This window comes from Periplaneta americana, chromosome 6 (genome assembly GCF_040183065.1).
Source record: "Periplaneta americana isolate PAMFEO1 chromosome 6, P.americana_PAMFEO1_priV1, whole genome shotgun sequence".
NCBI lineage: Eukaryota > Metazoa > Arthropoda > Insecta > Blattodea > Blattidae > Periplaneta > Periplaneta americana.
In genome coordinates, this window is record NC_091122.1 from 96,977,888 (window position 1) to 97,216,525 (window position 238,638).

Below are 238,638 nucleotides of genomic sequence, written 5' to 3' on the forward strand. Positions count from 1 at the left end.
ACTTGCCCAACATAAGTTATAAATCGGCTGTACGCCGGGATCGAATCCGGATTCACAGGATTGTGAGTTTAGAGCTCCAGCCATTGGGCCGCCTTGGCGGCTAGCTTCAAATATTTAAAATACGATAAGAAACCTACTTTCCTCCTCTATCAAACATTAAAATTACCATTAATCTGTGTTGCGTTTGCCTTTTCATTTCTGAACAAGTAATTTTACCTATGTTAAGTGTTATCACAAATTCATAATGGAGCAAAGGGCTAACATTAAATGAAGATGAGACAAAATGGTATGCATAAACTGTGCGTTCGTTTACTCGTTTCAAGGAAGACCAAGAATATTTGGAAGATTATTCGCGACCAAGTCATTCACTTTGAGTCCAAAGCAGAGAATTAATTACAAAAGTGAGTGGAAGATAACATATTCAACTTTGTGTAACTGTGAGGATGCTGGCAGATGATGTCGATGTGCATAAGAACTCCATAAGCAAGAATTTGGTTCAGTAGATAAAAGGAAGGTCTGTGGATGATTTGTTGTTCCTCACCACTCCAATATCGCTGTAGTGAATACGCTAAAGACATCTGAACTTCCTGAAAGAAATATAACATGCTTGGAGTCAATTTTATTGTGACAAGCGACGAAACATGATTACATCAGCTACTGAAAAGGAGCGTCAAAATAAAGAATGGAAGTCAAAAATTTCCTCCGAAATTGAAAAAAATTGTATTTTTCGAAATTTAAAATCAAGAAAATGCTGTCTTCCTTCTACAACACTAAACTCTTATCCATAAAGAATTTGTATGGCCCACTGTGACTGTCACTGGAGATTATTAGCTGACAATTATAAAAGATATGCGAAAGTGCAATGTTTCTGTAAGCCTATGGAGTATGGACCGAGTATCGCGAACTATTACTAGACTGTACTTCGTTCTATAATGACTGACACGAGATATAAACATTGTCGGCAGAGGAGGAGAGAAGTATAACTGCTATTCAACCAATGACAGAGGTCACATTCCATACTTACGAGTATCTTGCAGTTGGGCGGGTGTAGAACGCCTCAGACCGTCCGACTTCAAGTCAAGCGTGAAATGAGACCTCTGTTATTCGTTGAATAGCAATTATACTTCCCTCCTCCTCTGTCGGAAACGTTTACATCTCCTGTCAGACATTATGGAACGAAGCATAGATTTCTGCTTTTTCCTCCAATACAGCGCATCAGCTCACAGGGCAGCAGCATGTAAAAGAGCTTGTAACTTGGAAAAGTATCTGCATTTGCTCGCCTCAACACATACTCAAAATTTGATGCCCTACGACTAGTTCATGTTCCTGGAATTAAATTTTCCATTGAAAGGAAAACGTTTCGATGACATCGAATCCACATGACGACACTACGAGCTGTTCCAGGAAAAAGAATCGCCACAAATCTTTCCAGGATTTAGTTGAATGTATCAGTTATATGGATGTAATTCGAATAATAAGTTATTTTGAGCGTAACTCTCATTGTTTCTTTAAAATTAATTCCGTCTCAATTATTTATTTGCACAATATCAACATTTTTCGATATATTATTTCTGCGGTATTTTTAAAGTGAAACTCAGTTATAGAACCTTAAATATAATAAAGATAAAGATAGCCTGTTGTGTCCCATGAAGGGCAAAGGCATCCTTAAAATAAGGGAAAGCTCTATTTGTCTAACGTGATGAGCTAGTTCAATATTAATATTGTAATATTTTTAATAATTCAATCATCTTCAGTTTTCAAGAGTTGTTTTTTATTATTTTTCAAATCTCTTCATCTTCATCAGTCGTAGTCGTTCATCCAAGCATGCCCAGTCGGAGTAGGTCTAGCCTTCAATAGAGGTGCAACAGTGACGTAGAACATCTTTTATGCGTGTGTCTGTACGATATTCTGAGATTCTACGTCATTGTTGCACCTCGATTGAAGGCTAGATCTGTCCCGGCTGGGCATGCCTGGTCCATCTTATGTGTAGGCTATAAAATATTGGGAATGTATAGTCTTAAACAGTGTTTTGTGTAATTATTATTTCGGAATATGTATGATAACTTTCTTGTGTTAAATTTTAACGTACCTTGTTAACATGTTTCGACCTATTTTCGGTCATCTTCAGAACTGGTCGTTGTTGGTCTTGGCGCCTCTTGTTTCCTGTGTGGATGCGTTTGTAGTGTAGCGTCAAAGAGTGTATGTGTTTTGAAATTGAGTTATGTGTTGAGAATATCGTTGGAGTGTGTTTTCGTGTGTCTGTATATTTCATATTGTTCTAGTGTGTTGAGTTTCTGGCTTTTTGGTTGGATGTGCAGTATTTCCATGTCTGTGTTGATGTATCAAGATGTATAATTATTATTGCAGATACATAGAATTTTGGTATTTTCAAGCGGAAATGAAAATTGCAAAACTAGAAAAACAGTCTCGTCCAACCGCTGTGGAATAACGGTTAGCATGTCTGCCGTGAAACGAGAAGGCCCGGTTTCAAATCCTGCTTGGGATGTTACAGATGAGGAGGCGAGATCTGGCATAGTATGAGCTGTGAGAGAATGGAAAGAATAACCTATCAGAAAGAAAGATTGTTTCATGATGGTTAATATTATACGAATCTACCGATACGGAAGTTAATTTCAGACTAAAACCTATCCTCCATATAGCCACGGCACATGATAAGACCACAGGACAGGCCTTGCCTCCTCTACTATACCTGGTTGAGGTTTTCTCCGGGGTTTTCACTCAAACCATTAAGCACAAATTCTGAGTAACTTTCGGAGCTGAACCCTGGACTTATTTCGCTGGTATTATCATCATTTCATTCAGACGCAAGAAACCATAGCAGTTGATAAAGCGTCGTAAAATAAACCAATCTTTAAAAAGATAGTCTCGAGAATGTGTTTATAATTCGTAAAATATACCGAAGAAGAAGAAGAAGAAGAAGAAGAAGAATATAGTGGTTTAGCTTGTCCCTGTAGCAAAAGCAGCATATCTTGTCCACATCTTACTACACCATCGGCAGAAGTCTCGTCATTTCATTATACAGGAGAGCATCAGAAATAAGAAACATGTGTTATTTAAATATGAAGAGATATTTCAAATTATAATTCTATTATAATGCTGACCCGGAATTCTAAGTAGTGTACTTCACGGTTTCTGTTCAGTTTAGTAGGCTATAATCTATAAAACGGCTCTCACTCACATGCAAAGGCAGTGACGGTTCGTGGTATAATTTACAGGTGGTTGCAGTTAACTTGAATCTATAAATTTTACATTCTAAAAACGGTCTTCAAACCATGCAACATAAGAGTTGCACATAAGAGACAGAAACAAATAAGTAACGGAATATAAGGAAGAAGATTCCTTTTTACCATGAAATTACGAAGAAAACATGTACATGAACAGTTGTTATTAAAGTCATACAAACAAGTAATATGCCAAATATTACCTCTGATTGAGATTCTGGCTGATATGTACTGTACATCTATTATCAGGTAGTACATCTCACTTCAAGATGAGTCAGAGAAAGAAAAATTGTTTGTATACATCTGAAGTATGATTAGTGTAATATGTAGCTAGTCAACGATGTATGCAATGAAGGGAAAAAGGAATTAGCCACCCTAACCCATAATCTATAATCTTATGGCTTCGTTGCCTCATAAGTGGCGCCTTGTTGGTATCGCGTTTGAGAATCAGACCTGTCTTGGGACAGTTGACTAAACAACAAACACACCAAATAATACTATACATTTAGACTACGTATTAAACATCATCCTTGAAAATACTCGCAGTTCTACTTGAAAAGAAAATCATTCCATTTTTTTTATATGATCCAACTTTTCTTTTCACTGAGAGCTTTGCTAATGCCGAAAGCCTCTCTTGTACAATGGTATTTCTCACAAATGTTTCAATGTAGAGAAGCAACGCTCAGCGGCAAAGATTACGGGACGTTAATTGGAGATCTACATACGTAATAGTCCAGATCAAACCTAAGATTCATCTATCAAACAAAAAGCGTAAATGCAAGGCATATACACAGCCTGAACAAACAAAACCTGACCTGTCACTAATACTCGACCTTGCGAACACTGTTTAAGAAATTATCACGCTAATAGTAAATAACATAGAACAGTGAAATTCAATATGTAGATCTCCAATTAACGTCTCCTCAAAGATCGCACGCAGAGTGCCACCACCATTCGCAATACACAGCTTAACGGCTCCTTTGTGAAAAAGCTACGCTAGATGCGCGTGCACGAGAAACTAGAGAGATATGGAGGCTGGAATCCATGGAAACGAATGTTGTGTCGCTGTTAAATGAATCACTGCTCAGAAAGAGTTGGTTGAAAAGCTTTTGGGAGATGTTAACGATTCAATTCCGATTCGATTTAAAAATATAATAAAGGTGGTGGTTGCGCAAACCTGCAACCAGGCCAGAAACCGCCACTGTTCAAAAGATTCTGTCGTTTTGTTACTGTCAGGATTGTAGTCCCAAACTTTACAGTGCCGGAGCTCTTTACGTTTTTTAACTTTTGGGGAAGGGGAAGGTTTGGATGCACAAAAAAAAAGACAAAAAAAGAAATGTCATAAAGTAAGACTGTAAAGAGAATGCAAGGCAATACCAATCAATATCTACTCCATTTAGCTTCTGAAACTCAAGTAAACCGAAATGATCACTGTAAGGGTGATCATTCTGCGCAATGTAATAAGATGATCTAAATTTCGCTTTTGTTGCTTCACGGTGGGCTGCCAACATTTTCAATTGATTGCTTTTCAGACATTTGAATAATTTTTTGTGCTATATTATAGCACTGGATTTCTTGTGTTCAATGATTTTTTTCGTAGTGACTTAAGCTGATCTGATCTGATCTGTTCGATCCGTAGTAATTTACTGAATATGAGCGCCATTCATTAGATATAGAAATAGTCTTTTTTTTTTAATGCACCTAATGTCGTTACTTCATGACACACTTTACAGCCTTGCTTACACTCAATCCACGGATAAGCTTCTTTTTTTCTTGACCACACATTTTTTTCATTCCATACATTCGGCCACTCACTTTGCAGGCCGACTGGCTTTCACTATTTTGAACCTTATGACGTTGAATATTCTTCGCAGCCATACTGGAACTGTCTGTATCTTTTATAACAGTATCTCTGGTTGAATTACTAGGTTCATCAAGTAGAAGCGATAGGTTTGAGATATCAACAATATCAGGAGAGGAAGCTTTTGTAAATCCACTAGTAACAACAATGACACGAGAAAAGAAAGAAGTTTTTTTTTTGTCCATGTTTATTTTGTTCCATATTTACTGAAGGGCAATAGATAAAAACAAAAGTTTCAAGCAGTAATTAGTCACGTTATAGGCAGTAAATTAACTGCTTAAAATTCACTTCGTAAAATAACTGGGAAACAAACACAACACATTTCGGTAAGTAACACCATAGACAATCTCCTGTATCGTACAAAGACGCGAAAACTAACGAAATACGATACGAAACGAAAGTGAATTAGGAATGTGATCATTTCGCGCAGGCGCACTAAAGTTTAGTTTGGTGGTTGTCCTGTCACCGATTCTTCCCCCATTTCTCACCACACACACACCGTCTACGTTCCTAATGGTCTAGCGACCCTCTACTTCCGAACTTGTTCCGATTTTCTAAAGGAAGCACAGAAAATATAATCACTAAATATTCTGACATTAACTAAGACATCGTTAGCTGGGAAAGTATTGTGATGTCAAAACAGATTTTAAAATTTCAAATCAGTGCTGGAGCTCCACTCCACCTTCGAACAGTGCCAGAGCATTGCTCTACTCCGCTCCACCTCCACTACATCCCTGGTTATTACTTTCACCGACATATTAGATGGCTGAGAGAGCTCAGGGAAAAAATGAGTATCTCGGAGGTAACACTTTTTCACTGGTCATTGTACGCTTTACGCGTTTCGCAATAATTCGATTCCTTTATAATGTTACGAATGATATGAGTAGCTAGTATCTAGTAGCCACCATGAAGGACGGCCTATGGAAAGTAAAAGGCGGAAATGGAGATCGAATTTGGTGTCGATGTCAGAACACAATCCACTCGCACCTATCTCGATGGAAGCTCTATAATAACGTGCGTTTCAGAGTTTTTGTGACATTGTACAAACATCAGTGGATGTTCATTTCATAACTCGAAGTCCATTCCCTGTTCATGGAACACGAAAGCGAAAGTTTTTTTTTTTTTTTTTTTTTTTTTGAGAGGGAGGAGTTAGTACGGAGGATTAACATTTCTCTTTTGAATCCGTGTTCTGAAAAATCAAATTAAAACACTAATATTACCATTGCAGGGTTTAGAGAGAGACTGGTGGTTGGACCAAGTTTCACAAACTGACTTCTAAGGTTTTTTTATTGCTGATATAGGCCTAATCTATATTACTGATGTAGTCTAATCTTAATATACTGCTACTGCTACTACTACTCCTCACTACTACTAAGCACCAGGAGAAGATAATTTAAATCTGAAACTCTTCAAATACGCAGGACAACATTTTAATGTCAGATTCCAGATTCCTCTCCTTCCTAAACAAAATATTGCATGGAGGCAAACCTCCTAGAAATTGACAAAAGGCAATTGTAATAACAATTCATAAAAATGGAAATATTAAAAACTGTGAAAACTATAGCGGAATAAGCCTTTTGAACTCTGGATATAAAACGTTTGCTAATGTATTAAAAAATAAATTACATGAATATTATTCAAACATTCTGGGAGAAGAACAGATTGGTTTTCGGAAGGGTAGAACATGTACTGATGGGTTCTTCATTCTTAAAATTCTAATCGAAAAACAGAGAGAATTTAACATTGCATTTAAAGATTAAATTAAGGCATTTGATAGAGTTAACAGAGAAAAATTATTTACAATTCTACATAATGGAGTACCGAAACAAATAATCAACAGCGTACCTGGTTATACGAGCGTTGAGCGACTTCCGCCGATTTTGGAATAGACACCGACGCACTCAGGTTAGGTTAGGTTAGGTTAGGTTAGTTTAGGCTTTTATTATCCCGTCAAGATGAAGGTGGAAGCGATTGAGTGTGATTTTTTGTTTTCTATGTTGGCAGTTCAAGTGCGTCGGTGTCTATTCCAAAATCGGCGGAAGTCGCTCAACGCTCGTTTCACCGCGTACCTAACTCATACAGAAACAACTTAATATCTGTTAAAGTAAGCGAAGATCTCTCAGCTTGGAAACCAAATAACCGAGGAGTCCGACAAGGATGTGGACCAGTGGCGGTGCTGGACTGCAGCCCTACCTAATAGTAAGCTATTCCTCAAAGATATGTCTATGCATTGATATGTATTCGTCTTCAGCAAAATGCCGGTAGATATTTTTGTCAAGCTATATGTAGCTCACTGCCGGCAGATACTTTTGTCAGGCTATACGTATCGGCTCGAGCTGTGCCCACATAACGCGCTTGTAGGCTGGCTGCAGTTTGCGAGGGGTGCACAGTGTGCAAAAACGCAAATCTAACTGGACAAAATTAATAACTTCTCTGCAGTCTAAGGCTGTGTGTACACAGGCGACAAATTGTTGAACGACATTTTTGTCATCGTCAACCTCTCTCGCTGCAATTGCACGGCAACAGTGAAAGACAAAATTGTCGCGTCGTTGGCGTGTGTGTTCACCGGACACAGTTTTGTTGCCAGCGTCATCAGGGATATAGTAGTAGTAGCTGCTATTTATTTTGGGTCTTATAGACTGGAGTTGAAAACGACATGAACGTCAATTTTGGGTAGACCTACATCCTATTTACAGTGAAATACTGTCACTTGGAAAGTTTTATACGAGTTTTCAACGTTATAGGAATCAGTGGCGTAGCATGAAATTTTGAGCAGGGGAAGCTAACTCAAGTTGTCTTTCATGCAATATGAGAAAACGTATTACAAAAATACAGTCTTAAAATAAATAGTAGTCAATTTCAAGTCAGCAGTCGAAGATTGGTTGGAACATCGTAAGTAACACCAATAAGGCATGACCTGAAATGAGACGTAATAAAATATGATTTCACGGTTTACACATATCTATTAACAAATAGACACGTCTACGTATAACATTAGTTCACTCCCTGTCATACTTAGAGAAATCACAGTATTAGTATCATTACGTAAGTATGCGTCTGTCTTTTGGTTGTGTCCTTCATTGACAGCAAGGGAGTCGGTCATTTGTTTTTTAAATCACACTTTTGTTCGTAAGTCAGTCTTGATAATACAATTGTCCTAAAAAAAATTCAAGTAAATTAGTGTCAGGAACTGTTATTTCGCTCATTATTTATTATATCAGCCACAATGCACACTAACACTTCAACTGAAAACAACTGACGAAAAGGTATAACTCGGAAACTACTTATTTTCAATGTTAAAGCTAGCTTCTTTGCGAGCCTTGCGACTAGGGTAGCTTAGTTATAAAGCATGGAAAATCTGCGGGATGGATTACACAGAAGAAACCGGTCTGCTTGGAAGCTGGTGTGTGCAGGCATCTTGTTTACTGCTGCATCACAAATCATCCTGAGCTGCCGCATCGCAATATTTAACGCGTAAATATAAATTCTATTAAAATTAATAAATAATTTTCTCCATAAACTGCAGGTTTATTATTAAATTATTATTAACTGGGGAAGCTAAGCTTTTTAGCTTACATTGACGCTACGCCACTGATAGGAATTGTCCTGATAAGTTTTGTGCTACTAAGTTATAGAATGGGACTTTCCAGTTTTCATGAACTTTTGGCTCTAGTTGGACCCTCAATTCCTCGGCAGGACAGCAATTGGAGAAGAAATGTGTCAGAGCTCGTCGTGTGGTAGAAGTCATCTTTGAAATCTTAGCATCGAAGTAGTGTATTTTGTACAAGCCACTGAACACCAGCTTACCTCATTATGAGTCGATTGTAAGCCCTACTTCTTGTTGTATAATTAATTACGTGCGCAGAAAAGGTGGAATAAATTTCAATGACCTTTAATACGAGGTTCTTTTCAACCCATCAACCCATGCAACGTGCGAGGAGCTTCCTTGACATTGGATGTCAGAAATCACTTTGCAGAATATTTCATTTCCCCTCAGGGTAGCGTTCCTTGGCAGTATTAAAAGTGTAACAGTTAATCTACCTGCGAAAAATAGTGTGGGACTGCAAAGAACTAAAGTGCTTTTTTTTTTTTTTTTTCGTAAGTGACATTTTACATGCATTGGTTTTATAATTATTAGCACAAGCTGAAAGGTTTGTAGGATATTTTTGTGAAATTTCAAAGTATGAAAAACTCTACAAAGAGAAAGTATTAAAACACCAGTAATATCTGTATAATACATTTCTTTATCCAACACCTCTTAATAAAATTATCCATTTCTATGCTGATATTTAACATAATTTATTATAAAGTTTTTTGTTATTGAAGTTCGTGTTATTAAAAGCATCGAATGAGGTTTTTAAACTTTCATCCACTCAATTTTACAGAAAATGTTTATGATATTTACTTTATATTAATATAAACTCCTGCTACTGCTGCTGCTACTACTACTACAACTACTACTACTACTTCTGTGCTACTTACAAATACTGCTACTGCTGCTACTACCACCACCACCAGTAGCACGTGACAACATGTCGTCAAAAATGGATTCAATTTTAAAACATCGTAATTACTTTCTACTTCCAGATTTTAATACCTTTAAAATTAAAATTGCCAGTACAATGCAAGATTTGTAAAAAAAAATTGCTTTTTAGACAATCAACAATCCATAATCTAAAAGGATAAATGAAAATCGTAGATGATTAAAATGGCTACTACAAATCAACAGCGGGCACAATGTGTTCTTTGGTATGCTAAATTTGAGAGTGTTAAAGGAGTTCAAAGGGAATTTCGACGTGAGTATGGTGTGAGTAATGTACATAAATACGATTCCATAATGTTGTGGTACCGAACATTTGTAGAAACAGGTTCTGTGTTAAAAAAATCATGCAGGAGGCTTGGTTCCCAAACTCCCCAGATCTAACCCCTCCTGAATTCTTCGTGTGGGGTTTTGTTAAAGACATTCACAGAAACCAAGGAACATTGATGATCTGACAGTAAAAATTATTCAAGCTTTTCAACAAATCACCCCTCTTATGATACAATGGACATGGGCTGAATTGCATCACCATTATGAGTTGTGCAGGGTGCGCAATGGGGGTCAAGTTGAGCTCTGAGGAATCTCCTATCTTTTAGTGTTGTATGCACAAATGAAGTTCAGTAGTAAATATGTTTTACGGTGTTTTTATTTTATCTATACCCAAACAGATCACTCTGTACATTTAATTCATCATCAGTCTATACATGATTAACAGAGACGACAAAACCTCATTCAGACCTGCCTATAACTATTTACCTTCGTGAGTGGGCTTACGCACGGTATCGTTGTCTGCCCTCAAACCTTCCCTCACAAGCAGGCAGGCAGTGCCATTGCACGTAACTCCAAACAGTCCTAGTAGTGACCCGAAAGGATTGTTTTGGTATGCCGACCTGCACCAGACTGTGCTGCTTTCAGATGCATAATAAATATGAACTAAGTCCCATTCAAACCTGACAGGAAGCATACATATATAGACAAAGTACTGAAAACTTTGTCTTCTTCTGAAACATACCATTAATAAATACAAAGAAAACTATTTCTTGTCAGCACAATATCCATTAAATGTCAACAGTTATTTCATCGTAGTAATACATGCGAGGGTATGCTGAAAAGTAATGCCTCCTATTTTTTTTTGTCGCTGTGAATATAGTTAAAAATACTAGTGATAGTACATTATATTCAGTAAACTTTCTGTTTTCAGTGACTTAAGTTTCGTATCTCTGCCAGTAGAGAGCTCTGAGTTATAACCTTCTGAAACAGAGTCCGTGGATATCCAGAGTACCCCAATCCTTTGCGCCGGCAAATGCTGACAAATCAGCCATTGCTATTCCAGCGCACGCTATGCAATATACACTTCATATACGGAACGAATGTAATGTAAGTGTGAAAAAAATGTCATGCTGTTGTGTTCCGAACTGTTTACAGAGGACTGAAAAAGGTGCATATTTGTTTTCTCTGTCACAAGGTGAAAGGAATAAGGAAAAACGAAAGAAGTGATTCATTCATTCAGTGTTCTGCCCAAGGCCAGGTCTTTCACTGCAAACCCAGCATTCTCCAGTCTTTCCTATTCTCTGCCTTCCTCTTATTCTCCACATATGATCCATATAGCCTAGATGAAACTCTTCTCATAGAAGAAATGACAATTACTGTCAGAGACTGTATTTTCTATTTTTTGCCTTCCTCTTACAATTAGTGTAGCCTAGATGAAACTCTTCTCAAAGAAGAAATGACAATTACTGTCAGAGATTGTATTAGAAACAAAACAGCTGAATTTAAATGTACTGGCTTCTGTCATTTGAACAAAGTAGCAAAAAAAAAAAAAAAAAAAAAAACCTACACCCAAATTTGCATAAAGTTCTAAGACCAAGGCCTGTTGCTACCATTCCCATAAGTTCAGCAGCTTCTGAAAGGAGTTTTCCAAGACAAGACTGAGGATTTCAATGACCCAAAAGAGATTTACTCATCTGGCACTGCTTCCAATGGAAAATAGACTACTTAAAAACGACACCACAAGTGACGCATGTTGTCATTAGATTTGTTCAGAAAACAAGGCAATTGCAACTGAGAGTGAGTATATAAGCATGTAATTTTCTTCGTTACCATATTGTTAATCTACTCTTTTTTTCAAATAATACTATTGTAAAAGGGAAAGATAACGACTTTACAGAAATGTAAAAGTATAACGAGAAATTATTCAAAATATATACAAAAGAAACTCAAACCCCCCCAAAATTGACAGGCTAAATCTGCTGATCATTACTATACACATCTTATAACTAGAGTCCTGCATTTGGTTACCTAAAACGTCCAAGGGACCAGCTACAGTGTAGGTATGTATGGAGTATAGATCAGTGGCACTCAACCCTACTACACAGTAGGCCTACAGGTCTGCTGTTCAGTGAACATGCGAAAACAAAATAAAGCTGGACACTTGGAGATCATTGTTCTAACAGAAGAATTTGGTAGCGAGCACTTCATTAGGAAATAAGAATAGTATTTCATCAGAAAGGAGGAGATTTTTTTCATTTGAAACACTTAAAAAGTTTACAGTCATTCATCGTAATGTGTAGAGTCTCGTAAAACATGCACTCATAATTTGTTTTATTTTAAGTTTGTGCTGACATTTATGTTTTTTCATTTGTTAATTTCAACTTTCGAATAAATCTCAAGTACCTTAAAGTGTTTTACTTATTGTAAAAATTAGGGACAGACAAATTTCGAGCAGCAATTAAAAGTTTTGATGTGGTGCCCGAATTGAGTTAAAAAAATTTGAAGACTTCGATTTCTTTTATGTCACTACAGCTAATACATAATGTTAACAAACGTGGTTGTATGACGAAATTCGAATGTGCTTCTTAGATTAACATTGTTACAAATTTTGTTGCGCATCTCAAGATTTGTCACTACATAGCTTCAGTGGAGAGCACAGAGTATCTCTGAGAGAGTGTGTTTGCTTTGCATGGATATTTAATATTGTTTAATATGTTTCACTAAATGTATCATTTTAGCTCGAATGGGTTTCTCATTGCATGTGTGGGCAAAATGTGGTTGCTCTCGAAAATAAAGGGGTTGACTCCTGAACATTTTTAGTTTTGTCTAACCATGGCAAAAAAATATATATATATATATATATATATATATATATATTTTTTTTTTTATTGCATATAAGCTGCCTTTAAATAAATAATTAGTTATTATTATCAAATTCAAGTGGTATTTTGGAGTGTCTGTCCAATGTTTACGACACAGGATCTTCGAAACGGGAAATCACGTGACAGTTACTTATTTAATGGGACCCTTTTACTTAAATTATTTTAAATAGTTGTAAAATATTATGTAGACTTCCAATTCCGTATAGCACATATTTTTCTGGAAAAAGTCTAACAGGCCAGCCACTAGCCTTTATAGGGGGAACAGCAGAAACTGGTGGGGGGAAACCGGAATGCAACATAAATACTCAAACGGACATTACATGGGTACCGTAAAGTGGGGTGACTTTGAACGCCGAGGTGACTTTGAACAGTAATTTAGCGCCTTTCTAAATTAAATGCTGTACCGGTACCCTATTGCGAAAGAAATGAACTAGTTTATTGACAATTTAAACAGTTTTATCGCAATTGGGTACAGCATTTAATTTAGAAAGGCGCTAAATTACTGTTCAAAGTCACTTCGGCATTCAAAGTCCCTCCGCTTTACGGTACTATTCCTGTTGTTCACTGACTTATAGACACAGGTACACAAATAAATGTATACACACAGTACCTTAGCGTGGGGGAGAGACTGCAGCATGAACTGTTGACTTGCAACATGTTCTTCGTACCAAGCTAGTATGATGGACGTACATCTAACTTGTATTCAAAGTAACCAAATGCAGGACTCAACTTATAACAAAACACATTTAAATAAATTTGTTGGCACGTGACACTAAGAATACAGAGTCAAAAAGCACTTCAACTATAATGTCGCTGATTGTGTGTTATAGCCACATGACTCATAATGATACACACAGTAAACTAGCTTATCAGCAATCACTTATAACATACCACGAATACAACGAAGTAGAAGGCTGGGACACTAAACTTCAAGCTATGCGCAATTCCAACACTGCAGACAATCAAGGAATACAATCACTAAAGACTCATCTAAATTTTATACCAAAAATAAACCAAGTATTCAAATCGGTGACAAGAATGGCTGGGGACCAGCTCCTTCACGCAAAACAATAAATGAGTGGATAAGCCATTGGCACAAATTTATTGAAAATTATAGTATGCATAAATTTATTCGTATTTCGAGGAATTTTTATCATAACACATGACCCACAGCTGATATCCTTGTAGTTTCCGGTCTTACAAATAAAAATGTACGAGCATCCCTGATCTATAATAAAGTGCTCAAATTTACAACACACATTCTTAGTCGCGTATAGTCAATCCAGAAAATGTTTCAAAATTGTCATCCTTAAAAAAAAACAGTAAGCATAGCAGAGAATATTGAAACACTAAGGGTTGCAGTGCAACATAACACTGGTTTTTCAGTAAGATGACATTTTTTAACGTTATAGCTTTTGGGAAGAAGTCTTAGAAGAATTTTACATTGTGACTTAAGAATACATCCATTCTTACAAACTCCAGGAAGCTCAAGAGTTGATCCAGCGTGACAAAAATAAATGCAGAGAATGCTGCCACACATTACTTGCTATAACATAGGGATATTCAGACTTTGTCAACAACCTTTTCATGAGTGATGAGACCAATTTCTACAGGTCAGGATTTGCTAACAAAAACAACCTGAGATACTGATCGGCTGAAAATTCAAGAGAGATCAATGAAAGACTGTTACATTGTGAAAAGATTGTTGAATGGCATAGAATAGTAGCTTTCGGTACCACTGAACTTACTTTATTTTTTTTTAACGCTTAATGAAGAAGAAGCTGTAACGATATTCACAATAATATTCTCAAATGGTGGTGAATTTCCTCCTTCCTAAATTACAATATCAACATAATCAATTGGAAAACCTACAATTCCATCAATACTCTGCTCATACAGATCATCACAGTTTGCAGACTTTGCAGAGGTATTCCCACAGATGCATCATCTCCCTATCTGGCAATATTTCATGGCCTTCATATTTACACAATAGTATGAATATGCCTGAGTTAAATCCCAAATCTCTCCGCAGTGCATATGAAGAGAAGGCATGTGTCACTGTTGATAGTGATTTGTCCATCTAACGGGGACATTAAGCCTGGCGGCCCCCTTGGTGCTATTCGACAGGAGTAGGCTACATGCCAGCACCGGGTTTCCCCTTCTCCCTTTCTCATCTTCATCATCATCACTCATTCCAGACACTACACTTACACGAACACTTACACATACACTCACCCTAGTACACGACTTAACTCTCCACAGATACACATCATGTAGCTACAATGTGCCCCACCGAAGTGGTGTACAGCTAGAAAATGGGTGTCCTGCCATCTATCCGCAATACGCGGAACCCGAATCACGTAAAGTGAAGTGGGTAGGCATTGGACACACACACGCACATGCACATGCGCAAGCACGCAGGCACCCCTCCCCCCAATATTACAGCTCCAGATTTTTTCTTCCGAGGTATTCGAAACAGATGATATTCTTCCATAGAGAACATGATATTCAAAAGCTAAAGAATAAGATTCGAGATGACAAAGTTTCCAGAAACGATTCCAACGATGCATTGCAAGTGGACGAGGTCACCTGAAGGATGTGGCTTTCAAAATGACTTTAATTGTGTAAATAAAAAAATCCAGAAGTACAAATAATTTTATTAGGTGTTTTAAACAACTCCATATACTTTCATCACACTTCAAAAATAGTTCGCTGAAAATACCCCACCTTGGAAAAAGAGTTGGACACAGGAAGAAGTATGTGAAAAATGAAGACTGTGGAGACGAGGATTAGAAAGATTACGTGAAAAATGAAGACTACAGATATGAGAAAGTAGGAAGTACATATAGAATATAGTGTAGATATGAGGGCAAGGAAGTATATGTGAAAAACAAAGAGTATGACATTAGGAAGTAGGAAGTGTATGTGGAAAGTGAGAAAAATTTATAAACTCAGACACATTGGGCTGTGACTTAACATTTATTATCAATAACTATGTACTACAGTCTGGCTCACTGTACACAGTTCACACATGTGACATCACAACATAAGAAACAGAACCTTCCATCAAGATTTGGAAGCCCAAAATGGCCAATTATTATCCGGAAACCATACCTTTAGGAGCAAAAAGTTAGGCAAATGCCCGAGTCTGATTTATTCAGAAGAGACGAGAAGAAGAACAGAGTAAGAGACAGTTTAGGGGGTTTGTCACGATGCGAAGTCACACTGTGTTACGTAACAATTGTGCTTTGGACAATTAAAAAAATGAAAAAAGTTTTTCTCCAAGAGCCACAAACTTTTCTTTTTTTACAAATAAGGCCACAACGTGACTCATTTAGGTGGTCCACACTTACCTGCATGCACTACTGATGTGGACACACAGTCACACGGACATGGACCTTACAAGAAACACTTGTCACTATGATACATTTCTCTACACTCTCCCTTTAGAACTTCGTGAAGAAGTAAAATGTTACAACACTTTGAGTAACGAACATTGTCTATATCACACGCTTTATAGCTTCAGTTTTGTCGACGAATAAAATTTGTCGACGTAAACAAGACAATAAATCTGTCATTTTCGCGTTACATACCAGTAGAAGTTTATATACTTGCATGGCTGAGTAACACACGACTCAAACTCGTATTAGTCACTTTCTCAAAAATTAACACAGATTCTGTATCACATACAATCACAATCTTCATATTTGCAATTAATACAGTAAATCCTTTATTTTCTTTTCTCCAACATTTTTTTATAGGTTGCTCTTAATGAAAGGAACACAACTGTAGACAATTCATAAGAGCTTGCAATTTTACTTTGAAACACATCAAGACATAATGATACTGAAGATATAAGTTAGAAATCATGCCAAAAAACAACCTGAATGTCAAGTGGTTGCTATACTTGCCATGGATTCAAACCTTATCGGAGCTTACAGAATGCTACAGACAATACAATTCAAAGGAATTGAAGTATGGGGTCATATGTTACAAATTTACAGCATGCGAGATGGGTCAAGAAATTGCTATCACATGTCAATAACAAAATTCACTTCTGGTTAGTGTTTAAAAAGATTTTATATGATCGTATATGGAGATATCAGATATCAACCTATCTCTTTATAAGGGTCAAAAGCCTACAGAGATAAAGAGAGAGAGAGAGAAATAAAATCAAACTGTAGCAGCAAAGCGTATTACACTATTACTTGATATGACTGCAGAAATGAAAGGCAATATTGTAATATAAGAAGCTAAAATGCATAACTTATTACAGAAAAAAACTATCAAGAATTTATATTCTAAAAAATAAACACGTCTTTGATTAAGTTTCATCATATGGAAAACTTTTATTAAACAGTATTACAACCTTGAATCTGTAATCGCAAGAAGGGAGATGCAATGATGGCCCCAAGTTTGAAATCTTGAATCTACTGATCTTGGACAGAAGACAAAGTAGAGAACTGGCACAGAGTTTCACGTTTACTCAATCCCAATCCTAGATCATGGCAACATTGTACAGTTAATGTTCTATATATCTTGATTACACAACTTTTAACACTATATCAGAGTTCTGAAGAAGGCCAATAACAGGCCGAAACATGTTAACCAGGTACAGTGAAATTTAACATGTAACATGTATTATATGTCTTATATAATACATATTCCGAAGTTAATGTTCATTCAGACATGGGTTGGAATTTTTTGTAACTTTTTTTTAAACTGACGTTTTAAACAACTTGTCAATTGTTTGCCCAGTGTATTTCGAAGTTTTCTTTGAAGTATCTGTAATCCTCTTTAAATTTATTGCAGTTCCAGTAAATAATTTTGTAAATATAGCCTACATAATGTATGTCGAAATTACTGATAGTTTTTAACTGGAAAAATAACATAAATTATGCAGCAAATTATCAACGGAAATTAAGAAAATACATATCTTTATTTTCTCCTCATACACAGAGACACACATATATACTGACACACACACAAAATCGCGTATCTCAATGGATTCTCTGCTTGAACCAAACCCACATTTCATTACAAAACACTGAGTAGTTTATTAAAGCCGTGTTTCACAGATAGAAAAAGTACAAATCTTTTCTCCAAGTGTCTGATATATAGCAACCACCATTTACAAAAGAAATTACTTTCAGGCAGTGCTGTGGTTGAAAAAAAATTACTGGAATTCGGCTATTTCAGAAGCCCCCAAATTGTTTCATCAGTCGTTTACTGTATTATTTATACTGAAACTATGGAACCTTAATATTATTTTTACTGGAACTGCGCTCCAGTGCATTCCAGTCCAACTACAGCACTGCTTTTAGGTCAGATCACACAACGCAATATTTCATATTCTCAGTTCTGTCAGCACTACAGAGGCCACGGTGCTAAACCACATGTAAAAACAAAAATGTATACGACACAAGTCTATATACAATATTCTCCATTCCAATGTCAACATTGCTGAAAGTCTCACACATAACAATTCACATTAGTTTCACGAAACTCATGACATTGCTGTTCTGGAACCCGAAACACCACAGAAACCTGTATAACACTTCACATGTTCAGAATATTTTATATTAGATGGACACACTTGCAAAGAATTATTCACAAATTGTAAATTCTAACGACGATTAAATCTCTAATGGCAGTCATGTCATAATCACATATATATATTATTCGGCCACAAAGTCCGTGTGTTAAAGAATCTGTACTGACCAATTCGAAGGAAAAAAAAAAAAAAAAAAACAAGTTGTGTAATTTTCACATCCCATTACAACTGAATGTTGCACCACATCAAATATCTAAATATGTATGGACGTTAGATATAAACTAACAAATGAAGGTGATGCCCCACGCCAAACTAGTTTTATTAGCCATTATTATACAATGTGACTACACAACTACATGAACTACATCATTATCTTCAGAACTAGAACCTCTACCCAACAAGGCAAGTTATTGTAAAGAATGAAATCTCGGCCATTATGAGGAGTAAATCACGTGAACAACAAGAAATCTGTATGTTACCATTACTATTGTAACCCTACCTTTCCATTATAAATTTCATCATTCTCTTCTGTAAAACTGGGTTACATTAATAGCTCAAGACCACTTCCTTCCAAATTTGTGTACTTAAATCCACACATCATCCAACAATCACACAATGCTAAATAACTACTGCAGTTAAAAGTAGCAACAGACAGTAAGTTGTTTAAATCTGCACAGCAACACAAATTTCCATCACAGTGGCTGGACTATAGAAGAGTCTGCACATTTACAAGTACATGCACTCAGTGTGTATTCAGACATTTTCCTGTGGAAAGTGGGGGGGGGGGATTAATCCACATCGGGGAAAACAAACTATAAGTTACAAAACAAAATTAATCTTTGAAAAATATATATATATATATATATATATATATATATATATAGTATATATCTTTTTGTTAAGTTTATACATGCTTTAACATCTGTAGTCATATCACATGTGTAGGATCTTTGGGTATATCAATGGCCTTTTTTTTTACTATTGTTGAGTTACTGTTACTATTGTCATGTGTTACAGATGACTTGTGTTCATGTAACTAATTTTAGATTTTAATTAATATTCATGATACTGGTGATCGAGGGGGTGATGAATCATCATATATAAATCTCCAATCCGCCATTTACCTTTGTGACTGAGGGAAACCATGAAAAACCCAAATCAGATTGGTTGGCCATGGGGTTTGAACCCAGGATCACCTCAATGTGAGTCTCAAATGTTACCATCTGAGACAACTCGCTCGGTAATAAAATCTTATTCTTCACAGAATAGACCTTCTGGTCAAAGAACAGTTCTTGTTACAGTATCAAGACATAATTTTTAAGACAATAATAATAATAATAATAATAATAATAATAATAATAATAATAATAATAATACTCGTAATCTTCATAATCATCGATAAAAGATGTTTCAATGATGTCCAATACAACTCGAATGTTTGTTAACCTCATTCTTTTTTTTTTGGGGGGGGGGGCGGAAGAGGGATCCAGAAGATCTATAGTATAAAGCAATTTTGGATAGTAAATCATCGTTCATTCTGTCAACATGCTGAAGCAAATTTGCACTGGTCTTTCTGTATACCAGTATGTTCTATTATACACTCAACATTTAATTTTCCTAATAGACTTATGTTCATGTTTGACGGTCTAAACATGTGAAACCTTAAAGAGGTCTCAAAAAGCGCATTTTAGCAGTTCACTTTTTTTTATATCTAAAATCCAAATCCCACTATCGTAATTTGAAGATGCTTCCCTGACGAAATATTACGAAATCTTAACTTTGTGCTAGTCAACACTTCTCAAATTTTCGTTTGAAAATTCAATTTATATTTTTGTACTTTGTCATCGGTATCCGAAATCTATTCCGAAAATATTTTTCTATGTAGTGAAAGTGGGCTCTTACTTGATTATTTGGTTTTCAATTTCAATTTTGACTCTCAATGATTTTTCCATAAGTGAATAATTTCGTTCTACATAGATGTAGATATTTTCATATTACAACATCTTTGAGTAAGTTACTGAAGAACAAGGTTTTCAACAACTTTTTTTTTTTTTAGTTTGTGCATCCAAGGTATTATTTTCAAACTAAAAATAAATTAATTTTGTTTATATACAGAGTGCTTCAGAAATACTTTGACAAACCTCGGGGGCATGTTCCTCACACCAAAACAAGAAAAAAAGCTCATATAAACATATGTCCGAAAATCTTTAGTTTTTTAGTTATTAATGAAAGAACACAATGAAACATCTGTTAGATGTTGTCACCTTGGTAGCAAATGTTGCAACTTTAATCAATTCAGAAACTCATAACAAATGTTCAAATGACAAATGACTGTAGTAAACAAGTCTCCTTGGCAACACACAGCCATTTAGGATACAATGGATACATCAGCAGATTTTTATCGATAACATCATTCGATTATCTAACAAAATGAATTATTATTGGTTACAAACTTAAGTTAAGTTGTTGAATTGTACCTCGAAACGCGTTGAACGTAAACTTTCATTGTTATGAGTTTCTGAATTGATTAAAGTTGCAACACTTGCTACCAAGCTGACAATATCTAACAGATGTTCATTACGTTCTTTCATTAATAACTAAAAAACTAAGGATTTTCGGACATATGTTTATATGAACTTTTTTTCTTGTTTTGGTGTGAGGAACATGCTCCCAAGGTTTGTCAAAGTATTTCTGAAACACCCTGTATAAATTCAGTTAAATTTACTACTGGTACTTTTACTACTATGTAGAAATTTAAACAATTTGTAGACATTTAGTTAAAATTTGAAGACATGCTTTACTACAATGCAATGAAGATATAAAAAGGTTTTAAAATAATGGAAATAAACTGAAGACTCATATCTTAATTTATCTTATCGTGATATCCAATTGAACATTCAAAATAGTAATTTGAGAAAATAAATTCTAAAATAAATGAATGAATGTAAGCTCCACCAAAGTTATCTCCGGTAAAAGATTATTTTTTTCTGGAGGTGGTAGTGGGTAGAAATTTTCTCCTTGAATACATCACTGAGTGCACAGTGTACTATCAAAACTAAATCAGGACTATGCATGTAATAATTATTATTTATCAGAAGGTAAAATTTTTAGGAATACCCAGCCTATATTTTTATTCAACATTTATTATATTAAACTATCACAAAAAAGTAGTTACAGCCGACTGTGTATCGACATGTATTTTATGCTATTTTCCTAGTAAAATCCACACATTTTACGCTCATTTTCTTTGACGAATCAACTCATATATACTGGACACGAATACAAGTAGATCTGTAATTTAGAAGAACGGATGCAAATGAATTGATCAGCTGCACACGGAAAAAGCACTTTTTTCAATATCAGAAATGTCCATTTCAGACAGGATGTTGATTTTTGGAGGGAGAAGTGGATGCGAAACAATCTTTCTGTCAATCTGCCTTGGATGGCAGGTGTTCGAATCTACATCATTTTCCTCGTTTTTCAGTTTTCAATCCTTGCTCAACATTCACGATAAGAGACTGAAGTTTCGTACAGTGAATATACTGTGAGAGAAAGTGAATGATCTTAGTTTCTGTGCGTTTATTTCACTTCTGTAGGAGGATAACTGGGCCAATTATGATCGAACATCCATCACTGGGAGCAAGGGGGGGGAGAGGGGTAAACGAGGATGATGAGTCTCAGATAATCATGTCTTGTACAAATGATTAAATTTCAATTTGCTTCTTTCCATTATAAAATTTCAAAATGGATGAAGTTCAGCTGTCTGACCTTATCTAACATATCCCAGATGAAGCTATTAGTGGCTAAATGAATAAAATTTCAGGATAATTCCCAATATTTCATACTGTATGGAAATGAACGTGAGTGGAATCATCACTAACCCATGTAGTAGGAAATTCCATTACATAAAAATTGGTAGAAAAATTAGCTTGAACACATGCGGATAAATTATAACTGAAATACTCCGAATTCACAACATGAATGCAAGTAATACAAAATACATTCATGACAATTTAAGAATTTTAAAGGATTTTGTTTCTTCAGAATTGAACTCTTGGCGACCAACTTATTTGGTAGACTCTGTACTAGTGTTCACAAAATAACAGTAATGGCTTGCAAACTTGTATAATGGCACGAACTGGATGGTATCTCTTCATTTATGTGACACTGAAATCGCATCAGTGTATGGTGTGCATCACCTATATTTACTACAACTAATTCTGCAATCTGTCTGATGTAACTAGGATTTTTAATATTACACAAAAAGATCACTGGAGATTATCGTGAACTCAGTCGCAGTCAATTACAAGTGTTAGAATATGTTGTTGTATTTACACACAGACTAAGCAAAAATGCTTGCACTCTGTTGAAGTCTGAAGTCTATACCGGTATCGAGCAGTACACTGATAGTTCTCATTCAGGTTGATTTTCAATGCCGAGCATTTGCAACGAAGGCCTGGACTTTTCTCGATTAGTCTCAGCTTCTTTGATGCCCATTTCCAATTTGTGTCCTTCATACATGTGTGCTGATGGATGTAATTGATGCATTCAGTCAATTTACACATGGCACTGCTTCAGCAGGATTACAGACTTAGATTTTCCTATTCTTTTCTACTACAAGAAATGCCTTCCCAGGCCTGCCTGTTAGACCATAAGGTGGCAATTACACCGAAAGACTAGGCATGTTGCAGGCTAACTACCTATCCATAACGAAATTCTTATAAGTTTTTTAAATGCCTAAGAAATGGTAAATTAGGATAACAAACAACTCTGAAAAATGACAAGGCAAATAAATACTAATACTGAAATTGAAAGACATATTTTTTAATTGGGTTATTTTACGACGCTGTATCAACATCTAGGTTATTTAGTGTCTGAATGAAATGAAGGTGATAATGTCGGTGAAATGAGTCCTGGGTCCAGCACCGAAAGTTACCCAGCATTTGCTCGTATTGGGTTGAGGGAAAACCCCGGAAAAAACCTCAACCAGGTAACTTGCCCCGAACGGGATTCGAACCCGGGCCACCTGGTTTCGCGGCCAGACGCGCTGACTGTTACTCCACAGGTGTGGACTGAAAGACGTAAAATAATATGGTTGAATAGGCCACATACTTCGTTACAGTGATGATGAATTCTGCAAGACAGCATATCAATGCAACCCACAAGGCCATAGACGAAATTGGAGATCTAGGAAGATGTTGAGGCACTCTGTCTTGAAGGAGATTGATGACTGCAGTTGGAGAAACTTACATCTCATTACAAAGGAATGGAATGGCTGGAGAAGATTGGCAGGCAATCATCATCATCATCATCCACCATTATTATCAAATATCTTATAGAGACCTGGATGTACAGAAAATCCCTAAGTATTCATCTATTTTTCATAATTTTATGAACTGTAATAAAAGTTTCACAAGATATGCTTATGTAAAGATACATATAATTAATTATGTTATTCCATAATTCTTGTATAATTGTTGAATCCTTTTATTTATAATTATACTGCTCAAAAAAATTAGCGGAGCAGGTTTTTTGTCTGATGTAAATTCTTGGTATAAGGCAATAGCTGTGCTGTAAGAGTATCACCATTTGCGTTAACATCTTTTCTATTCAGGAATCACGACATTTGGTTTTCATCTTTATCGCAGTCTAAGGAAACTTGATAGTAAATCCATCTATGCTGAAAACCAATATGACTTAGCTTGATCGTCTCCGTTTGACTGCGGCGTTTTAGAATATATAGGAAGCTATGGTCATTGTTGTGGTCTAATTCAGATGTTATTGCAAAGGAACTATAAAATGTTTGATATCAGGGAAGTTGAAGTCGCACGAGCTATCACCCTTATTCAGCAAGGATGGACTAAGAGTCACCTTGCCAATGATCTCCGTTAATCTGTGTCAGTTGTGTATAGAGCTGTCAAACGTTATAGGGAGTCAGGGCAGTATGAAAGGAGACGTGAGCAAGAACGTAAACGAAAGACAACTAGAAATCAAGACAAATGTTTAGTTCTTTCTGTTCTATGTCGGCATACATCCACTGCTCGTGACCTGCAAAACGACCTCAACTTAGTACATGGAATAGCAGTAAGTGACCAGATGGTCAGGAATAGATTGTGGTAAGTTAATTTGAGAGCTCTGAGACATCTACGTGCTCCCTCATTTGGAGGTTCATCACAAATGAGCAAGGTTAAGATTATCTCTGGAACATGTAAATTGGCAACTTCGGCATTGGAGGCAAGTACTGTTGACAGACGAATCAAGATTCTCCTTGACTTCCTGTGATGGACGATTACGTGTCTGGAGATGTCGTGGAGAGCGTCTCGATGAACCAACATTCTTGAAATTGACAGGTTTTGTAGGAGCTCAATTATGGTTTGGGCCGGCATCAGCTTAGACATGAAAACTGCTCTGACCGTCGTTCCTGGCCGGTTGAATGCAATTGTTTATGCTGAGAATATAGTGCGACAATATGTTCTGCCTGTAATGGAACGTATGGGTGCTGGATTTGTGTTGATGCATGACAACGTGAGAACCCACGTTGCCGCCTTCTCCATGAACTTTCTGAACGAGCATGAAATTCCTGTAATGGATTGGTCAGCGATTAGTCCAGATTTAAATCCTATTGAACACGTATGGAATATGCTTGAAAGACGCATCCATAGTCGCCATCGAAGCTCACAGAACCTCGATGAGCTTGCAATGGTATTTAATGAAGGGTCAACATTCGGCGGCTAGTGTGAAGCATGTCTCGTAGATGCCAAGCAGTAATTCATGCTCATATAGACCACAAGAGGTACTAAATCCATGTAGAGATCGTGAGGACTCATGATTGTTAGAATAAAGAAACAGATTTTTCATTTTGTTTGGTGCAGTATCGAGTAAGATGACCATTGCTGACCACAACTTGGTTGTAAATGGCCATGGAAAGTAATCTGTTATGAAATATAGTGTCTGAAGTTCATGCTGTACTAAGGAAAACATTCTACGTTTTCAATGTTCAATAAAAAATTTATCTCAAATCTTGTTCTGCTAATTTCTTGAGCAGTATATTTTCTTTTTAGACATATATCATGAATGATAAATATGCAGGAACATATTTATGTAATAATATGTCAGATCAAAAGCATGAAATGTCAAAAAATAAAAAAAATGTTGGAGAGGAAATTTCATACAACAGATTCTAGAGACCAGGCTAATCATCATTTGTTGAACAAATTTAAAAGACATTCATCTGTATATGACGAGAGAAAATCTGGATTTCCAAGAAAAAAATTAAATTCAAAATGAGAATCTAGCTGGCAATACTTTGTTCAATACTGAAGCATACTTTCATACATACAGATCTACTCGTAAATTGCCTGACTTAATCACCAAATGATTTTATTGAACGGGAAAGAGATTAGCCGAAAATTTATGTGTGACTTCGACTTCATACAACTAAATCAGAGGTTTATGGGTTCTTCTTCCTTGCAAAGGCGACAATTACAGGAACCATGTATCCTCTTATTCTCCAGTATTTCCTCGAACACCAGTATTCTAGACACAGTACACTTCAACTTACCATGTCATTATACCAAAACAGCTGAAAACTAGCTCATCAGTTCAAGAACTGAGGTTCGAACAGCAACATTTCGTCCCTTAGTCACTGCTGTAGGGCAGAGAATTTCGAGCGTCGACAGCACAGCTTTTCAATTTAATTCTCTTATAATACAAGAAGATATTCGGCATCGAAATTCAACATAGACGAGAAATGACCAAAATCAGTCTGTGATCGTCTGCTAAGGACAGGATTCCCTTACATACTGATATCATAAATTTACGATAAAGGTCTCTCCAATAGGAATCCATGCTCATTTTTTCTCTCTTTAAAATTCATTGCTTTCAGTTACTTTTCAACTTCAGAACTCGGAAAAAAACAGCCAGCATGGAAACTACCAAATCACCGTGGATGATATTTGAATGCTATTGAACTGATTTTGAGGAGGGAGGCTCTAAGACCCAGCACTGCGACCTGAAAGATCTATTGCACTAACCCTTAATCTAGGCACATTCCCAATCCACATCAGCTAACTACACTAAGGTTTACTGCATATCCAAGTTTCGAACAAGCAGCCCCACTTGTCCCTAGGCCAGCCACCTGCGTGCATTGCCAGCCAGCATAAGGAAAATGTCTGTGAATGACATTTGTCACCAAATGGTCCCGCTTTTGTGCAAATGCAGCATGCTGCACCGTAAACTGGAAGTAATGATGACAATAACATGTAAATAAATCAAGGCAAAATGAGTCCGAGATCTAACATCGAAAATTATCCAACAATTCCTCTTCAACTGGTTGAGAAAAATCTTGGAAAAAATCCCAATCGGGATTTGAACCCAGGCCAGCTCTTTTCACACTCAGACATACTGTTACGCCAAAGCAGTGGACCAAGGACAACATTTACAAATATGTGTACAGTTCATTTTATAAAGGAGTTTTATTGCAATTCGCCATATTTTGGAAACAATATTTTGTCTTTATTAATCATGAACAAAGGCACTTTCACACGCAGTACATCTACTACATGATGCTAACTGTTATACTTTCTCATCCGATGTAAGTTGCTCTCAGGTTTAAACCTGCAATACTTAGGTCTAAAGACAAGGACAGTCAGCACTAAACCACAGAGAAAGAATTTGCTCGTATTACTGCAATTATGATACCTAATCATTAAATATTCCTCTTACAAAATAATTTATTACATTTCTGTATTTTGCTCGATGGTTCCAAACATTTATTCATATTTCATATGAAATTAATTTGAGTACAATAGTTAGTTTTTGTCCATTTAAAATAAAAAAATAAGTTGAAATGCTGTGAATACAGCAAAATACTTCAACAGAATGCAATTTTCTATTAACCCTTTATTACTTAACGATATTTTACAGCTGTAGAGACATGTAACATCTATAAGATATGACTGACATATTCAAAGAAACTTCATCCACAAAATCTCACAGTATCTTCCTGAAACCGAATTCTTGATACTTTCGAAAAGAAGATGTAAATTTGTGATGACGGTTTTGTGACTCTCAACCATATATTGAAATAATATCTCTCCAACGGTCTGGGTCTGTAAGGTTCCACCTTCGTAATTACAATGCTCGTAACCTAGGAGGTAGGCAAGCCTTGGAATCTAAACATGTGGTTGAAACATCAAAACGTTTCATCACAAATCAATCAACGTGTTAGCATCAAAACCTGTATCACGACTCATCCCATTACATCAGACAAGCAGAATTTCTACCTTTAGGCTAAAAGTTCAAGATATTCAATACTACAAGTGTTTCTTGTGGTCACAAGTGTTGTGGTTGATGTCATCATGTCTGTCCCTGCTTCAAAGCCAGGTCAATCACTGATAGCACAACACACCCCCATCAAGTGATGATTTTGCTTCAAGACACAACAGCAGTGTCTGTTGCAATCAGAACTATACCAATCTGAGAAATCATGCAATGTGATTATTTGAGAAAGTGTCATCTTCACAGTATTAAACAACTCCACGAGCAGGCAAACGATTGATACTGAAACAGAGGCACGTTTTTACTTCCGAACTAACATCACCTTCACTCTCCCAAAAGCTGAACGCAGCTTTCGTGATCATTGCCCACTGTTATGTTGGTCTGTGATGTAAAATAATATTAAAATTAATGGTTTAGTTGCGCATAGTTACAATACTTACAGCACTGACATTCCACGCTGGAGTCCAGCATTCAAATCCTGGCATGTCTAAGGGCCGGTTTCACCAAACAGGGTTAATTATTCTATTGTCGGGATTAACTTAATCTCAGTAAATAGTTAATCTCATTCGTTAATCGAGATTATTTTGTGTGTTTCACAAATTTTATTCATGCAGAAACTAATCGCAGTTACAGTGATCCAGATATATTGATATTTTCCAGAAGTAGCACAAAAAGCAAAGGAAACTCGGGAACGATTTATGTAATAGAAAGCACCCGGTTTTTTATTACTTCTTTTGCTTCTAACCTAAAATCAGTTAACTTCGAAATGTCATCAGTAGAAAAGAGATCAAGAAGCCCATATTTAATTGTGAAGGAAAAAATGCATTGGCCGATCTCGTTACAGAGCATTTTGAAATCATAGAAAATAAAAGAACAGATGTTGTAACACAACAGAAGAAGCTTAAGGGAATACAATTGGACAAGAATTTAACTCCATATGCATCTATCATCATCGCACAGCCGAAAAACTTAAACTTGCGTGGGAAAATATGAAGAAAATCACAAGAAAGACATATGGAGATGAAAAAATACAGTGTGTAGCTGGCAAAGGTGGAGTTCCTTAAGAAAAGCGGAAACAAAATCCTTTGTGCGGACATGTAATGGATTTGATACGTCCTACTGTTGAGGGATTAAACAACCCATTTGATTCAGATGTTGCCTTCTGTTCAACAGAGAAGAATTTACAAAATGAGATGGACGTTTTAGAAACCCCAGAACAGGTCAACGATGGTGTCACGATGATCCAACTATTGGTAAATGAAGACTGGACACATTTTACACTTGACATGCTGATAAGTCCCATGAGTGAAGTACTCCATCAGTTCATCTCGAAGTTATTTCTGAAGATGTCACTACCATAAATAATTTTGCAGAAGGTAATGATGATCCACCACCAAGGATGAAGAGGGAACATCAAAGAATACAGTTTTGACGACACCACCAGCTACAAATCCATCTTGGACTAGAAGGAGGAGGCCTAATCTAAAGAGAGATAACAATGACCTGGCTCTTTTGCAGAGAACAAAAAGCGAATTACTTGAACTGCAGAAGAGACATGCCATTGAACAGCAAAATATGCTTAAAGAATGGATCTTCGTTTACGGTATATAATCTTCATCAGACGAAATTTCATAGGCAATATTATTTTTTTGACTAGCCATGATAATCGTCATTAATCTAGATTAATGCTGTAAGCCAGCGAGATTTGAACAGTTAATATTTCATCTCGATTTTGTCTCATTAATCTGGATTATATCAGAAAAACACAATGGTAAAATGCAATAACAGATAATCTCAGATTAAAAAGCATTAATCGAGTTTAAGAAAATAATCTCTGTTGGTGAAACCAGCCCTAAGTGGAATTTGTGGTGGACAACGGGGGTGTTGGGGAAAGTTTTCTCAGGGTAATCTCTTTTTCTCTATTACCATTCCACCAGTTTTTCCTTTCATAATTATCCTTAACACTGGCGCAGTAGCAAATTAAAATTACTGTACTAAACCATATGCCTGAATATTTGGGTACGACATCATTCAAATAAATAATAGTTTATTGTTATAGATATCAGTTGAAGCAATAGTTTCATTAAGGCAGTACTTGACAGCTCATGCCCTGTTTGTTGTTATCTTTCCCTACTTCTACGATCACGAATTTTGCATTTATTTGATGTTCATGGCGGAAGGCACCGAACATAAGACTAAAGATGACTTAAGGGAAGGTTGAAGACTGAAAGGACCAAAAATTATATTTTTCACTTTTAATTCAATTAAATTTGCCACTTTTTTTTCTGAATCAGAATATACATATACTTTGCTGAAGTTAACATTTACACCTTTAAATGGCATGTTTAGAAGAATCTTAGGCTACACAGCACCAATAATAACATTTATCTTTACCGCTGTTTTTCTCAAAACGACGTTTAGCAATCTTCAATGTTCTTTTTCTTAGAAAAAGTTCAATTTGATTCAAATTTTGCACAATTGCTTATTATCAGACATCGGATTTTAGGGCGAATGCCTATTTTGTTCCTTTAGGAGAAAGGAAAAAATAATAATTAATATTTAACTTACGTTTCATGAAAACTGAAAGCTATTCATAGATTTTGATAGTGTCCTAAAATGATTGTTAGAGCCTAATTTGTTAATATTCGGCTTAAAATCCCTAAATCAATGGAAAGTTTTGTTATTTTACTATTTACTCACATGCTCATACGTGTAAGCAATATTAAAGGTCAGTTATTCATAGATTAACACCATCAGGAAATGCAACAATGGATGGAACATAGTATTTTCGTCAAATAGAATTTCAACAACAATGCTGTATAACTGTTAGTTTGAATGTCTGTTAGTTGTTCCTCTTTCCCTCTCCTTATTTGTGTTGAGAAGTTATAAGTAACTTAGTAGGACGTTATCCTGTGCAGCTTAATGCCGAAAGATAAAAGTGCAACATCTATGCTGATCCAGCAATGACTAACACAGTTTCCACAATTCACTTTCGATGGAAAAACAATATTCTGCGAGATTTGTAGCAAATAGATATGTAAAAATAGTTGAAATATATTTTAATGAACAGATCTATTATAATATATACATTGACTGAGCTATGTTAAGGTGAAATTCTTTTACAGACAACTACACTTTAAGCTTTTAAATTTCGATAGTTGAAGTATTTACGGGTCATTGAGATTTCGGTTGCTTGAACCAAGTAATCGTAGTTTGTGATAGAAATATGGCAATACAACATTCAGGATTTTAATTCAGTTAACTTCTACACTTTTTAGATTTCGCATTAAAAGAAGTGCCATTTGAGGCAGCACGTGCAATAAGCAGGACATAAGGCGAAAGCTCAGCAGAAGAATCAAATGTTGGAAAAAGTATCAAGAGTGATATTGGGGGAAAATGTAAATGTTCCAATAGGTATGGATGTTTCTACTATAGCTAATTTAAAATTTCCTCTTCTCACATCTGTTTTAGTAGAAAGAAGTTTTTCTGCTTTCAAAATAATTCTCATTGACAAAAGGCAAAGATTAACTGTGGAGAATTTGGAAAAAAATTCTGATGATGTAGGCCTACTTTGCAAATAATTATGATAGTTTTTTTAGAAAGGTACATTGAAAACCAATGTTTTGAGTTGCCGAAAAAAAAAAAAAACGTAATTTAAAAGAACTCATTAATATAGCTAATCAGAATGAAATTCATGTGGTATATAGGTCTACAATACACACATATATACATTTCTGGAAAATTTGGGTCATTATTGGTTTAGTAGGTTTCAAGATTAAAAGATAATTAAATGGTAACCTGTCAGCATTCTTTAACCTCCTCTTCACACCTAAATCTGTTCCTGACCTTTAAAACACAATAAACGTAATTTAATGTTGGCAAGTACAAAGGGAAAGAGTCGTGAGCATGGAGTGAACTTATGTGTAAATGAAAATTACAAATAAAAATTGTATGCTTGAAGTGTTCATGTATGATTTAGGCCCATAACACATTACAACGCTATGAACTCTGTAATGTGTGGACACAGCTTAGCTTAGCCTAATGTCTTCATACTACAGCAAGAAATATGTTACTACACAGTGGAGCCATTTCTGCATAGGTAATTAAAACACGAATTTTATTACGTCATACAGAAGGCAATTTGATCAAAGACCTTGTATATATTGTAAATATACAATGTCTTTGGATTTGATATCCACTGATAGAAATAAAGTTACATAAATTTGAACATCTGACTTTCTATTAATCGTTCAATTTCATTCACGTAATATAAATTTTATAGGTTACAATTAGGTTAGGTTACCTGTGGGAGCAGTAAATACAGGTAGTGGGGTAACTATGATTTCAAAAAATTGCTAGCCAACCAATGCCAGCTATGTCTTATTTCGAGCGTTACTCCACATTATTTTTCATAGCTCAACAAACACATTACATATTTCTCTACACCAAAAATTCAATACAAAATATTTCTCTGGAAACCATTTGAAAAAAAAAAAAAAAAAACATATATATAAAGATCGGAAAATCATTAACGTTATGATGAAGTTTTTGAGCTTTTGAACTGTGTATTCAAAGTGAAATGGAGTATCTTCCCAATAATTCGGGACTATAGATTAAACAGCATTTCTGTTCCTGCTTAACACGTGATGTCACACTTTCATGCCCAGTCACTGAAAACTTGAGGTGTGACAGAGAGGTAGGCCATTTTACACATTAAGATAGATCTGAAGTAAGGTAATGTAATATGAATACAACAATGCTATATTATAATATCTAGAGTAAACCATATTTCACAGAAGCTAATCTTCACTCTGCCACAGACTCAAACCAAATGGCTTAATCCCACCCCAGTACGATCAGCAAGAACTGGTAAAAATCAGTTTTGCGCACTATAAAATGTTTGTTGCCAGACTAGAAAAAATTATTTAAATTATGGTTTATTTAACGATGCTCACAACTGCAGAGGTTATACCAGCATCGCCAGTGTGCCGGAATTGTCCCGCAGAAGTTCTTTTACATGTTAGTAAATCTACTGACATGAGCCTGTCGCATTTAAACACACCTTGAGCATAGAAGGCCAGTGCCATACCAACTAACTACCCAGGCCGACTTGCCAGGCTATACTTGATAGTTCCGTCCTTAAGAGCACGTAGCTTGTAACCTAGAAAATTTCCAACTCAGGTCCGTTATTTCTGATGGATTATCCACAACAGAACCAACTGAATAGATGGACATTCTGACAGAGCCCTGGAGGAGGAAGAAGTCAGTAAAATTCTTAAATGTTGAAGTGACTATTACAAGTGCCAGTATTTCCACTTGTTGCTACATCCAATAAATGTATCAAAACTCAACCATCATTAAAGCTTTAAATATCATAACATTCAAAAACACCAACCAAAAGTGTAGCAAGTTCGAACATATGAATAAGTCAAAAGACGATGCTTGTATGCTAGAATAAAACACCTACTCTCAAGCAGCTAGCCAGTTGTAAAGTAATCACATTCTCAAATTATCACCTTCTATCAACTACCTGCAATGTGAGATGTGCACTCAGTGATCTGTCATAGACTACATTAATATGTATCAAAATGCTACAAACCTTGACGAACAGCCACCCCTACATAGTAAGGAAGCGAGTTCTGTCAGAGGCGTTAATTACAAATGTACACTTGGGTTTATATTAAATGTTATATAAAACATAGGCCATCATTATCATCATTACATAGTCACCGTAACGGTGATACACTAGGACACTAAACACTATCACTAATAATGGCGGTAAAAATAAACTTTGGCATCAAACTGAACCTGCAGAAACACACTTCCCTTGCACCTCTCCAGTCTTGAGGGGTCTTGTTTCGAGTCCTACATTCAGTGTTCTATTCACAAAGTGCCAATAAAAAATAAAATAAAATACGTAAAAAATAAAAATCTTCACCTATCAATCAATGTAGCTCTTTATTACCCGTATATTAGTAAAGTACTAAGAAATCAGTTAGGCCTTTATGTAAAAGTATAAAGTTTGCAAAGAAGCTGTAACATATAATCAGCAAAGCAATAAAATCTTTAAATTCTTCCCATATCAGTTTATTGGGATTTAATCTTATTTAAAACTATGTCAACATTCACTTCAATAGCACAATTACATCTGTAGTCTTAACAAATATTCAATTTATTTTCCACTCAATGTGTATTCAACTCTACATTGCTTTGCCTTTGCTGATAATATCTAAATAGGCCAACATTACAACTGCAACAACAAGTCAGAAATAAGATCGTCCTCATCTTTCGTATGGCTATTCTCAGGATATGAGTATTCTCGTATATTCAATTCAGTATGTGAAAATCAACCCACAATAACAGAAAAATGCTGAACTTCTGATACAATTTATAATCTGTTCTATATAATTATCCACCAGAATTTGCTAAAATTGTACAAGATTATAAGGACCACTCCGAAAGTGAATGCTTCCTATTTTTATCTTGCAAGTATGATTGTGTTATGTGAATATTTTAACTTTTCTGACATACAATTTGAATTTACTTTCTCTCTGTTGAATTGCTTATCGAGGTTCATTTGAAGAAGTGGGGAATTAGAGTTCATTGTGTCCACTGAAATTTATAATAATTTGAAGAAATGTTGTGTGGAACAAACAGAATTGTGAAGTGCCTGTAGTGAGTTAGATAAGTGGTTTAAAAGACATGCAAAAATTTGATCGTTCTTGCACTACATGATGAGTGAAAGAAGAATAGTCCTAATCCCATGGGTGTCCTGGAACAAGACCATACAATAAATGCAGTTGGCTTCATTGAATTCTTATTTGCCATGACAATGCAAATCCCTAGACAGCAACCTGATAAGTCAGAGCAATGCAAAATTATAATGGATTGTTTGCTTCACAATGCAAACCACATATGCCTGATCTTGCTATATCAGTCTTACATATGTTTGGTCCAGTTAAATATGAATTTTTAGGTTAGTGCTTTTGTGATGATAATTGTGTCATTAAAATGTTACGAATCAGTTAAATCAAACCCATGGTGACTTTAATCGAACATGGTTACAAATACTTGTTGAGCAATGGAGAAAGGGTAGATATACAACATCAATGTGATTATAGAAATAAGTCAGTGGATACGAGCCTGAACTAGAGGGGCCAACCCTCTTGTATTTGCCCCTAACTTTTAAGTCTCCCAGTTCCCGTATTTTTCATCTCTTCGAGCATTTTTCTCCCTTACTTTTGTATAATACAAAAATGTTTATTCTAAACATTTGATTTTACTGTACATGATGATGATTTATACGATGAATTTTGTTGTTCAAGAGATGCAATAAAATGTGCAGTCTTCTGGTAATACTTGCCAGAAATGGGTTTTAGTGCTCACCCGTTTAAAATCAATGTCACTGTTATAAATGTGAAAGAAACTGGGGAGTTTCGTTCTAAGCATACCTACCAAGTAATAATGCTCACACAAAGAGGATGTTTTATCTCATGAACAATAACTGGACAGATGTTCGAAACAGGACCACGACACATACTAATCAAATCAGAGCTGCGAACTGCAATCAACTTCAACAATTACGGAGGCAAAATCTGTCTCAAAATACTCTTAATTTAAGTCTAACTGCCAAAGGGTAGAATGAAGTTTTTTAGTAACTTAAGTGAATAGTTAGTCAATTTTCTGTGTGAGATTTTGTCAGTTCCTTAGTTTCCCGTATTTTCTTAAAAAAAGTTAGGAACCGTAGCCTGAACTATGAAAAAGATAAATTTAATTTCCTTACTCCTAACAGTATTAGGGAAAAATATAGGAAGCATTACTTTTAGAGAGATCCTCGTACTTCATGTAGTTTTCTAGAAGAACACCAGTTCAGAAATCTCACTCCTATAGGTTACACACATGGGATAAAATACTAAGTTGATTTCATTGGGGGAAAAAAAATACGTTTCATGCTCTAGCTTACTAAATTCAGCTAACAGTATTATTACAATTAAACTAATATATAATATATATAATTAAAACTTTCTAACAGACTTTACATGACCTATGCAAAAAAGAGATTCAAGTCACTCAGACAAAATGTTTCTACCAGGGCTATCCTGAATATACACTTCACATCTTCACAGGGATGGCACAAGTACCCCAGTAGATGAGTGATGCAGAAGAAGTGTGTCACTTCGTACGTTATAAGAAATAGATTATTCGAGTATCTCGCCTAGTTACATTCTCAACATAGCCTACTACAATATTGTCACTTGCTACCAATCCTACATGTTAAAACACCCATGCTTAAAGATTTTGCCTTTGCTCCAAAAAATTTACTTAACACTACTTCTTAAAATATCGGCTCGTATCAAATACACAGTGAAGGAGGCCAGCTCCCTATATACAGGCACGCTATGTAACAGCATGGGCCCGTAAACCACAGATCGGGGACCCATGGTCTTATCATCAGATACAAAAAATTTCAAACACTTGTCTTAAATATCAACAAACTTTAAACAACTACGAAATATTTAAATTTTGAGTTGATGACTTCAAAACCATCAATAAAATTTTTTGGGCTTATGTTGAAACCCACATGACGCCTTCAAATAGGCAGTTGTGTAATACCAACATTTTAACATGTAACGTCCCTATAATTTCTCAACGTATAAATTCAACAGAGAACATACCTACCAACATGAACAGAACAAGGTACTAGTGATATGTCAACCCGCTGCCCGCAGGGGTCTGCCGCTCACATGATGGGGCAGTTGTTGCCCCGGTCAGCGGGTCAGGCGGGTCACATGATGTTGCAACTCTTGGCTCGTCCCTTCAACTCAGCCTTCAGGTCCAGCTTGCTCTTCTGCTGCGTGTATGCTCGCTGTCGCTGCAGGACTGAGTGGTTCTTGTTCAGCTTGCCCAGTGCTGCCAATGCAGCCACTTCAAACGCATCCTTCACAGCCTTGCTGGACGTCTTGGCAGACGTCTCCACATATGTTGTGGCTCCTACCTGACGGCTCACCATCACAGCCTGCATGTGCACAATTAGTTTCATTTTCGTTACTTAGTTATTACCATGCCTGCTTCTGTGTTCAAGCGTTGCAGTTTCAATCCTGCCTGAGGAAAACGTATTTCTAGGCAGTAAAAATCCTAAGTATAGATTTTATTTGACGAGAAAGCAAAGTCATTGGTTTCACAAAATAAATTTATATATCCTGGTTTGCCATTACACTGTTCTCAACTCTTGGTAACAGATGCGATTATGAACCTACTGTGTAGACTCTAATAGATAAGAGTGGAAGCACCGCGAAAGAAACTCTTACTGCTCCACAACCTTCTAAGTTTAAGTTATACAGAGTGTGTCTAAATTCCCATTACAGACTTTGAGGGCTTGTAGTGGGGACCAAACGGTTATGTTTTGCATACCGTTTTCCCGCTACAAACAACACCACCACAACACATGTTCAAATCTCCCGCATTTTCAGCGCCAATGACTAGGGTATTACGTACATACTTCAATGATCACCTGATGCCCCGTGTCCACTAAAGGTTTGTCGACATGCCATTCAGTTGATTTTGTGAGCTGCCCAGAGACGCCCCAATCAGTTGACGTTCGTGCCTGCTGTAGTGCTTGTGGTCATTTATTTATCATCCTTCACTTGGAATCGAGCTGTAATTCATTAGCAGTGTGTTGCTGTTGAACATGGTTAATTACACGTTTAAAGAATATGCCGATATGATGTTATTGTACAGCAAACCTTAGTGCAATGGGAGGGCTGCTCATCAGCTGTATGAGGAGCGCTTTCTACACCACCAGACACCTTTGCACACCCTCTTTGCCAAGGTTTAGCAGCGGGCCACAGAGACGGGTACATTCACCGCCAACAGGTCTGATGTGGTGCTCCATGGCAGTGTCACATCCCGAGTTGGAAGAGGCTGTACTCCATGCAGTGGAAGAGGACGCGATGTGGAGTATCCAAAACATAGCGCATAAACTCAATGTGGATCACAAAATTGTCTGGCATGTTATGCATGAGCAGCAGCTACACGCATACCACCCCCAGAAAGTGTAGGCAATGCGTCCAGAGGATTTTGTGCCACAAGTCCATTTCTGCAGGTGGTTCTTGCACTGTTGTGTTGATGAGCCCGACTTTCCACAGCTGATCTTTTCACTGATAAAGCCAAGTTCACCAAGGAAGGTATTTTCAATTCCTGCAATAGCCATGTTTGGGCTGATGAAAACCCGCTTGCTATGCACCCCCATGACTTTCAGAAACAATACGGTATCAACATGTGGGCAGAGTTTCTGAAAGGATGTGTTATTGAGCCATACATTCTTCCACCTAATCTCACGGGTCTCACGTACTTGATTTTCCTTGAACATGTACTGCATGGGCTCTTGGAAGATGTGTCACTGCATATGCGTCAAACATGTGGTTTCAGCACGATTGGCCACCACCTCATTTTGCTCTTGTGGTCCGAGGTCATCTGGAGCAACGATTTGGGCAACAGTGGATAGATCGTGGTGGCCCAATTGCTTGGCCTGCACGTTCGTCTGACTTGATTCCGCTAGACTACTTCCTGTGGGGCCACATGAAGAGATTGATTTACGAGACCCCTGTGGAATCAGAGAAAAATCTGCTGGCGTGGGTTATGGCTGCGGCGGATGTTGGACTACTAGGTATTGGTGATCGTGTGTACCAGAAATGATACGTAGGTACCGTGTGTGTGTGTATTGAAGTGGCTGGTCGTCACATCGAGCACTTCTTGTAAGTGGACCCAGAAAAAAACAACTTACAATAAGCAGCAGAAGTGGGAGAGTTCAACATGTGATGTGGTGTTTTGTTTGTAGCAGGGAAATGGTATGTTTCCGAACATGAGTTTCTATGCAAAACTTAACCATCTTGATCCCACACAAGCTCTTAAAGTCTATAATACGAATTTAGACACACACTATATATAATGATACCGAACCAGGTATATCTATGTTATGCACGGAATGAAAATGGCTATCTAATAAGTAAAGAACAGTAGAGAAGCACGTTATCAATATTACACTACACACTCTGGCAGTAAAAACAACAATCAATGAACGAAATAACCAACCAACCTATCTAAGTATTGAATTCTAACTTGTGAACTCGATTTAACAAGACATCAAAATATTATTAAGATGTGGAGTGAAATGTTAATTTCTAATATAGATATAGAAATGCGTCCAATATGAGAGGGATTTTGTTTAGAAGGTTATAAATCCTAACATTATCAGAATAATTTTAAAATTATTATATTGGTATGAACTGATGCTTATGTGAACAGTTATTGGTCCAAATATTATTTTAATGTTTTATATATTAAACTATGCAATTTTATTAATTATATTGACTTGTCCAGATTCTCCATAATAAAAATAAGATGACCCTAATATCACAGTTTAGTATATACAGTTGCGAAGCTCAATACTTACTAAATATGCAAACATAGTTGAAATATGCATCCATATATAGTTGCTAGCCACCAGGATCACTACTATCACCTCATCACAGACTCTTTCCCTAGCAGACGATAAAATGTATTGTACTTTTGATATCGTGTTCTTTTGAAAAATTAACACCTTCCTTCCACTATTGAAATACGAAATACATGAGGTTTATATATTATTTTCATAAAGTATATATTATATTTTATAAACTCACCTTCCTGGATCTTTTGGAAGGATAACTCTGACCTCTTTTTCTTAGAATTTATAGTGCAACAAACGTCTCCTTGTCCCATATTATTACTCAAATTATTGTATTTTAGCCATTTACAGTTATTACAACCGATAACGAACATTTCACAGTTTACACAACTTTTCACAACAATGCGAAATACGGCACAGTCAATGCCTTTTCGATCTAGACCAGACCGTAATATAATTATGTTCGGGTTTTCTATTTCAGTGTATGGAGCTAGTGAATTATTACCGGTATATTATAGCTTTATTGCGCATCATAGCTAAGTTTTATTTAGTGTAATATGTCCATAAGTTCCCTTTACTTCTTTTTGCATAATATGTTGCAGAAATAATTACAAAACTACGGTATGTTATTTTAATGTGAAGAGAATTTTACATGTTAACATAATCTTTTCGCATCAACATTTTAAGTTTAAAGTGGAAGCTATTTTGAGGTTTAATAAAAAAGAATTTATATTGTGATTTTAATATAGCACATCTACCTTCCTTGCTAAAGACAGAAAATTTATCATAAGTTACCACTCTTATGAAATTAGTGTAAGAGGAGTAGAATAGAATTAATGTGCGTACGATTGTTACTTCGTCTCTTAGGTAGTAGATAAATACAATAATTCAATACTCAATTGTAGCATTAAAATACAGACAAATTGAATGTGCGGAGTATCATACATGACATTATGTTTAATTATAATGTATAATTGCGAATTTAGGAATATAAGATATAATAAACATAACCTATAATATTTCCATATGAATGGCAGGGCATTGGAGACCACTAAAATTAGACAGAAAGGGGCAACTGGGACAGTAAACATAACCTATAATTTCAACATATATAAATATTCGTGCGGTGCAACTGAAAATGATTGAATCGTGCATAAATGAATGTACAATAATTTCGCAATATTTAATCGAAATAAAGGCAGGTAGGTCTATTACACATACAAGCAACGTAATTTTCACACCAAAGATAATATTACACCTTAACTCGCAAGGAATTATGTCTGAAGTGTCTCCTAATCATTGTTTTAAATTTTATTAATGCAATTACACTACATTTTAGAGAAATATATGTTACTTTTTATGCATTCCAATTAATTTATATGGTTGAAACGCCGCCCTTCGTGACTGGGTTAAGCTAGTCACATGGTCTGCCTTACGGCCTGTATTAGATCACGATGGCAGTGACACAGTCTATTGTTCCTAGTACACACAGCGCTCCAAGCGGCTAGCAACTATTGCGAGAAATGCAAAAAATCACCCCAAGCTTCGCGACTGTATATACTAGACTGTGCTAATATGGAGAATTCTCTGTTCTCAGCTGGTGCTTCAAAAGTTATGGTGATATGGTTGTGGGACCATATTTCTTTGGTAGAAATGTAAACCAACACACATATGGGGAATTGCTGGACAGCACTGTAATGGATTTCCTGTATGAATTGCCACTGAACAAACGAATAAGAATGTGGCTTCAACAAGATTAGGCCACGGAACATTATGCCCTAACAGTTGGCCAGAAACTAAATGAGATGTTTAGCGTGCAGTGGGTTGGAAGAGGTGGACCTCAGTCATGACTTCCACGGTCACCAGATCTCACACCCTTTGATTTCTTTCTATGGGGATTTGTGAAACAACACGTTTTTCAGACACAGCCTACATCTATAGATGACTTGAAACAAAACATCATCCATGTTATCCAGCACATCCCACCTGCAACACTTTTTTAAGTGTAACAGAAGAACGTCAGGATCGTGTTAGGCACTGTCCTCAAGTAAATAGAGCACATTTCGAACATTTGCATTAGTGAACATGCTGTATGCAATTGTATTTCCAATTAGAGTAATGTTTTCCATTTGTCAACTGACTCCTGTGTCACACGGTATTATATACATATTAATAATTCGAATATTAATCAGAGCAATTAAAAAACCATAAGCACAACACAGAGCATGAATATTTTACTTATCACATGAATCTGTTATGAAGGTTACGGACGTAGCTGTTACAATAATGGAAAGAGATATAGAGCACTAGCTTAACTGGGCAACATCGCACTGACTACCCGTGATCTTCAGACCCATATTCTTGTGTCCTGTACTACAATAATTGATTGTGGAATTCCGTCAAAGGAATTACCTCACTTTAGTACAAAATTTAAAGGAATCTTACAGGTGTTTCTAAACAAAATCCTCAGCAACTTAAAATAGCGTGAAAATAACTAGTTAACGAAACGTATAAAACAAACAGGTGATTTTCTCCAGTAATTTAATAAATTTCTGACATGTAACAATACTTCACTAAAGAGATATTTCACCTCCACGTATTAGCCGCTGTTTCATCACCATCGCGGTTTGAAGCCCCGACACCACGCTTCATGTGCACCACGGAGTTCGTCAGTGCCCGCCATGATGTTGAATTCTCGTATAGAGCGAGATGAAGCGTGAGAACGCGAGAGGGAGCTGTCTGCAGGGAAAGTAGCTTGCTGCAAGGTAGGTGTGGTGAGGGTAGAGGAGAAGGGTTGAATCCGTGTTCTGAAATAAAATTTATCCCGAAAGTTTGTCGTAAAATCTTAAGTTATAGTGAGTGTTCAACATTGTATGTAAGGGAATTAAATATTAACAAAATGGGCGAAAAAAGAACGAGCGTAATTTTTCATTATTCAGTTATTTTAAGTCGCTTTTAATGTCCGCTTATCTTTTAAGGAATAAAATTTAGAATTCAATAACTATAGGCCTATTAATAGTTACGCTGTTTAGGCCTATATTAAATTACTGAAATACCATAAACTCTGCGTTACTAATCTACCTGTTCTGATGTGACGGGGATGCGCCTCTGCTTGGCGAGGCTAGAGATGGTCTCAATGTCATTGCGCAGGTCACTCTGGCAGCCACACAGGATCACTGGTGTGGAGTCGCAGTGTGCTCGTATCTCGGGATGCCACTGCAACAGCGACTCACGTGAGACTCGCGCTATCACAACATTCCGAAAATCAAAGTAACACAACAGGAACGCACCTTGCTGACGGCATTATCCAGGGAGTCGGGGTCGCTCACTCGAAAACACAATAGGAACACCTTGGCGTCTTGGTATGCGAGAGGGCGCACCGTGTCATATGCTCCCGTGCCTGCAACACACAACAGATATCATCTGTAATACCTAAATTCTTCAGTGACAATGTGAATTAAAGGAAACGCAAGAAGCACCGAGTCTTGTTAGAATGCTCATGACTGCCTCTTTCCTTGAAGATGTATTTTATTTCAAAATATATGCGAGGTACTATAGGAACTGCTATTTCTCTATAGCACTGTCATGAGAACGCCTTTGACTTTTCTCTGAAATGTTGCCAACGACCAGTGCCATTGTGCAGTAAAAGCTGTCTGAAAGACCACCCCTATTGAGAGACCACTCTTCCTAAAGACCGATTTTTTAAAGAACCGAATTAAAAATCCATAAAACCAATGTAAATCACACCCCTTTTAAGAGACCATTTCTCTCCCCGACCACCGACCAGTGATTGAATAGCCATTTCCTTAATTTTACCCATTTTAAGAGACCATACTGTATTTTAAAAATTTACAATTTAGTATTTTATTATATTACTGTAGCCTAAATAAATTCCAAGAAATTTGTGCAGTACTAGAAGTTAAAATGATGTTTGGAAACGTTGTTAAGTGATACCGTATTCACGTTGAATGCCCATCTCTGTCCTTAATCCCATAAGGAATGTTGGGGATTGCTACGAAAAAGGTACAATGATCACTTGTAAATGGCCTCCGAGGTATAGCAAAGGGTTATTTGCACCGCTATTTAACAGGTTCTTGAAAGGTAAGATTTCTCATAACGTATGACGGTTTTGCTTTTCGTTTTGTACACTAAAAATGAAATCGTTACTTGTTAATTACAGTGCAATAATTTATTTTTTCTTCCTCGTATCTATTAGAAAAATTCGGTGATCAACCCACCGATGACGAGGATGAAATCAAGAGAGAATTTCAATTCGAAAAAAATGTGACTACAACAAGCGTTAAGTAATATTGAGTTAATTCAACAATCGGCACCACTGAAAGGCTGTATGAATCGAGAACATACAAATGAAATTCTTAACATGTTAAAGGATAGTTTTGAAAATGTGATTGTAAAAAGAAAACGTAAAAAAGTTAAGCAGTGTTCAATTTATGATTTTGTGAAGGGGAATCAAAGGAGAAAATTGGAAAAATAACGTAAAATAAGAAATAAAGTTGTGATTTCAAGCTTTTATTATTAGCAATGTTTTCCACGTTTTTATTTGATTAACATAGAAACGTTTTAACCCATTATTTGTGCCGTGGGACTGAAGCCGGATGGTCTATGGCGAGTCCTTGGCATCAACACCTTTGATTTGATTACCCCCTTTGATTTGATTACCTGGTTGGGTTTTTCCGAGGTTTCCCCCACCGAAAAGGCAAATGCCGGGTAATATTTTGGCGAATCCTCGGACCTCATTTCATCTCACTATATCTCGCCAAAATGTAAAAAAATTGTACAACATTGTAAAAATTGTAGAAAATTACTAAATTGTAAAACTATAAAAATTTGTAAAAATTGTAATTGTAATATTGTAAAATGTTGACATGTTCCACATCTTAAAGCTTCATTGCTCATGTAAGATCTATGGAATAAAATAAATGAATGAATGAATGAATGAATGAATGAAGTGTAAAATAACTCCCCCTATTGAGAGACCACCCCTCTGAAAGACCAGTTTTTCATGGAACCAGCAGTGGTCATTTAATACAGGTTTTACTGTATATCGCAAAATTTTGTTCTATCTACAGCACACCTACCTACTGTATGAGCAAGGAACGCTCGGAACAAACCGGAAGTACCTGCATAGACGAGATGGAAAAGACGCGAGAAGCACTGGTCTCCACGTTGTCACCATTATGAATGGTACCCCAGGACCACAGGGAGTAGCAGGAAGGTTTATGACTTGGCACATGAACTGTAGCTAATTATTAGAGATGAAATGTACCAGAAACAATGTTGACAGAAATATTCTATTCTAGTCTATGAATGGTACCAATAATCCTATATTTCAATATATTTTCATTAGACTTCAACTAGTAATGTCATTACCACAGGCGAAGATAGAACGATTTCCTTGGCGGGGGGAGGCACAATAAATATGATTATAAAATAAGCTATTCACAAACACGTACTCTTATCATAATCACACGAATAAACCCTCACACTGAAAAAACATACATTACATTACATTACATACATACATACATACATACATACATACATAAATACGTACATACATACATACACTTACGAGCAAATGCTGGGTAACTTTCGGCGCTGGACCCCGGACTCATTTCACCGTCATTATCACCTTCATTTCATTCAGACGCTAAATAACCTAGATGTTGATACAGCGTCGTAAAATAACCCAATAAAATAAAAATACATACATACTGTACATACAGAATGGCCAGACTGACGTCGATAGAAAAGAGGACACAAAGTTTCAAAAAGGAGGACATTGTTCGAAAAAAAAGACAAAAAACATGTATATATACAGGGTGTTTCAAAAATACGGGGCATCATTTCAGGTATGTATTTCCCACATGTAGACAATCAAAATAGTTCATTACAACATGTGTCCGGAAATGCTTCATTTCCGAGTTATGGCCTTCACAACATTGAAATTCATCGGAACGTTTTTCTTTCCGCAGGTCGTTGTCATTACAGAAGATGTTCAAAATGTCCACCCCCTGCTTGTATACAGACCTCACATCGATGTCTCATTGACCTGCGAACACGATCCCAAACTCCAGGAGTATTGCGTATGTCCTCAGAACATGCCACAATTCGATTCCGAAGGGATTCCAAATCAGGCACCGGAGACGAATAAACCAATGATTTTAAATGGCCCCACAAGTAGAAATCGAGAGGGTTCAGATCAGGTGAGCGTGGAGGCCAAGCAATTGGGCCACCTCTACCTATCCATCGATCAGGAAACCTTCGATCCAAGTACCGGCGAGCCGTACGACTGAAGTGTGCAGGAGCGCCATCATGCAAGAAGTGAATGTGTTGACGATTGATCAGTGGAATGTCTTCTAAAACATGAGGTATGGTGTTTTCCAGGAAGTTTGTGTACCGGTACGCCTGCCCCGTAAGTCTGTTTACAAGTACATGGGGTCCAACTAATCGATCACCAATGATACCGGCCCACATGTTGAGGGAGAACCGCACCTGGTGATGAGATGGAAGAGTTGCACGTGGGTTTTCATACCCCCATACATGCTGATTGTGGAAATTTGTTATGCCATCTCGTGTGAACTGTGCTTCATCTGTAAATAATACTAAGGCAGGAAAGTTCGGATTTACACCACACTGCTGCAAGAACCACTGACAGAACCTAACTCGTGCAGGGTAATCTGCTGGTGACAGGGCCTGTACACGTTGCAAATGATAAGGATACAATAGATACTCTTTCAACAGTCTCCAGACAGTCGTATGAGGAACAGGGCCTGTACACGTTGCAAATGATAAGGATACAATAGATACTCTTTCAACAGTCTCCAGACAGTCGTATGAGGAACATTGACTTGCAACGCTACCCTTCGTGTGCTGATAGAAGGAGTCATGTTCACAGCCTCCAGAATCTCCTCCTGTACTTCTGGAGTTGTAGCTCTTGGTCGTGCCCTTCCCAAACCAGGAGAGTTAAATTTTCCATACTCGCACAGTCGGTAATGGAGACGTACAAATGTCTTCCGATCTGGACATTGTCGCTGTGGGTACCTTTCCTGGTACAAACGACGAGCCAGCGCAGCATTGCCGGCCGCCTTACCGTACATGAAGTGTATCTCTGCCAGCTTTTGATTTGAATACATGTCGCACAGTCTAACGCCTACACAACATTGAATGTAACCTTCGCCTCGGAATGAACTGTCAGAGTGCCCTCTTAATGTCTCCTTTGACGGCAACGGCCTGCGGAAAGAAAAACGTTCCGGTTGTGAAGGCCATAACTCGGAAATAAAGCATTTCCGGACACATGTTGTAATAAACTATTTTGATTGTCTACATGTGGGAAATACATACCTGAAATTATGCCCCGTATTTTTTAAACACTCTGTATATATATATATATATATATATATATATATATATATATATATATATATATATATATATATATATGAAATTTCTAAAAACTTAAGTATGGTCATTTTTATGTTAAGGAAACTTAAACAATGCACCACAATGAAAACTGTACTAAATGCATATTATGCCTTTTTTTTACAATATTATAAATTTTGGGATTATGTTATGGGGAAACAATGGTGGTGCTAAAGATATTTTTATTCTACAAAAAAAGGGCTATTCGCATTATTCTTGGATGTTCTCCATGGGAGTCTTGTAAAACCTTATTTAGACAATCATATTAACTCTTCCTAGTTTATACATATTTGAATGTGTAAAATATGTACATTTGAATAATTTGATGTACCAAAGAACTGAAGATAAACAAAAACTAGAATTAACTTAGCAATTCCTGCTTGTAGACTAACTAAAACACTTGATAGTTTTGTTTTTTTAGATGTTACATTTTATAAAAAAAATTGCTAAAACATTTAAAAGAAGCTATTAATGTTAGTAATTCTGTTAGGACTTTTCTAATTGAAAATAGTTTTTATAGCATAGATGAGTTTCTTAATACTTAATGATTGTTTGTCTGATGTAATTCAATAATTACGAAGCCTATTATAATTGTATTGTTTAATGGCTAATAAAGATTATTATTATTATTACTTAGATTTAGGCTTAGGCCTATATTATACTATAAATTATGTCAATATCTATTTTCTTACAAAATATTTACAGTACAGATTTAGGCTTATATCACACTTAAAAGTATGTTAATATTACAAAATAATTATAAAATTTAATAATATTTTTTTTACAATTCGCTACATGTTATGAAAGTCAAGGGAACTATAATTATTAGAGGACAGAAAATATATATTTAGATTTAGGCTTAGATCTACAGTATATTATACTTAAAATAATGCCAATATCTATTTTATTACAGCATACTTATGATAAAACTTAATAATATCAGATGATTTTACAGTTAACTACAACTAAAACTAAGGGAACTATAATTACACTAGCCTGCGAATTTCAACTTTGTGTTTGTTGCCTAAACTAAGTAATGTGATTTTATATAATGTCGATGTGCTGAATCCGAATTTTCAATCCGTTTGCTTCTATCACGTCAGGTTTGTTTGCAAAATCACTTTAAATGTATTTTATAATTACGTGAATTTCATCACCAACTTTTTCATTTCACTTTTTTATTTCAAATTCAAAAACAGTATTTAAAAGACACAACTTGCTGAAATTATGTGTAGGGTTGTTCATACATGTCACTAGAGTGTTTTTGCTTTGTTTTGTCTTGTTTACTTCACTATTGGATGTATAAATTAGCACAATGTATCACACAAAAAATTACACCACTTGCTTCTTAGTTGAGAAAGTCCTCCTGTTCCTCTTTCTTTTATGTTTCTCTTCAGGTATTTCACGCTTTAACATCCAACAATAATCACCAAGCATACTGATGCTCCCGCGTCCCTGGTACCTTCTTTCGAACTCCTGCAGATCCTTGTGAAATCTTTCATCTTAGGCCTACTCTTAGCTGAGAAAACAGAAAATTTTGATACTCATGTTACAACCAAATTCCTTGTATGCTTCAAGCATGTTAGCCACAATGTTTCGGTAATTAGGATCCTTGTTGCCAAGAAATTTTAAAACAACTTCACAAAGAAAAAAAAATCCATGCTGATTTCTCCTTTTCGTCCATACTGTTTTTAAATGCTGCACCAGACATGTACTTAAAACAGCCTCCTTCCTTATTTAAAGCTTTTACAAGCTGTTTCATTAAGCCACGCTTGATGTGGAGAGATGACAGCACAACTTTAGAAGAACTCACAAGGCTTTGGCACACAACATTCTTACAACCGACTTCCAAATTTTGTCGAGGTGGCCAGTCTTTCATAGTCCAGTGATCAACTCGTGCCCTACTATCCCACAGGCAAAGAATGTATGGAAATTTAGTAAAACCAGATTGTTGACCCAGGAACATAGTAAGAACTTTGTAATCATCACAAACTTGCCACTAGTGTTCTTATAGTCTAGTCGCAACAATAGCAGTTGCAAATTTGTGTATGATTTTTTTAGGATCACTGAATAGGCAACGGGCACTGAACCAAAAATGTTTTCGTTATGAAGGAGGAAATCCAGTAAACTTCGCTTGGAAGCATCAATGAACAGTCTCCATTCACTTAGATCATAGTTTGGAAGTCCAAGTTTTAGCATAAATTCTTTCACATTACTGCAATATACAAGATTATCATCTTCGTAGAAAAAGTATTTAAAGCCTATTTCACGTTGTCAGTACCAATAGAATGATGTTTGTTTAAGATTTTCTGGTCGCACAGGAATTGGTACATTAGGCACAAGTAAAATGGCTGACCGAACAACTGAATACACGATTTGATTTTTATATTTAGAATCATACCCCTTCACATCACACGAACGGAAGTAGCAGTCTTTACTATGGTTCGACTGCTCTCTCCAAACCATAGGTACTCCAAAAGATAGCAACGGTCTTCTCCAATTGATCAAATGACGAAATTCTTCAGTGTATACTCTACATACTTTGTGTAGTGCCCAAGCTTTACTTTGGTCTCCAAGTTTGATTCCAAAATAGGCATGGTATGACTTTTTGACAAAATCTGTAATATTACACCTCTGCTTAGGCAATATGTATATCCTACATAAGTTATATAACAAAAGTGGTCCGGATTATTTAGACATCCTCGATGCAACATGGTAAATACTTTCCTACTGGACTAACATTCTACTCCACAATAAAGCTTCAAACTGATTTCGCTTCGTTTCCAGATGAAACGCAGACTAATGCAATGTGAGAGAAACTAGACGAGTTGAGTTCAGTCTCTCACCAAGGAGTGGCTGACATTTCTGTCTTTCACAAATAAAAATAATGACAAGGCTGCACGTTATTTCGCCCTAACTTCCTTATGTGCTTGCACCCCATATCTGCTAAGAAACATCCAGTGTCCTTGGTTTTCAATATAAACACCTTAAAAATATGTTGAATACATTTGGTTTTCATATCCTAACATACTAAACCTATATATGTTAAAGTATTACAGTTTAAATAATTACGCTATAAATTGTCGTAATATATTATAAGAAAATTAAAATAACAAAAAAATGGTACGTGATAGGAACTTTTTGGCCTTGAATTTGATTTCAGCATACTAAAAATACCCTAAAAACATTCAAACTTTGGAGGCAGGAATTTCATCGCAGACTAGTGTTATTATCAAAATACATAAAAAGACCGCACAAAACGTGAATTTAATATTACTTTGTAAGCAAAGAGAGTTATGATCGTTGGCAAAGAGTATATTCCGTTGATGCTGCTGTCACCTATAGGCAAATTACTTGAAAAGGACGTCAAATCAGATAATTTCAAAATATCAGGCATACAAATTACGAAAAGGAGGATATTTCTTGATTTTTTTTTTTAAATCCGCCCGGACCCCGGACAAAGGACTAAAAAGGAGGGCATGTCCGGACAAAAGAGGACGTCTGGTCACCATACATACATACATAGGCCTACATACATACATCCCACTTAATAGACTTCAACATGGAGGAAAGTCGAAAAAATCGTGAACTAGCAAGAACGTTAAATGGCCGGATAATTAAGCCAGCCACGCACAGTCACCCTCAGCAGTATAGACAGCGACTACTGCCACTTCCCACAAAAGCCACCGTCCAGTTGATGAACTGAAGGAGGAAAGAAGCACCGCCAAAGCCAAGTTCTCGATGCCAGCAGGAAAAGAAGCACTGCTCCATTTCCAGCCGAAGATAAATGAAATCCAGAATTTGAAAATTCGAAATGAGTACTGGTGGGAATCCATGGTCCATTTTCTTAGGGCTCATCCAAAATTTTTCACAACTCATAACGCCTTACGGAAACCACGAGAAAACTACAGGCAGGATGAGTGGTCTCAAATTGAAAAACTGGACTAATTGACTCATCAATAGTGACTTAACAACGAGCATTGGAAAACCTCAATAAATCAAGCAATGAGAGAAAAAGCAGGAAGTGTAAGCTAAAAGGCACACAAATCCGGGTCCTTACAAGAATTCTTGGGACTTACTTCATCTTAACATTTGTTTGTTTAGTCAACTGTCCGAAGACAGGTCTGAACTTCACAAGTGATACCAACATGGCACTACTTATGAGGCAACTAAGCCAGGAGAAAATGGAGTAGGGTGGCCAATTCCGTTTCTCCTCCATTGCAGATATCTACGATTAGCTACATATTGCACGTCAGATTTCAGATCTCTACAAACAATAAAATTGATCTTTGAGCTCCTAAAAACTCGAGATACATTAACTAGAGTAGGCTATGGAGCGAGACGAACTGCGTAAGAAACTACGAAGCACGAAGTTCATCTTACACTTCTTTTACCATGGTACCACGAGTGACATCTTGTCAAATCATTACAATTTTTCTTTCATTTACTTCGAACATGGACGTTTCACATAAGAAAGTAAAGGTATCCCTTTTACACACTATGAAAGCGCATGGAGGCATGGAAAAAGCTTCATGCTGTCGCAATCTCGGTACTAAAATGAGGTGATGTGGTCAGCACCACGCTTCGACCGTCTTTTACGCCGGGATAGACTCGGTACTCAATTTGACAGGAGGCTGAGTGGACCCTGGGACCATTTTGGAGTTTTTGCAACGAGAAAATTTCCGCCACCTTCAGTGTTGAACCTGGGACTATGCAATCCGTAGCCACTTGCACTACCAACTAACTTATCCACTATGCATACAATATTTCATTCAGAATCGCCTGCTAAAGAAAATGTGGCAACTCATTCATTCACAGTGTTCTGCCCTAAAGGCAGGTCTTTCACTGCAAATCCAGCATTATCCAATATTTCCTATTTTCCTTCTTTCTCTTAGTCTCCGCATATGATCCATGTAATTTAATGTTACCTCATACCTTCTTCTGATGTTACCGAACTCTTCTCCCGTTCATCATTCCTTCAACGCATCCTTCAGTAAGCAGTTTCTCCTTAGCCAGTGTGCCTGTGACTCAATTTCTATTTGTGTTCCTGATCAGTTTAAGCATTATTCTTTCTTTATCCACTCTTTCTAGCACAGCTTCGTTTCTTCAGGCTATCACACACAGAAAGCTATGCTAAGATACGCAAGCTAAGGAAAAAAAATAGCTCTAATGCAGTTACATAGAATGGAAAACACAGAGCGCTACACTATACTCTTTTCGCTGTAAGAAAAATCCTACTGTAAGCACAAGCACGTGGCTGTCATACCGGTGATTGGCTCACAGTCGAAACACTCACATGACGCAGGAAAATATAGTCCGTATTTGGAAACTTATCATCTTGTATTATTTGAAAATAATAATTGAATTCTAATTGTTAAATACAATGAAACATAACTTCACTCATATGTAAAACGATATGTAAAAGAAAAGCTACTTTTATATTTTGTTATGTACTATGAACGCGGATGAATACAAACAGTAATACCGAGGTACTCTGTTCTTGTAACAAGCCGGCGTCACTTAAGCTCGTAGTTCACGTAAGCACGTGGTACTGAAGTATGGCTTCTGCATCCTCGGTGTGTGTGGTTATTAATCATAAGAGTACAAACCCTCTCAAAAGCAGAGAAAAACAAATAGTCTTAAATGTATAGGCCTATAATAAGCGGAGGCGGTTTTTCGGGTGAAGCTCGTGAAGCGGCACTTCACCTGTTTACTAAGCGCAACTTCACTTATTTACAAGTATTTTAATATTTTATTTTATTTTACTTCATTTTTGTCTTTTACGTTCTGCATTGTGATCTGTTCTGCACTTAGATATTCTGTATTATGGAACACTAGTCCCATTGTCACTATGGTTGGCGCAGAGTGGAGAAGGGTGACAATTGCAGCTATATCCCTCTTTCAGAGGTAGAGCTTCTCAATTTGCGGATTTGCTTACGGGTAACCATGGCAACAAACCCTTGTAAGCTTTCTATAGAACCTGTCTGCGAGGGTACTTGAATCGCTGACAAAACATTTCTCTTGTAGCTGCAAACATCTTATAGCTTGGCTCTTTTGAAAGGAAAATAACGGCACGCGAATGCAATGACAATACAATTCCTTGTCTTTTACAGTGTTCACACTTCTTTGTACCTGTTAATTTCAGTTTGTGACACGTGTGAATAGAGTGACTGTGCTATGTCTTGTTGCTAAAACTATATATTTGAAGATTAAGTTAACTAAGCAGTTATTTAGTAGTAGTAGTAGTAGTAGGGTTTAAGAAGGACGCGTCAGCTACTATGGCTATTTGCGCCCTTATCTAAAATTCTTAATGTAACAAATACATAAATAATATAATAATCAGAGTGCTAAAAGAACTAAAAAACGTTGTCACGATAAAACGAGGCACACAAATGCAGTATACATAAGGTGATTTCTACAGAATCATAAAAGTGAGCAATTCTACCACACTAGGTGACATTCAAGACGAACAAATAAAATAATAAAACTAAGGCCACCAGAGATAACTTGTGAATTATATTTTAAAACCATAAAATTTTATAAAATATTCGGATGTATAAAGTCCGAAATGTCAGCAATGTGAAATCAAATATAAAACAACAAATGTAACCTCCGGATGTAAAGGGTCCGGAGGATAAGTAAAACGGATCAATAAAAAACTAAATCACCTTATCCAAACCTGTATTTGATAAAAATCTCAGAACTGCATTAGTACAATTAAAATCATTTCCAAGAGCGTCACGTAATGTCGGCCGAATTCCATATTGCCTCCGTGCATGGTCATATTTCCTGCAACGCAATAAAAAGTGTTCCACCGTAAGTGGAACATGGCACATATCGCACTCCGGCTGAGGTTCGCCACGTAGGAGATGGCCGTGTGTCAGATGACAATGGCCAATCCTCAACCGGGTGAGTAAAACCTCCTCGTGTCGCGACGCTCTTGTAGACGAATCCCAAACTCGAACAGTATTCTTTATATTTCGTAATTTGTTTCCCTCTTGTGCAGACCATTCTCCTTCCCATTGCCACCATATTTTATATTTCAAGTAGTTTCGAATGTCCTGCCACCTCTCACGCCAATATACCAGAGAGCCATTCAGTGCGCCAGCCCTGGCTGCAGCATCCGCGGCCTCATTTCCTGGAATCCCTACATGGCCAGGAATCCACACTACTCCAATCTCATAATCAGAGCAAAAGAGAGTATGGAACAGCTGCTGAGTTTTTAAGACAAGCGGATCATCACAATTAAAAGACTGCAAGGACTGGATGGCACTTAAAGAGTCGGAACAGATAAGGAATCTGCCCCGAGGTTGCCTAATTAAAAACAATAAAACTCTGTAAAAAGCATAGAGTTCAGCAGTAAAAACACTAGTATATTGGCTTAGTCTGTATTTAAATATCTCTCCATTTGTAACGAAGGAACAACCAACACAATCATTTATCCGGGATCCGTCAGTAAAAACTAATGAATAATTTGGATATCGGGATAAAAGTTCACTAAAACGTAGTCTATAAACAAAAGCTGGTGTAAAATTCTTAAAACAGTGGCTCAGACTTACATCAAACATGGGACGTCGCATAATCCACGGTGGAGTGGTGGTATACTCCACTGTGCGAACTGTGGTAGATGTATATCCAGCTCAGAGAGCAGTTCACGAAAGCGCACACCTGCTGGACGAAGTCTCCGTGGATTTTCACTGTATCGGCCGTAAAGAGACGAATGATGGAAAGAGTCGTAAGAAATGTGCTCAGGCTGCGAGCGGAGCTTAACAGCATATGAGCACAACAACACATTACGTCGCCGATACAGTGATGGTTCTCCTGCTTCACAATAAAGACTCGCTATCCGACTAGTTCGGAAGGCCCCTGTAGCGAGTCGTATCCCATGATGATGGATAGTATCTAAAAGACGTAATTTAGATTTATTTGCTGAGCCATAAATAAAACAGCCATAATCCAGCTTTAATCGTATAAGAGCTCGGTAAAGACGTAAAAGCACTGTACGGTCTGCACCCCAGCGAACCCCTGACAAAAGGCGTAAAATGTTTAAGGATTTCTGGCAACGCCTTCTCAAATCACGTATATGCGCCTCCCACGTTAATTTATAATCAAAGATAAGGCCCAAAAATTTCGCAGTGTCTGTATATTGCAACTCCACTCCATTAAGACGCAGTTCAGGATGTGGATGTAGTCCACGTTGGTTGTAAAAGTGGACACACTGCGTCTTCTGAGTGGAGAATTTAAAACCATTGCGAACAGCCCACTCTGATAGTACGTTGATGACCAGTTGCAACTGCCGACTGATGGATGGAAGATATCGAGAGCTGTAAAATAGACTGAAGTCATCAACGTACAAGAGGGAAGATACTCGGCCACCCACACAGTGGGCAATTCCATTGATCGCAATGCAGAAAAGAAGAACACTTAATACAGACCCCTGCGGAACGCCATTTTCTTGGAGATGTTCGTTAGAAAGTGTGGTGCCTACTCGAACTCGGAAATACCGCTCTGCCATGAACTTCGCAATAAATGTTGGTAGACTGCCACGAAGTCCCCAATCATGCAGAGTTTGTAGAATGCCATACCGCCATGTGGTATCGTAAGCCTTTTCTAGATCAAAGAAGACCGCCACAAGATGTTCCTTCTTGAGGAAAGCATCTCTAATGGCGGTCTCTAGCCGAACAAGATGGTCTGCGGCTGATCTGTGCTTACGAAAACCACATTGGATATTAGACAATCGGTTTTCCGATTCGAGTACCCACATCATCTTTTCCATAATCTTGCATAAGCAGTTGGTAAGACAAATTGGCCTATAACTGCCAGGTAAAGAAGGATCCTTTCCTGGTTTCTGAACTGGGATTACAATGGCGGAACGCCAAGCAGATGGAAATACACCTTCAGTCCAGATCTTGTTGTACATTGCCAGAAGAAAGGATTTTCCAGCTGGCGGAAGATGGCGAAGCATACGGTTATGGATGTTATCAGGGCCAGGGGAGGTGTCAGGGGATGCGTCCAGTGCCGCCTCCAGCTCCTCGGATGTGAACGGTGCATTGTATTGTTCAGTGTTATTAGATGTAAAGTTCAGAGTTAGTTTCTCCGCAGTATCCTTAATTTTTAAAAATTCCGGGTCATAATTGTTTGAGCTGCTTATCTGTGCAAATGAGTGAGCGAATATCTCTGCAATTTCTATGTGACTGGTGGTCGGTACGCCGTTGTTCAGAAGACGCGGAATTACAGAACTACGTTTCCCCATTATCCGACGGACTTTGTCCCACACGATGTTAGCTGGGACGTTCTTTTTCAATGAATTGACGTAATTTGTCCAGGACGTCTTCTTAGCATCGCACACAGTGCGACGAGCTATGGCTCGAAGACGTTTAAACTGGACAAAGTTTTCTTGGGCCGGATGGCGCTCAAATTGGCGTAAAGCACGTTTGCGGTCTCGGATTGCATCTCTACAGGCGTCCGTCCACCAAGGGACAGGGAAGCGTTTTGGCCTGGAGGACGACCGAGGGATAGATAATTCCGCAGACGTAATTACCACATTTGAAAAGTGTTCTACGACGGAGTCCACACTTTCATATCCAATATCATCGAATGATATGGACTCCGAAAATCCGACCCAGTCCGCCTTTTTAATAACCCAGTTTGAAGAGCGAGTTTCCGCAGGACGTAAAGCGGACATACGCATTCGAATGGGGTAGTGGTCACTACCATGAAGGTCATGAATAACTGACCATTCGAAATGCGTGGACAAAACTGGGCTACAAATGGAGATGTCTATCATGGAGAAAGCACCGTAAGCCGAGGATAGATGTGTTGCTTCCCCGGAATTTAGGGTAATCAGATTAAGGCGGGTACATACCTCTCTGCTATTTTATTTCCTCTGTCATCATCAGAATTAGAGCCCCAAGAGTGGTGAGATGCATTAAAATCTCCGACTAACAAATATGGAGCAGGTACCTGCGATAGAATGTGTTCCACGTCATTAACTGTGTAAGGTATATCAGGGGGCATATAGACACAAACTATAGAGAACTGGATGCTAGATAAAGATATTCTAGCTGCTATACATTGATGAGGAGTGTTAATATTGATGATGGAGGAAAAGATACTTTGACGGAGTAGGATGGCACAACCTCCATTGGCCCGAATACCGGCAAGATGATCGTACCGGTAAATATTGTATCCTGAAATATTCAGGGAATGTTCGGGTCGGAGGTGTGTCTCCTGAAGACATAAAATAGCAGGGTTCTCATGATAGATCAATTGTTGTAATTCTGTATATCTGCTGCGTACACCGTTCACATTCCACTGTACAATATCTGTCATTGCGAGGAGCTAAATCATGATGGTGGCTTCACAGGCGATCTTCTCTTTTTTTCTTTTGTATGGATTGATGCCTTTGTCTGCGACTGCTTAATCTTGGACTGTGGCGACTCACTTGCAGATCGTCGCACTACTGATCGTGATCTTGATCGAGGACGTGATCGAGAGCGTGATCTCGATCCGCCACCCGAACTAGGAGCGCGACGTTCCGGTGTTCTACCAGGCCTAGAATCTTTCTCTGCTGTCACGGCAGCGATCTTTCTAGGTACGTAAGGCCTGATATCCAACCCACACGAGTCGTCTGACTCAGCAGTCTGTTCGCAGAGTCAACTTATGTCTGGGTCGCGGTCTCAATTCGCTTCCTAGGCATACTTGCGAGAGGTGGCGTCTGCGTGGATGCATCAATTCTCTCTGTTGCCTTCAGCAATACTGAGGAATAAGATTTTTCTGTCGCCTTTCTTTGTTGGTCTAGAATACGCTTACGCGCCTCGAAAAAAGTAATATTTTCTCGGACTCGGAGCTCTTGGATATTCTTCTCTACCAAATACGTCGGGCAATTTTTGGAATTAGAAGCGTGGTCCCCAGAACAATTCACACAGTGCTCGGCGCCGGCACATGGGGATTCCCCATGGTGAGCACCGCCGCACTTTGCACATATGATGTTGTTTGTGCAACGTTTTTGCGTATGTCCGAACCGTTGGCACCTAAAGCACCGCATTGGATTCGGCACATACGCACGCACAGGGACACGCTCGTACCCAACAAAGATATATTCTGGCAAGAGAGACGTTTCAAAGGTCAGAAAGACTGTGCTCAGGGGTTCAGTCCGTCCGTCCCGCTTACGCAGTAAACGGTAAGCCTTGGACACGGACTGTTCCGCCAGCTCTAATTGGATCTCTTCGTCGGACATACCATCTAGAGAATCCGTATGCACAACTCCTCGCGTGGTGTTCAGCGAGGAGTGTCGCTCTACTCTGATTGGGTATGATCCCAGCAACTTCGCTCTCAACAGTGTTTCACTGTTTTGCAGATGCAGTCTCAACAAGGAGACTGCCATTCCGGAGTCGAGTTGCATTTCTGACCTTGCCTACGAGTCCTTCGAGCGCGCGTCTCGCGTAAAATGGACTAAATGTTTTTCATTGTTTTTTTCCGTCCCATCCAACGTGATACTAATAAACTTTGGAGGCGGCACTTTAATTATTACCTTCTCAGGGTCCAATTCCATTGCAGTGTTCGTCTTAATAACTTCAGTTATGCTGTCCTTTACTATTTTCATTTTCTTTTGTTGCTGTTTTTCTGGAGGGGAAGAGGAGCGCGAAGAGGCCATTTTGAACTGGCCCCCCCTACGGAACTGTCGGCGTCAGCCTGCCACCGGGGGGCGAAAGAAAAAGACACCTAAGAATTCTTCGCGGTCTGTGCCGGCCGTGGGGACCCCCCCCACAGCCCGATCCCAAGCAACCCACTTCACGCAAGTTACCCTTCAAACTGGTCATTACACACCTAATGGCAAGTCTTACACCAGAGGCGTGTCGCAGTTTTATGCCCCTACCACGGGAATAACCGCCCGTGGCTCCCCACTCTACACTGAATACAAGTGCCAGACTACTGCGGCTAACTCCGACCGACCCTCCCAAAGCCGGAGCAATCGGAGACCGCACGCAGCTTCAGGGGACTTGTGGTTGATTACACTGCGACACCCATACGTCAGCGGTAACACGTCGGAGCGATATATCCGCCCCGGCGAGCAGAGTCGGTCACCGGGACGTTTAAGTCGCTCCGGGCCCCCATTGGGGCTCTACGTGAGTGTACATGACTACTGGTCCGGGCTCCGCACCTAGACTTGCATATAGGGGCAGTATGAAGGGTCCACTATTGCTTCGTTGCTGGGCGCCCTGTCGGGCCACACAAGTTGGAAGTCGCGCTCGAAACCGTGGGACAGGACCACGGAGATAGGAAAGATCCCCGCTGGTGAGACGGGAGTTATAAACCTAAGAAACATAACCTAATAATAGATATAAGAATTAGAAGGGGAAGAAGAATAAAGCCTCATCAGGCATTGTTAACAAATCCCGTCATGGTGGCGGACGTGGCAAGAACAAAAACAGCGGGGATGGAGAGGTGAAAATGGCTGTGATGTGGTGGGCGTTCCGCATGCAATGGCGGCCGGCGGAGAGAAATAGTGATGAAAAAGAAGAGAGAACGAAGAGGAGTGGTTGGTGATAGGACGAAAAATGGCCGAAAAGAAGAGCAAGAGAGCCACCATTGCACCCCCTGGTTACCACTTGGAGGAACCCATCTCGACCGGGCAGTTATTTATTTTTAGTGATAGTTTTATAATTTTTTTTTATAAGTGGTGACTCAAATATTTTTATTAACAACGAGGAATGTATCCTATAAACGATATAGTGTGTAGCGTGTTACAGACACCATTTTCGCGATGGACTGAAGGTGATGCAAGAGATGTAGTGTTAGCGGGGAAACCACCGGCGTGGCTCAGTCGGTTAAGGCGCTTGCCTGCTGGTCTGAAGTTGCGCTCGGGCGCGGGTTCGATCCCCGCTTGGGCAGATTACCTGGTTGGATTTTTTTTCGAGGTTTTCCCCAACTGTAAGGTGAATGTCAGGTAATCTGTGGCGAATCCTCGGCCTCATCTCGTCAAATACCATCTCGCTATCACCTCATCGACGCTAAATAATCTCGTAGTTGATACAGCGTCGTTAAATAACCAACTAAAATAAAATACAAATTGTTAGCGGGGAAACCAACACTTGTTATTAATATATCGGCAAAAAAGTTGAAAAGGAAAGGTGCAAGATCTTACAACAAACATTTTAAAAGTGCGCGGTACAGTGAATATCAGTGGCTGTGCGGTAGTTCTTACTTGGAAAAATTGTTTTGTTGATCCTGTTTGATAGTTGGAATAAAAAAATCGGCATGGAACTCGGACAGATTTTGTGAAAACAGATGAAGTTTTTGTCAATTTTTTTTTTGAAAAGTCTAAAGAAAGGGGTGAATTTTCAGGGCAGAAATATGTTAAGCTGTCAGAAGGTGAACTTTTTCAGAAGTACAAACAATTATTTTTTAAATACGTGACGTCATTTTTATGCAAGTTAACACTAGATATCACGACACTGAACAGCTTCAGTTTTGCTCTTTTGCCAATACTTCAAAATTTCTTCAGTATTCAAATATTTTTTCCTTCTAATGCTCTTGCCACTCTACAAAAGACTTCCCCAAATTTGTTCAAAGTAAGTCGTTTGAAAACAGAACTAGAGCTTCTCTATGCAGATCATGAGTACCAGAACATTTTCCCTGATACAAGCAGTAAAACTTGTAAGATAAAACAAATCTTCGCAATTCAATGGCACAAGGGAGATTAACATCATTGGCGTGCATCTCCATTCACAAGGACTTGCTACAAGATCTGATTGAGAAGCAGCCATTTAATGACATCAGTGACAATTCTACTTCCGTAGAGAGAGACGTATCAACTTAATCTACAAAAAATAGGCAGGTTGTACATCATGTTCCTTAATAAAAGAGCTTCACCAACTTTTGAGGTTGCCAGCCGCCACTGATAATAAGTTATGTGAGTTTTAATTACAGTAATTATATAGTATATGTTTCCTAAGCAAACGAATGCATAGTAGTGAGGTTAGGCCTACTTGACGAGTAACGGGAAATGTTTAACATGAAACAGAATGTACAACAGTGGGCGAGAACACGTACTGAGAATCTATGGCGCCAAACAGCGGCCAATGAAGCCTCACTTCAGTCATGTGTTATTGTTTATATTAGGATTTTTCTTACAGCGAAAAGAATATAGTTCACGTTTGTGCATGTCTGTGCATATCTGTGGATGCGTATTCAGCAGGCGGTGGTCTGTACATGTCTCTGTATATCTGAACCTGTACAGCAGTAGCAACGGTACCATTGGTTCCACCATATTTATAATGCTCTAAGAGCTTTTATTTGACAAGGGAAAATTGACGAAAAAAATGTTTATTTTACAAAATTGAAGTTGAAATAAAAAAAATGTGGGTGATGGAGAAATTTCGAATACATATTTGAAAACACGATAAAAAAAAACTGCATTAAGTACAACTATTGGTATTCGTGAGACAAAAATTATGTTGACCAGTGAATTATAGGTAAGCGAGAAGGTTAACATCCAACTAACTGTGCTACGAGCAGATTACCAGGATACCACTTTGGAAATAAACATGTCTCCAAATCTAATTCAAAAATTTATATTGTCAATAAATATAAATAATAATAATAATAATAATAATAATAATAATAATAATAATAATAATACAGACTTTAAAACCGAATAATGAACATTTATAGAATGAGGAATCAAATCGACTCTCTTAGAATTCCATGTCATTGAAGTATAATTAAACACATATGTTAACTAAGCTATGCAGTTACATCACTGTTGACAGGAATGTCAAGAATGCTCGTATACTGAACTCGTGAGGGAGGGAGGGGGTAGAAGAGCAATGAGTTATTTTAGCAACAAGTGATAAGTCAAACTGAACTTAAAAAGAAATTCATTCTCGTAGCAACACTACAACTTAAAAACAATTATCTAGTGCAGGAGTACCTATTCTAAGCCGAACTCCATCTTCAATACTACAGAAAAATGCTTGTCACAAGTTAAATACCGGTACGAATCTACGACTTCGAAAACTTAGTACTGGTGGTGGTGGTGGTCGTATCTTACTTAACAATACTTTCGACTGCAGGAACTATTCAGCATCGAAATTCAATGAGACGAGGAATGATCGTTAGATTTTGTCTGAGAGAGAGAGAGAACCATCACGCTACTAAAAGCAGGAAAAGGACCAACATTGCTCACATGTTCCTTCTGAATGTCATTACATGAATTTTCAATGACTGAAAGAGGATGTGGGACGCGATCTCAGAATTTTAAAGAATATGCCAAGGTCACTATACGAATCAAGAGGCTGAATGGAATTCAATGCTAGTTTTCCTACCGCGGAATTGTTCACAGAGACCAAAATAGTAGCTAGAAGGCAGTGATAGCTGTATACAAGCTGTATCCACCAGACGATCTGGAGCAAAAATCACAGACACATGTGTGCGCTTACTGCTGATAACTAATCAGGTTCGATAAGTGCACTATTTCGTTCAAGGAAGCAACAACAGTTTAATTCAGTTAAATATATGCATAACATTTCCTTATACATAGTGCAGCGAATAATAATGAGGAAGAATTATGTTCGAAGTCACTTTTTCTTGCTCGATATAAATATTCCTATAGTTTCAATGTAACGAATAAAGGACTGGAAAGGCTTGTGGCAGTCCTGGATAGCTCATCAAGGTGTACTGGCTGAATCTGATGGCATCGAAACGTCTTCAGTTTCGGGAATAGAAAATAGTCGCAGGGTACCAAATCTGGAGAATATCCACGGATAAGCAACCGCAGAAATTTGTTTTGGATCCAAAACGCCTGCATAACTGCCGTTCCTATGAGCTGGCGCTTGTCGCAGAGCCTGGTTTCCTTCCAAGGGAAGGGTCAGACAATATTGCGGAGAGTCATAATAAGTTGGGACAAATTCTTGATAGATAAAACCGTTATTGTCGTAGAAGTAAACCAAAACACTGTCCTTATTTTCGATTTCTGAAAATACAATTTCTTCTATTTTGGTGCGTTTTTCGACTTCCATTCTGTACTTAGCTCTTTTTTAGGATCAAACTAATAGCACCACGTTTTTGTTGCCTATCAAAGATTTATATCAAGAATTTTGTGCTTCTTCGAGTTATTTTCTTGTTGAGCGTAATTAATAGTCATATCGCTGAACTCCTGTCAAACAAACCGTACACAGACTTAAATCTTGGATTAAATCGTGTGTACAATTCACTTATTCACACCGAAATCATATGCCATAAAATGTACACTGCCCTTAAAAAAACATATCTAAATGTGAAAAAAATTAATTTGCTTCAACAATATCATTTTAAAATTACGAGTATTCCACACTGATTTAGAGCTTTAAGAATGCTTACATAAATTTAATGTTACCATAATCCTATTAAAACAAACAATATAGGCGTGCATAAACGATAACAGCGGATTTATTGATCATACATTTCAAACAATACATTCAAAACTGTTAATTTTATTATCAATAGCAAGTATTGCCACCTCTTACCTTTATTACCGCTATAAGTCTTCTTGGCAGGCTCCTGATCAAAGCCCGGATGTCCTCCTGTGATATTTTCTCACATTCTCTCTATAGTGCCTCTCGTAGTTAGACTGGAGTTGTGAAATCTCGGGTTCGGATATGACGTCCAAGCATGTTCCACACATGTTTAATAGGGCTCAGGTCAGGACTCTTTACTGGCCATTTCAAAGTTGAAATGCCGGCCTCATGGAGATAATCCGTCACACAGCAAGTAGCATAGGGACGTGCAATGTCGTTCATAAATGCAAAATTTTTGTCCATGAAAAGTGCAAAGGGGATTACATGATGAGCGAGTATCTCTTCAATGTACCGTTGTGCCGTTGGTGAGCCGTTCTCTACGAATACGAACTCGTTACGGGCCTCTGAAGTTATACCGCCCCGTAAATCACAGAGACTCCTCCAAAAGATGTCCTCTCGGAAAAGGTACAAGGCGCTAAGCGCTCTTCGGACTTTCTCCACACTCTTTCCCTTCTGTCCGGCTACATTAGACAGAATTTAGACTCTGTCATTAAAAAGCACTTGGCTCACTGCACCTCAGTTCAGTATTCATATATCTGCGCAAAACTCAGACGAGCCATTCGGTGTTCAGCATATGTGGGCATGTGGCAGGTCTTCTTGAGGCTATGTCTGTCTCATGTAGACTCCTCCTCACTGTATTCTCACTTACAGCTGCATTGTGGTCTTTTGTTGTGCCTCAACAGCACTGAGATGTCGATTTCGCAGGACTTGCTGCTTCAAAAGACGGTCTTCCCTGGCCGAAGTGCATCATGGACGGCCTGATCCGGGTCTCTTCTAAAGAGTATTGAGTTCCTGAAAACGTTTTACAGTTCGAAGAATGTTACTGCGGGACGTAGCCTATCCAGAATCTCGCCAACGCGTTGCAACGTAGCGGTAGCTGCGGCCTTCATTTAAAAAGTGCAACTGTTATCGCCGAATCCTCAGGGCTTAGAGGCGTCCTTATGTGTACTCCTCTCTTAAAACTAGTGTTGTGCGATTTAATCGATTAATCGATCAATTTCTGTTGTAGGATTAATCGATCAACAATATTTAATCGAATAATCGAGTCGATTAAAATTAATCGGTTGTAGTTGATATTAATTATTATTTCGTTAATACAAACTCATACTAAAAATTCCGACAATATTTCTCTCTCGGAAATTGCTTACTTAAAAGCACAATAGTAGTTATTTTCTAACTGTAAACCAGGTAGCGTAGGAAAAATCTTTGCACAAAACACTTCAGAAATAGATGGAGATATGAGGACAGTGACCTAGTCTACCTCTATTGAAAGTTGAAACACAATGCGAAACCCTTATTAAGTTTTATGGTTTTCCAAGAAAACTTCCACCTTGTTGTCAGCTCATCTTCCTAGCATATGAAATATATACTTTTCTGGGATTCGTCCTCATCATCCCTTATAAAATAGCCATGTCTACACTGTGTGCAAGTGAGAGCGTAACTACCTTCTTCTCTTTGTAAAATGTGGTAATTCGATTACAATAGGGGCCAGTCTTCTGTTTCGACCGCTGTAGTTTTGCAGTTGCAGTTTCTGTACTGAGTTTGTATGTGAAGGTTGTGTGTTTTAGATTGATGAAGAAAAAAATCAGTTTTCTGTGGTTTGTGAAAAGTGTAAACTCCAGTATGTCATATGAGAATTTGAGAGGTAAACTCAGTGAAACGTTTAGATTTAAATTGAACGAACGTGGAGAAGTGCTTGACAGAAAAAAAGTTTTTTCGTGTTTAGTGATGCAGGAAACATTGTTTCTAAACGTAGAGCGGCACTTAATTTGGAGCACAGGAATGCATTCACATGTTTAAAATCATGGCTGAAGCAGTATTACGAGTAACTAGGTGAGTCTTCAGACTTTTTGTTATTTATGTTTGTCTCAAAAATTCCCGGCGAAATTGACACAATAAATGAAAAGCCTCATAATAAATATGTTAGTAAGTAATTAAAATAGTTGTTTTGTAATGTAACGATACAATATAATATACAGATATACAACATTTAATACTTATCACCGAACACAAGTTAAATTTAACAATAATTGTGTATTACAGTATATTAAACATTTTTGCAACACGATCAAAACTCGATTAATCGATTAAATTCAAATAGTTAATCGATTAAATATTTTGATCGATCAACAGCACTACTTAAAACTCTTCAAAATCTCCACAGAGAATGCCCACATTACCGCTAAACATCGATAACACAATAAGAGCCTCACAACAATATTTTTAAGTTGTAACACGCTTGGGCTCGGAAACAATGAGGTTATAAATAACGTCATTTTTGATAACGTTACGTTTATGTAAGCATTGTTAAAGCTCAGAATATGTGTGAAATTATCTACATATATAATTTCGTCGCAAAATTTTGAGAAAACTACAGCACCTATCACGATGGGAAATGTCTCATTCGATTCGTTATTAACTCAAGAAATTTGCAAAAATACTAAAAACTTGGAAAATTTGTTTATATATTTTATAATTTAACAACTATAAATAAGAAATGCGTATAAAGAAGGCTTATGTTTCGTTCGTAAGGCTTCAGTTTTCTTCGTCAATCATAATATAATGCGTATCAAGAAGGCTTTGGTTTCGTTCGTTCAACGCCATTTTATGTGACGCGGGATTTTAAATACGGTACCTATTATCGTCGTTATTGCGACTAAAAACATTGTTTGACTGTGTAGTGGTCTGCGTACTGGACATCTACGCAGAGGGCTAGGGCTCAAGTATTGGTGCGTGAAAATTTTTTTATTGTTAAATTTACTTTATCTAATCTTACTTAATAAGAAATTTTGTAATATCTTAATTTGATTTATTAATTACTGCTATCTTTAATAATATTAGATTTTTGAAGTCATAGCAAGTTAGCTGGTATAGATGACTTCATTAGAGGGTTAGTGTCAGTAATGGGGAGCTTTGTGTAGGCCTATAGAAAAGGCTGTGGTTCAAATAATGAAAGTATGCTTTGCACCTATTCATCACGATGTTGAACTGTTGTTCACAACCTAGACTGCAATGTGAAGTGAAAAGAGTTTGTTACTTTTATCTAAATAACAACTTTTATTTGAAGGGGGTTTTTTTTATCGGAGGGTAGTTTTGCTCAATTAAGTTTATATAAAGCAGAGGGATAAAGAAGGTCATGTGATTGACATCAGTTTTGTTGTGTTTTTTTAAGTGTAGTGCTTCATCCATTTCGAAATGTGAGAAACCGATAACATTTTGAGAACAGATCGAGAGCTTAGAGTCAGACAACGTTAACTCCAAAAAAACGCAACTTTACAGTAGGAAGGAAGAAAGGTGAATACCGTTATTTAATGATTGCTCATTTGTTTATGAAGATCAACTCTTTATATTTTTACAATATGTAGAAAATTTATTCTTATATACATTTCAGTGTGATTCAGAACAACAGCACTGATTTTCTTAACGAAAATTTATACTTTTCGGAGATAACGTTCTCCGACTCCAACTGAAGCAGAAGGTAATAGGAGCTAACTTTGCATCAGAAACTATTGTACTGATAGTAATAACTATTTATTTATATTTATATTTTTATTTATTTATTTAACCTGGTAGAGATCAGGCCATCAGGTCTTCTCTTCCCCTCTATCAGAGGAATAACAAAATTATGGAGTACTGAAATTTTCTCGGAAAAAAAAAATAAACATTGAACAATGTACTGTAGACCTATAATGAATAAAAGTTAACAACAATGTTGGACATCGGCGTGGCTCAGTCTGCTGGGCGCTTGTCTGCCGATCCGGAGTTGCGCTCGGGCTGATTAACTGGTTGGGATTTTCTGATATTTTTCCCAATCGTAAGGCAAATGTCAGGTAATCTTCCTGTTCCTAATTGAGACCAGTGCTCTACATCATGCGCAGTTGTTCAGCCAGAAGACTACTTGAAGTTGGACACCAGTGCTGTACATCATACGATGTTGTTAATTCAGAAGACTTGGAACACCAGAGCTCTGCATCATGTGCTGTTATTCGTCCAGCAGACTACTCCGAAGTGAATACCAGGACTCTGCATCATGCATTACTTGCAATTGGACACCAGTGCTGTACATCATACGATGTTAATTCAGAAGACTTGGAACACCAGAGCTCTACATCATGTGCTGTTATTCGTCCAGCAGACTACTCCGAATTGAATACGAGGACTCTGCATCATGCATTACTTGCAATTGGACACCAGGGCTGTACATCATGTGCTGTTGTTGTCCATCCCGTATAGTACTTGCAATTTGACACAAGGGCTCTACATCATGTGCTGTTGTCCATCCCGTAGACTACTTGCAATAAAATTGGATACAAGGCCTCCACAATATGTGCTGTTGTTCATCCCGTAGACTACTTGCAATTGGACACTAGACTGTACATCATGTACTGTTGTTCATCTCTTAGACTACTTTCAATTGGGCACCAGGATCTACATCATGAGCTGTTGTTCATCCCGTAGACAGCTTGCAATTGGACATCAAAGCTCTACAACATACGCTGTTGTTCATCCAGCAGTAATGTACCGGTGTGTATGACCCAGCAAAAAATACGGTTAGTACAATTTTAACAAGAATTAATAATAGTAGTGAATAATGGGAAGAGATGGTTAATAAAAACTATGATAATGTCGAATATCTTGTGAATTGCTAAAATTTCGAGAAACCGTCGCATAGTCAATAATCCGGTTGCCATATTGGAGATGCAAGCTCGACAATCATTGTTAGAACTTACTCTCCCTATCACATCTTCACACATTGTCTGTAATAGGAATAATATTCCTTTAGTAGTGTATCCAGACGTCATTCTTCCCACAGACATGTCCTTTGTTTTATTCGGGTGGCTTTTGATATCCACGCTACTGTCATTTCTGTTTAGTGGGCATTATGTTACATGTTTAATATAAAAATTTCTTGCTTTTTTATTTTTTGCTTACGCAAACACGATTTGTACATTGTTCGCACAAGAGTTGTGCGACAGTCAATGAGCATTTTCGTTTTCGGAGAAAACACATCTCACTGTCCACATGTAGGAAACCACTAACCCTGCAAACAATTCACGCCGAATTCTGTGATCCTCTGCTAGCTCCATCTCCCAACCAAAACCTCTTCGTATCAAAATACAGCCTCCGCTGCAAATAATGAAGAATGTCGTATGTAACATTCTTCAATCTTTGCTGCAGTTGACTTCAAAAATCGACCTTTTTTTTCGATAACCATAGACATAGTAAAAGTGAGTGTAGGCCTACAGTAGTTTTCTTAGTTTTTGCAACAGAGGAGTGTTACATTTCGTGGTTTTCACATATTTCGCACAATAGTCCAAATTTCGCGTTATTTTTTTAAATAATGTATTTTAGGTATCCGGAAGGGTAAATGTAACATAGAAAGTAATTCTGTAAAATTTCGCGCGCATCATCCCTAAACATAACCCATTTTAAACGTTTCCCAACCGAACCTAACTTAATATAACCTAATTTTACCAAACCACACCCAACCAATTTCAAAAGCAACAGAGGCTGTTTCATTTCTGTTGAACGAATATTGATTGCTCACGTCCCCGCATTCGCCAGTATAGCGCTAATGACTTTTATACGGGACAATAAGCACGAGATTTTATAAGCAATTCTTTCATTGACAATAATTTCTATATTTAGAACATCGTGTGAGCCATCCTTTTAACCATGTGGCCTCCCTGACAGCTTCCTGGAGCGGCAACTTTCGAGTTGCGATCTCCATGGCGACAGTTCTTCCCAGAACTTGTCGTCAATTGAAACGTCGATACGGGCCCGCTGCCTGTGGCGCTGCTTCATTGTTCATTGTTGCACAAAGTTTTGTAGCGTTATCTAATGTTCAGGGTTGTCCACCCGAGTTTACACTATCTTCATTATTAACAATGAAGAGAGAACTCTGGCACAGCCTACATTTAATAGGTAGAGAGTTTCAATTATTTGCAACTCGCTTCTGTAACACATTTCTCTGTTACACACATTCCTTCCCTTCACACTAGTTATTTAATATTATCGTGTACAATTACAGAGGTGCCAACCATTACGGATTGTCCGTAAATTACGGTTTTCCTCCCAGTATTACGGAATTAGAGTCAAAGAAAAAATTATTACGGAAAAACAATATCGTGAAAAAATAATTTATTTTAAAATTTATTCCGCAGATAGAAAACTACAGAAAATATGTCAACAATGCTTGCTTCTACTTCTGTGCACAACATTTGATAGCTATGCGGGTGTTTCATCACTTTCGTCTGCTACAATCGCCGGTGTTAAACCAGAAAGTAGATTAATCTGTAATGTTAGGTCGTCGTCGTGTGGGGTGGTTTGTGAAATTGTGAACAAGACGAGAGAATTCGGAACTTTTTCTTATCTGTTACATACTATATATGACTTATTTCCAGTGAATGGTTTTCTGAAATCAAGCGTGTAAGTTCTCAAACTACATCTACTAGTAAGAAGACAGCTGTAGGTCTATTACAAAAATATCGAGACTGTTACTCAAAAGAAATGACCCTGTTCAGTTGGTTCAAGTGTTAGTGGAAACCATGTGTTTTGCAGTGTGTGCACATGTGATTTTTCTGTCACTCGTGGTGGCTGATATGATAGTAGAAGACATATTGATTCAAAAAAGCATAAAGCAAGTGAAACTGGAAAACAAGCGTATTTCGTCATTCTTCTTTAATAATGATGAAAAAATGGTAACGAATGCCGAATCATTGTTCACATAATTACTTTCAGAGCACAATATCCCATCAAACAGAATCCAGGCCTACATTAAGCACATCAACATTGGAATCACTTCTAATTCAGAAATCAAGATATCACAAGAAGAAATTTGCAGAAAAGGAGCTGTTAGATGCAAAACATGTAACGAAGAATGTTTTATCGCAAAAGAACTGACAGGTAACGTACCCATAAAATAATATTCTCGTAACTACCAAAAGTTAGTTTTGAGTAAATGCAAGATAAACATTTCAAAGACGTATGAAAACTCAGGATCACAAAATATCAGTATGAGCCCTACAGACTTTGCACTTGAACTTAGAAATACGACAATTCTACTCCGTACTGTTTGATAGGGGATTAAATAAAGATTACAAAACTGCCTGTAATTCAAAATTCAATTTTTTGGGAGCTACGACAGTATTACTCCAGGGGTGCGATATACTCGTTCAGATCTAACTTTTCCGATAGGGAGGTGAATAAGATGGGGTTACAGATAACCCACTTCAAAGACTGGCACCTCTGCTATTACAATAATAATACAGGGCTCCTACAAAAAACCTTTCCGGTTTCGAACACATATAACTTACTTTATATGAATCTTAGGTGCATGAAGATAGCACTAATGGAAAGACAAACACAAAAGGTTTAGTTGTCGCAACATTGTTTTTCTAGTTGGTTACACTGCCTCATAATAATGCATATAAACAAATTTGTTCATTGTTGAGGCTAAATGGCTGCTATAGAGGACAGATAAGCTTTTTGTGTGCTTGATTTTCATGTGAACCTGTTGGTTATTAATGTGCAACGGCATTACAAAACAAAGTTTGGTGCAGATCCACCCAGTGGGCCTACAATCCGTAAATGGTACACTGATTTTAAGGTAAGATTCTTCACAAGCGGTTGCGATTTCATCCGTACCGACTACAGTTGCTGCAAGCCCTAGAACCAGAGGACAAAGTGCTACGAAGAAATTTCTTATAAGTATGCAGACTTTAATTGAAAACGACGATAAATTTATTCCTCCCGTGGTGTTTTCTGACGAAGCCATTTTTCATCTTTCTGGTAAGGTGAACAGACATAACCTCAGAATCTGGGGGTCGGAAAATCTGCGTACCTACGTGGAACTTGACTATAGGCTTGATGTGTGCTGTGTTACCAAGGGGGGACACACTGAACATCTTTAAGGTAAAGAACTAAACTTTTTGAGTTTCTCTTTCCATTGGTACTATTTTCATGCACCTCAGATTCACAGAACGTAACTTACATGTGTTCGAAACAGGAAAGGTCTTTTGTAGGAGCCCTGTAGTATTGCTAATATTACTTTACTGAACTAAATCTACAAGTATTTTGACAAATACGCACAAACTACACAATTCAAGAAATTATCGATCATGTTAACACTTAAACAATGTATCCTATAGGATACAACAGGTTAATAAGCTATATGCTATAATTTTAATAGAACAATAAAATTATTGAAAAAGAAATTGGTAGGAAAATTAAATTTCACAATTCTATAATATTGTACAACTTATAAAATATGGACATTGCGATAGTTGTTTTCGTTACAGTCCGACACGGTTTAATAAACTAGTGTGAGAAATGAAGTTTTGCTAATTTAAGGGTTAACCAGCGAATAGGGATTATAAAGAATGGACACTGAGCGAATTTTCCTGTGTTTTGTTTCTCTGTGCGCAGCGTTTAGTTCCACTTTCAAGCGCTAGAGGTTAGTGTAATCGAGCATACGCTAAGATAATAATTGAGAATAGAATTGAGACACAGGATCCAAACATCCCTACCTTATTGCATAATCCAGTAACGCTTTGCTTCAAATAAATTCAAGTTAACAGCTTTTCCTTATTTCTCAGTGACAAACTTGTTGTAATAATAATATTTTATATTTCAGATATAATAAATTATATTATAAAATAATATAATACGTTATAAAATTAAGTATCGAATTCGTTTAATATTTATATATAATATAATATAGGTATATGGTTTTACTTCTCGTAAGAGTTTTGTTTTTCCATTTTCAGCGCTTTCAAATCATTACATATTTTAATTGTTGTTGGAGTCAACGTCTCAACTCTCATTATAAAGGAACTCTAGAGTCTAGACATTACAGTTAATGACGGATTTATTATTTTATGGATTCAATTTATTTTATTTGAGTACATAATGTACCTAGATGTATTAATTACATGTGTTATATTTCCGCTGTGTCGACTGCTAGCTGGTGTGATGTCAGCGCCAACTCTAGGGAGAAAGCAGAATTTCACGCTTTAGCTGGCTTGAAGGTCATTGAAATCAGCCCGGCTACATCAAAGGTACCGACGCGAAGTGTCCATTCTTTATAATCCCTATTCGCTGGGTTAACAGGGAAAGAAGAAGAAATGCCTGCAGAACATCTACAAACCTGTGATGTTCTACCTGATGGATCCACCACAGAGAAATATTGGAGAGCAAGACCGCTAATGGCTTCGTTGCCAAAGCCCAGCATTGGATAACAACAACAACAACAACAACAACAACAACAAGGTTAACAGGGGACTGGCAACCGGCTTTGCTCAGGCGGTAGCGTGTTTCCCTGCAGATTCGGAGTTACACTTGGGCGTGGGTTCGATTCCCAATTGAGCAGATTACCTGGTTTGGTTTTTCCCGAACTATAAGGTGAATATCAGGTTATTCCGTGGCGAATCCTTGGCCTCATGTTGCCAAATACCACCTCACCATCACCAATTCAATCGACGCTAAGTAACTTAGTAGTTGATACAGCGTCGTTAAATAACAGACTAAAAAGACACGAAACTGTAAATTGCTGGCAGGTACACAAAAATACGACACCACTGTTAAAATAATGATTGGATAAATAGCCGAAACAATGAACCTAATAAAAAAAAGGTCCGTAACTTACTGCCAACAAATAGGTCCTATCTGAATTCATGCTGAAAAATGAAAATGCCAAACTATTTGGACAAAACAATCCAAATAGATAAAACATCCCACAAATAGACGAGACACTAAGGAGGACAAAACAATTAAGCATGCCTACTTGATTGATATCAGAATTCCCAACGATACAAAAGCAGCACACATGGAAGACAAGAAGAGAAACAAATGCCGGTAGGCCTATAGAACACTAGCAATGCAATTGAAGGAGAAGCGGAAACAAGCTACACTTGTACACTATGTGCCGTCATAATGTTAGTTACGTGAATTACGCTAGACCAGTGGTTCTCAAAGTGGGGGTCGTGTAAAGAGCAGAGGGAGGCCGCGAGATGATTTACAAAATAAAACACAAACGCCTTATTAATATACATTTATTTTGTATTTAGAAACATAAACAACGTTGAGTATAAAAAATCTTTCTCCAGTTATAAAGTAAAAAATAATAACCAATGCGATAAGTGTGCCTGTTTTTCTGAGCGCAGCCTCTCAAATCTGGACTAAGTATTCGATAGGCTACACACACAGTGATATCATTTTCAAATTCTAGATTTCTCGCTCTTGTTTTGGTGGAAATCATAGAAGAGAAACTTAATTTGCATGAATACGAGTTGCAAATGTTATAAAAAATTTAAGAGCTTCTTTTGAAACTCGTGTTCTTTTGATGCAAAACTGGTCAATTCTCTGCGAAAAAAAAGATCTAGTTTCAACATTCCATCAGTAGGTACACATTTCAACGAGTTTTTACTTCATATTTTTCGGGGGAATTTTAGCTATTTGAAGGCAACGGATTCAGTATCCACCTGTGACTGTCATAATTTGTTTTCAGTTTTTTTTTCTCGGAAAATACTAAAAAAAAAAAACTGTTGATTAAAATCGTACTTAGGGTGGTATCCATTGGTTTTGAGTAAAATTATTATAATTGAGGGGTTTGGTGAAGAACCAGGTAGCTCAGCTTTTTCCACATGTCAGATTGTACACTCACTTATGTAGAAAAAAAATCATCTTTAATTTGGTAAAATAGCTATGTAGCTCCACAGTATATACAGATTTATAGCTGGTAAAAATCTACCTCTTCCTGCCAGTGTATTATCTTTGGGGAAAGATCAAAGTAGCTCCAGACATCTCACTATGTAGTACCACCATGTAACATGCCATTTTACAACACACTAGTGTTAAAATATGAAACCAGCAGCAGAAGTAACTTTTGAAACAAAAGGGTAATGAATTAATATGTAATTGAGTCTTCAGAACCGTCTACAAATAAGAATATGGACCAATTTTTTTGCTAAAATAAGTAAATAGCTTTGGTGCAATAATCAGAATAATCATGTGATTAAAATAATGATATTTGACGCAGATATTACACTATTTTTTTTTTATTTTCGAAGTGATGTACTTCTAAATGTCTTACTACATGCAATATGGAAGTTTTGAATTAATAGGAAATAGCATGAATTTTTAAAACAATTTGTTTTAATTATCTCGGAATGTTCTAAAATGGAGCTACCTGGTTCTTTCACCAAACCCCTCAATTGTCAAAATTATTGTAGTTGTTTCCGATTTCACAGGGATTTGTATTTCTGTAATGGAGTCAAGAATCGGTATAGTAGTTGGGGGGGAGGGGCCGGGGGGGGGGAAGAGAAAACTGAAGTCTCGCCCTAACAAGTGGATCGCGCCTTCAAAATTTTGGGAACCACTGCGCTAGATTTATCTCAAAACGCCTAGAACACTGAAAACCCCCGTCATAAGGGCATATAACATTTGTTATACTCAACACCTGTAACACAATGACGGGATCACTATTCTTAATTTGGGCAGGAGCTTGAGTAGAACATACTCAAAGTGGGCAACCCTCTTTCCTTGCGCCGCGCATCACTGAAATTGTCACGGAAGTAGATTATTATTACCAGTTAAGACATTGTTTACAATGTTAAATACGTGTACTGATTCGAATAAGACACATTTTCCTTTTGCGCGTCATTTAACGTGAAACGAAACAATTTAACAAAGATTCAACTAATTAAAACATGCACAACGATACGAAAGCAGAGGAGTAATGCTAAACAACAGTTTTGATCTAAATTATAACAATTACAGAAATTAGTAAATCGGGTTAGAAATGTTCTGAAGGGTCCTTTAGCTATACTCCAAAAATTTGTGAAGTGGGGAACATGAGTTAAAGTTTGGTGTACATTAGCTCACGCCCCCCCCCTCCCTCCCCTTCTGTGTTGGCATCGCCCTGTGGAACATGTTAGAAAGTCTTTACACGCGTGTTGAGAAGGTTTAGTACACTTGGCAAACTCCGTGTAGAAATGTTTTATCCATTATAGTGCCTATGTGGAGGATAAAAAAATACTACCATCTACGTTGAAAGATTGGGCCCTTTTATTGACAGTTCGTATTTTACGCATGTAAAGACCTGGTTTCGCCGCACCTGTGACTCAGCGCTAGGCGCTCGTCTTCTATACAGATAAACTGGGTTCGATCCCCGGCGTGGACATGATGGAATTTGTGGTGGATAAAGCAGACGTTTAATATCATTTTATCCCACGATACTCCCGTTTCCTCTTTAATTCCATTAACCTCTGACTCACTCAATGACGCAATACGCAATCTTAAGAAGGACCTTGAATCTATATCTGCATGGACCAGAAAGTTCGGTTTTACTCTCAATGCAAGAAAATCACTAGCAATCCTAGTGGGGCATCAACGTCTATCATCTTTTACTCATATTATAGAATACCTAACAAAATGTTCCATAAAAATTCGTGGCATGAAGTTAATTTTCTCTTTAAACTATTCGAATTGACATGGAATGACTCGCATGCAGCTTGACTCCTAATTTTAATTAGTTAACTACACGTCCATCTTAATGTTTATATTAGGTATAAAATAACAGAAAAAATCTAATCATACAAAAATGAAAAAAAAAAAAAAATATATATATATATATATATATATATTGACTTAAACTAAATTGAAGTTTTCCTTAGTTTGAGTATGTTCACTATCCTCTCTGCGCACGCAAAACTTTCAATAGTGAAGATGTTTCGCGACTTCTTCTCTTATACCTCCCTCCTTCCATTTTCCCCGCTGCTGTGTTTTGCGGGCTGTATTTCATATGACGTCATCTTTGCCGACCTCTGCACAAACCTATCCTAGCAGTGAACCAACAGAAATGACAAATTTAAATACGGAGAATATTTATCTTTATTTATACACATACAGCAAACATAAGTTATTTTTGATTTCATGTAAGTTTACCTCACACTTGCATATTTAAATCCTTAGTTAATGAAAACTACGAAATAACATTTTTAAAAAAGACTGGTAGAATATTTATGTACAGTAGCCAAATCCTTATAGTACGAGAAACATTTGAAAGAAAATAAATCACTTTTCATAGAAATAACGCACTAAAAGGTTCATTCTTCTAAAAGAGACTCTTAACTAAATATTTCTGTGGAATTGTTTTGAACTTACATTTCACTCAATAAATAATAGGGTAAAGGTTGGTAAGACTGTGATACGAGTAATATTATGATAGTTCTTTTTGAGAATCTATTACAATTTTACTAAGCGAGAGAAGGACCGGTTTTGTGCAGCAACTTGTCCACAAACATTCCCTCAATACGTTGACGCAAAAAAAAAAAACCGATCTTCCCTTCGTTCAGTAAAATTGCAATAAATTCTCAAAAAGAACTATCACAATATTACTCATATCACGATATTACCAAACTTTATTCTATTTGTCATATTTCCAAACGAAAATTCAACTAATATAACATTTTGATTTGCCTATTAAAGGTAAATAAAATATTGTTAAATCTAAATGACATTACTATTGTAAAGGAATATTTCACTATATCGGTAACAAATAACCTTGGAATATTAGATACCAGTACAAGAATCACACTGTCGTTTCCTAAGAAATCAACAGACGTGAACAGCAACCGAGAGCCATGCAATGCAGGTAGATCTGCGAGTTTGTTGGCTAAGCAAAGCTCAAGCCGTTCTCATCTTTACATGTAAAAAAGCTTCGCGTTCGCTTGTATGCCTTCTCAGAAGAAGTAATTATTTATGTACGTATTTATTTATTTATTTATGGCTATAATGAACAAATTGATAACCTTACTCCTGTCTGTCCGTCCGTCCGTCCGTCCGTCCATCCGCCCATCCATCTGATTAATTTATTTGGCTGCAGTGCTTTACAGTGTTGAATAACAGCATTGACCTCCAGTCACTCACTCATCAATATATTATACTATACTATATAATACAATACAATACAATACAATACAATACATACATACATACATACACAGGTAGACCTTCTTACATTATACAGAATGGTTCAAAACCTCTGCGACAAACTCTGAGGGGTGATAGATCTAACAATAAGGAACCCTTTTTGTTAAACAACATGTCTTTTGACGCGTCGTTTCGAAGTTACCGTTGAAAATGTTCTTGCGAGGGCGTACGTCAATGTATGCGAATGTGTGCACCCCTGTTTGTTTGTTGAGATGTTTGTAAGAGACGATAAGGTTGTTGTTACTTGTTTACGTTTAATGTTCAATACCTTTTCCTTTCAGTTCAGTCTAATCATCAACTGAGAATGGATGTCTACACTTTTCCCGAGTTAGCCGACATGGTAATATGTTATGGGGAGGCTCGCGGAAACGAAAGAAGAGCTCTCCACATGTACCAACAACAGTTTCAAAACAAAAATCACCCTCACCACACAATGTTTGCTCGACTTTATCAGCGCCTTCGAGACGATGGGTCTCTTCGTCTCCAGTGCATTGGTGGAAGACCGCGTAGACATCTATTCTCAATTCATGATTACACTGAACTGAAAGGAAAAGGTATTGAACATTAAACGTAAACAAACAACAACTCTTATCTTCTCCTACAAACATCTCAACAAACAAACAAGGATGCACACATTCGCATACATTGACGAACGTCCGCGCAAAAAACATCCATTCTCAATTGATGATTACACTGAACTGAAAAGATATTTAACATTAACGTAAACAAAAAACAACAACCCTTCTCTTCTCTTACAAACATATCAACAAACAAACAGGGGTGCACACATTCGCATACATTGACGTACGCCCGCGCAAAAACATTTTCAACGGTAACTTCGAAGCGACGCGTCAAAAATCATACGTTGTTTAACAAAAAGGGTTCCTTATTGTTAGATCTATCACCCCTCAGAGTTTGTCGCAGATGTTTTGAATCACCCTGTATGCACACATATATATTTTAAAATTCATTTTTTATTTATTTCCCTTATTCGTTTTTCTCTTATTTTCCAAAGGTACGTTCCTAAGGTTTTTATTATCTGTTCATTTGTAATTCCTGATAAGGTATTGTGTACCTCCGGCCGCGAGAATGAATGTTGATATAGACGAGCGCAATTAGAACGCTATGACCACACTGGTAGAAAAGGTGGGTGGGATAGAAAGGGTACGAAGGCAGTCGCTCTGAGGACCTACAGTTCTGCAGGTCTGCTCTGTACTATAGCAGTTATGATTCAATGACAGAGCAGTTTTGAATTGAGCTGGGTGGAGTAACAGTTTTAATATAAAATTTTTTTTTTTAATTATATAGACATTTAAAAATTGTTAAGAATAAAAGCTTTACATTTGGTAATAATTAATCTCATGTTAAGGGTTATATAAAAATAAAATTAGAGATTTTATAATGTACGAGTATAATGTTTAAGAACAGCTATCTATGCAATAACAGCGTTAACAAGATAAAGCTTTTATTGCACCCAGCTCCTTAATTGTTTCGGTATTTTTCTTTTTTTATTTTGTTCTTAGTTCACCAATTAGGCCCACTATTATTTCCTTAAGATTCCAAATTATTAGAGATCCGTACTCTTTTTATAATGAACCCAACGTGACACGAATTTCTTGCAAAACACTGTTTTAAGGATATTTCCTAAGTTCCGGGAGCAGCGTAATTTCGTAAATAAATTCTGTACAACCTATTTTTTTTTTCTGAAGACTGCTTAACTTAGTATATGAAACAAAATTTTTAGACATTGGTTTCAATATTAACGCAGTAACTTTCTATTAATGCAGTTAAATTCTAACTATTGGAGAGCAAACTGTAGTCAACATCTTAACATAAATTAGGAAACATAGTAGATTCCAAATAAGTATTATTTTAAAGAAAAAATCATGAAATTATTATGAAATTAGATGAGCCTAATTTAAGGTAGGTGTAAATTTCCGTTAAAAAGATCAAATTTTCATTAACATGCAAATTGTTAGTAGGACAACTAGTCCAAGATCCGTTTTACATGTGCACGGCATTACATCTGTGCAATGCAATTAAGGTCAAGGCGAACAGTTTCAGATGCACGAGTGGTCACTGTGATGAGAAGTGGCTCAAAGCCAACAGACGAGCACGACCCTTGTGAAACAATGCGAAACATGAATTGGAAGTTACGTAAGGAGCAATTTACATTCCAATGGGCTGTGATTAGAGGACGTGTCGCTACCGCAGCCAGCGTCAACGCAAGCAGCTTTTTTTTTTTCCTTGTCAGAGAAGGACGTACTCTATTACGTATAATAGGTGTATGTAATAAAAACTGCTCTCCCGCACCAATACAAGAATTACTGTAATTTCGATTAACATAAGTCGTTCTTTTCTCAATAAATCGACGCCATCAACAAATTCAACAACCGAATATTGAGTCAGACACGAGTATACACGAAACCTGTCGAATAATAAAACGTCACTTCCGAAAGTAATCAACGAGTCAGGCAAGGCTGCCCACTGCATGGCTGCATCGGACAGAATATAGGCCTACTACGTATGATTCCAAAGTTACTCCATACAGAGGCAAAAGAAGGGGAGCTTTGGTGGGTTGTGTCCGCCGGAAGTTAACGTTATGTCTCTGGTGTCTAATTACAATTAGTCTGAGACCTATAAATATGTTTATAAATCATCACAGACGGCCGCATTCAGAAAGCGAATAATTTGTAATGAACAATTATATATTATTATCCAGGCCAACTAACGGAAGGGATAATGTACTTAAAAATTAAGCAAAATAACTACGGGAGTACATCATTATCAGTAGAGCCTATACCGTACTAAAATCGTTCAATTAATACCCTAGCAACATGCTTTGTATTGAATAGCTATACAGCAATTATCTTTTTTCCACGCATCAATACTTGTAATGTCATGCGAGGTTGTCACATTTCCGTCGTAAAGATTTCCCTACTTACAATTGAAGAGTCCACTGCAAGAATGATGGATGTCACTTTTTTGTCGAAAATGAACCAAGGATGTCAATGCATAGCTTAAGACATATAGAATGTACATAGAGAGTTATCTGGCATTAACACTGATAGTCATTGTCCAGTAAAGATCGGACAATCACAGTTAAGCTTTGAGCGCTAAGCATTTCAAACTTTCAATTGCTTCTCCTGCAAAATGTATTCCAAATGACATCCATCATTCTTGCACTGGACTCTTCAATTATTTTATACACTGACATTAATACATTGATTTCTACCACCACATCCACAATGAAAAAATTTTAAGCTGTAAAACGACTTCAATTAAAATTGAAAATAAAATTACTAACTTTTTGTCGTCATCAATCAACTCGAGATACGAGGGATATAACAATGTTGTTATATAGGCCTACATATACTCCACGTGGAGTTGATATCAGCGCGTCAATTATAATTAATAATAAATTATTAAAAGTGCAAAAGCATCATTGGTAAATAGACATATCTTGCTGATCCTTGCGATTGGAGCGGCATCTGAGAAGGCTTAATCAATAAACAAACTCTTATTTTATAGTCTATCTTCAAAGGAAAGCGTCGTCTTTGACACCAGTTGGGTATTAATTAAACGAGGGTACTACACGAAATGTCGGTTACCCGAACGGGGAAGAAAATAAACTTGATGGAAATTTTAGCCAGCCTCGCCAGATTATGATCATTCTTTGATAAGTTAAGGAACACATTAAATATACTCATAAGCAGGCTTAGGATCCGGGACACTTTAGCAACCAATGTACGCACAACTTGACTATAGAGTTCCTTGAACATAATAGACAGACATACTGTGAATGTAAACAACGACGCCAATGTGATTCGTTATATTCTACTGTTAATAGTACAATCTAGTGACAGTGGAAAATGAAGTAGGATATATACTTCAAAAGTTTTCATGTCCCTCGGCGACATTGAAAGCGTTAGCGTTACAATGAACAACTATGTACAGTTACCCTTAAAAAGAATGAGACGATTCTTGGTTGTCGGAAGTTAAAGTTCTACAGAGCGGTTCACTCGATATCGACGTATAACGATAAGTACCATGACAAATAGAACAAGAATTGTTATAAGGACCACAACAAGGACAAGGATCAGAATAAGGATCACGAAGAAGACAGCCATTTAAGGCCACGATTTCACAACATAGCTCGGGTAACAAAATATCATTGCTTCTCTGTACCGAGTGGCAAATGCCGGTTATCGGATCTACATTCTGGACTGCTGCTGTCACTGTCTTGTCTCGGTAGTTCATATAGTAGCGTGTCGGTTCTACAGTATAACCGAAATGTTTCGTGTTCGATCCCAGGTAAAACTCTTTTTTTTTTATTGAGGCGTAATTAAGTTGTTCAGAGTTTCTCGACTGTATAATTTGTCGAAAAATATGGAGAAATGAAGGATGACGATAATACTTTAGTGTAGATAATGACTATTTAGTGTGATATAGAATTATTGAAATAAGGGGCATCTTGTACAGGAAGAGTTAATAAATCAACCCTAAATTAAATATTTAAATAACAGGATATAACAGGAAGTCCAATTATTGTTGCAAAACTAATCAAATTAAATCTAATTACGTTAAGTAAACAAATCCCAAGTTATGACACCACATTGCTACAGCTAAATTCTATGTTATTAACATAAGCATTGAATAGGTCCGTGCTTATGCGTTGGACGACAAAACCAAACATCGAAAGTTCGAATGTTGCCGCGGAATGTAACTTCTTGCTTTTTATAATGTAAATCAGACTTCTAACTACAATCATTCATATTTCTTACATTATTTACTAATATTTATAGCCAACATTGAATTTGTAAAGAAAAGACTTTAGAAATCTCATATGGAATTTGTGATCTGTAGTGACATAAACATAGATTATCTCTCGGAACTTTTCCGTAAAAGTAAATTAAATTCACTCCTTGAAACTGGAAACCTTAGTCGTAGAGCCATTTTCCCACCCGCAAACAAGCTGAAGTAGCACAGCCATTGATAAAATTTTTATACACAGAATTAGACTGAATTCCTATTCGACAGAACCTATAATCAATGGCTTGTCTGAACATGATAAATAAATCCTAAGTGTTTCCAATGTCACTGAACAATTTCAAAATATTAATTTAAAAACTAAAAAAGGGTCGTAAATGCTGTATCTAGTGATTATTTACATTTATGTCTACAAAATGAATCTTGGAAAAACGTATATGATACTGGTACTACTGATATTAAGAGTAAATGTATTGTATTTTTCACTTTAATTTCAGAATCACTTTAGTGGATGTTCTCCACTCAATGTTGTGAAAAAATTAAAAAGTAAAAACATGTAGATAACGCAGGGACTTAAAAATCTCATGTATTAAAAAGAAGAATCTCTATGTAATGAGTTGCAATGTAATGATCCTCATGTTCTTAAATACTACAAGAAGTACGGTGTAATTTATCAAAAATTATGAAAGAGGGAAATAGAATACATTCGAATAGAAAAGTACAACATTCAGATAATGCAATTAAAGCTATTCGGAATATTATTGAAGTTAAACTTGTAGATATTCTAAGAAAGAAAATATTTTTTCATTAAAACCAGTGATTATAAACTAGAGGATCCCAAATCTATTGCAAATTCTTTTAATGTCTTATAGTATATAGTACAGAAATATTATTGACAACTTAAACATTCAAGATTTTGCAAAAGATATTGCAATTGGTTATTTAAAAGATGCATTTAATAATTAGTATTAATATATGTAATTAGTCAATAACTGCAACAGTGCTTTTTCATTCAATCATAACATGAATAAAATTGAATGAACATTAAATTAAACACTATTGCAAACACGTAGATAAAATAGTTAAAATCAACTGAAGGGGTGAGAATGAAATCATCCAAAGCCACACTTTTAACAAAAATTGTTTTGTGCGAGTGCATTTCTTACACATATGGGAAAGCTACTAATAAAATATTGTAATAACTACTCAACAAATGACATAGCCTAAGGACTCTAAACCTTTGTAAAAGTTTGTCTGTGTGGCTTAGGAATATTTTTTAATTTCATTTTAATTGTTAGTTTTTAATATATATGCATTTACATTGTATGTGTGTGTATGTATAAATGCATTCATTAGATTAACGTTTACAATATTATAACTTGTAATTTTGTATTGTCTGTGATCATTAACACTTAAAACTTGTAAAACTCTATTTCAAAGTTATTTAAACAAAAAAAAAATCGTTGTGTAGACTAGGAATCGAACTCGCACTTTTCTACACGAGACGCAGAAGTCTTAGAGTCTGAGCTATGGAAACGACACGAAAGCTTTCATTTCTGTGCGGAGTGTCGATCTAGTCATGAAGATCCATTGTCGATTTAACTACACGATTTATGTATATATTTATCTTTTATTTACGTACTATTATCATATTTTTGCAGTTTTTGAAGTGAATTTCGGAACGATGCTAGTAAGAAACCAAATAGCCTGAATTTAAGTAACTCAATATTCGTTATCTTGTGTATCAGTGCTCTGGTCTCTGATCATGCGCAGTGTCTTACATCTGAGACTTAGGAATATTCAATCGTCTCATCCTTTTCTAGGGAAACTGTACATACTTGCAACTAATTTGAAAAAACTGTTCGCTATGAATTAAAAACGCACTGTGATGGCCTGAGTTCGTCTCGTATGGAGAGACGGAAGACTAGTGTACCTCTCATTACGAACCGGATTGTACACTGACGCACAGGTAAACAAAACTCAACGCACCACCTCATCTGTAAACAAAACTCAACGCACCACCTCACTCTATACTCCGTTGCACTGTAACTTCACTTCATTCTTAAGTTTTACAAAGGCTTTAAAGAAATGACAATTAGCCACAACAATAAGTATTACAGGATGTTAAACGGAGTAAACGCTGGTTCGAGTCTTCATGGAATAAGAAATTTTCTCATGAAGTTTCGGCCAATGTATGGGACCGGTACTCACCCAACATCGTGATGAATAAGGGGGAGTTACAGTGAATGGCGATATCCAGTTCCGCGAGCAAGCCACACACGTCTGGGGGATCATCTTGCTAATCACATGTTACTCCCGTATTGATTGGATGATAATTCTCCTCTGCTGAGGCATGTGGATATGAGGCTAGCATTCGGCTGGCAGGTCTTTGCCCCTTATCGGCTGTGGCGCATAGAATTATTATTATTATTATTATTATTATTATTATTATTATTATTATTATTATTATTATTATTATTATCATTATTATTATTATTATAGGATGTTAAATTATAATAAAAAGAAGTATCATGCGGTACACTGAAGGAATATAAAATATAGTCATATACAGAGTGATTCACAAGGATTTACCGTCACTTATGGGGCTTATTTCCGAAGACATTCTGAGCAAAAAATGTCATATAAACATGTGTCCTAATCTCAATGTTTTCAGAATTATACTAATTTGAAGTTGTTAGTAAAATACTATTATTCTTTAGTTTTAAGGGTAAACAAATATTACAGGAAAAGAATGAACTGTTCGGAAGTATCATTTTTTTAATTAGCTATTATTTCGAAGCTAAAAATGTGTTGTGAATTCTATAGTTGCTTCGTACAGATTTTTTTTTTTTTTTTTCAATTTTTAACTACAAAATTAAATTTTTCTTGCGCATTTATCACACAATTGTTACAAATCACGCCACTCTTGTAAATTCTTCAAGATTGTACATTAGGATACATAATTAAACTGTAAAGAATCGAGTTCCTGAAGTCGTACGATTTGTAACAATTTTTGTGATAAGTGCGTAAGAATGATGTAATTTTTAGTTGAAAATTGAAAAACAAAATCTCTACAAAGCAATTAACCAATTTTAAGCTTGAGAACAACAGCCAATTAAAGAAATGATACTTCTGAATAGTTCATTCTCTATTTGTAATAATTTTTTACCCTTAAAACTAAAGAGAAAAGGTGGGGGAGAATCCATGTGTTTCTATTGTCGGCTCTGTCATCTGCTCTCCGGTTCAAAATGGTGACACCACGATTCGTCCCCAGTGACAATACGGGACAGAAATGCATACTCTTCCTCGTGATATCGTTGCAAGTGACCAGTGAAGCAGCCATTCTGTTTGTTTTTTGTTCCTACATCAACTGATATGGAACCCATTGCGTGCAGATTTTTCGGTAATGGAGATGCTTCGTAACAATGACGTGTACAGAACCGTGATTTATTCCCACCAAATGTCGAAGTTCTTCCACAGTGATCCGTCGATTTCCCCGTATATGACCATCATCTCAGCAGTAACAGCAGGAGTGATGGCACGATGAGCCTGTCCTGACCGAGCATCGTCTTGCAATGACACGCATCCCTCTCGGAATCTCTTGTACCATTCCAGTACGCTGACATGACATGCTGTGTTCGCCATAAACAGCAAACATGCAATTATGGATTTTTCATCCTCCTACTCATTCAGCAGTCAAAAATCGAACTACACCTCGCTGTTCGTCTTTATCTGCCTCCATTAATAATGTTGGACGAACACACGTATCCCTAACCTCACTTCCAGCACAAACGAACGACTAGTGTTTAAATAACACTACATACTTTAATCATGCTACATTGATACACAATTAAGACGAGTTCAAAAATGTAACACAATGTCACCTTCCCAATCAATAACAACAAAATGCAAAATGAATGCCATCACAATGTGCCGTTTGTTGTGGTGTCCCATTAATCTTGTGCATTAACTTACACAAAACGACAACGACTGACGTCCGTATACATCGTGTGTTGTGTGTTTGCTCTCTTAACATGTAAACAAACCACAACAATTGTTGACGCCACAATCCACGTACAGTGGCCTGCACGTTCTCCGGACCTGTCGCCACTCGACTTCTTCCTGTGGTGAACTATAAAGGACAGTGTGTATCAGAACATTCTGACAACACCAGACGACATGCAGCAACGCATTCAACAGGCTTGTGTGTCCATTCAGCCAGCAACATGCCGGGCAGTCATACGGTCTTTCGGGGAACGCCTTCGAATGTGTATTAATGTGAATGGTCACCATTTGGAACATCTTCTGTGACTCTCAAAGCATAACATTATCACATTGGAAGTACGTTTTTGTTTCGTTTTGTTGTTATTGATTAGAAAGGTGATATTGTGTTACATTTTGAACTCGTATTAATGTGTGTGATCAATGTAACATGAATAAAGTATGTAGTGCTATTTGAAAAATTGATGACATCACGTGTATTTTGTACCATAATGTAGTTACATGCATCAAATCTCCACACTCATGTTAGCCCCTCGTTCTAACAAAACGCTCAAAAACAAAAATTCCAATACCTAACTAAACAAAAAAGTTATAATAGGTGCACAAGATAAATGATATATATATATATATATATATATATATATATATATATATATATATATATATATATATATATGAATTTGTAACATAACAGGATTTAAATCTCTATTAACTTGAGTTGAAAACTTCAATGTGTTTCGACATAAATGTTCGCTATGTTTTCGATGTAAATCTTGGACCTTTGGATATAAAGTCTTAAATCATTTTATACAAGTATACAATATATTTATGCAATTCTCATACATCGATGCACAGTACATAAGCAAAATTTTTCATCACCAAGAATATTCCCTTTTTTTGGGGGGGGGGGGGGGAAGCAACTGTACATTTAAAATTTGTTTAGGTTTCAATCTTACCACACATAAATGCAAGCTTTCAATGTTAATCCAAATTTACAGCTTATTTTAAGTGAACCTTCTATATAGTTTATACAGGGACATCATTTTATTTTTACTAACATTTCTAATATTAACCTGGCTATACCTTTGGATTAATGGTTGAGAATCGGAAACACCGTTTGCTACCCCTTTCCACGACTGGAGTTCGATGATACTGGCGTAAAATACAAACAAATCACTTTACTAGGTATAGGAGGGAAGAAAAGTAGTTCATACATTTACGTAAACTAGGAAATATCGCGATTTTCAGTTTGATAATTTCCATTAGGTTTTTCTTTAATCAAAATACAGTACAATATTAACAATAAATGTTTTTATTCACGAACTGAGCTATCCATTCGGATGTATTCATTATGCAGTGTATATTATACTATCTACAGCACATTAGCGTACAATATAGAGAATGAAGTTAAACTGAAAAATAATCATAATATGGATATTTAAACACATGTGTGAAAATGGTGGCCGTTCAATTCGATACAGGCTTCAGTTCTTTTTTGCATATTATCGCACTATAGACTATTGTACCTAATTCCAATTATCGCACTATAGAATATTGTACCTAATTCCAATTATCAGTTTCGTCCTTCGTACTAGCAGGACGAATAGAAGAAATAGTGTACGCACTCTGTGAGTTTATACAGATCCGCCGCAACGCGGCGCTGTTACTGCTAAGCGCCCAGAGCTCTGTAAGCGCCAGCTAAGCGCGGACTCGGAAGGAATTCACAGTACATGTTACGCTGAATGTAGTCCTTTTTAAAAGCAAATTTATTCCATTTAACCCGGCTATTCGTAACTTAAGAAATACCTTTATAGTCTCTTATTCATAATTAATAGTCTTCTATCAGGTATTACTATTACGAACGTTCGTAACAGAAAATACAATGGGATCTGAAACGTTGTGAAAGCAATTATACGTTCAGTATTTAAATAATCTTTTCGTAACAAGTTGCGAATTCAGGGACAGAAAAACCTACGAAATGCTAGTAAATAAAGAGTTGAATGATATTTTACGTGCCTATAAATGAATTAAATTACTCACCATGATTAGTTGCCTGCTACCTTTGAGAGTTTGCGAGATGACTTGACGGATTTACGAGCTTGTAAAAAATCTTCGGATTTACTTTGTCCTGAAGAAGAATCGGCACTTTAAATAGTGGTAGACTAATTTCGGAATAATATCGATGATGTGTTCTCTGCAACAACCTGCTCCCGAAGACTGGATCGAAAGAGCGTCAAGATAGATCTCATCCCACATTGCACTTGCTGAGCTAATCTTTTCTTTAATTTTCAATTCTGTTTGAATAAGTACGTCATACACAACTTAGGAGGGATAGTTTAAAAAACTGACGTTCCTACCTGATCGGTAGTCTTTGATTTGGGTGAGAGCTGCACAATGAGACCTATTACATTCCTGTCGAAGGGCACAGAGTGTACACGCAATAAACTTACAGGAATGATTTACTACATAACCGGTCACATAATACACTAAACATGTCAATCAACGCAGCAGGAGTGGTATTCACCAACTCGGGCACAACACTTTCCCAGTATTGACCATGTATTTTTTCAAGAATAACATTTTTTTATTTTATACAGGTTTCTACAGATTTCCTAACTGTCTTGTTGAGTAATTCCACATTTCGCGCAAATGTTCGCATTTGGTTCACAAACGATGTGAGTAGTTCATCATCACTTTTCATTTCAGAGTTTCCAGCAATGTTAAGAAGGATCTGCTTCGTAGTAAATGCATATGGAGGAAATCTATCGTCGAAGGATGGTCATCTGAACTGAGTGAAGACAAAATTCCGAAGTGATGTTCCAAGGGCGAGTTTCCCTGTTAGGATATATTTGTATCCTTTGCTCCGGAGCCATTCGCTCATTTCTAAGGTACTCTGCAAGGTTATTACAAAACATTGTTGCAGCAGACGCAAATGTGTTGGTTGTAGTTGTGAGACACTGAAGAAAATTAATAAGGAATTAGTGATCAGAAGAGTCTTCATAAAGAGCCTTAGCAGAAATGTGTGAATTTAATGCGGCGGCAATACAGTTTAAATGCCTTGTAAATTCTTCAGTGCCCTCACTGCCTTCGAACCCGATGACCCTAATTCTCGATAAAATTTGAGGCCTTTGGCGACCTGTTGCTAAGAAGTTGGAACGCGAGTCTGGTGGCATCCATTCTCTTAAAGGACGAGAGATATAAATGAGCTGTTGTCAAACTTGGGACAAACCCTACACATTCGCACATCCAGATAAGTCTTCCTTAAAAAGTCTCCTATAAAAACTAAAATTGATATTTTTCTCCTTGCAAGAGAGTTCGATTTTATCATGGAAATAATTTCTTATGCATTTCAGTATGTGCACAAAATCTGAGAATTCCCCTATCTTTCTTTTTTGTCGGATTAGGAATATAGTATTATGCTGGAAATTTTTTCCATTGATTTCTAAGACTTCCAGGCCTTTTTATTTGTTTCACTGCCATCACAAGTGAAACCGACTATTCTCGTCCCAACTGCTTCTAATTGTAGTATAACTTGTATAAGAATTTTAGCGACAATGTCAAGTGGAGTAGCGTTTCTGCTAGCGTAAATAGCAATTGGTTGAATCCAATCTTGCATAAATACTAATGCATGATTTGCTAATTGTTTCTTTTGAACATCAGACGTGAGATCTCCGAAATCAACAAATACGTCCACTTTAAGGGAATAATTATTAAATTGAATTTCTTCTCTGAATTTGACCTCATCGAATATTACCACTCCGCAACGTTTATTTTCATATATTTCATCATATCGGTAAATTAGGGAAAATGTGAGGAACAATTCTTGGTTGTAATTTTCAACGCACTCGCGGTATTTCTGTCTTATGACGTTCTATATTAAAACAGTCTGATCGGTTATTTACCGAAAGCTGCCTATCTTTCCGCGGAATCGCTCTGGCCCACTTTCCGAACTCATCTTTTTCTTTGGGAGATGAAAAGAAATGTCTTGTTACACTATTTCTACTGTATTCCGATCTATAACCCGGAACAAAACAATACGAAACTTTTGTAATTATTTTGTAAACCACCACACAATATTCTTTTGTCACTGGTTAATTCAAAGCACAACAAATTGAAGACATCAACAACAAAGCACATTAACAACTCCTAGCAACTTTCATCATTAAACGCGCGAGAAATATATTTGCGAGGTATCTGACTTCAGACAACAGATGACTCCTAGCGATCGAAGCGCCACTAGTTATCAGGTCCGCCACCGACAATGGGAAAGCATAGAAGTGCGTACACTATTTCTTCTATTCGTCCTGGTACTAGTAACTCATGTTGAAATAATTCTGTACCTACTCTATAAAAGAGTACCTTACGTACTGTAAATTCAATCTTCACTTCTGCCCGATCCGAAACGATAAAATTACTCAGACATGCTATCTATTGTCCGTCCAAGTGGTTTTGTCGCAGGAGGGAAATCACGTGACAATTAATTAACGAGACCCTTTTATTTAAGTTATTTTAAACAGTTGTATAATATTACGTAGACGTCCAATTCCTAACAGAAATTAATGTTTTCAGAAAAGAGCTAAGACTGCCCAGTCACTAGCCTTTACAGAGGGGCGAGCAGAAGCGGGTAGGGGAAACCGGGATGCAACATAGGCAAACGGACGACAGTACCTGTGCGAGAATATGATTCAATATTGAAAGCTTTTTCGTCACTGGAAAACGCGAACATATTTCTGGAACGTACTATACTCACTAACTCAGTACTGATTGCGTTTACTATGACCGTAAGGTGACTTTGTATACGCTTCGTTCTGTGTGGAGAGCGGTTGGAAGTTTACTAGTAGAGGGGGTGGGAGTGAAGTACATTCAAAAACTCAGGTACAATAAAAATTGAAGTAAATATAAAATGATGTCCTTGTATAATTATATAAGTGAGTAGCTTAATATCAAAGACGGACATCTGACCTCAATCGAAATTTAGACAGCTTTGGTTTTTTATACAATTTTCCATGGTCTTTCCAGTTATAGTGAAACCATATGCAAACTCTAACACTACATTTATAAAATAAATTGTGTTAAATATTACAAAGAACACTGTGAATTAAAACATTACCTCTAGATCAAAACTATGGAGACGACAGATGTCCGTCTTTGATATTAAACTACTCAAGTCTACAAAATATGTTCAATTTAAATGCCTAATATGTTTCCGTTCCCTCTGATTGAGGTTCTGGTTGATATGTACAATCTTAGGCAAAAAAATTAACCGGCTCCCATACGCCAAGTCCCTTCGGAAGACTCTGATTGAATCCGTGAGAGCTTAGGTTCACAGTACGACTCGGCTTTGTTTTTCCTTTGTTTTGTTTATTTGTTGCTTTTTCTGTCTGTTTATAGGTCAAGTGTTATGAATAAACTAAAACGAACATATATTTAAGGAGTAAATTAGGTGTAAAGTAAACATCCTTTCCATAGTCGTGTGAACCAGGCGCTGCTCGAAGTGGACTTAGACAAATTCACGCTACAGGAGAGCGGTCATTTTTTTTTAATAAGACTACATCTATTATCAGGCAGTACATCTCACTTGACGTCCTTGACGATGATATGTGTCAGAGAAAGAACAATAATTGTTTGTAATACTTCAGAAGTCTGATTAGTGAAATATGTTACTAGTCAGTATAGCTATATATGCAATGGAGGGGAAAGGAACTGGCCACCCTACCCCGTTATCTCCTGGCTTAGTTGCCTCATGAGTGATGCCTTATTTGTGTCACTTAACAGGTTCAAACCTGTCTTCGGACAGTTGACTAAACAACAAAAATGTTTTCGATGAAAATGTAAACTATGCTTAAATGTATATTTCCGACATGTTTGAGTGTAAATCTCAGTATGTTTTGGCTGTAAATGTGAAGTATATTTTTTGGATATAAATGTGCACTTTGTTTTGGATATACTGTAAATGTGAAGTATGTTTTGGATGTAAATGTGGAGTATGTTTTGGATGAAAATATAGAAGTAGGCCTATGTTTTGAATATAAATCTCAAGTAGGCTAATCTTCGATTTAAATCTTCTGTGTTTTTGTACAATTCTCCAATAATATAATACATATTATGTTTCATTTGTCAATTTATAACATGTTCGAATGTAAGCCTTCTGTAAGTTTGAACGTAGATCTTCAACAAGTTTTGAAGTATTTAAATGTTCCATTTTCGTGCAAGTCTTTTTATATGTCTATTTATTATGTTTTAAATCATGGGGAGATATGCAGGTTTGAGAACTGAAAATTAGTCAAATTCAATATTGTTTTTTCTCAGCAACTAATGATTCTTTCACCTTGTAATTTGACATGCTCAGTATTCAATGTTTCTGCAATTATAGACTATTTTCAGATTTACTAAAAGTTGCATCATTATGAGCAATTATCATAACAAAAAAGTGGCCGTTTTTGTGCAATAATGTGCCGTTTTTATTATGATGTACATAAATATAAATATTTCTGAGCCATTCGTGTCTATTCCTGAATGTCAAATGAACAATATGAACTACAAACTTTGAAACATCTACAATAAAAGTATTTTTTTTTCTTATGAAAAGTTAAATATTTACTGTTTTTAGGTAATTTTTTTTTATAAATTATAAATCTTACAGCAATAATAGTAGTTCATCTTGTTCACAAGTATGAAAGACAGTTGCATGAAAAATTTTTCTGCGTATCTTAAAAACTTACCGAGTTATCACAAAAACGGTTTTGAAAAATATAAGTTACGGGAAATGAGCGTTAAATATAGCTTATGTGTGGAGAGCTAAATAAGCGCACGCTCACACGTTTATGGTCATATCTACCAAAATACTGCATATATCGTAAAAATTCCTTCACTGACATAGGCCTAAGGATAAACGTCCAATCTTTATATGGAGCGTTCAGAGCACAAGGGACTCAAGTCCACTTTCGGTCAATTGGGAGATATTTCGTCCTTACATACCTTAGATGAGGCTACTTTCAGAGCATAAAAGAACAATGTCCTCACAATCTTTGCAATGGTGCAGATCTTTAACATCACAATCATCTTTAATGGGCAGTTAACTATACATAAAAAACTTTAAGCCTAATTTTCTGAAAACTTGTGCTCTGAGCGCCCCATATATAAAAGATATATTGAAAAATGACTTTTTTACCCTCAAACCTTTATATCACCCCTTAAAGACGCGAGTTCCGACTATTCTGTACAATGGACAGAATACCAATTTTAAAATATTATGTCGTTGTACAAATGGATCCGTAAGTATAGCAACACAAAATGAAACTCCACAGACACATAAATTTTGGTCTTATTGTTCCTCGGATATGACTATAGATTTCACTTACCCGAAGTATCCCACACAACGAAGTGAATCCTGTAGTCGCCCACTGTGTAGGTGCATGCGTACTTCTCGAAGCCGGTTGGGGTATACACCTGGAACAACGTCAACAATCATCAAGTGATAATTTAATTGTTTCCCTGCAAAACGCTCCATCAGGTCATGAGTGCCGCCGAGCTGAAAGTTACAGCGAACAGCTACATCGATACTAGGTCAAGCCTGTGTTTACAACTCTGCTACAAGTTTCTAGAGCTCGGATTAAGTATACAAAAACAACTGCTGAAATATGATGCCTGAAGATAGATAGAGGATGATGATGATATTTATTTTATCACTTCAACTAAAGTAAAAAGTCAGATCGCAATCTACAGACTGGATTACGAAATGTGGCACAATAGAGTATCTAATAAATTTCATTAATATAAGAAAAGAATAATATATATTTCATTCAATATATTATATCAGCTGGTAGCATTTGGTAATATAAACACTTACTCGCATCATCATCATCATCATCATCATTTGTGTGTTTCAACTGGTTTTATGGCTTTTCATTACAGAAATTAAACTTTCCAGATGAAGCTCATTTCCGACATACTGCTGTGTTTGTAATAGCCAGCAATTATTGAACTTACAGATTCAAAGTCGGCTGTTTCAGTTCCTCTCCTTAACTAACATTCGAATGCATTGAGGAGACTGATATTTATAAAACTTAGTAATAGTCTTGCTCTTCCTCGGAGCATCGTCTTCACTGTTCCCAACGAGCTCTGGAGCCTTGCACGTTTATCCTTAACATTAGTACAAAGCAAGTACGAAATTTAAATGGCAAACATTTATTTTTAAATGATGAAAGAGTGATGGAACGGAGAAAAATTCTCTCCGGCGCCGGGATATGAACCGGGGTTTTCAGCTCTACGTGCTGATGCTTTATCCACTAAGCCACGCCGGATACAACCCCGTCATCATGTGATGACGCAGAATATCTGCATGTAAATATCATATGTACTTCGGTACATCAAAATATATATGATATGCGTAATAAATCACTTTGTGATTTAAGACGGCGCCCATACCGTCGGATCCCGGCCAAACAGTCACTCATCTGAGTGCACCTCAACACATGTATGGACTTCGGTCCTGCGTTCATAGACATCTATGACGTAGTGCAGAGGGCGGCCACTAGAGGGAACCCAAGAGATGGAGCTTAATCTGAGACGATTCTAAACGGCGTCGGGGTTGTATCCGGCGTGGCTTAGTGGATAAAGCATCAGCACGTAGAGCTGAAAACCCGGGTTCAAATCCCGGCGCCGGAGAGAATTTTTCTCCGTTCCATCACTCTTTCATCATGTGATGACGCAGAATATCTGCATGGAAATATCATATGTACTTCGGTACATCAAAATATATAAAATATATATTTATTTTTAAGTTTAACCATCCCTATTATAGTTCACAGAGGTCGAGAGAACAACGGAAGTTTAAGGCTGCCATCCTTACAACGATCGGAATTGATAGCAGTAGGGATGCCATTCCTACGTCCTAGCAGCCTTTATCCTGCTGGTATAGAAATGTTAAAACACTAAGTGAAGCATAGGGAACAATTACTTACTTGTCCTATCATTTGTTTTCTTTTTCTGTTATCTTCTAAAAATCCTCACCCTTAAAATGCATGACATATTATAAAGATCCCCAGACAGTTCGATAACAAACATGGGGTATATTTTCCTATAGTTCATTCACAGACACTGATTTAAGAAAATGTACTCAAACATAATATCACTATGCACAACAAAACTTATGATTAGGTAATATCATATAAATTAGTTTTTATTTTCAGTCAATCACTTATGTTCAGATGGCAGAAATGGATTCTGTTACATCAAGATACAATATTAATATATGTCACGAATATTTTCGACTTACTTTCAAGTCATCTTCAGGTGATAGTTTACTAACAAAACAAACATTTGAACATGGTGAAAAATATTTAAACACATCTATAATACACAAATATATATATATATATATATATATATATATATATATATATATAATTAACTATTTATTTGTGTATTATAGATGTGTTTAAATATTTTTCATCATGTTCAAATGTTTGTTTTGTTAGTAAAGTATCACATGAGGATGACTTGAAAGTAAGTCGAAAATATTCGTGACGTATATTAATATTGTATCTTGATGTAACAGAATCCATTTCTGCCATCTTAACATAAGTGATTGACTGAAAATAAAAACTAATTTATATGATATTATTTCACAAACTTATCTGAACTCAATATGACTATTAAATTTATGATTAGGTGACAATGAAAGACAAGAATTTTTTGTTTTAAATCTTCACCGTGAAGCGCGCAGTTGTAACAATTATGTTGACGTTTTCTTCTCTGTTATAGGCATATTCACGTTGTTTATTAATATCACTAAAGAGATTATGTAAAAAAATGAGCTATATTCAATATTCATGAAATGTTTAAACAAAGAGATATGTATGGGAAGTAATGAACATTGTTCAGAGAACTATCAAAGGATGGAAAGAAGTTCATCATTATCACTAAAGCATTTGCCCTCTTGCCATAATGATAAACTTCTCTTCATCCTCTAATAGTTCTCTGAACTTTATTTACATCACCTCTTTAGTGATATTGATAAACAACGTGAATTGGTCAATAACCGAGGAGAAAACTTCAAAATAATTGTTACAACTGTGCAGTCACGGTGAAGATTTAAAACAAGAAATTTAATGATTCAAAAAAAATTCCTTGAAATGGAATCGTTACGCTGAACTACTTGCAGCAACTTTTACTCCTAGTGTATGTGTCTAGTTACACGTCGACGTCGATTTTGGATTCGATAAAACGACGCCCTTAACCCTTCATTTTTTTCTACCTTAACTCTTCCATATTTTAAGGTACTCAAATGACTTGCCTTGCGTCATGTTTCTTATTTTTATTTTTACAATAATTCTGGATGAAGATTTAAAACAAGAAATTTAATGATCCAAAAGAATTTCTTGAAATGGAATCGTTAAGCTGTACTACTTGGAGCAACTTTTACTTGTAGTGTGTATCTAGTTACTCGTCGACGTCGAGATTTTGCATTCGATAAAACGATACCCTTAACCCTTCATTTTTATACCTTAACTCTTCCCTATTTTAAGCTACTGAAATGACTTGCCTTGCGTTATGTATTTTTACAGTAATTTTCACATTAAGCCTAAACATAAAAAAACAGTCAATCTTTGTACATTTCTATTGAAATACCTAACTATAAAGAATTTCTCCGCTCCATTCCATATTAAAAACAAGTACATATAATTCGTTTACATAATGTAGGTCGACCGGGAGGCGCGCGACTGGCGCGAAGGTCATACAGCACGCGGCAAATCGTCTCCCGCATGCTTTACAGTTCAGTTGTCTATCTGTAGGAGTCGTTGTGTTGACATTAGATTGTGTGTTATGCTTCTGATTGTGTTAGTGAAGTATTTAGATTTATATTTAGGAGTCGTTTTTTGCTGCTGTTGCTATATGGAACGGCAACATTAAGAAATCTTCTTTTAAATCGTCTTTTTACCTTTCCGCAATCACTTTTTTTTTCAGATAAGGCTCTACCAAGAAAATCTTTTGATCTAATGTAAATTTCTGTGGTGTCATGTGAACAAGCTAATCTAAACACTTCACTAACACAATCAGAAGAATAACATGCAATCTAACGTCAACACAACCACTTCTAAATCTGAACACTTCACTAACGCAATCAGAATAACGTGCAATCTAATATCCACACAACCACTCCTACAGAGAAACGGAACTGGACTTCCGAGGGTCGAGAGACAGTTTGCCGCGTGATGCATGGCCTTCGTGCAGGTCGCGCGCTGCTCGGTCGACTTACATTACGTAAGCGAACGCTCTGTAGTAATCAAGAAATGGAGTACACAACACTAAAATTACACAACCTTGAGCTTCAAGTAAAAGTCAATGTTCATTTATAACTACGTTGAAAATAATAATTGCACGCACAGTTACTGTATAACAATGTTGTCTAGATATTTTTCCATAATTTATTTAATATTTACCTCTCACTGGCGATAAACTACTTTTTGTTGCGCCAATATGTTGCCAACATTAACAGTTGTTTTATGTTTTTATTGACAACATATGTTACCAACAATGTTACGCTGACGAAAATGCGCCTTAACACGAAAATATTTCTTTTAACTTTAATGTAATATGAGTCGCCAATAGCACCCACGCTTAGACACGTGATGAGCCACATAGTGTGGGTTTGTAAGTTTGACCCCGGTATGTACTTTAAGAATCGATTTCTGTTGTACTCTACAAAAATAATTCCTACTTTCGAATTATAGGACATACATAGATAATGTACTTTCATGCTGTAGAAAGTCGACTTAGAGATTTTCATTGAAAAAATTTTTTGACATTCCTGATTTCGAAAAAGTGATTTTAGTCACGCTGCCTGTCTACCTGCAGCGATTCCTCATAAACTATCAATCACATTCTGTGTTCATTATACAAGTCCATTTATCCGGAAATAACGCACATAATTTTTAGTTAGAAAAACGAAACTTGATTTGAAATGAAAAACACTATGGCGAATCATTCCAAATTAAAGGTACCGGTAATTAATTTTATTACTGATATTTTGGATTAGGTAGAATAAATTGCCAATGAAACGATCCAGTTTATATCAAGCAAAAAAAAATCCAATGATAAACTAATTGTTATTAGTGACCGATACAATATCTTCCAAAATATTAAATTTATTTAGCAAAAATATGAAATAAATATATCAATGCTAAATATATTCGTTCCTAAATCATTTGGAGCAGGTTTAATATAAAATAAGACTTTCCATGTTAACAGTTTTGTCTATATTTAATACACTACCAAATAAAATACGGTACAATAAATATGCATCATTAAACAGTTTTTCAGCATCAACAAATCCTTATCTGAATGCAAGGACTAGGTAACAATTTTTTTTACAATGAAGAGAACAAAAAGTGGTGATGGTGGTGGTGATGGTGGTGGTGGTGGTGGTGGTGGTGGTGGTGGTGGTGGTGGTAGCTATTAAAAATCACTTGTATAGTCCGGATCAGCTTATTTAATACCTTAAGATTATTTATTTATTTATTGGGTTATTTTACGACGCTGTATCAACATCTAGGTTATTTAGCGTCTGAATGATATGAAGGTGATAATGCCGGTGAAATGAGTCCGGGGTCCAACACCTAAAGTTACCCAGCATTTGCTCGTGTTGGGTTGAGGGAAAACCCCGGAAAAAACCTCAACCAGGTAACTTGCCCCGACCAGGAATCGAACCCGGGCCACCTGGTTTCGCAGCCAGACGCGCTGACCATTACTCTACAGGTGTGGACAACACCTTAAGATCGATAAAAGTCACATAGGAGTTATTGCAGGAACAAAGACGATATGCTAGTAGATTATAGTGATTTTCTAGCTCCCAGATTGAATTTTCTTTTACCAACTTTGTTTCGAATTTCGGGTAATGACAAATATTACAACTCGCAGTTGTTTTCTAACTGTTATGTTGGAAGCAATAATTTCGGTTTGCAGCAAAGGAAACTGATGAAAATGCAAGTAGCTCAGCTTGTGAATTAATAATTAATTAGTAACACTCGTATTAATAATAATATTAATATCAATACACAATGCAGTTCTGTTGCGTTATGATTCCAATTCAACTCTATATTCAGGTTGGCCTAAGTGTAATTAAATAAGAAATAGCTTATAGACCTACTTGCTATGAAACATGCATGTGGCTAATGGACAGAAATATATTTCACATTTTAATAAATTTCTTTCGTGTTTAGATTTTTATTAAATTATCCAAGAGAGAAAATAGCATGGTAGCGACTTCTCCAAGAAAGAAAGTGCTTGTAAATATTTTCAGCAGGCTATATACATTTCAAAGTGGCATTCTGTTATCAGAATGCGTACTAATCATTCCACGTAATCAAACTAAATACATTTTTAGGTTAGGTCTCATGAAACATACAGTATCTCATGAATCATATAGTGTTTAGTCAAAGCAATGAATTTCATGTTGCCAGACAAAATAAATTTTAATATTAGATCATATTGATCATAATTACAAACATAATGCGAGAAGTCGAGGAGGAAAATAATTATATTATTTCTTAAATTTTAACCATTTAGGAAACACCTCGCAACGTAAAGATAAGATGTGGTAAATAAGTAAGACATTGTTACTGTTAATACAATATTATTATTATTATTATTATTATTATTATTATTATTATTATTTCAGTACGTAGAATTGTGATTTTACCCTCGTTGGTGATATCTGGTATTAGTTGGCAATATTGAAGAGACGGCCAAAATAGACTTTCAGGAACTATACTTACGTGATTCTCACTACAGAGTTGGACTAGTGAATAAGTGTACAATGAAAAGAAAATTATCTACGGAAAAGTGTATTTTTGTACTTCAGAATTGGTGGAAACATGACTACAATTATTAGAGTAATGTTGGGTTATTTGTGGAATGTTTTCCAAACACCGTACCTCCATCTCGACAGGCATTCACAAGCTGAATATAAACTGTCTGAACAGGCTGGGTCGGTATTGAATCTTTCTTTTTCTGGTAAACCTATAACTTAATCTATTAATATACAAGAAAATATTGACGTTATTGTACAATATTTTGTACAGTCACCTGCAAAACCAGCACGAAAAGCATCCCATGAGTATGACATACCGTACCTAGAACAAGCCTACAAAGAATGAAGAAAAATTTGAAGTTGAAGCCTATTTTATTTAATGCCTAAATGAAGATGATCCTGATATTCGTACAGAATTCTGCGAATGGTACATAATACAACATGAAGGCGATGCCAATCTTTAATTACCTCGAAACTTGAACACCTGCAACCAGTTTGGGAGAAGATAATATGGCAACAAGATTACTGCACTCCTCACTGATTATGAGGAACTTCTTGAATGAAATGTTTGAAGAATGGACTGGCAGACGTGGTATCACCAAATACCTTACTATAATACCGGACAGCTAGCAGTTCTGCGCGCGAACGGCGCAGGTGCTGCTACCTAGGCGACAGGGTGTGCTGAAACCCGCGAAACAAGCTGTAATCTACTATAATGTAGATTGTTGCTGGGCTAGTAATTAGTTCTATTAATAAGTGCTGTGTTAAAATGTTAGGGAGTGTATGTGCTGTTTATAACTGCTATAATTACAGCATTACAAACTGCTCCAAATCCTAATTTCAATTTCCGAGGGATCATAAAACATTCTTTAGTAGGCCTAATGCCTTCGTCTTTGTGTTGATATAACAATAAAAATTAGCTTTTTTATTTAGGCCTAATAAATTAATAGAAGTTAAAATGTATTGGAAATTTTAAGGTTTTATCAAATTAAGTTGTATTGTTGTCCACATGCCTTTACTAATTATTTCAAGCATCAGATTACTACCAATTACATCTTTGCAGCTGACAGCAATGCGAATATAATGCGTTATTGTAAATTCAGTCTTAATGTCAGAATTAATTTTGTCTCACTAAAGCTAATAAAAAATATGTAACAATTAATTACGGAAAGTAATACGAAGTATGCATTATTTCTCATCATATGCAGCTTTGATATAAAATGATAATTTTGCATTAAATACTATTCAACATTTGAAGATCTCCCTCAAAGAACGTTGTATATCATATGCAAAAGCCGTTGATATACAACCTTCTTTGAGGGAGGTCTTCATTTCTTAAGTGTCTCATATATTATTCCACATTAGTACCTCACGTTTTAAAATTTAAACAATAGTCCGATTCCTGCTATGTTAATATTTTTATTTATAATGTCGTAATACCACACCTCTCCGCTAGATGTAAGCTCCGCAATATTTCGCACTCGCGTTAATGCTGCTAGTATACAGCTGTTCGGTATTATTATAGTAAAGTATTTGGTATCACTGAATGGCCTCTTCGTATGCCAACTGACTTTTCAGTGCGGGGAATAGTAAAACGTAGATTTTTAGTTGGTTATTTAACGACGATATTAATATTAATATTATGGTTTATTTAACGACGCTCGCAACTGCAGAGGTTATATCAGCGTCGCCGGATGTGCCGGAATTTTGTCCCGCAGGAATTCTTTTACATGCCAGTAAATCTACTGACATGAGCCTGTCGCATTTAAGCACACTTAAATGCCATCGACCTGGCCCGGGATCGAACCCGCAACCTTGGGCATAGAAGGCCAGCGCTATACCAACTCGCCAACTAGGTTATTTAGCGTCGATGAATTTAGTGATAGCGAGATGGTATTTGGCGAGATGAGGCTGAGGCTTCGACATGGATGATTACCTGACATTCGCCTTAAGGTTGGGGAAGATATCTCGAAAAACCAAACCAAGTAATCAGCCCAACTGGGAATCCAACTCACGCCCGGGCGGACTCGGGATGGATCCATACACTTAAGCTTACACTGGCCCATCATGTCATTCCGCCTGTCCTGACAGAGCCAGTCCTAACTCCGGACGATAATTCTGAGGGTCCGGAGCTTCAAGTCCTTAAGTTATATATCAGCATCGGAGACCCGTACACACCGAATACTTCATACACGTCTGTTTTAACTATTGCATAGCATCTCCTTTGTACACCACAAATTTCATCAAAACCAAGCCGAGGATCGAACCCAGGTAGCCTGGATGAATTGCTCGCTGAGCAACAAAAGCGGCCACGTTGCTAACAGCGATGAATGGAAGCCAAACTTTCTTAACATATCTGAAGACGATGCACAACATCCGGACGTGAGCACTTCAGTTTCAGACACGCAACGCATCAGACAAAAATATGTCCTAAGATGTTTGCGCCATAACGTATCCGAACGCACCCGCCATGTTAGTACAAGCCCTCATAATATATGCAACGATCTTTGAACGAAATCGTCCCGTGTCTGAACGAGCAGCACAAATTAGCCTTAAACTGTGAATTAAGTCCGACTGACACACTAACTTATTCATATATAACTTCAATCAATAAAAACGATGACTTCAATACATCAAGACCCAGCCTGTGTCGGTTCCTGACAGAAGTCAAAGTATCCGAATCTCGCAGTTACAGCTCGAGGCCTTTTAAACCATAACAAGAGGGGACCGTCATATTTTCGTTCTTGACACATTTCGTGAACTATAAAGGAAATTCCGCACACAGGCTATTTTAATGCTTTTCCATTTCAGGTTTTGCTACAATATTTACAGTATTTACACAAAAGAATTCATACACTGTAATACACTACTGAAATACTTAAAGCATCACAATAATATTATGTTACCACCAGTGGCGGCTGATTGACTGAGGCAAGTGAGGCCGGGCCTCAGTCACTTGGCTTAACTGAAATCAAATTTTGTGTTTTTATATAATGTATTAGTTATTTGAATGAAGCATAGCCTATATCACTGTAGAAGCATTTTAAAACTTGTGATGTACAATCTGTTTTGCAGTAAAATTTGTTCCTGAGGCCAGGATCGCTCGTGCCGGGTCTGGCTTCTGCATTACGTATGTTTTCGCGGGCTTTGACGTTGCGCTTGAAACGTTGTAGCTGAGGCACAATTCGTCTGACCTCGTGGCCTGGTCAGCTTTCACTCCTCCCATTCATGGACCGGTCTCAAGGGTAGAGTGGGGTGGGTATAGCAGTGGTGACTTGTCTACCTAAATAGGCCATAAATAACAAAAATTCCAGCTCTTGGCAGGCAGAGACCCACACTATTCTCTCCCCTGACTTAAGCGAGGGAGTTGTCTATTGTACTTCGTAGTACAGTAGTGAATCTGGGCCAATGTTGTTATGTATTTCGGGAAAATATAAACAGAAACAAATGCGAGAAATAATGCTGGTTAGTTAATTCATTGTTAGAATGTCGTTTTTCGAGAAGAAATGATATTGAAAGAAAGGAAGTTTTAAATAAAGAGAGAGCCTACCGAAATACCAACGACATCGCTGACAATTTTTCTGACAGATAATTTTAAACGCGACTTTCTATTGCATCCTGGTATGGGTAACATAAATGGTCAAATGGTAACGTGGTGCAAAATAAACTTTTCTGTTGGCCTTGTTTGCTGCTGTCAAAGGAAAAAAAGAAAAAAGAAAAGAAAGAAAGTGGAATTTCAACACATAATATGGGTTGCTTCATCACACTGAAACAATCATTGAAACTCAAAGCATAACAGCTTATTTGGTGAGTGAAATTATTATTTTTCATTAATAATAATAATAATAATAATAATAATAATAATAATAATACAGTAATAATGATATTAATAATATAATAACAATAATAAAATATCATAAATAAACATTTCCTATCGGAGGCACTTAAACTATTTGCATCTGGTCTCACCGAGGATTTCGATCACCGGCCGCTACTGTTTACAACGTCCTATTTACAATAGCTTCTACTAAATATTAACAACTGGATATCACTAGTACTATCTCAATCGATTACAAACTGTTCACAAGTCATGCATTTCAAAATATTACATACATCAACGCAAATACAAATTATTATTACTGTAATATAAGAAGCTCCATGCTATGTTTCCTTAAAAAAAAAAAACAATCTCACACTGATTGACAAAAAGGCTAACGCGCATAGCTATATGGTGAAAATTGAGGAATTAGACTAATCAGCAGGGTACGGTTGCTATTGAAATGCAAACAGAATCAGAAATAACATTTGGCTCTTTAAAACCTACACTTTTTTAACTACGCACTCAACAAAGGTCAAAGATCAACTCTGACCTCGCTTTAGATAATCTATGTTCATAATTTTTGGAATCTGATTGGAAAGAACTGATTATTCTTCACTATTGCAAACGTCTATACAGTATATTATAATTTCAAACTGTATCTCATAAATTTTCCTCGTTGTTAAGGAATGGGGTTTGTTTCTTCCACGCCTAGCTCCCACATTTTATGTAACATTACCGGATTTGAGTCGTCGAAACGTTTTTCGTAGATTGTAAACACGTACCAAGTTTGGCCAAAATCCGTTCAATAATACAGACACGGCACATTTTCACCTGTTAGTCACTACTTTCTCTGAATTAGGGCGATATAAAACTGGTCAACGGATGAAGGCACTGAAGCCAGAAAAGTTAACTCATTGTGGCCCCGTCTGCAAGGACTATATAAGAAGTTCAAAGTCAACTAAGGACTCGCATCCCCTTAAGATCTGAAGCAAGTAGCGGTTGTCGATGTACTTTGCGCCTGACTCCATTCAATTCAAGATACTGGAGAAGGATGTGTGAAGATTGTGTTTGCTTGCCACATCGTTTAGGGCCTATACAGAATGTTTCATGAGGAATGGAAAATATTTCAGGGTTATGTAGTTCGGGTTAATCTACATCGATTTAACCTGATATATTTATGTCCGAAATATAACGGTTGGAAAGTTATTGATGAGCGATATTTTAAATGGAGACTGGCATTATTGGCGTATCTCTACGTATTAGGACACTGTGATATGATACATTATTGAAAATGTGTCATCTTGTGTTGTTCAAATAAGTTTATTTCACAATTAAGTACGAACTCAGTGAGATAATAAAATTACACAAGAAAAATTACTAAAGTTACCCTTCTTATGGATTTCATGAATTGTAAATTCATAACAGGTACCGATACCGGTTCTCTTTCCGAACTCATTAAAACACTTGTATCTCGCCAAATTACAGCTAACATCCGGTAAGCAGGGGAAAACACACAGCTAGATGGAACCCTTCGATTGGGAAAACTTCGTCTGTATTCCTCAATAGCAGCCAATGCATTGCCACCACAAAATCCATAAACAAAAAGCATGTCTGCATATTATTCATTATGCAAAATACACTAATTAAATATCAAGTGAATGTGTATTCAGTTGTGTGTTGCTCTGATGTTGCGGTGCTCAGTGTGAAAAAAATCTGGCGTAACACGTCAAGTATAGTACTCGGAGCCGCAAGACGCTCTTTCTTCCCTTAATTTCTTCCCAACCGTTAGACTTCGGACATAGATATATCAGGTTAAATCGATGTAGTTTAACTCAAACTACATTATCCTGAAGTATTTTACTTCCCCCTGAGGCACTCTCTATACAGAATCATCAATAACAGCCATGATGGCTAGGTATCTTTTCAAGAAACAGTGATTGCCGCTATCTCTGTCAGTCAATTTGTAGTCATATTTACTGATGGAAGGAAGTCGGGCATCGTCCAGCAATGACGAATTTAGTTTGTCTTAATACTAATGTTTCACTTGAAGATCTTTGGGATTTATTAAGAAGTTGTTTTTTTTCAATACTCGGAGTCCAGTACTTAAAGGAAGAACAATAAAATATTCTGGTTAAATAGATGCAGTTGAAGTCCTTTGGTCAAAACATCAGCCTCCTACTTATTTGTAACACCAATGTGTCAAGCATCCGACAAAAATTCGATTTTATTATGCCTTAGCTTAGGAGGTCCTTATATTCTTCGAAATGACTTAGGGCGCTTATTGCAGATTGGTTATCTAGGCTAAATAAAATTGAGAAGAAGATGTAGGGATATGATCGTCTACATTTAGACGATCATATCCCTACATCTTCTTCTCAATTTTATTTTATTCGCTTATTTAACAATGCTGTATTAACGCATGGTTATTTAACGTCGATAGAAATGGTTATAGCGAGATATATTTTGGCGAGATGATACTGAGGATTCTCCAGGAGCTTACAGTTGGGTGAAACCTCGGAAAAAATCCTATTCAGATAATCTGACTAAGCGGGAATCGAACCTATACCCAAGAGCAGTTTATGATGAGTAGACAAATGCGCCTACCGCCTAAAGTACGCAGGTCCCTACAGTTTTTCAAGTCACAGGTTAAAATAGATATACCTAAGTGAAACGGAGATTTTGTATGGATCTTAACCACATATGACAAACCCAACACTTCCTAATTTGGTGTCATCAGTAAACCATAGGCTATTGGGGTCTATTCCACCGTTAAACTTTGGAACTTCGCAAACATTTCAACTTTTGAAAAGTGAAATGTCTTTCTGTTCCTGCATAAATTATTAGAGACTGCTTTGCACTTTTCATTTCATTCTACAAAGTCTTTGCATATCAGTAGTCATTGCAACACCATTTTATAGCCACCGGCGTAGCTCAGTCGGTTGAGACGCTTACCTGCCGATCCAGAGTTGCGCTCGGGCTGATTCCTCGGTTGGACTGATTACCTGGTTGGGTTTTTTCCGAGGTTTTCCCCAACCATAAGAAGACTGACAGGTAATCTATGGCGAATCCACGGCCTCATCTCGCAAAATACCATATCGCTATCACCGATCCCATCGACACTAAAATAACCTACTATCGATACAGCGTCGTTAAGTAACTCCATTTTGTTTAACTCCATTTCCTAACCAATGACGACATACTTACTTACGTACTTACTTACTTATGTCTTTTAGAGAACCCGAAGGTTCATTGTCGCCCTCACATAAGCCCGCCATCGGTCCCTATTCTGAGCAAGATTAATCCAGTCTCTATCATCATATCCCACTCCCTCAAATCCAATTTTATATTATCCTCCCATCTACGTCTCAGCTTCCTCAAAGGCCTTTTTCCCTCCAGCCTCCCAACTAACACTCTTTATGCATTTCTGGATTCGCCCATACGTGCTACATGCCCTGCCCATCTCAAACGTTTGGATTTAATGTTCCTAATTATGTCAAGAGAAAAATACAATGTGTGCAGTCCTGCGTTGTGTAACTTTCATCATTTTCCTGTAACTTCATCCCTCTTAGCCCCAAATATTTTCCTAAGCATTTTATTCTCAAACACCATTAACCTCTGTTCCTCTCTCTAAGTGAGAGTCCAAGTTTCACAACCATACAGAACAATCGGTAATATAATCGTTTTATAAATTATAACTTTCAGGTTTTTTGAGAGCAGATTTGACGACGAAAGCTTCTCTACTGAATAATAACAGGTATTTCCCATATTTATTCTGCGTTTAATTTCCTCTCGCATGTCATTTATATCTGTTACTGTTGCTCCAAGATATTTGGATTTTTCCATCTCTTCAAAGGATAAATTTCCAATTTTTATATTTCAATTTCGTACACTGTTCTAGTCACGAGACATAATCATATATTTTGTCTTTTCGGGATTTACTTCTAAACCTATCTCTTTACTTGTTTCAAGTAAAATTCCCGTGTTTTCCCTAATAGTTTGTGAATTTTCTCCTAACGTATTCACGTCATCCACATAAACAAGCAGCTGATGTAACCCGTTCAATTCCAAACCCACCAACGAAAACATACGAGTAATAATTGACGAGTTATATTACAAGGGGCGTATAGGCACCGTGCATGGGTCTCAAAATCGTACTGGTGGCGCCGCGCAGTGTCTCAATTCCTAATTAACTACAGGCTCGCAGTTATTCACTAGTCATGTGTGATATAGAAATTACATGCGGCTTTCTGCCGATAAAAAGTTGTAATATTAGTAAGAATGGGTTCATTGATTCATAGTGTTCTGCCCAAGGGCAGGTCTTTCACTGCAAACCCAGCATTCTCCAATCTTTAATTATTTAATGGACTCAGTGGAAAGTTTAGTACTGCTAGAGGAGTGCAAAAATGTAACTACAAAGTTTCTTAAATATCAGTGAAGTTGTTTGGCATTTAAATCAGATTTCAGACCATTGAATGAGGGTGAACAGTCATATTACGAAAACATTGATAAACTTATATTTGATGTCATGACGTGTGTAATATTTATGTGTTTATAATGTCTCTATAAATTACGTATTTTAATGTGATTTAATTCTAAAAGCAGTCTTAATTACACTTCCTGAATAATGGGCGACTGCAAATTCTCTAAAACACAACACATATGAGTCATTCCATGTCAAATCGAACACCTACGAAACATGACAACTTAGTATTTGCTCCAATTTTTTTATATATATTCTATTGATTAAATTAAATAACCCATGTGTAATTTTTTCGGGCTGACACAATTATTTAGTCTTTTATTAAATGTTGCTTTTCCCCTAAATTAGGATGCAACGTATTATGAAAATGGTTATACTGAAGATTCTATAAACCGTAGAAATTTCGTATTTATATCATTTTAAAGTGCAATAATTGCAGTATTATATACTAATTTTTAGTGTTCAATCAATGTATAAAATGAGCCCCTTTTAGGGGGTTATATTTTTAAAATACGTTTTTATATATCAGGGACTTACTTCTAAAAAGGAAAAAAAAATATCATTATATTCTTCGAAATGTTTTACGTAGAACTGCATTGGTTTTAGAACGCTATTCGAATAAGAAGTCGCTGTGCAAATAATTTACTGATGGTGTGTTCGGGTCGGATTGAGTGAGACCGCGCGCCGGAGCAAGCAGTTGCGATAGCCGCAGCGAGAGTAATACATTATCAGTGGTGCGGTGTTACTTTACGTAAATAAACAGATAACCTCTAGTTCTAAAAGCACGTAATGTCCCTTCAACACTTAGCAGTTTCCCTTTAATTTATCTAACAATAATTCCTAAGTCTTTCGGAGTAGGTATCGTGTTGTGTTGTGTTGTGTTGTGTTGTGTTGTGTTGTGTTGTGTGCATACCAAATCAAACACCTGTATATGAAACGTTACCATTTAGTATTTGCTTAAATCTTCTAAAATATGTTCTGCAGATCAAAATAAGAGGTCTGTAATTGTTTCTGGGATCATACTTTAATATTTTACTATTTATACGCTTTTAATTATATGACAAATTCATGCACGACCCAGTATGAAAATGCTCATTGTTAACATTCTGTGCATCATAGACTTTGAGTGTTGGTGTCATTTGAAATAGGAACAAATGGAATATATTAATTGATTTATTGATGGGGTTGTTTTAGAGGGTCACTTTTTAAACAATTATTTTTATAACAGCTTATCGGTACTTTAAAAATGCAAAAAGAAAGTATACTGTAATCTATTATATTTTACATAGAACTACGCTGATTTCAGGTTGCTTTCGACTAAGAAATAACTTTAAAAATAATATATTGAAGATGTGTGAGAGCTTAGTGATGATTGAGAATCGCCAATAAAGGAGACAAAATTATCTAAAAAAAAATATCCAAAACAAGAAAATGCAGAAAGTTACAGATACACTTAAACATAAAATATTTCATATTCAACTTCAGTTGAAAATTCAAATAATCCCGATATAATACAGAAATTGATAAACTTCTTTCATGAAACAGACGACAGAAATCTCAAAATACGTACCGTATATTAAAATTTTTTAAAGTTGGTCCTACAATAAAATTCAACAACATTTTAATATCACCACTCACATGATATGAATTTCTAAACAAGTAGGAGCAGAAAAGGGGATTTTGGCTACTCCTAATCCTAAATCGGGAAAAAGTTTGGGAACATTTATAGTAGAGAAGGTTCTTCAATTTTATAATTCTGATGATATGAGGAGGGTTATGGCTGGCAAAAAGAATTGTGTTTCAGTTAAAGAAGATGGAAAGAAAGTTCACAAACAGAAAAGATTAATGCTATGTAATCTTAAGAAAACTTACTAGTGTTTCAAAGAGCAATATCCATGTACCAAAATTTGATTTTAAAAAATTGTCAAACTCAGACCAGAGGAATGTGTACTCCCTGGAACAAGTGGCACGCACTCAGTTTGTGTCTATGTTCATCATGAAAATGTTAAATTAATGCTTGATGGAATTAATAATATTATTTATAATATTCCTTTTAAATTTTTACCATTAGCGAATACAAATAACTTAGCTATATTTTCTACTCAAGGTACCAACAAGCAAAAGTGGTACGAGGTATCTTACAACTTCATTCTTTTGTTCCACTGACACAATCTAGGCCATAATAAAGAACTATTCACTTCAAAGTGAGAGTAAAGTGGTGGACATTAAATAGAATTGGTTGTAGGTGATTAGTTTTAAAAGTGCAGTGTGTGTAAACTGTAGTTATCCTTCTTAATGTGTATACATATTTTACAAAAACAATATTTAAATACAGTACTATATTACATAAATTACGTCAAAGAGTGATATTCTGACCGTAGAACAGTGTAAAGTGGTCACACGACTCTCATCCAGAGCTGCACTTGCACATCATCTTGCAACAGTACTTATGCAGCCCGCGCACTCAAGACGCGCAGCTTGGTGAATCATTTAATTATTCTTCAACGGCTCAGAGTAGCGTTCTGATTTTTTTAAGGGTGGTTAAAATAATTTCAAGGTATATAAGGATTTTTTTTCTGTAATTTTAAAGTAAGTCGCTGCCATTAAAACATATTTTTATGTGTTTAAATGTTTTTTTAAAAAAAGTTAAACAAATATTTTTATATTATTATGCGAAGAACAAAGTATGTACTATCACCTTCAAATTGAGACAAAGAGCAAATCTCTGTGATGATTATTAGTGGAGATAATCACGTTTAACAATAATGATGCGCGAATTATTTCAGAATCTTTGATAACACATAATTATCTACTACAATAATTGATGTAGGCAACAATAATAAAACACGTATTTATTTTTTCAATCCATAGAATGTGCAAAATTTGCTTTATCTAAATCAGAGACATGAAAGTCAATTCCAGGTTAAATTTGTGCGATTTGACGTGGAATGGCTCATATGAACAATATCATCAACATATCACCTCTGATTGAGGTTCTGGCTCATACGTACATCTGTTATCAGACTGTACATCTCACTAGACGATATGTGTCAGAGGAAGAACAATATTGTTTGTATGCATATGAAGTCTGACTAGTGTAATTTGTAGCTAGTCGGCGATATATGTAATGGAAGGGAAAAGGAACTGGCCACCCTTCCCCATGATATTCTGGCCTAGTTGCCTCATAAGTGGTGCCTTATTGGTATCACTTATGAGGTTCAGACTTCTCTTTGGACAGTTGAATAAACAACAAGATCAACATGCGGAAGCAGTTCAATTGATAGTTTGTGTAAAATGTTATACTGTATATTTTAATTCGCTGAATTCACCTTTCAACTGAATTCGAACACTGGCAACGCTGTAAGTAGTTTCGACTTCTTCAGCTCTTAATTTACCATCATGCAGATACGGTGGAGTAACAACAATGATCCCTTTATCGAAGAGGTTTGTTATTATTCCGGGAAAATCTGACTTCATCACCACCTTCTAATAAAGTCAATAATCCGCAATCAGTTGTCATGAATGTGTCACTCGATCTGCCACAGTACCATTTGAATTTGAAGGCCACCATCTGATCCACGTTTAGTGGCTGTTCCACTTCTGAACAATTAATTGTCACTCTACATTTTTCAATATTGCAGGCATTGTTTCCTGAATACTTTCTCTGCTAGGCCAAAACCCATACTTAGAGTAACCATTGTGGATGTCAACATTAAAGTGGCGGTAAAAATACATCATAATTATAATTGTACGATTAACTCCGAACATCACCCTCATAGCAGAATACAATCCAATTTTCATTTTAATTTGAAAATATGAGTAGAAGTTTTTCTTTACTAATCTTACTCTTGGACAGAATTTTTCGAAAGCTTTCGATGTGAAATTCACTAATAAAAATGGCAAAAAAGAATATGTATGATCTATATCTTGGGCGTTTCGACTATCTATGGTACCTATTTTTGGGTTAAATGATAGAATTGGAAATATTTCTTATTATGATTCTACAGGTATGATTGTGTTTCAGTTGGCAGCAATTTTAACAATATATTCAAAACCACAAATGTCACTCTCATTAAGTCTGGTAGTTCTGTATCATATTTTATTGTAGAATAATCTCGGAAACCTTGCATTTCATTAAACATAACATCTGTTCCTGAACTCTTGTCATAACATTTCTTATGTGACTTCAATTAGGCATGTAATGGAATAGACACTTGAGTAGACAATTCACACAATTCAATTGTGAAAGAAAAAACAAAATCACTAAGAATGGTTTCATTTACTTCTGCCTGTATGGCTACTTCATTTTTCGAAATAACACTTGTTGAGCATTCGCCTTCCATAAAACTTAAATTTTCATCTTTTCTTCTTCTTTTTGCGCCTCTTTCGTACCTTTCCGGAGCTAGTTGAGATGAGACAGTCTTTTTCTTGTAATCTTTTAGAAAAATACTGGGAACGGTATGCTAGTTTTGGGGGTGTCCTGATCTCGTTCCCAATAAAATGAATACCGCAATTCTTGTTGCGGGTGTTGGTTTCCAAGGTGAAACATTAACACTTGAAATCAAGAATTAAATATCGATATGAATACATTTTAAAATAGGTATATTATTATTTATTGTTGCTAATATTATACATAATATATAAGTTATGTAAAGAACTCAGTAATTATGTACTTTTTGAAATTTAAATGATAAATTCCTGTTGTTAACTTAATGTTTATTTATAAACATAATACTATATACATTCTATTTTTATATCAGGCCTAGTATATAATAATACTATGATTACAAGCAGTGTAGCCTTATTTACTTTAATCTGCGTATTGCATGGATCCACAATTAGCGTCGTTGCGCTTCAGTTTTCTGTTTTGTGAGTGAATAAAAACAATATCGGTTGTTGTGTTCCTATAAGCATTACTACACTCAAGAACACAGCAATTTGCGTTACCTTTCCGCTTTTTAGAATCATCCATATTTCTAATCATTTAACCTGAGATGTTAAGTAAATATATTCATACGCTTCAAGCACAACTCTATCGCTGCTGTCCTGCAGTTAGTAACAACAGTCGCCACCAGAGAAGCTTGCACGGTGCCTATACCAGAAAACCATGCTCGGAGGAAATGACATTTGAAATTTTCATTTTGGTAGAGCTTGTACTAAAACTTTTTAATGAATGCAGTAATGAACATAATCATTTATTATTTACGACAGTTCTTTGAAATAGATATTGTAATATTTGTAATAGCAACTTGCATTTTAAAATGTGTCAGTATACGCCCTTAGTACATAATAGTAATGACAAGAATTTATTATGAATGAATGAACAAGCCAATGTGTCCCGTGAAGGGTGAAGGGCAAAGACCTCCTAAAAGGGGTGACCCTGGAAGCTTACTCGGTAGACCACTCCGAATAAAAATTACCAAAACTAAATTCAAATAGCTTTTTAAGTCACTTACAATAATAATATAATCATACGAAGTAAAGATAATTTAAAATAAATGAATAATTTATATTTTCCAATAGATTGATGTGGAATCTATAATAATTTTGATGATACTTTAACAAATGACACAAACTTTTCTTGCTTGCCATTTTTCATCTCAGCAGTCTTCATTAATTGAGTCACTTTGCTCTCTTCCTTCTGCTGTCATATTTTCTTTGTTTGCTTTGGAGAGTATTTATTCAAACCAAGCCACCTCCCCTTCAGTGAGGTATTTGAAGAGACTCCGAATATCATTTCCCTTGGCAGTATTAAGTTGTACAATGGAAATTGATGGTAAACTTATATCCAATAGAATAGTTTGTACTATGAGAAACATATTGCAACCCCGACATGTGGAGAAAATGTCATTCTTTAATAAGACTGAATTTTGAACATTTTCGCGGTTAAGATGAATGTCACTTGTTTTATGTGTAGCCGCATAATTTAAAGAAAGACTCTTAACGACTGGCGTGTTCTTTACAAAGTTTATGTTGTTGTGTATCATGACATGCAGATAAACAATCGACCGTCATGATCGCTGTATCTTTCATAAATCTTGATTTTCAATGCCGAACACTTCATGGTTTAATGATGACTATTACACTCTTACTACGTCATACTACTTTTGACCAATAAAACGGTACGAAAGGACGTATTTCAACCAATCATGGCTGCTTATCGCACAATTTTATCGCGTCCCTAGCATTTGTTTAATTTTATCGCGTCCCTAGCATTTGTTTCTTTGTTTGCCAACATTTGAAACTGCGCTGGTCTGGACGTCAAATATATATATATAAAATTACAAACCACTCCAGTCGGTGCACAGCAGTTTCAGATATGACTCGCATTGGCATTCAAGAACAAGAATTAATAAAAATCACTTATCATACCTATGCATCTTCTGAACTCCGATTTACAAATAAATGAAGAGCACCATTCGGAAATCCTGAATAAGTTGAATACACCATGTAGGCCTAAATCAACGACTTCCACTTCTATTACGCACACGTCCAATATAACATCAATTGAACCAGCAACCATATTCAAATTTGAAAATTGTACATTCAATAATTATTCCTTTTAAAATTATTCATTCAGAAATTCTGAATAAGTTGATACACCATGTAGGCCTAAATCAACGAGTTCCACTTCTATTACGCACACGTCCAATATAACATCAATTGAACCACCAACCACATTCAAATTTGAAAATTGTACATTCAATAATTATTCCTTTTAAAATTATTCATGTTTATTTTTTATGTCGTCGTTAATTAAAACTTTTCTAACACTTGCGTATATTAGTTAGGTTATGTTATAGCTTCTGCTATATGATATTATGGATAGTCACGTATCAGAGATTGTTTAATATTAAGATTTATTGAAAATCATCTGTCAAGTGACGTTGATTACTGGGATTCGGATAATTGAAGTGGAATGTTGCATTTTAATAAAAATGGAACTGAATCAACAAAGCCTTCTTGACTAGTAACATTGCCATCGTGTATAATAGATCGAGAACTTCTCGACGAGAAGGCATTGCTCACTACTACCATCTAGCATGCATCTAGCGTAATATTTGTAATGTTGAGATGGTACAATAATACATTTGAAGACAGTTGTATTTTCGTAAGTCAATTAATATTTTATTGTATTGGAGTACTTCGTTACTTCTAATCTTTATATACTTTCTTCTAATCGTGTAATAGTCAATTAAATCCCACTCGAGTTTTGATTTTCTCTAGATAAATCAAAACGTCTAGTGAGATTACTGTTGATAAATTGTTGACTGATTGGAGGTATATAGAAAAAAAACAGGAGTACCTGAAGAATATCAACCAACACCTTCCGTGTCCACCATAAACTCCACTTTGACTCGGAATATGAACTCGGGTCCCACAGTTGAAAGCACACATTCTGGCAGTTAAGCGAATGATGCGCGTCATGGATATGTATATATGAAAACGCAGGAACATTATTTGAAGCTAATACATTATTGAAAAGAAGTTCAAAATATCCTGTGGAATCTAAAATACATTTGAATACCACTGCGGTAACAGTCAGCGCTCAAGTTAGCCGCGTCTGAATGGAACCACACGCTCAATTTGGGCAGATCTCATGCATTAGTTATCGCATAGACGTCGGTCGAGCGCACATTGTTGCGAGGTCTCCATGGCAACAACAGATAACGCGCCAAAGCCCGCTGATAATCACAAGCCGACTTCAGGGGTCGCATCGTGTGCAGGGGCCGCACGGTATCGACCGGCCCAGTGCTGTCCCATTCTGAATAAAAATAACATAAACAATACCAGGAAGGGGGCAGCGTGCACCCGCGGGGCGAAGAGGCCTGGAGAAAACCGCGAGGACGCGACAGGGCGACCCAGAGGGGAGACAGGTGACCCAGTTCCGTTCCGCAGACACGTGACCTACTTCCGGTGTCTCGCCGGGGCTCGAACCACATACAGTAATTAGGTCAAGTTACGCTAAGAAACTTTCGTCTTAGTCTACTTTGTTTATGGAACAGAATAACTTCCCTATTCGATGAAATGAAGATATCGCACAATCAGGGTGGGGGGAGGGTGTGAGGCGAATCTTCACGAAACGAGGCATTCTCATCTATAGCGAGTACTTACCATCTTTATTATTATTATTATTATTATTATTATTATTATTATTATTATTATTATTATTATGTACAGATTCATGATCTATGAAACGGAGAAAATTATAAAGGTGAAATGAATGTTTGGCCATAGAATCTGTTAATGTGAAGTTGTCAACTACGGCTAGATCTTCAACGATGTCGATAAAAGAGTAATTGTTGCACAAGAGTTATCATCAGAGAAATGAATACAAAGTTGCAGTATGGGTAATATAAACTATTTGCTGTCAACAAAAAAAAAAAAAATGTTTATGTTTGCATACGAAAAACACGGTTTCCCAAGTTAGCATTTGAAACAACACAACAAATTTAAAAAAAATGGCAATATTTGAATTAGAGTAATAAAATACAGTATTTAGGCCTACATGCTTTAACACTGTACGTCATTTTTATGTGATATACATGTACACACATGGAAAGAAAAACTGGCAGGCTTAGAATCTACACTTCGGCAGCTACGCTTAAATTAAGAGTATTTTGAGACAGAGTTTGTCTCGCGTAATAGTTGAAGTCGACTACAGTTTTCAGCTTTGATTTCATTAAATGTGTTGTGCTCATGTTTCGAACATCTGTCCAATTATTGTTCATGATATGAAACATCCTCTCTGTATGAGCATTACTACTTGGTATGCTTAGAACAAAACTAGCCAGTTTCTTTTTTTTTTTTTTTTCAAATTCATAGTATTAACACGGTTTCATCTTAAACGGGTGAGCACTAAAATCCATTTCTGGCAAACATTACTTTCTAAAAGACTGCATATTTTAATACCTGTCTTGAATAACAAAGTTCATCATAATTATAATCCAGTGGTCGTCAGCACTCGCTGAAATGAGTAAAGTGTAACGAGTGCAACGTAATATGCTCCGTCGTGCAGAAGGGAAAGATAGAAAGCATACCCGCCAGCAACCACGGATGCACGCGAGTGCAATGTCTTATGCGCGGGTAAGAGACGCTAGCCCGAGGGTGCTCTGTGCTGATGATCGCTGATATAATCAATCATCATTACGGCAAAATCAAATGTTAAAATACACATTCTTACCTTATGCAAAAATAAGGGAGAACAATGCTCGAAGAGAAGAATAATAAGGGAGCCGGGAGACTGTTAAAAATTAGGGCAAATATGGGAGATCCCGGGAAATACGGGAGGATTGACAACCCAAGTGGCCATGCAGTTTACAGCTGTACGGAAATGTTGCATCATATTACTAACTTTATGATTCCACTCATTGTTTTCCTTCACACGCCTATAGAACGAACGTAACTCTGTTCTGCCGTTATCTGTTACTAATTTACATAATGATATTACTCTAGATCAGTGGTTCTCAAACTGTGGTATGCGTACCTCTGGGGGTACGCGAGAAGTTTTCAAGAGAAAAAAATATAATTTCATCAGCAAACTAAAGTCCACAAAATATTATACTATTCAGCTGAACGAGAGTACAGATTGCACTAATATGGCGCAGTTGCTAGCATTTTTGTTAGATACAGTATATTCATTCAACCTCCGCTAAGGCAGAGGATTTTCATAGACTGAAAGAAATCCGTCGGAGTTTGCACTGATGGTGCACGTGCTATGACTAGCAAGCATAGTGGTGTGGCTTCCCAGATCAAAAAGGTTGCGCCATAGGCAAAATTCGTTCATTGTAGTCTTCGTAGGAAAGTCTAGTTGCCAAAAATGTCCAAACAATATGAAAATAGTATTGGCAGAAACAGTGAAGACTTAATTTTATAAAATCAAAAGCAGGAAATTCCAGATTGTTTTCTATCTTATTTGAAGACAGGAAAAGTGAGTATAAACACCTTCTTTTCCACACCGAGATAAGGCGGATCTCCAAAGGAAATTGTCTTGCTTATTTGTATCCCCAGAAAAAAACTCCAACCAAGTAACTTGTCCCGTAACTTGTCCCAACCGGGATTTGAACCCGGGCCCGTTCATTTCGCGGTCAGACGCGCTAACCGTTACTCCACAGCGGTGGACTTTATGCAACCTTAGCAAAACCGATCCTTACACAATAATTATATGGTAGTGAAATTTGGACCAAGCTAAAAAAGGATATAAACAGAATTAAAAGCTAACGAAATGAAGTTCATGAAAAGAAGAGCTGGTTATATAAAACTGGATAAAAATAAAAATGTGGACATTTTTCAAGAATTCAAAATGTCTTCTATTGTGAACCACATAATATATTCGTACATAGCTTACAGGACTAATTGCCAAAAACACTTTCAACGCATGGATCGTCAGATTTTTAATTACCTACCTACCTAAAGGGAAGAGATATTTAGGAAGACCAGTAAAAAGATGGCATAAGACGTAACGGGTCATTAGGCCTAAAACACGGAAGAAACAAGATAATTTAGACGTGAAAATGGAAGGACTCCCATGCCGTGAAGTCGGCACGACGCCGGGTCTACACCTATGACAATACGTAACACAGGCAACATACATCCATGCACAATCCGAAATTCGAACCCACGCAATGTGAAAGTTTTAGGCCTCAGCCGTTGGTTCCTATAAAAGTATCACCACACGAGAACTAATTGCAGAAGTATTCGTAATAAGACCTCTGGTTCACAACAACTTTCTACCTTAAATGTTGCTGTGCTTACCAGGAATGGAACCGCGGAAGCAAAGACACGATGGCACTAAGATATCTGGTGAGTCATTACAACTGTGTGAGAAGTAATTAATCACGCCAAGAGGCGTGGAGTTCATCTGTCCCCAGAGACGCGTTGCTTGATTGCCCATTACATTATAGGAACATCAAAACGCTCTCCGTTACAACACTGATATTACTGCAGATGTACACCAATTTCCGCTATTATTATTATTATTATTATTATTATTATTATTATTATTATTATTATCATTAATCTGTTATTTAATGACGTTTGTATCAACTGCGCAGTTAACTAATCCGGCGGAATAAGTGACAGCGAGATGTTTTTTCGGCGAGACAAGTAAGAGGATTCGCCATGGAATTACCTAATAGTCACCTTACAGTTCAGGAAAACTTCCGAAAAAATCCAATCTTTAATCAGCCCAAGCGGAATAGGAACCCATGCCGAGCGAAGTCTTGGAACTAGTCCCGTTTGCTTTTCTCTAGAGTCTAGACCACGACGGTGGTTGTTGTTCTTACTATTATTATTATTACTATTATTATTATTATTATTATTATTATTATTAGCTAAGGCACTCAACTCTAACGGTGCGTAGAAATCAAAGTCGTGGGTTGTAAACCGGTTTAGGATAAGGATGTTTGACCATTACACAGGAGGAATAATATTTCAGGCGGTTGTAGTCAGAGACAGGCAAAATCTTTTTCCGGCTTGCCCATGACTGTTTACGTCCGTGAGCGGGCTTACGCTCAGTATCGTTCGCCCGCCTGCGAATCTTCCCTCACAAGCAGGCAGGCAGTGTGGTTGCACGTGACTCCCAAACAGTCCTAAGAGTGACCCGAAATGACTGTTGGGTTCCGCCGACCTGCGCCAGACTGTGCTTCTTTCAGGTGCATGACAGAGTCCGTGGTGCATGATAAATATCAACTAAGTGATTCAAACCTGACAAGAAGGCTACAGAACTAGACAAACTACTGAAAACTATTTGTTGTCTTCTGAAACGTACCGTTAATAAAGACAAAGAAAACTATTTCTCGTCAACATAATATCCATTAAATGCCAACAGTTATTATAAATTACTTGTCCATTCAAACTTTCAGCTTCATAAATAAAAAGAAATCTGTCCCTCAGAAGTTAAATAGCAAATCAATATTCTGAAGAACGAAAAACTTTTATACATTTTACAGGATTCATGAGGCTTTTAATTGTTGATACGGAAAAAGTTAAAATGAAATATTTTTCTATAACAGTTGTTGATATTCATAATAATTGTTACCAATATATTTTCAACATATTTCCTTCTCCTCTCTCCTCTCTCCCCTCTCTCCTCCCTCCTCTTCTCAACTAGTCACAAGTTACGAAATGTTACTATTTTGTTGAGTCAGATACACTTTGCAGGAATATGAAATGTATAATATTGTCTTATTATTTTATGAATTCTGTAGCGCAATACATTGTAAAACTGTGTTTCTTTAATCAAGAATTATCTCCCGTTATTTCTTGAGCGAGATACGCTTTGCAGAAAAATGAAATTTATAATATTTACCTTATTATTTTATGAAATTCTGTAGCGCAATAAATCCTAAAACTGTGTTTCTTTAATCAAGAATTATCTGCCGTTATGTCTTGAGCGAGGTACATTTTGCAGAAAAATGAAATGTATAATATTTATCTTATTATTTTCTGAAATTCTGTAGTGCAATAAATGGTAAAATTATATTTCTTCAATCAAGAATTTTCTTGCCGTGTTGGACCATAAAATCAAGATTTTTTGAAGTGACTAAATAGCCAACGAACTTAGATTTCAAACTAGTACTGTTTCATCTTAACTAGCGCAGACTGGCTTCCGTGAATGCAAGTCACTCTACCTTATAATAGGAGCAAACAGGCAGGCTTTCTTAGGTCCCGCCTGGACTGAACCCACAAAACCCGGGCTGAATGGGTTCAGTCTTAAAAGTTAACTTGCTTTGTAGCGTCACAGAACCCAAGCCTGACGGAAAGTAGTTACGGGTGTGAGTCTTGTCTGATTTGCCGGTGTCTAGTTGTAGTATTCACTACTCTGAGTAAAAATGTTCATATATATTGAGCCGTGCCCGACATCGTAGCTTTTCACCTAGTACGTCACTTCGTCCGTCAGAGCGCTCTCAGACGTCATATTATAGATAGCGCTATGAATCCATTCATTTTCTTATCCAAATTATCCTATGGGCCGGTTGATTACGTCTCACGAGGAGAGGGGGAAAGCGAGTTTACTTGGTTACGTGCTGTTATATGTAACATCACGCAGGACTCGGACGCCGTAGAGATAACATCACTCAGGTTTCGGACCCCGTAGAGATAACATCACTCAGGACTCGGACCCCGTAGAGATAACATCACTCAGGGCTCGGACGCCGTAGAGATAACATCACTTAGGAGTTGGAAGCCGTATGGGTAACATTACTTGGGAGTTGCAGCCCGCATCGATAGTTTCATTCAGGCAATTGACGTGCACTCGCGAAATGGAGCTCGAACTGTTTTCTATTCTACTTTGGTAACTTAACTTTATCGTGATAGGTTGTTCGAGAATAGGGTCTCATTATATTTCTTTTGAGTATTTACGGATTATATGGAACCTTGTTTCAGATGTATATCTTGTGATTTAGCGTGTTTACAACTTGTGTCAGATTTGTAATCAGTGGAGTAGGTAAATTTGGGTTGTGATATTCTTATTTTTGGTTGTATGTGTTTGAGAGATTGTGCTGGATCGTATATTGGAAATCGCTCGCTGGGGATACGTCTTGGGCTAAGTAATTGTGATTACGTGAAGTGATATAATGTGATATATGACGTGGTATTGTATTAAGGGGATTATGTGAGGAAATATGATTTGATATGTGATTTTTTTTTTATGTTCCAAGGCGGTTTGTGTGATAGCGTAGCGATTACGATCTTTGGGTTACGTCCTCTTTGACGCTGTAATGAACTAGAATAGTATGGGCCTCATTTAATTGTTCTAGTATTTTCCCTACTCCATTTTGATTATTGGTTCCCACACCGCTATTCAGGAATCGAATGCATTGACTTTTGGTTGCTATTCAAACGATCATTGGGATTTGAAATTATCGTCGGTTACTTATATATCGTATCTCTCTCTCTCCCTCTCTCTTGGGCATTGTTTGTTGTAAAGTACAGAGATTGTTGTTTGTCCAATCTGCATAGTTTATGTAAGACATATTGGTAATTTATATAGTAATCAGTCATGTGACGCTTCGTACTGGGTAAAGTCTTTGTGTTATACTGAGTTTATGTGTACGTTGAGTTTGGTGAGTCTGATTGTATGGTATCTGTAATTGAATGGGCCATGTATTGAGTTAGTGTACTGACTGGGCGTTTGTGTTGAGCTTTATATCTAGTTGGATACACACACACACACACATATATATATATATATATATATATATATATATATATATATATATATTCAGAGAGTGTTTTATGACTAGATGATTAATAGGTCAGTTATTGACTATTGAGAGATGGGCATATTAGATTGTATTATGACCTATAAGTATGTTTGCCCAGTCTAGTTAAACTTTCACAATTCAGATATCGCTTTGGTACTTGTTCAGATTAACTTGTGATATTTTCATTCGTTTATTTCATACTTATTTGTTATTTCATTTATCATTCATGTATATTGTTATCCATTATTGTTAATTATATCTGTTATACAAATTCACACTATTTATTTCCAAAAGTCTTCCACTGCGCACAACTAATCTTCCAATGTACCATCCACCTGGCGAACAACAGCCACTATAAGAAAAGTAGAGGAGTGGATGATCGTACACCTGGCTCTCTCTCTCTATATATATACATATATCCAATTTTCAATACGAATGGAAATAAGCTGTTTGAATGTTTCGCATAACGAGCGTTACAAGTGGCAAGAAGGAAATGATTACATTTAGTGCCTATACATGGCATCAATACATTTGAAGAGTTTAATGCACTGTTGACAGTAGAAAATGTCGCTCTTCTGAGATCGTCTTGTTCCTTTACGAGAACACCGTTATTCTTAATCCAAGCGACCGATTTGTCCCTTGTGTTTACTTTGTTTTTGTATACTTCGCACTTCATCCACCCCCGCAGACAACAAATCGATAGCAGTAAAGTCTGGTGACCTTGGTGGCCATTGCACGTGAACACTGCAGCCAATCCATCGTTCAAGGAATGTGATAGTTAGACGACGTGTCACCTGACGACTAAAATGTATAGGGGCTTCGTCGTGCTGGACGAACATACCCATCCTTGTAGACGAGGGAACTACAAACAGCAGTTTCTCTACACCAACAGTGGTGCTCTCAGACGATATTCGTACGGAGTCAATAGTAGTACGTACTCATTTGTCGTTCCTTCATGCCATTTGTAAGGCTTCTCATGCGTAACATTCATATACATGTCGTGTTAATTACAAATCACTGAAGTCTCGCCATACAGTAGCAGCAGTAATATTTTGTTTCGCTTGTTATGGACCTTGAGAATATTTCGATCTTAATGTTCCTATAGGCTAAACGAAGGTTTTAAGTTACGGTATCTAATAAAAAAAAACATATTTATAGTTAATTTTTCTTAACCAATACAATAATACAGTTCATATTAAACTGTTCTTTGTACGTTCGCAGTACCTACGAGAGCTGCTTTTTCATTTCTATGCTTGCGCGTTATCCGAGGATATCGTTATGACAATTTTAAAGTATGATTATATCGGTATTCCTACTTTAGCTAGTGGAATTACTTTTGCTTGCGCTGAAATTCATCAATCAGATTGCTGTAATAAAATATCTCAAAGCCCTTCAATCTTATAAGTTTATAACGTTTCTTCTAGGCCTAATGAAATTGCTATATACGAATATATATTATTTCCAACACCCCAATTGTCTTTCAAATTAGTATTATTATCATAATTATCATACCTCACTATTACAGAAAGCTATTCATTAATTACATATTTTATGAGGTAATTATACCCCGCCAATTTATTTAGTATTTATTGATACATAAAATACAAAATAAATACAGTAGGCCTACATGTTAGTTACGTAGCGCACAACCGTTTGAGCAAGCTCGCGTTCGAGGACGATTATTATTAATAACTATTTTGTACTGAAGGACACAACACAGATTCAATAAAATTACAAAACCAATACAATTAAAAGAAAACAGTAGGCCTAATTATCCCTAAGATAAAAATAGAGAATTAAGTCAAGAACAGAACATACTGTAAGTTGGAATGAATAAATAGTATATTGAAATTAAGAAAAGGAGAAAAATAAAAGGGACTAAATAATTTGCTTAATTTTTTCTTAAATTTATTAAACTCAAAATAACTTATGTCAGGATTTATTATCAAAATAGAGTTGTATAACCTCGGCCCGTAACTCTGGCAATGATTTATTCCTATGTAACATTTAGATTCAGCTAACCGAGCGGGTTTGCTCATGCGTATCACATAGGACTCGCATTCGGAAGGTCCGTGGTTCGATTCCCGGAACGACCAACCTGACTGTGGTTTATCCGTGGTTTTCCACAGTTACTGAGGCAAATGCCGGGTTGGAATTTTCATTGCAACGGTCCATTTTCCCTTCCCCTTCATATCATTCATCTTCTTCATCTCATTCAATAGCCATATTCAGGTCAAGACGCATGTCTTCATCCTCTTACGCGGGGGGCGTCTTCTCTACAACCGTTCCTAGGTTCCCAGCCTTCCGCAATATCTCTGTCAGGATTCATTCCTTAAGAGCACTTCCAAGATCACTTAGACACCTTGGAAGAGCCGTTGGAATGGATCCTGTGCTGCTTGGTCACCTTGGTGGTGTGAACTTAGGGCGGAGGAGGGTAGGAGGCACCCAATGGGTGAGCGGATGAGGGGTCACATGCGGCCGGTGGGCTGGTACACCCTCATCCTCACTCATCCCATACACTTTGGGGTCCACAACAGGCCTCAGTATGGTCGACGTGCAAAGGATCGTCCTAACCCGCCCGTAGCCATCGAGACCTAACCTAGGTTCAGCTAAAGGTCATATCAAATTTCTTCTGGTAGAATAAACATACTTACTTACTTAATGGCTTTTAAGGAACCAGGAGGTTCATTGCCGCCCTCACATAAGCCCGGCATTGATCCCTATCCTGAGCAAGATTAATCCATTCTCTATCATCATATCCCACCTCCCTCAAATACATTTTAACATTATCTTCCCACCTACGTCTCGGTCTCCCTAAAGGTCTTTTTTCCCTCCGGCCTCCCAACTAACACTCTATATGCATTTCTGGATTCGCCCATACGTGCTACATGCCCTGCCCATCTCAACCGTCTGGATTTAATGGTCCTAATTATGCCAGGTGAAGAATACAATGCGTTCAGTTCTGTGTTGTGTAACTTTCTCCATTCTCCTGTAACTTCATCCCTCTTAGCCCCAAATATTTTCCTAAGGACCTTATTCTCAAACACCCTTAACCTCTGTTCCTCTCTCAAAGTGAGTGTCCAAGTTTCACAACCATAAAGAACAACCGGTAATATAACTGTTTTATAAATTCTAACTTTCAGATTTTTTGACAGCTGACTGGATGATAAAAGCTTCTCAACCGAATAATAACAGGCATTTCCCATATTTATTCTGTGTTTGATTTCCTCCTGAGTATCATTTATATTTGTTACTGTTGCTCCCAGATATTTGAACTTTTCCAACTCTTCAAAAGATAGATTCACAATTTTTATATTTCCATTTCGTACAATATTCTCGTCACGAGACATAATCATATACTTTGTCTTTTCGGGATTTACTTCCAAACCTATCTCCTGACTTGCTTCCAGTAAAATTCCCGTGTTTTCCCTAATCGTTTGTGGATTTTCTCCTAACATATTCACGTCATCCGCATAGACAAGCAGCTGATGTAACCCGTTCAATTCCAAACCCTCTCTGTTATACTGGACTTTCCTAATGGCATACCCTAAAGCAAAGTTAAAAAGTAAAGGTGATAGTGCATCTCCTTGCTTTAGCCCACAGTGAATTGGAAACGCATCTGACAGAAACTGACCTATACGAACTCTGCTGTAAGTTTCACTGAGACACATTTTAATTAATCGAATTGGTTTCTTGGGAATAGCGAATTCAATAAGTAGGGAACGGAATTTGGAGTAGTAAAAGCTAGTATTGGCATCTACACAGCCATTTGTTTACAATCCTTTATACCAAGTCCTCCCCTCCATGACATGCTCGCATATCTCTGCACGTCAACAACAGGTGAACGGGACAGTTGTCGCATAAGAACTTCAACATGCAGGTTTGCAGTTCAGAGTAGTGAAGTGCAGGTACAATACCGAAAGTGAAACCAACCAACAATACAAAATTGAAAGACTATATTTGTAAAAGCTCCAGATCGAGTATCAAAATTCAGGAAGCAATTCCCGATGACGCGGCTGCGATTCAAATACGCCAGGAACTGCTAAATGATAGAACAATCTAAAAAGAAGTCATGGATGTTAAGTCAATTTTTTTATATTTACCGGATGCCATTATTTGCTTAGAAAAGTTAGGAGTAGAACTAGTTGAGCAAATAAATATTATGAGGACTATTGTAAATAAACTGAGTGCAGTAGAATGTGAAGTAGGAAAACGTGTTGGTGAAAAAATGAACAGAGTTTTGATTAAAATGATAGGTACACTATTCTTAGTCGGATTTCAGATGCACTAACAAACATGTGTCCCAATGACGTCATTCAACATGTGAATTTAATTGACGTATCTTGTTTCAAGTTCTCTCCAATTGTCTCTGCAGATGTAGAGCGGAGTTTTTCCATGTTAAAAAATTTCCTTCCTTGCAACAGAGTAAAGTTGTATTTTGAAAATTTGGAAATTATACTTACAATTTATTATAACAAGGCACAGCAGGAATAATTGTTTCATCAAAAAAACACAGCATTAATTGAAAATGCCATTTCGTTTGGTTCTACATTTTGATCAACATTTAATGATACTGTAATAGGCTATGTTGTAAATATTGTATATATTGTAAATACTGTAGTAACTTATACGTTGTATACATATTATCATATTTCATAATATTGTAAATAAAGGTTTTAATTTAACACGCTCCTGACAGAAAAACATACATATTCAGAGGCGAGTTCCATACAGAAGACAACTGTCTATCAGCCATCAATGTTTCCACTGACACGCGAGGACGCAGAGATTGATATTTAATTATGTATATTTGTAATGTTGTTTATTGGTGTCTTGTGCGTTGCCAAGAAAAACACATGTCGTTCGAAATGAAATGCAGATTATGTATGTAGGCCACTATATGTCATTAAACTATAACAATTGTTTATTCTGAAATACGTTTACAGCACGTTGCGTGTAACTTTGTATGAAGTGAACTGTACTCGTGCATGCTCTGTGACGCAGCTCGCTTGACAGTCACTGAGCTACGAATATCTATACTACGTTTCACCATTCTTTATAATACTCCAAATCCCTTTCCCTGTCAATAAGAATATCATATAAAACCTCTCTCTTAACCGAGTCATATGCCTTTTTTAAATCTATGAATAATTGATGCACTGTACCCTTATACTCCCATTTTTTCTCCATTATCTGTCGAATACAAAATATCTGGTCCATAGTTGATCTATTACGCCTAAAACCACTGATGATCCCCAATAATTTCATCTACATGGTAGAATAAACATGTTATTCTTTATATTTCAGACGATTTTTATGATATTTTATTTGTTCGATTTGGAAAACATTAAAATCGGAATAAATCAAATTTGTTGGATAATCAATTGACTTGTTTAAGCAAATTTTCATTATCCGCTTATGAGCGGAGAAAGTGTTAATTTTGTTCCTCCTCCCCAACCGACTATACAATACTGGATGACATATTGAACCAAAGCCCTCTTGAATCAAACCTAAATAAACTAATGATAGAATATTGTTAGAGATGTAAGAGCGAAGAATTACAACTTCATACATTTTTTTACGAAGTCTGTTACATAAAGGACAAATATGTTTATTCCACCTTAAATGCTGGTCAATAATAATTCCTAAGTATTTCACTTGGGTACATTCCTTCAGAATAGGGCATTTGCAATCATCATTAATTGAACAATCATTATTATGAATTATTACATTTAATTTATCATAACATTTTAATTGTTGTAAATCACTTGCGTTTAAGGAAATGGAATCAAAGTAGTTTTGGGAACATTTAATGAAAGAAGATTGCTATCTAGCCATTTTAATAACCAGAGACCGGAACTTCGGCAGAATGCCTTTTTAAATGTGTTAAATCTATCTTCATTTTGAAAGTAAATCTGTACGAATTATACCTTTGTGATCGAAACATCACAGTTTTATGTTGCCCTTTTCTGCCTTTTTTAATATAAATGCCTAATTTACAAAATAATTTTTTTTGCCTTTATTTGATTAATTATTTATCTATTATTTATTAATTTATTATTAAAAATTGCCTACAGGTATACTTTAGTTTATTTCTATAACCGCTACAATGAAAGTGACTTCACCGAATGTATATTATTGTCTTTCAGTCAGTTCATATTCTCTTTGCAACAATGAGTGCAGCCGTGCAAAAATGTATAACAGTAAGCGTTTTAATTATCGCTTGTGTTTATTTGACAAGGCAACAATGAGTGCGGATCTAACGTTACTTTTAACGGTTATTTTTCTTTCAGATTTCATTGCGACGTTGTTGCTAGCAGCAAGATGCCGAAATTCAGTGTTCCTTTACGCAGTAAATTGCAAAGTTACGTTAATACTTTTGGATCCGACGTATTTTGTACTAACGGTAAAGTACTTACATGCAAAATATGTGAGCAGTCAGTGAACTACGAAAAGAAATATTTCATATCGCAACATATCAATACAACCAAACACAAAAATGCACTTTCCAAGGCTACTAGGAAGAAGATTTCTTTGCTTCCAACAGTAATTGCAACATCGAGTCGAAAATCTCAATTTGCATTCGACTTGTGTAAAGCTTTTCTTGCTGCCGAAATCCCTTTGTGGAAATTACAGAATCCTACATTAAGACAGTTTTTGGAGAAGTATACGAAAGAATCTGTGCCTAGCGAGTCAAGTTTGCGAAAATGTTACGATGACACAATGAAAATCATTAAAGATAAAATTAAAAATAAGATCTGGATTTCTATCGACGAGACCCCCTGATCCTACGGGTCGTTTCATTGCCAATGGTGTCTGGAGGAAGTCAACAATTCAACTATTGCGCAGTTATTCACCAATTCATTACAGTTACTGTGGCCTGAAGAAATTCAATACGACAACGTGTTACTTTTCATCAGTGACGCTGCACCATACATGAAAAAGGCTGGAATAACTTTAAAAGTGCTATTTCCAAACATGCTTCACGTGACCTGCGTAGCACACTGCTTTCACAGAGTGTCAGGAGAGATACGATGCTTGTTTCCGGATGTCGATAATTTGATTTCCAGTATTAAGAAGATCTTTCTGAAAGCCACATCAAGAATTCTGTAAATCCATAGCACCAAATATACCTCTGCCCCCCAAACCTATCATAACGAGATGGGGGACATGGGTCTCAGCGGCACTTTATTACGCTTCAAATTTTCTGACTATAAATGAGATGGTGAACGCTGTGGAGGATGAAGCATCTTCAATTGTAGCAGCCAAGAAACTTCTCAATTCTTCGGAAGTGAAAAATGATTTAACTTTCATTACGACCGAGTTTGGTTTCCTGCTACAAGTGATCTGCCAGCTTCAAGAAAGAGGGAAGCCTTTGACGAAGTCAGTGAAAATTGTGGATGATGCAGTGCAAAGAATGGACAATGTACCAGGGAAACGGGGTTCATTAGTTAGGGAAAAGTATAAAAGTGTGTTTTCGAAAAAATTGTGATCTTGATAAACTTAGAAACATTTAAACAATTCTACAAGGTGACAATTCTATTGCAGTTGAAATGGATCCTACAATGATGCTATGTTTTAGATTTGCTCCAATAACCACTGTCGAAGTTGAGAAGTCATTTTCTCGTATGAAATATGTGTTATCTGAAAGGAGACTCAACATGACCCCAGAGAACTTAAAAAAGCATTTGGTTGTCGTGTCCAACGAATAAGTCATTGTAATACATAGGTCTTTTAGAAACATTTTCATTTTTATGTCAAGTACAACATTAGCATTTTGTTTAAAACTTTAAAGTTCTTTAAAATATGACGATCGAGTTATTGAGTAGTGTAATCTAGTAAATAAATGGATCTAGTACAAGGTTTTTGTAATTGCCTTTTATTGCGTATTTTAGCTAATTATAATGCCTTTTTGTCTGCCTATTTTAGCTATTTATGATGCATTTTTGCCTGCCTATTTTAATGATTCATAATGCCTAAACTTCCGGTCTCTGTTAATAACATTTATACCATTGTTTGCATTTTCATATACACTAGTCCAGGATGAACAGCTAAAAATAACAACTGTGTCATCCTGCGGATTTTGCATATTTGCATGTTCTTTTCCTTAAACTTGACGATATGCAGACAAAACAAACATCTTTCTCGTTGTTTGGAATTAGTATGCAGAATTTTATTGTGCATATTTGAGCATATCTGTAACGTTATGGCATGTTTATACTTTTAGAGCATATATTTGCATATTTATGCTAACTTAACACAGAAATAAATATTTTATTCTGTAAAAATATAAACTGCGAGAAAACAATACTCTCTTTCCCCATCTCACTCGACAATATCTACTTCATTAGCACAGACTACATTGTTAAGGAGAACGTCGCGCACTCGTTTTTTTTTTTTTTTTCGCCTCTTTAAAACTATCGTGGGCTGACAGTATTCCCTTTCAATGTTGTTTGGTTTATGAATTAGTTTAAAATTATGTTAACAGCAAAATTCAAACTGACTGCCAACGTTCCATGCATTTATTCGGTTCGTGTGTTTCATGGTGGTTTGTTGTAATATTCGTTATGCCTAAAGACAAAAGTTCAAGTAGTACTCTTCTGAAAAGCTGGATTGATGGAGAGAAAACTTTAATATCAGACGGAAAACGTATATTTTGTCATTTTGTTCGAAGAAAGTAAGCTTCTGCACTTTTTAAAAATATTTATCCACAAACACTTTTAATTATTTTATTTACAAAGACATTATAGTACATACAGTTGCGTATTTTAAAGTTCAATCATGTTTTAATTAATAGTGAACTGCACAAAAAAGTTCCAAGTGAATCAGCATTTGCAGACTGCGTCTCACATAAAAAACGCAACGAAAAATAATTATCAGCCTTTTCTTAATTTGAATTCAAAACAAAATGAAAATGATACATTTAGTGCGAACCTCTATGAAGCCCTAGTAGCAGCTGATATACCTTGGAGAAAACTGGACAATCCATTACTTCGCGGATTTTTTTGCAGAAATACACTAAAAGGCAAATTCCTAGCGAGTACACATTGAGAAAGAATTACTTGAATCCACTGTATGAAAAAGTAAGTTCAGTTATTTAATAATGTTTACTAAAGTTAATTGCTTAAAACATTTGTGTAATTGATGGCTATTTTAAAATAGTTGTTTTCATAACTATTAAAAATAAATTATATTTTAGGTCCTCCAAGAAATTAGAAACGACATAGAAGATTAACTTATTTGGGTTTCCGTGGATGAAACTACAGACTCCTGTGGGAGGTACTGTATGTAGCTAATGTAGTTGTGGGGAAAATGGACTCTATAGACGCTGGATCTCCTTATCTGATTATGTGCACTGTCGATGGAAGTTTTGTGATTTGTAATAATTGTTGTGATAAGTGCGTAAGAATAATGTTAATTTTCTAGTTAAAAATAGAAAAAGATGTCTGTACGAAGCAACTAAGGAGTTCACAGCACATTTTTAGCTTCATAATAATTGCCAATTAAAGAAATGATACTTCTGAATGGTTCATTCTCTATTTGTATTATTCTTTTACCTTCAAACTAAAGAAAACACGTATTTTACAAACAACTTTAAATTAGTGTAACTCTGAAAATATTGAGAATAGGAACTATGTTTACATGACATTTTTTGATCAAAATGTCTTCAGAAATAAGCTCCGTAAAGGACGGTAAATCCTCGTGAATCACCCTCTATATGACAGTGAAAATTGAAATATTAACATAAAATTAGCCACGTATGCAGTAGCCTACAAGATCGCTACTGCATAAGAGGCTAATTTTATGTTAAGTTACAGGACGAAAGGTGGGTGAGGGATTTGGTGTTTCTTTGCGACATATCTCACCATCTGAATGAACTACTCGTAAATCGTAAAAGCATTATAGAGATGTATAGTGCTGTGAATCATTCATAAGAAAACTAGATTTGTGGACTAGTCATATAAAGGAAGGACAAATTATTTTACTTCCAATGTCTAAGTGCATTTTCCACTGTAGCGCAAGAAAATCTTCTAGGTATGGACTGTAGCTATTAAGGATAACCTGAAAAATGAATTCACTATACACAGATTCTGCGATTTCAGGGACATGGAGAATGACTTTGTGGTGTTTGTCAACCCTTTTTCTGTAGATGTAATCAGTGCAAGAATTAACTTGCAATGTGAACTTATTGACCTACAAACAGACTTAGTGATGAAAATCAACTGCAAAGATTTAGTGGGTAGGACTTTATTTGCACAACTGGGTAAAGTGAAATATAAGTGTCTGAGAGATTTTGCTGCCTCTCTTACAGCAATATTTTGCTCCACTTATGTTTGTGAACAATTCTTTTCTAGAATGAACGCTACTGAATCGAAAGCAATATCCTCTCTTTCAGATAATAATCTTTCGGCATAGCTGCATATAGCTGTTACAGACATTACTTCACATTTTGAACGTACAGCCAAAGGTACCGATCAAAACGATTAGTTTTTTTTTTTTTTTTTTTTTTTTTTCCTGTATTATTATGTTTGCGCAAGGGGAAATTCAAATAGACCTACCAATTCAACAAACCACAGTAAACTTCTGATTGTATGTAATAAATGATAGTTCGCTAGTGTGCAATGTTATATTGTCTATATTGATTACTTCGAATGAAATGTATCTGTTTTTCTGCACCTTATATGTTTCTTGCTTTAATTTTGCTCACCAGTTTAGTAGAAAGGGAAATTAACGTTCTGTTCTCTCGGACGTTCACTATAATACTAATCCGTCACTGCAAACGATAAACAGTCAGGACTTCACACCTCCTTCAGTTTTGCGGTTAATAAACTGAATGTTATCCGAGTTGCGTTCACTATGGATTCAGGGCAAATTGTTTTCTGCCCACCCCTGTAATACGGCATACACCTAACAAACTCAAAAGTCGTAAAATCATATATAGGCCTAAGTGTCGAAAGAAAGAAATATACATTTCTTCGCCATGTTTCTTTCACTATTCCATCATATGTATTTCTCCTAGGAAAACCTATAATTCACTCACAATATGTACGCATAATTATTTGACAGCCATAAGTGTGACAGCTTTTCTGCTTTAACATTAATCGAATTATAATTAATAAAATAGACAGTTTCATTCTAAGAATATACACGTAACTTTCAATAATTCAGTTGAAAGTAGACTCCAAAAAAGTATCAATCAACGCACTACTAAAAAATGCCATAAAGGATATTTTCTTATCTAAGTTATATGCCAGTCTTCATAATAGAGTATTAATAGTGTAATAATAATTTGGCAAAATCCAAACCACGTATTATGTGAGTAACATATTATACATATTAAATATGTTTAAGCTTAGTACTGAAAATTATAATTAGGGCCTATTACATTATTTTCTGTCAGTGTGCATTAACTTCTCAAATTTAACTGCTCAGTTTCTATTACTTAGCATGCTTGAACTTGGGTTTAAAAGGACTCGACCACTTTGTAAGACCAATTTATTATCACTAGAGACGAGAATTCCACGCAAATGCATGTTTTTATATGAACATAGGACATAGCTCAAACTTAGTACGTATTCATTTCACTACTTTCCGGTTCTAAATATGTGTATTTCTTCCATGCATATTTGCAGGTTTTGGCCTTTTTGGGGATAAAAACATGCACAATGTATATTTAAGCAATTTTTAACTTAATTATCCATATAATATGCATTATATTCAGTTTTAATGGTTCTGAGTGAACACCTCACTTTCTCAATTTTTGTGGCTCTCAATTTAGTTTCAGTAATCAGGACTGAAAAAGGGGGGGGGGGGAACTAAGTAACACAAAAAGGTTGATTCAAGTTTTCACCCATAACTTCTTGCGATGTACAGAGGGCATTCTCTACCTTCAAAAACATATTGACTGAAAAGCGCAGAAACCTCACAGAAACCAATTCAGAAATGCTGTTAGTTGTTAATTGTGCAACAAAAAAAAAGTGAAGTGAAATAAGAAATTTGCAACAAAAATTAAAGTGTATGTTTTAATGTATTTTTCGCTTGATCGTGCATGTTTCATAGTTTTATAGTACATGAATGCATGCATATTTTGGGATTTTATAAGGAATGAAATTCTCATCTCTAATTATCACTTTGTAAGTTTAAAAAGAAAAATAGTCATTTCATATAATACATATTGCACATAAAGAATGTGTTTGGAAATGAATAATTGTAATTAAGTGGTGTAAGTTATATAATTATATTAATAATTACCGTATTAATAAAACGTCTTATTTTTCCACATTCTAACTTAGTTCACTGTCATAATCGATGCTCCATACCACGTTGTTACTATCCCGGGCGTGGGGCAAACCTACCATGTCCCATGGTGTAAGTAGTTGGGCACGCTTGGCCTAGATTTTGGAATTTCGAATGATGTCTTTATTTTTTTCAGTCTGTTATTTAAAGACGCTTTATCAACTATTAGCTTACTTAGTGTCGATGGATTTTTTTCGGTTATTTTACGACGCTGCATCAACAACTCTGGTTATTTAGCGTCTGAATGAAATGAAGGTGATAATGCCGGTGAAATGAATCCGGGGTCCAGCACCGAAAGTTACCCAGCATTTGCTCGTATTGGAATGAGGGAAAACCCCGGAAAAACCTCAACCAGGTAACTTGCCCCGACCGGGATTCGAACCCAGGCCACCTGGTTTCGCGATCAGACGCGCTGACCGTTACTCCACAGATGTGGACTCGATGGAATTGGTAAAAGCGAGGTGAAGCCGAGAATTTACAATGTGATTACACGACATTCGCCTTAGAGCCAGGTAAACGCCGGGAGGGGAATCCTACCAGTTAATCATCCTAAGTCGGAAGGCCTATCGAATCCACGCTCGAGCGGAACTCTGAATCAGTAGGCAAATGAGCCAACCGCCAGAGCTACTACGCCGATGACCTATGATATCGTTTCATTATTATCATCATCACCGTCATCATCATCATCTTCATTTTCACCATCACCTTCATTGCTGTTTTATTCTTACAGCCCTCCTCTATGATGGTAAACATTTAACTGCCTTGAGAAATTTAAATTTAAAACTAAACCAAAAGTTCGTCATGTTCAAATAAAATTAAGTGAAGTCCTTCCACTTTCCAAACTTTCAATGTGTCCCAATGGGACTTCCCAGCAGAACTTTATCAGCAGTTTTGGGTTTCTGTCTGCGCCACAAGTTTCGTAACGAGTGCAAGCCGTGAAGCCAATTCTGCCACCAAACTTTCATTTATACTGTACGTCATCGCCACTGTTCCTCTTTTTTCACAATAAGAACACATCACATAATATAAATGTACAGTTCAGTAAACAATAATATAGCCTACTAATCGTTAACAAATTATTTAAGGATTTTTTTACATGACATACGTCTTCTGAACAAAAGGAGCGGTCGAACTGAATCTCTGCTATTCATTACTCCACTTCTGTTATACAATGTGGACAAGAGTTAGTGCCAGTTTTGTGTTCCACACATCCCCTCTCCTCAGAACGCAAACTTTACTTGCTAGTGTTGCAGACTTCGTACCTGGGTCCTCAAAGAATTTATTAAGAACAAGTATCACGAAATTCACACAAACTTTCTCATTACACGTTATACACGTTTCACAACAATGTAGCTTCTTTTTTGTGCTGCGATTATTATGATTATTATTATTATTGTTATTATTTATTATTTATTATTATTATTATTATTATTATTATTATTATTTACAGTTCATTTTTTTTAATTAAACATAAATAAAATAATTTAATAGACACCAAGGTAAGATGAAATATCGTTCTGAAATGCAAAATTTAACTTATAATCCAAAAGTTAAGTTACTTGACTTCATTTATACATTGTACGATTTAAGTAGATTATGTAATTAATTTGGTACAAACTTAAATATTTACAAATGCTGCAATATCTTAAAATATTTTTCTATTTACGAAAATCGACATATAAAAGTGTTATAAAATGTTAAAATATCTTAAATCAATTTTTCTTTCATGGTTCACACAAGCTTTAAAAATGACTAGAGATGGTGGGCCAAAGGCTAATTGGGATTTCACGGTCTCTGAGCAGGTCAAAAACCCGGATAAAACTGATATTTAACCTTTGAGGTGAATTTCGGTGAAGTCTAGAGAGTCTAATTAGTCAAATCCACTCTCCTCATCTCCACGCTGGAGACCCCTGGGATCTTTCAAGATATGAAAGAGAGAGTGATGTGCGAAAAGCAACGGGAAGCTACCACATTTATCTTTCCCAAGAAAAACTCATGCATGATGAGTCTTTTCACGGTAAGATTCCGGACGTAAACATCCCCTCATTCGGATGTCCGGGAGAGGGATGCTGGGAAGGACACACTATGAAGCAACCCAACATAGAAAAGAAAAGAAGATTAAGGATTGGAACGTGGAATATAAGACTCTTCTGCAACCAAGTAAGTTGGAAAACATGAAGAAATGAGACGAAACAAAGGGGATGTGATGGAAATATCAGAAGTGAGGTGGGAAAACAATGGTGAGTTGGTGAGTGATGAATTTAGGTTGTTTTATTCAAATGGTAAGTGCAAAGGAAGCCATGGTGTTGGTTTATTACTGGGACCAGTGTGAAAGATAAAGTGATATCAGTGCGTTATGTAGAGAGCGGATGATAACGATGAGACTAAAAGGAAAGAAAATGGATTTAGTGCTAGTGCAAGTTTATATGCCACATAGTGGATTAGCAGACGAGGAAGTGGAAGAAAGATATGACAAGACAGAAGAGATAGTTGAGAAGGAGAAGAAGGGAGCATGCGTAATCCTAATGGGAGACTGGAACACAGTTGTAGGAGAAGGACAAGATGGAAGAGCAGTTGGAGAATATGGATTGGGAAAAAGAAATGGTAGAGGAGAATATTTGGTGAATTTCTGTAAAAGAAATGCAATTATTTTTGGAAATACATTATTCCAACAACATAAACGAAGAAGATACACATGGACATGCCCAAGGGAGGAAATCAGATATCATATAGATTATTTATAATGGTAGGCCTACAGCAAAGATTCCGAAATTGATAAAAAATGCGAAGACTCTACCAGGAGCGGATATTAACTCAGATCACGTCCTGCTGATAGGCAAAGTAGATATTCGTCTGAAGAAGATAAGAGAAGATAGGTGACGAAGAAATTGAACATGACAAAATTGAAGAACGAAGAACACAGAAGAAAATTTGAAGCAAATTTTCAAAAGAAACCCGCTTCATTAGTATCCATACCTGAGAACAGTAATGAGTACTGGACTCATTTAAGAAGTTCTATACTATACAGACAAGAGCAGAAGAAACAATAGGATACGAGTACACAGAAGGTATGAGAATTAAGAAACCTTGGGTCACAGGGAAAATGTTGGAGAAGAAAGATAGGAGAAAATGGAAAAACATCAACACGGAATAAGCTAGAATAACTACAGGATATTAAACAACGAACTAAGAAGAAAAACTGATCAGGCCAAGGAAGATTGGATGAAAGAGAAATGTAAAGAAACAGAGGATCTACAGAGAAAAGGAAGATACGATTTAATGTACCACGAAGTAAAATGTTTGGACTTCACAAATAAGAACATGAAATCCATATGATTGATACAGGACATCATCGGAAATGAAATAACAGAAAAACAAGGAACACTAAACATATGGACGAAATATGTAAAAGAGTTACATGAGACGAGGAATCGTCCAGATGACTTACCTATAGAAGACCAAAAATCGTATCAAAAGACGAAAAAGGATTTTCTATTTTGAGGGCAGAAGCTGAACTATAATAGCGCTTAAGGAAATGAAGAATGGGAAAGCAACAGTAGTTGATGGAATCCCCATTGAATTAGTGAAATGCTTGGGTGAAGACAAGAAGCAAATTCTACCGTTATGCAACGAAATATATGAGAAAGGCGAATGGCCTGAAGATTTTACGGAGACAGTGTTTATTCCAATACCGAAGCAAAATTATGCCAAGAAATGTAACGAATTCAGGACTATCGCACTCGGCGACGATTCTCTTGCGAATACTGAATCGACGTTTATATTCTAAGATGGAAGAACAGTTGGAAGAAGAGCAGTTTGGCTTCAGGATGGGAAAAGGTACGAGAGATGCAATTGGACTGCTACGAACAATAGGCGAAAGATGCCTAGAAAAGGCTTTTGACAGAGTGAAATGGAATAAACTGATGGGGTCCTAAAGAAAATAGGTGTGGATTGCAAAGAGAAAAGGCTGTTCAGTAATCTTTATATGATAGGATAGAAGAAGAAATATCAGAAGGAAGTGAAATTGACAGAGGAGTACGTCAAGGATGCTCTTTATCACATACCTTATTCAACATCTACTTGGAGGATTTGGTAAAGAACTGTTTTCAGAACATGGGAGGACCGATAGTAGGAGGAAGAAGAATAAAATGCATAAGATTTGCTGATGATATGGCGTTGTTAGCAGAAGAGGAGAGGATACTAAAGAATATGCTACTGGAGCTAAATGGCAGCTGTGAGCAGTATGGGATGAAGATAAATGCAAGTAAGACGAAGACCATGGTCGTGGAAGAAAAATAATGAAGGTAAACTTGCGAATTCTAAATGAGGCAATAGAGCAAGTAGACAGCTTCAAATACTTAGGGTGTACTATAAGCAGTAACATAAGCTGCTGTCAGGAAGTCAAAAAGAGGACAGCAATGGCCAAGGAAGATTTTAATAGAAAAAGGAGCATTTTCTGCGGACCTCTGGAAAAAGAGCTTAGGAACAGATTAGTGAAGTGCTTTGTATGGAGTGTGGCATTGTATGGGGCAGAAACATGGACATTAGGACGAAGTGAAGAGAAGTAAATAGAAGCATTTGAAATGTTGGTAAGGAGAAGAATGGAACATGTGAAATGGACAGACAGAATAAGAAATGAAGCTGTATTGGAAAGAGTGGGTGAAGAAAGAATGATGCTGAAACTGATCACTAATCAGGAAGAGAAAAAGTAATTGGTTGGGTCACTGGCTGAGAAGAAACTGCCTACTGAAGGATGCAATGGAAGGAATGGTAGAAGGAAGAAGAGTTCAGGGCAGAAGAAGATATCAGATGATAGACGACATTAAGATATATGGATCATATGATGATACAAGGAGGAGGGCAGAAAATAGGAAAGATTGGAGAAAGTTATATGGATTCGCCCAAGAGTCTTGCTGAGGTGGGGGGGGGGTATTTGAACAGTACGCTCTATGAGTAAGCAGTCGCCCGCACACACAGACTCCCCATTCCGAAGCACCAGAAAGAAGCTCGCGCATGTTGGTGCCACGAGTGTGCGTTCGGTATTTACCATTCCAATATGAAATGACTCGTAAAAACTGAACAGGATCACAATTTGGCCAAAGTATAAAAGAAACCATTATATACCGACGGGCATGTGGACTACATGCCTAAAACCGAGCCGACTTCGATTAAATAACAATTTTAATTGGGTTATTTTACGACGCTTTATCAACTGCGATGGTTATCTAGTATCTGACAAGGGAACGTTCAACACTGGAAAGTTGGATAGGACTTTCAAATTTTGTACACTGAAAGGTCGCATTTATAACACATTTTTTACGATTTTTTTTTCGAAATCGACCTATAAGATAGTTAAATATTACTTGGAATATTAGTAATAATTTGGAAGCCCTGATGCTGTCGCTCGGAAGAAGGCAAGATCTGTGTAGTACCTGTGTCGCGAGGCAATGACTGGCAAGTACGCAAACTGACATCGAACGTAACAGTGTACTGTACGTAGCTAAGGACATAGAGTTATAGGAACTCTCAGGTTACTATTGGAAATACTGCTTACTTATTAGTAACTGTTTTTTATGTTTCAGAGAGAGAGAGAGAGAGAGAGATGCACAATTCCTAAAATAAAGACAAGTTATCAATTTACATACGTAGTTAGCAAGTGAAAAAAAAAATACGTTATACAGTACTTAAAATAACTTTGAGGTTTGAAGGTAACTTCACAAACCTAAATGTATTAAAAATTACATTAGATTTTTTAAAGAAAGTGTTTATTTCATATACAATAAAATTATTAAATTTATTTTACTTTGAGCACAAGTGACAGAATATGAAAAATATGAGTATAACACGTAGTACTAGTTGAGTTACAGCATAATTGATTACTACAAGTTTATCATTAACATAATTTCTCCTGAACTTAGTACCATCCTATCGTATGTTAAAGGAACCAGTTTAAATCACTGGTTCCGAAAATAAAAAGTGAGTTCATTAAACACATTACGGATTCAAAATATACTAATTAGGATGCAGGACAACAGTTTTATTTGCTGTGCGTGGTGCAATAAGAATTTGTGCTTTCATCACTGCATGAACAATTCACAATAAAATTTCGTTATGTTTATGTTCAATCTGAAGCAGTAATTAGGAGAGGGAGAGACCGATTTATTAGCGAAGTGATATCTCCATATTTCTATTACATGTATTCGCGGGGATGTTCTGGCGACTTCGTTAGAATTAGCTTCCTCACACAGGTGTTTCGTCACTTGTCAGCATCGGACAGATTTAGGGCCACCTTGAGCGGGGTTTCGTATAGACTCGATGAAGCATAAAATTCTAAAGCCGGAGTCGGACTAGACCCGTGGGAAAGATACTGCCAAGCTTGGGTTTTCCAAAGAACGGGTATTCTTGTGAGATATGCAAACTAATTAGATGTTATGGGAAATCCAAAGTTTAAATTTAGAGATGACATATTTCGCGCCCAATAAGAAGAGATCTTGGTCCAGCTTATGAGGTCACTTTGGACCAATAGGGAATAGATTTTAGGCCAGTTAGTGACGTAGTTTTTAACCAATAGGATAGTTAGTTTTAGCGTAGGATAGGTTTTTATAAATAAGGGTGACGGGGAGCGGAGATGAGGACTACTATTCCGCTTCGGAGCGGAGATCATCAAAACAACTTTACATCGTGTCGGCGGCCCTACATGCAGGGCAGAATAACTACTTCGTTTGGTGTCGACAGGACTACTATTTCGCTTCGTGTCATAGTGTACTCGACAGAGTATTGAATTTGTAGTATCGGATAGAGCTTATTCAGAGCCGCCATAGAGTCGATACAGAAGTGCGACCAACGATTGAATTATATGTCAGCCGGAAATACATATTCTAGGGTTTACCAAGTGGATACGACAATAAACTTATAGTTTTGAAGTTTACGCTGCCTTTTATTTAAGTAGCCGGCTTGGTATTATTCCCGACATCAACCTGCACCACAACCGTACCTCGGCTACCCTGAGTGAATCTCACGCAACATCGAGACGCACCCACCCTCAAATGGCGCCCAACGTGTGGTCACAATAACCACTCACCCTCAAATGGCGTCCAACGTGGGAACTCAATAACGACAAACACCCACAAATGGCGCCCAGCGTGGGGCTTCAACAACGACTCCACCCACAAATGGCGCCCAACGTGGGGCCCCAACAACGACTCCACCCACAAATGGCGCTTCCCAACGTGGGGCTCGAAGGAAGACAGCTGTTCCAGTGACCGGCCCCGGGTGCGAACACAGCACCAAACAACGAGGAGGACCGGACGGAGCAGTTCAGCCCTGCATAGCCGAGGAACGACGCTGGAAGGCGGGAACAGAACCAAGCCATCGCGACATCACGACAACACTAGAGAAGACAACACGGGGACCACCAGAGAAGGCGACTCGGAGAGGCTGTGGCAAGTATGAATAGAAGACGTATAAATGTGTATATATATGTATATGATATTTTGGGGGAATAATTATAAAGTGTATATGTTTCAATTTCTGGTGTGATATTTCGGGTGTATATATATATGTATTTTTTTTTGTGTGATATTTTGGGGGAAAGAGTGAAATAAGTGTATTGCGTAATTTGTTGGAAGTGAGTCGAGTGCAAATACAGGCCTAGTTAGATTATTATTGGGAAAGCAAGCGTCGGATAGATGACAGAGTAGCGTATAGATGATACTACGTAGCCATAGGAGTAAAGTAGTTAGGAAAATACGAGAAAGACGAGGAAATAGAAACAAGGGAACCATGGAGCAAAGGAAGGACGAGGAAATTATGGAAATTAGGGAGGAGGTCGAGAATAACGCAGGACAAGAAATAGAGGGAGAGCGAACGGTGGAAAAGCAACAGAGTAGAGACAGTGGCAAAGGGGAAATGACGCTAGAACAGTTATGGGAGCAGATGAGACAATTCATGGAAAATAAATTAGACAACAATTCAAGGGAAAGTAGAGAACAAATGAAACAAATGGAAACTAAATTAGAGAATAACTCAAGGGAAAGTAGAGAGCAGATTCTGAGGGAAAGTAAAGAACAAATAAAACAAATGGAAACTAAATTAGAGAATAACTCAAGGGAAAGTAGAGAGCAGATTCTGAGGGAAGGTAGAGAACAAATAAAACAAATGGAAACTAAATTAGAAAATAACTCGAGGGAAAGTAGAGAACAAATAAAGCAAATGGAAAATAAATTAGACAACAATTCAAGGGAAAGTAGAGAACAAATAAAACAAATGGAAAATAGATTGGGGGAAAGTTCGAGAGAGATTAGAGATCATATTGCAAAATTAGCGGAAAGAGGAAACAAGATGGAGGACAAAATAGAGAAGCTAGAGGGGAAATTAACCGAGAATGGGATCGGAATGGAGAACCAATTGAAGATAGCTATGGATAGGATGTCAGAAAGTATGAAGGATTTAGAAGTTAGAGTTAGAGATAGCGCTACCAGAGAGAATAGCGATCTAAAATCAGCTGTGGAGGAAACGATAGTGGAAAAGGTTCGGGAAATTCAGAATTCGGTGGAAGAGAAAATAGGTGAGATGGATCAGGAAGTGGACGGTCTCAAGCGAGCCATAAAGAATAAAGAAAGGGCGGATAACGAATGTTTGGAAGAATTAAGAAGTAAACTAAACTCAATAAACGACGTACTAAATGGGGGTAGTCCCGCAAATTTAAGCGGACATAGCAGCTCGGACCGTGCAGTTTCTAGACAAGAGGGCACAAGTGAGAGCCCGGCATCAGGTAGCAACATAAATGTAAGACATGTTAACAATAGTGTTGGTGAGGAATGTCAGACCTCACGGGATGATGTGCGTAGTGAGTTGATAAATGTAAACGACAAGGCATATTTAGGCCGTCCCCAGTACCCCACTCACATTTTGAATGAGATTGGTTACCCTATTTTTGATGAGGTTGAATTTTCAAACCCACATAACTACATAAGTGAGCTAGAAACGTACTTTAGGGTAAGAGGGGTGCCGGATGACTTAAAAATGACTGTCGTACGAAAGAGCCTAAAGAGCCGACCACTCAACTGGGCGCTAGTGGCCCTAGGGGATAATGTCACTTATGAGGAATTCAGAGAAAAATTTTCGGAGAGATACTGGGGACAAAGACAACAACAAAGAATTAGGAAGGAAATTAATCAGAGCAGGTTTGACGCGGGAAGAGGCGTCTCTATGATAGACTATTTTCTTGAAATTGTTAAGAAAGGGAAAAGCCTCAATCCGCCAATACCGGATTCAGAGCTGATCCAAACTGTGATTTCGCAGTATCCCGAGAACATAAGATATAATCTGATCGTAGCAGGGCCCCGAGACTTCGGGGAAACAATAGATTTATTGACGGCGCTGGATGGTTCGGACGCCACGCACTATGAATGTAGTGGACAGGCAGATTATGAACAGGGCAAAGGAAAGGGTTCAAGCCTCACCGACCAGAAAGCGGGGAAGGGGGCAAGTACAGCCTTTTCATCCCCAAGGAAAGGAGCCCAAAATCAGAGTAGCTGGGGTTGTGATAGGAGCCCCAACAATGCATATAGTCGATACCATAATGGTCCGAACGGAGGGAATAGTCCCAACAGGGAAAGAAGGATTGACCCGCCCTTTGGGGGCCCTTACAATAATATTAGGAACAACCAGAGCAGCCACAACAGGACGAGAAACGATAGAGGAGGTGTTGGTCCCGTGCGTAGGGTTAACCACATACGATGGTACACGGGAAGACAAGAGAACGGAAATAGTAGGCTTAGAATCCAACCACATTGGCTTCGAAACAGAAATTACCGACAGGGATTCTGGCAGCCTAATTTTAGCAGGGGACCGCAACATCGAGGTGATTGGAGGAGACAGGAGCAGGAGAGAGATAGGCGAGACGTCCTACAAGAAATGGCCTCACAAGGGTGCCATAGGCCACCTACACAGTGTAACGTGGGACAAAGCAGGAATAGAGACATGAACGGACGTCAGCAAAGTCCGGTCAGAATGAATATGGGCCGGGAGCCTATAAATTGTAGAAATAGAGACGAGGTAGCAGTGGAACCGACTGCATCGCACTCGGGAAACTGCTAGACAGAAGTCTCAAGGGTTCGGAGATTTCTGTAGCTAAGTGCAGTAAGCCACTGTCAAAAGAATCCACCAACGCGGTAAGCGTGAGGAGACAGAGCGAGATTACTAACCCAGAGTTAGAAAATAATGGGACTTATGTATTGCCTTATATAGATGCTAAAATATTTGGGATTAAGTGTTGTGTGTTGTTGGACTCGGGCTCCACAAATAATGTATGCAGCTTGGAATTTTTTCAAAAGGTTAGGGATTCAGGAATAAAACTGCAAACGTTACCCATATGTTCACTGTACTGTGCAGGCGCCCTAAGCAAGAAGAAGGAAAAGGTAAAATATCAAGTGTGGTTCGAGTTAGAGTGCGGAGAAGTGAAATTAAATGCTATTTTTCTTGTGATACAAAGGTTGACTACCGACATCATTATTGGAGTAGAAAGCTTCTATGAATGGCACGCGCTATTAGATTTCAGGGAAAACAGACTAGGGGTTACGGCAGGTAACGGCAGTGTAGGCCATGTCCCATTCAGTAGGGATAGCGCTAGATCGGAGTTAGATGAGAGAACCGCGGGAGAGATAGAATTACAGGAAGAGTTATTTTTTGTAGAGCACCTCAAAATTTGTAAGAATGTAATTATAGAGGTTAATCCGTGGGAAGGTAACGGGGTAACTAGGGAAGTGTGTCAAGTAGACTGCGGAGAATGCGAGTTGTGTATCGGCGAATTAGTCCAGGCGAGACAAATAGGACGTAATCTCATTAGCGGTAGGGGCAGATATTGTAATGAGATTTCGCCGGGCGATCTTAGGCAGGTAGTCGCGTCTAACAATAGGAAGACAGATACTTTCGAAATTGTAAGAGATAAAGTTAACCAGGCACACGGCCTGAGTGAGAGTGAAAGAAAACGCTTAATGGATGTTGTAGGTAGCCATTTAAATGTCTTTTCAGACGCGCCGGGTCTGTGTAGAATGTATACACACAAAATTAAGGTGGTAGGAATGGAGGAATTTCGGCATAAATGTAGACCCATCCCCCTATCTTTAAGGGATCAGGCAGACGAAGTCATAAATGATATGTTAAAAGACGGAGTTATAGAAGCATCGGACTCGCCTTATGTAAATGCATTGTGCTGGGTTAGGAAGCCCAATGGAAGCTTAAGAGTAACGATCGATGCCCGACACGTTAACTCGTTTTCAGTTAAAGATAATTTCAGGACGGAGTCAGTGGACACTTTGTTAGGCCGTATCAGTGACTGTTCTATATTCACTAGTTTGGACTTGACCAGTTCGTATTGGCAGATTCCGCTTGACGAGGACTCGAGAAAATTCACAGCGTTCCTACATAACGGGAAAGTTTATCAGTATACCCGATGCCCATTCGGCATCGCGAGTTCTGGATCTGCGCTACTAAGGGCACTTGACATAATTTTTGGTGATTCGACGAAAGGTTTTCTGGCACAGTACATTGACGATTTTCTTATATATGGCAATAATGTGGATAGGCATATTAGGGATATTGATTTTGTACTTACTAAATTGAGAGAGGCTGGTATGACAGTCAAGCTGGGGAAAACAGCATTTTTTAAAGTTGAGACAGTTTTCCTGGGTTACGTAATTTCGTCTGACGGAATTAGACCGGACCAAGAGAGAATTCAGAGCATTGCGAGGATCCCGCCGCCGCGAAACCGGAAACAGGTTCGTAGATATCTAGGTATCCTACAATACCAGAATCGGTTTCTCGTCAATTATGCTAAGCATGTAGCCCCACTCAGAGCATTGTTGAAGAAGGATACACCCTTCAGGTGGGGGTCGGCAGAGCAGGAAGCATTCGATCGAACGAAACTGCTTTTTGCCGACTCAATTCTGTTGGAAAGGCCTAACGACAGCCTACCTTTTCAGATTTATACGGATGCGTCTTCATATGGATATGGAGCAATTCTATGTCAGACAGATGAAGATAATAAGCGACATGTGATTGCCACAGCTTCTAGGGGACTGTCGCGTACCGAAAGCAACGCATCAATTACGGAACTAGAGATTTCTGCTGTGTACTTCGCACTACAGAAGTTCCGTCAGTATATCTTTAATAGGCAGATAATCATATTTACTGACCATGTAAGCCTAGCGTTTCTGAGTAGATGCAAATTGACGAACTCTAGAATATCTAGATATGTGCACGAAATTTTGGCTCATGATGTGACGATCAGACATATTCCGGGGGCAGACAATATCTTTGGTGATTGTCTCTCTCGTTTGAATTCCAAATCGGGGCTACCGGAAACTATCACCGCCCCCGCGTACGAAATTGCCGTGATGAAAATTGATTCCACGAGGAATGGAGCTCTGACGGGAAAATTTCGGAAAATTGCAGATTTGCAGCAGGAGGATTCCACGATAAGGGCCTTAATGGACAAAGCTAGAGAAATCTCACAGGTGAAAGACGAAGTGTATGGATTGCGCTCTGGTATCTTGTATAAATTGCATGGTAGGGATATCCAGAAGTGGAAGATATACATACCTGCGAGTATGGAGAATGAACTTATAAACAACTTTCACCTATCTATGTGTCACTCTGGGAGTGATAGGATCATTTTAACTATGTCAGAATCATTTTTATTAAGCAACTGTCAAAGAAGGTTAGAAGGGTTATATCTCGTTGCGAGGCCTGCCAGAGGGCGAAACCTCTAAATGTTAGGTATGACAATGTACCACAGGTCATTATCAGGGGTAAAAAGAATGAACTTGTAGCAGTGGACGAACACGGTCCAATGCCCACATCGTCCTTCGGACACAGGTACATATTTGTTACGTACGATGTCTTCACAAAATTTGTAAAGATTTACCCTTTAAGAAATATCTCTAGTAAATTGTGTGCTGACAAGCTGGTTAGAGACTACATACCGACTTACGGTCCGGTAACAGCGGTGCTCAGTGACAATGTGTCGGTACATAAATCGAAAGTGTTTTGCAAAAGGCTGGAAGATGCGGGCGTGAAACTATACAATTGCTCCGCATACTTTCCCAGCGGTAATCCCTGCGAAAGAGCGCTTAGGGATATATCATTGTACCTCCGTATTCTGTGTCACCGAAACCATAAGGACTGGTTTAGGCAATGTGAGGTGATTGAGAGAGTCATGAACCACTCTATCAATCCAACGACCGGAATAGCTCCGATCAAACTTATGTTAGGGATCGATCCCGATCCCATGATAAAGAGTTTGCCGCAGGCAATACAGGAGGGTGAGCCTCCTAGTGATGAACTACTGTGTAAACTAGCTTTCGACCGAATCAGGAAAAAGGCTGAGTATAGACTCGGTAAAGTCAAAAGATTTCGCCACAAATGGGAGCCCTCACCCGGCGATTTGGTATTGCTAAGGGACGTGAAGTTATCTTCCGCCCTTAGAGGACGTTACTCACGCATGGAGCTACTGTACAAAGGGCCCTACGAAATTAAAAGTAAATACGGAGACCATACTTTCGAATTGGTAGAAAGGGGAAAAAGTAAACCTGTTGGAAGGTACCACAAGCAACTCTTGCGGCCTTTCAAACAGGAGAGGCTAGGAGGCAGGAATGAGAAAGAGTAGGGTGGTTAGTCTCACGCGTACAGCTAGGTGAACCTGTACAGGGCGGCTGGTACAACCAAGCACGCAGAGTGTATAATTGATCAATTAACAAATAAATGTAAATATGTGAATGAATGGTATTGTACATATGTAAATGTGGATATAAATTGTACATTGTTGTGCTTATTGTGTGAGAGTTGTGTACATAGAAAGGCTTGTGAAGATATATGTAATATTTATTGTAATTGTTTGTAGTGACATTGTAATCTCACTGTATTGTAAATAATGTGTTACCGGCTGATCAGTGGGGGAACTATGAGGCTAGTTATAGGCAGAAAGCGGGGACATCTCATAACATTGGAAACTCTTTCGGGAATTTCCAATGGTTATGTAGATGGGCATTTGAAGCAGTAATTAGGAGAGGGAGAGACCGATTTATTAGCGAAGTGATATCTCCATATTTCTATTACATGTATTCGCGGGGATGTTCTGGCGACTTCGTTAGAATTAGCTTCCTCACACAGGTGTTTCGTCACTTGTCAGCATCGGACAGATTTAGGGCCACCTTGAGCGGGGTTTCGTATAGACTCGATGAAGCATAAAATTCTAAAGCCGGAGTCGGACTAGACCCGTGGGAAAGATACTGCCAAGCTTGGGTTTTCCAAAGAACGGGTATTCTTGTGAGATATGCAAACTAATTAGATGTTATGGGAAATCCAAAGTTTAAATTTAGAGATGACATATTTCGCGCCCAATAAGAAGAGATCTTGGTCCAGCTTATGAGGTCACTTTGGACCAATAGGGAATAGATTTTAGGCCAGTTAGTGACGTAGTTTTTAACCAATAGGATAGTTAGTTTTAGCGTAGGATAGGTTTTTATAAATAAGGGTGACGGGGAGCGGAGATGAGGACTACTATTCCGCTTCGGAGCGGAGATCATCAAAACAACTTTACATCGTGTCGGCGGCCCTACATACAGGGCAGAATAACTACTTCGTTTGGTGTCGACAGGACTACTATTTCGCTTCGTGTCATAGTGTACTCGACAGAGTATTGAATTTGTAGTATCGGATAGAGCTTATTCAGAGCCGCCATAGAGTCGATACAGAAGTGCGACCAACGATTGAATTATATGTCAGCCGGAAATACATATTCTAGGGTTTACCAAGTGGATACGACAATAAACTTATAGTTTTGAAGTTTACGCTGCCTTTTATTTAAGTAGCCGGCTTGGTATTATTCCCGACATCAACCTGCACCACAACCGTACCTCGGCTACCCTGAGTGAATCTCACGCAACATCGAGACGCACCCACCCTCAAATGGCGCCCAACGTGTGGTCACAATAACCACTCACCCTCAAATGGCGTCCAACGTGGGAACTCAATAACGACAAACACCCACAAATGGCGCCCAGCGTGGGGCTTCAACAACGATACCACCCACAAATCAGACTGCGACTTCTTCATGGCAAATATCAAAGCAGGCAGAACAAAATTTTCAGGAGAGCTCATATGACAACACTGTAGATTGTTGGTCTGGCTTAGCGCATTTTATAGTCCCTTCTTGCTTCTTTCTTTAAGCTGCAAGGATTTTCTTTGGTCTTTGAACAGCTACGAATAGTATCGACTCATCAACATTCCAAATTCATGTATGAAGCATGTGTTTTTCGTTGAAACAGAGCTTCCGGGCTAAGATGCCGTGGTCTACTGGTACTGACGTTACCAGACGTTTCGTCTACTTCTACGGCAGACATCTTCAGTGGTTAGGTATCCTCGGTCGAAGTCTTCTGCTCGGGATACCTGTAGCAACTGATGACATGACTCGAAAAATCGAAGGAGAATTGGGAAGAAAATTTAAAAGGTACGCAAAACGCGTCCTTGCAAGGGGTTGGGGGCTGTACAAAACTAAATATGTGAGCTCCAAGCCTGTTGGCCACTAGTCTCACTCCGGGTTACGCTGCTCCCCTGAAGGAGCTCTAGAAAATTTTGAAGGGGAAGCCGAAATTGGAATAACCTCTTAGGTACCACATACGCGAGGGGGGCTGAGATCGAAAAATCGAAGGAGAATTGGGAGGAAAATTTAAAAGGTACTGATGACCTGACGAAATCGAAAAAAAATCGAAAAATCGAAGGAGAATTGGGTGGAAAATTTAAAAGGTACGCAAAACGCGTCCTTGCAAAGGGGTTGGGGGCTGTACAAAACTAAATATGTGAGCTCCAAGCCTGTTGGCCACTAGTCTCACTCCGGGTTATGCTGCTCCCCTGAAGGAGCTCTAGAAAATTTTGAAGGGGAAGCCGAAATTGGAAGTAACCTCTTAGGTACCACATACGCGAGGGTGCTGAGATTGATCAATTGATCACGGAACGGGGCGAGGAGGAGTTGGCTGGTGTTTGCCGTTAGGATGGCAAGACGCCGTCATCTGTTGTTCGATGACAAAGCAGGTGAAGGCCGTCGGAAGAAGCGCCATGAAATCTAAGCTGCAATTTGAGAGGTCCCTGTCCTTTCAATTTGCGACTTATTGAGTGACCTCGTATATTTAATAGACTATTAATATTATCTGAACTAGGGCATACATAATTTATAATAAAGGTGGAATATATATGGGGAAGGGCAAATAGGTCCGTGGCCCATTTCTTATAGGGATCATCCCGACATTTGTCTTACGCCTGAGGAAAACCACGGAATACCTTAGGCAGGATGAGTTGTCTCATATAAGAGACTAGCCAATTTGGCTATTATGTAGGAGGTCATGAGCCTTGTTGATTTGCCTCAATTTCGAGACCAGCCATTTGGCTATATGATGGCTCAACTGCGAAGAGGGGGGAGAGATGTAATTGTTAATTAGGGAGATTCATGGGGATATGAGTGCAGGTCCGTGGCCCATTTCTTTTAGGGCTCATCCCGACATTTGTCTTAGCGCCTTAGGAAAACCACGGAAAAACCTTAGGCAGGATGAGTTGTCTCAATATCAGAGACTAGCCAGTTGGCTCTTAGGTTGAATGACCTGACTGGTTGCTTGTCCTTATTTATAGCGCCGAGACTTGGTGTTCCGTTGTCGCGGCGGTCCGCGCCCGTCAGATCGTGACCTTGGACTGGCCGTGGCGTTGATTAGTCGCGGCGGCCCGCACCTGCTCGGTCCCGGTGGCCTTGGGCTGGTCGTGGCGCTCGGTTGTTGCGGCGGTCCGCGCTCGCTAGAATGCGGTGACCTTGGGCTGGTTGTTGTGTTCCAATCTCGTGGCGGACAGCACTCGCAGGATTTCGGTTTCCATCCGTCGTACCGTCGCCGTGCACAGGTTTTGTACGACTCCGTTTCAGGACAGGATGCCAGCAGTTGTTAAGTTTCAGACCCTCTTCTTTACGGTTGAAATTGTTTGGATGTTTATGGATTTCAATCGCTTCCCTGAATAGGCGGGGAAAGTAATTGGACGTGTTACTGAGGATGTCTGTTTCTCGTAACAGTATGTCGTGCCTCCCATCCTGAAACGCATGTTCCGCCACTGCAGATTTATCCAGCTGTCCCAATCTGCAGTTCCGTTCGTGTTCCACTAGTCTAGTTTTGACGCTACATTGTGTAGTGCCTATGTATACGGCACCGCAGGAGCACGGAATCCTGTATACACCTGCGGCAACCAACTTGTCTCTCTTGTCCTTTACAGATCTCAGCATGTTACGGACTTGTTGGGTCGGCAGGAAAACCGTGTCTACATCGTGCCGTTTTAATATCTTGCCGATCCGGTCCGTGACATTATGATGATACGGGAGGAAGACCGTGCCCTTCTTCTTCTGCTGGACTAGAGTGTGGCTTTGGGATGGCCCATTCAGATCTCTCCTAGGATGCATGGCCCTCCCAATCTCCGGAGCTGAGTACCCGTTACTGCTTAGCGCAGCTCTTAAGTGGGCCATTTCTTGTCGGAGATGTTGTGGTTCTGAGATTTTCCGCGCTCGCTCAATCAGAGTCTTCATCATGGCTCGTTTTTGGCCAGGATGATGGTTTGAGCTCTTGTGTAGGTATCTATCGATGTGGGTGGCTTTCCGATAGACGCTGTGTCCTAGGGTACCGTCCGGTTTCCTGTGGACCAACACATCCAGGAACGGTAACCTTCCGTCTGATTCTAATTCCATCGTAAACTGGATCTGTTGCTGGACCCCATTTAGATGGTTGAGAAAATCCCTTAGTGCTGGTTCTCCATGTCTCCACACCACAAATGTGTCGTCCACGTATCTGAACCAGCATTCAGGTCTTCGTGTCGTGGCCTTGAGTGTAGTATCTTCAAAGGACTCCATGTAGAAGTTGGCAACCATCGGGCTAAGAGGGCTGCCCATGGCTACTCCGTCTGTCTGTTCGTAGAAGTCCCCATTCCATTGAAAATACGTAGTAGTGAGCACCAGTTGGAATAGCGCTACAATGTCCTCTGGGAAGATGTTCTTCAATAGTTCTATGGTTTCTATAATTGGGACTCTAGTAAACAGAGACACCACATCAAAGCTGACCATAATGTCTCTAGGTCGGGTTTTCAGCGTTTGAATCTTCTCAATGAAGTGGCTGGAATCTTTGATGTATGAGGATGTCTTGCCTACTAAGGGTTTCAGTAGGTTGCTCAGGTATTTGGCTAATGCGTACGTTGGTGACCCGATCGCATTGACAATCGGCCTGAGCGGCACATCCTGTTTGTGTATCTTAGGTAGTCCATACAGTCTCGGCGGTAGTGCTTCCGACTTCTTAATCGTACGTTGTATTTCTGTTGGAATCGACGAATTCTTGATTAGGAGGTTGGTCTTCCTTAAGATGACTGAGGTTGGGTCCCGCGCCAGTTTTTTGTATGTAACTGGATCTAACAAGTCTCTTACTTTCTGCATATAATCCTCGGTGTTCAGGACTACAGTTGCATTTCCTTTGTCCGCAGCAAGGATTACGATGTTGTCTTTCTCGTTCAAGGTCTTTATAGCTTTCCTTTCTTCCCCGGACAGGTTGCTTTTCGGTGGTGCTACGTGTTGTAGTACCCTTGCCGTCTCACGTCGGATCTCCTCTGTAGCGTCAGAGCTCAGGTTTCTGATTCCCGACTCTATGTTCGCAATGATGTCTTCAATTGGAACCACCCGTGGCGTTACCGCATAATTCCATAATTAGAATCAGACGGAAAGTTACCGTTCCTGGATGTGTTGGTCCACATGAAACCGGACGGTACCCTAGGACACAGCGTCTATCGCAAACCCACCCACACAGATAGATACCTACACAACAGCTCAAACCATCATCCTGGTCAAAAACGAGCCATGATGAAGACTCTGATTGAGCGAGCGCGGAAAATCTCAGAACCACAACATCTCCGACAAGAAATGGCCCACTTAAGAGCTGCGCTAAGCAGTAACGGGTACTCAGCTCCGGAGATTTGGAGGGCCATGCATCCCAGGAGAGATCTGAACGGGCCATCCCAAAGCCACACTCTAGTCCAGCAGAAGAAGAAGGGCACGGTCTTCCTCCCGTATCATCATAATGTCACGGACCGGATCGGCAAGATATTAAAACGACACGATGTAGACACGGTTTTCCTGCCGACCCAACAAGTCCGTAACATGCTGAGATCGGTAAAGGACAAGAGAGACAAGTTGGTTGCCGCAGGTGTATACAGGATTCCGTACTCCTGCGGTGCCGTATACATAGGCACTACACAACGTAGCGTCAAAACTAGACTAGTGGAACACGAACGGAACTGCAGATTGGGATAGCTGGATAAATTTGCAGTGGCGGAACATGCGTTTCAGGATGGGAGGCACGACATACAGTTCCGAGAAACAGACATCCTCAGTAACACGTCCAATTACTTCCCCCGCCTATTCAGGGAAGCGATTGAAATCCATAAACATCCAAACAATTTCAACCGTAAAGAAGAGGGTCTGAAACTTAACAACTGCTGGCATCCTGTCCTGAAACGGAGTCGTACAAAACCTATGCACAGCGACGGTACGACGGATGGAAACCGAAATCCTGCGAGTGCTGTCCGCCACGAGATTGGAACACAACAACCAGCCCAAGGTCACCGCACTCTAGCGAGCGCGGACCGCCGCAACAACCGAGCGCCACGACCAGCCCAAGGCCACCGGGACCGAGCAGATGCGGGCTGCCGAGACCAATCAACGCCACGGCCAGTCCAAGGTCACGATCTGACGGACGCGGACCACCGCGACAACGGAACACCAAGTCTCGGCGCTATAATTAAGGACAAGCAACCAGTCGAAATCGAAGACTTCTTTCTTGGACGTGAAAGGCGCAAGACGTGTCCTGAGGTCTTCTCATTGGCACACCGGCGAAAGCAGCTACAGCGGACAACCAACCAGATTCCTCAGTGCTACAGCAGCAAGCGAGCGCAGCAGCCAAGCATCTCTCGGCCAGGGAGGCTCGAGGCGCCGAGCATCGTACTTCTGTCGGCCAGGCGGCGGACACCTACGTAATCGGCATTTCTTAAAGAGCAGCCTATTGGTTCCATTGCCGCACCGGCGCTCAGCGCGAAGAAAGCCGCGCAGCCTACGGAGGGCTGTGCGCACTAACTTCCCTAGGCCAGGCGGATCCCGGTCGGGGATTGGGTCCTCTCTCGAGGAGACCCCTAGCCGTCCTCGGCCCCTAGGCGGGCTTCCTGCTAGGGAGAGAGTCTGTGCCTTCGTGCCGGAGTGACTGCCCAAAGGCGGGGCCTTCGGGCTAGTTTGCTTTCCGCCCTCCACTCTTCTACTATTCCCCGGCCCTTCTGAGGGCTGCGCAAGTTTTCGTCCGGCCCTTGTCAGGGCCAACGAAATTGGCAAGCCAAACCGACGGTCCCCGGCGGGCTCCGCAACGCTTGTTGCGATCGGCTAGCCGGGCTGGGCTTCGGCGACCGGTCGGGCGTGACTGCTGGGCTTCCGCCCTTGGTGGGAAAGGGGCCTGGCAGGTTCTTGCACTGCGGACAGAGTGCCGCTTGGGTCTCCCCCCCTGACAGGATCGAATCTGTAATTCGAATGGCTCCAGTTAAGAGCAACAAGGCCACTAGCCATCCTACTGCAGGTGGCGTAAAGCGGTTGCTAGTTTGCACTAGCCAGACAGGGCCCACCACCTCCTACTTGCGCGTGTCGCGTCCCGCGCAGATTACTCCTCCGCCCAGGCGTCGGAACCTGCGATCGGCTGGTCCTGTACGGACGCCGCCTGTCCCGGTCCCCCTTGCGGAGATCCTTGAGCTTCGTACCCCTACCACCAACCCAGTCCCTTCAGGACTCCCGAGAAAGCCCACCCCTCCCAAGATAGCTCCCAAGGTCACTGAGGTGACACACATTGACTTGCCCGGTCCTGGCGGACTGAATAGCCGTGGTGTTGCGGTCTTGGCTGATGAAGTGCCGCCGATTCCATCTGGGTCCGGCGCGCTTCAGGTCATTGAGGCCGCGGGGAGGAAGAAGAGGGGCTCAGCTAGGACTGAGCGGGGCGGCATTCCTTCCGCTGGTGGGCTCACCAAGGAGGAGAGATCGGCTCTCTCTACCTTGGAGCAGTTGGAGGCGGCGACTCTTCAAGTCGTGACCGAGGAGGCGGCGCCCCCCGCCGAACCTGGGGCCCCGCAGGGGATGGCTGCTGCCCCTGAGGTAGATCAGGCAGTTCCCCGCCCCCCTTCCCCAGCTCGTACTCGCGTGTCGGAGGGTGAGGACGAGGAGGATGATGTTGAGACTGCCCTCACTGGGCGACGTGGTGATGTCCTGCCCGTTGTTACGCCGGCCTTCGCTGGCTCGCTGGGCCGACTGAACTTGGAGTTCGGGGCCGAATGCGGGCCGTTGGGCTTGTGCTCGTGCAGGGTGCGCGGCGGGACGGCCGTGAGGGCTGTTTGCGGGGGGGACTGCGCAAGTCTTTGCGGGTTCCTGACCGAACGGGGAGTGGCGTACGACTTGCTGCAATGAACTCGTCTATGGTTGGCAACTCTAGTTCATCATGGAACTTTCTTCTCGAGGCGACACGGGGGAGATGGGTAATGAGTCGAATCACCTGATTTTGGACAACTTGGAGTTTACGGAGATGGGACACTGCCGCAAACCCCCATGCGGGTGCGGCATAGGTAATGACAGAGCGAATGAGGACCTTATACATGGTAAGTCCTTCCCTCAGGTTGTCAGGAGTTAAGGCCGCCAGAATGGGATAGTGTCTAACTATCAGCCCGTTGGCCTTACGAAGAAGGGATTGGATGTGATCTCGGAAGTTGAGATGAGAGTCCATAATGATCCCTAAATATTTAATTTGGTTCATCCACGGCATTTCTCGTCCGAAAAGTGTGGGTGGTGGTGGTATGTCTTCGAGCCTCGCTCTTAGTGAAAAGAGTATGGCCTGACATTTCTCTACATTGACCTTGATTCTCCAGTCGTGGAACCACGGCTGGAGGTGATCTAAGATCGACTGTAATCTACGGGACGCTAATCTATAGGTTTTGCCCATCGCCAGGAGGGCAGTGTCGTCTGCATAGATATACAGATGACTACTTCTGCCGTGGATATAGCGAAACGGGAGGTCATTAATGAATATATTGAAAAGTATGGGCCCGATAATGGAACCCTGTGGGACTCCTGCGTGAATTTCACGGGGGTGGAGAAACTAGTGCCTACACGGGTTTTGAATGTACGGCCTCGGAGGTAGTTAGAAATGAGGCGTAACATTCCATCTGGGACTCCCATGCCCAGTAACTTAACGAGGAGTCCCTCATGCCAAACCTTGTCGAATGCTCGCTCGATGTCCAGGTAAGCTGCAGCAACTACACGCTTCGTGCGCATAGCCCAGGTAATGTCCTCCGTCATGCGGAGTGCCTGGAGTGTAGTGGAACGACCAGGGTGAAAACCGAATTGCTCGTTCCTGATTTGGGGCAATACTACTTCAGTGAGGCGTCTATGTATGACCCGCTCCGCCAGTTTGCTGAGACAACTGAGGAGACTAATAGGCCTATAGTTGCTTGGATTCGTCTTATCCTTTCCGGGCTTTGGAAAGAGAACTACGTGAGCTTCTTTCCAGGGAATGGGATAGTGACCGGAAGCCAAGATGTTATTAATTATCTCTGCTATGCGCTTCATACCTGACTTTGGGAGATGGTGCAAAATAATTCCTTGGATGCCGTCGGCTCCTGCGGCCTTATGAGGCGACGAATGAAATGGGCGACCTCGTGGGTGTTCGTAGGTCGTATCCCATTTTCCGGCTCCCTGCTAAGGAGGTCTCGAACCGATTCCTCAACAGCTCTGATATGGGGCAAGTTTAAATTTTGTTCCACGAGTTGAAAAGTGGTCTCTAGAACGTCTTCCAGTCCGGTATCCTTCTCCTCAGGAGTAAAGGCCGTGACATCTGGACCGACTACTAATGGGTGAATAGATTGAGACGGATTGGACGGAGCTCGAGATACACGCCAGACATCTGACATGTTTCTGCTGTCCATCGTCTCAACCTTGGATTTCCAAGCATCCACGACCGTTTCGTGGACCGCCTCACTGATCCGCCTGCGCAAGCGGTTCATTTCTATTCTATGTTGATCTAACCTAGTACGCTTCCACAATGTTCTTGCTCTATTGCGTGCGATCTTTAGGTCTCTAATATAGGCTGGGAGCTGCATCCGTCCCGATTGTGAAGACCGTTTCGGTATTGCAGCAACCATTGCCTTCTTTATGCACTCCGTCAGGTCGCTAACTGACCTATCTATTTCTGCCGGAGTGACTTCAGGGGGGAGTGGTGGAAGCGTAGCGGCTACCTGGTCTTGAAACAACACCCAGTCTGCCGCCTTGTAGTTGAATTTCTCAGCGGTTGGGGAGAGTTCGACTGGGTGCATGATCTTCATTATCACCGGTAGGTGGTCGGACGGAAGATCATCCAGGGTTGTTAGTCTCGCTCTAGTTGTGAGACCTTTCACCAGAGCGATGTCTAATATGTCAGGCAGTTGATTTGCCGCATCCGGTACGTGTGTGGGTTCCCTAGGGGCCATCACAACGTATCCGTTTCCTGTAGAATTAAGAAAAAGCCTATCGCCCTGCCGATTGGGGCGTTGACAGTTCCAGCTAGCGTGCTTCGCATTGAGGTCGCCGGCGACTACGAATCTATCGGATAGACTTGTCACTATATCTAAATCGCGGTCATTTAGTATGCCCGGAGGACTGTAGGCAGCCATAAGCAGAAAGGGGAGTCTGCCTATGTAGGCTCTAATAGCCACTGCCTCTAATGCCGCTAGCTGGGGAAGGAGATACTCACAGTGCGCGATCGTAGAACGAACGAACACCGCTACACCTCCGCCTCTTCTACCCGCTCTATCTTGTCTATAGACTTTATACCCCGCGCATCTTAAATTTACTTGGGGTGTCAGGAACATTTCTGTTATAAATGCTACGTCTATATTATTAGCGTCTAGGAAAGCCCTGAACTCATGTCTATCATGTCTAAAGCCCCTGGCGTTCCATATACACATCCTAGCAACTCCGTCACTTCGTCTGGCCATTGAGAGAAACGAGGGAGGTTAGGAGCTTAAATATCTCCGGGAGGGCAGACATAGGATTCTCCATAAGGAGAACTATCACTCTGGTTAATCCTTCTAGGATTGGGGCGAGCGGGAGGTCAGAGTTTGCTAATTGCAACGCCTCGGAAAAGTGCTGAACTTGGTCCAAGGTCGCGCCTTGACCGGTCGGGCCTTTCGAGGTGCTTGCAATAGCTTCCTGCTGGGCCGGTGGGACAGGGGCGGAGATGGACTCTACCGTGGTAGCCTTGGTGGCTCTTCTGATGCCCCTGTTGCGCTTAGGGCGCTGAGAAAGGGGTCCTACACTATTGGCAGCAGTTTGGGAGTCTGTCGCTGCCACTGTGGACCACAGAGGCGCGGCAACGGGCACCTCCAAAAGCGAAGAGATGTCCGCCTGCTGGTGCTGCGTCTGCTGCTGCTGTTGGTGGACCGGCCCGAGTTCCGTGCGTCGCTCCGCACGGGTCCCCTGCACAGGGGCGCGAGCCTGTGGCTGCGGCTGCTGTTCTCGGAACAGCTGCTGCTGCCTCGCAGCTCGCTCCACCCGCTGCTGCCGGAGCCACTCGTATTGGAGCGTCCGCTGTTCCTCGAGCTCTGCCCTCCTCCGTCGGGCAGCCCTGCTCGTTAATTCCGTGGCATCTCTAACCTGTAGTGCTACGGGACACCCTCCGTAATTGGCGGTGTGAGCGTCAGTACAGAGTGCGCATGTAGCGGGGACATCGTCCGGCTTGCGACAATCTTAAGTCTTATGGGGGCGTGCACAAGCTCGACACATAGGCTGCGCTTTGCAGCTAGCCTGCGTGTGGTAGTACCACTGGCAGTTGCTGCACTGAGGCGGGCGCTTGCTGGGGACGTAGTCCTCAACTGTTACCCTCATCAGGCAGCACTGACGTAAGGCTCTCATTCTATCCCGGGTTTCGGGGGAATTCTCCACATCGACAATGACCATTGGGAGTTTGGCCTTTGTCCTTAATGAGTGCATCCTCGTCACTCGCCGGACGATTATGCTTTGGAATTCCAGGTCGCCCTGGAAATCCTCCTCATCCGTGTGAATATCTATTCCTCTTAGAACGAATCGCAGAGGCTTGTCGTTCTTGGGGCGCAGCAAGTTGTACGCTACTCCCCGTTCGGTCAGGAACCTGCAAAGATTTGCGTAGTCCCTTTCGCAAACAGTTTTCACGGCCGTCCCGCCGCGCGCCCTGTACGAGCATAAGCCCAACGGTTCGTATTCGGCCTTGAACTCTAAGTTCAGTCGGCCCAGCGAGCCAGTGAAGGCTGGCGTAATAACAGGTGGGATATCACCACGTCGCCTAGTGAGGGCAGTCTCAACATCATCTTCCTCGTCCTCACTCTCCGACACGTGAGTACGAGCTGGGGAAGGGGGGCGGGGAACTGCCTGATCTACCTCAGGGGCAGCAGCTGTCTCCTGCGGGGCCTCAGGTCCGGCGGGGGGTGCTGCCTCCTCGGTCACGACTTGAAGAGTCGCCGCCTCTAATTGCTCCAAGGTAGAGAGAGCCGATCTCTCTTCCTTGGTGAGCTCACTAGCGGAAGGAATGCCGCCTTGCTCAGTCTTAGCTGAGCCCTTCTTCTTCTTCTTTTTGGCCTTAATGACCTGAAGTGCGCCGGACCCAGATGGAATCGGCGGCACTTCATCAGCCAAGACCGTAACACCACGGCTATTCAGTCCGCTAGGACCGGGCAAGTCAATACGTGTCACCTCAGTGACCTTGGGAGCTACCTTGGGAGGGGTGGGCTTTCTCGGGAGTCCTGAAGGGACTGGGATGGTGGTAGGGGGACGAAGCTCAAGGATCTCCGCAACGGGGACCGGGACAGGCGGCGTCCGTATAGGACCAGCCGATCGCAGGTTCCGACGCCTGGGCGGAGGAGTAATCTGCGCGGGACGCGACACTCGCAAGTAGGAGGTGGTGGGCCCTGTCTGGCTAGTGCAAACTAGCAACCGCTTTACGCCACCTGCAGTAGGTTGGCTCGTGGCCTTGTTGCTCTTAACTGGAGCCATTCGAATTAGAGATTCGATCCTGTCAGGGGGGGAGACCTAAGCGGCACTCTGTCCGCAGTGCAAGAACCTGCTAGGCCCCTTTCCCTCTAAAGGTGGAAGCCCAGCAGTTACGCCCGACCGGTCGCCGAAGCCTAGCCCGGTTAGCCGATCGCAACAAGCGTTGCGGAGCCCGCCGGGGACCGTCGGTTTGGTTCGCTAATTTCGTTGGCCCTGATAAGGGCCGGACGAAAATTTGCGTAGCCCTCAGAAGGGCCGGGCAATAGTAGAAGAGTGGAGGGCGGAAAGCAAATTAGCCCGAAGGCCCTGCCTTTGGGCAGTCACTCCGGCACGAAGGCACAGAGTCTCTCCCTAGCAGGAAGCCTGCCTACGGGCCGAGGACGGCTAGGGGTCTCCTCGAGAGAGGACCCAATCCCCGACCAGTCAGGTCATCGATGACAGGCATCATTCTGCCGACGGACGAGGTACGGAGACGTGCAACAGAGGCTCTACTGCATCTCCGAGAACTTCGCGACACAGCATCGCCGGTTGGCCTTGAGATGAGCACCAGCAGCGGTGGGCGCGGACCGCGGCGACAACCACCTGACGCACCAGTCGTCACGGACGAACACGGCGGTGAACTTTTCATCGTTCCGACCACTACGAAGAAGGGAAAGAAAAAGAAGACTGACCTTACCACGACAAATGACACGACTGAGACTACACACGACCAGCCTACAACAGACTCCCATGAGACCACTAAGCGACAGACTAAATTGACAACACTAGATCCGTGGACCGAACTAAAGAACTGGCCGTCTGAAAGAGCGAACCGATCAGTAATGGTCGAAGACGCTGACCCAGACTTACTAGCGACGCTACAACCTCCTCATCGGGCCGACACATTGACGCTTGGACCAAGAACGAGAGTGTTCACATTCTCGACTCGACACAAACTGCAGAAAGCTACGAGACCCGACCCAAAGCAATTCGGGAAGAAAGCCCGCTATATTGCGCCACCGACCGCAACTCTACAAGGACCTTGGACGCTACCGACTGACCCTCCTGCACCATCCCGATCCGTGAAACCCCACCGGCCCTCAGAAGGTCCTCCGAACCCACCAGACCCGTAACCCCTCCACTGCAACACATTCAGGACTCGTACTTCTACACCACGAGTGAATCTGCCTCTTCTGAAGGTTCAAATGAATCCGAAGGAGAGGTAGACCAAGACTGGCAGAACGTCAAGTCACGGCGAAAGAAGACTTGACCAACCGCGAGCGCCGGTTCGACCACGGCAGCCGAGAAGGTCACTCCCACTCCACAACCTGCTCCCCAGAATTCCCTTGCACCCACACCACCACCAGACCGAAACACCACAGCCGCAAGTGAACAACTTAAGAGCAGAACGACTGTAATAATCACTAGACACACGACTGACAACAATAACCCACTGTTCATCCAGAAACTTATACCACAAAACAACTTAAACATGGAAACTCCGAGACAATACTGGGCCTACTCTACAGGAACGACGACACTTACCTTCCCGACGATTGACGAGGCGGAACGATTTGTTAAAGCCATACCGGCCAGAACTTTTGGACCGTCCGCACAACTTTTCATCGTCCATACACCATCTCACCAAGGACAAAGACTTCCACGAAACCGAGAGATCAGCGTCGTCATGAAGAATGTCGGCACCCAGATCCCGGAGGACGAATTGTTGCAGATTCTACGAGAAAAGTTTCCTGGAATCAAGCGCATCTCTAGAATAACCTCCGCCCAGACTAACCAGCCGACGCAGATGGTTCGACTCATAGTACAGGACGTGACCACAGCCGACCAACTTCTATGTGGAATCAACACAGCCGGACGTAATTACAAGGTCGAGCCAGCCCACGAGACAGTATTCCACAGACCGTGTCAGAACTGCGCCCAGTATGGACATAACAAAACCGACTGCCGAAACGACAAGACGTATTTCACTTGCGGGAAAAATCCCGTCAACTGCAAACACCAACCAGACAACCAAGTCAAGTTCTGCGCCAGCTGCAAGAGCGATACCCACTATACGGGCCAAGCACGCTGTCCAAACTACCCCAGACATAACCCAACCCAACAAACACCAAGCCACATCCCGGTACAAACACCAGAACAGATCCCTCCACCAATTCCTAAACCCTCACAATCCAGTCCAATCCAGCTTCCCGAACCAAGACCTGGATTATCGTACGCCAGTGCGGTAAACCCGACAACGACCGAGACGACAGAACCAACAACGGAACCGACACAGACTAACACGAACAAATCGTAGCAACAGCTCTAAATTCTGCAATGCAGAAAACAGAAAGCTACATCGACCAACAGATCAACAGACTGCGAGATGAAATTGTGATGTTCACAATTTCACTCCTCACGACAGACGCCCAACCCAAGACAAGACGAACGACTTTAGCAACTGCTAACCAGACAGCAAGACGGCTCTTACGAAGACAAGTTGCTCACCACTTTGTGGGTAACAAATTGCAACTATCACTAGCACCACTGAAACGTGACACGACCAACCACAGACAAAGAACCAACAGCGGCCCTTAATAGGGCCGCGCGAAAAACAGAAACCAGAACCAACACAGAGAGCAGCTTCATCCAGTCACATAAATCTGCAAGAATAACAGCATCCAAGGCCAACGCAGCAGCCTGGTGTGAGCGGAGAAGACGCTGACCCGTGCAGAGTCCAACGAGCGAAGCCTAGCCAGGACCACGCCTCAACTGTCGCTGCAGAGAAAATATTGTAACCTGAAGAGTGCATATATAAGACCCTAAAACAAGTTGCCCTTTGGGCAAACAACTTTGAGCTTGAGCTTGAGTCAGGTCATCAGTTGCTACAGGTATCCCGAGCAGAAGACTTCGACCGAGGATACCTAACCACTGAAGATGTCTGCCGTAGAAGTAGACGAAACGTCTGGTAACGTCAGCACCAGTAGACCACGGCATCTTAGCCCGGAAGCTCTGTTTCAACTAGACACCGGCCGTGAAAGCCTGCATGCTAAGATGTGTTTTTCACCTAAAACCGCATAAACTTTCAGTTCGGTTGAAATCACATAGTGTGTCATTTTATCCTAATAGATGGTATGTCATTTTACTCTGACTGGTAGCTTTCAACATTTGGAGGAACAGCCAACGGTCACATGGATTTAAAGGTTACAAACAACGTTAAAAAATAATCAGAAAGTACTTACATGCCTCATACATAAAAACTGTGTTTGATTTCTTTAAGTCTATGTAAAATGCCACCAAATAAATGCCACTCCAGAGTTCGGCAACAAAATGTTCACTGATTTAAGCATAGAAATAAGATTTTTCACGAAAAATCAACGCAATTTACGGAGGTTCACTGTAACCAATACACGAACATAACCCAGTTCAGAGGAATACTGTCTCGTGCATAAGTATTGAGGAACCTAAGGTAGCTATATCATTTTATCTGAGTATGTTGTTTTAGAACAGTTTCCACTACATTATAAAGCCCACCGACACAGGTTTGTCTTTCTTAGAATCTGTCACTATCTCTTGTTCTCTTCTTTATTTCTATTATTCTATCCTTCCACCCCTTCTGGTTGTCTATAGACACTACAGTCTCACTGAACATAAACAGAGTAACATAAGTATTAGTGTACTTATTGTAAAGTATGCTGTTACAGGTTTAATTTGAGAGACTATTAAATATATCTTACCAATTTAATGTACTATGAGTTTAATTCCATGACATCAGTTCATAGTTTGTTCGTATTTAACTCTAAAGTTTGCAAAAGTTGAGTTGCAGCCTTGTTTTTCCCCTCATCTCTGCCACACGCTACACTCAAAAGGCTCCTCAACTACTAGATTCATGTAGATTCACAGCGATATTCGGAACATCGTTTTAATATCTTGCGTATTATTTTCGCAACCTTTTTTTTTTTGCCACAACATCTTACACTAATAAGATGTAACAGTGTGCAAAATTTGAAGGTTCTATGCTACCTTCCAGTGTTGACCGTTCCCTTCTGAGTAAAATAAGATGATAATGCAAGTGAAATGAGTCCAGGACCCAACGCCGAAAGTTATCCAACATTTTCTCTTAGCAATCGAGTGAAAACCCCGGAAAAAAAACCTCAACCAGGTAACTTGTCCCAACCAGGTTTTGAACCTGGGCTAGCTCGTAAATAGTCATTTTCATTTCGATTTCAAATACATCTCAATTAAATCTTATTAAGAATTATTATATTTCATGTGTAACATACCCGGATAATTGACTCTAGATATTGGATACCCGTAAAAGGTAAAGGTATCCCCGTAACATGCCATGAAGGCACTTGGGAGGGGGGCATGGAGGTAGAGCCCCATGCTTTCCATGACCTCAGCACTAGAATGAGGTGGTGTGGTCGGCACCACACTCTGACCGCCTTTTACCCCCGGGAAAGACCCGGTACTCAATTTTATAGGAGGAACCTCGGGGCCGTTCTGAAAGTTTGGCAACGAGAAAAAATTCTGTCACCACCTGGGATCGAACCCCGGACCTTCCGTAAAAATCTCGAAGTAGATTTTTTGCAATATCTGTATATTTCATATATATATATATATATATATATATATATATATATATATATATATATATATATATATATAATATTTATTTATTTTAGTAGGTTATTTTACGACGCTTTATCAACACCTTAGGTTATTTAGCGTCTGAATGAGATGAAGGTTATAATGCCGGTGAAATGAGTCCGGGGTCCAACACCGAAAGTTACCCAGCATTTGCTCATATTTGGTTGAGGGAAAGCCCCAGAAAAAAACATCAACCTGGTAACTTGCCCCAACCGGGAATCGAACCCGAGCCACCTGGTTTCGCGGCCAGACACGCTAACCGTTACTCCACAGGTGTGGACTATTTATTATAGGCCTAATGAGAAAGGAATAAGAAACCCAGCGTTATGTAAATGGCAAATACTTTCTCATACATTTCACATAGTAACTGAAAATCGCCATTTTGCTAAAGCTAAAATAGTTTTTGGAATGGCTTCAGAACGAATTTATTTGTCATTGAGCCATTTTTATTCTTTCAAAACTATACATGCACACATACAAAATGCCACACAAGTTCGATCCAATGCGAAGTAATGACGATTGTTTTTTTTTTTTTTCAACATGAAAGGCATTGTTCACAAGGAATTTGTACCACGGGTTCAAAGGGTGACTCAAGTGTTATATAAACAATTGCTACAAAGACTGACGAAGAGAGTGTCACGCAAAGGGCCGGAGAAATGAAGGACTGATCACTGGTCCCTGCATCACGACAACACGCCCGAGCACAAAGTCCTTTCTTTCTGTTCGCCAGTTTTTGGCAAAGAATATATCTACTGTTCCCCACCCCGCCTATTCTCCAGATGTGGCTCCAGCTGACTTATTTTCGTTCCCGCGACATAAAATGATACTCCGGGGGGGGGGGCACCGCTTCGAGGATATTACTATCATCCAACGCGAATCGCAGAAAGCTTTGGAGGTGTTTAAAGAGAAAGACTTCCAGAATTGCTTCGAGCAGTGGCAACAGTTCTGGGACAGGTTACCAACTCCCAAAGAGACTACTTCGAGAGTGACAGTGTGGAATAGACAAATATAACTGTTGTGTTGTTTTTATGGAGTCATTCCGAAAACTTTTTGATCACACCTCGTATGTCAAATGAATTGAATGCAACGATTTTCATATCAAATTTGATCTCTTCTTAACGCAACGTTTATGGATTGAACTTTGCAATTTGTCTTGACGCGACAGAACGAAGTCAAGGTCATTCACATTTAAAACGCGTGTTTTTTGTTATGTTCAGAGAAAACTATAATTGGTACTACTTATCTGCTTAGGTTAGCAGTAGAGAAACTAACCCATTTTCTTAATAATAATAATAATAATAATAATAATAATAATAATAATAATAATAATAAAAGTGTTTTATCTGCCCTAGTTCATGAATAATTATTACAACTCTAAGAAACGTGATTCTCATATTCGGAAAAATAATGTTTTTAATTCACCCTTATGCGTGGATACTAAATATGGCATTTACAACAATGGTCTGACGATTCACAATATTCTCTTTCATACGGTTCGATTGCAACTGTTTCAGTACTAAGTTGACACACATCAATATCTAGTTTGTGATATTAAACTTAATGCAGCATTACTTAGGTTTTAAGACACTGCACTTCGGCGCACACGAGTTTTTGCCGTAATACATGTAACAGAGCTTAATAGCCGATGAACGAATTAGGATGGAGGCTACGATTAGAAACGCTGAACGAACACAATATTATTCAATAACTCTTCAAACTAAGTTCCAAAATATATTTTTCATAAAGAAATACATACCCTCCAATTCTATTTCTTTACAGATTCATTCATTTTTTTAGTGTTCTGCCCAAGGGCAGGTCTTTCACTCTACACCCAGCTTTCCCCAGTTTTTCATATTTTCTGTCTTCCTCTTTATTTCCTCATATGATCCATATATCTTAATGTCGTCTATCATCTGATATCTTCTTCTACCCCGAACTCTTCTCCCGTCCACCATTCCTTCCAGTGCATCCTTCAGTAGGCAGTTACTTCTCAGCCAGTGACCAAACCAATTTCTTTTCCTCTTCCTGATCAGTCTCAGCATCATTCTTTCTTCACCCACTCTTTCCAACACAGGTTTACAGATTATGATTAAAAATTATGAAGTGATGTAGACTCGTCAGAAACATCGTGGCCATGCAGTACAGTTGTACCGAAATGTTGCATCATACTAACATCCACTCATTGTTTTCCCTCACACGCCTATAGAACGAACCTAACTCTGTTTTGCCGTTATCTGTTACTAATTTACATAATGATAATAGGTACAGTAATTAAGTTTGTGGACTTGTTCTGTCGCACCATATTACAAAAAGAGAGAGAGGGGGAGAGAGAGAGAGAGAGACACACACACACACACATACACACTACTCCACATCGTCGCTCAAAGTAGTCGTTGGCCGCTATACACGTCTGTGAACATTGGTACAGTAGCGGAAACACCACTGAAAGATATTGGCAGGAAGACCCCGTACGGCTTCTCTTGTGACAATGATCTCTTCGACCGACTGAAATCTACGCCCACGTAGCTTTGCTTTCAAACAGGAAAAGAGAATGAAATCTAATTATGCGAGATCAGGCGAGTATGGAGGATGTGGCAAAAGGGTGATCTGCTGTCTTGTCAGTTCCTCTTGGACAAGCACAGATCGACGTGCAGGGGCATTGTCGTGTAGCGACAGCCAGTTCTTCCTACGCCAGAGCTCAGGACTCTTATAAGTGTAACTAAAGGTAGGTTCGTACCAAAACACATATCAAGTTATGTGCAGCCTCCCATATATATCTCGGTTCTATTGCACTAGTTGTCTTCTGTGTAGACTAAACTCTGTTCATATAAACAACTCACAGTAGGCCTATATCTGCAAGTGGGTGGATGACTTTCATAGCCTATCACCAAATGTAGAAACATATTACTTGGAAATTATGTAATATGTGTACATAATGCAAAGAACGAATATTATTTCCGGAACGCTGTGCTACGAAATATTTATATTTAATATGGTTCTTTGTATGGTACAACAATCAAGAGAAACATTCTGCTTTAAAATTTGACTCAAAATAGACATAATTTTGTACTTTCTCGACCTAAGTATGATGTTGGTATGTTTCAATATCCATTCAAACAATTTCCTACAGCAGTCAGTCTGCTGCAGTCCAGAAATATAGACATGACTGACGCCACGAGATGTGGAAGAATAATTAGTTATATATTCTGCAATACTTGGGAAAAGTGGCAAAGTCAATTTCCACAAAAATGTTTTACTACTTTATTAACAACTTACGGAACATCTGCTCAATTTATAAAAGAGACGTAAGTATTTCTCCCATTACAATAATTCTTACAGAAGAAAATCAAATCGACATAAACCAGTGTGAAGACAGTTTTTTCCTTCTCCTGTAAAATCAATATTTTTGACTTGTGCACATATATATATATATATATATATATATATATATATATATATATATATATATATATATATATATGGTTTCAATGCCTTATAACTTTTTTGTAAATTGATTTTTGACTTATTTCTTTTCAGATCTGTATAAAGTAAACTTAGGAGATACACCATTATGAAGAGATTGAATCCTGAACAGCGCACGAAACTGATTGAACTTTATTTTGAGAATCAAAGGTCCATCATCCTCACTCAGAGAGCATACCGTCGGCACTTCCATGTGCGCAACTGTCCTCATCAGACTACGATTCTGCGTATGGTACCAAGATTTCGGCAAAATTATTCAGTCTGCGATCGCCCAAGAACGGGTAGACGACGTTCAGTTCAGACTCCCGAAAACATTGAGCGAGTGAGGGACAGCATTAATGACAACCCTGAAACATCAACCCGAATCAGCTTGGGATGAATCGAAGGTCGCTGCAAGGGATTTTAAGGACTGATTTGAAATTGTTCCCATACAAACTGCAACTGGTGCAGAGTGTGTCTCCCGCAGATGCACAAGCCCGTCTCAGGTATGCAGTTCGCTTCCAAAACTTGGCGAGGGAACAACAGGACTTTCTCCAGAATCTGATAATGAGTGACGAAGCCCATTTCCACCTAAATGGTGTTGTCAACAAACAAAACTGCCGAATATGGGCACGGGAAAACCCCAGGGCCTTCGTTCCGCGTGATTTGCATCCAATAAGATGTACGGTGTGGTGTGGTGTAACCTCAGAACGGATCATCGGTCCGTATTTCTTTGAAGAAGAAGGTGCTGTCGTAACAGTAACAGGAGAGCGGTATCGCAACATGAGCAGGGACTTTCTCAGACCAGCTGTGGCGAATAATGCTGCACACTGGTTTCAGCAAGATGGAGCCACTGCTCACACAGCACGTGAAACCAGAGCACTGTTAACACAACTTTTTGGCGAGCGAGTGATATCCCGGTTTGCTGATTTCAACTGGCCATCACGTTCCCCAGACTTGACAGCCCGATTTTTCCTTTGGGGATATTTGAAAGGACGTGTATACGTCAACAAACCAGCAACCATCGAGCAGCTCAAAGACAACATACGGGCCGAGATTCGTGAGTTGCAGCCAGCAATTCTTCGCAAAGTTATGGACAATGCACTAAAAAGAGCCACTCTTTGTGAGACTGCGAATGGCGGTCATTTGAAGGACATAATTTTTCATACCTAGTGTTTTCACATTTCCCAACAGTGTACTTCTCATCTCAGACAGGAATAATTTTGTGCATGCTCAAACAAAAAAGTTATACGGCATTGAAACCAATGCGTGACATATGTGCCACCCTGTATATATATATATATATATACACACACACACACACACACACACACACACACACTAATCCGTAAAAGTTCCAATAGTAATTAAAGAAGAAATGAAAAGTGTTCTTGAAACGAATTATGGGTTAAATGTTATGTGCCATATACGAAATGCACTATTAAATTCACAAGGCTGTTGTTCACTTGGTGGTACAGTAAGGAATTTTTTATCATATTTCAGATTTGTTCCAGTTTTACGTCTTGTGACGCAGAACTAGCATTTTCAGTTTCACATAATATTAATTGTCTGAACATAGAGAAGTATATTTTTGAAAAACTTAAAATGTACATTATTATTATTATTATTATTATTATTATTATTATTATTATTATTATTATTAAGGCTAGATGTACAGGGTTCGCCAGAGAAACGGGCAATTTTAAAGTACGCGCTACAGAAATTTTGTAGGCGTTAGAAGGTGCTGTTATCTGTTGTTATATTGCCGAAACTATGACATTTACGCAGCGTTACACGATCAGTCGTCATGGATTTATTTATTTTATTAGGTTATTTCACGACGCTGTATCAACATCTAGGTTATTTAGCGTCTGAATGAAATGAAGGTGATAATGCCGGTGAAATGAGTCCGGGGTCCAGAACAGAAAGTTACCCAGCATTTGCTCGTATTGAGTTGAAGGAAAACCCCGGAAAAAACCTCAACCAGGTAACTTGCCCCGACCGGGATTCGAACCCGGGCCACCTGGTTTTGCAGCCAGACGCGCTGACCGTTACTCCACAGGTGTGGACTCGTCATGGAACAATGGAACAGTGCACAGTGTGCATATGCAGTCAAAACGTTAAAAACAATGACAATATAATAGATAACAGCATCTTCTATCGCCTACAATATTTCTGTAGTGAGTACTTTAAAATCGCCCGTTTCCCCGGCGAACCCTGTATATTACGGTATTACGTACTTTGTTAATTACTTTATATTGAAAAATACGAAGAATGTAACTGTCAATTTTGGTTAATTGTTCATTTTGTATCTTATTCTAAGGCCATGGATCATTTGCACAAAGACAAGTTGTCTGTACATGTTTGTTTTGCTGGTTTGTTGACGCTAATACCTGCGTCATTACTGTTCATTCGGTAGATATACAGGGTGTTTCAAAAATAGAGGGCATAATTTCAGATATGTATTCCCCATATGTAGACAATACAAAAAGTTCATTACAACACGTGTCCGGAAATGCTTGGTTTCCGAGTTATGGCCTTCAAAACAGTGATATTCACCGGAACGTTTTTCTTCCCGCAGGTAGGTGTAGTGACAGAAGATATAAACAGAGGACACTCTGACAGTTAATTCCGAGACGAAGGATACATTGAGTGTTGTGTTTGGCGTCCTACTGTGCAACATGTACTCAAATCAGGTGGCAGAAGTGCACTTCATGTACGGTAAGGCGGACGGCAATGCTGCGCTGGCTCATCGTTCGTACCAGGAGAAGTACCCAGATCGACGGATAGGTAGAGGTGGCCCAATTGCTTGGCCTCCACGCTCACCTGATTTGAACCCTATCGATTTCTATTTGTGGGGCTATTTAAAATCATTGGTGTATTCGTCTCCGGTGCCTGACATGGAATCCCTTCGGAATCGAATTGTGGCAGATTGTGAGGAAATACGCAATGCTCCTGGAATTTGGGATCGTGTTCGCAGGGCCATGAGACATCGATATGAGGCCTGTATTCAAGTAGGAGGTGGACATTTTGAACATCTGCTGTAAAGGCAACTAACTGCGGAAAGAAAACCTTTCCGGTCAATATCACTGTTTTGAAAGCCATAACTCGGAAACCAAACATTTTAGAACATATGTTGTAATGAACTTTTTGTATTACCTACATATGGGGAATACATACCTGAAATTATGCCCTCTATTTTTGAAACACCCTGTATAGTTCATGCTCACACAACTTAACAGTTTCGGTATGAACTTCTTACCTCTGCTTATAACGAATTGAATTGCGTAGATGGCGAAGAATCTCATGCCGGGTCTTATTTATAGTTGCTCCTTGTGAACAATTATTCCCGATGAGTCGAAAAACAATTGAAGCATCATTACCACTAAGATATACAACCTCCTGCTTTTAATCTAATAAAATTCAACTATTACAACGAGGAGAAAATACAGCAGTGAAGAAGTCGGGGGAATTGTCTCTCTACCGGCACGGACGATCGGCTGTCTAAAAAGCAATGTATAATACACATGTTTAAAATATACTTATTTTTTATTTCGTTCGTAGGGTTGCTAAATTTAGTCTGCAACCTCTTTTCGCCAACATTGCTACTCACAAAATAAAATACCATTTTAACACTTGTATAGTAAATAACTATTGACTGCACTTTAGATATGGAAGCTTCGTTAAAAGATAAATTGATTGAAAATAGTTAAATAGTTTTTAAAGCAAGGTAATAATATTCAACTCGTCGTTTTTTTTTTTTTTAAGAAATAAGAAGGGTGACGAATTATTTATGATGATTTTAACTAGAATATTTTAAATATTTTGTCCGTATTCCCGTCCGTCATTCATTACAGAGTGGATTACGTAGTGATAACGTTACTCATGTATTATGTCACAAAGACTTCACTCTTCTTCACAACTTCAGTTGGCTTATATTATAAGAATACGGAATATTACGTCTCTTTTAACAATTTACTTAGTGATAATGGACGATTTTAATAAAAATAAATGGATGCTCTAAATAACGGACAGAGGAAGAATTTTCACTAAATGACGGCCTACGTGAAAATGGTGTACAAGGTCGCTGCAATCGTGTAAAGTTGGTTCCGTTAGCGGGAGAGGAAAGTGGGCAGTAACAGTTTGGAGATATAACTTGTAATTCATTAAATGTGTTGCGTAGTCTGTATGCATAAAATAAAAATAAAAATGAATGTATTCAACTAATATTGCTCTCATTAACATGATAATGCTGTCAGTGTTACAATCACGTGCAGCATCGGTTTTTAATGTGTATTAATGTTCTTAATGTTAAATTAAATCCAACAGTAACGCTCGTCACTTTTGGAATTACGCATTGATTTCCATAGAAATCGACTAGTTTTTCTCTGAAGAATTGTGTAATCATTACATTAACACAATAATAATGGACAGAGCCCGGAATTATACGTAGCTCCTAATTAATTATAGACAGCGGACTTTAAATTCTAAAAGTTATATTCAACGCACCTAAACCAAACTTTATGAGGAGCTAATAAGGCTTTATGAAACACAAAATCACAAAACAGACCCTAAAAATTAAGTACAAGAAGTATAAAAATTGAAATAAACTACACCTAACGTTCGTGAAGAATCACAAGTACTCTCTATTCTTCTAGTAGGTATTTAGACCTACAGTAAAGGAATTAGATCTATTAACAAAATGTACACCGTTCTCTTTTCTTGCCACAAATTTCAACCATAATTTATCAACAGCTTCGCCATAGTTGGACGCACAGTAAATTATCACAATTTTTTCCAAGTTTCCGACTAAAAAAAAGTTGTCCCCAAGTACAAGTTGTAAACAAGCGTTCTACATCCAATGATGTTACTGGAAGATATTTCAGATTTCGTGTTACGTGTTTGGCAAAATACAATTTTCTCGTCCGTCGTGAAATGCCAGCATTTTTCAAGTTACTGTCGAATCAGCGTCGCTTTTACTCGTACCATCACATATTTACAATTATCTGTTACAGTTTAATGCTATATATTTTTATACTACACAGAAATTCGGACTCTAATAATACCATATTGATGAATAAATATGCGGTTTTATTTAGTTTGTTATTTGACGACGCTATATCAACTACTAGGTTATTTAGCGTCGATGAAATTGGTGATAGCGAGATGGTATTTGGCGAGATGAGGCCGAGGATTCGCCATAGATTACCTGGCATTCACTTTACGATTGGGAAAACCTCTGAAAAAAACCCAACCAGGTAATCAGCCCAAGCGAGGATCGAACCCGCACCCGAGCGCAACTTCAGACCGGCAGGCAAGTGCTTAACCGAACTGAGCCACGCCGGTGGCTAATATGCTGTTATTTCCCATTAAATAAATAGTTGGTGGATAACAATATTACAGACAAGTGGCAATAACACGCAAAACAATAGAAAAGGTGTACGAGCACTATCACTTCGTGTACTCTCTTATAACAGTTCCAGCTAATTTAAATTTGCACATATGTCTCTCAAAACTTTGAAATTTGTGTTTAGAGAAATTTTCGATTGGAAACATTAACTCAGTAGATAACAATTAATTATTCTGAAATGATATATTCTGTAAACAAAGTTCTATATTATTTCATTTCGCTATCTTTTATGTAAGAAAAAATATAGCCTAGAAGAAAATCGTTGCAGTTTCGAGTAAATAGCCACTTTGTCTAATTATTCAAATGTTCTGATCTTATTGCCTAGTAAAAGTTTATTTCATTTACTTGAATGATTATCGGCTGAATTAGATACTGGATACAGTCAAACTTCTCAATACCTAGCAGATACCTCTCAAGGGAAAAAAATGTTAAGAAGAGTCCGCTATTGGGTAAATAGGATAAAATAAAAGTACCATATTTTGGCACACGTCATTTACTTCGAATTTCTTAGTAATTATGGTAATCTTGAATATACAATTTTATACACTAGCACTTATATTATAAAAATAAGTATTCAATACTGTACAACAGTTTACATTGTGGAATAAAAAAATCCTAAGTAAATAATTTGATTGACGAGGGTTTTCTGTAGGGCACGATGGATTTGGCTGGAAGTGTTAATGTAGACTGATTTAAGGTTCCTAAAACCAGTAGTGAAGGTCTCTCGTTTCGGAATTTGATATTTGTGAAAATACAGCAATTTTAAAAATCTAGAGTGTATGTCGTTCTTGCGCGCAGCTTACTCATAACCTACTTGCAGAGAGCACTAGAGGCGAGGAAAATACTTTTTTCCATCCCTGTTAGAAATCTAGAAGTAGTATATGATCACATTTCCATTTAAGAATAAATTGATAATTTTTACGGTAAACTCACCTGTTATGTTCACACATGATAATGCGGGTTCACCAAGAAATATTCAGGACATAGCATCGTTTTACAATACATATTTCTTATAATGGCTGCTTCTTCATACTCATCGACACAACAGACACTTTCCCACAAGCAACAGTTTTTGAAATATATTTTTGAAAGAGTTTATTTTTCTTCCTGTAATGCATCTACATTTTTGCCAAGTATATATTAACATGTCTTATAGAAGAAGAGAGCAGAGCTGATGGTAAACAATCGAATGTAACTTTAATATAAAAACTCTGTAGTGAAGGTTAGTATCCGAATGTTCCATAATACATTTATAATTGAAACAGTGCTCCAGTCGTCGAACGACTAGCTTGTACTGTCAGAAGAAATAAACGTCCAAAGGCTAAATAAATCGTGTGGTTTTTGGCGGGATAACTTCAATCTGAAGTGACTTTACATGAAGAGTAGTTTGGACTTCGTCATTAGAAAATGTCACAAAAACCTAAAATGAACTCCTTCAAAACTGTACTTCAAACACTGTTGCGTGCAGGAAATAGTGTTTATTGTGTCGATGAATGTGAAGAAGCAGCCATTATAGGATGTCTGTATTGTGAAAAGATGCTGTGTCCTGAACGTAATATTCTTGGTAAACCAGCATTATCATGTGTGAACATAACAGGTGAGTTTGCCCTAAATATTATCCATTTCGTCTTAAATGCAAATGTGAACATATTCCACTTCTAGATTTCTAACAGGGATGGAAGAAAGTAGTTTCCTCGCCACTAGTGCTCTCTACAAGTAGACTATGAGCAAGCTTCGCGCAAGAACGACATGCAATCCAGATTTTTAAAATAGTTGTATTTTCACAAATTGCAGTTCCGAAACGAGAGACCTTCACCATCGTTTTCAGGAATCTTAAAATAGTCTACATTAACACTTTCAGCCAAATGAATCTTGCCCTACTGAAAATCCTTCCTTGTGAGACATTTAACAATAATTCTGCATTTTAAGTTTTAAAGAAATGTTTGTTTTCTGAATCAGAAGAAAGTTTAAGTCGCTGGGCATGACCTTAGTACTTAGTTTTCAGATCAACTTAAATTGTTAGCAGGATTAGCTCGATCACATGAGATTATGATCAGTAGACTTCGAAATTGAGGTCCCAGTAGGAGAGATACAGGTTAACTGATAGCGGAGTATCGAGAGGAGGTGGAGGGGAACAGGTTTACTTTTTCCATCTATCGGACCTATCCTTTGCGCTGCTTATATAGGTCTGGTTGGAGGTTTCATACGTACTAGCACAGAAGCTGGGTGAATTGAATGAACAAGAAGTCACTGTGATGTCGGAAACGAAATTCAATTGGAGCAAATTTTTAAATGTACTGTACGTTATTAACTTTATTGCACGCAAAAGAAAACCTTACAAGAAAAAAATAGCCTACATATATGTGTATTTATTTATTTATTTACTTACTTACTTACTTACTTACTTACTTACTTAAGTACTTACAAATGGCTTTTAAGAACCCGAAGGTTCATTGCCGCCCTCACATAAGCCCGCCATTGGTCCCTATTCTCTGCAAGATTAATCCAGTCTCTATCATCATATCCCACCTCCCTCAAATCCATTTTAATATTATCCTCCCATCTACGTCTCGGCCTCCCTAAAGGTCTTTTTCCCTCCGGTCTCCCAACTAACACTCTGTACGCATTTCTGGATTCGCCCATACGTGCTACATGCCCTGCCCATCTCAAACGTCTGGATTTAATATTCCTAATTATGTCAGGTGAAGAATACAATGCGTGCAATTCTGCATTGTGTAACTTTCTCCATTCTCCTGTAACTTCATCCCACTTAGCCCCAAATATTTCCCTAAGCACCTTATTCTCAAACACCCTTAACCTATGTTCCTCTCTCAAAGTGAGAGTCCAAGTTTCACAACCATACAGAACAACCGGTAATATAACTGTTTTATAAATTCTAACTTTCAGATTTTTGGACAGCAGACTGGATGATAAGAGCTTCTCAACCGAATAATAACACGCATTTCCCATATTTATTCTGCGTTTAATTTCCTCCCGAGTGTCATTTATATTTGTTACTGTTGCTCCAAGATATTTGAATTTTTCCACCTCTTCGAAGGATAAATCTCCAATTTTTATATTTCCATTTCTTACAATATATGGCGAGTCCTTGGCATCAACCCCTTTGATTTGATTACCCCCCCTTTGATTTGATTACCTGGTTGGGTTTTTCCGAGGTTTCCCCCACCAAAAGGCAAATGCCGGGTAATATTTTGGCGAATCCTCGGACCTCATCTCATCTCACTACATCTCGCCAAAATGTAAAAAAAAAATAAAAAATAAAAAAATAAATAAAAAAAAATAAAAAATAAAAAATTACACAAAATTGTAAAAATTGTAGAAAATTACTAAATTGTAAAACTATAAAAATTTGTAAAAATTATAATTGTAATATTGTAAAATGTTGACTTGTTCCACTTCTTAAAGCTTCATTGCTCATGTAAGATCTATGGAATAAAATAAATGAATGAAATGAATGAATATTCTGGTCACGAAACATAATCATATACTTTGTCTTTTCGGGATTTACTTCCAAACCGATCGCTTTACTTGCTTCAAGTAAAATTTCCGTGTTTTCCCTAATCGTTTGTGGATTTTCTCCTAACATATTCACGTCATCCGCATAGACAAGAAGCTGATGCAACCCGTTCAATTCCAAACCCTGCCTGTTATCCTGAACTTTCCTAATGGCATATTCTAAAGCGAAGTTAAAAAGTAAAGGTAATAGTGCATCTCCCTGCTTTAGCCCGCAGTGAATTGGAAAAGCATCAGATAGAATCTGACCTATACGGACTCTGCTGTATGTTTCACTGAGACACATTTTAATTAACCGAACTAGTTTCTTGGGAATACCAAATTCAATAAGAATATCATATAATACTTCCCTCTTAAACGAGTCATATGCCTTTTTGAAGTCTATGAATAACTGATGCACTGTACCCTTATACTCCCATTTTTTCTCCATTATCTGTCGAATACAAAAAATCTGATCAACAATCGATCTATTACGCCGAAAACCGCACTGATGATCCCCAATAATTTCATCTACGTACGGAGTTAATCTTCTCAAAAGGATATTCGACAAAATTTTGTACGACGTCAACAAAAGTGATATTCCTAGAAAGTTACCACAGTTGGTTTTGTCCCCCTTTTTAAAAATAGGTACAATTATGGACTCCTTCCATTGTTCTGGTACAATTTCCTTTTCCCAAATAGCAAGTACAAGTTTATAAATTTCGCTATATAATGCACTTCCACCCTCTTGTATTAATTCTGCTGGAATTTGATCGATACCTGGAGACTTGTACTTTTTCAGATTTTCTATCGCAATTTCGACTTCTGAAAGCGTGGGTTTGGGTATAAATGGCTCAGCAGTTTGTATTTCAATTTCGTCCCGATCATTTCTATTTGGCCTATGTACATTTAGTAGTTGCGCTATTCATTCACTCACTCACTCACTTACTCACTTACTCACTTACTTATTTACTTACTTACTTACTTACTTACTTACTTACTTACTTACTTACTTACTTACTTACTTACTTACTTACTTACTTACTTACTTACTTACTTACTTATTTATTTATTTATTTATTTATTTATTTATTTATTTATTTATTTATTTATTCTGAAGAGACAAAATGCACCACAATTCCTGGCAAAAAAATACAGCTTTAATTATGGGTAAAAAATGTATAACGACATGATTTCGAAGTATCTATAATAAAAAACTTCAACATTTAAATTTAAATTAAAAATAAAAGAAATATATAGAATGCACTATTTAAATTACTACTATATTTTTTACTGATTTACGTATTTTACTAATCTTATGGTTTGGTGATATTTCATTTTAATTCATTTTATTCTCAGTTTACTCTTTTATTATTAACTTAACCTAGAAAACTTTCAATCTGACTTCTTACTAATATTAAATTCTTACTAAATACAATACTCAAGTTATTTTCATTTTAAGTATAAAATTAACTGCCTTTCATGGAAATGATAAACTAAGCTACTTTATGTTCAATTTCCCTTCTCCCCGAACACGAGTTTTACTCCTATGGGGGTTAGGTTTATATTAAATAGAACATATTGTTATCTAAAAGTTATTTCTTTTTTTTTTATCAATCATATTATTCTTTTCCTCTTGAAGTGGGGAAAAACTAAACAATTTTTAATTCTCTCCAGACTGGATCAAGTTTTGGTCTAGATTACTCATTTTAAGTTAACGACAATGTTCTTGTTACACTTTTACAAATACAACAACTTAATACACTTAATAAAGTGATTCTTCTCTTAGCATAGCATGTTACTACTATACGTTAACTCAAAAATGACATAAATCAAACTGAAAAGAAAATAACAGCAGTTTATTTAAGTTAACAGCAATATTCTTGTCATGCTTTTAGAAGTAAAACAACTTAATACACTTAGGGTGATCACAATTCCTTTAAGTGAAAGTGGGACTTTAATCTCTTTCTTTAGGAAAAAGTGGGACCCCATGTTTCCCCCACCCCTAAAATTCAATATTTATTTGATTTAAATTTAATCATAATAAGATACACATACCACAATGAAACGTAAAAACACTAAAAGAAGAAACAAATGTTAATAATTTCAAACTATACTTGATAAGAATGGTATTATAGCAATAAGAATAAATTAAATACACTTTCAAATTTATTAATATTAACTCAAATCAGAAATTAGGCTTCTAAAGGGGTTTATTTACTTTCTTTACCCCAATTATACTTAGCAGAAGCTATTATTGCATTCAGTAACTCAAGTTTTGCAAACAAATATGAATAAAAATTATTGCAGTTACTGTATATTTGCTGAAGTTGAAACAAGTTAGCAAAATATACTTTATACTCCTTGCAGTAAACCTGTTTCTCTCATCTGTCCATTGTGATGACAGTAAACTGAAAACTATCTCAACATTTGTATTATGTGCTAGGATTGAAAGGAAATATTGAACTATGTTAAGTAATTCAGTGAACTGTTCAACACATGCATTGGCAAGAATTGAAGAAGCTACACTATTTTTCATGTGCCATAAACTGATTCCAGTGCTCACTGTCACATTCAATTTTTTATGACTGATTTAAGATGAATTATTTCATCAAACAATAAACTGTCATTCACAAATGTTTTTTTTTTTTCTTTTAGCCATATACGAGTATTTTCAACCATTGACCAATTTGGCGATTCTTTAAGCAACATATGACTTAAAAATTGTCATCATAAAATCGATAGCATAGAGAAATATCTACCATGTCGACAGTATGCAAGTACTGTATAATATGTAAAATTTATTGGCACACTTGTACAAAGTTTATAACGCCAAAAATCGGAACAAAAGCCTGTGATATCATACGTCCCCCTCCCCAACAATTACACATACAAACATGTCTGAACTTGTCTATTTCCTCTTCAATAACATCCCCACCCCCTGCGCTAAAAAAATTATTACGTCAGCAATAATGCCTGTATCACGTTATTATACTATGAAACTGCTTAAATTTAACTGATTGTATAAACAAGGATGCATTGTTGAAAATCAAATTGGATGTGTGTTTATTATATTATCGCTATGAATAGTAACCAGAAATATCAGTTACATTTCCAATATAATATATCGTCAACAATACTACTATTCAATCACTTTCCAGCATGTGCACTATATAACCTATTCACTAAAAAATTTTCCAATTGATGACTGATGCCTACAACTATTATAACAAAAGCCTCTCTAGCTTCTATGCAGTCGGTGCAGTCCCCATTTTCTATTCCAGACCCCCTGTCAATACAACCGACCATAGGCGTAGAGAGAACCGTTTCCTTTTGGGGGGGGGGGGGAGCAAAACCATAGAATCCCGATATAACGAGGTTACGGGGGATATCATTTACTTACTCCCCTGTTATAGCTTTACCGTGGTACAGTATATCGGAATATGATCACTTAATAAAAGTGTTTTTGGGGTGCATGTTTCTTATACTGTTACATCCATATCCACAATGTTTCGGACCGAGTTGTATAGGGCTTCAACTGTAGGTCTACTACAAATTATAATAGGGCACAACCATAGCCAGAGTTATGGCAGGGTATGTGGGAGCACTGCCCCCCCTCAATTTGTCTGAACTCTTTTTTTCCTATTAAAATTACAAAATATTGAATTCAAAAGATTTTTTTTGCTTTTGTTTATGAATGGGATACTATTTGTAAATGCTACCATCGTATCATCTTCCTGGAAAAGGCTGTTTTCACAAAAAAATCTTTGGACTGTGGTTGTTTTATGAAAACTACTGAAAATTTTCACTCCTTTAACATGGGACTATGGTGTTTTTTTTTTCACTAACACCTAATTCAGTAGATGGTCGCTGCTGACTTCTAACACAGGAGTACAGGCTGTTGCAAAAGAAACATTACAGTGCTTCCATTCCTCAAACGAGGTATAGAAATTCTTACACATTCAGAAATTTAAAATAAATATATAGTCTAGACACATGATCTGAAGACATTAATTCGTCAATTTACGCACAGAAACAAAAGCAAGAAAAGTCTTTTGCATTCAATATTTTCTAATGTTAATAGAAAAAAAAGAGTTCAGACAAATTCGGGGGGGGGGGCAGTGCCCCTCTATGCCCCACCATAACTCCGCCTATGCAACCGACAAACTGCCTTCCAACTGCGGGAACTCGACTGTGAAAGTATTTGCCCTCTCATGGCTGGTCGAGGGTGGTTCAACTTATCCCCCTGACACTAGCGCTGTCTGTTGGTCTAGTTATCTTAAAACGTCTTTGAAAGTACTATTGCAGTAGCTGTGGGAATCTAATGCACCATATCATCTTCTCCTAGAGATCAACTTTATGGGATCCACACAGCAAACATTTCATGAAGAAAGGAAATTCCTGAAGTTGACGCCGGAGCCTGAAATATGGAGTATGAAAATAGCTATTTAAGATCGTCAAATATTGTAGGCTTTTAGGCCAGTCTCAGAGGATTTAAAGATATCATAATCAAACAGAACAGAATAACAAAAACATTAAGACAATAAACTGCCGCACCTGATTGTGGCTCGGCCCCATGCGGCTTCGCCCCCTCAGACTCTGCTATGAATACACATCTCCAGAGAGTAACAAAAACAGTTCGCTCAATATCGCGCCATTTCCGAGAAAAGTCTCCCTTGACTCTTTGTTGATGAAGCAGCGCATTCCCAGATACCTTTTATTCAGTATAATAGCAACGTACAATATGTGAACTATCAACTGGGAATAAAATGACTGTCTTGAAAGAGACAGGTCACCCTTCATATATTATAGGTATGCGCAAGAGCGAAATTCATTATCACATAGGCCTATTATATTGAAAACTGCTCATCACAGGAAGATCATCATCATCATCATCATCATCATCATCATCACCCCACTTGTCATTATTCACTATTTTCTACTGGTAATAATAATTATAATTAATTCTCATCCCACTTCTTCTCCCCCCCTTGCCATCTCTTCCATCGTCATCCATCATCTTCATCCTCCTGTCCTCCTCCTCGTTACATCATTACCATCATCACCATTTCCTGATCATCATTATAATCATCACCCTAATCCTTGTCCTCATTTTAGCATCACCACCAACAACTCTCATCCTCATCACAATTACCAATATCATCATCCACGTTCTTTACCATATAAATTATTTTAGGAATAGGTCTACCAGTATCGTAATAGTTTCCAATAGCATCACATATTAGGGCAATTCTCTGTGTAACGCATGGGACATTCGGAAGCATGTTTATAGTTTTGGTACACACAAATTAATAGCAGATAACTGTAAAGGGAATATCTTGTATACTTTTGACCTCTTATATAACCACGCAAAAAGGAAAGACTCAATGCAGTAGGCTAATATTGTACGAATAGAAAAGTCATGTGATGCACGGGACACGCAAAAATTACATAATTACATTTTTTTATATTGCTGATTCATTTTCTGTGCTGTATACAATTAAAGACAATTTTAAATCATGTGATCCTCAACAGAAATAGTTGAATAATATGAATAATAATAATATAACTCCTAGAGTAAAATAATTTCTTTATACTGTGATGCACAAGACATGATGAATGTGATGCATGGGACATGACTAGGGATCGGATTTGTAGGTTTTTAATTATGTTTTTCCTTGCTTCTGAACTCCTAATTTCCTCAATACTGTTCCGAATCATGATCGCAGGCGTCGGAAATGTGAACTCTGTTGAACCTACAAAAAATCTAAATTGGACCTTAGTACCTAAAAAAAAACCTAAATCGTTAATAAGCGTTATCCTGTATTTACTGCGTTATATATTGATTTTTTTTTATTTTGAGGGAAATAGCAGTACATTGAGAGAGAGAGAGAGAGAGAGAGAGAGAGAGAGAGAGAGAGAAGGAGGGGGCAAGAACACTCTCGACGTGGAGGAGGCTGCCTCAATCCCTAAGGCTATAATCTTGCAAGATAGCTTACTTTTAAACACCACAGATTTCTACATTCCACAGCATGACTAGAGTAAGGCAAACGATTTAAATAGAATTAAGACTGTATGGTCCGTCCCAGGAATATATGTGGAGTAGAAACACGAAACAAGACTTCAGCGCAAGTAGTATATGGGAGGGCTAGGGCCAATGACTGCTCTGAAGGAAGGTACTGCTAGAACGAAGCGAGCAATCGCTTGCAGGAGGGGATAAATTTATATCTGAACTCTACTCCACCTTCTACTACGAGCATCTTACCCCTTAGCGGACTCGAGCTGATACTGCCCGCAATACATTCCGGCACAGATAGACTCCGCACCCATATGCGCGAAGTTGCTTCACAGAATCCTAGGACGGACCAAAGTATGTGTTGAAAGCTGCTTCATATGGCGGTTGGAACTGTATTTCTCAATGCTAAGATCCGAGATGCTACTAAAATTCAGCATGAACATTCATCATACAATTCTCCTCTCTTATTCTAGAACAATGGGTATTGTTATCATAAAATGATATCAATATTCAGGTGAAGATATTGTAGGCTACTTAGTATCTGTTGTGATAAAGTCTGGCAACAATTGGCATTGGCCCAGCGAAGAATACACGATTTTTTTTATATAAATGTAATGACATTAGTTATGAATATTTATCCATCAGAACTTATAAATGCAAGTACAAGAGGTTCCCAGTTCCACTTGAATGACTTAATACACTGAAAAACAGTTTTCGTGATGCACAGGATAAACTTACGTTTTGGATATAAACTCAAAATGAGTTAATGATATTGTGGCGCCATTCCGGAATGTTTTGGTTGCGTCAGGGAGTTGCGCGCGCATCTAGCAAGAGGAGGTGCGGGGAAACTAGAAACCTCTGAAGCTAGCCGCGGTAAGGAGCGAGGGGAGAAGGCTAAGGTGACGGCGCGGAGCGGAGAGAGCAAGGAAAACATCTAGAAGCGTATTTCTCTCGAAGGTTCTGAAAGCCACGCGAATCGAAGATTCTGGAAAAGTTACGGTGTAATAAATAACACCGTGAGTGGCCGACAGGGAGTCAGTCAGTCTTCTGATCTTGTCTTTTTTTTTAGTTGGTTATTTAACGACGCTGTATCAACTACGAGGTTGTTTAGCGTCGATGAGGTTGGTGATAGCGAAATGGTATTTGGCGAGATGAGGCCGAGAATTCGCCATAGATTACCTGGCATTCACCTTACGGTGAACTCAACCAGGTAACACTGGCCAACAAAAAAACAATTTTTGAATGTTTCTTGGACTTCATGAGTCAATTCTAACTAATTTTGGGTTGAGAAAAACGAATATGACAATGAAAATTTTTTCTTAGCCCTAGTTTCTGTGATACACAATAGGTGGAAGTATTTCAGTTTAACGGATTAAGAGAAAACGATACACTTTAATTACATATGCCAACAACATCGAAAGTGCATTTATTTTTTTTTTTTAATGGCAGTTACATTCTAAGAGTTCTAAATTTATGGACGAATACCTGGCAGATGTTTGGGTCTGAAGAGAATCATGTGTGGCTTCATGAGATCGTCGTCTTTTAGCTTGCCTCTTGTAAGTGAATTCCGGAGCATCCCTACGCAAAGACAGCAGTAATCCGCAAGCATTGTTTCATTCCAGTGGCACTGATATCTTTGTTCCATAACAGAAATATCGTGATGGAACCTTCCTCCGTGTTCATCACTGAAAGCTCCACAACTAGGAGAGGAAAAGTCTAGGTGGGAGTGGAGAAAATGGATTTTAAGGGACATTTTGCATCCGAGTTGATGGTATTTTTGCAGGAGCACTGTCACCAACTGAGTGTAGTTATCATCTCTTTTGTTGCCTAAAAATCCATGAAGACTTCCCAAACTTCCTTTCCTTTCCCCACCAAAACTTGGCCAAATGCAGGATCCTTTACAAGTTCTCGAATTAGTGGCCCGACAAAAATACCTTCCTTGACTTTGGCATCACTTAATTTCGGAAATTTCTCTCTTACGTACTTAAAGGCCTGTCCTTCTTGGTTCATACCTATGACAAAATATTTTATCAAACTCAGCTTAATATGCAAGGATGGAAGAAGAACATCTTTTGGTTCCACAAGAAGCTCGGCAACAACATTTTTCTCGCTAGGGTTATGATTTCTTGCAGGCCAGTCTGCCTGAATATAATGTAATTTCCTATACCTGCTGTCCCACATACATAAAAAGCAGCAATATTTTGTGTACCCCAGTTGCATTCCTAAGAGTTCAGCAATGAGTTTTAGATCACCACAGATTTTCCACTTATGTTAATGATATTCGATTGAGTCGAAGAGGGCTGTCATATTTGCATAAGTCTCCTTCATGTGAACTCCATGACCAACAGGAATAGAAGGAAGACGGTTGCCATTGTGAATAATACAGCTTTCAAATTAAGCTTGGAGGAGTCTATGAATAGTCTCCATTCAGTTGGATCATGGTTCAAATTCAAACATTTCATCAAGCCATTAATGTCGCAGCAAACAAGATTGTTTTTCTTCTAAAAAAAAGGGAAGCAGATCCCTGTGACGTTGTCTGTACTGTGAGACTCTGACATCACGTTCGAGAAGATTCCATTGCTGTAGTCTAGGCCCTAGAATTTCTGCCTTCTCCTTTGACAGGTCAAGGTCTCTAATGAGATCACTCAATTCCGCTTGACTCAGTCTGTGCGGTTTATCATCGTTTTTCCTCAAAATCAGAGTCCTGGGATGTGGAATGCTTGTTGGGTTCTTCTTCTTGTTCCACACTGTCTTCATTTTCTACTTCAAACACACAATTTTCGTGGCATTTTTACAAATTTTACGCTTTAAAAACGCTTTCCAAACCAGAAATTCTGCATTAATTACAGCAGAAACAATATGAAATTCACAGTGACAGCAACAATATCTATGTTTGTAACTTACAAACAGCTGAAGAACATTTGTTTTGTTATTTGACAGGTGTGCCAACTCCCAAAATAAAATTTCCCCCAGATTTCCCCCAAACTGAAAATGTTGACTCTAAAAAATGAAATGTCACTTTATCTCCAAAGCAAGAGCTAATCTGTCAATTTTATGGTGATTTTTGAATTCAACAGGTGGAAATACTTCAGAATTAGCTATTTTTGAGCAAGAAACATTTTCATTGTTGACCAGTGTAATCAGCCCAAGCTGGGATCGAACCCGCGCTCGAGCGCAACTTCAGATAGGCAGGCAAGTGCCTTAACCGACTGAGCCACGCCGGTGGCTTTCAAGTCTTGACTTGGACAGCAGCGAGCAAGGGGGACCTGAATTCGACGTGCAGTGAACTTAAACAGGGAGCTAAGTGAACTAGATGAACTAGCCAAGGCAAGCGAACTGTGAACTGACAGTTCTGTTCTGCACATAGTGCATTGTGAACCTTAATTGAAATTAGGAGTACATTGTTGTTCTTCTCTATAATACACGTCATGTAGAGTGCAATAACGACTTTTGTGCTGCTGTGTTGAGTGGAATAACCATTGTCGTAGGGTGAATTATTAAACGTAAAAGTCGCATTGTTATCGGGTGCGTGGTAGTTAAAGCAGAATGAAAGTTACAATATCTAAATATCTCTACCTTTGAAATGTCTTCAAAATTTAAATTCGGAAGAAAAATACTGTATTTACTTATCACAATATAAAAAAAGTGTGTTAAATGTGATGCACGGGTACATGCTTATCTAAATTATTTTGGAGTTGCAAATATATTTACTTCTGAAATATGCAATATTAACCACTGTTTGAGAGAGATCATAAGGTTTATAAACCAATTAGAAAAACATAAATTTACGGTAGTTGTTTATATGAAATATCTATTCCTATTTATTATTAACTACCCCAGTTTTAAGGTTTCTTGAACATTAAACTTTTGTGCCATTTTAATTCTACGCTTTGGGTTTAAGCATTCAAATATCTGCTTAAAACTTCAATGTTATACTGTTTATACAAGCTTTTTAAGATATGTAGAATGTAATTTGAAAATTATTACTTTTAAAAAGTGACTCTGTGATTTCATATTCCAGAAAACTGACCATTAGCTTATGTGTCTATAACATGTTCAAACACTTAGATACAACTTACTATAAACAATGTGTACACCTAGAAGAGATGTAAACTGAAGAAACTAACAGAGACTTCATAAGTCAGCAATGAAGCCTGGCCGGAACAATTGTAACAACTGAACTGACCAGGCTGTACTAGGAAAATGGATTATACATATTATGATAATTGTCCGTTTCTTTCAGTATCTGATGATGATAATGATGGTGATAATGCCGGAGAAATGAGGCCGAGGATCGAATACCGAAAGTTATTGAGCATATACTCAAAGAGTTGAGGAAAAAACCGGAAAAACCGCTTTAATAGATAAACAGTGCTACTGATAAGTCGCAAATAAAACGATTTCGTTTTAATAATAATAATAATAATAATAATAATAATAATAATAATAATAATTAATAATAATAACAAAAATTATAAAACGTGTAAATACATCGATATTCCCGAACTTTCAGACGGGTGGAACCTTAATCATCCATCACCTACGTCCTACTCTAACTTATCTCATCATTACCAAACTATTCACTATCCACTTCTACCTCATCCTCCTACTAATACATCAGTCTTATCATGCTCCTCCTCAGCACAATATATAATCACCATCGTTCATCACTCTCACTATTCCTTTTCCCTCTTCTTCATCACAATTACTATTCTTACAATCCTCTTCATCATCCATCGTCAATTTCATCATCATAACATTATTTTCGTCATTCATCACACCCACTTTCCATCATTTACATCCTTCACCTCGTCATCACAAATCATTTCAATCACTGTCATTTTCATTTAAAATTTTCATCGTCATTGTCCATCTCAACATCCATAATTTCCATTTTCCTTTCCATAAAAATACACCACTTCCATAATATTCTTACACAATGACCATCATTTCGATTCTCCTCCTCATTTACCATTCTCACGTTTCCCATCAATCTCTTCTCCAACACAACACTTCATTATCCATAATTAGCCTCATTACTCATCATCTAACTTGTAAGCATCGGTTGTCCATTACGTGATTCGCGATTCACTCTGTAGTCACTATGCAACCCGCAATGTAACTTCTCCTCAACCCTTCTGCGTCCCTGTGAAGCTCAGGTATGCATCATCCCTTGCTTACTATTACTCGAACACAAACGCAGTGGCAGCACATTAAAGTATGACCCGTTAAAGCCCTTAACCTCTTACATAAACATTTAAACAGAATGGGAAGAAAGTTTTTCTGCAGTGCAGATCATGCATTCCATGAGTAAATGAGCTGAGTGGATAAAATTTTGAAACTGGAAAATTACTGTTATAAACAACTTCAGTTCCTTAATAAAGTATTAGAATTTCATAAAGAACAAAAAATATATTTTTTAGATTTGTATTTTCGCTATTTTTCGCCATCAACTTAGTGCAATTTCTCTTTGTTTGCACCAAGTAAATTTTGGATTGCTGGGCTGCCCACGATTATTTCATGATTACTAAGGAATCACCTGACTGGAACCCTTAATTGTTGAAGAACAAGACTTCTAAAAAATCTGAAAACACTTACAGGTTTCTTAAATATTTAATCGTGCATTAGTTTTGTTTATGAGCACTATTTTGAAGATAGTAAAATAATACTTCAGATTCATTGTGTCACTGACAGAAGCTATCTAATGATTCTTTTCATATTTCAATTGACTTTGTTTATATTTTGAACAATGTGAAGGATGTGACACTATATACAGCAAGCTCTCCCCACTCTCACTGAAGAAACAAAACAAATAATCCATTATTTTTATCTGAAAAATATTAGTGTTCAATCCGGAGTACCTACATGACGTGTAAAATACAATTGTCAAGAAGTTAAGTCATTAAGTCCATAAAGAATCCTGTAGCAGGGAAACATAACCTTTATCAGAAAAGATACATGATGCTCATTGTCAAAGAAGATTTTGAAGTTTTTAAGCAGGAAACAGGAATAGCTAAGAAAAGTGTTATTTTAATCAGCTTCGTCCAAAATATGTGCTGCCTGTTTCATAATGTATGTGTGTGCCAGTATCATCCTAATTTGACTGTGCAAAGAAAGAAATTAAAGGAATCTCAGTTATTTTATCAATAAATAATCAACATTGCAAAATCAACAAATACTCTCTGAGCAGTAGTTCACTATGTCAGATATATCAAAGGTTCAATTCAGCAACTTTTTCTGACTATACAACACACATCGTCTGTTATGGTAACAGGCAATAAAAATTGTGTTTTGTTTGAAGTTCACATAACAAAAGAGTACAATAAAAGATAAGGTACATCCATTATATTCTGATACAGCGTCGTTAAATAACCAACTAAAAAAATCCCTTATAATCTTTGTTTAGTTTGATTAAACTGTATCAATACTTAATGTAGATAGTCATTTCTTTCTCATTTTAAATCCATATTTGACTTCATATGTTGATAAAAAATATGTATATAGGCCTAATATATTTACATATTTCATACATTTTAATCCATGTAAGTAAATCCGTTCCCTGACTATTACCGTCACTTTCCCCCAAAATCATAATACTCGTACATCACTCTCAATCTTTATCCTTCTTATCCTCCTTCTCATAGTCTATCATTACCATCACTATCACTATCAAAATACATCATTTCCAATCATCCTCCTCATCCATAGTTCTCATCATCCATCATTACCGCCATTATCTCACCTAATGCATCATTCTCAATCCTCCTCCTCATCCATCATTCTCATCATCCATCATTACTGTCACTATTTCACCTAATACATCATTCTCAATCATCCTCCTCATCCATCGTTTTCATCACCCATCATTACCATCACTATCACTATCAAAATACATCATTTCCAATCATCCTCCTCATCCATCTTTCTCATCATCCATCATTACCGCCATTATCTCACCTAATAGGCATCATTCTCAATCATCCTCCTCATCCATCGTTCTCATCATCCATAATTACTGTCACTATTTCACCTAATACATCATTCTCAATCATCCTCCTCATCCATCGTTTTCATCACCCATCATTACCATCACTATCACTATCAAAATACATCACTTCCAATCATCCTTCTCATCCATCATTCTCATCATCCATCATTACCATCACTATCACTATCTCAAAATACATCATTTCCAATCATCCTCCTCATCCATAGTTTTCATCATCCATCATTACCATCACTATCACTATCAAAATACATCATTTCCAATCATCCTCATCCATCGTTTTCATCATCCATCATTACCATCACTATCACTATCAAAATACATCATTTCCAATCATCCTCCTCATCCATCGTTTTCATCATCCATCATTACCATCACTATCACTATCAAAATACATCATTTCCAATCATCCTCCTCATCCATAGTTTTCATCATCCATCATTACCATCACTATCAAAATACACAATTTCCAATCATCCTCCTCATCCATCATTACCATCAATATCCCACCGTCGACCTGGTTGGCAAGTTGGTATAGCGCTGGCCTTCTATGCCCAAGGTCGCGGGTTCGATCCCGGGCCAGGTCGATGGCATTTAAGTGTGCTTAAATGCGACAGGCTCATGTCAGTAGATTTACTGGCATGTAAAAGAACTCCTGCGGGACAAAATTCCGGCACATCCGGCGACGCTGATATAACCTCTGCAGTTGCGAGCGTCGTTAAATAAAACATAACATTTAACATTCCACCATTACCATCACTATCACTATCAAAATACATCATTTCCAATCATCCTCCTCATCCATCGTTCTCATCATCCATCATTACCATCACTATCACTATCAAAATACATCATTTCCAATCATCCTCCTCATCCATCGTTTTCATTATCCATCATTACCATCACTATCACTATCAAAATACATCATTTCCAATCATCCTTCTCATCCATCATTCTCATCATCCATCATTACCATCACTATCACTATCAAAATACATCATTTCCAATCATCCTCCTCATCCATAGTTTTCATCATCCATCATTACCATCACTATCAAAATACACCATTTCCAATCATCCTCCTCATCCATAGCTTTCATCATCCATCATTACCATCACTATCACTATCAAAATACATCATTTCCAATCATCCTCCTCATCCATCGTTTTCATCATCCATCATTACCATCACTATCACTATCAAAATACATCATTTCCAATCATCCTCCTCATCCATAGTTTTCATCATCCATCATTACCATCACTATCACTATCAAAATACATCATTTCCAATCATTCTCATCATCCATCATTACCGTCATTATCTCATCTAATACATCATTCTCAATCATCCTCCTCATCCATTATTACCATCAATATCCCACCTAATATATCATTCTCAAACATCCATCATTACCATCACTATCCCACCTAATACATAATTCTCATCATTCATCATTACCATCAATATCCCACCTAATACATCATTCTCAAACATCCATCATTACTATCACTATCCCACTTAATACATCGTTCTCAAACATTCATCACTGCCATCACTATCCCACCTAATACATCTTTCTCAAACATCCATCATTAGCACCACTATCCCACCTAATAGATCACTCTCAAGCATCCATCATTACGTCCACACCTGTGGAGTAACAGTCAGCACGTCTGGCCGCGAAACCAGGTGGCCCGGGTTCGAATCCCGGTCGGGGCAAGTTGCCTAGTTGAGGTTTTTTCCGGGGTTTTCCCTCAACCCAATACGAGCAAATGCTGGGTAACATTCGGTGCTGGACCCCGGACTCATTTCACCGGCATTATCACCTTCATTTCATTCAGACGCTAAATAACCTAGATGTTGATACACCATCGTAAAATAACCCAATAAAAAAAATCCATCATTACCATCACTATACCACCTAATATATCATTCTCAAACATCCATCATTACAATCACTATCCCACCTAATACATCATTCTCAAACATCCATCATTACCATCACCATCCCACCTAATACATCATTCTCATCATTATCCCACCTAATACATCATTCTCATCATCCATCATTACCGTCACTATCCCACCTAAGAGATCATTCTCAAACATCCATCATTACATCACTATTCCACCCAATACATCATTCTCAAACATCCTTCATTACCATCACTATCCCACCTAATATATCATTCTCAAACATCCATCATTACCATCACTATCCCACCTAATATATCATTCTCAAACATCCATCATTACAATCACTATCCCACCTAATACATCATTCTCAAACATCCATCATTACCATCACTATCCCACCTAATATATCATTCTCAAACATCCATCATTACCATCACTATCCCACCTAATACATCATTCTCATCATCCATCATTATCATCATTATCCCACCTAATACATCATTCTCATCATCCATCATTACCGTCACTATCCCACCTAAGAGATCATTCTCAAACATCCATCATTACATCACTATTCCACCCAATACATCATTCTCAAACATCCTTCATTACCATCACTATCCCACCTAATGTATCATTCTCAATTATCCTCCTCTTCATCCATCATTACCATCACTATCCCACCTAATGTATCATTCTCAATTATCCTCCTCTTCATCCATCATTCTCATCTTCCTCCTTCTCATTGTCCATCACTACCGTCGCTATCCCCAACATCATACATCATTCTCACTCATCCTCATCATTATCCATCATACTTCATATCATCCTCTTCATCACCCATAATTCTCAATATTTTCGTCATCTTTCTTCTCTTCCCCTTTCTTTCATCTTCACTGTTTCCTCCTCGTTGTAACAACAACAATAAGCCTAATAATAACAATAATAATAATAATAATAATAATAATAATAGCCCTAATTATAATAAACTTCCAGCTCTTCAGTTGCTGATTCTGATGGTATATCACAAAGGGAGAATTGAGTTTTTCTTTCCTCGTCTGAATCTATCTTATCGAAACTCACAACGAAAAAATTCGATATCTGTATTTCTCTTATATCAGTTTAGTGTTGTAGTTTTCATTTCCTTCTTGTCTTATTTGCTCCTTAGAATCTCATTATATTAGGTAGATTTCCTTAATTATTTTGACAGTCTACACTAAACCACATAATATATTATAATATATAATTATTATCTTCATCCAAAATTACGTTTCTTGCAATATAGTATGTCTGCAATATTTCTTTAGGTACTGTAAGACATTTGTTGTTACCAGTAAGAGAAATTCTGACATTTTTCTCTAAGTTATTTTACCATTACCATTTTTACCATTGTAGATAAAATTTCTTCCTGTTTCCAAATCCGAATTCCAAATTCTATGTCAGCAGTGAATGGACCAGAAATACCTGTAATGTATTTTTTCTTGCTCTTATGAGCCTACGTATTTGCTGGTGATTCTTGTTTACCACATACTATACAATATAGCAGTGATGTATTAGCCTATAATAAATTATTTATGTGTTATTTTTTATGTTCTTTAATTTGCCAGTTCTGAAACACTGGTTAAATACATAGCTGTTATATGGATGATAAATACCTACATGACGTGTAAAATATACAGTTATTATATGGATGATGAGTACTTACATGACGTGTAAAATACGTGCAGTTGTTACATGGATGATTAATATCTATTACATGAAGTGTAAAATACACAGTTGTTATATGGATGACGAATACCTACATGAAGTGTAAAAGTGTAAATACACTGTACGACTGATTAGTTTGGAGATAAGAATCTTCCTCCTAGCTAAGTGATATATGTTCTGAATATTTATTGCTTTTTCAATAGCTTATAGTAACTTATCTAGGTAAAATGAAATGAGCTAAGTGCTGGACAAGACACGATCCCTGCTACCAAATGCACTACAAGATTTATTGTAATTTCCTTCACTTCCACACACTTGTTGATTTCCTCACCTAATTCTCTGTGGGTCTACGGTATAGATCGACTAGTTAATTTTTTGTGGAAATGTGTCATCTGTCCGAATTCTTAGCTATGTAATTTGTTCACTTGGTTCCATTACAATAAATTTTGTATTATTTCGTAAATTTTACATTAAAAAGTTTATCATCATCATCATCATCATCATCATCATCATCATCATCATCATCATCATCATCTTGGCTGAATATCTCAGATTTGTTTCCTGAACAAGAAAAAACATGGGATAATAATGAACCTGGAAGAGGCTTCATTAGGTGGTGACTCTTTGGAAACAAATTTTTTAACAATTGTTTTTGTGGTGGTGGTGGTGGTGGTGGTGGTGGTGGTGGTGTTGGTCACTATTACTACCATAATTCACAGCAATCACACTCTTCAGTTAAAACTCAATTGATGTTCTCAAACAGCATTTTGTTTTAAATCTGCTTAAACTGTACTGATTAGGCAAGTGTTAGTTCCGGCAGTTATATCTGAGGACACTTCAATTTAATGTATTTTATGGAGCTGCCATTCATCTTTTCGATGATACGTTGCAGAAAGAACTTGCATGCATTCTGTCAATAACATTCCATGGCTGACTAACCTCACACCCGGTAAAGCTTGTTTGGACCTATGTTTGTACTTCTGTCAGTCGATATATACAACTCTCAATGGTGCTTTTCGCACAACGTATAACACAGACAACTGCAGACACAAATATATTTCATTCCATGGCACTTAACAATGGTGGGGATAGCAATTATTTAGCCTCTGACAGTCGTCATGGTTGACTGAAATTTATCCGAAATTTTCTGTTATTTAACTGTCTGGGGTTCCAAAGTACTATAAAGTTTCATTAACCACATTATAGGATGCACATTACAACAATGGACAACAACAATGACATGTACTGAGACACTAACAATAATATTACAGATGTAGCAACCTAACCTCACTGTGATGGGCGTGTCCCTTACCTCGACGAAGTTGTCGCCCACGAAGCGCTGGACAAGAGCCGTCTTGCCGCACCGGGTGTCCCCCACAAGCACCACTTTGCACTCCACGTCCTCCAGCTCCTCAGCGGCAGCAGGAGCGTCCATCTTCTGCAAGGTACTGATACCTTCCGATACTGACCGGGCTACGGCAGAAGAGCGGTCTCCATGTGCTGCACCCTGCCGCGCGATCTCTGTACCAAATATTGCAATGCCATCTTGAGTTGATTTCATTAACGACTTCAAACTGCATTACCATCATGTTCCACCAGGGAGGAGAGAAAATATCTTCTCTCAGCTCTACCACACACATAATTTTATTATATTATTCATTCATTACTCACTATTCGCACTAGATGGCCTAGGCCTAGACAAATTCTTGCCTATGTACCAAGAGGAAAGAGAAATTTGAGAAGACCACGAAAACGCGGGCATGAGACCGTAACGAATCCCCTAGATCCTAGAGGGTCCAACACCAAATACCGGTACTGTTTTGCTAACACGTGAAGGACATGATAATGATTCATTAGTCACTGATACAGTGATTTAGTTGGAAAAAAAATCAAATGGACTCGCATTGGGTGTCAAGTTTGGCATAATTTTTATTTTCCGGAACAAACCATTGCACTGGTAATCTTATATTAAAAAATTACAGCACATTAAACGAAAATAGGTTAACAGTTAACTGCCATGCCATGGTTGCATTATTAATGTAAACAATCGGCGTTCTTTGAAAACTTCTAAATTATTCTATTTTTTTATTCTATAAATTTGTATGAAGAGTGTAAGTCAGACATTCTAATAATTATCCTGATAATGTCCTCTCTTAAGTATGTGAAATTATTGTCTGGAGGGTTGAGGAAATTGTATGGTAGGCGTAAAAGACAGTATAACATTTCGTAAAAAAGATTTTGACATTTTTAGTACTCTCAATAATAAAAGAGAACATTGTTCCCAATTTGTGTAAGTATCCCTGTGTCGTAGAAGTCTGCCGCCTGGGATCGGAACCAATGAGACAGCCATCTGCACCTGTCTGTTGATTCCACGGTATGACAAATATCTCGATTCCGATGGGAAATACGTTGAAAAATAGCTCAGCAATTGCTGTATCTGTTCCAAAAAAAATCTTTCCATGAAATTGTATTTTCTTTCTGTAAACGGCCCCAGGGAAACTTACTTTCTGGGTGCCCTCGTAATTGCGCTCGAGTGGCCAAATTTGTTTAAGCACTTGTTTTGACATTATTAATGTGGTGGAAGAAAAAAATATTTCATCTGCCCCCATGAGAATGTTTGTTAGTAAGTTGCACATAAAAATTATATTTACTGCAATGAAAACCTCCAACTGTCTGTTTAGTGTCGTCACCGCTGCTCCTAACGTTGTCATTTAGAAAGTTTCGATTTCAAAGATTTGCGACAATAACGATGTTTATGTTAACAAGGAAGAAGGGAAGGAGAGCAGTAGTGAAGCTGTAAGTTGTACATAATTACAGTATTATGCCTCCCTTCAGTGCCATATAAATTTATGATTTCAGTACCACTCAACGTAAAATACGCGTAGTTCAATATACCTGTGCTTATAGGCTACGTGTAACGCGCATACATAGGCATACATACATACATACATACATACATACATACATACATACATACATACATACATACATACATACATACATACATACATACATACATACCGAAGTATAGTAAAACGCCTAGTGGAATTAATACCCTAGCTGCAGGCTCTGTGTTGGATACAGACCTACAGTCCATGAGGATTTACTTGTCTAGTCCCTTTTATAAAGAGAAAGAATACTCACTCTCTCTCTCTACCCTCATTTATGGTGACGGCGATATGGTCAACACTCCTTCCAACAACCACGAGTTAGCAGTGGCGGCACTCTCTTCCTCTTCAAATTCTTACTCCTCTCCGCCAGAAAGTTCCTCGTCCGTGTCTGTGTCGTCCAAATTTATTACGAACCGATCACTAATTTCATCTACTAGTCCGTCCTTTTCCCAATAAAATTGTTCAACTTTTTCTATGTGTTCACAGTTCTTTCTCCAATTATCTTCCGTCACTTTTGCAAGAGGGCTCTCAATCAACAATTTCACATCTTTACTTTTGAGCGAAATATTATACTTCGCAACGTCATTTTTAACCTGCCCCCATATTAATTCGTCCGCGTTTAAGTCACAAAGGTATGGTGGCTGTCTCACTACAGTATGGGAATGGATTGTCGCAATTTGGTCGATTTCGTATGTTTTGAAATTCTCTTTTTTAGTTTTTACAAGTTCATACAACTTCGTGGATCGTAAATCAAATTCAACGTTATTGCTACGAAGCCAGGACTGCAGTTCAGATTTCGACGTTGAAGAAATCAGTGCCTTATTGAGTTCTGTTGAATGATAGGAGGCATTGTCCATAACAATGATACTATTGAGAGGAATGTTTGGTAATAATTGATTAATGAACCAGTTCTTAAATACAGTACTGTCCATCTCCTCGTGGTTTCTCTCTCAAACTCCATATGCTTCCAGTGAATAAGTTTTCCTTAATTAACGCGTCATTTATATCCTTCAAACTAGGCAACAAATCAGTCCGATATAAAGAATAAATTACTCGTCTTATAGTGGCGGCAGAAAATGAGTCAATTGCAGTTTTCTGAGGGGTCCTGTTTGGGCGTTTCTTTCCTGGAGTTCGCAGAACGCTTCCACTTTCTAGCGCCTCTCTTTGGTTTTTTGTTTTTTTTTTATTTATTTTTTAATCCTGCTAACACTACGAGACGATATACCTGTCGCTGCAGCAGTTCTTTCGACAACACTCGACACAGCTATTGCTTGCTTTCCGCCTTTCAGTGCCTCATATTCTTCAGTAAAGAATTTGTGTATACGTATTAATAACCATGTTCATACTGTCCGACTTCAAGGCTTTCCCGCGTTTTCCCATATTTCCTACCATGATTATTAAAAACAAGAGCACAACACTCATTACAATGTTTAAGGTAACAGGTAAACCATGCAATTCCGAAAACATTTTGTTTAAATTGTGAATTATATTATATTATATTGGTACAACAAGACACACACTTACTTCACTATTCACAAAATATTACTGAATAAATAAACTCGAACAACAACAAGTCGCCACTGAGAGATCCACTAATTGGCTTTGCAAAAGTATGTTCTAGAAGGGCTAAGGGAGAGGGAGGGAAGGGAATTCCAAGAATTCTATAAAAGAAAACCTTTTCCCCGTTACATCTGTTGACGGTCGGTAGACAAGGACCGCAGACAAGGACAGTAGAAATCACGCCAACTTAACCCTCATGCACTGTATCTTGTTTGCACGCCATCAGAACCGGGTACAGTAGCCTACTTGTAATGTCAAGTGATGTTGTCACATTTCCGTTGTAAAGATTATGCCTAGTTACAATTATTTTTATACAAACAACAATACAATGATTTCTAACGTCACCTCATCCACAGTGAATAACTTTTTAGCTATAAGATGACTTTAATCAAAATTGAAAAAAATTACTTATCTTTTTTGTCGTCATTAATCAACTCGAAATATGACAATATTATTATATACTCCATGTGGAGTTGATATCGGCGTTCAATTAAAATACTAACGCATCATTGGTAGACATAATCTTACCACTCCTTGTGATTGGAGCGAAATCTGAGAAGGTCTAATCAATAAACAAACTCTAATCTTATCTCTTCAAAGGAAAGCATCATTTTTGACACTGGCTGAGTATTAATTAAATGCGGATACTATAGGGCCAACACATTGTGTGAAGATAAAAATGCCCTCTTTTTAAAACCTGGCCATCAAATAAAGCTAGCTAGTTCTATGAAGATGCTATTTCAAATCTGACTACCTAAAACTTCCTACAGTTTTTTCTAGATATCTAGTAAGACGCGTCTATGACCTTTATAGGCCTAATTTTCATTCCTTTATTAGTTTAATAATAGCGTTCTACAGAATGAAGCATAGGCCTATCTTCAAATTGTAGGTAGCACTTCACTAATAGTCACAACACATTTCTTTAATTTCCTTTCACCTGTCTTTCAGGCAGTAGCGGCCGGTGATCGAAATCCTCGATGAGGCCAGATGCAACTAATTTAAGTGCATCCCATAGAAAATGTTTATTTATGATATTAATTATTACTGTTATTATATTATTAATATCATTATTACTGTATTATTATTATTATTATTACTACTACTATTATTATTATTATTATTATTATTATTATTATTATTATTATTATTATTATTAGTCTTATTATTACTAGTAATGAAAAATAATAATTTCACTCACCAAATAAGCTGTTATGCTCCGAGTTTCAGTGATTGTTTCAGTGTGATGAAGCAATCCATATTATGTGTTGAAATTTCTCTTTCTTTTTTTTCTTTTTATTTTTTTCCTTTGACAGCAACAAGGAAGGCCAACAGAGAAGTTTATTTTGCACCACATTACCACTTAACCATTTATGTTGCCCATATCAGGATGCAATAGAAACTCGCGTTTTAAGATTATCTGTCAGAAAAATTGTCAACGATGTCGTAGATATCTCGGTAGGCTCTCTCTTCATTTAAAATTTCCTTTCTTTCAATATTATTTCTTTTCGAAAAAGGACACTCTAACAATGAATTAACTACACCAGCATTATTTCTCGCATTTGTTTCTGTTTATATTTTCCCGAAATACATAACAACATTGGCGCAGATTCACTAAGTTACTGTACTGCGAAGTGCAATAGTATAACACCCTCGCTTAAGTCATAAACTAAGATAAAAGGGGAGAGAATAGTGTGGGTCTCTGCCTGCCAAAGAGCTGGAATTTTTGTTATTTATGGCCTATTTAGGAAGACAAGTCACCATTGCTATTCCACCCCACTCTACCTTGAGGCCGGCCCATGGATGGGAGGAGTGAAACCTGACCAGGCCACGAGGCCAGACGAATTGTGCCTCAGCTACAGCGTTTTAAGCGCAACCTCAAAAGCCCGCGAAGACACACGAAATGCAGAAGCAGACCCAGCACGAGCGATCCTGGCCTCAGGAACAAATTTTGCTGCAAAACAGGTCTATCTACATCACAAGCCAGACCCGGCACGAGCGGTCCTGGCCTCAGGAACAAATTTTACTGCAAAACAGGTCTATCTACATCACAAAGTTTTCAAATGCTTCTACAGCGATATATGCTTCTTTTTTTTTTTAGTAAGTTATTTTACGACGCTTTATCAACAGCTTAGGTTATTTAGCGTCTGAATGAGATGAAGGTGATAATGCCGATGAAATGAGTCCGGGGTCCAGCACCGAAAGTTACCCAGCATTTGCTCATATTGGGTTGAGGGAAAACCCCGGAAATAACCTCAACCAGGTAACTTGCCCCAACCGGGAATCGAACCCGGGCCACCTGGTTTCGCGGCCAGAGGCGCTAACCGTTACTCCACAAGTGTGGACGATATATGCTTCATTCAAATAACTAATACATTACATAAAAACACAAAATTTGATTTCAATTAAGCCAAGTGTCTGAGGCCCGGCCTCACTTGCCTCAGTCAATCAGCCGCCACTGCTTTTAGGCCTAAAGTCTCTCAATACACCCCGACCTCCGACCATCGTTTATGGATCCGTCTTTGTTTCTCTGGTCTTTTAGTTAATGTTGTAGCACTAATTTAGTAGGCTAATGTTACAATAATTGTGCTGCGAAGCTTTTAAGACGCATTAGCATTGTGTCATATACAATATAAAGACACCCAAAGTTAATTACATCGTAGAGTATTCAAAGTTCCTTGGACTACTTTGTGTTCCTATGTTCGGGTCTTGATCACGCACTACGTTGCCGCACTGTTCTGTGAGCCGAAATCCCCAGCCCCATATAGCTAGCCAGTGGTGACTTTTCTTCCAATAATCCAGCATCCCCTTTCTCCACTAAGTTAATAACCACGGAGGGCCAAGGTCGACTAGCCAACTACTGGGCTCACGTCCATATGCCTCAGCGAAAGTTGAACTATCATACGACCAGTGTGGTTAGCATAATGATTCCCCAGCCGTTCATCATTAGGGACCGGATTTTTATGTAATTACATATTATTGTATTCCTTTTAACCTAACCGTATATAAATAACAAATCTTTGCGAATCTTGTAATTACCATTAATATATTGTATTAAAATTTGATACTACGTATTGTTACATATTTACCCCACATTACATATTATGGCTTGATATTACATAAATCTACATATTTAGGGGTTTTATTCATTTTTACTTCTCTAAAAGGAAGAAAAAAAAAAAAAAAAAAAATCCGCTGGCGAAGTTTACAATTTGAAATACACAGATTTAAAAAGCCTTTTTACCTACCCAAGAAAGGATATACAGGGTGGGGCAGAGCAACTTGCTTATTTTAGAAATTCAATTAAAACAAAAATAATGCAGATATATATTTAATTCTTTCAACAACATCAAGTACAACATGTAAATTTTATGTTTGCACAGTTACACAGTTTTAAAGATGATATCAGGCAGATGGCGTCCATTATTCTCAATACACTGCGTTAATCGAACTCGGAAGTTTCGTTCAACTCTTTCCAGCATATCGACGGTTATGTTGGCGACAGCTTGACGAATGTTGTTCTTCAGACTAGCCAGGGTCCTAGGACGATCGTTGTAAACAAGTGATTTTAGATAGCCCCATAAAAAATAGTTGCAGGGGGCTAAAACAGGCGACCGTGCAGGCCAATGCAGATCGCCCCTCAAGATGATGAGGCGTCCTAGGAAGTGTTCCCGCCAATTTGTAGGGATGAAATTTCAGTTCTTCATTAAGGATTCGCCTCACAGAACGAGCAGACAACCCAAGAGCAGCTGCATGTTGGCGAGCAGAGCGCTGAGGGGATCGCACAACAGAAAGTCTTACCATGTCAATGTTTTGTGGTGACCTTGCTGTTCATGGAAGCCCAGGTTTTCTTTTCTTCACATCACCAGTTTCCCTGAAATTGTTTACCCATGAAACAATCGACTGTCGGCCAGGAACACGACCACGGGGCGCAATATTGAAATGGGTATGGAATGCACGTTGCGTGGCGATGATTGAGCGACAGTTAGAAAAGTATGCCTCAACAGCGAACGCGCGCTCCACCCTCGTCCACTCCATGATGCTAACTAAACTATAAGCGGAGCTATACAACTTTACGCTCCGCCCCCTCGAATGTGCTTACCCCCACCCTTCTCGGAGCAACCGTCGCTTCAGGGCGCCAAATTGAAATAACCAAGTTGCTCTGTCCCACCCTGTATTTCGGGACGAAACATAACGTCCTTAGTTGCAGGAAGTAATAGAGGCACTCACCTCATACCGGCCACTGTAAATATGAGTGAACAAAAGGCAACTTTTCTCATACAACTACCTTGTATTGTAAAAATCACTCAGAAAGTAGCGTAGCCTTCATGCGGTGAAGTGGGACGAGGATGACATGATTTGTCTCGAATTATAATTGTTATACACACGTCTTAAGCCGTTCCCATGCAATTTGCAACCTTACCCACCCTTTTCTTAATCCTTCCAGGGAAAACCCGTGTTAAGTCTGACATGAGCCGCAATAAAGTAGTCGACTTTTGAAAAGAAGCTGGAGTAAAGGAACAAACTGGAAAGATGTTGAAACATTTGAATAAATAACTTTTTAGGTTATTGCTTGACCTCTTTACTTTAAATTTAGTAGACTTATACGGAAATGCGATTTTCCGAGGAATTAGAAAGTATGGTTCTCGGCTGGAATAATCCTACCCTTCTGAATGAGACAGGAATGTCATTTTTCAAACAACAGTTTGTAAATGCTTATAGTTTGAGGTTTTAGTAGGTACAGTACAGTACTTTGTTTTCTACAGGGAGCAGCTAAAATGCATGTGTCCCACATCTCTTATTTTCTCCTAATCCAGTAAAGCGAAACAGTGCTTGCAGTACTGTTGCGTCATTCATTTCACTCAGTTCTCTAGTTTTAGTACTTACAGTACCTGTAAAGTGCAAGTGAGTTTATCTACTGCTTTTAACTAACTAAAATGGCCCCTGTATCTTCAACCCTAACGACAAAAATAAAATCATGGATTGCGATGGACGAAGCTTTCACTACAGATGGAAAAATAGTAATGTGTCAAGTGTGCGGTAAAAAAGTCGGGTGCTCTATGAAATCACAACTGGAGAGTCTTACCTATCCTATACCTGTCAGATATTGATATTAAATATTTTTATGATTTTACATATTTTGGTACATATTCAGCTTATTTTTCTTACATAAAATGTACATATTTCACATCTTGATATTACATAAATATCCGATCCCTATTCATTATTATGCTGAGTGGGCACTGGTCCCATACACTGGCCGAAATTTCATGAGAAAATAATTCATTCTCTCATGAATACTCGAATCCAGCATTCATTTCGTAACGCGAGTCCAGGAATGACGTCTAAAACCACGACGCTACAGCTCGGGACCTCACTGTAATATACTCCTTCCAAACTTTAATCCTACGTACGTATAGGCTTAGAAAAATGTTTTATCGCACAGATACTTTGTCCCAGAAAGGAAGCAGTGCGCATGATCAGTGATCAGGCATACAACGAAACAAAACTAATTTTATTACCTCAACTAATCTTTCTCTTGTGACCAGGTCGCTCGCTCTCTGATCATGCGCACTGCCTCCTTTCTGGGACTTCTAAAGTATCTGTGCGACAAAACTTTTTTCTAAGACTGTATAATAGGCCTACTCTTTACGTCAAGTCCTAGAGAATAGCTCTTGGTAATGGATTCAACAGATAGGTTTCTCTCTTTTCCTACCTTCCCTGACAATGAAGCTGATTTGTATAGCTTCGAAACGTTGAATGTTTCTATGTGAGTCTATGACGCGATGTACGTAAATTCCGAAAAGCGTCGTTCCTCGATCACTGAGAAAGTCTCAAATCATACTTAATAAATTGCAATAATTCATAGGCGTTATAAAATAATGTCTTCACAGCCGTAGAAAATATAAAAATCAACAAACCGTGGCCTCTGGAAGAAAGCGGAGTTTTATCTCCTTTCCCTTTGCAAGTGTGTCCCAAATATGTCTACGTAACGCGTTCTATTTTATATTGTTTACTTCCTCCTTACCTTTCTCACATCCTCCCACCCCCTTCTCTCCGTTTCTTCCCAGAACGCTTCTTGAAACCAAAGATGTATTATCTTGAAATCCACGTTGAGTCTTGTGAAATTGTTTTATAGCGTGTAGCTTATGCTGGCCACCTGGTCAACGAACCTCATAAACCGAATATTCATAATACTAGTACATACCACATGAAATAGGGTTGCCAGGTTTTAAAAATATCAAAGCGGGACATTTTACTGCAGTTGATATACAAGCGACTTAATAAGAATTTATTATTACAATATAGCCTATGTACAGTATGTACAGGATTATAAAATAATTACTTTTGAACATTTTAATGAATATCATTGTATTTGTTATAATTTACAATAGGCTACTGTATCATTTAATATGGCAATTTAAGATATAAAAAATACATTTAAAAATAAATTTTTGTTAAGTAATATTTAGAATAACATATTGTAAATATCAAAATGCACACTTAAAGTGGTAGGAGAGTATTATCTTAAATCTGTATGCCCCCAGAGTCTGAACATGGTGCGTGGTGCATTTGTTTCGCATCGTGCGCGAATTTCAATTACGCTTAGAAATAAGTACTAGGTTTATCTTAAAATGCAGGACGCCATATCGGGACATCTGGCAACCCTAAGACATAATTTGTAAGAATGTGAATAGTACTATCGATCCAGGAGACCAACAGGCGGCGACAATGATGATGATCACCATTATCATCGTCGTCATCGTTAATAAGGAATGACTGTAACACACAAATTCTCATAAAAAAAGTTGCACGTTCATTTGTTTGTTCAGAGTTTCGTTTTTAAAGTAAGCAAAGTTAGCTGATTTATTGTGGAACAGATGAAGCACGCCTGCTGGACGCTGGTTCAAGATTCTCACAATGAAGAAGAATGTAAAGTAACAACATGAATAAGTTTTAAATAATAGGTTGTCAAACATATAAATCTGAGACATTTTAATCCCCAATATCTTCCCGCCTTGTGTGGACAAGTTGATATTGAACGGTATCTATAGCGCATGCGCCCGAAAGCAATGGCAATAGGTCCTAACCTTCGAATTGCATCATCGAAATTTATTGTCTGTATCTATTTTATTTATAGGAATCTCCGAGTCTTGGGTTTAAATCGGAGTGAGAAGGGGTGTACGAACACAATGCCTGCAGCCCCACCCCCACCATCCAGTCTCGACGCTGCGTAACGACCGTAACTACCGCAGAGATTTTCTGAAGGGAAGATTCGCTTTACTGTACGATCCCTCTGACATGAGAAACATCGAAATGAAAAAAGAAGCGTCGTTGTGGGGGGCAATAAACTATTATTAAACCGAGACGCCGGAAAAGTTGCATCTAATTGCAAGCTGCACCCCCTCGCATCAAGCGCTGTAGTACAATTATTGAAACACATACAGTTGCCTTGGCCTCTAGATAAAGTGCTGTTAATTCATAAGGCCACAAATAAAAAGAGGCGACCGTCGAATTCGGATGCCAGGAACAGAAATAGCCGCAGCGGGAGCTGCCTCCGCTGCCTCAGTCGAGCGCTGCCGGCCTGCGGGTAAGTACTCGCTCCTAGTTGGGTAAGTAGCGTATCAAGTAGTGAAGCTATTGCAATTAACTACCCCGGAGAATACCGGCCCAAATTGAGATTTCTGTAGGACAGCTGGAAGCGCGCCAGTCCACGGCCTGTTTCTCGGTTTCAGCAGCAACAATGCGCGTTGCTCCTCCAGTCAAGGCAGAACTTTCCTCGCCCGCAGCCAATAGCGAATGAGAGAAACCAAGGTTCGTACATTAACAATGTTTGAATGCATGACGAATTGCATTTTTATTAACAAAACAAGAGAGGTTCGACTACTTTATGTGCGTCAGTGAGATAAAATTAACCCACGCGTTTCGTTTAAATTTGTAAACCCTATATTACCATTAGTGTGTGATAAGAATTTTCAAAATGGTAACTTCGTGGTCACTTACCAATTTAAAATCATGACATCATGACTACATTCGAATTACATATAATCGGACATCTGATACAATACAGATCAACACAGTAACTATGCGAACATGAAGAATGTGTGATTTCGTGCGCAAGTCTGTCCTCGGCGAAGTTCGGAACACGCCGAGTGAAGACATGACCATTGCTTTTATAGCTGCGGCACACGGTTACTGACAGTCGACTAGTTGCGAGGTGAGGATATAATTAACAGAGTCCGCCCGCCAGACATCGTTTGGGGAAACGCCTCTCAGTACAGGAGCTCTGTAAATAAAATAAAAGGGCCCGCTATTTTTATATTATATAACGTAAACTTTAATTTTAATAAATGATAATCAAGAGTTGTAATTTGAGAGACTGTCCCCCACATGAAATACTTATTTCCACACGATGGAGAAAGTGAATACCGATGTTTTGGCACGTCCCAGCCAATGCATGCGTAATTTGTGCCTGCCCTAAAATGAATTGTTTCAATGTTCATTATCACATCATGTGGTCTGTAGTAGTAGGTTATTTTACGACGCTTTATCAACATCTTCGGTTATTTAGCGTCTGAATGAGATGAAGGTGATAATGCCGGTGAAATGAATCCGGGGTCCAGCACCGAAAGTTACCCAGCATTTGCTCACATTGGGTTGAGGGAAAACCCCAGAAAAGACCTCAACCAGGTAACTTGCCCCGACCGGGAATCGAACCCGGGCCACCTGGTTTCGCGGCCAGAAGCGCTGACCGTTACTCCAGAGGTGTGGACTGTGGCCTATTGGCGCACCAGCTTGTCATGTACTATTTAGAACTTACACACTTTTTTGTTTACCTTAAATCAATGTTTGCATTCGGTAACTCTATGCTTGTAGGAAACCTATTTTCCATATGGAATCAGTAACGTCACTAGACCATATTTGGAGGAGCTTAAGCCCTCCGAAATTTTCTACAAGTCCTTCCAATATGATGTCAGGCATATGACACTTATTTTCACGTTCATACTTTTGACACTGCCACTGAATTTTGTTCAAGTGAAATGCCGACAATAATTTTGAAGTAAGTTTCAAATCGCTTATAAGAGGCCTAAAAATATTACGTGAACTCTTATTTTAATAGTAAATATGTTTAATAGAATGCCTAAGTTATCTTCTCAAGTCACTTCAAACTATAAATTCTGGTGACGTCACTGCTACCAAATTTGAGTAATTTTCGTCTGCGTTTACCTTAACGATATTTGTAGAATGCTAGTATATTTGATATTGACGTATTAATGAGTTCTACATACAAATCTACTGATTTTCAACAAATAACGTATTCATTCTCATAGACAAGTAAAACTAACATTCTCGTACGAGTGAAACGTTCAACCTCATTACTGTATGCACAACGAATGTAAACAAACTTTATCCGAAATGTAAAGGGTTACACAGCCGATGGTCTTTCTTCCAACAAAATAAGCACGCAAGAAAATCAGAGCACCAAAAGCGAACTTCCGAAATAATACATAATTGAACAATAAGTTGCACTATTTATTTCTCTTTACTATTGTTGTTCCTTTGACAGACAATAGAAAAGCACAGTTGCGATACTCTGTGTCTGCGATATGTTAATGTAGGATTGTAGGCATGTGTCATAAATCATAATATTTTAAGAATAATACATCGCTAACAACTTTTTCTTTTTATAAAAGGTCTTACAATTATTAACCTTTATAACAATAAAATCCAACCAAAATTTCGTCACAACACATTTCCACCGGCTGTTCCTAAAAATGAATTCAGAAAATAATATAAGCTCGCCACTCTTCTTGCAGTGTTGCAGATCACTGACATTTTAATATAATATAACAAACTTATTTATTTAAAGTCTTATAAAAATATGACGAACACAAAACTTGTCTTTCTTTCTTATGTAGATTACATTTCTTCATACTATAGCTAGTAAATTCCACCTTTCGTAAACTGTCATGGTTCTCAATTGAAAATATCATGGATTTCATCTCCATTTACCAGAATGGATTTTTGTCTCCGTCTTATCTCCACATAAACAGGCCTAGCTTATGCTACTAGAATTATTTTTTCTGTGCAATTGCTCCAGAACTGCAGATCATTCCTTCCCTATCCGTGATTAGAGAATTTTATGCCGTTGTCACATAATATAAAAATAAATCTCGTACGTAGTGGTACGATGTACGACACAATGATCAAACATCAATAAGATTAAAATGTTCCAATACATTAATACTGAAATAAATATTTGTTCTTACTTCATACTTACTGGTACTTTGTACTTTGAATTAGTACGGTAAATCAATAAACACGCGATACTGAGAAATTATAAATATGAAATTATGCTTATTTATTACTTTGTAGGCCTACTTAATAATAAAAGCTTCTTTCTAATAGTCTGATTGTAGCTCATATCACTTTTTAATGAAAGCAAACGGATTATAACATGAATAAATTCAGTTATGAAGTTAAATGTCCTCATCATCATCATCATCATCATCATCATCATCATCATCGTCGTCATATTATTATTATTATTATTATTATTATTATATTATTATTATTATTATTATTATTATTATTATTATTATTATTATTATTATTATTATATGGATTACATTTCTTAGATGCCTGTTCCAGATTCAAGATTAAAAAAATGCATTACATGTTTGTAATAGAGTTATCCATCTTATACATGAGCGCTCTAGGTCTATTTTATCTATGGATTCATAACTTCAAATTATTTGTGGATAGCTTATCTACTATATTTTATCCTCTTCCATTATTTCCACACTTCTTTAATCTCATGTAAAAATTGGAATATCTAAAAATAATTGCAATGCAATAGCAACAAACAATTCTCCCTTACAGATATTTTAGCAAAAAGGGGGCAAACACTTTTCGGGGCACCATACTGGATATTAGGCCTACTGTCTGAATCATCTTTGTCTGATGTGTCATCTGCTGTCTTCCTGCTTCAAGTAACTTACCAGTATCACATGGAACTAGACAAAAACTGCAGAGGGTTAACTTCTACAGTTAGTGGAGAAAAGAGGACAGTTTTCATCCTTGGTCATTACTTCATCTCGCCAAAAAATTGTTTGCGCTAACTTTGGCTTTAGATTTTCTGCTGTGCTTCTGAACATTTGTCTATATTGCTTAACACAGCTTCCTCGATTGAAACTGCTGTTTTGGCAGACAACTCAAACCACTTTTAAAAAAATGCTTGCATAGGAATTTTATGAGTGGAGTATCGGATTGGTGCCCTTAAATTAAAGAAAGTATAAAATTTTGGGTTCCTCTATTAACCCTCTTTGAGAAGGTTGTGAGCATTACAACGCTGTCACTGTTTCTTAAACAAAGCCCTAATACTGGCTTGTTGTAGATTCAGCAATCCATCAACATACTAATCTTAATATTATTGTCCATAAGAAGTTCAACTGTTTTCTTCAAATATCATTTTGGTATTTGAATAATGGTTTAGCTGAAAAAAAAAATGTGTCTGAAGTTTGACTCCCATAGTTATTGGGTATTGAGACTTATGAGTGGTAAGATATCAACACGAAGAACAAGCCGAAAATTATATTACTTTATCATTTCTTCAAAAAAATACTTTATTTGTGTAATCATGTACAAAAGTAACTGATTAAAAACGCATTTACAGTACGACGGAAATGTAATCAGTTACTTTTGTACATCATTATACAAATGAAGTGTTTTTTTGAAAATACAGTTAATTAACATTATAATAGAAGTAAAGCAAATTATCTCCATTGAATCATTAAATTGGCGATTTCCTATATTTTATTCTTAACCTGACAGATACACTAAAATCACACTTACAGAAAGATCGGTCTAGGAAATTGGGCTTATTTCATTAGCCTACTGTTTCCACGAGTAATTTATACACATTTAATGCAAGATTTTATCAATAAATAAATATTTTACAATAAATATAATTAAAAATATTTAATTCAAGATAATTTATTTTTATCAATTAACACACATTTTACAATAAATGTAATGTTTTTGTTCACTTTTGGATAATTAATTGAGACATGACGTCACTAATACTGAAATGTGTTTCTCGTTAGCCACATACTGAAACCTCAAAGTCGCAGAAATATAAGTTCCTACAGTCATTTTCAATCTATTACTCTGTGATCTGTTGCTGTCCTTAAAGTCTGAAATTGTGAACACTACATCTAACAGCTGTTGTGTGTATTTTTTAGCAAGATTTCCAGATCTTTTACAAACATGCCAAGCATAATGACACCGTACATTTAATACACTTGTTTGCTGTTTTTCTTGTCTTTTGATATGGACAGGCACTGCAGGTCTTACTCTCTTCAAGCCTGTATGTCTTCATGTTTCCTGTGTTAGTACATCCTATAAATTGATGAACTTCTCCAATATTATATTTCAACTTTATGGGTAGGTTCTTTATGGTAAGACGTACAAGGTAATCCTAGAAGAGGGCTAACTTCTACACATTCTTTTCTCTATAATTACTAATAATTTCTGAAACTTGAATTTTTCTTCTATTGCTTTAAAGTTTTTGGTTTGTTCATAGAACAATTTCACTTACAGTAAAATCATCAGAAGCAGGTTACAGACGTCTACAGGAGCAGCTGCAATATGTAAGACTATAACAGAGGTGGTAATACCAGGTAAATCTCGAATAATAGTGAGTGAAGGCGTTTTCTTGGTTTTCGTTGGGGTGAGCTGTACCATACAAACTACTCTGCTTCAAGATAAAAGTTATGTCATTAGTTGCAGAAGTATTAGGAGAATGAGGTGGGACTGTTTTATCTCTATTCTTACTGGAAACTTCATTAGGGATTTGTATGACTCTTCCTAACAACTCGTCATCTGACTCTGATGTTTCAGTCTTATTAGCGCTAGGGATGATAAAATCAGGGTCTTGGTCAGAATCATCGAAATGTGAATATTCACTTAATTTTCATCACCAACTTCATCTTCATTTTCAAGCCATTGCTGCATTATTTTCCGAAAACTACAATTGGTGGGCACAACTGACATTACCGAAAATAAATTAAACACAAAACATACTAACAAAAATATTGAAATACACGAACTACTATATAATATGATAAACCGGTCTGTGAGACCAGGTAAATGTAGCGGATAATAATTACATACTGTAATAAGAAACAGTGGCAACAGTGCACTGAACAGATTTATAGTCCCGTCGCTCTTATTTCCGGAAGCCAATCACGTTGCAGGTCAGCTACATTTAAACGTGTGCGTCTTGTCATTCGCTATTGATGATGTAATGAATTTCCTAAGGCTCGATAAATACTTAATATAATCGCCCGCCATTTTGGCTCTTTCGTTGGCGTTTGCAGAAATCATACAGGGACGTTATTTGTCGCTCAATTATTTGCTCAATTACAGTGCGTTTGATTTATTATCATAGGAGCTACGACATGATAATGTTTAACGATGAAGCAAATAAATTTCTCATCTGGTAGCTCGGCAACGAAAGAACAAAAATGGCGAACGATACTACCTACCTAGACTTTATAGAGCCTTGACTTTCTAAGACGTAAGCAAAGAGGAGGAGTCACACCGGAGATAACAGCGACACGACTATAGCTTACAACCACACTACATCACACCTAAAGAAGTACTAAAGAATACCTGTAGCTCAAAGGATAAGACATAATATTACATAGTGTTGCAACTATTCAAGAAAGAAATTACAGAATGGTATTTCGGCTTAAGGGTTAACAATGAATGGAAAAATTTATTGTTTCCTGTGAAATTTGTATTAAGCTTTAGACATTCTAATACTCTGAGATAAAAACTTAGGAATATGTATGATAAGTACTTTCTTGTGTTAAATTTTAACGTACCTTGTTAACATGTTTCGACCTATTTTCGGTCATCTTCAGAACTACGAAGATGACCGAAAATAGGTCGAAACATGTTAACAAGGTACGTTAAAATTTAACACAAGAAAGTACTTATCATACATATTCCGAAGTGATACAGTGTTAAAAGTTGTGTAATCAAGACGTACAAAAACTTAGATCGACCATCAAACTACGAGAAAATATAGGAAATTAACATATAAATTCATTACAGAAATGTCGAATAAAACAGATTCTGAAACATTTACAGAATAATTTAAATTATATTTCATTGTATTTTCAGCACACTTCGTAAATATAGTTATGTCCAATCGATATTTCGTTGGCTTGGAAACTTCTGGCTGCGGTGCTGCTGTCATTTTAATCTATTAAGCCTCTTTCAGATTTAATAAAACCTACTAATTGAATCACTTAAGCACCTATTTTAATTGCATAAACTAACTTTTCTGGACCGACCACCATGGTGGTCTAATGGCTAAAGCACTGGACTTATAATCCTGTGAACCCAGGTTCGATCCCTGGCATGTCCCCAATTTATAACTTGTGTTGGGTAAGCCCAGGGTCCCTGTAACAAAGAGGTTTTCTCCAGGAGTTCTGGTTCCCTTGTGGCATCCCAACAAATCTCCATCATCATCTCATCTCATCATGGTGTATTACAGACCCGCCATTAGGGGAGGAGGAAGGGAATTTCCGGACCTAAAGGTCCGCACTCTGGTAATAAAGAAGATAGCAACTCCAGTAAATTATATTAATATAATTCTGTATTACTTTGGTATTTTCAAACGAAAACATTTTTTTACGTAAACTGCATAGGTAATATTGCGTACTTGTTTAACTGACACAGGCAAAAAGTTTAGTTAAGGTGACAGCCCCACTATTAACCATCTAGATAAACACTGATCATGTGTAGGTCATTACGAAACTTTCAGATTCCAAGACTTCATCATTGCTATTTTCTTTTAATTGAATTGTTAAATATCTTACATTAAAAAAAAAAATGTCGATGCAATGATTTTCTCTAACATGATTAACCAAAGTAAAGATATAATTGGTATTATCGATTTTATACGATAAAGTAGGCCTATACATTCCTCGTTTAGTAAGAAACACATTAGGACCTACATAAGGATTAATAAAATTGGTTCATGCATTATGTTCCACATGGATTCTTCGAGGAATATTTCGCAGTTATAGGCTACATTCTTTTTCACAAATTTTAAACTGACACATTAATTTCAATAAAAGTTGAACTTACATAATTTGAGTGGCATAACTGGAATTAATTAAGAATAAACAAAAAACAGACTTTTTAAATGTAACAAGTGAATGTGTGCATACTTGTGGATGCCGTTTTAGAACTAACAGCATTAACAATAATTTATGCATGAGAATGTATTGCAAGCACTGTGTTGTGTCACACCATTATTTGGCAGTGACACAGCAATGGTGCAATAGAAACTGAAAAGTCAGACAAATCTGCAGTGCAGATGTTGCAGGTTTGAGTAACTTCTCAACAGATACAGTTTCGTGTACTAAACCAATATGAAATTGTCTAACTTGAACTATCCACAATGTCAACTTAAAAATAGATTTGTAAAACGTAATATCTGTATCATCAACAAAATATTCAGGCCACTCTAAATGGTGATAAAACTAAACAATAAGCATCTAACCACTTCTAGAAAATTGAATACAAATCTTAAATACCGGTACCTATTATCAGAATACTTGCTTTTTAGTGTTTAATGTTATTGTAACTGCATAACTTTTATCATAACATGAATTGTAAAAAATTACATTTTATTAAAAAAGAAAAACTTTAATAATTCTATAAATATAATTTGCAAGCTCTTATACAGAGTTTTCATTTCAAAACTTCCCAGTCTAAATAATTAATTATTTAAATTGAATTCAATTTAAACAAAAAAAAAAAAAAAAACACGTCAATTTAGATATTGAAGGGGAAGTCTGAAACCAGGCTTAAGGGGTTAGGTATAGCCCACAGCAGTAAAATTTTTGTAAATATTCAACATTTTTTTCCTCCATTACTGTATCTTGTACAATAATGAAAATTGGTATGTGTAAAATCTGTCCTTCTGCTATATGAAAAAAAAAAAAACATATTTTTACGATTAAAAAAAAATTATTTACATATTTTTTTCAAAATTCAAAATGGTGGCAGTTCACTGTGCAGTGATGAAGCATTTCCCTCATAACTCATAAACTTAACTTTTTCATGTTCTCTCTCTTTTATTTTATTGCTGAAACTCGTGTTTACAATATCATGCTCTTTCAACTACATTCCTTAATAAATAATATATTTTTTTTTATTTTGTGTTAGAAGAAAATACTGATATTTGACCATTTGTTTAATGAATTTATTTTTATCAGACAATCTATCAAAGGTAAAGAAGTGATCTTGCATCATATTGTAGATATGACATGCATAAATACACACACAAAATTTTATCACAGAATGTTGGATAGTTTTTGAGTTTTGTGGGAAACACTTCATCACTGCACAGTGAACTGAATTTTGAAAAAAAAAAAAAAAAAAAAAGATGTAAATAATTTATACTTAAATATGAAAGAGCATTCAATTGTTTATACACCTCATTCATTTTTTCATATCTTTTGCCTTGCAACCTGACAAGAAACATTTTATTTTGCACTAAATCATGTGTTCAAAATGTGCTCCATTGTTGGTCAAACAGTAATGCAGTCTATTTTGGAACTCCTTACGAACGTTTTGGTGTGTTTTCTTACTAATCCAATTACATTCTTGGGTTATTCTATTTTTCAGTTCTTGAATATTCTTAGGCGGAGGAGTATAAACAACTGATTTGAAATGACACCATAAGGAGAAGTCAAGCAGCATCAGGTCTGGAGATCTCGCCGGCCATTCTACAGCACCTCTCCTACCAATCCATTTTTCAGGAAATATTCTATCCAGTCATTGATGCACAGGGACTGCATAGTATGGGGGAGCTCCGTCCTGTTGAAAATGCAAATTTTGTTCGTCCAACACCACGTTTCCTTCATTGACTTGGTTCTCAGCAACTGAGTGATAAGTGAATCAATTACATTTTCTAATATGTTCAGATACAATTCTCCAGTCAGGTTTTCTTCAGTGAAAATCGGTCCAACAATATCATCCCAAAAAATTCCAGCCCACACATTGATCTTCTGAGAGAACTGAGTATTATCTTCACGAAATACATGAGGATTTTCAATGTCCCAGTACCTACCTACAATTGTGTTTGTTGACAAACCAATTTAAGAAAAAAAGTCGCTTCATCACTAAAGCAAATACTGTGTGTTAAATTTGGATCATCTTCAATTCTCTGAGACATCTGTTCACAAAATTCTACTCTTCTATCAAAATCATCTTCGCTGAACTGTTGGTGACTTTGTATTTTGTAGGGAAAAATTTGTTCATTTTCAGCACTTTATGTTTGGAATCAATCCAAATGTTTGTTACAGGATCTACTTTTGGAATGGAGATGATGGGTTCATTAATGAAATGACCTAGTATTTCAATCTGCGAAGTTTCATCGCGTTTTCTAAGTTGGTCATTTGTTTTATTGCACACAGGACCAGTTTCTTCAAATTTCCGTATTAGATTTATGACATACATTTTTCTCAGGATGCCTCTCGTTGAAAGCTCTAGTAGTTCTACGAGCACAATGGTTTTCTGCTCCGTAAATAAATATGATTTCTGTTCTCTCTTGAAGGGTATACACCATTTTACAATAATTTAATACACGAACACAACTATTACAAGAAATGTTCGATGGTATTTGTAGCAACAACAAAACAACAGTAACAATAGTCGAGCTTGCCAGGCAACGATATAAAACAAAAGATGTGAAATAAATGAATGAGGTGTATAAACAATTGAATGCTCTTTCATATTTAAGTATAAAAATATAGGGATGTCGTTTGAAATTTCAAAGTGGGGATGGCTGGGAGGTGGGGGGGGGGGGGTGTGAAATCTAAAATGCAATTAAGCCTGGTTTCAGACTTCCCCCTCAGTATCTAAATTGACGTGTTTTTTGTTTAAATTGAATTCAATTTAAATAATTTGTTACTTAGACTGGAAAGTTTTGAAAAGAAAGCCCTGCATGTTCATATACATCCCTCCCTCTTCCCCTTTCTTTCCTCTTCATTTCCCTCCGCACGTGGGGTGTGTGTGTGTGTGATTTGTGCGTCCGTGTGTGTGTGTGTGTGTGTGTGTATATATACGTGCGCATGCGTGAGTGAGAGGAACATTTTTAATTTGGGGTTGAGTTTGGTTTTTTTGTATTATTAATTCAGAATAGCTTATGTAATAAACTATTTAAATGACAATAATAATACTGTAATAATGATAATAATAATAATAATAATAATAATAATAATGATACCGGTAAAAATAATAATAATAATAATAATAATAATAATAATAATAATAATAATAATAATAATAATAAAAGTAACAAATGGGTAAATATCTTAAAAGTTAAGTGCGTAAATAAACAAATAAATAATAAAAGCAATTCGGTTTGTTAACAAATAAATCAGTCTGCAGAACACCATAAATTAGGTACTGACAGCAATGCATCTCAGAGGTCGTGTCACAAACTCATGAGTGCTATCTGGATTGCAGGCTATGGCTCTGTCCCCACCAGGGCCTCAGAAGACGTTCCTCAACGCGTGCCTGAAGCTTTGTCGACGGGCAGCTGGAGCATCGAGTATGTTGCCCTCGCTTGTAGTGTCAGCACTCTTCATCCTTCTGACATTAGTACTGGCACATGCTGCACGTCGGCTTATAGACAACATCATCAAAGATCCATTCATCCGGCAGTTGCTGCAGGAGTTCATTGCTGCTGCAGAGTTGTGTGGATGCTGCTTTGAGCTCATCATCGGTAGGACCGATTGATACATTGTCAGAGAGGCATCATGATTTGGAAGCCACATATTGTTTGCATACAGCTTCAAATTGGAGTATAATTGCTGGAACTGGCATCCATGGATTAAAACCCACATTTAAAATCTGTTTCTACTTAGTTATAATTATAAAATAATAGTTTTTCAAATTCAAACACTGGCAGCTATATTTGCTCTAATAGCCATTTTGCTTTAAGTATCTCTAATGAGTTTAGAATCATTTTCATACTGGCTGAATCAGATATATTATTGTTGAAAATAATGATTAACCTGCAGTGGCAGCACCACTGTAGATGGGGTGTAGATGGGGTGCTATATACAGAGTGAACGTAAGTAATGTCATTAATTTCAGGGGGTTATTCTTTGAGATACATATTTCAAACAAGAAATTTTAATAAAATTTTGCTCGTTTTTGCTTCCTTCTCGAGATAAAAATTCTTTTATATTAAACATTTCATAGCGTGTTTTGGGAAAGTCATTGATTGAATTCGCAATATGCTCAGTCAATTTAAGATATTATTATGATAATAAATGACTGAAAAAGTTTTAGTTTTGTCCTTTAAATGTGCAGAAATTTAATCCAAACAAATGTAACACTGAAAAATTCCTTTGCAGAACTAAAAGTTACATTTGTTTGGATCACATTTCTGCACATTTAAAGGACAAAACTACAAATTTTTCAATAATTTATTATCCTAATACACTGCTCTCTTAAATTGACTGAGCATATTGCGAATTCAGTCAATGACTTTCCCAAAACACGCAATGAAACGTTTCATATAAAACAATTTTTATCTCGAAAAGAAAGAAAAAACGTGCAAAACTGGTATTAATATTTCATTCAATCTATAACTTATCTGTATAAATTCTATTATAAATTTATTCAATCATTTGATACAAATATAAATGTATGCAGGACGAATGTTTTCGCTGGTGCAGCATCATCAGGTCCTATTACACAATATTATTTATCTCACTTTCAGATTTTCGGTTCCATTTTTTTGTTTGAAATACCTCAAAGAATAGCCCTCTGAAATTAATAACATTACTTACGGTTCATCCTGTAGACAGTGAAAGGTGCTATAAGTAATATCTAAAATGAAAATGTACCTTCATATTTTATGTTCCTGAATCGACAAAGAAAAACAAAACAATAAGCAACATCTTCCACTACACTATATTGAAGCCAAGCATAAGATTTGTACCAACCTGCCTGAAAACACAATTATTTTCTTTATCACATTGATATTCTAGAGAGTTTATACTTACGTATATACAAACTTTTTTTTTTTTTAGAAAATAACCTACTTCTGGCTTTAATAATAATAGCAGATAACATTTACAGATTGAGTTACACTGTTAATTCATTTTATCACTGAACACATCATCAAGGATAAACTTATTGTTCATTAATCATAATATATACAACTAAATAATTATGCTGAAATTTACAAGATTCTACTAAAAGTATATGCAATAAAAAATTATGGTTTATTTAAGACGCTTGCAACTGCCAAGGTTATATCGGCATCGCTATATGCAATAACATGCAATACAAATTACAAAGACGTATATCTCATTCATACTGTATATCACAGTCTCGAAGAAATGTGGTAGAAATGAGTGTGTTCATGATGACTGCAATGTTTCCAACATTCATGACTAAATCAGCTGGAACTGTTAGTCCTCTTCTGTTAATATCATGAAAGTAGACCTACTCATCACTCTTGATCACCAACTGTACTCACTGTTCTCATGTCAGTTTTGTAAATACTTTAAAAGTGGCGTAGCCGCAAAGAAGGACTGACTTTTCATTCTCATTACAAGAATTAACAATATCTTGAAACTGTTCTTCCAGACCTCGGACTCTGTAATTCATATTTTCTTAATTCGAGCCTTCAGTCATGAATTCTAGGGATTCAAAATTTACTGATATAGGCTATGGTACCATATCGATGGTGTTCAGGTGAAAGGGCTTATTCCACAAAAGAATTTTTTTTCAGAAATAGCTATAATTAAACTTTAGTACGTTATTATTAGTTACTTTATATGAAAGAATGTAAACATAATTGTCGAAAAACATATCCTCACTTTTGTAATTGAGACAGTAGCCGAAAAAGGGCTCATAAGCAAAAGTCATGTTTCGAGAAAACAATGACTGAAAGATTTATTTTTATGTAATTGCGATCTGAATGTAATTTTATCAAAATAACAATTTGCATACTAATTGTTAAAATAATATTTGTCTACAAGTTTTTGTTAAATAATGCGTTCCAGCTTTAATAGTGTTATAAGTATGTATATTTTATTGGAGCATTTTATAGGCTCTTTTTCCAAAGAAAAAACTTATTTTATCAAAATACTTTCAATATGATTATATTTTAGCAAAAATTAAACATCAGCATTGAACAGCGCACATTACAGAAGTTTGCAAGTTCATAAACATTTTAGTAAAATTATATTTCTTACATATATCTCATAGTTACGTCATAAGTTGTACTCAATACGTACAAATCAAGAATATCTGTTGGGTACAGAATACAGATTATAGGTTATTTAGTATTAATGTAGAATGGATTCACCCTCACTTCAAAGTTTATCTTCAGAGACCAGTTTACACTTTAGTGCAGATCCTGGATGGACTCGTACTCACTTTGAGGATCATCTTCACCAATGTTTGCTGAGTTTCACAACCATGCAAAGGTGCATGAGTTCATTCAATTAGCTACCCTACCCTCTGTTTACAAGATATTAAAACGAAACTACTTAAGCAAGTAGATTTTAAAACGGAGAATCGAATTGAACATTCTCCCGAAAAAGGGCCTATAGACCTATGGGTCCATTTCCCAGCTCCACCTCAATTAAATTTCAACGAATTACGCTAATTATAGCAAAAGAAAGTCACATTTAAAAAATGAGGATTCAGCCCTTTTACTTAAACACCATCGATATCTTGTAGATTTTATACCAAGTACAGTTTTTTGTTCTAATATTCTTTTCTGCATACATCATTACCTGAGTGACAGAAATGTTATAGGCCTTATTTCCACCACTGTAAAATTGCCTGTAAATGCTGAATATTTTTTTATAATTTATCTGTTTGAAATTTACCAGGTACTGGTAGTACATATTTTACATTCTTAATTTTCAGATAAATTTTATCATCTTAGTAATAAGCATTACTGAACTTCGAATCAGGATTTTGCCCATGTCAGTGGTTAGACAGCTGCCTTTCACATTCTTCCCTATTCTCATTCAAAATTTTCAAGAAATTGGAACCAAAAATGGAAAGTGAGGTAATGGTTTGCCAAGCATATTCGTTCTATGAACACCATTGTTACTGCTCTACTGTATTTACAATAGACTGCCATTTCCATAGGATAGCAATGAATTGTGCAGTGTCTTTATAACCATGTTCTATTGAAGAAGCTTTAGTGCTCTTGTCAAAAACATAGTAGCCTACCTATTTAGGGCAAATGACACTTGCTGCCTCTCTAGGTTGCTACGATACTAAGTTTTGTAGTTCAATTTGTATTTTTTTTTCGAAATGCTATTCCTTTCTTTCTTATAGATGTCTCTCAAGCATTGAATTCAATTGTTTTAAATTTATCTCCATTACAATCTACGGTCTCAGAGTCAAAACCAGGGAATCTGAAAGATTTGGCAGGATCCTTTTGGTTTAGCCAATTATTTCTAATATTTTAAAAAGATGTACGTTATCATACATGTAGTACACAGGATGATCAGTACTGGACATAATGTGTATTCATGCAAGATATTAATCTTATTATTCCCAGAAATTACATACAAGACTTTGAAGTTACAATCCTCCAGAAGTTGAAAACTTTTCTTGGTTACACCAGCCATTCCTGATCCTGAGATTTTCACTGGATGCAGGGCAACAATGTGTTCGAAAGACGAAAATACTGCTGATATTAGGTAAACAAGAACAGTTTTTGCTGCTGTCAAGGGATCGTGATTTTCTGTGAAGAGCGTGATTTCTCCAAACCTGTAATCTACTTCTTCATTAACGTATATCTCATCTACTTCCAATACAATCAAATTTTCTATATCACTTACTTTGTGGCTGATAACTTTAATGAAATGATTATTTTCCTTCATTGCACATAGATTAAAACTCATTACACACTGCGTCGAAGCCTAACAGAGCTCCATGCAGCTTTCTGGCCTCCTGACATCACAAGCCCCACCACCAACATTCTTGCCTGTAGTAGAGTGCGCCGTGGATTAACACACATATCGAAGTCTTGAAACAAAAATTAATAAAATGACAGTCTACAAAATACACGATAATTTTAAATCATTATTCTCGCATTGTCGGTTTATAATACACCTCTGCAACATACAATACGCAACCTATGTATTGTTTAATTGTTAGAAGTTACAAGTTATCCTTTGGAGTGTGTTAGATCAGAACTGCAAGAATTAACATATCAAATTTTTAACGAAATATTTTAAATAGTAAACAATGTACAACAGTTATAACTTATTCTGAAAGATCGACAGTAAAACTTCAGAAGAATATAAATGTCAATGGAATGCCTATACCAAATTCAATTTAAATAATACTCCTTTAATGATGAGTAAAATAAATAAACTTTGAAGGAATCTCTCTTAACTTAGAATTACATTTAATTCATCATCATTCATCAGTCTTACATGATTAAACGCTGTAATACTAAGATTACATTATAGGTTACTTGGAAGGAGTGCTGAAGGAGGTGTGGAGATACCAGAAGGAATGCGCAAGCCCCCCTCGTATCCCCCTGGCACCACTCTGCTAACCTGATGCTTTGGTGGAAAGGAGACATTCGTCTCTTATAAGACTGAAGCCCTTTGTCAGAAATACCGAAAGTTCTTCACTCAGAGCACTGATACCTTATGTAATATCCTCACAAGATATTCAGTAATGCTTAGATTGAAGCACTGGCTAAGAGATAGGCTAAATTCTTCACTGAAGAGAACAGCCTGTCTTCAATGTATCCTCCTACTTTTAATTGAAAGATGTACGCTAAAAATATAGTTGTAGGGCTACTAACAAGTCACGGTTATAAATCATGGGTAAACTGTTTCATGAGCAGGCATAATGGTTAGGAAGCAGAAATATTTTGAATCTTGAGAAAATTTAGAAGATTAAACTAATTGACTTATACAGATTTATCCTTGTCTTAGAGCTGCTTTTTTAATTCTTGTGATAGAGTGTCAACGGACCAAAATAATAGGTAGTTCTAAAGAATATGAAGATGAATGAGTATTTAAAATAAATGCACTCTTTAGTTCTGACACTGCACAAGTATTTTTACTCAATTACTATTTCCAAATATCTTGAATACAACAATCAGTTTTGGATAACATGTACCTATAGCTCATCATTAGCAGGACGCTGGAGACCTGAGTTCAAACCTTGGTGAGTTGAAGTGGAAGTTTTGATGGGACATTTCTGTTTTCTCTGTCATCATGCCACATTTTTCCATAAATATAGTGATTACGGATTCTGTACTAAAGAGGAATTAATACACTATACCATCTTTCTCAGGAGACCAACTCTACGTGGTACCCAAGCCAAACTTTATATGGAATCTATAACCATGGAAATACTCTGAGTTGGCGTCTACACCTAAGTCTTCGGATATGGCACCATACAAGAACTCTGTACCATAATAGATATTCACAAACTGCGGATCTTCCTAACAAGAGGGGAAGTTGAAAGGTAGAAGAATCTAAAATGTATCGAACGCGTGTTTCTGGGTCCTTACAAAGAGTGTCAGGATTGATAAATATCTTACCTGCTCTGCTGGCCACTTATCTCACGTCAATATTCACTGTCCTGCTGAAAGAATTTAGAGAGGACGTAAATCACAATGCCTAGTTTCGAGGCAGTACAGGAGGATTCAGAACAAGGGACACATACAGCACTCAGTTCATTCTAATACATTCAGGATCAAGCAAAATGTAGTCACAAATGTAAATCCTATTCTCTGTCTGTTACATGTTTTGTTGTTGCAGTGGCTGACAATTTTGGGGTGTCAACATATGCTGTATTTTTGTTCCTGTTAACAATCTGGTGGTCTCTGAACTGGGGAGATGCCACCGCATGCCCATACACACACATGGAGGACGTCGTTAAGGGTGAAACAGATATCCGCACTGCCATTATCAAGTCTTTCTTCGAGTTGTCAGGAGGCATGCTTGTGTTCAAGTAAGTTTTGGAGAGTACAATTTCAGTCACAGAGATGCCCAAACTGAAATTATTACATAATTAGAAACAGTCTTAATGGTCAAAAAGCTGTCTTTTCCTTTCTGAATTAAGACTCACAGCATGGATGACAAGGATTGGAGTTGTTTGGAGCAATGTGGTAATGTACTGCAATGGAACAAAACCTTATGCTTTTATTTATAAGGATAATAAAGCTTGTGATTACGACTAAAATATCATAATTAAAATTTTTCTAACACCTACTCTTTCTTGGATATTATTATTTTGTTGTAACAATAAACTAAAGTAGTTGCATCACCACATAAAAATGATATGTGCTTCTCAGGTACATACATAGGTTGATTTTTAGTTCTGGCAACTATTTTTTTTTCTCGATACATAGCATATTTACATGGTTCTAAGTTTTACAAACCTTCGATGTAGTCTCCAGCGTTGCATATAACGTGTTCCCAGTGATGTGCAAGCTATTGGATCCTGGTGGCACTGCGTAATCTGTTGATGGTGCGAATAGAGCAGTCAGTTGCCTGTAAAACGTCTTCAACTGTTCAGAAGCTAATCCCGCGAAGCGGGTCCTTCATCTTAGGGATTATATTGAAGTTGCAGGGACTGAAATCTGGAGAATATGGCAGGTGATAGAGCACTTCCCAGCCCCAGCGATTGAACAATTTAGACACAACTCCTGGTGTATGTGCTCTAGCATTGTCATGCAGAACGATGGGTGGGTTATCCATAAAGTGTCTCCGTTTTCTTCTCAGAACTGCTCGCAAATTGTTTCGCAAAAACGAACAGTAGTACTCCGCATTAACGTTCTGCCTTGGGGAAACGGTATGCTTTAAGATTAAGATCACACCATCCCAATCATAGGCAAGAATCAGCATAGTCTTCACATTGGTGGGGTCTGCCGAACTGTTGTTTTTGTAGTGACCAGTGATGACGCCACTCGTCCGATTGGCGTTTCAGCTGAGATTCATAAGATCTGACCAAGGTCTCATCAACTGTAATGATACGCTGTAACAAGGCCTCTCCTTCGCGCTCATAGCTCAGAGAGTACAAGAAGCGTCATATCGCTGCCATTTCTGCATGTCCGTTAAATCATGTGGAACTCATTTTTGAGGCAATTTTCCGTATTTTCAGGCGGTCCTTCAGAATGTGATGCACAGTCGAAGGCGCCAATCCTGTATCTTGCGCTAACTCACGAATCGTTAAGTTCCGATCCGTCTCCACTAAAGCGGACATAATCTGTACATGTTCGTCACTTAATGGTGGGTGACCAGATCGAGGCATGTCCAACACACTTTCACGTCCTTATCTGAAGGCTCTAATCTACCTTGCTACCGTTTGGTAAGGTAACGCAGCCGCACTGCAAGCCTCGTGCAGTTCTTGATGACACTGTTGTGCCGCGCGACCTCTAGCACATTGAATTTTTAACCAGCTTCTCTGTTCCTCCTTCGAAAACATTGCGACTATATACTGCGACAGCTTGCCCACAACTTCTCGTCTTATTGTTGTCACTGTGAACGGACATGGAGAGGAGAGGGCGAGTTCCTTAGCTCTGAGAGAAGAGAGGCATGTAAGCAACCTGTATTATAAACAATATTGCCTGGCTTCTTTGCACGGCATCACTGCAGCATAGTTGGTACTACTAAAAAATCTACCCATGTAATTATGAAAGTTTGTTTCTCCAGATTTTGTTTTAATTTTTCTTTAAACCAATCTTTTATCAATAAGTGTATAAGAGGAGAAGTATGAGGTGTTCATACAATTAAGTATCATTTTTTTTTAAATGGTGATGTAATGGTATATGTTCGTTACACATTAATTTCAACATGTTCACTATTCATACTGTCGATTGCGACATACCTCCCATCAATTGGCAGTGGCGCGAAAAATGTTCTGAAGCATTGTCGGTGTTAAGCTTGTGTAATGCGGTGAATACATGTCCTTTGATAAATCCCCACACAAAGAGTCACACACTCAGCCAAATCCTCATCATGTAGGTGGTCAGAACCTGCAGGTGGTACGGCTTCTTCTTCAATGTGAAACGCGTCTTATGCAACATCAAATGCAGAATGTTCAATTCCCATGACAAATGCTGCAATGATTTTGGACAACCTGATGGCTTTAATGCTGCCATCAGGAGGTTGATGGACGTCGTGTCCAGCTCCATTGCTACCATCCCAATGCTCTTGAACTTGTTCACCAACGTGTGAATTGTTTTGTTCATGGACTCAGCTTTATGAATTGGCAATGAAATTTTATCCGAATGTCACCATACAACGACGACCTCTCCAGCCTTCACACCACAATAGCCATCCTCTCTGGTATTCTAAACAGCATGCAGATTCAGTTATTTGTAATGACGGAACACATGTTTAGTTCTTGTCGCAAAACCAATCCACGGACTCCAGCAGCAAATACACAGTATAGATACACAATGTACCTGCAATGCAATGCATTACCATACACATCTTACTCCTAAACGCCCTATTTCTACAAAATCGATAGTTAATTTTTGGACATCTATATTTAGATCATTACATTTTAATAAATATTGGTCAAACCAGAGTTTCATTCACTTTGTTGATACACGACAGACTGCAAATTAGAAGACCAGAGTTCAAGCCGGGAAGTGATAAGATATTTAATTTCACTATGGCTTCAGAATCCATTCTCTTATAAAACAGAGCATGAGGTCCTTCCCACAAATAGAAAGCACATTACATCAATTTATTCTAGTGCCGAGTTCCAGAAAGCATGGGAACTTCACTCTCTTGCCTCCTCTACACCTCAACAGCATGAAATTTAACTTCTATGAGTCAAAATAAATCTCAAACCTATTTATCAAAGGAAATACAATTTTACTAACACTACAATTTCTACATTAATTCCCAAAAATATCTCAAATTCAACCTTTGAGAGCTAAATTAACACCAATTAGATATGTCAGCAGAACTGCACGCATTGTTTTCTTCACCTGACATAATTAGGAACATTAAATCCAGACGTTTGAGATGGGCAGGGCATTTAGCACGTATGGGCGAATCCAGAAATGCATATAGTGTGTTAGTTGGGAGACCAGAGGGAAAAAGACCTTTGGGGAGGCCGAGACGTAGATGGGAGCATAATATTAAAATGGATTTGAGGGAGGTAGGATATGATGATAGAGACTGGGTTAATCTTACACAGGATAGGGACCGATGGCGGGCTTATGTGAGGGCGGCAATGAACCTGCGGGTTCCTTAAAAGTAATTTGTAAGTAAGATATGTCAGTCCCAAGGGCCATGTGAAAGACTTGCAACATTTACTTTTCTTAAATTTTTAATTGCATATATTTTATTTAAACTTATACCAAGTTTAGAAAGAAATTGCTTCTGAGCAATGTTAAATGTAGAAACTTCATGTTTCCTTATTATTGTTAAAATCTTAAATACAAGTGCCACTTCTGAGTGAACATGAAGTTTTGAGCCAAAAAGGGATATCACCCAGTTTGTTAAGCTAAAAATGAGATAGATATCACAGGTCAGTTTGTTCCCTCACCTTCCTGAAAATAAGTTTATAAAATTTTGAATGTCGTAATGTTGTAAACATTATATTGGTAGGCTATATCAACTGACACATCATTACCAAACTTACTTCTGCATCCATTTTCTTCTCCCATCACAAACCCATTATTTGAAATGACACTGAATCCCTCTCCATTTTTTGCAATATCTGTAAATAAAATAAATGAAATACGAGGGGGATCCAGGAAATAACGACCGTTTTGTTGTAATAATTAAAAAAAATATATTTATTTGAAAAAACAAAGTCTGTTACATAAGTGAAGCTTCCTTTACTTCTCTACATAATCACCACCTACATTTAAACATTTGTCGTATCTGTTCACTAGCTTTAGAATTCCCGTGTTATACTCCTCTGCCGCCAGTTCATTAAGCCAGGTGTTCACTGTCTTCTTCAACTCTTCATCACTTCTAAAACGTGTACCACCCAGAAAGTCTTTCAGCTTAGTGAAAAGGTGAAAATCGCTAGGAGCAAGGTCTGGACTATAGGGCGGATGATCAAAGATTTCCCAACCGAATTGATCCAGCAATTCTCGAGTTGAAGCAGCAGTGTGCGGGCAGGCGTTGTCGTGAAGAAGCACAACTCCTCTCGAAAGCATTCCTCGCCTCTTGTTTTGGATGGCTCGCCGTAGTTTTCGTAAAGTCTCACAATAACGATTTGCATTGATCGTAGTGCCTTTTGGCATGAAATCCAGCAAAAGAACACCTTTGCGATCCCAAAAAACAGTAGCCATGACTTTTTGTGTTGAGAGAGTCTGTTTGAATTTTCTCGGTTTCTTGGGTGATGAGGGATGATGCCACTGACGTGATTGGCGCTTGGTCTCTGGGGTGTTGTGAGACACCCAGGTCTCATCACCAGTCACAATTTGATCAAAAAAGGCGTCTCCGTCTGTGTGATATCGCATCAAGAATGTCAATGCTGAGGCCATTCTCTGAGTTTTGTGTTGGTCACTCAGTTGCCGTGGAACCCATCGTGCACAGATTTTGTGGTAGCCAAGGTGTTGCGACACAATTTCACCAAGCAAAGAACGAGAAATGTCAGGAAAGGCAATATGCAATTCGTCGAGTGATGTGCGCCTGTCTTGCAAGATTCTGTCATTCACTTTAGTCTTCAGGTCTTCTGTGATGAGTGATGGGCGTCCGGGTCGAGTTTCATCGTGGACATTTGTTCGCCCATTGTTGAACATTTCGCACCATTTTCTCACATTTCTTTCATTCATTACAGTATCACCATACACTTCTTTCAATTGCCGGTAAATTTCTGCAGGTTTCAAATGTCGGGCATTCAAAAATCGAATCACACTCCTCACCTCACAGTCGGCGGGATTATCAATCACGTCGTTCATTTTGAAGTAACACAAAATGCACAATGGCGACTTGTTGCAACCAGTACTCACAACATTATGAGAACACATGTTAACGAAGCCAGTTGACCTTCAAACAAGGAAGGGGAGTCAGCTGCGCGGCGGGTATGTGCGAACGGTCGTTATTTCCTGGATCCCCCTCGTAATTAACAGTAATTAATGAAATAAAATGATTGGTATATCATAAGTAAGTCCCACGCCGTGGCGTCATGGTCTAAGGTATCCTGCCTAGGACTCACGTTCGGAATGCGCGCTGATTCGAGTCCTCATGGGGGAAGAAATTTTCTCATGAAATTTCGGCCAGTGTATGGGACTGGTGCCCACCCAGCAACGTGATGCACTTGGGGATCTATGATAGGTAGCAAAATCCGGTTACGTAAACCAGCTATAACGGCTGGAGGGCTCATCATGTTAACCACACGATACCTCCATTCTGGTTGGATGATCGTCCACCTCTGCTTCGGCATGACGTGGCCGTGAAGCCAGCAGCCAGCTGGTCAGTCTTGGCCCTTTGTGGGCTGTAGCACCACGGATTATTATTATTATTATTATTATTATTATTATTATTATTATTATTATTATTATTTTAACATAAGTAATTACTTATTTCTGCTTATACCGTCAATATATCTATTTATACTACTGTATTATAAAGAATATCTCTTCTCCATATACTGTCATTCAAAGCGTTCGGTGATTAATTCAATTTGATTGCTTTTTAAAATATCATGTGATTAATGTAATTCAATAGACTTTGAATAGTGAATGAAATAATTCCTATGGTCTTTGCACTCTTGTATACATCAAATATTGGAGTACTGTTTTTGGTTTATTTTAACGATATGACGTCATCTTCGTAGAAACACGGTAATTTGAATTACATCTGAAACCGATTTCAAATAAAAATAGAACGAAATAGGATCTTGCACCTCTGATTGCGGTTCTGGCTGATATGTATACTTACCTGTTATTATCAGGCAGTACATCTCACTTAACAATATGTGTCATAGGAAGAACAATTGTTTGTATAGGCCTACATCTGAAATCTGATTAGTGGAATATGTTGCTAGTCGGTGATATATAAATTGGACAGGGAAAGAAACTGGCCACTCTCCCCCATTTTCTCCTTGCTTAGTTGCCTCACGAGTGGTGCGTTGTTGGTGTCACTTAAGTTCAGTTCAGTCTTCGGACAGTTGACTAAACAAACAAACAAGACAATAAGATCTTAGGCCAAACCACAAGAAGACAGTGTCATATATACAGCTTGATTCAAAAGTATCTTTACATTTTATTAAAAAACAAAACTAATTACAAAATTTGCATTACTTCTAAAAAGTACTCTGCAATAAAAGATAAGCTTAGTACATTTCAATGTGATGACTGTCTAAGTCTAGGCATAGCCCTCATTTTTCTTGTGTAGAATAGAACACTTTCTCCAACATAGCAGGTGTAACCTCAAAAATGAACTCAAAAAAAAAAAAAAAGGTATAACCTCGCTTGCTACTGCTGCTATTCACTGTCCCAGTTGCTCTATTGTGTTGATCTTCCTTAATACACCTCAGACTTAATGAAACCCCAGACGAAAAAGTCTAAGGGTGTCAGGTCTGGAGTGCGAACCACCCTAAGTCTCAGTGAGCAGCAACCGATCTACCTATAAAAAAGATTCTATTGAGATAGTCCCGAACAATTCTGACGAAATGAGGTGGTGCACCATCTTGCTGGAAAACAAGAATGTTTTTTATCCTATTCTGTTCCAGCTGCGATTCAGAGAATTATTGTTTTAGGATATCAAGGTAGTTATTCTCTTTTAATTGTAGGCTCTGAAAACATAGAAGGTCCGTAAATTTTCGTCTTAGTTTTCCCAATTCGCACATTTATCTTGAATGCGTCCTGTTTCCACTCTTGGACTACATTTGGCTGTTCTGTCCAAATCCTACAATTATGCTTATTTACATGGCCACATGAGTGAAATGCTGCTTCATTGCTGAATAACACATTGTCCATCAGATTTTCATTTTCAATTGCATCTATTTTATAACAAGTCAGAACACATAGCTTGTCGAGTTGCAGAGTCCCCAGGTTCAAGCTTGTATCTGAATACGGTAAAGACTTTTTTTTTCTTCAATTTATAGTGCTAGGTATGCCAGACAGTGATTTGTGCAACTTCCAGTTCCATGCAGGGTCTCCTCATAGGTGCGGTGGACTCCGTGTGGACTGTTTCTGGTGTTGTAGCTGGCATCCCCAAATGCTTATCATCCGCAAAACTGTCAGTTCTTTTGAATTTGTTCATCAGATCTCTGATAGCTTGTCTGATAGGACCCGGTTTCCTGATTTTTCGAGTAAAATCTACTCATGGGTCATTCCATGGACACGAGTGCAAATGACTGTTGCTCTTTCTTTTATGGTCAGTGTCGTATCAAATCACACACAAAAGAAATTAATTCATTAGCAATATAAGGAAAATGTTAAGAGACTTTCGAATCACCCACTACATTATATAGGCGCACGCACGCACGCACGCACACACACACACACACACACACACACACACGCACGTATTTGGTTATACATTCCCAAGATAGTGGAACAAGTCAAATATAAAATAAAAACATTTTTACATAAGTGAAACTATATAATTATGACACACGGGAAAAGACATTATAGAGACGGCCACACATTGCACTCTGTCCCAAAATGATTGCTCCAAGTTCATAATACTTCATCTTCGTAACTATTAAAGCTACAGCAACGCAAAAACTACCAATAGACAGGTAGGTAATCTCTCCAAGTTTTGTTCGATGCCTTACAATTTCTCAATATGGAACCTCTGGTCACACAGCACATATGTAGCTGATATTCCAATTCCTCCCATACTCTGCACAGTATGTCACCATCTATCACTACACTGCAGCTGTGATGCGACACGGCACTCCTGCAGGTTATTGGCTAAATAAAGAGTGTAAATGCTATCCTTAACATACCGCACAGTAAAAAAAATCACAGGTGGTTAGGTCACGTACGAAGGCCACCTCATCAAGTTTTGATCTTCAGCAGTGGAACTGCCAACTTGGCAGGAAGATGCTCGTTGAGATATTCACACACACGATGATAGAAGTGAGATTGCTGAAAAATGAACTCTTCTTCCTCTTCCTGCAGTTGCCAAAGAATGATGAGCTGTGTAATTCCGGATGCAAAATGCTCTCTAAGATTTTCATAGCACTATTTTCTAACAATGACATTTTTCAACAGTAGTCAACACATGCAAGAATGGTAGCCGTATGCTTAATAAACGAGAAAATATACAAGAGAGAGAGAAAGATAGAGAGAGAGAGTGAGAGGGGCGAGAAAGGGGGAGAGGGAGAGTGGGAGGGGGAGAGGGAGAGGGAGAGAGAGAGAGATCATGCAGGAATGTTAGTCTCAAGTCCTGTGACAGTTATAAAGATTTCTATTTGTGGATATGAATTAATTAATTCATAGTGTTGTGCCCAAGGGCAGGTCTTTCCCTGCAAACCCAGCATTCTCCAGTCTTTCCTATTTTCTGCCTTCCTCTTTATTTCCTCATATGATCCATATATCTTAATGTCGTCTATCATCTGATATCTTCTTCTGCCCCGAACTCTTCTCCCATTCACCATTCCTTCCAGTGTATCCTTCAGTACGCAGTTTCTTCTCAGCCAGTGACCCAAGCAATTCCTTTTTCTCTTCCTGATCAGTTTCAGCATCATTCTTTCTTCATCCACTCTTTCCAACACAGCTTCATTTCTTATTCTGTCTGTCCACTTCACACACTCCATCCTTCTACATATTCACATTTCAAATGCTTCTAGTCGCTTCTGTTCACTTCATTGTAATGTCCATGTTTCTGCATCATACAATGCTACACTCCACACAAAACACTTCACTAATCTCTTCCTTAGTTCTTTTTCCAGAGTTCCGCAGAAGATGTTCCTGTTTCTATTAAAAGCTTCCTTTGCCATTGTTATTCTCCTTTTGGCTTCTTGGCAGCAGCTCATGTTACTGCTTATACTACACCCCAAGTATTTGAAGCTGTCCACTTGCTCTACTGCCTCATTTCGAATTCGTAAGTTTCTCTTCTTTACTTTTCTTTCTATGACCATGGTCTTCGTCTTATTGGCATTTATCTTCATTCCATACTGTTCATAGCTGTCATTTGGCTCCAGCAGCATATCCCTTAGAATCATCTCTTCTGCTAACAATGCCATATCATCAGCAAATCTTATACACATTATTCATCTTCCACCTACTATAACTCCTCCCATGTTCTGAAAACAGTTCTTCACTAAATCCTCCAAGTAGATGTTGAACAGGGTAGGTGATAAAGGGCATCCTTGTCGTACTCCTCTTCCTATTTCACTTCCTTCTGACTTTGAGTCGTTGTTTCATATAAAGATTACTGAACAGTCTCCTCTCTTTCCAATCCACGCCAATTTTCTTTAGGATCCCCATCAGTTTATTCCAGTCCACTCTGCCAAACGCCTTTTCTAGATTCACAAATACTATATGCACTTCTCCTCTAGGTATCTTTCGCCGATTGTTCATAGCAGTTGAATTGCATCTCTCGTACCTTTTCCTTTCAAAATCACCTTTTAATATACCTTAGACATGGATGAATTGTGTGATATATGGAGCAATGTTATGTGACCACAGGTGTTTCATATTTATGCCGAAATTACTTCTTCTTACAGATATGTGCAGCTACTTTGGAGCCTAGAAATAGCTGAAACGCATCGCGACCGGGCATTCAGTGATTGTTCTACTGATCTGCAGGTTGGTTGAATGCACTGCTTGTGTAGAAAGCTTGAAAAGTTACAGTGCAACATCAACTGCGAAAGAAAGACACATCTCAGCAGTAACTAGCTGAGACTGGCATAACTTTCGCAACACTGTATACTGATGCAAATCTGATTTGCATAATACACGTCACTGTTCGTTAACAGAAAACCACAATTTAAGTCACACGAAGTTAGTGTGCACTCGAAGTTGGTTGCTTGACGGTTGTCAGCCCACTTTGAGGTCTGTGGATATAGAGGAAAAAATTCGATCGGTGTCGGTTAGAGTTCCCGGGTAGCTCAGTGGTAGAGCGTTGGTACGTCAAACCAAAGGTCCCGGGTTCGATACCCGGCTCCGGAACAATTTTTCCCTCGAAATTATTCACTATATACTGATGTATCACAATGACATCATATGACAATGATGTATATGGTAATAATGTAGTAACAATTTTAAGTTTGGAGATATTACAAGAATTGGAAGTTTTTTGTAAGAAGAAAAGACTATAGTCTGTTATGAAATTATGTAGAAGCTCCAGCCATAGTTACTTAAGTGACTACCGATATCTCTCATCAAAGAGTGTATCATTGTGAGATATGCTGGACAATATGTACTAAGGTGGGACAGATATGTTCCATACTCTTTAGTTTATTATACCAGTTCTCATCCTCTTCACCATATTTCACTGAGGCTGATCAATTTAAGAACAACCAACGAAAATAATAATAATAATAATAATAATAATAATAATAATAATAATAATAATAATAATAATAATAATAATAATAATAATGGTCACAAACCATTCGAAGTAATGCAGAAGGTAATATTATTAAATACATGCACTATCATTTGAAGATTCTTGAGCACAACAAATTATGATCCATAATTAATAAGCAGACATAGTTAATATAGTTCACTGCGCCAAATTACAACAATAATAATAATTCAAAATTCTAATTATTAAAGTGCTATCCATGAATATGTTAGCAATATACATTGAGAGGCCAGTTCAAAAGGGAAACAACCCAAAATTTAAAGTTTTGAGAAAACTGCATTTCAAAGCTTCATGTTGCTGTGAAACAAGGTGGAAGTTTTCTTGGAAAACCCTAAAACTTAATAAGGGTTTTGCATGTGTTTCAACTTTCAATACAGTTAGAGTAGGTCACTGGCCTCATATCTCCATCTATTTCTGAAGTGTCTGTGCAAAGATTTTTCCTATGATATCTCCTTTGCAGTTAGAAAATAACAGTACTATTGTGCTTTTAAGTAAGCAATTTCCGAGAGAGAAATATTGTCGGAATTTTTAGTATGAGTTTATATTAACAAAATAATAATTAATATCCCCCAGAGACCAAGAAAAACAGCAGTTGCAGACTTCAGACTATTGACAAATCATGACTGTCTAGCATGTCATCTCTACAGAATAGGTATCTCAGCTTCACCAATATGTGTCCTGTGTAACGATCCAGCAGAAATGAATGAAGATCACTTGAAGACCTGTGAAGCATTAAGATCAGAAGAAACTACAGTTCAAAAGTATTGGAAAGCACGACTGCTAATGGCTTCATTGCCAGATGCAAGGCACTAGACAACAACAACAACATAATTAATATAAACTACAACTGATTAATTTTAATCAACTCGATTATTTGATTACATATTTTTGATCGATTAATCTTACAACAGAAATTGATCGATTAACCAATTAAATCCCACAACACTAAATATTAGAGGTGGATTGCAAGAATACTCATGCCTAGAGGGAACATGAAACATACATAGTATCTAGGGTACAATGGCCATATTCTGTACATTAAGGCTTTCTTCCTATTCTCATACAAACTTTCTGAATTCTTTTCCAATAATGATTGCATTTCCTTCACTAGTAAAAAAAAGAACACATAGTTGCTTCAATCTCAGTAACGCAAATGTAATTATGGCCTTCCTTCCTCAACTTAAACACAAAGAAAACAGGAGCTATTGAGAGCAGCAATATCTGTGCTCAGAATGAGACTTTTAGGTATTCCACAGTGTCCTGGAATACACGAAAGCTTAATAAATCATGATCACATTCATTGTGAAAGCCTAGAAACGCATGTAATAACAGTGCTTCAGGGGGATGTTCTTAACATTCACAGCCAACCATTTGTATTTGTTGAATCATTCCAACAAGTTGACACCCAAATTTTAAAGCTGGTGCAAGGAAATACAAGAAGAGATGTACATAAGTATCTGCTTGACTACACAGGTTCCAGTGCTATATGGTGCTGCCATTGAAGGTGTGGCCACCTGCTTGTGTCGCCTGGCATCCAAAACTCTCTCTGACCTGGGTCCAAGATTCAGCACTGCCATAGATTCCTTCATTGCTACATCTCTCGTTGTAGCAGGTAAGTGACACTCGAGTTACAATTCCAGATGAAATCAACACACTTATCCAGTTTTCATTTCAGTCCTCACAACTGAATTATGATAATGAACAATCTCAAGATATAGCTTTCATATAATTATAATGTAATTGAAGACAGTTTCTCATTGAAAGTACTAGGTTCATTAAGTTCATTAAGATGCAACTACTGTACGTCCTGATTTCTTCGGACTGCGAATGGCAGACATGCACACTCGTTCCCTGTTTTCAGGTGTACTCACAGTATGTCGAGGTCCAGGTGGTGAGTTATCCTTCAATGAACCAATAGTACGGAATTTCGTGTACCAAAACATGACACATTGCGTAGCCTAAATTCCCTCCGTAAATTTTGTTGCGTTATTGTGACAGACTCTGTTTCAATATACCACTCTACACATGCAATAAGATGTCGTATGCTCCAGCGATTCATGTTGAGCAATCTCCAAAGCCTCCTTTTTGTGGTCACAATAATGCTATAATAATCACTGCGCATATGAGTCTGTTATTATCCGCGAAAACCTTTCATGTTCCCGCACCAGACCCTATATTAAAAAGGCACAACTGATTAATAAGACCTGAAACCTTAATCAGTTTGGAAACTTCAAATTTTTTTATTGGTATTCTCTTCCTAGGATTTAAACACTGAACAAGTGATAACTTCTGATTCTCAGTCCTAGATTATACTTTCGTTTTAATGGGTTTATTTTACGACACTTTATGAACTGCAAAGGTTATCTAGCATCTGAGTGAAATGAAGGTGATAATGCTAGCAAAATGAATCCAGAGCCGAAATCTAGCATTTGTCTTTAATGCATAGAGGGAAAACCGCAGAAGAAGCCTCAACCAAGGTACTTGTCCCAACCAGGATTTGAACCCAAGTCCTCTCGTTTTATGGTCAGACACACTAACCATTACTCCACAATGGTGGACAGATTACACTTAAGAATTTCATTCTGTACGTGTGTTTCTTAAAGGTAGAGTACCAATTAGCCTGTATCAGAAGCTTAAACATTTTCTCATGCTGATAATAAAATCCTTAGCATGACTTTCTCCGAGAGGAAAGTAAAATTGGAAGACTGTATTGTAAATTTATGGCACATAAAATAACTATGTCTCTAATAGAGGGATACAGGCAAAATTTGTTGGCCATTTGTATTCTGAATAACCTCTGTAATTGAAAGTGTCATCAAACTGCTACTACTTTGTATTTAAGGTAATGAGTAACTGGTTTAAGAAAGAAAATGAAAATATAACAAGAGAAAACCTGGAGAAGCGAACTATTCCCTAAATGGAATCTATTACTTTGCTTATGAATTACTTGAAAAATATAATACAACTAAAAACTCTTTTCAAATCAATATGCCCACATACATTTTCACAGCTGATATAATAATTTCATGTTAAAAAGATTCTCTTTACCTGGTTATTTTAAGCTCTATCCCCTCCCTCGAACTCCACGGCTCAGACATAGCTCGGCCAGTAAGCACTGGGCTGGATTTCGTTTCTCTACAGATTTTGTGTGATTCGTGATGGACAAAGTGACTCTGGGGTAGGTTCTCTTCTCAAACTACTTTAGTCTACCTTTCAGTTTCATTCCATCACTGTTTTGTTATTGCCAATCATCTCACATGCTCTTTAATAGTCTATGTAGTTGTAAGCTAACTTGAACTCTCAAAAGAGACCACGTCATCAGCTGAGAGCACAAATTGACACAATTATATGCAAGGAATAGAGAGTACTAAGCTTACCTGCAACTGCTCCTGTTACAGCATTCGACTACTCTGGGGGATACTTCAACCCAGTGCTGGCTACCTCCCTCAAGTATGGTTGCCACGGCAACACACTAATCGAACACGTCGTGGTGTACTGGATGGGAGCAAGCCTTGGTGCTATTGCGTCAGTCTACCTCTACAGACATCCAACAGTGCAGAAGCTGCTCATTGGAGAAGAGAAGGAGAAGGAGGAGTGATCGTTGCAACGAGTTCCCCACTGCCATTGTGCCTCAAAGCCTTGTGTTACCATAGCTGCTTCTTCACTCCAAACTCAGGAAACTGACAGTGGCACAACCACCAAGAGTACAAACTTATTGTTATTGTTGAAACTGAAAACTGACAGCTGTTATATTTCTAAATTCTATTCAGTAAAGTATTGTAATGCCACTCAAATGCCTGGTTTTTTATCATGTCCCCAAATAACACACAAGTACTACTATATACATAATTTGTTACATTAATTGTGAAGGTAAAGATTGGTATATTTATGTTTCATCTACATAGTTTGATGAATAGTTGAAGAGAGTGAGTTTTCATGTTAGGGACCCAAATTTCGGGAAGTCCAAGTGAAATTTATAGGGACAGTGATGGTGATCAAAGCAGGTTGCTAATGGATACTCCAGCTTTCTCTGCTGTAATTCTATAATTTCTCGATTAATAATCATTACTATCTTGGTGCAAAGTTGGTGGCAAAGTGATCTACAGCTTCTAGAGAAGGACACATGGGTGGTGGAAATACTAATCATAAAAAAATATATATGCAATTGCAGCCATAAGCCCATTTATAAAAAAAATCTTGAGTTAAGATACAATACTAGATAGTTCTTCAAAGGTCAAAATACTTTCATACTTTTAACTTCACTCAATGATACTCAAGGCAGCTTCTTACCCTACTCCTCCCATTTTCTTCTGGATACGAAGGCATGTCCAGTCAGTATGTACCATGTGGCTA

The 238,638-nt window shown here is 37.8% G+C and overlaps 2 protein-coding genes and 1 non-coding gene across 5 annotated transcripts; 2 read left to right on the forward strand and 1 right to left on the reverse strand.

Annotated features, from left to right (window-relative positions):
• Positions 1 to 15,755: 15,755 nt before the first annotated feature.
• LOC138701523 (rho-related GTP-binding protein RhoE-like) lies at positions 15,756 to 195,772 on the reverse strand. Its single transcript, XM_069828500.1, has 5 exons — positions 195,580 to 195,772; positions 93,202 to 93,289; positions 42,365 to 42,474; positions 42,156 to 42,290; positions 15,756 to 36,644 (listed from the first exon to the last, which is right to left on the reverse strand). The coding sequence occupies exons 1-5, from the start codon at positions 195,700 to 195,702 to the stop codon at positions 36,414 to 36,416; spliced, it is 687 nt and encodes a 228-aa protein (XP_069684601.1). The 5' UTR covers positions 195,703 to 195,772; the 3' UTR covers positions 15,756 to 36,413.
• A 10,227-nt stretch (positions 195,773 to 205,999) lies between these two features.
• On the forward strand, positions 206,000 to 238,079 carry AQP (aquaporin). Of its 3 annotated transcripts, XM_069828509.1 has the most exons (7): positions 206,002 to 206,306; positions 206,452 to 206,530; positions 217,274 to 217,532; positions 223,582 to 223,774; positions 233,423 to 233,504; positions 235,759 to 235,897; positions 237,684 to 238,079. In XM_069828509.1, exons 2-7 carry the CDS (start codon positions 206,516 to 206,518, stop codon positions 237,881 to 237,883), a joined length of 888 nt encoding a protein of 295 aa, XP_069684610.1. In that variant the 5' UTR covers positions 206,002 to 206,306; positions 206,452 to 206,515; the 3' UTR covers positions 237,884 to 238,079. The 3 variants fall into 3 exon arrangements, with proteins under 3 accessions (XP_069684612.1, XP_069684610.1, XP_069684611.1); XM_069828511.1 differs by lacking the exon at positions 206,452 to 206,530 and having other exon boundaries at positions 206,000 to 206,306; XM_069828510.1 differs by lacking the exon at positions 206,002 to 206,306 and having other exon boundaries at positions 206,433 to 206,530.
• On the forward strand, positions 233,796 to 233,867 carry TRNAD-GUC (transfer RNA aspartic acid (anticodon GUC)). The gene has a single exon. It is a non-coding gene; the product is annotated as a tRNA-Asp (tRNA).
• Positions 238,080 to 238,638: the final 559 nt, after the last annotated feature.

What these genes read in the sequence shown, in the direction of transcription:
- LOC138701523 (XM_069828500.1), bottom strand. Translation starts at nt 195,702, where the DNA reads ATGGACGCTCCTGCTGCCGCTGAGGAGCTGGAGGACGTGGAGTGCAAA. An exon ending in CGTTGTGTGGGATACTTCGG is followed by an intron (nt 42,475 to 93,201) that starts GTAAGTGAAATC and finishes TGTGTGTTGCAG; the next exon opens with GCACGGGAGCATATGACACG. An exon ending in TGGATAATGCCGTCAGCAAG is followed by an intron (nt 42,291 to 42,364) that starts GTGCGTTCCTGT and finishes TCGCTGTTGCAG; the next exon opens with TGGCATCCCGAGATACGAGC.
- AQP (XM_069828509.1), top strand. An exon ending in CTGCTTTGAGCTCATCATCG is followed by an intron (nt 217,533 to 223,581) that starts GTAGGACCGATT and finishes TTGTTGTTGCAG; the next exon opens with TGGCTGACAATTTTGGGGTG. An exon ending in TACATCTCTCGTTGTAGCAG is followed by an intron (nt 235,898 to 237,683) that starts GTAAGTGACACT and finishes CTCCTGTTACAG; the next exon opens with CATTCGACTACTCTGGGGGA.